Here is a 272,309-nt window from a genome sequence, read left to right on the forward strand (position 1 = left end):
TTCACCATCCTGGGTTACCATGGTGACAGGCGAGGGAGTTTCTTTAAGTACCAGGGGATGGGGGGTGGGGGTGGAGAAAAGGGCTAGAGGGATGTGCAGAGGCCCATAAGAGGAGAAAGGAATGGAGTCCCTTATCCTAGCTAGTGTGCCCAAAGAGCTAGGCACTGTACTAAGACAATCCATTTCCTACCTTGACCACCCCAAGGCACCTTCTCTGCCCAAGAGGAGAAAGGAAATCCTGAAAGAATGGAGAGAAGCCAAAGGATACCCAAATATTTAGGCTACTCCCATCAGAAAAGGAGCCTGTGGGGGTGGGCAGGTGGCTGGGCCCCGATTGGTTCTCACTTTGTACCTCCCACACGGGACCCCAATTTATAGCAGTCCTCTGGCCTTTTCTCGGGGCCCCTCTTTACCACTTCTTCCTAGGAATCCTGGCTGGCCACATCCCCAGCACCTCTCAGGTAAAGGCCTCATCACCTGAAGGGACATCCAGATAGACTGAAGGACAGTTACCACGAGCACAGGGCTGGCACTTCCAAACATGCTGTGTGGAGTGCACAGGGTACGTGAGCAAAGGAGACCTAGAGAGTGCTAACGTAGACACCTGGAAAAGCTTTTGGCAGGCTTATCATGTTCCAAGCCCTAACATTCTGACCTCTCCTCTTCCCAAGGTCATCCCTTACACCAGGAAGACTCAACTGCCATAGGCCTCAGCCTAGTTCCAACACTGAGCCAGCACCATCTTGAAAGGATGAAAGGGCTTGTCACTCCTAGAGTGCTCGGACCTGAGTGCTCCATAAAGCTCAGGGGAATGGGCAGGAAGGGAGGGACGATATCTCACCCATCCATTTCCCCTGAACTTATACTCTGGCATACCAGAAGACTGGTGCATCCTGGGCACACAGAACCCTTGCTGGTCCTCCTGGAAGGACTGAAGGCATGGTCCACAGGCATGTGCGCCCGGTGGGCATCTGGCCCGCCTCTTCAGGGCACAGTCCAGGCTTCCAGGACAGGTGGGAGCATCTGAGGAAGAAGCAGAGACATGGTCCATCACAGCCCGCTTGGCTGAGTCTCATTGCAACAGCAGCCCTTGCTTAGAAACCCCTCCTTCCATGGGCTGGCCAGGCCTGTCTCCGGCCATTGTTCTGGGCAGGCCCTGCCTTCCTGCTGCCAAGCCTCAGAATCAGGAAGCAAACAGTCCCAAGTCTTTGGAGAACTACCCTGCCCCATCCACTCCTCACAGTCCTCTTCTAGCCCTAAGCCTTAAAGAAGAACTGACCCTAACTGTCCAGTCAGCCTCCAGAAAAGGACTGCATAGTCCTCCAAGGCTGGCTTTTGACCTTTATGTGGCTCAGAGTGAGCCAGGACCTTTCATCCAGATTGCTACCGAGGACAGAGCTCTATTCTCTCTTTGGCTCAGGGGCAGCAAAGGATGCTGGGTAGCCACTTCTCCTAAACACTGGGTCTTCTCCCTAGACCCCATCACATAATCCTACAACCCTATAGTCTAGCAGGCCACAGGACAAATGCTCAGTCCAGAAGACAGTGGCTCTCCCTGCCTACCCTTTGTCTTTAGAGCAGAGAGAAGCTACTGGGATTTGGGAGACCAGCTAAGATGGAGCTAGCTAGATACAATGAGGGCATTGAAAGGCCTGGGCTGGTCAGCGCTGGGGATGCCAGTCTAGGTCATAGTTCCCAGTCACATTTTTGTCTTCCTCATTTGGGGCCCAGAGCATGATGTTCTGCTTATATATGCCAATTAGCACCATGCTGATGGGGTAGATAGAACAGTGACCCTCATGCCTCAGTTTCTCTTGTGGGGTGTATAAGTTCAGTTGCTTCAAAACTAAGAAATATTTCCAACCTGGGGCCCTGGTCCCTGTCCCAGGAAGCCAGCAGAGTCCAAGGGAATACCCAGCAGGACATCAACCTTGCCTGGTTGAGTGTCTCTGGCCAATAGAGTCCTTCCTCTCCTAAGCCCAGCCACCACTGCACACCACAGGCAATGCCAGCCGGGCCCCCTGGGATGTGGAGAACATTCTGCAGCCTTCGGCTGGTTCCTTTTGTAATCTGACACTCCACATCCACTGGAAAAAAGTTCCAGCAACCCTGATGGCAGATGGGACACTGAATCCCAGGCCAAGCCCTTCTAGCCTCCATAGGCTGGATCACCAGACTCCAGTGACAGTGATCTGGCTTGGGGCTCCGAATAGTTAAACATTAAACCTGTACCAGGAGGCTTACATGGGCTCCACCCACCAGCTAGGCTCCAGGGAGCCTGATAGTCCCTGCCCCTGGTGCTGATAACCTAGTCAGATCTATACTAGAGGTGCGTGGCACAAGGCTGGTTTGGGACGGCAGGACCTCCCTTGCCCACCAGCCTATTGTTTAATCTTGGATAGAAAGACCCTCTCCAGCCTGGGTGTGACGAGGAGGTCACAGGAACAACGGTAACTGGAGAGTAACTGGTATTCTACCCATGCTGAGCTACTGGCCCTCCTGGCCACTAGGTGTGGTAAGGGGGTGCTTAGGGACTGACGGGTCAAGCTAGGTCTCTGCATCCAGCTACCGTGGCCAACGAGTGGAGGCCAGCACCTGCTCAAGAAGGGGTTCAGCATTGCCCCTGTAGTCCCACTCCTGAGGGGGCTCCACCGGGAAGGCAGGCTTTTCAGCAGGTGGCCTGTACTACCTCTGGCAAGGCCTGGTCTGGCCCTCCACCGTCCCCAAGAGTCTCTTCCAGTCATGCCAACTTTCAGTCCAGGATTGCTTGCCCGGGAGGAGGCCTGCCCAGCTCTTAAGGCCCCACACGCAGAACAATCTCATTAGAGTCCCAGTTGTGCCACAAACCAGTCACCTCTCAGTGCCTCCGTTTCCTCATCTGTAAGCTGGGCTCAAAGCGCCTCCCCTTCAGAGATCCAGAACTCAATGAGCATATGGGCACCCTCTCCCACCTCACTCCCTTCAGGGAGATATGATTTGGATCCTGTAGCTTCAGGACCCATCTGGCAAGAACGTTTTCCGAGACTGGGCTCACACTCTTTTGAGGGGTTAACATACAGACCTCAGTCCAGAAGACAGGGTAGCACTGTGCCCTCCAGGGCAGGGGGTGGGGGCAGTTTGACCCCCACTAAGTTGGAACAAGACCCTAATGGGCCTGGAACTCTTAGACTCTGCCATGGGAACCCACCCCGAGAGAAGGCTGACAGCAGCAAGGCCCACAGACACCGGGAACAACCCTGCGGATTGGGAACGGCAGAAACACAGAAACAAAGACACAGGATCCCCTCTGAGGGCCACCAGGAACCAGATGGCTGCAGATGCCCAGAAAGACATCCGGAGACACACGCCGAATTGGCTCAGGGACCCAGAAACAAAGACCAGAAGATGATCATGAAATCTATGGTCGCCTCCAGCAACCTGAGAGAAGACTCATCCAGCCTGGCCTTCAGCGGGCCTGACCTGTTTACCCAATCCATGCCCAGCGGACCGGACCTGCCTGGCCTGCGGGCCCGGGTGAGGCCAGGGCGGTGGCAGGGAGGATGAGGGTGGCGTCAGGGGTAGGATTCCCCGCCCTGTGATCCCGGCCCCGGAGCGCCCCGCAGCCTGCGCCCAGAGCGATAGCTCACCCGGGCGGCGGGCGGTGGCACTGTTCAGGGCCGCTCCGAGGATGAGGCCGGAGAGCAGCAGCCGCAGCAGCCGCAGGTGCCGCGAGGAAGGCGGAGGGACCGGCGTCGCCATGCTTCAGCGCCGCCACCCGGGCAGCATGGCACCCCGCGCCCCCGGGCTCAGTACCGGCTCCGGGAACCGCGACTGGAGAAGCCGGGAAGCGAGAGGGGGCGGAGGAGGAAGAGGAAAAGAGGAGGAGGCGGCGCTGACGCTGCGGCAAAGGATCCGGGATGCGATGGAGGATCAGCGGCCAGAGGAGCGTGCAGGGAGTGCGCCTGCGCGCTCCACCTGCGGGGGCGGGACATCTCCAGACTGAGCCCCCTCCCTCTGCGACCTGTTGAGGGTCCCCTTTCTACAGGCGACTAAGTGCCTCGGGCCCTCCAGCCTCTGCAGCAGGACACCTTCTCATTACCCAGAAATCTGGTTTAGGACTGACTAGGAGTGGGCGTCCCAAGATACATGCCTTCCTCTTAGTGGTCCGACTGCCAAACCGTAGACTCCCACCCTATTAGAGCGGAGGGCCTTAGACTAGGCGAACACCAGGAGCAAGCATTGGCTGTCCTGGAACTTGCTATGTAGACCAGGCTGGCTGTTGCAGGTTTGCAAATGTATCAAAGGATAAACAGGTGCACAGAGACGCACAGGTGTACTCAGAGCCGCCTCCCGGCTTCCTAAGCCACGAAGTAAAGCAAACACAGCAGGCTCACAAGTAGATCGCTCCTGACGCCAGTTTCCGAGTGAGTCCACAAGGGGGCAAAAGTAAATTGACGTTGCTGCTGACAGGCGTCTGGGAGCTGTCCAAGGTGGTCACTGTCCCAGGTAATGGTTTCCAGTTCCCTTGAGTCACACAACATGGAGCATCCACGGTGCCTTGTATTCATTCTTCTCTTCCAGTCCCCTGAGAACACACCCCATCCCATCCAGAGACCTCCCACTGACTCAGTCAAGAAAGCAAGGTTGAAGCTAAGTGTGGTGGTGGACTCCTTTAATCCCACCACTCGAGAGGCAGAAGTAGGAGGTTATCTGTGAGTTTGAGACCAGCTCGGTCTACATATCAAGTTCCAGGACAGCCAGGGATACACAATGAGACCCCGTCTTAAAAATGTAAAACAGATACTGGGCGGTGGTGGCGCAGGCCTTTAATCCCAGCACTTGGGAGGCAGAGGCAGGCAGATCTCTGTGAGTTTGAGGTCAGGCTGGTCTACAAAGCAAGTTCCGGGATAGTCAGAGCTCTTACACAGAGAAACCAAGTCTCAACACCCCCCCCCACACACACACACAAAGAATGTAAAACAGAAAAAAAATCTTGGCAGGCGGTGGTGGTGCACACCTTTAGTCCCAGCACTCAGAAGGCAGAGGCGGGTGGATCTCTGTGAGTTCGAGGTCAGGCTGGTCTACAGATCAAGCTCCAGGACAGCCAAAGCTGCACAGAGAAACCCTGTCTCAAAAAACAAAATAACAAAAACATAAAACAGAAAGACAAGAAGATTGAGTTCCCCAAACCCTGTACTTCTCTCAGTCCTTCAGGCTCACAATGTCAAAGTGGAGACTTGCTGTTGTAGGTTTACAAAATGTATCAAAGACAGACACTGTGTGTGCCTGTGCACCCCCAACCCAGCCCTCAAAACACTGAACAGAAATTGTGTCTGAATTCATTTCCCATAAAAGAGGCAGGGGAGATGTAGCATACCCAGGCCATGCTTTTCTACTTAGAGAACACAGAAACTTAGGGGTAGAATGCAGGGCTGCTGACACTTCCGGAGCCCCTGCAATTGAGGGGGGAAATCAACAACCTCGGGGTGCATCCTCAATCCCTACCAATATCATCAAGGGGAATCCAAGGTTTGATAGGGTTTTGTCAATCAAAGAAGATGCAGACCCAGGGACCACCCAGACCAGTGTAGAGGAGTGCCTTCATCACCTCAGGTCTGGTCCAGAAAGGAAGGAAGCAAGAAAAGTCAGTATCTTGGAACCAGGCTAGGTCTGAATAATCAGCACGGCTGGAAGGAGGACCAGTATCAGAAGGGTGCCCCACCCTATGAACACTTCACTGCTTTAGGAAAAATCTTTTATTACAAAATTTTTACAAGTAGGCATTGAACTGACTCCTAGCCTGTAGGCTCGGGTGGCTGCCTTTCTAAAGGCCCAGGCTATGCATAGGAAGTTCCAGGGCCCTGAAGATCAGAACAAAGGTCCCTCTTTGAACGGACCTCACCCTGAGTCACAGGCTGAGACCTGACACCCCAGGGAGAGAGGTGGGGGGAATACTTGAGAACTCAGGGCTGGAGAGGCCTGCAGGGGCCTACCAAGGCTTCCTGTGGCTGTAGATGTCATCCCCAGGCTGACTCTGTCAGAGGTGTCCTGGGGGTTGCGAGCAGCTCCCAGTGCACCCCTAGAGGGCGCCGGGCGACTTGGCGGAGCGCACCTGACGCAGGAGCAGGACCAGCGCCGCCAAGAGCAGGACCGCAAAGAGCAGGAGGAGCGCAACCCAGGAGCTGAAGTGAGTTCCCTTACGTAGTCTCGGAAGGTCAGCCGGAATCAGGTTCGTCAAATTCAGCATGTAGCCCAGCGCCCAGCCGACAGCAGTGTCTGCGGCCTAAGAGGGGGCGTGGCGTCAGCTTCCAAGAGGCCGCGCCCCGAGTCCTCCGGCCCCACCCATCACTCACCTTCTTTTGGAAGACCACTCCGCTGAAAGAGCGCTCATCGAAGTGATAGCCGCGGCTTAGTAGCTGTTGTATGAACATGGCTGCGGCGCAGTAGTCAGCCAGGCGGGCCTGCTGCCCTGGCACTCGAGCCTGAAGCTAAGAAGAAAGCAAGACATCGTTAGATTAAGAACCACGAGGAGCCGGGCGGTGGTGGCGCACGCCTGTAATCCCAGCACTCGGGAGGCAGAGGCAGGTGGATCTCTTTGAGTTCGAGGCCAGCCTGGTCTACAGAGCGAGTTCCAGGACAGGCTCCAAAGCTACAGAGAAACCCTGTCTCGAAAAACCAGAAGAAGAAGAAGAAGAACGAGAAGGAGAAAAACCACGAGGAACTATGGCCGCGGGGTAAGGCGCCCTCCCTACAGCTCAGGCCGGAAATACACAGAAAGACCTAGTCCAAGACGCCCTTCCCAGGCAGACACTCCTCTGGGATAAACCACATGACCGCTGGAAGGCCTTGTGTCCTTCCTTCCAACAGCCAGCTGGAGAGGACAGCAGGGGTAGCCACTAGGAAGCAGGAGAGTAGCACCCTTGCTTCATAATCAAAGGAACAGAGGGCCGGCCTCCAGTGCTGCTCTCTGACTACTTGGCCCTACTTTTCTGAGACCTGGAAGTGTGCCTAAGACTAGGAGGACCCATTTCTCCAGAGTCGGTGGCCACGCCACACTCCAGCTATCCAGAGCTCTCTATTCTTCCTTACCTGGAACTGGTATTTAGCCCACGGGCAGAACCAGAAATCTGGTGGCATCTTCAGCTCCTCCAGGCATACCCCAAGCCCTGCAGAGTCTCTCCTGCTGAGTATTCTTTTCCCACTGGTGGGACATTCCTCGCCACACTCTGTCCTAGGCACCTGCCTTTCTGTCCCTGCGTGCTTTGAGCTCCCTGTTGCCACAGAGCCTTTGCAATACCCGTCCCACTTGCTCTCCAGACCTTGGTTATAAAGTCAGCCCCCCCTGGGGCTGGAGAGATGGCTCAGAGGTTAAGAGCACTGGCTGCTCTGCCAGAGGACCCGGGTTCCATTCCCAGCACCCACATGGCAGCTCACAACTGTCTGTAACTCCAGTTCCAGGGGGTCTGACACCCTCACAGAGTCATACAGGTTAAACACCAATGCATATAAAAAATGAATGAATGAATTTTTAAAAAAGACCAGGCCCCAAGGAGACCACTGAATTTCTAGCTTACCCAGTCCCCAGCTCCCCCTCTGGCCATTTCTTGAGTCTACCTATGGTGGTCGGCATTCTGAAATGACAGGGTCTCTCTACACGTAGAGCAAATGAATGGCCCAGCCTCCTGCCCAGTCATGGAGAGTGCGGGGGACAGGCCTCACCTCAGCCCAGGTCTGGTTGCACACCGTCTCTGTGGCTGCCTCCAGCTGCTGCAGGGTTCCCACAGGCAGCTCCATCACCGTCCTCAGGAAGTCCACCGTGTAGTAGAAAGCAGAAAAGGCCTGTGGGAGAAGGGATTGTGCGGTCATACTCCCACAAGACCCCAGATGCTGAATGCCGTCAGCCCCACAGCCCTCTCCCCAGACTCACTATGAAGTTCCCAGTCACGGGGGGCTGGAAGACCCCATTGAAGGAGCACTGGGAGAAGGGGCAAGAGGAGAAGTTGAAGAAGAGCCCAGAGACCAGGTCACGGCAGAGGGCGGGACTGCCGGTGCCCGCGACGCTGACGAGGGTACTGCCGTTGAAGGTCCGAGGACGCTGGCCCTCAGTGCATGGTGACCGGTAGACTTCCTGGAGCAGCACTTGGGTGGAGTAGCCCTTTGGCCAGCAGGGGTGGAGGTGGTGGGTCTGGGGAGTTAACCAGAGTACAGATAGAATTCTCTGCTGTGGTTGCTGCCTTCCACCCCACCCCGGAGAAGCAGCATGATGAACTGTCCACAATTCCAACTCGGGAAACGCCCCTTTTGCATTCATGAGCCATCATGGCTAACCATTACCTGCACATGGCTAACAAACAGCAAATGCTTTGGCCGGATATTCAAGGTTCCGTGAGATGGCTTTTGGCTCTCCTTACACTAGACCCCTATTCCTGACCCTTTATCCCATTGAATTCCTCCCCACCTGTCTTCAAGCTGAGGCACACCCAGCTGGAGAAGCACTGGTCAGGTGATCTGTGGTTGAGGCTGAACGGGGACATCACTGTGGACGTCTGACCCACTGTGGGCCTCACAGCTATGTGTGCATCCACATAAAAGGAGGCCTCTCTTATAGTCCCTGAGGTCAGTATTCGATGCTCCCCTGGCTCTGCCCTGTGGCCTTTGGTCCCTTCTTCCTCCCTTCCTCAAGGAGGCACCAGTGGTTGAGGTTGGAGAAGCACCTGGAGGGCACTGGCCAGCAGCCTCTGAAGAACCTGGTCTCGGCCATAGCAGAGGAAGCTGTGGGTGTAGACACGGTAGTGTTGGCCATAGAGCCGCAGATGGACCTCACTGTCTGGATCTTCAGACGGGCTGGTTGTCTCAAAGGTGATCTGTGTTGAGGCACCCCCAAGGTCCATGGCCCCCAGAGTTCCCTTCCTCGGCCGGACCCACCGGCCCACCCAGCCGTACTGTGGAGAGCAGAAATTGGGTTAAGGCAGTGGGCAGGCAAGGCCCGCAGGACCCCAGGCTCTTTGGGCCAGCTGCAGGGCCCACCTTGATGAAGTTCTCCAGCAGGTAATTGGCAGTCACCCAGCCAAACACCCCTTCGTCCTGTCCCGAGAGGATTCGAGCACCACGGAAGTCAAAGGGGTACTGTGTGAGCGTCTCTGTCACTGCCTCAAGCACCCTGGCTGTGGCCTCTGGGCTGGTCAGGCTGTGGAATGGGGGAGGACTCTGATGGAACTCATCCCCAGATGCCCTCTGCCATGCATTCCTGAGAGCTTGCCCACGGAGGGGGTGTGAAGGGCTATGAAGGCTGCTGGGCCAAGTAAGGGTATAGGTACTCACTTGAGTAGGCGCATGCCTGCTGTGGCTCCCAGGTAGAGCGGTGTGCTGGCATGTCTGTCTTTGGGCACATCCCGAAGTGCCTGTTCAAGACATTCAACCAGACTCTGGCCCGCCCGAGAAGGGTCATGTGCATAGCTGGAGATGCCCCCACCTAGAGAGAGCAAGGAGTTGGACCCAGGCTTGGTAGACCGTTTCCAGGTGGGACATAGGCTGATGAGGCTGCTTAGACATACCCTCCCAGCTTAATCCCAGAGATAGCTAATTCAGAGACAAAGGGTCCAGGTGCCACCCAGAGCCTCTGAAGCTGCCGTCTGCCTGGTGGGTGTGGGCACAGATGCCAGGAGAAAAACTCAGGCATTGTCAGCCTCGCCTAGCCTCCAAAGAACCTGCCTGATACACGCTTAGATCCTCAGAGCCCCACCTGCCACGTCTATAGTGTAGAGACTGGTCTTGGGCCATTAAATCCCAATGATTCCACCTGCTCCCCAGGACTTCTGTTCCAGAACATCAGGTACCCACAGCCCCTCCCAGGTCCAGAGAGCCCAGCCTCTCTTTTTGAACTCCTGTCTCGAGTAAGCCCCACCTAGCAGCAAACAGAAGAGAATGACTGTTTGGGCCTGTGATGCTAAGACTGAACAATAACCCCAAGACCGTGCTCACCTTGAACATCACAAGAGCTGTGCTGACCCACGATGCCTGTGTCGTTCTCTTTGTCCGCTGGCCACTTGTAGACAAACATGGATGTATGTGAAGAGCCAGCGTCCAGAACGATGCCGTACTGTGGGTGGGAGTGCTAAGTCAGCCTGAGGGACGTAGGGACTCCCTTTAACATTTCGATTCTCACCCCCACCAGTTGTGTATCAAAGTACACGTTGAAGCTCAGAGACAGTCAAGGGCATTCCACGGTGATGGAGCTTGAACAGAGCAGGCTGACCAGGAGTTCCTGGGGTGACCCCCTCCCCCTCAACTGCCTGAGGATGGCACTGCGGAGCACCACAAAGTAGACTTCCTGGCAAAGACAACTGAGGGGCCAGGGACAGAGGGTCCCAAGAGCACACCGGGAACTTTGACTTGGGGACACAAGGTCCTCAGTTCAGGGGGACCACACCCAAGAGCTACTCTTCCTTTTTTCTCTGCTCTACCTGTATCTGCCGAGACCTTAGCCTAACCTGAGGATGTGAAGTAAGGGCCGCTGGGAAAGAATGTGGCTGAGGCTGAGTGTAGGTCTCCAATCCACACCCCTTCCTGAGCCTAACTGCCAAGGAGAGTCTGGTTTTGCAGAGCTGAGGGGGGCGCTGGATGGGCTTTCTTTGCAGGGTAGCCTGCTCCAGGGGGCTGGACTCCAGCTGAGGGAGCCTGGCTGGACACCAGCCTGGGGCATGTGCCAGTTCTAGCCTGGGAAAGGGCTGCTCCAGTCCTCCCGCACACCAGGGAACTCCTCCAGAGCCAGCCAGATACAAGGATCCAACTCCCACACCCCACAGCCCATCCCGCATAGCTACGGAGCTCTTCCCCTTCCATCCTGGGTCCCTGGGGCTGGGATGTCCACTCTCCACACAAACTCAGCACAAGATCAACAAAAGGTTATAGGTACCAGCGTCTAGCCTGAGGGTTGGTGACGGAGACCCCTTTAGACCAGCGAGCTTCCTTCAAGTGTCACTGTTCAGACATTGGTCTGAGAGGGGTTGGAGGCCCCTAGTGTGTGCTGTCCCCCTATCTGGAGCTGAATCTAGAACCAATGCTCTTCTATAACGGCGCGCTCTGGGTGTTGCCCGGAAATCGCGCTGGACTAGGGGCGGGGGTTCTTGCCACAGCTAGGGGAGATGGGAACCGCATGAAAGGAGCGGGAAGACAGCTCCCCCGCCAACTGGCAGCTCCATCGCGAAGCCGCAAAAGAGGAATTACCACGAACTTGGCCTCCAGTGCCGTGGAGCTCCGGAAGCGTCGCTGTCACCCCGAGGACTCAGTAAAATCAAGCGCGGAACCTAGGACCCGGCTGGAGGTACAGCGCGGGTTGGTCCCGCGCTGACGCGGGAGCCCAAGGCGTTCCGCCGGCGCGCTCCTAGATTCCCCGACAGCTCCCCGTCCCCGTCTCCCCGCCTCCCGCCTCCCTAGTGCCCAGCCTGCTGCTTCCCAAACGAGCGCCTCGGTGGGCGCGTGCACCTTGAGGGCGGGCGGCTCCCGGACGTCTTGGGTAGGAACGCACAGCAGCAGGAGGCCGGCGAGACCCACCGCAGCCAGCAGCAGGGGTGGCAGCAGTGACAGCAACTTTCCGGCCATGGGAGCGCGCGGGAGAACACAGCAGGGACCCGGGACAGCGAGCAGCGGGGAGGCCTGGGTGGCCCGTGGCCCAGGGTTAGGTGCCGGGGCGGGGCTGCAGGAGGCCCGCCCACATGAAGGCCCACCCACCGCGGGACAAGCCCAAAGTCGGCCCTGCCCCTTCCGAAGACGCGCAGGTGACTGAAGAGGTGCGGGTGACTCAACCGCACCACCCCTTTCTCTCTCAGGCTCGTGGCTGAATCTCCCCACAGCTCTCAGCCACGGTCCTCCTTCCCGGGCAAAGAGAGTGGCCAGCTCGGTCCTGGGGAGTCGTTAGAGAAGGATACCTGGTGTTGGGGATTGGCTGGACTGGTTCCTAGGCAGCCTTGCTTGGAGAGTGTTGCGCCCTCGAAGCCAAATTTGTCCCTGGCCTGGGAAAAGCAACCCGGACCTCTTTGCCGAGAGAACTAAGCTTCAACTACTGGGTCTTGGCTGGAGGCTCAGAAAGGTCCAGGGGCTCAGCATCTGCTTGTGGAGCAGGCACGAGGGGCAGGGACGACTCCGGGGGCTAATAAGCACCAAGTGGCTCTGAATTGAAAAAGGCAGGCATGACCTGCCATCACACGAGCCCAGAAGGGAAACTGAGGGCAGATGGAGTCTGTTTCTGAGTTTTATCTCAGGGCCATGGCCATCCCTCTTTGCCCAGGAGGGAGGCACAGAAGCCTAAACTCAAGAGACTATAGTTGCACACAGGTGACATCCTACAAGAAAAGTGTCCCGAAGCAAGCTTGGGTGCCTGGCAGCAAGAAGTTCCTGGACACCGGCTGGCTGCTGGGAAGGCTCTCTGCTGACTCTGACCTAACCCTATCCCTCCCACTGACCCAGTACTCAGGGCTTCCTGGCCAGGAGCCATGCCACTTCATGCCCTTACAAGATGGGAATTCCAGAAACACAAAGAATTCCATCCATGGGGCAGCAGGGAGCCATGTGGTGAGACCACCAGGAAGCAGGGCTGCTGGAGCTAGAGTGGCCTTTGCTGCAGGCATCTGGGCGATGCCTTGGCTGCTGAACAGGCGAAGACAATAGGGCTGGGATCGCTGCCCTGGCTGAGGGTCTGGTGTTTCAGGCCCAGCAAAGGCGCCTTTCTTCCAGCTCAGGACCCCAGAGGGGAGGAACCCGGGAGGTGGCTCAGTCTCTTCCAAGTCCAGCTTGTGGGGCTCCAGAAGGGAATCTCTGGGTGTGGTCAGCACTGGGCACCAGGCTCCAGTTTCCTGCTAGCTCTCCTCATCCCATGTTCCCCCCAAGTTCTTTTTTCCACCCCTGAAAGGCCAGAGGCAGAGGCACCAGAGGCCAGGAAAGGAGGGGACGGGGTATGAAAGGCTATGGTCACGGGGAGCCGCCAGCCTGCCAGCACCCCTTCTTCCAAGCTGAACAGGGCACCCTGATGGGCAAGTGAGGACCTGAAAAGATGAGACAGAGATGGGGCAAGGCCTCTGGGCCTGTCCTGGGGAGACACTTGTGGCTGAGTACCCAGATTAGCCGAGAAGGGTGGGAAGCCCAGGGTTGGGAACAGTCCGGACAAAGGCTAAACTGGCCAGAGCTGAAGAGGGGCAATGGCTTCAGGCTTTGGGCGGGGTAGGCCCCAGATGTGCTGTGTGTGGCTTGGCTCAGGCTCAAGTAGAGGAATGTGGAGGCCTCCCCTCCTCCCTCCCCGACCTCTGCTTGGGGCTTCCCGCTGGACTTGATGAGACCTTACTGCCCCTGCCTTGTTCAAAAGCTGAAATACCTTCAGTGGACAAAGATCCTCAGCAAGGCTCCCTTCCTTCCTTCCTTCTTTCCTTCCTTCCTTCCTTCCTTCCTTCCTTCCTTCCTTCCTTCCTTCTCTTCCTCCTGATCCTCCTTCTTTTAAAACTTACTTTTAGAAAGCTAGAGGTATGGATCTGGGTTAATGGCACATACTGCTTTTGTAGAGGATTTGAGTTCAGTTCCCAGCACCCATGTTAGGTGGCTCACAACTTCCTGGAATTCCAGGTCAGGGAACCTGATATCTTGGCCTTGGGCACCTGCATGCTTGTGCAAACACACCCACACACCCACACACATACACATGCCACAATTAAATAAATAAATACATGAATAAATAAGAATTTTTCCTACTGCCAGGCGGCAATGGTGCACACCTTTAATCCCAGAAATCAGGAGGCAGAGATAGGTGAATCTTAGAGTTTGAGGTCAGCCTGATCTACAAAGAAGTTCAAGGACAGCCAGGGCTATACAAAGAAACCCTGTTTCAAGAAAGAAGAAGAAGAAAAAGAAGAAGAAGAAGAAGAAGAAGAAGAAGAAGAAGAAGAAGAAGAAGAAAAGGAAAGGAAAGAAAAAAGACTCTTACTGTCTTTATTTGATTTTATTATGTGCATAGGTATTTTACCTGCACATATGTCTGTGCACCATGTGCATGCCTGATGCCCATGAAGGTCAGAAGAGAGCATCAAGTCCCCTAGTACTGGAGTTATAGACAGTTGTCAGCTGCTATGTGGGTGCTGGGAATGAAATCTGGGTCCTCTGGGCTCAACCACTGAGCCATCTCTCCAGCTCACTAAAATAAGTCCATTTTTAAAATAACCATTTTTTTATTTTATGTCTATGAGTGTTATATATATGGATATATGTATGGACACAAAGATCTCCTAGAACTGGAACTAGAGAACCTTGTGATCTGCCGTTTGGGTACCAGGAAGTGAATCTGGATCCTCTGCAATTGCTCTTAACCATGGAGCCATCTTCCAGTACCCACTTCCCCATTAATTTTTTTTTTTTTTTTGGTGTGGACATGTATGTATGGGTGGGGTGTATATCTGTATGTGGGGAAATGTGTGCACGCTGATTAGTCTAGGCTGCTTGGTCCCAGGCAGAGTTACCCTCTGTCTCCTCAGTGCTGGGAATTCAAGCACAGGCCACCATGGCTAACTTTGCTGTTGTTTTTGTTTTGTTTTATAGGCGCTGGAGCTCAAACACAGGCCCTCATCCTCTGGTAAGCACTGCACAGACTGAGCTCCCTCCCTAGCCCAAGGATTTCTTTATGAATTTATTCCGTCATTCAACAAATACTTACTGGGTCCAAATGCAAACCAAAGATAGATTTAGGCATACACAGTGAGCCAAGCATGCTCTTGAATTGAACTTCAGGATGTGTGTGTGCACGTGTGTGTGTGTGTGTGTGTGTGTGTGTGAGAGAGGGAGAGAGAGAGAGAGAGAGAGAGAGAGAGAGAGAGAGAGAGAGATCCATCTAATCTGAAGAGAGTAGGCTTCACAAATGCTCTGAGGAGAGGGAGGAAGGCTGCCTTGTGAAATGTGGCTGGTTTGTAACTGGGTATGTGGGGCCGAGGGTCAGTTAATAAGAATAACAAAAGTGGGAATTTGTATGGAATTACTCACATATTAGACACCTCCGGGGGTTGGGGATTTAGTTCAGTGGTAGAGCGCTTGCCCAGCAAGCGGAAGGCCCTGGGTTCGGTCCTCAGCGCTGGCAAAAAAATAAATAAATAAAAGAATCACAGACACCTGCACCCTGGTGCAGAGTATCCTTTCCCCGAGACAAGAACACATTCTCTTGAATCAGAGACCTGCCCCTGACTTTTCTTTTTTACCATGTACCTATGTACCTCTAAATAATGTATTGGTTTCCTGGTTTTCAATTTGAAAGAGTCACTTTATTGTTTTTAAGTACATGTATTGCAATTGAGTGGAGGTGTCCTTGGAAGCCAGAAGCATTGGATCCCCCAGGAGCTGGAGTCACAGGTAGTGGTGAGCTGCCTGACGTGGCTCTGAGTTGAATTCAGGTCTTCTGCAAGGGCAGTCCATGCTCTTAGCTGCTGAGCTATCTCCCAGCCCCTGGTTTTCCATTTTATATTGACATTTGTCTTCAGGTTTCTAATGCTGAAATGAAACACCATGACCAAAGTCAAGTTGGGGAGAAAAGTTTTTTTGACTTACCCTTCCACATTGAAGTCCATCACTGAAGGAAGTCAGGACAGGAACTCAAACAAGACAGGAACCTGGAGGCAGGAGCTGATGCAGAGGCCATGGAGATGGTGCTGCTTCCTGGCTTGCTCTTTATGGCTTGTTCAGCCTGTTTTCCCATAGAACCTAGGACCACCAGCTTGAGGGGCAGATATCCCCAACCACAGTGGGATGGACCCTCCCTCCATCAATTACTAATTAAGGAAGTACCCTGCAGGCTTGCCTGCCTACAGCTAATCTCATGGAGGCATTTCTCAGCAGGGCTCCCTCCTCTCAGATGGCTCTAGCTTGTGCTAAGTAGACATAAAACTGGCCAGCACGGCATTGTTCTGAAGAGTGCTTCTTTCCCTCACACTGTGCTTTTGAAAGTAAAGCCCTGTGGACACTGAAGGTGTCACTCATGTGTTCTCATGTTGGACCGTTCTGATGTATGACTATTCAAATGGACATGGACTCGGAGCTGTTGTCTGCACAGTATCTTGAGAGCGCCACCATTGCTCAGCTCCATTACTGTATTTTAGAGAGCCACTGAGGCTTTTTCTGAAGACAGAACATGCTCTATCCTCCCTTCCATGACGCACCTCCTGCAGTCTCCCATCTTCTTTTTAGGGATGGTTTATCCTGGCCTTCCTGACTTGCAGGCTCTGTGTGAAGCTCCCAAGGGGTCCACACTCTGTTCCAGGCTCACCCGGCTGGGCTCGTGTCTGAATAAGTTACAGTGAGCTCATGGGATATTCCCTAAAGGGCTGCAGTTGGCTGATAATGAGTCTTCCATCCATCTGGATGTTGTTTGTGAGGAAACAACTGTAGCTCTTGTTTTCCTGTGTGTAGAACTGGGTCCCAGCATCACTGTCACCCAGGCCGCTGTAGACTGAGTGCTCTGTCCCCACCCCCAGCTTTGCCCTAGATGTGCTTTGGGGTCTCCAGGTCTCTGCCACTCACACCCAGGGAATTTATCTCCAGTGGTTAGGGCACATCTTGACTTTAAAAGTTCCTTCTTTTTTGTTTGTATGAGGGTTTTTTGGTTGGTTTGTTCTGGTTTGGTTTTGGGAGTTTTTGTTTGTTTGTTTGGATTTTTTTTTTTTTTAGACAAGGTTTCTCTGTGTAGCTTTTGGAGCCTATCTTGGAACTCACTCTGTAGACCAGGCTGGCCTCGAACTCACAGAGATTCATCTGCCTCTGCCTCCCGAGTGCTGGGATTAAGGGCGTGCGCCGCCGCCGCCGCCGCCGCCGCCGCCGCCGCCGCCACCACCGCCGCCGCTGCCACCCTGGTCTGTTTCTATTTATGTGGTTGGTTAGTTAGATTTGAGACAGGGCCTCATTGTGTAGCCCAGACTAACCTCAAACTCACAATCCTAACTCTGCCTCCTGAGTAAGTAGATTTACAAGTGAGCCCTTACTATGTACTACTTCAAAAAAAAAAAAGGGGGGGGGGAGTGGGTAGCAGCTGGAGAGATGAGTCAGTGGTTAAGAGTGTATCCAGCTGTGCCGCTGGACAGTGGTGGCGAACACCTTTAATCCCAGCACTTGGGAGGCAGAGCCAAGCAGAGGCTGAGGCAGGCAGAACTTGGTGAGTTGGAGGCCAGCCTGTTTTACAAAGCATGTTTCAGGACAGGCAAGGATGTTACTTAGAGAAACCCTGTTTCAAAGAAAGAAGGAAAGAAAGGAAGGAAGGAAAGAAGGAAGGGAGGGAGGGAGGGAGGGAGGGAGGGAGGGAGGGAGGGAGGGAGAAAAAACCTAAATTAAAAAAAATAATTTCTCTAAAGGCCTTATACAGGGACTAGAGAGAGAGCTCAGTAGTTAAGAACACATACACATACTGTAATACTGTAGCCGGGCAGCAGTGGCACATGCCTTTAATTCCAGCACTCGGGAGACAGAGCCAGGCGGATCTCTGTGAGTTCGAGGCTAGGCTGGTCTACCAAGTGAGTTCCAGGAAAGGTGCAAAGCTACACAGAGAAACCCTGTCTCCAAAAACAAAAACAAACAAACAAAAAACCCAAAAAACAAAAAACCAACTCCCCCCACCATCCCCCAAAAAACCATACTGCTCTTGCAGGGAACCCAAGTTCAGTTCCATGTCCACATTGTGGCTCATAATTGCCTATAACTCCAGTTCCAGGGGATCCAACACTCTCTTCTGGCCTCTGCAAATGCCTGTACACACAGGTCACATATGTGCACACAGGCACACACACAAAAGAAAAAAAAACAAATAATTAAAAGCCCTGTGCATTTTTCTTAGATTTATCACTGGTACATTGTTGCTTTTTATTTCATTTAAATTTCTAAGGCTTTTTTTATTGTTTATAGAAATTCAGAGGATTTAAATTTTTAAACTTTATTATTTGTATGTCTATGTGTATAATATGTATGAGAGTGTGTGTGTATGTGATGTGTGTGTATGTGTGTGTGTATGTATGAGAGAGAGAGAGAGAGAGAGAGAGAGAGAGAGAGAGAGAGAGAGAGCGCCTGCACACCTACATGGAAATCAGAGAGCAGCTTTCTGGAATCAGTTCTCCCCTTGTACTGTGGCCTACAGGAATAGACTCAGGTCATCAGGCTTGGACAGCAAGCTATTCTACACACTGAGTCATCTCATTGGCCCAACTCTTTATTTTTTTTTTCAACAAAATAATTTTATTTCCTACCATGTGGTACATGCAATATGTGTTCACCTTGCACAATTTTGAAGTGGCTTCCAAATCATAACCGCTTTGATGTTTAAGCATGTAAAGTGTTCTTGGTTGAGATACAAAAGATTTTAGATAGCCAACATTCTGAGCATATTAAATTGGTCTCAGCAGAATTTTCTTCTGATGGATGAGGTTTTTGTTTGTTTGTTTGTTGAGACAGGGTTTCTCTGTGTAGCCCTGGCTGTCCTAGAACTCACTGTGGATCAGGCTGGCCTCGAACTCAGAGACCTGCCTGCCTCTGCGTTCCAAGTGCTAAGACTACAGGCATGCACCGCCGCCTGGCTTAGATGAGTTTTATAAATCCAAAGCTTTGAAAAGTGAACAGGGGGTTGGGGATTTAGCTCAGTGGTAGAGCACTTGCCTAGAAGGCCCTGGGTTCGATCCTCAGCTCTAAAAAGAAAGAAAGAAAGAAAAGAAAAAGAAAAGTGAGCAGGTTGTAGCAATATCAGGTTGTATTCCAGAGAACACTCATCAAAGAACCACATACATGCTTTTGATCCACAATGACTTTGGGAACCTCAGGTCACACTTGAAAGGGGCTTGGCACTCTGGTAATCACACACTTTATTCCCATTCCCCTAATTTCTTATCACTAATGCTTCCTAAAACTCATGAGTGCTTTTAGCAACATTCCTTACAGCCAGGAGGAGAAGAATCACTGCAGATCCCAGGCCAGCCTGATCTAAACAATGAATTCTAGACTAGTCAGGATTACATCGCAAGACCCTGACTCACAACATTAGGAAAAACTCATTTCCAGGTTTTCCATCAGGAACCTACCTTCTCACAGGTCAGCAGTGGTCTCTAGGCCGCCAGTCTCAGCTGCTGCCGTCACTATAACTGGTGCATTGGGATTGTCTGCATTAGCAGCAATGACTCCCCCCAGTTTCTGCTTGTCAGTCACAGCAATGCTAAAATGCTCACCCTGATTACTGCACCCTGTGCACATGCCTTGCTTCCAAGGTTCACAAACATCTTGTTAGGACATTGTCACCCTTAAGGCCAGGACATTCGTTCCCGTGTTCTGGGTATTTTGTGTCTGAGGGATGGCCCTGAAGTTCCCTGTGTATTTCTTCTAAGGGAACAGGTTTGCAATGTAAGGATTTCCTTTCTTTACATCTTGTTTAATTAGATTTAAAAGACCTTTTGTTACAATCTCCATTTTTCTACTTGACCACCAAAGAATTTAATCACTGTGTGGAACACATTTTTTTTTTTTTTTGCTTGTTTGTTTTTTGTTTTGATTTTTGAGATGCTGTCTCTCTATGTAGCCCTGGCTGTCCTAGAACTTGCTATGTAGCTCAGACTGGTCTTGAACTCACAGAGATCCTCCTGTCTCTGCTTCTGGAGTGGTGGGATTAAAGTCACATTCCACCATCTTGGTTCCACCATGCCTGCCTGGAACATATATTAATCCACATATGTTAGAATACAATGAAGTGGAGAAACATCTTTCTCTTTTTTTCATTTAAAAAAAACCACCTTAGATCTATTTATTTTATGTGTATGTACTGCACCCATATTTTGTGTGTCTGTGCACCACATGCATGCCTGGTGTGGGAGATCAGAAGAGGACTTCAGATTTCTGGAACTGAGGTTATGGACTACCACATGGGCGCCAGCTCCTCTACACAAGCAACAAATGGTTTTTGTTTGTTTATTTCTTTCTATTTTTGGTTTTTGAAGACAGGGTTTCTCTGTGTAGCCCTGGCTGTCCTGGAACTCATTCTGTAGACCAGGCTGACCTTGAACTCACAGAGATCTGCCTGCCTCTGTCTCCCAAGGGCTGGGATTAAAGGTGCACCACCTGGCTGCAACAAATGCTCTTAAACGTGGGGCCATCTCTCCAGCCCCCTTTTGTTGTTTTGAGACAAGGTTTCTCTGTATAGCTATGGCTGCTCTGGAACTCGTTCTGTCTAGTTCTGAGTCTAGTTCAGGCTAGTCTTGAAATCAGAAATCAAACTGCCTCTACCTCCAAATTGCTGGGATCAAGGGCATGTGACACCACTGCCCAGTCCCTTTTTCATTTTAAGGAAGCCTCTGAGACCAGTCTTGGTGCTGTGGGTGAGCCACCAATGTCAAAGAGCCTGTACCCAGTGGATTTTTTAATCTAACTAATTAATCTATCAACTAATTAACTTTTAGAGGGTCTTGATATGATGCCCAGACTACTCTCAAATTCCTGGCCTCAACTGATTCTTTGCCCTCAGCTGGAGTCACGTGTAGCAGTGCCACAAGGCTGGACATCTTAATCATGACTGTAATTGCCACGTTGTTAGAGCCCTAGTGATTCTAGTTGATGTGTTTGAATACATTGCCTGCATGTATTTGTGTGCACTGTGTGTGCAGTGCCCTTGGAGTCCAGATGACATTGGAACCCCAGAACTAGAATTACAGTGTGGGTAACTGTGTGGGTGGTAGAGGCTACTTAGGAAAGTGGGGGTGGAAGGAATTAGGGGGAAAGTTGTGGATGAGTTGGTGTACTTGGACGCACACCCTCTTGATTGTAGTAGGTGGTGGACACAGCTTCTGACTGGGGACTGTTCTCTTACCTTGTACTGAAAACCAGAAAGCCTGTAAAGTGCCCTTCAGATAGAACTAACCGCAGGCCCGGGAATTCCTGAGGGCCACAGTGCATGCAGAAGCTGTAGGAGGCCAGACTCTCCATTTGGCAGCCTTAGTGACAGAGTGCCCGGGACTTCATGAAGAGCCTGTGGTGGCCGGCAGCAATTCTTGGGACCTTGCTTTGGGACTGAGGAAGACTCATTGAGTGAAGGCCATGGTAATCCTGAAACTGAAGCCAGATGGACCAAACTTCTTGGGGGATGTCAGGGGAACCCTGAGGGGACACCCAAGTGTGGAAGGGTTCCACAGAAAAGGGGAAGTACCTGTGACTTGGGATGTAAAAGCCAAATAAATCTTCCCCCTCAAGTTGCTTTTTGTACATTGATTCATTACAGCAATAGTAACCTTAAGAATGCAAATTCTTGATTTTAAATTTTTCTTAAACAAACAAACAAAAATACCCAAACAAGCCAGGTGCAGTGGTGCACACCATTAATCCCAGCACTTTGGTGACAGAGGCAGACTGATTTCTGTGAGTTCTGGGCCAGCTTGGTTTATATAGCGAGTTCTAACCTGGGCTATATAATGAGATACTGAAGGAAAAAGAAAGAGAGTGAGACAGACAGAGAGGGGCGGGGGAAGGAAGGAAGGAAGGAAGGGAGGGAGGGAGGGAGGGAGGGAGAGAGAGAGAGAGAGAGAAGGAGGAGGAGGAGGAGGAGGAAGGGAGGGAGGGAGGGAGGGAGGGAGAGAGAAGGAAGGAAGGAAGGAAGGAAGGAAGGAAGGAAGGAAGGAAGGAAGGAAGGGAGCCAGGCATGGTAGTTCAGGTTCACGCTTATAATATTAGCATATGTGAGACTGAGACAGAAGAATTGCCGTGAGTGCAATTCAAGCCTGAGCTACAGAGTGAGACACTGTCTCAAAAAGTAAATAACGGGCCGGAGAGATGCCTCAGAGGTTAAGAACACTGGCTGCTCTTCCAGAGGTCCTGAGTTCAATTCCCAGCATCCACATGGTGGCTCACAACCATCTGTAATGAGATCTGGTGCCCTCTTCTGGCCTACAAACATACGTGCAGGCAGAACACTTTACATAATAAATAAATAAATCTTTTTTTTTTTTTAAAGTAAACAACATAAATGATAAGCAAACAAATTGGGTATGGGGGTATGCTCCTATAACCCCAGCTCTTAGGAGGTGGACATAGAAGGTTCAGGAATTCAAAGCTAGACTCACCTAAAAATGGAGTTGAGGGCCAGGCTGAGATACATGAGAGTTTTGGCTGTTTGTTTATTTGTTTGTTTGTTTGGTTTGGTTTGGTTTGGTTTTTCGAGACAGGATTTCTCTGTGTAGCTTTGGCTGTCCTGGAACTTGCTGTGTAGACCAGGCTGGCCTCGAACTCAGAGATCCTCCTGCTTCTGCCTCCCAAGTGCTGGGATTACAGATGTTTGTCACCACTGCCGGACACATGAGGTCTCTTTAACAAGTAAATCAAGAAGATGAATTGAATGGACCTGGGAGCAGCTTCCTTTCTTCCTCTTTTCCTTGTCTTCTTGTTTTGACATTTGCGATATTAAGAAGACACAGGATCAGCCCACATCCTACCTTTCTGCATACAGTCTTCTGTCATCAAAGGCACATGGTAACCACCAAATGACATCAATGCACCATCAGGCAGAGCCACCACTACACTTGGCTACTTCTTGTGTGTGCTTGCACAAATGTACAGTGACAGGGATTCATTGTTACTGTGTTATACAGGAAGAGGGTCTCAGTGCCTTAAAGATCCCCTGGGTTCCTACTATTGACATCTGAGCACCCAGCAACCTTGACTTTCTTCCTGTTTTCATGGTTTTGTCTTTTGTAGAACAATGATGGAGAGACACATTCAATACACAGCCTGTTCAGATGGTTTGTGGCATCTTGACATATATTTTAAAATCTCTTCTCTATCTTTTGAATTGCCTAATAGCTCATTTATTTTTACATTTTATTTGCTTGTGTGTGTGTGAGGCTCAAATGTGCCTCAGAGTGCATGAAGAGGTCAGAAGACAACTTCCTGGAGTTGGTTCTCTCCTCCTACCATGTGGGTACCAAGCTCTGAGTTGTACCTGATGCTTTTCATGCACATTCTGAGGTGGCAATGGGTTTTCTCCCCAATTAGTGTAATTCATTACAACACATTGAAAAATACTAAAACAGCCTTGTGTTCCCCATGATTCATCACAGGTGAATGCAGTCCATGCATTTCCAGGATGGGCACGTGTGCTTTTCCTTCTTGGCAATATCCCTGTTTGGTTTTGATCAAGATCAGGCTAACTTTTTAATACAGGCCTGGCATTTTCTTGGCATAAGATTTTAAACTATTATTCACTATCATTTCAGTTTCTTTGGTTGTTATATGACTAGATAGGTGTTCTATTTCTTCTTGGGTGTCGATTTTGTATTTTCTTAGATATTGTCCAGTTGAATCAGATTTTTACTTGCCTGGTGCCCAAGCAGGCCAGAAGAGGGCATCTGGATCCCCTGGAAGTAGGAGTTACCAGCTGTTGTAAGCCACCAGGTGGTTCTGGAAATCAAATCTGGGTTCTCGGGAAGTTGCCAGTGCTCTTAACCACTGAGCTATCTCTCCAGCTCCCCCTCTTTCATTGTTTAAGTAATTCTGTATTCACAGGTCGCAGAGACTATACCTAGTCCTGTGACCCTCCCCAGCCTCGATGGTGCTGACCTCTGATACAGCTAGAGGGCAAGAATGAAGCTAAGAGATGGAAGAGCTAGTTTCTGCCAGTCACGACAGTGTGCACTTCTTGTGTATCACAAGACAGCCTGCAGAGAACAGAGAGGCCTTGTGCACACAGATAAGCCAGCAAAGATAAACACACAGCTCACCTCTTCAGTGGAATGAGGTGTGCAGTTGCTCTTCCTGGAATGCCAATGATGTAGTTTTACAACCTGGTGATCCTTTGCTCTCTGATGAGACAGGATCTGCCCAGATCTCCCAGAATTCTTGTTTTTAACTTATCCCAGACCCTTTCCTCCTGATTCACCAGCATTACTTTTAGACCATAAAACCCACTCTTAGGAATGAGGTCACTTGTGCCTTCAACAGCCTATGTGACTTCTGTGTTATCTTAGGGCCAGGCCAATCCTGACACCTCCAGGTGTTAGGTTTACCACAGTCAAACTGCCTAGACCCCAAATCTTGGCCACGATCTCTGAGTCAACAGTACCTATTCTTGTGAAAGAAGCCAGATGTACTTTGTAAGGAACCTCAATGCAAACATGTCTTAAATTGTTGTGGACTTGGGACTGAGTTACTTGTTATCTGAATAGCTTTTTTTTCCCAAAATTGTGCTGTGCTTAAATATATCTAAAGTAAACTTATCCGGGCCAGATTCTAGAAGTCTGGGTGCAGCAATGATTACAATAAAATCGGGCTGATTTTATTGTAAAATGATTTCCCTGCCTGCTGTGAAGCCTGGAAGTGAATCGTTGTAAGAGCCTTGTGCAACCATCACCCCATGTGGCACTCTACGACCCCATGGCTAAAAGGCCTCTCTCACTACCCCTTTCTAGCCAAGCCCAGCCCAGCTCCTGCTCTTAACTCCTGACCCCATTGACAGTTCCCTTTGTGTCTAATTATAGTATTTCAAGACTGTTACATAAATGGAATAATGCATATAACATTAATGAATACTGTGCCGGCTAGATTATGTCAAACTTGAAACAAAGTATAGTTCCTCTGAGAGGAGGAAACCTTGAGAAAACGCCTCCATAAGATTGGGCTGTGAGCCAGCCTGTAGAGCATTTTCTTAATTAGTGATTGATGGGAGAAGGCCAACTCATGGTGGGTGGTGCCACCCCTGGGCCAGTGATCTTGGGTTCTATAAGAAAGCAGGCTGAGCAAGTCATGAGGAGCAAGCCAGTAAGCAGCACCCCTCCATGACCTCTGCATCAGCTCCTGCCTCCAGATTCATGCTCTGTCTGAGTTCCTGTCCTGACTTCCTTTGATGATAAACAGTGAATTAAAAGTGCAAGCCAGATAAACTCTTTCCTCTCCAACTTGCTTTTTGGTCATGGTGTTTCATCGAAGCAATAGAAACTCTCACTAATAAGACAAGCTGACACCAGTACTGTAGGGTATTGCCATGACAGACCTGACCATGTTGTTTGGGGAGGATTGTGGAAGGACTTTACCTGACCATGTTGTTTGGGGAGGATTGTGGAAGGACTTTGGAACTTTGTGCAATAAAAGCCTTTGAGTGTTTGGAAAGCTCTTCTGTGAGAACTTGGGAGATAAGAATGTTGAGGTCAGCCGGGCGGTGGTGGCGCATGCCTTTAATCCCAGCACTTGGGAGGCAGAGCCAGGTGGATCTCTGTGAGTTTGAGGGCAGCCTGGTCTACAGAGCAAGATCCAGGACATGCACCAAAACTACACGGAGAAACCTTGTCTTAAAAAAAAAAAAAAAAAAAAAGAATGTTGAGGTCAATGCAGAAGATGGAGGGGCCTGGCTTGTGAAACTGTAGACCAGGCTGGCTCTGCCTCCTGAGTGCTGGGATTAAAGGCATGCGCCACCAACTGCCCAGCGAGAATCTTATGTTTTAAGATCTTCACCTTAACAGGTGACGTTCACTCATGTCATAGAGGACAATGTGGTGCTTTACTTAGAGCACATTGTTTAATGTTAAAGCAGTGTTTGACTACCTGGATACCCTACTATACTCAAGGTGACATATACAATTAACACCATCATCCATAGGCTAGGAATCCTAGTGAGGTTTTTTTGTTTGTTTGTTTTGTTTTGTTTTTTTGAGCGGAGGATCGAACCCAGGGCCTTGTGCTTGCTAGGCAAGCACTCTACCACTGAGCTAAATCCCCAACCAATGTTCAAGTTTTAATATTGTGCATATGTATATGTGTGGATGCATGTATATATTCATGTTTGTTGATGCACATATGTGCACGTACCTATGGAGATCAAGATTAATTTTAGGTGTCTCTTAGTGACCTGGAAATTACTAATTAGGCTAGGCTGGCTGACAGAGAACCCCAAGGATACCCCTGTCTCTATCTCCCCAGCATTGGGATTACAAGCAGGCACTTCCATTTTTTTATATGGGTGCTGGGGATTGAACTCAGGTCCTTGTAATGTGCAGCAAGCACTTTACCAACTGAGCCACCTCCCCAGCCCCTGTGTACAGGTTTTCAAACATATCCACAGATTATTGGAGCCTGGAAAGGGTAGAACCCTGTGCCCCTCCTGCCTCAATGAAAAGGGTTAGGCTTTGGGCCCCCATTTCTCATCCATAGTCTGTATAGTGCCAGCAGTTACCTTGGTTTAAATATCGTGCAATCCCAAGTCAGAAACACCTGGCCCTCAGCCCACAGACAACCAAGTTCCTTCTTAGCTGGGTGTGGTGGCACACACCTTTAATCCCAGCACTGGGGGTGGAGGAGTTCAGGTGGATCTATCTGAGTTTGAGGCTAACCTGATCTACAAAGAGTGTTTCCATGGCAACCAGAGCTGTTCACAGAGAAACTCTCTTGAAAACCAAGAGGGAAAAAAAAGTATTTTTTTTTTTCTTCTTGAAACCATTGTTTGGGTTCACGTGCTACACAACCCTCTGTCTTTGTCAATGAACCTTTCCTGAATTTTACCTTCCTCCTCATACACCTGTGGCTGCCATTAGTGATAGCTTTTTGGTGGTAAACTTTCAATTTTGTTTGAAAATGTTTTGGGCTGCCTGTGTTCTGGAGAGATAGCATCTCTGGGTATGGACTTTGAGGTGAATATATTGTTTTTGAATTAATTTTATGTTACCATATAAAACTTTGCTTTTGAGACAGGGTCTCACTATAGCCCTGACCAACCTCAAACTCAGATTTCCACTTGCCTCTGTCCCCCAAGTGCAGGTATTAAAAGTTATGTGCCACCATATCTGGCCATTTTATTACTTACGTGTATTAGTGTTATACTTGCGTGCCTGAGTTCACATATGGGTGCTGGAACTGAACCCATGTCCTCTGGAAGAGCAGCCGGTGCTCTCTGCAACTGAGCCATCTCTCCAGCCCAAATAGTGGATTTCTTTCAAGACACGGTTTCTCCGTGTAGTGTTGGTACCTGTCCTGGATCTTGCTCTGTAGCCCAGGCTGGCCTCAGACTCACAGAAATCAGCCTGGCTCTGCCTCCTGAGTGCTGGGATTAAAGGTGTGCACAACTGCCACCTGGCCATTAATAGATTTCTTTATGTGACTCCTGTCCCGTCTGCTTGCTTCCCTTCCCTCCTCAGTCTCCTCTTTTGCTTCCTTACCATTCGGTGGGCTTTTGACAGGTGACTTGTTTTCTGTCACTGCATTCCTTTGTGACCTTGTAAAAACAAGTGTGAGTTTCTCCTCCAAACTTACTGGGATTTGCCGGTGTTCTTGTCAGAACTGATGGCTGGCAGGCAAGTCCAACCTTCTGACATTGGAACATGATGTCATCTACAAGATGTTGTCATACACAAGTTTCATGTTCCAGAACCACACAACCCCATCACAAAGCAAAAATAAATCATCTCAACAGCTGCGACCCACCATATTCAGGGAGGTATGGCCACACACAAAACAAAAACTTGTGTTTAGAGTAAGTCTCCAGTTTTGTGCTGGGCACATCCAGAGCTACCCTCCACTTCACACAGCCACACACGGGGCTGCAGGTTGGACACAAGCAGTTTCAGAAAGCTGTATGCCAGTTCTGTGTATGTCCTTATCCTGTTATCTGTCTCAAGAGGTCCAGCCTCACCCACCAGCCGAGGTCCTGTACCTGATTCATTCTTTCTATGTGCTTGCTTAGGGCTGTCCTCTGGATAGTTTTCTAACCTCTGTCTCAAAATTCACCATTTTTTTTTCCTGTCTGGGCTAAAAGTGTTCATCTGATGTTTAGTTTGTAGAGACTTTCATTTTATTATTTGTGGGTTTTTTTTTTGTGACAAAGTTCCTCTGTGTAGCCTTGGCTGTCCTGGGACTAGCTCTGTAGACCAGGCTGGCCCCCAAACTCATACGATGGCCCCCAAACTCAGAGATCTACCTACTTCTGCCTCTCAAGGGCTGCGATCGAAGTCATGAGCCACCACCACCCAGCAAGACGTTCACTTTAAATGCGGGATTTTTTCATTTCTACAAGTTGATCCATATTGTTTGATATCCTCTAATTCTATTGAAAGACAGCACCTTTTGTAAAATAAAGTGTGCAGTCCTTGTTCATGTGCTCCGGGATCCCCTTCATTTCTTTTGGAGCTGAGGATCGAACCCAGGGCCTTGCGCACAGAGTCATTACTGTTTGCTCTGTGGGCCCACTAGCATCTCAGTCCCCTCAGGTAGTTTTTGTTGGCTTCTGTGGCCTGGGATTTTTTTTTTTTTTAAACTTAGAGGAGCTTATCTCCTTGGAACTTCACACAAAACACTTTAGTCTGTCGTGTCTATGTTCTTCTCCACCAGGGGACAAAGTCTCCCCTGAGAACTATGAAAGATATGTCTATAGACAGTTTGAGTTTTCACAACTGGGAGCCTGTGCGCTACCAGCACTACGGGGTAGACGGCAGGGGTGCGGCTAAGTTCAGACAAAGCAAGTCAACCTGCAGGAGACGCTTTCCTACGCCAGAGCACTGCATCTGGGGTTCCAGGGAGCACCCCCAACCTCCCAGCACCACTTAAAATTCTCCCTTGATGGCGGCGGTCATGCCTTTAATCCCTGCACTCGGTAGACAGATTGAGTTCGAGGCCAGCCCGCTCTACAAAGTGAGTTCCAGGACAGCCATGGCTACACAGAGACACCTCGTCTCAGGAAAAAAGTAAAAAAACAGGGCTGGAGAGATGGCTCAGAGGTTAAGAGCACCGACTGCTCTTCCAGAGGTCCTGAGTTCAATTCCCAGCAACCACAACCATCTGTAATAAGATCTGGTGGTTTTTAAATAAACCTTTAAAAAAAAAAAAAAGTAAAAACCAGTTCTCCCTGGAGGTTTTTAGGGCCACACAGGCAGTGTGGCTCCAAGCCACAAACTTCCAGGAAACTATAGCATATTCTAGAAACTACAAGCACATGTTTCTCACCCCACTTGGAATATCAAGGCGATGAGGCCATGTCTGAATTCCCAGCTGCGTCATCTTGTTTCCATTTACCTCCTCGTTTGAGAGGGCCGAAGAATGGCACCCTAGAGCAGAGCCTGCCTTGTCCCATCTCTTACCTCCAACCCCGGGATGACATGAGGAGGGGCATGCAGACCTTCAAGGTGTGCCGGACACTTCAGGGGGAAGCTGCCCACCTAGCTTGCTGCCCACGTCTTTTCTGTGTGTGGAAGGGGTTTGAGACAGTTTCTCTGTGTAGTCCTGGCTGTTCTGGAACTCACTCTATGGACCAGGCTGGCCTCGAAATCTCCTGCCTCTGCTTCCTGAGTGCTGGGATTAAAGGGGTGTGCCGCCATGGCCATCCACCACCTGTGGCTTTCTGTTGTGCCATGTGACCTGAGCAAATTTAGACAGGATCTAGTGGACAAAATAGGGACTCTCGTAGATGGAGTAGCTTAGCCTGGGCAAAGCCAAGAGGGAAGTGAGCTTGGCAAGACCCAGAGCCCCTGCTGAGACCTGTGTCTCTTCCCGTGAAGTCTTCTATCCCTGTGGCTCCCCCGACTGGACACAGACAAAGCCCTCTATTAGAGGGCCCCATCCCCCTTCCGTTCCATGTCTCCCCTCTGCTCCCAGCTGAGTCACAATCACATGGTCTTAGTGCCCCTGGTGGAGCGCAGGAACCCCAACCTTTTGGTCTCTGGGCCCCCTAGCCAACCCTCAGTACAAATAATCTACTTGCTCACTCACTCAGAAACACCCTGGTGAGGCTAGAGGGAACAGGACAGAGGGAACAGGACAGAGGGACCCAGCTCGGCCAGCGGCCTCTGCTGGCCATGATGAGAAGTACACCCAGGGTGACCAGTACTTTTTACTAAATACCAGGGATCCATCCCAGGGAGCCCTACAAGAGGGGACAGGACAACTGTAAACAAGCCCCCTCCTTTGTCCAGGGCTGCCTACAATCAGATAAACCTGGAGGAACGATCCCCCGTCTTCCACTGACAATACAAGTAGCAGCTTCAGGCACGGCAGAGCACTATGAACAGCACCCACTGTGTCGTGTCAGGCCAGCCTGGACCAAGCCTCAGGACAGTCCAGACTACCAGAGTGGAGGCAGGCGCCCCCTCAAGGGCTCTGAGGGCTAAGCCAGACGGCAGTCTTCAGTCAGAAGACAGGCTCACAGCAGTGCCACGGAGCCGAGGCTTAAGTCTGTGTGCACATCCTAGAGAGCTCCAACCAGCTAGATGAAAGTGGAGTCCAGAGGCCCGGCATCCTGCTGGCTGAGAGCCCGGGCCTCAAACAGCTGCTTGATGAGTGCAGACTTCTCCTGCTCCAGCTGAGTGATGCGCTCGCTCTTGTCCGTCACCTCCTGGGAGGGCGGGCAGGCAGGTGGGCGGGCGGTCAGGGCTTGCTGGGCCGCCAGCCCCAGCCCCATCTTCCCATACCTCACCTGAGTGAGAAGCCGGTTCTGTTCTTTCAGCATGAGGATGGTCTGCTGCTGCCAGACAGGTGCTGAGGGAGAGGTGGGGCCCAGGGGCCCCGAAGTGGACGCGGGCAGAGCCTGTGGGAATACACAATCAGGCAGGCCTCTTCTGGGCAGAGCATCCAGAACAAGGACAAGGGTGCCAGGGAAGTTCCAGGGCACTCACTCTGCCAGAACAGGCTGCAGCCAACAGCTCCCCCAGACATCGGGCCACCTCCTGTACTTTGGGCAACAACCTCCCCAGAGGGAGGGGACTCCCCGCGGCCCCGAAGTCCTGGAAGAGGGGCAGGGAACACCGGGCCATGAGGAGATTCCTGCACCAGGCACTCCTGCCCCACCCCTACCCCCAAGTTTCAGCTCAGAGTCTAGAGAGAACCCACCCAGGGCAACTTGGGTCCTGTTGGCAAGGGTGGCCCAGCACTCACAGTACCAGCTCTGCTCTGGCTCAGGCGGCGCTGACGTTCCCGCACACGCTGCAGCTGCTGGTGGTACCATTCTCGGCCCCGAGCCATCATCTCCAAGCCCTGCAGCAGCACCTCCTGTTCCTGCTCTAACTCCTTCATCTGCTTCAACTATAACACACACGGGCACAGAGGGATGTACGCCTGCCAGCAAGCAGACTGGCATTACGCAGACCTGCACACACCTGTGTGCTCCAGGAACCCCAGGTGTGGAAGCTGAGGCCTGTGCACAGGCAGACCAGCACACGACCACATCAGCGCATGTGCCGTCTGCAAAGGCGCACACGGAAGCACGGGCCTACATAGGGAGGTTACACCTTGGAGAAGAACGCCACCCATTTCCTCTTCTTTGGATGATGGTGGTAATGGGGCCTGGCCTCTCTCCCGCCCCTCTACTGAGGCTTCCTCAAGGGCAATGGAGTGACCGACTAGACTCAGCACCTTGCTCTTTGTGCACTAGGCTGGCCTACAGAGGTGAGCCTCATGAGGTAGGCAGGGCAGGGGCTCAAACTGCCACCAGGCATCTCTAAAGAACCTCTTCTCTGGTGCACGCCTTTAATCCCAGCACTTGGGAGGCAGAGCCAGGAGAATCTCTATGAGTTCAAGGCCAGCCTGGTCTACAGAGGGAGATCCAGGACAGGCACCAAAATTACCCGGAGAAACCCTGTCTCAAAAAACAAAAACAAACAAAAACCCCAAAACAAAACTCCCCCTACCCCCCAAAAAAGAACTTCTTCCTCTACCTGATCTTGCCTGTCTTCCCTCTAGTAGATTCAAGCCCAGGAGAGAGAGATTCAAAGCTGACCAATTCTCCTATAGGGGTTCCCCAAGTAACCAGGCTCATGGTTTCCAACCTTCTGGACAACACAGAGTCCCTCAGAGTCCTGGCCCCTCTCACCAGGCCACAGTCCACACCGTTGGTGATGGTATGCCTTCGGCGTTCACCTCGGGCCCGTGGAGTCTGCCGGGCTTCACCTTTGCCTGTGTCCAGGGTCTTGCAGGCCGCTGCACCTGTAGCAAACAGTTAGGGTCATAGCTTGGTTCTGGGCCTGCCTAACGGGCTCAACATCTCATCCCAGCTCCTTAGCCCTTCCAGGACCCTCCAACTAACTCTGATAATGCAAACCCCAGGGACCAAGGCTGTCCTGGGAACATCTGTCAGTCCAGATCCCTGAGTATGCTTGATCTGTTGACTTTGTACCTGGCTGGGATTCGGTCTCCTCTTGCCCGTCCTGCCTCCCTCACCGGCCCTAAGAAGGGCCCTGAGCTCCCTGAAGGGTTGGAGGGAGAGCATGCAGACAGACAGCTCTTCCCTGCACTCCTCCCCAGTGCCTGAAAAAACAGTGGATACCTCTCACGAGTACCAAAGGGTGAAGAGTAAAAGATGAGCCAGAAGATCCAGCAGCTCACAGCCCTGGGAGCGACTCAGGCAACTGCCAAGGCCTGAGAATGTGTTGCAGAAGTGAAGCAGAAAGGGACCCTGTTTCAAGGGGCCTGGGACTTTGTGGGCAGTGGCCTGCTGGTGTCTGGGAAGAGAGGGTCTTGTTTTTATAGAGTTAATAAATGTGCCAGCTGGGCAAAAAAAAAAAAAAAAAAAAAGATGAGACGGACAGGTCAGGGCGTGGTGGCACAGGCCTTTAATCCCAGCACTCAGAAGGCAGAAAGAAGCAGGCGGATCTCTGTGAGTTCAAGGCCAGCCTGGTCTACACAGTGAGTTCCAGGACAAACAGAAGTAGGTAGCGAGACCTTGTCTCAGAAAAACAAAACAAACAAAAGAGCTAGATCAGCAGGACACTCTGGCTCATGCCACACCTTTCTCATCTGCCGGGGCCTTCTGGCACAGCACCTGGCAGCGGAGAAACTCTCCATTGGTGATGGAGACATAATTCTTGCCCAGAAGCAAATCACACTATAAAGTAAGTTGTGCATATATGTGCCATAGACTCCTGTGAGCATCATCTAGAGGGCCTCCCCACCTACCAAAACAGGGCACAGCAGGGAGGAGAGCACCTTCCCCCAGCCCCCAACCCTATCCCTGGCATCGGGATCACTCCCATAGTGATAGGAGCGACAGATACAATAATGGTGCTTGGATGTGCATGACAGACTTGAGTTCCCAGCAGGCCCCAAAGTTCATGTCTCAGCCTGCTGTTTCAGGGTGAGACCATGGGAGGTACCCAAGGATACTGCCTCCAGAAGGTGGGGCCAGAGCAGGTCCTGACAATGAGCTCTAGGATGGAACCTGGGATACCTGGACCTGACTAGCACTGGAAGGAGCCATATACCTCAGGGTTCGGAATTTGGGGCCTTCTGTGTGTCGTGTGTCCTATGGGGGTGCTAACATGGTTCTGTGGCTCCTCCAAAGGAAGCTTTGTCAAGCACACCATAACCCTTACTGGGCCTTGGCTGACCTATAAAGGAGTTAGAGCTAGAACCTGCTCTTAGGCTTACAGAGCAGTGGGCTAAGTATTGCCCTGCCATGGGCCCTGAGCACATGACCTTCAGAGAAGTAACTGACCCAGGGCCACACAAGGTAGAACAGACAAAACCTAAGCCTGTCAATTACACACAGTCCCATCCAGGGCTGACTTCAAACTCACAGCCACACCAGCTATGCCCAGAAGCCTTGCCTACCACAGGAACAGGGAGTCAGGGCTGGAACAAGTAAGTCTTCTGTCTCTGGTGTGTGTGTGTGTGTATCAATTCACAAGGGAGGCAGTAGAGCATGGCTGAGGCAGGAGAGGTCTGGCCAGGCTGGCAGAGCAGTGGACAGCCCTGGGCCCCTGTGAGAACCTGCCTCCATGCTTAGCCATAATGCGGGTCCTGTTCTCGGGGCAGACAGGGGGGCTATTCAACAGTCTCCTGTCCCTGCCAACTAGACCGGAAGGAGGGAGAGGAGTCTGGTGGATCCCCAGAGACTGTGGTCTGTGTCTGGCAGGGTGTCTGCAGCAGGACAGCACAGCAGGTGCTGTCGGACACCCACACCCCTCAACACACATACACACACCCAACCTTCTTTAGCACTGGGTGCTCCTGGGCCACCTCCTCTGCCTGGGTGGAGAAGCAGGCCGGGTCGTCTCTGCAGGATGTCACACTGAGAACAACCTCCAGGACAGGTTAGAGGATGCTTGCTTTTAGGAAGAAACGTGTGCCCAAGCAGCCACACAGAAATGAGGGCGGGGAACCAGATGTCCCCAGGTCTAGGGCATGTACAGCAGGTACGTGCCTTCTCTCACCGCGGCAGGTGCTCAGGCTTGAGAAAGAGTGGGCTTCTCCTGGGTGTTCAGAGTCATCGACATGCCCTTGGCCCTGGGCAAGGCCTCTGCCCGCAGCTCAGTGGGACAGGCCGAAGCCCCTTTCCATCCAGGTGGTACCAACCTTGCTTTAGGTTCTGGGGCCTGCCCACAGTGGTCCCCATCTCCATCCCTCTGAAGAGACCCTGCCGATCTCGTTTTCAGCACAGGTCCCAGGAATTACGAAGGACTGGGGTCCGCCCAAACTCACCCGCGTCCGCGCTCGGGCTCCGCTCCAGCACCTTATTCGGGGGCCGCTTGGGCTCCTCGGGAGAGGGCGCCGCCTCCGCCGGGACACACAGTAGCTCAGGGTTCCGGGAGGTGCTACTGGGGCCAGCAGGCGCGGGGCGCGCACTCGAGGGCAGAGGCTTCTTCTCCAGGACAGTCCGCGGCTCGTCGGCCGGTACGAACATCAGGCGCTGCTGCAGCAAAGGCTGGTCCCCAGATCGGGGAGCGACGCGCGCCTGGTCCCTCGGGCGCCCGTTGGCGTTCAGCAGCGAGGTGCGCAAACCCGCCACGAAGCGCTCGAAGGTCAGGTAGCCACTGGCGGGGGCCACCTGGCGCAGGCCCTCGAGCACGCCGCAGGGCAGCTCGCGTGTGTCTGCACCTTGCCAGCGGGACTCGATCTCGCGCAGGTGCACGTAGCCGCGCTGCCGGTCGTCCAGGATGTCGAAGAGGGTGCGCAGGCTCTGGAGAAAAGCTCGCGGGAGCCCCTCCGTGCTAGGCGCGGGCGCGGCGTGCGGTAGGCGGCCACTCTCGGCCATCGCTGCCACGGCCATGGGCACCCAGCTTCCATCCGCGTCGGTCCCCACAAGACCAGAAGGCGGGACCTGCTCGGCGCGCGCGCCCCGCCACAATAGCTGCTGTTTTTGAATGGAGCTCTCCTCGCCGCCGCGTCAGCGCTCATTAGTATTCACGGCGGCTATTGGTCGAAACTGGCCCATCTGCTCCGGGATTGGCTCGGCAACCACCAGTCCGGTTTGATTTTCCCTGCGGTCGGGGCGGGCGCCTCCACCAGCCGGCCAGGGAGTGGGACCCGGGAGGCGTGACGAGGTACGAGCGGAACCCGCTAGAGTTCTCACCTCGGCTCCCACGATCCCCCTGCCTCCACGCCCACCATTCTCTCATCCATTTGTGCTCCGCCCTGCCAGCCGCTTCTCTGAGGGGCGGAGCGTGGCGCCCTTTACAGATCTTGTACCCAGGTAGCCTCACGAGAATGGAGGGGAGGGTTCGGCCCCTCCTGCTCCCGTCGGTCCTTTTCACTGAGGGCATTGACTATGGGGCTCCCTTCCCTTGCATCAGGAACGCCCCAAGAGGATTATAGGCTCCAGACAGTTGGGCGCTCTCCTTCACTGAGGCCTCTGTCTCTACAACTGCCAACTCTACCTTTGGTCCTTTGGGACAGTCTGCCTTGTCCTGCCAACTATAGGACAAAGCCAAGTTGTCTTGTGTCCCCAGATGCCCGTCCGGTGACCAGCTCCCTTGAGACAGGGTTTGTGTAGCCCTGGCTGTCCTGGAATTCACTCTGTAGACCAGGCTTCCCTCAAACTCAGAAATGCATCTACCTCTGCCTCTCACGAGCTGAGATTAAAAGCACGTGCCACTCACCCGGCTTTCTGGCCTCTTCTTATGTGAATATCTCCTCTAGCTATCATTCTGGCCCTCACAGCCGGGCCTCGTGTTCCAGCGGGACCACTTGGATTATAGGCCTTAACCTTCATTCTTGACCCAGAAGGGTTGGCTAGAGGCCAAACACCTCCCAGAGGCCAGGAAGGTCCTTAGGGTGCCTTACCCCTCACCACCACCACCACCAACTCCTTTGCTTGGCTTCTATCCTCCACCTGATCACCTTCCCAAACTCCTGAATGTCGCAGAAACAGAAATGTACCCACTGAGAACAGTCCACAAGTTAACTGCTGCCTCTGTACTGGGACACTTTTCAACAATGTTGCTGAATCCCTCCGGACAGGCTTAACTCAGGACCTCACTCCAGCCCATCTGGACAGGCTTCTGGCCAGATGACTCAGGCTGTGGAAGCAACTTCCTTGGCTCCACATTTCTGGGAGTTCCTCATTCAAAATCGCTTTTATTTGTTTTGTTTGTCTTGAGACAGGAACTCACTATGCAACCGTGGATGTCCTGGAACTTGCTGGTGGACCAAGCTGACCTGGAACTCAGATCCCCTGAGTACTGGGATTAAATGTGTGCTCTCCCACACCCATCTCACTCAAAGTTGTGCTTCGGTCCTGGTCACGTGTTTTGGTGGAGGCCTCTAAAGAACTGTGAACCCAGAGTTACTCCCTGGAGCTTAGCTGCCACTTTAGGGGCAGACCTAGTCAGGGACCCTCATGTCTTGCTTAGTCTTAGGGTGATTGTCCATTGTACCCTTACTTCCAGGCTCTGGGCTACATGAAGAGGACCATCCTCGGTTATTGGTTGATTGCTATGAACACTTCAGACCTTGTCCAGGCACCTGCTTCCTCTGCCCAAAAAAGTCTACTTAGATGTTTCTACCTTACATGTCTGGCTGTAGTGGCTGTTTCCCCGTGAATTATCATCATGTTTGGGAAGAGGACAGAACCATCCCAAAGCCTAGCATTGGTCTGACCCTACCATAGGCACTCAGTGGACGGCAGTGAGCACACAGGGATAGTGCAAATGTCATACTGCAGTGGAACACCAAGCTAGGATGAGGCCTTGGACGTCCCTGGCACAAATGCGTAGGTATAGGAGTAGCCACCAGCATCAAGTGAAACCAATGCTGCTCAGTACAGCAGAGCTAACCAGATTCAGGCCAGGGCCCCCGTGAACCGGAGTCTACTTGCAGAGAAGATAAGAGCCTGTGGGTGTTGGGGAGGTGGAGCTCGTAAGGCCCCACACTTTCCTGGTAGCAGCTGGCAGTTAGTAGTTGCTGGGGGTTGGGAGAGTCACATTCCTCAGCAGTGAAGTCACCAGTAAATTACCTTTGCTTGGGTAAAGACCCTCCAACTGGTGTTCATGCCGACAATTCTGATTAAATTCAGAGGGACACACACACACACACACACACACACACACACACACACACACGAAAGAATGAGGGGCCTTGTTGGGAAGAGGAAAGGGTTTGGTAGGAGGGAAAAGGGACTAAGAAGATAATGGGGGATTATAATCAAGGTAATATATATATATACATATATATATGTATATATATATATTAGTTGTGAAAGAATAAATTTCAAAAAAAAAAAAAAAAGAAAGAAAGAAAGAGAAGAAAGGACCTAAGAGCCTCTCATTATCCAGAGCTCAGGAGAAGGTAGCTGAAGCCCTGGGTCTGCAGGCTTCCTTATGATTGACTACAGGAGAAAGATCTGGAAGAGGGTGGAGTCTGCCTAGGTCTGGGTGCAGGACGAGAACATGCACACCTGCATCTTTTCTGGCCTGGACTCTGAGCGCGGCCTTCTTCCGTTCTTCACGCCCCAGCCTGGCCTGACACCCTCCCTTCTGGCCCCAAGGCCCAGTTTTACTGCCTCCTGCAGGGAACCTCCAGAATCCAAACCAGGTATGATTATGTTCTCCCTGTGCCAACCCTGATTCCTGGAGAGAGGTGTGCAGAGGTACAGACATTCAGACGCTGTGAGGTTGGCAAGACTCCGATGCCTCTTGGTGTAGCTCCCAGTGGTGTGGAGAGAGGCCAGCTGTGCTGCCTAGTTCCAGCCCTCCCTAGGTGTCTCTGGTCTCCACTCTGGCCTTAGTCCTAGGCCCTTGACAAAAAAAAAAAAGACAAGGGGAAGCCGCTCAGCGGGTGATGCAGAGGGTTGGTTCCAGCAGGACTTTCCTACCCTCGCAGCTTCACCAGGATCCAGTGAAGTGTACCTTTGCCTGCCCAGGGAGGCATCGTCTCCTGGTCTTGAAAATGCTTTCAGCTACACAAACCGTTTCCAACCTCTGACCTTAATCCACGCCCACACCTTGAGGCAGGATATTGGAGTCCATCTCACCAAGCGGGCTCATAGGTCATGCCTGCCCTGCCTCCCGAGAGGCTCATGCCCCTTCCTTCCCTGCCTAACCCCAAAGGCGATAACGGCGGCCGTGGACTCTGGCCTGGGATGTGGAGCCTAGGCTGCTCACCTGACTCCTGTCTACTGTCCTCACGTTTCCTGAAGTTGTCTGATCACTGCGTGGAAGTCATACCAGGCAGCCTGTGTGCTCATTCATTCATCAGCCAGCGGCACTCCCTGAACATTTTGCTGTTCCCACCTCCCCCCACCCCTCCCCACCCCGTCATGGTGGTGATTGGCTTGGGATGCAACATTCCTCTGTTCAGTAGACAAACATGTCCCTGTGTCTGCTATTCCTGGAAGGAGACAGAGAGTATCGGACCAAACAGTATCCTGCCAGTATCCAGCAGAGAATGTAAGAAAGTGTGTTGTGCCCTTGTTGCAAGACCCCCAAGCAAGACACCACAGAGCCAATATCTGATGCAAATATAAAGGGGTTTATTTAAACAAGCAAGCCGAGGCTTGGTTCACTTCTAACACACTGGCTGGCCAGGTGAAGGCTGATGGCCCTGAACTCTCAGAGTGAAGGGTTTTTTTGTTTGTTGTTTGTTTTTTTTTTAAGATTTATTTATTTATTTATTATGTATACAGTGTTCTGCCTGCATGGGGAGGGCCAAAGGTGCTGGAATGGAGTATGCCTGCAGGCCAGAAGAGGGCACCAGATCTCATTGTAGATGGTTGTGAGCCACCATGTAGTTGCTGGGAATTGAACTCAGGACCTCTGGAAGAGCCATCTCTCCAGCCCTCAGTGGAGGGTTTTTGTTTTGTTTTGTTTTGTTTTGTTTTAAAGGGGAAAAAAAACCCAAGCCAGAGGGTACAAGCCTTTGCATTTCGGGTCATACTTCAGTTATACTATTGGAGACTTTGATGGATTAAGCCTTTGTCTTTTTTTTTTTCCTTTTTTTTTTTTTTTAACTGAGGACGGATTCCAGGGCCTTGAGCTTGCCTGCTCTGCCACTGAGCTAAATCCCCAACCTCTGGATTAAGCCCTTGTTTTAGCTATTTCTTGGCCAGCAGCCTATCCATCCTGGGGTGGGGGGTCGCCTTGACCAGAGTCTTAGCTGCGTGTCTGTGTCTCTGGAACTTGGTTCAGCTTCTTTCTTACTGCTGTAAGGAAAAAGTGGAGTTTTTCTTGCTCTCTCAGTGCTGTGAAGAAGGGTGTTCAGATTGGAGAAAAGCCATTCATTGCAAAGGTTCTGTTTTTGTTTGGTTGTTTGTATTTTATAAGAGGCTTTATGTAAACTGGGTGTTAGGAGCGCACGCCTTTAATCCCAGCACTTGGGAGGCAGAGGCAAGAGGATCTCTGAATTCGAGGCCTGTCTGGTTTACAGAGTAAGTTCCGTGATCGCCAGGGCTACACAGTCAAACCCTGTTTCCAAAAGACAACACACACAAACACACACACACACACACACACACACACACACACACACACACACACACACACCAAAAGGCTTTATGAAAAAGCAAAATAAAACGGGAAGGAGCTGCAGAACGGGTCTGGAAATCAAGTCCTTAGGGGATGCAGGTTAAGGCCAGCCTGAGTCTGGCCTCGCGGTGCAACAGAAAGATAGCCTGCCAGAGGCGCTTCTCGGTGAAAGCTTACACAATCAAACAGGCTCCTCTTAGGCTCAGACTCTACCCGGAGAGGCTCCGAGGCCACCCTTTCGGCTTTGGACACGCAGGAGGGTGGGTTAGGTCTGGTCTGCCCAAGAGAACACCCAACCGGAGGGACCTCCGTCCCTTCTCTGGGCGAGGATAGAACAGCTCCGCCCACATCGGAGGCGTGACGGTATTTAGGAGAGAAACGCCTAGGCCCTGGGAACTCGAGGACTAGAAGGGCCTGGCTGGGACTGTACACCTTGAGCTTGAGGTCAGGAGTAGAAAGGACCTGGGTCTTGTGCACAGCCTGGAGCAGAGTTATATCGGAATGCCAGATCTTGGGCAGGGGACTATACTAAAAAGGGTTGAAGAGGGGCGGAGCCAAAGGGGACCGAACGGAAACTCAGGGAGAAGGGGGCGGGGTCCTGGGTGGAGGTCTGCGCCCTGGGCCGGCCTCTCCGGGATCTGCACCGCCTGCCTGAAGTCTCGTGATGTTGGTCATAAGGTCTCCAGTGCCAGCTGGGCCAGCAGCCGTGGTTGCAGCATGGCCTCGGAGCAGGATGTGCGGTCCAAGCTGCAGCGCGCGGGCCAGGATCATCTCCTTCGCTTCTGGGACGATTTGGCTCCCGAGCCTCGAGCGGCGCTCCTAGCGGAGCTCGCCTCGCTGGAGCCCGATGTTCTGCGTGAGCACTGCCAGCGTGCCTCGGCCGCCCGCTCTCTAGCCCCGGGTCCTCTACCGGACTTGGCGGCGCGCATGCAGCCCCTGCCCCCAGAACGCGTGGGCAGCGCGATCCGCTGCGACCAAGAGACACGCCTGCGTTGGGAAGAGGAAGGTAGACAGCACCGCACTGGGCGGGGGTTGGGCAGGCGCTGCCCATTGCATCCGGAAGACTTAGTGCCTGGGTGGGTGGGGTGGGGACTCTGGAAGTGCTGTGTGGAGTTATTTGCCTTGCAGCTCCTTCCTCTTGCGCTTAGTAGACCCCGAAGCTGTACAGTAGCAAGCTCACGCGTGGCTCTCTCTAAAGAGGCCTGTCCTCACGATGCGCCTCCCCTCCAGGATTCCGACAGATTGCTCTGAACAAGGTGGCTGTCCTGCTGCTGGCCGGTGGGCAGGGAACTCGCCTGGGCGTCACCTACCCTAAGGGCATGTATCAAGTAGGGCTGCCCAGCCAGAAGACCCTGTACCAGCTGCAGGCAGAGCGGATCCGGCGTGTTGAACAGTTGGCTGGCCAGCGACTGGGAACCCACTGCACCGTGCCCTGGTGTGTCCTCCCTGCCAACCTCCTAGAAAGCCCACCCTTAAGTGACCCAGGCCAGCCCCACACCGAGACCTGAGACCCAGTCCTAGTACAGCCCTAGAGAGAGCTCAGCACCTGCCCTTCCTGAGCCCCATGCAGGCTTGTTCCCACCTCACCTGCCGGGTGAGCCAGATTCCTCTGGAAGCAGCTCACTGCTAGGACATTTACAGGTACATCATGACCAGTGAGTTTACGCTGGGACCCACCATCAAGTTCTTCAAGGACCACGACTTCTTCCACCTAGACCCCACTAACGTGGTCCTGTTCGAGCAGCGCATGCTACCTGCTGTGACCTTTGAGGGCAAGGCCATACTGGAACGGAAAGACAAAGTGGCCATGGCCCCAGGTATGGCCCACACCTTGAACAGGGAAGGGTTGCCTTACCTGGACCACAGAGTACGGCTGTGAGTCAGGAGGCCCGACTCCCAGGTAAGATGTGCTCAGGCTGGCTGTGTGGCCCTGCCTCAGTCTGGAGTCTCATCTGTCACATGGTACAGTCACAAGGCTCTTGGTGGTTTGTGCTCCTGCTGCGTTTACTAGACCGAGCAGGAGATCAAGCTGGAGTCCATGGGAAGACCCCTTCCTTTCTCCTATGCAGATGGAAACGGGGGCTTGTACTGTGCACTGGCGGACCACCAGATCCTTGAGGACATGAAGCGGCGGGGTGTAGAGTTTGTGCATGTGTACTGTGTGGACAACATCCTGGTGCGTCTGGCTGACCCGGTCTTCATAGGCTTCTGTGTGCTTCGGGGAGCAGACTGTGGTGCCAAGGTGAGCATCAAGCTTGTTTTCCTTGGCACTCGGCTCTGCCGCTTGCCAAACCATTGCTCTTCTCATCCCTGCCACTCCCAGCACGCTAAGTCTATACCCGGTGGCTGCAGGTGGTGGAAAAAGCATACCCTGAGGAGCCAGTGGGTGTGGTGTGCCAGGTGGATGGTGTCCCCCAGGTGGTGGAATACAGCGAGATTAGCCCCGAGGTTGCTGGGCTCCGAGGGGCTGATGGGGGCTTGCTCTACAACACAGGCAACATCTGCAACCACTTCTTCACCCGAGACTTCCTGGATATGGTCACCAGGTGTGTGGCAACAGGTGGCTGTGGCAACCCAGACTAGGCTGAATTTAAGAATGCCACAGCAGCTTGAGCTGACCTAGACGGAGCTGGGCCACTACTGGGAGTGCACAGGGTTGGGTAGAAAGAATTCCTGTCACCAGACAGTGGTGGTGCCTTTAATCCTAGCACTTGGGAGGCAGAGGCAGGCGGATCTCTGTGAGTTCGAGGCCAGACTGGTCTCCAAAGCAAGTTCCAGGAAAGGTGCAAAGCTACACAGAGAAACCCTGTCTCGGGGAAAAAAAAAAAAAAAAAAAGAATTCCTGTCACTACATAAACAAGCCAGACCCCACCAGAGTCTGGGCAGTTGGGATGAGCCCTGGTCAGGTCTATCTTGACCCCTCTGCTCATGGCTGCCACCTCTGCCGTCATTAGCCTGGGCAGCATAGTGGCTGGTGGTTCCTGGTTTTTGGCCATGGGGATGCTGGGAGAAAACCTGTATCTTCCCAGAGACGTAGCTAAGCATCACCTGGCCGGGTACACAGAAGTGAAGACTGGCGTTCCAGGGATGCCCTACCTGAACCACACCCCTTTTGTCCTCTTGCTGCCAGGGAGTTTGAGCCCTTGCTGAAGCTGCATGTGGCTGTGAAGAAGGTCCCATACGTGGATGAGGAGGGAAATCTGGTAAAGCCGCTAAAACCGAATGGGATAAAGATGGAGAAGTTTGTGTTTGATGTGTTCCAGTTTGCTAAGTTAGTGGTAGAAGTCGCTTATTTTTCTCTTCTTCCCTCTCTTTGTTCTGGTAGTGGGTTCAGAGGTCCCGGAGGACAGTAGTGAAGTGGAAGCTTGGTGAGGGGCAGGGGTGGGAGAAGGTGAGGGACTATAGGTTGGTTTGTCCCGGGGAAGTCCAGAGGGTGTTCTTGCCCCTAAGAGCAAAAGCAGAGGTTCTGAGGGGACCAGGAGCAACCCCCTGAACCCCCACAATCCTGACCCAAGGTCAGATTTGCTGGGTGAGTCCCATATCCTCTGCCTCTGAGCATGTGGTGGAGGACTTGAGGCTACTTAGGATCTCAGGAGAGCAAAGATGCTTTCTGTGCCTGTGGGGCCCCCTACACTACCGTACACATGGGAACATCTCCCATTTAGGGAAATCTGGCTTACCCTTGCCTGTCCAGAGTAGAGCAGCTGGTGGGGATGCAGGGCCATGAACCCTTCTCTCCACCAGGAACTTCGTTGCCTTTGAAGTGCCTCGGGAGGAGGAATTCTCCCCATTGAAGAATGCAGACACTGCCAAGGCGGACAACCCTTCCACCTCCAGGAGAGCTTTGCTGGTTCAGCACTACCGCTGGGCTCTGCAGGCCGGAGCCCACCTCCTGGATGTACATGGGGTCCAGCTTCCTGAGCAGTCTGGGTGAGGGGCTCTGAGGTTAGCCTGGGGCCTGTTGATGCTGCCACCGTCCCAGTGGCTCCAGCACCGCACCACATGCAGGCGGCTATGTTCCCAGCCAGTGACGGCCTGCTTGGTGACTATTGGCTCAGCCTCTTAGTCTCAGGTTATGCTCAGGGGAGGCAGGGTCTCAGATGTCCCCAAATGTATTCCCATAAGCTCCGAAGTTGAGACCTAGGCCTAACCCTGGGGAGAAACCATGGGAAGGTTTGACCTTCCAAGACCTTTGTTGTTTATCTCCTTTATTGCTGTGCTGGAGGGGCAGCTGGGCCTGGCTGCCTGAGCTCTGTGCAAGGGCCCTGTGTAGTAATTTAATTTACTTAGCTAAGCCAGAGCCTGTTACTTGGCAGATGGCATGCATGAGTTTGGACTGTGCAGAGGGAGGAGTTTGCTGTGGAGACTGGTGTGTGGCATTGATCCTGGACAGGCACTTGCCTCTTCCTGTCCGAAGGGTGCTGGGAGGGTCCCTGGCATTCACTTGAGAGGCAATGCTGACTACTGCTCCCCCCCAGCTTGCTCCCAAATGGAGACCCTCCAGCCGTCTGTGAGATATCGCCCTTGGTGTCTTACTCTGGAGAGGTGAGTGTACAAGCCCTGTCCAGGATTTCGTGAAGTCTGGTGTGTGTGAACCAGAAGAAGAAAATGGGAGAAGCAAGCACTGGGGTGGACAGGTCTTACTTAGCCCTGCTTCAGTTGGCCAAAGAGTGTCGTGGTCTGAGGGGTCTGGAGGTCTGGAGGCCTTTGCAAGTCTTGGGAGGGGGTGGGGTACAGGAAAGGACTGAGGCTGAGACCAAGATTTTGGGGAGTGTTCCCGGACACTAGCCCTCCTCTGACCCTGCCTGACAGGGTAACACTGGACTCCTGTTCCGGGATGGCTGGAGAGAGTATGGGCACACGAAGTAGACATTTAGCCGCTGTAACCCTTTGTCTCTAGGGGTTGGAGATGTACTTGCAAGGCCGAAAACTCCAGTCTCCATTCATTCTGGATGAGGACCAGGCCAGGCTGCTGCAGCCACAGAAGTACTAACCTGCTTGCTCCCAGCCTCTCCAGCCCTGGGGTCCCATCAGATGCTGACAGAGCTCTGGCCCAGTCTCTGACTAGAAATGCTGGCCTGCAGGGCACAGAAGGGAGTGTGCTAGTCTACTTCACAAGGTTGGGACCTCTTGGGTCCCCCCTCCCCCCCTGGCTGTGACTGTCTCTGTGTGTGGCGTTTGCTTGTTTTGTTTTGTCTCATTGCTGGTTCTGGAACTCAGCTGATAGGAAAGGGTTGCAGACCTTGGAAAATGGGGCTAGAGGTAGAGTGTGAGGAGGTGTTGCCTGAGAAGGGACAGGAGATGCCCTCTGTCTCCACTCTGCTAGCACAGGCCAGCCCCATGCTCAGCAGGCAGTGAGACATGCCTCATGGGATGTAGTTAAAGGACCCCTCCTCCCAGTATGAGAACCAGTAGCTGAGCTTGTCACATCATGTGCCTAGACAGAAGCAGCTTGATTCAGCCCGTAGTTCAAACTAGCTTTGAGAACTCCGGTCTGCACACCTGAGATGAAAGCAGTTCTCCATGCCTTCCCCAGCTCTCTCCCACAGCGCCAAGTCTCCCAGTCAACACCCCAAGTGGGCCTGGCTGCTGTGTTCTTAAGTCTTTGCCCCCAAAGAACCAGAGGCCTTACACTGTTGACTTTTGGACTGGCCACTGGTTCTGACAGAGTCCGGAGCACAGCTCATCCTGGTTACTTTCTTTTCCCAGAGCTTAGAGCTTAAGCTCTCAGCTGGAGATGTAGCCTTTGTCTAAGTGGTGCTTAGCCCTGCCACCCAGCCTTGTTCTGTCTCTGACATGACTCCGTTGACACATAGCTGTTTTCCCACGCGGGAAAATGGTGACACCGGCCCTTCCCCCTAATATAACAGTGGTTAGGAGAGGCAGCCTACTCCTCAGCCATCCAGATGTATGGGCTCCTGCTCATTCCTGTCCTCTTTCCCAGAGGAGGTTGCTGGGAAGAGTATATTTACCATTAGGTGTGGAAACAGTGGGTCTGGTCTTGGGAAAGATGGTAGGATTGGACCCACAGCGGCCATTGTTGGGACTGACGTGTCAAAGACAAACTGGGCTCCATGGTCATCTTGCTGTAGGCCCCAGGAGCAAACTGTATTTGAGCACCCTTCTCTTACAGCTCCACAGACAAACCAGGGTCCCTGGAGCAGGAGAGGGTCCTTGAGGGAGATCAAAGCCTCAGGCTCCTCCCGAATAAACAATCAGTTGGGTGAATTCTTGAAAGGAGTTAAAAAAAAAATCAAGGAGATCTCCATATCCTTTACCCATTTCCCTGGTAAACGTATCTTATATGACTATAAGGCACTATCAAACCGGGGGTGATAGGGGTGCAGTGCTTAGAGCTTTCATGTGGCTGTATTAGGGTATCTAAATTGTCCCTTACCCTAGAGCTTTCCAGTCACACCCCACCATTCCCAATCCCAGACTGCCCTGAAAAGACCGAGGTTTCAGAGAGTGGACATTATTTTCACAGATAGGACATTTGCAGTAAATCCCGGCCATGGGTTGGTTTGTCTTTTTTGGAGGCAAGGGTCTTTTGTGTCCCAGGCTGGCCTTGATTAGCTAAATAGCCAAGGATGACCTTGGACATCTGAACCTCCGGACAAGGTGTTTAGTTTATGGGATGGTGGGGATTGAATCCAGGACTTCATTTGCGTGGTAGGCAAGCGCTCTACCAACAGCTCCAGCCTCAGGTGCAGTTCTTCATGGCACACAGACACGGGGATGGGTATATCCAAGGAACAGGGCTTTGGGAACAGGAGGCTGCCCAAGAAACCCTTCATGATTCTATCCTGCTCTTCACCAGGGGTTCAGAAAAACCCAAGACAGGACACTCAGGGAAGACCACTGGAGTGGGGCTGGAGGCTCACCCACATGCACATCCCTTTTTTGATAAGCCCGTTCTTGTCAGTTACTTCAGGATGCATCACTTGAGGGCATTGCTGGGACTACCTGCAGGTATTAGTTGGAAGACAACCAACAAGACACTGAATGTGACTTGAGAAGGGAAGAGTCGGGATTGATGACAGCACATGCCTTTAATTCCAGTACTCAGAAGAGAAGGCCAGCCTGGTCTACAAAGCAAGTTCTAGGATAGCCAGGGCTGCTACACAGAGAAACGTTGTCTTGAAAAACAAAAAACAAAAGGAAAAGAGACAGACCAGGAGAGTTTTCAAATTCAGAGAAACCGAAGGCCAGGCAGGCTTGCCATATGGGGAACCCTTCAGGCACCCAGAAATGCACACTGTAAATGTGCAGCTGGAACCTGGGTGTGGTGCACACCTTTAGTGCCAGTACTAGGGAGGCAGAGGTAGGTAGATCTCTTGAGTTTGAGGCCAGGCTGGTCTACATAGCAAGTTCCAGGTCAGCCAGGACTACATAGTGAGACTTTGTCTCAAAAACAAAAGCTGTGTAGTTGGGCCTGGAGCAGACAAGAATCAGGGAGCCACTCATACCCCATAGGTGCTGCTTTGCAGGTTTGAGCATTTACTTGGAGCCATGTGTAGCAAACATAAGTAGTCCATCATATACATAGCTCCCAAGTCTATGGACGAGTGAAACTTCCCTGTTATATCCCTTACCAATAGGGTAGCAGGGAAGGCCAAGCAGTGTCCTTAGGTGCACAGGGCCCTGCATTAGCCATAGTCATTTTACGCGGAAGCAGGCTAGGCCTGCTCTGGTTCCCCTGTATAGAAGACAACAGTCTTCATACTGAACCTTACATGGACTCACCCCATTTTATACAGTAGGAGTCTGTTGTATCTGCACCTCTAGTAGCCATCAAACTCACCACGCATCAGGAAGCCAGCCCAGAACATCATCGTCAGAGTTGAGAAAGAACCTTTCTTCCATCTGGCCTGCTATGCCCTGGTCTCTGCAATCCCTCCCTGTTCTTGTTTTCAGCCCGGAACCCTTCAGTCTCTTTAACCTTTCTTAGTGGTTCTGTGACTTATATCATTGTATGATACAAACAAAATATGTGATCTGAGAGTTGCTGCTATTAGTAATTGAGATTGGAGTGGAATAAAGGAACCCATGCTTGCTGGTGGTAATGATTACCAAGGAAAATCAAGAGTGCCCAGTGAAATAGAGCCAGTGAAATCCAGGTAGCTTGTGAATTAGGAATTGGTTTGGCTTGTACTCAACCACCGCTGTGATTCCATTAAAAAAGGAATCTAGTAAGCCAGGTCTGATGGTGCAGGCCTTTAATCCCAGCACTTGCAGGCAATTCTCTGAGTTTGAGGCCAGCCTGGTCTACAAAGCAAGTTCCAGGACAGACAGAAGAGTCCTGTCTTTAAAAAGAAAGAAAAGGAAAGGAAAAGGGACTCTTAAGAAAATGATCCTCCCTCCAAATAAGCCATTTGGTGGTACAGACAAAACACTACCAAAGGCTGGTGAACAGACCAAAGCTGCATCTCTAAGCAAGGGTCTGCTCACAATTATGTGATACATGGATTAGGGTGGCTCCTGACTTTGGTGTGAAGAGGAAGTGTGTGCCTCTGATCTGTGCAGATCAAGGGCCAAAGGCTTGAGAATGAGGAAGGTACATGGCATACACCATGAAAGGTCTCAACTTATGAGGAATTGGTTAACAAAAGAAGTACCTTGCTGGGTGGTGGTGGTGCATTCCATTAATCCCAGCCCTTGAGGAGGCAGAGACAGATGGATCTCTGAGTCTGAGACCAGCCTGGCATACAGAGCAAGTTCCAGGACAGCCAGGGCTACCCAGAAAAATCCTGTCTTGAAGAAACAAAAACAACAAACAAATACACAAAACCTAAAACATCACGAGAGGTGTAAACTTCAGATTACACATCCATCATTACTCATGTCTCAGGTGGACTATGGAATTATACTGTGTTAACAAATATTCACATTATTTACTCTGGAGGTATAGACAGGCAGATCTCTCATGAGTTTGAGGCCTACCAAGGTGCACAATGAGATTATCTGACAAACCAATAAATAAGTATTTGTCAAGCTTGGTGGTGTTCATGTTGAACCCCGGCATTAGAGAGGCAGAGTCAGGCAGATCTCTGTGAGTTCAAGGCTAGCCAGAGCTACACAGTGAGACCTTGTCTAAACAGTTCACCAACTCAGGACTAGGTATGAAAACATGAATCCATGGGGGACATTCTCCTTCAAACAACCAGAGGCCGGGAAGCAGTATCATTTGTAAGACCTTATAAGACCATTCAAATGGTCTAGTAATAGCACATTCTTCCAAATGAGTAAAACAAATTATGACCCACTAGTATATTTCAATAAAATCATAAATAACAATAAAAAACAGGAGCAGAAAAGACACCATAGAACTTAGAGCAGGAGTGGATAATTAGGAAGGACAGGCCCAACACCACTTATATATCTTTAGGAGCCATTTGATCACCAGAAGGTAAAAGAGTCACATTGTGGCAATAGTGTCCCCTGTGTCTACATAAGAAGTGCAGGCCCAGGCGGTGGTGGCGCACGCCTTTAGTCCCAGCACTCAGGAGGCAGAGCCAGGTGGATCTCTGTGAGTTTGAGGCCAGCCTGGGCTACAGAGCGAGATCCAGGAAAGGAGCAAAGCTATACAGAGAAACCCTGTCTTGAAAAACCAAAAAAAAAAAAAAAGTTCAGAGGCTGGTGGGACCACTTGGAAACATGACAGTGCAGCAGTGCAGGCTTTGGCTAAACACCAGACTCTGTATGAACCATAAACAAGTCACAGGACTTCAGAGGAGGAGCAGAATAAGAAGTAGAACCATTAAAAAAAAATCAACACCTGCATGAAGTTCTATTACCCACCAGTGAATGCACAAACAAGAGGAGAAATCTTGGCAAGCTGCATGCAGTGGCATATAGAACCCTAGCACTTGGAAGAGGCAGAAAGACCACGATTCTGAAGCCAGCCTGGCCTACTAGAAAGACTGTCTTTTTTTTTTTTTTTTTTTTTTTTTTTAAGAAAGGGTTTCTTGTGTAGCCCTGGCTTTGCCAGTGTGGTGGTGGTGCATGCGTGTAATCCCAGACGGGATTGCTATAAACTCACGCCAGCCTGCTCTATATAGAAAGACCTGATAGAAATAAACCAGTAGGCCAGGTGGTGGTGGCAGCGGCACACGCCTGTAATCTCAGCACTCGGGAGGCAGAGGCAGGTGGATCTCTGTGAGGCCAGCCTGGGCTACAGAGCAAGTTCCAGGAAAGCCTCCAAAGCTACAAAGAAACCCTGTCTCGAAAAACAAAAACAAAAAAACAACAAAAAGTGAAAACGAAAGAAAGAGAGAAAGAAAGAAAGAGAAATAAACAAGTAAATAAAGGGCTGGGTATGGTGGCCCATGTCTTTAATCCCTGCACTCAGGAGACAGAGGAAGGCAGATCTCTGGGGGTTCAAGGTGAGTCTGGTCTACAAAGCAAGTTCCAGGATAGCCTCAGCCACATGGTGAGAACCTGTCTCAAAAACCAAAACAAAACAAACATGCTGGGCAGTGAGTGCACGCCTTTAATCCCAGCACTCGGGAGGCAGAGCCAGGCGGATCTCTGTGAGTTCAAGGCCAGCCTGGCCTACCCAGTGAGTTCCAGGACAGGCGCAAAGCTACACAGAGAAACCCTCTCTCAAAGAAAAAAAAAAAAACAACCCAGAGTGGGAGAAAATAGGGGCTGGAGAGTTGGCGCAGTGGTTAAAAGCACGTGCTGCCCTTGCAGAGGACACTGGTTTGATTCTCAGCAGCCACGTGGTGGTTCACGACCACCTGTAACTCTAGCTCCAGAGACTCCAAAGCAACCAAACATGCATGTGGTATATATATGCAGGCAAAACACATCAAATAAAATACATATATCTAATTTTTAAAATTAAAAAAGGGAGATGACTTGTGGAAAATTCCCAGGATGCCAAAACCTAAAATATAAAGGAAGAGAGCCAACACTCAGAAGGCAGAGGCAGGCAGATCTCTGAGTTCGAGGCCAGTGTGGTCTACAGAGTGAGTTCCAGAACAGTGAGGGCCACACAGAGAAACCCTGTCTCCAAAAATCAAGAAAAAAAGGAGGAGAGAAGTGCATGATAAAGAAAGACTCCTGTGTTATGCCACTGGAGAGTCTGTCTCTGGATTCAAAGGACAGACATATGGGAGTGGGCTGTATAAACAGACAGCAGGCGGGAACCAAGATGTAACACAGCATGAAATTCAAGGGGAGATGCAGGACATGAAGAATGTGAATCCTCACTGAAAACATTTCAATACAGATACACAAGTCACTTACAGTTACTACCACTCTGCAGGTAGGACTTAGGGGCAAGGCAACACCGACACCCCAGAAATACACCATGACAAAGGTGTGCAGGATTAGGGTCTTCCTAACCTGTGGCACAGCGTTCCACAGCGCTAGGCTGTGTGTCTCACTGGACATGCTCCCCCATGGCTGAGCCAGTCCAAGTCCCATCTCCCCTGATCTCTGCCCTCTTCCAGGCCTGGGCCTGAGTTTCAGGGAGTAAACTGGTTCTTTCTTTTCCCTGCCACCAGGCGGAGGGCAGCTTCCAGCAGAAGCCCTGGCCCTCCATCTGCCCCATTCTGTCTGGGCATGGGCACAGTGCCAACAGCCAGGAGAACAGAGCAGCCACACATTCAAAGCTCAGAGATCCCTGACACCACTCAGATAAGCCCAGTGTCGTCTCTCAAAGACTTCTCCTCTGCAGCAACCCCCAACACCCCTACCTTCCTGAGGCCACTCTCTTAGGGCAGACAGAATTGTCCCAATTTCCCTGGCCCCGGGATTACCGGACTGTCAGTGAAGCAAGGGTGCTGACCGGAACTGAGGGCTGGGGGCAGGGTGGCCATTCTGACTGAGTCCATGTTGGTGATGCTCCTGCTCAGCTTTCAGTGCCCAGGGCACCGATGAGCTCACAGGCTGAATGAGTAGGTAGCTCCAGCAGCCACCGGAAGATGTGGGCTTGCAACACCCACCAGTCTCCCTGTGTGGGAGGACCCTCCCATCACTCTTGTGGTATTCAGCAACTGGACACTTGGGAGCCCACACAGCCCTGACACGCCCTAGCCCTGCTGTCTGCTTCCTGGGTCTCCACAGTGATCATCTCTGTGAGAACACAGTAGGAGCCCAGGGAACCCTTAGGATTTGGGTCAAAAGCCCCAGAAGCTGATGCATGAGGGAGTAGTAGGAAAACTGTTCCTCCAGCTAGACTCCAGCTACATTAGGACAGCCTTTCGAAGCTGTCACGTGATGTTGCCCCGCCTGTCACGTGATCCCAATCACGTGACCACCCGGCGCCCATCTCAGAATCGAGCATGAACTTCCAGCCTTGTGTCCCTGCGGACCATGGGGTCCCTTCCTGGGTCCTGGTCCTGCTGCTGGCACTGGGACTGTGCAACCTCCAGGCCGGAGGTGAGTGTAGACTGACTGCCCTCCCTCCTGACCCTTCCGGATCCCCGATGAGCCTTGCCAGCCCCTGAGCCTCCGCATCTGCCCTCAGGTGACAGAGTTCTAGACCCTGACTTTCGGGAGAACTATTTCAAGCAGTATATGGACCACTTCAACTTTGAGAGTTTCGGCAACAAAACCTTTAGCCAGCGGTACCTGGTGTCAAGTGAGTGTTGTCCCCACAGTATGTCTTCTGCCTGCTTATCCCCGGCTTCACGGAAACTCACTTACTTTCCATAGACAGGTTCTGGAACGTGGCCGAGGGGCCCATTTTCTTCTACGCGGGGAATGAAGGGGACATCTGGTCCTTCGCTAACAACTCTGGCTTCATGGTGGAACTGGCCGCCCAGCAGAAGGCCCTGCTTGTCTTTGCTGAGCACGTGGGTATCGGGACTGTTCCTGGCAGTCCCTGAGCTGAAGGAGGTGGGGAGTGCCCAGCAGTGGTTAGCCATCCCTTTCTGCTTCCTGCAGCGGTACTACGGGAAATCGCTTCCATTCGGCGTGCAGTCCACACAGCGCGGGTATACGCAGCTGCTGACTGTGGAGCAGGCTCTGGCGGACTTTGCCGTGCTGCTCCAGGCCCTGCGGCAGGATCTTGGGGTCCAGGATGCTCCCATCATAGCCTTCGGAGGGAGGTGGGTCCTTGATTTCCCTTCAGGACAGAGGCATGCTTATCCAAAGCTGATCTCACACCAGATCTGAAGGAGCCCTATTCTTACCCCTTCCTGATGCCCAACCTGTTGTACCAGGTGACACCCTATACAAGAAGGGCCAAACAGATGTCTCTCACGTTCTCCACATCCTCTGCCCACCCCAGTGTTCTCAGTCTTTAACTTTTTTGTTTGTTTTTTTGTTTTTTGAGACAGGGGTTCTCTGTGTAGCTTTGGAGTCTGTTCTGGAACTTACTCTGTAGACCAGGCTGTCCTCGAACTCACAGAGATCTACCTGCCTCTGCCTCCCGAGTGCTGGGTTTAAAGGAGTGCGCCACCACTGCCCGGCCTCAGTCTTTAACTTCTTACATGGTAGGGCTGGGTCTAGCTTTACTTCCTCCTTTACTGGCCCTCATAGGCTATGTTTGTTATGTTGCTCACGCTAGTGGAAGAATCCCCCTCCTGCCTTCATGCTGGGTCAGGGCAGGGCCTTTTCCCAGTGAAGGCTGGGTCTGCATTGGCCCTGGGGTCAGAAGTAGTGGGCCTAAGATTTCCAGGTCCTTCTTTCCACACTTGGGGCTTCAGAGCAAGGAAAGACCAAGGGGAGGAGAGAGGCCCAGCCTAGGAACCTCAGCCTGGAGGACAGGGTGAGGCTGCTGGCCTGAGCATGCAGACAGCTTCCCACTACCAGAACCCTGTGTCCTGTCCCCAGTTATGGGGGGATGCTGAGTGCCTACCTGAGGATGAAGTACCCCCACCTGGTGGCTGGGGCGTTGGCAGCCAGTGCTCCTGTCGTGGCTGTTGCAGGCCTTGGTGACTCCTACCAATTCTTCCAAGACGTCACAGCGGTGAGTGAGGGTACTGGGGTACCCCAGGCCGGTGCAGGTATGACAGCAGCAGCAACCATGGTCTTTTCTCCAGGATTTCTATGGCCAGAGTCCCAAGTGTGCCCAGGCTGTGCGGGACGCCTTCCAGCAAATCAGGGACTTGTTCCTCCAGGGAGGTGAGGAGGTCCTCCTTCTCCGGCTGCCCACTTTGGGCACTCATTCTTGCCTGTCACATTTGCTAGCAGTTCCCTCAGCCTCTTCTCCTGGCCTCTCTCTTCCCAGCTTATGACACCATCAGGCAAAAGTTTGGTACCTGCCAGTCACTTTCCAGCCCCAAAGACCTGACTCAACTCTTTGGGTTTGCTCGGAATGCATTTACCATGCTTGCCATGATGGACTACCCGTACCCTACTGATTTCCTTGGAAACCTTCCTGCTAACCCTGTCAAGGTGAGGTGGCTCTCCCTGGTGCAGGACCCAGTGTAGGCCTGGCCCAAGAGCCTCGTAGCCACCGGCTTTGGCGCCATCAGATACTCTTCTGCTGCTGTATCCATGTAGGCTGGCAGCCCCTGACCCACATCCTGGGACCAGGGAAGGTCAGGCTGGGCAAGGGGCCTCGGCTGAGCTGTTCTGCTGCCCTTCTCCTATAGGTGGGCTGTGAACGGCTGCTCAGTGAGAGCCAGAGGATCGTGGGCCTACGAGCACTGGCAGGTTGGTCTATACTCCTTGGCCTTCATGGGGCAAGGGTGGAGACCCTACCAACAGAGTTAGGCAGGAAAAGGACCCAAAGCCCTGATCTGGGGCTTGGTCTTGTGGACTATTTGAGATGTAGGAGGGGACTCAGTACAGCTTTTGAAAGGACAGGACCTGCATTTTGGGAGCTGGGCAGAGGCTGAAGTGGGTGGCATGTCTTCCTAGCAGCCCTAGGAACAGTCACAGCTACCCCTGAGGAGCACATTCTAGTTGCCCAGGCCTTTGGAATCCCCAGCCACAAAGCTCTGCAAGCCTGTCCTGCCCTGGTGTGTGGCAGGGTGCTGGGAATGGGATTGGTATCTCTGGGCTGCCAAAGGGGCCAGGCCAGCTGGTGGTCCTTCCGAGGTGGGTGGGAAGTGACCTGAGCATCTAGTGCCTGTCTGGCTGCTGGTCCCAGTGCTCTTCCTATCCAGGGCTGGTCTACAACTCCTCGGGCACGGAGTCCTGTTTTGACATCTACCAGCTGTATCAAAGCTGTGCTGACCCCACTGGATGTGGCACCGGCTCCGATGCCAGGGCCTGGGACTACCAGGTTTGTGGACAGAGGGGAGCCAAACTGCCTAAGTGTAGGGGTGTGGGTGTGGGTTTGCCTGCCTTACTTCAACTTGGGGCACCTGCAGGCCTGTACCGAGATCAATCTGACCTTCAACAGCAACAATGTGACAGACATGTTCCCCGACATCCCATTCTCTGAAGAACTCCGCCAGCAATACTGCCTGGATACATGGGGCGTGTGGCCCCGGCAAGACTGGCTGCGGACCAGCTTCTGGGGTGGCGGTAAAGGACTGGGAATCGGGAGCTGGGTGCCAGGAAGAACCCTACTCTCTGTCCTGAGCTGGTTCTGCAGCCCCCAGATGCAGCTCACGGCTTTATGCCACCACTTACTGTGTTCCTTTCAGACCTTAAAGCTGCCAGCAACATCATCTTCTCCAATGGTGACTTAGACCCCTGGGCAAGGGGCGGGGTAAGTCCTGACCTGCCAGCTGATGGCCCCATGTAGGTATTCTTGGCGATGCATGGACTGTCTGTTGCTGGTCCCCACTTTGCCAGACTCCTCAAAGAACCTTTGCGTTTTCAGATTCACGGTCAGGTTCACTGGGCCATTGTTGCTCTTCTCTTTTGTGCGCTTCTTTCCCCTATCACTCACTGTGGTCTAACATCTGGTCCACCAGATTTCACCTTGTCTTTCCAATGAGCTATCTGAAGCTGCACAGTAAGGTTGTTATTGCTTGAGTTGCATCCCATAGACAGTGCCGGCACCTCAGTGCCAGGTGGGAGAGGGCTTGCCTGCCTGTGGCTTGAAGCACAGGCCACATGCCTCAGATTCCTCCAACAGATCCAGAGCAACCTGAGTACGTCCATCATTGCTGTCACCATCCACGGGGGAGCACATCACCTAGACCTCAGGTGCAGTGAGGCGCAGCCCGCCTGCTTCCTTTCTTGACCATCTGGGCCAGTGGTGGGATGTGGGCCAGATGGGCATGAAGCTCACTCACCCTGTATGCCTGCCACCTGAGTGGCCCCTCCTCACCTGTGCTCCTTAGGGCATCTAACTCAGAAGACCCTCCATCTGTCGTGGAGGTTCGTAAACTGGAAGCTACCCTCATCCGTGAGTGGGTAGCAGCAGCCAGACTAAAGCAACCAGCAATGCCTTGAAGGCCTGGGCCTGAGAAGCAGCACTCTTCCAGCTAAGACACAGCAATTGTGAGCAATTGTGACATGACAGCTTGCCTCACATCTGAAGGACTGTCCAGATCTATGGTGGCCTGCCTGCAGTGGACTTCAAAAAAGTGGTACCAAGGCTAGTGGTAGACGGAAAGAACTGAATAAACATGGTTGTTGGGCTAGACGTGTCCTTGTCTGGCAGGGTCCATGTGTGGAAGGATGAGATCCTTGGAATGTGCTCTAGGCAAGACAACACACAGCACACAGCCTGCTGAGACCAGTTAGACATTTAATTAAGCACAGACTCCAGCTCTCAGGTTTCGTGCTTCTGGGTGACAGGGAGGGAAGCTTGCCTTTCCTGGGGACCAGCCTCCCCTCCCAGGACCGTTCCCATGTTGTCTGCTTCAATGTGGCCACCAGCTCCCAGCTTTGCGGACATCTTCAACCCAGTTATTTTGACCCACAGCAACTTTGGAGGGCCACAGCGGCATTGCTGTCCCTTTGGTACTGATCACACCCTCCAGAATACATATGGGAGATCAAGGCAAGAGATGGAGAATACATAATTCTCAACGGTTTAGGCCTCACCAAAGCCTAAACGTGACCATTCACAAGTCTATGGAGCTCCTGGTCCAGAGGATAGCACAGGGAAAAGCCAACATCAACGGGAAGGGATACAACCCAGTGTGCCTCAAAACATAAGAATGAGGCCTAAGGACATGTCGCCAGGCAAGTCCTTCTTTGTAGACACCTTTGGAATTAGAGCTGGCTTGGGGGTACAAGTAGTTGACAGGAAGTCCCTGGGGCAACTACTGTGCCTCAGAGGCACAAGGTGGCTGCCACTGAGATGCTCTGAGCTGCAGATGGGGTGTGAGCATGTCAAACCTCCAGATCTTGGGGTGCACAGAGAACACAGGCCCAGGTGCCTTAGGTTCTGTCCAGTTTACCCTCCACTGCTTCATGGAATTACCCTGGTCTTGGATAGGGGAATCCCAGCCAAGGCCCAGGGACAGTCCACTAACAACAGATCAAAGACAGGGCCTACTCTACCCTCATGTCCATGGGCTCAGACACCAAGGCACAAACTTCTCATTACGAGAAAGGACACACTTCTGCTGGTGTTCCTCCCTCCATACAAGTACTCCTACCAGCCAGCAGGTGATCTTCACAGACCATTCTGAGAGCACAAACCAAGCATTCTGGCCTGTTTGCAGAACGTCCTCCAACGTCTGCGCTTCCTGGCTTTAACGACCTGAAGTGGACAGCAGTTCTGACTTGAGGGGGCAGTTACTGCAATGTTACCCAGAGAACTTGCTGTCCCGGCTTTCCGGTCCACAGATACAACCCCCACCCCAACACAGAACCCATCACAGTGGGACCGAGTCTGCTTTCATCTCAGCCGAGGAATCACATTATACCAGGGTATCCTGGAAATAAGACATCTGCTGTTCTAACCCCTGTCAGCCCAGTAGGGTAGCCAGGAGGATCCCTGAGTCCAACCCGTAAACACTAAAGCCACAAGGTCCCTTGAGGTCACATGGCCCACCAGACATGTGGGTTAGGACTTGCACAGGCCACTAGGCCAAGCCCGGCACCTCACTGACTTGGGCTATCACTCTGAACTCAACACAGGCACTGGGGTCCTGAGTGGTCCCAGGAGGTGATAAAGATGTCTTGGGACTACCACGGGGCTGCCTGCAGCCAGCCAACAGGGTCATTTGGGCACAGGAATCAGGAGTCCCGATATGAGTTTTCAAGGAAGTCAAAGGCTTCTGGTAGACTAGTCAGCCTAAATCCTGGAATCTCATACCTGCTGATTTGACTCTTGTCCCCCCCCCCATCTTCATGAAAAGCTGAGACAGGAGGGCCTAGAACCGGGCAAGAGCATCACACTTGATGACTGCCCAAAACTATGTGGGCCCTGTGATGGTCACAGAGCCACTAGGTACACCTCAGCCCTCCATCAGTCCCCAGGCCAGGTGCTATCCTCCTAGGTAGGAGTCCAAATGGGTAGGGGATGGGCTTCTGTGTTGAACACACAGGTGTCCATGCTGAGCAGCTCCAGATCATCAGAAAAGAGCAGGTAGAGGTACTTCAGTGTTTCTCCCAAAAAGAAGCTCTCCATCTTGTCCCTGGGATTAGGCTTATGGGAATCCTGGACATTGTTGATAGAAGAATAGCCACCTGAGGAGACCTGCATCAGAGCCAAAGCCTTGATGACACAGGTTGAGCATAGCCTGGGCCCAATATGAAGAGCCAAGCCTTGGGAAGAGCCATTAGCCAGAGGTGCCACCCAGGCTACTTGCTCAACCCCAGCATATATGACCCCAGAGTAGGCTCAGGGCTAGTGACCACCTAAGTAATATCCAAGGTCAACTACAGTTCCACAAGGACCCTGTAAAATGCCAACAACCCAAGAGGCCAGAAACCAACTCTACAAGGGTACGGCCACAAGACATGTCCAGAGTCTAGCTTGTTATACAAAACCCAGGGCAGACATAGGCAGAAAGATGAAGCTGTTAAGGTTTGGGGCAAAGAGCTGGGTGTCACACCCTACCACGTCTATCTCCACCACCTTTCCTTACCCTTCCCAATGAGAGGGCAAGGCAGGCCACGAACTCCAGGTAGGGATGGTGGAGGTGAGGACAGTATTCTGGGTCACTGTGCACATGTTTAATAAACCAAGAGCACCACAGGGCAAGAGAAAGAGACTCTTCTCAGAAAAGCTTGAGAGTAAGCCCAAAGACAGTAGACATCTGTAAACCTCTACAGACAACAGAGCCCTATGCCACTGAACTCAGCAGGGTGACTACACTATCGAAGTCACACACACTTAGGGGCCAGCCAACTAGAGGCCCCAGAAAGTTGGCTCCTCCCAACCTGTGCCACAGCAGTCTCAAGGGTGGGCCTAGCCAGAGCTTTGCAGGAACCCAGCCAAGACCACAGAGAGGTGCCTAACAGCTCACCCGTGTGTACTTATTGAAGCTCTGCAGGATTTCCCAGCCCCAGTCCTGGTACTTGCGGTCCCTTGTGACACGGTACAGGTAGAACAGGCTTTCCACAGTCTCCGGCCGTAGCAGGTTGTGCCTGTCAGCTGGCTAGGGGCAGACAAAGAGGATCAGGTAGTATCTACCCCTGCTAGCATCACCTCTACCCAAATGCAGCCCATGCCCAGGCTCACCTTGACCTCCACATCCTTATGATCTGCCCGAGGGTACATGTTGAAATGTGCAATCTCAGGGCTCAGACCTGTCTCCATCTGTCGGTTCATCTGGTAGCAGGTCTCCATGAGTGCCTGAGCCAGATCCATGTGGTCAGCTGGCAGGCCATGATGGACGCCCAAAGCCAGCGTCCCTGGCAGGAAGCACACCAAGTGGTCCTGGAATCAGAGTGTCTCCTCACGTCTGGACCTGGGCCCATGCTACTGGGCCAGAACTAAGTACACTTAGCCTAACTGGAGGGAAGAAGCCCCGGGACAGCAAGGCTAAGCAAGACTTGTCACATCAGACTCAAATCCGGGCAAAGCATTTTGCGCCCTGGAATCCAGGGTGGGAAACTACAGTGCAGGCTCCTACTGGGAGCCATACTGACCCAGGTGCTCTCGACCCCTTCAACCTACCCACAAATACCTTCAGAGACCTGCTGCACTTCAGGAACCACAGAAGGGACCACAAGGAAGGCAGCTGGCCCTGGGAGAGCCTGTGCCTGCTACTGCAGGGCATGTGGGGCCTCTGCTTGCAGGCTATCACGTGAATAGGTCAAGCCAAGCAGCAAAGGTCAGCCTGAGGCCATGGCACATAGCCGTTGACCAGACTTCTGGCAAAAAAGAAAAAGCTAAGGCTTTGGAAGCCACAAAGAAAGCAGTAGCTTCCTGAAGGCTCTGCCAGTCCACACAACTTACCATCTTGGCACTGAAGCGGCCATGGGCAAGTTCTCCCACGAAGGTGAGCTTTCCGGGCTGAGAATGCCGTATCAGGTGTGCTTTTATCCCCTCAATGGCTTTAACATAGTCTTCCAGCAACCTGTCAACAGTACAAGTCTGCTTACTCTGGGCATGGCCATATACCGTCTTCCTCAGAACTACAGGACCAGGAGCTTTGCTCAGCTTGACCCATACATGAGCTCTATGGACCTTGCCCTCCCTGGGGAGCAATACTGCACACACAGCCCAAGTCAAAGCTCAGGCCCTTGAGCACCTGCCATGTGGGCACTGATGCGAGGCAGGCCTTGCTGAATGGCTCGTGCCATTTGGGAAGTGAGTTCAGGTAGGGCCGAACCGCCTGCACCACTGCTGGCCCCAGCAAAGGATGGGGACAGAAGCTGGAGGCCCTGCATCAAGGCAGGGGTCAGGTCTCACTGTGCCTCCTTCTTGCCACCCTGGATCCACTGCTTCAGTAGGTATTCGTAGTAGCTGTCAGCCCTGGCGCCCAAGGTGAACACTCCTGGGTGGGTGAAGAGGCCGGTGTTGGTGTTGATAAACATGGGCACCAGCCCGTCCTTCTTGCCAGAGAGAGAATGGATGTGCTTCGTCACTGTCTCCACAGCCTCCTGCAGCAGACAAGGGGAGTGTGGGCTTACTCCAGTCAGCTCTTCCCAAACTTCAGGAAATGGAGGGAGGGATACTTCCTGACCTGTCCCACAAAGCCAGTAACATCCTAGCACTAAAGCCACATGAAAGCACCAGCAGGAAGAAAACTAAAACCAAATTCTTTACCAACATGGAAGAAGCAGTCCTCCAGAACAGGCTAGTAAGTCACTTTAGAAACATATTAACCTGTCATGCCTCCTGACTCAAAATGCAAGGATGGTTTCATCAGCACATGAAAATCACTAAATGTCACAAATATCAATAGGATGATCTCAATTGATTGAACAGTATCAGACCAACCAATGCATGACAGCTCAGGCCTGTAACTCAAGAGAACTGCATCAAGTTCAAGGCCAGCCTGGGCTACAGACTGAAATCTGTCTCAAACAAGTGAACAGACAACCCCAAACCATTAGAAGAAAACCAATTCTTTCTTTTCCTGATAAAAATATTCAACAAGGGCTAGAGAGATGGCTCAGAGGTTAAGAGCACTGGTTGCTCTTCCAGAAGTCCTGAGTTCAATTCCCAGCAACCACATGGTGGCTCACAACCATCTATAATGAGATCTGGTGCCATCTTCTGGTATGTGTATACATAGTAAATAAATCTTTAAAAAAATATTCAACAACATAGTCAACCAATGAGAAATAAAAAGGAACTACCTTGGGTTAGATTGTTAACTTGGTAGTATCTAGTATGCATGGACCTAAGACTTGACTATCCTTGGCACCACAAAAAGACCAAATAAAGCAAAAAAGGGACCATGTCAACATAACAAAAGCTGCATGTGAGAAAAATCACAAATATTTCATAAATAGTAAAATGGGATACTTAGAAATCAATTACAGAGGTGCAAGACTTCCATAATAATGTATATCACAACCCCTGAGATGAGGGTTTGTACCTAGTCTTATTGTATCTTGCTATGCTGTGTTTGGTTAATATTCCTGGGCTGGGAGACCTGTGTCATTTCTGAAGGAAACTGAGGAGAAGTGGGGGAGAGGAAACTGTGGTCAGGATGTATTGTATGACAAAGAGAGAGAGAATGAATAAAGCTGGAAGACCTACAACCCCCACCCAAAACAATCCTAATCCATTCAGAAAGTGGACTAAGGGGCAATTCAAGATGCAGCTCCAAGTTGGGAGCATCTGGCAAGGGTGTATATGGCCCTAAATTTAATCCCTAACACCTAAGAAAAAGAGGTGGCAGCTGGGTGTTGTGGTGCACTCAGGAGGCAGAGGCAGGCAAATCTCTGTGAGTTCAAGGCCAGTCTGGTCTACAGAGTAAGTTCCATGACAGCCAAGGCTACACAGAGAAACCCTGTCTCAAAAAATAAATACACAAATGTGGTGTCAGGTCAAAAGAACTCTACAGACATTTCTCCAGAGAAGTTATATAAGCACATGAAAAGACATTCATCATCAGCAACACTAGGGAAATGTAGGTAAAATCAGGCAGGGTGGTGGTGGTGGTGGTGGTGGTGGTGGTGGTAGTGCAGCAGCACGCCTTTAAACCCAGCACTCTGGAGGCAGAGCCAGATGGATCTCTATGAGTTCAAGGCCAGCCTGTTCTACAGAGTGAGTTCCAGGACAGCCAGAGCTGTTACACAGAGAAACCCTGCTTTGAAAAAGAAAGAAAAATGGGTTGATACGTTGTTGAGGATGTGGGGAGACTTGTTATTACTGGTGGGAAAGTAAAATGGTGCAGTCACAGTGGAAAGCATTATGCTGGTCCTTTGAAACAGTAAACACAGCATTACCCTGTGACCCAGCCATTCCAGTTCAAGTGATGAAGCTCAAGGAACTGAAAGTGAATCTCAAACAGCTACCTGCATGTCACATGCACGGCAGCGTTACTCAGAGAGCTAAGATCTAGAAGAACCCAAATGTGCACATGAGCAGCAAGACCACAGGGAAGTCATCCATGTGAGATGACTAAGCAGGGCAAGAAAGGACCCCAAAAACTGCAGCCACCCAGAGGAAGCTGAATGGAAAAAGCCATCAGAAGACGGCAAAGTGTGGATTCTACCCACACACGTCCCTTGCACATACCCCTCAGAGAGACAGACAGTAGACTGGAGAACGGAAGCACAGTGTTTTTAATTTCCATTTCACAAGATGAGGAGGCTATTAATAGCTGGTTTTATATAACAGATACTGAAAATCAGTGAGAACCAATCGGATGGCCCAGCAGGTGAAGGCACTTGCCATGCAACTGGAGACCTGAGCTTGATCCCAGGAACCCACCCATGTCTATAAAGTCAGAAAGAGAACTGAGTCCACCCTGTCCTCTGACCTCCACACATGTACCATAGCAAGTATGTACGTGTACACACACACACACACACACACACACACACACACACACACACACAGAAACAAAAGATGAAACTCACACACAGAGCAATTACACTTGTGAGAAGCACTGAAATTGTTTCTCCTTTTTCGCCCCTCTTAGATTTTATTTTTGTTTTATATATATGAGTGTGTGTCTGTGCACCACATGCAAGTCTGGTGCACATGAGGCCAGAAGAGGGTGTCAGAACCCTCGGAACTGGAGTTACAGAGAAGTTGTAAGAGGACTGGGTGTGGTGACTCACACCTTTAATACCAGTACTCTGGAGGCAGACACAGGGGATTTCTGTGAGTTTCAGACTAGCCTGGTCTATATAGTGAGTTTTAGGAGAGCCAGAATGATACAGTGAAACTATGCCTCAAATCAAACAAACAAACAAACAAAAGCACAAAATAGAGGGTGCACTGGGCAGTGGTGGTGCACACCTTTAATCCTAGCACTTGGGAGGCAGAACCAGGCGGATCTCTGTGAGTTCGAGGCCAACCTGGTCTACCAAGCGAGATCCAGGAAAGGCGCAAAGCTACACAGAGAAACCCTGTCTCGAAAACCAAAACAAACAAACAAACAACAGAGGGTGGTGAGTCATCACCTAGTTTCTGGGAACTGAACCTGGGTCCTTCTGCACGAGCAGCAAGTGTTCTTAACCACTGAGCCACCATCCCCCAGCCCTACCTGGAACTTCTTATCTCCAGTAAGACGAGAGAGTTCCCGGAACTCGAGCTGGATGCTCGTCACTTCTGCCACTGTGCTGTCCGATGTCCACTGGGGTGAGTGGGCAAACCCAGTGCCGATGTTCACATCGGAGTACGGGATCTTGGAGGGTGTGGTGAAGGCAGGCATTAGCCGGTTTCCAAAATCTTCCTAACATAAAAGCACGACACAGATTCAAGTCTGAGAGTTTTTTACACATGTTACCCATCTGTACCCAAGTGGAGAAACAGTTTATTAGCTCCCTAATAACCCATCACACGGCAAAAGTAGGCTATACCATCAGCATGGAGGGACCTTCCTATACACCACAGCAGCCAAAAACGGTACTGTGGCAGCTCATACACACCAATGCAGAAGAAACTCAAAGGTACTGGAAGAGGAAACTGGAAATAACTCCTCCAAATTCCACACATCAAGTCATGGGAAACCTCAGCCAGGAACACTCACAGCTTTTCTCAGGAAGAGGCTGTCCCCTGATAGGTGGTAGGTACTCAGCAGGCCCCCTAAGATGCGGATGGTACTCTCAAACAGGTTGACATCGACGTTTTTCTTAAAGTCTAACTTCTGTGACACCCACTTCCTTGCTTCCTTAAATTCTGTGTAATGAAAAAGTGAAGGCAAAGGAACAAATTTACAACCTATCATTCTACGATGAACAAAGTGTGGTGGCACAGGCCTGTAATCCTAGCACTTGGGAGGCTCAGGCAGGAGGACTGCCCAAAGTTCAAGGCCAGGGCCTACACAGTACCTTCTGGGCCAGCCAAAGCTATATACTAAGACCCTGTTTTATTTTATTCATCTTTACGTATATGGGTGTTTTGTATTCATACATGTCTGGGTACCATGGATGTGCAATGGCTGCAGAGACTAGGAGAAGGTGTCAGACTCCCCTGGAAATGGGGTTACGGATGGGTGGTGGGAACTAAACCCGGGTCCTCTGGAGGAGCAGCCAGTGCTCTTAACCACTGAGCCATCTCTCCAGTCTCCCAAGATGCTGTTTTAAAATATATCTTGAGATTTTAATTTTATGTGTACAGATGTGTGTCTGTGTACGACATGTGGGCATCAAGTCCTTTGCAACTGAAATTACAGACAGCTGTAAGCTGCTATGTGGATGCTGGAAACAGAACCCGGTCCTTTGGAAGAGCAGCCAATGCTCTTAACCACTGAGCCATCTCTCTATCCCAAGACATTTTTAAAAAACCAAACCAAACCAACCAACCAACCAACCAAACAAACAAACAGCCAGGCATGGTATAGCATACCATGGAGGTAGTTTTCTTCAGCTATACATGGAGTACAAGGTCAGCCTATGCTACCGAGACCTGTCTTAACAAACAGGATAGGTGAGGTGGTCAGTTACCCACTTACCACCAAGTCTGACTACCTAGGTTCAATCCCTGGAACCCACATGATGGAAAGAGAAAACCAACTCCCACAAGTTGGTCTCTGACCTTTTCACGTGTGCCGGAATACACACGAGTGCCCACACACAGACACACAAAAACAATACATTTAACACACAATCCCAAAACAAAAGGTTTCTTCAGGGAAAGGCTCTCCCATGGAGCAGTCCTGGAAAGTGTAAACAGTCCCACCAGACACTGTGACACGAGGAGCCATGAGTGACTCATTGGTGGCCATCAAGCCACTCAAGCAATTAAGCAAATGTTTAAACTATCAGTTTGGGGCTGGAGTAATAGCTTAGCAGTTAAGAGTTCTTGCTGCACTTGCAGGAAAGTTCTCAGCACCACAAGGAGATCATAACTCTGCAACTCCAGCTCTAGAAGATCTGATGTCTCTGGCTTTGCAAGGGCACCTGTACTCATATGCACATACCTGTATGCAGACACACATGCCTACATATGATTAATAATAATAAAATAAATCTTTTAAAATAAAAACAATTATCAACTTAGAAATGATTAAGGACCCATACTAACAAATGAAATAGGATCTGCATAACCTATGGAGGACATTTTGGAGAGACAGAGCCAAGTCCAGCCCCCTTACTGCATCAGAATAGACTGGATGAGATCCCAAGGCCACCCTCAGCAATTCAGGAGAGAAGAGATGGCTGCTCTGAGTGAGTGGCTAGATGAGAAATGGGCCTGAACATACCAAGCACACTTTCCTGTACCCGGGACGAGAGAAAACCAAAGTCCAATGGAGTAGCATTCATGGCCCACAGGCAGCACTCACATACTGCTCTGGCTTATGTGTCACACATGGAAACTCAGTCCAATCAAAAAAGGAGTCATACCTTGCTTCAGACCCAAAATCCACATGGTATCCAAGGCATCGATCAGGGTGAGGCCCAGGCCAAACCACTCACTGAAAGTTTTGGACACAGGCTTCAGTTCATCATGGCCCCAAGCGAACTTTCGGTAACCCTTCCAAGCATGGAGGAAGGCTTCAATCACCCCCTTCTGGCGCTCATTTGGTGGGGCTAGAGAGGAGAAAGCACAAGTGGTAGGGGACAGTCCCACTCTTGGGGCTGGCAGGGCTTCAAAGAGCAACTGTGACCCCTCAGTTAATGAGCTGAGCCGATACTGGCCAGAATCATTAGTGTAAAAAGGGCAGGTGAGTTACAGCGAAGCAGTGATAGCTGAGGCCAGAGCTGGCAGCATTCCTATGGTCCACCACAACACTGCAGAGCAAAGCCCTTTGAAGCAGATGGTGAATGCAGAGCTGGCCACCAGAGTGTGGAATGTGAACTTAGGAAGAAGCAGGAACCAGCAATTGGGCACTGTGGCATATACACCCTAGGTTGGACACATATTATCCAGCCAGATGAGCTTCCAGAGTCTCCTGGGGGCGGGGGCAGGGGCAGATACACCAGTACCTAATATGGCCTACTTGACAGTGCCTCACCTCCATGGAGAGCTTTCTTCTCCCAAACGAGGCAGCACTTAGCAGTCTGCAGGGTGCCACACCACATGCCTCTTCCCACCAGGTTCTAAGGTTCCTGTTGATGGACATGGCTTGACCACTCCTAACACAGTGGTCTTTGTATGTCCCAACAAGTGGTACCAGGACTCAGAAGTTCAGCTTCCTGTAAGTGGGCCCTAGCAGGACTAGCCAGAGTCTCCGTTTTTATATGTACAATGGAGTCCTCAAAGAACATCATAACATAAACAGGCTAGGTACACTATGAGAATGGAAATGGGCTGATACACACAGAGCTCTTAGCACCATGCAGACCTCAATAAACGATGCTACAATCCCAGTGACCCACAGACCGGCTCAAAGACCTGTTAGGTCTAGAAATAAGTTGATTCAACAAGGGACACTTGTATCTCTTAGTTTCTTTTCTTTTTTTTTTTTTTTTTTAATTTTTATTTATTTTCTATTTTATGTGCATTGGTGTTCTGCCTGCACGTTTCTGTGTGAGGGTGTCAGATCTTGGAGTTACAGGCAGTTGTGAGCTGCCATGTGGGTGCTGGGAGTTGAACCCAGGTCCTCTGGAAAAACTGCATATGCTTTTAAACATTGGGCCATCTCGCCAGCCCCTCTTATTTTCTTTCTTTCTTTCTTTTTCTTTTTCTTTTTTTTTTTTTTTTTTTTTGAGATAAGGTTTCTCTGTAGCTTTGGAGCCTGTCCTGGAACTTGCTCTGTAGACCAGGGCTGGCCTCTCGAACTCACAGAGATCCACCTGCCTCTGCCTCCCGAGTGCTGGGATTAAAGGCATGCACCACCACCACCCGGCCCTCTCTTATTTACTTAAAAATTTATTATATATGTATTTTTAAGGCATGAGTGCTCTGCCTACATGTCAGAAGAGGGCATCAGATCCCATTACAGATGGTTGTGAGCCACCACATGGTTGGCGGGGAAAACTCAGGACCTCTAGAAGAGCAATAAGTGCTCTTAACCGCTGAGCTATCTCTTCAGCCCCTGCCTTTTTTTTTTTTTTTTTTTGAGACAGGGTTTCATCGCTACCTCCCCTGGAACTTACTTTGTAGACCAGGCTGGCCACAAATTCTGAGATCTGCCTGCCTCTGCCTCCCAAGTGCTGGGATTTAAGGCATGTGCCACATGCCCAGCTTCTTTTGTTTCTTTAACAAGGCATTCATTTATATTATTGGTGCCCAGGCGGCGGTGGCACACCTTTAATCCCAGCATTCGGAGACAGGCAGGTAGATCTCTCAGTTTGAGGTCAGCCTGGTCTACAGAGGAAGTTCCAGTATAGTCAGGGCTACAGAAAGAAACCCTATCTACAAAACAAAACAAAATAAAAAATTATTTTATTGAATCTTTATCATTAAAATGTATGACTTTAATCTTGTGTATCTTCTTATGTTAAGGCACAACTTGGCCCAGGAGCAGAATGGCAAAATTAAACTTCTCAAACACAGCATCTTCTCTGACAGCTCAGTGCTCAGGCAAAAAAAAAAATCAGGGAAACTAAGAAGCCACAGATAGTCACAAGGGCTGTACAAAGTACGTGGACAGAGCATGGATACTGAAGGGTGAGCTGCATTGGGGTCAGAATGTAGAGTGTCAACCCCCAGGCTCTTGGGCACAGGCTCTGGTAAGGCAAGGGTGCAGGAAAACTCACCTGGCTCTTTCCATATCCTAGATGCCAGAAGAGGCGGCTTGGTGGAGGCTGCAGCTCTTTTTGAAGGGAGTTCAGTGGCCTGTTCAGGCTCAATCACTGCTCCCCGCCAGCTAGGGGGAGCAGGGGAACAGTAGTCAGCTAGATCAACCAGTTGATGTTTACACTCTCCAGATCCCACACTGTGTCCAGGGTAAGGCCTGCTCCCAGATCTCATCTCTGTGGGAACCAACCAATCTTGACACACATTCATCTAGAACATAACTTCCTGGGTACAGTCATCTGGATGTGGAGAAGACTGTAATTCCAGGCTGGTCTAAGCATGAGGAGCTCCTGAGATCTGAAGGGATCTCAAGGAGCAACCCTGTGGTGACTCACAGGTATGCCACCTGGAGAGCCCACCTGGGGTTCTGTCTGATGACAAGCACACCAGGGACAGGCAGAGGTTTGCCACTGGACACCAGGTTGAGTGTGGACCCAAAGGCTCTCTTTTGTTGTCGCTGGAGTATTTTTCTTTTTCTGTCTTTCTGAATTTTTATTTTATGTGTACTGAACGTTTGCCTGTATGTATGCATTTGTACCACATGTGTACCTGGTGCCCTCAGAGGTCAGAAGAAGAAGTCAGATCCCTAGGAACTGTAGTTATGGATTGTTGTGAGCCACTGTGTGGATCCCAGAAACTGAACCTGGGTCCTTTGCAAGAAGAATAAGCATTCTTAATCTCTAATCTATCTCCCCAGCCCTCTCTCTCTCCTTTTTTTTTTTTTTTTTTTTTTTTTTTGGTTTATCAAGACTGAGTTTCTCTGTGTAGCTTTGCACCTGTCCTGGAACTCGCTTTGGAGACCAGGCTGTCCTCGAACTCGCAAAGATCTGCCTGCCTCTGCCTCCCGAGTACTGGGATTAAAGCCGCCACCAACTGGCTCTCTCTCCTTTTTGAGTAGCCTTGGCTGGCCTGGAGCTTGCTACTAAGTAGACCAGGCTGGCCTTGAACTCACAGATGTCCACCAGCCTTTACCTACCAAGTACTGGGATTAAAGGTATGCACTACCATGCTTGATTTTTTTGTGTGGAGGGGGAGAGGGGGGGAGACAGGGTTTTACTGTGTAGTGTTGACTATCTTGGAACTCACTCTATAGAACTCACTCTGTGGCCTCAAACTCACAGAGATTCACCTGCCTCTGCCTCTCAAGTGCTGGGATTAAAAGCATGTGTCACCACTGCCTGGCTTTTTTATTTTTTTTATAACATAGAATGCTTCACAGATTTGCATGTTATGCTTACATAGGGCCCAGACTAGTCTTCTCTGTCATTTCAAAGGATCTCTTCAACAGCCTGAGCAGAACTGGGCCCAGGCTCAGCTACTACTTCTTCATTCCTTCAGTCTTTAAGAGCACATTATAAGCAACACCAAGCTGAAGTGAACTTTTTCCTCCTGCAAACACGATCAAGAACTTCCCCAGACCACTATTCTCCCCAGGATGTTCCTGTGCTGATATTCCCACACTGCCTCATGTGCTCATAAATCTAAGACTTCAGGGTCCACATCATCAGAACAGCTCCTCAGGCTCAGAACTGAGGGCACTCCTCCTGGTAGAGCTGCACCTGATGTTTTCAAGTGTGATATTGAGTAGGAAATGAAGCTGAAAGCCTTCTAGAACTGAGGCATCTGTGAGCCCCGCCACCAAGAAACTTGTTGGGTCGACAGGTGTCAGCTCAGTCCAGGGGACCAGGCCATGCCCTCTCCTTCGGCTCATTGCCAAGCCAGAAGTAGCTAGAAAAGGAGATGCCTGTCACCATTTGTCACCCCCACAGAAAAAGCCTGTCTCACTTTCCTCCTTACCTCCATTCCTCTTCATCCTCTACCCTCACACTCCTTAGAATAGCCTTGCTCTCAGATAGAAATGCACACCATGAGAAAAGCCGTTGGACCAAATGTGGCTCTGAAATTTGACTGTATAATAAAACTTAACTGAAGCCATCTAGAATACTGTCTGTTTCAAAAGGGAAATATGACATGGACAAAATGAATTCTCATTAAAATAAAACCAGATAGACTGGCATCAGATACTGTAGATTCAGATCCTATTGTACCTGATGATGGTTCTCTGTGTGTTTTCTTCCTGCTGAGCATTCTCCATGGCTGTTTCCTTCTCCTTAGCATCATCCTGTGTCCCATCCTTGGAGACTGTGTTGGGGGGTCTGATCTGCAGGTGGGGAGGGCCCCGCCGTAAACGCCTTTGCCGCTTCTAAACCAAAATCAGAGTCACATGTGAAAATACATCACCTGTCATGGCCTGGGCTTCTCTAAATGTCTAAGATTCAGTCCCTCAAATGTGTATTCACATCCAGAGAGCACAGTGGGCTGTTGTGCTCTACCAAGTCTTGTGGGAAATTGGTTTCACTTTTTAGCAGCCTGTAGGTTTGAGAGATGAGCTGCTTCGGAACTTTGAGAAAAACCAAATGGGTAGTACAGGTCTGGATACAGAGTTAAGAGCCCTGGTTGGGATAGTTTAAGACTGAAACAGTCCTGGAGAGATAAGAATGACAAAGACAAAGACACCGTGGATGACAGCCAGGGTTCCTCACTCTCCATCTGAGAGTGTAAAAGGCCTTGGCCTCCCACACATCACAGGGCTATAGATGACAGAAACAGGTCCCACTGCTACCTTCCCCCCAGGGCAGGCCTGTCAACAGGACAGTGTACTTCCCAGACTCACTCTGTGCTCCCACAGTATCAGGCACAAATTCATCCTTAGCTTTATTTATATCCTCAAAAAATGATTTGGTAAATTATGTTAAAATACACATGCAGTGGATGACCCAGCTATAAAAAATTACATGACAGAAGACACCAAAAACTCAGGATAAAAATGCACATGACACAGACCTAATTCTAGCACTCCAGAAGCAGGCTAGTCTCCCCAGGAAAAGTTTTATCACACAACACCTTTGTATTCCCTCTTCTAGGAGATTCCACAAGCCAGAGGCCAAAGAATACAAAGAAACTGGAAGCATCACCACCATGGGGAAACTAGCCTGTGCATACAGACCTGTCTAGAAGCGAAGTGTGTCACCCAAAAGCTGTATCAACAGTCCTACAGGAATGGCAGGTTGACTGTCCCTTTCCAAACTCTACCAGCGCCCCATTATGACCTGACCAAGGAGCCTGCCAGCACAGGCCTATCTACTTTCCCTGCACTTTCTAGTGAGCTCCAGCAACTTAGTAACAACAAGCTTTCTGAAGAAGGAAAAAGTACAACACTCCTAATAGAATGAAGGCACCCCCAAATTCACCAGGACTGACAACCCCATGCCTGGATCCCTGGCCAGTGCCCAGTGCATGTCTGTTTCTTTCTTTCTTTTTACCTTTCTAGAGCTTTATTGAGAGAGAGAGAGAGAGAGAGAGAGAGAGAGACAGACCGCATGGGGGGGGGGGGATACAGAAGGAGAGAGTGCAGAAAAAGAGGACACAGAGAGGGCATGCCTGTTTTTTTAGGCTGGGCCGCCATCACAGGCTGGTGTCTATTTCTTAACTCAGGAACCAGTACTGTGGAGGCAGTTCCCTAGAGTGGCTGACAGCAAGGGCTTCCTGTTTATATGATATCCTACAGCCTACAGGGATATGAAACCTCCACCTGTACCCCAAACTCCACCCACAGAGGAAGTTGAAGTCTTGCCACATCTGCTAGGTGTAGTCTTGGCTATGTGGAGAAAAAAAAAAATTGATAGCCAAAGGCTTCAGAGGTGTAGAGGAACTCAACTGCTATGGACCACTGCCCCAACTCTCAAGAAATCTGGGCCTGGCCCTTCTCTATCACAAGTCAGCTCTCAGCAACTGCCTCTTTTGTTGCCTCTGACCTACCTCTCGGCTCCACTCCATCTGCCCCACTCCCCACAACACTAAGCTTCTCAGAGTGGGTACCCCAGGAGGAGGCTGGGCTGTTCCCAAAACCTCTTCGAGACAAACTATGCTGCCTCTACCCAGGACTCCCCAGACATGCCTCCCCTGACAGGTGATTCTAAAACCACCCACCCACAATGGCTCCAATGTGGCCTCCTATATATACAGCTACACAGCAATACATCAGTCAGATGGAGCACTTCAGTGTTCCTACTGGCTCCCGCTCATTTCTCACAGGTCCCTCTGCATGGGGACCCTCCCTCTTTCCCACACCAGGACCTAGCTGTGCAGCGTCTTCCTCCACTGGGAAGCATCTCCACCTAAGCAAGGCCCTCATCTCCCTCCTCAGAACTTCTTGAGCACACTGTCCACACCCCTCAGGCACCACAAGAACCACAACTGGACAGATCCCAGCCCCTACTCCCCAGCCTGGCTCCATCAGAATGCCACTTTACAAAGGTCTACCTCCTCCAACCATGCTCTGCCCACCCAGACAGAAACAAGGTCTTCTTGAACATTTCCCCAGATAGCTCCGGCTCTCAGCACTCCGCCATGTGCCAACTGTCTGATCCTACTGGTTGCCAGCCTCTCACCTGCCCTTCCTATCAGTTCCTGTGGTTCCTCCAAAGAGAAAAATCTTTTTCCTCATAAGTGGGCAGCCGGCACCTGACACAGGAGCTGGACCACATGTAAGTGTTCAAAGAGAATGAATGAAGCAAGTGTCTGCCTCTTCTTTTCCCAACTTGATACAGACAGCCTCAACTGAGCCAGCGTGAGGTTGAATGTGATGGGGGGAAAGCCTTCAGCCTCTCTGAGGCAGTAATTGCCAACTTGCAATGCTCCAGAACAGACCCCAGTGACAAAGCCACACAGCCTATGCTGTAAATACCTGAGAGGCTGTGTCTGGAAACTCTTCTGGCTTAGCACTTTCCTTCTGAGGAGCAGGCAGGACCGGTGGGACTTCCGGCCTCATCTTCTGTTCTTCTGCAGGTCTGCCACTCAGGGCTGTGGGAGAAAACCTTTCACCTTAAGGCCAGTCAGGCTCCTAAACAGGTGTTATTTGCTTCAGGTCAGTGAGATCTCCTAGAAGGTACTGACACACACACACACACACACACACACACACACACACACACATTTTTAAATGCAGGGTTTTAGGTAGCTCAGGCTGGTCTCAAACTCCTAATCTCCTGCCTCTACTTCCCAAGTGCTGGGACTACAGCAAAGCTGAATCAATTTTTTTTTTTTTCTCAAGCACTTGGCAGAGTAGTATGTTCTTAAGTCCATCATGCAAACCCCCAACCACATCGACTTAATAGTGTCAAAACTGGAAAGCACAACATGGTAGTAAACAGACATCTTGATCTGATCAATTTACAGCACTGTTTGGGTCTCTAAGAGCAGCAACCCTCGAGAATCCCAGAAGGGACCCTCCGCGTCCTCTCAGGAAATCTGCTGGTCTTTGGCAAACACACTGTAATAAGTGGTAGGGACACTTACTTGAGTTGTGCTGATGCTCTTGACTGATAGTCTGACACAGAGAGGCAGCACTGTTGGCACCAAACACCTAGAGAGCAGCCTACAGAGTCGGCCGCACAACCAGGTGGTCATAGTGACCTCCATCCCCTCCCCCACCTCCAGCTGCATTTCTCCATCTGTCACCACACATGCCTCCCGGTACTGTTTCAACTGGATTGCAAGAATATATCTGACCTCAGCCTGCATCCCCACTGTCCTTATACCACTGGTATTTCTGATACCTTTCCACTGGTCAGCCGCCTGGAGATAAGACAGGAATCCACAGAGAAGCAGAAAGCCCAGGAGGAAGAGAATCACATTCCGCTGTAACCTTGAAAGTTGCTTCCATTTCTGAGGAAGAGCCAGAAATGACACTTGTCACAGATTCGGAGGAGAGCAATCAGAGAGACCATGCGGTACGCCCTTACTTAAGGGCAGGTAAGTTCCCTGTCGGCAAAGTTTACACTGCTGGAGCAGCACCAGAGGTGACAGAGCACACTAGCTCATACGTGGCCAAGGCACAGAACACCATCTGTGCAGCTGCACGTGCCACTGTGAAAAACTCCCGAAATCCCCACGACATGGCTCCGGCGCCGACCGAACCCTGCCTGCGTCTGGCTATACATATCTGTATCCGTGCCCCTCAGCCCAGGACCACCAGGAACACCTGGCACTAGACAGGGGAACCAGCAACACCGGGACCCAAGCCGCGAGAACCAGACGCCGCAGAGGAACTTCTAGAAGCTGCAAGGGACCCGGACGCCAGGGTCCAGGGTCTGGACACTACCCCCTGCAGGACGTCCCCTGCCCGGACCCCGCCTCACCCTCCAGCATGAGCGCCGCCGCCGGCTCTTGCTGTTGTCGTAGCTCTCGCCCAGGCTCAGCGTCACCGAGATGAAGTCTCGGTGAGGCGCCGGCGGCGGCGGTGGGTACATGACTGCGAAGCTGGCCCAAGAGACCTCGCTTGCTGGAGGCGTCAGGAAACCCAAGACTCAGAAGGGCTGCGGGCTGCCATAGCGAAGGCGTCCACACCCCGCCCATCGCCCTGGACACCAGTACGCAGGTGCCGCGTCTCGGCGGTCATCGCGCAAGCGCACAACCCTAGCCTAAGCGCCGCGCATGCGTACAGCCTTGAGCGGTTATTTCCTGGTGAGTCGCTTGCGTCAGGATGCCCGCCCCTGCACCGCTCTGACGCAGTTTCGTCGCGTCCTTACGTCACTGCCCCGCGTCCGCGTGCGCTGGCGTAGTGGTCCGGCTGACTCCCTGATGGGGGCGGGCGGGCTACAGCTTGCGGGTGTGGCCCTCGTCGCAGTTCTGCCTCCCTTGAGATGAAGACATCCTGTCCTGAAGCACCCTCGCGCTCGGTCTCGGGGAGCTAGGCCCGGTGCCCACCTGCCGCGCCTGGAGGTGAACCGCAGAAGTCCCGGCCGAGGGAAGGGGCGGCCCTGCTGAGGCTGAGGCCTGGCCTGGCTCTGCGTCCTGAGGCCGCGGCCCTTCCTTTCTCGTCGCTGCGGCCTGAGAGCGGCCTTTTTTTCGACCATTCCACTCCGAGGCCCACGGACTTGGCTACGTGTGTACAACGACTGCACTTTGCCGTGCGCGTGGTTCCCTCGAGGAAAACATCCAAAACGGCAAAACTGCCCACTGTCGGGTGGTTGAAACTGCTGCTTCCCAACAGCTGAGCCGTGACATCTGAGGGTGTGTGGAGGGTTCCCTGCTCAGTGAGCATTTGGTGTACAGAAGACCACTGGTCCCGTGCCTCCTTCCCTCCTCTGGTCTCGATCTGTCAATGGCAACAGTGCCCTCAAATGTTGGTTCTTGAAATCATGACAATTGGTGCGATAATTTTGGAGGTCTGCATATCTTCCTAAAATTAAGGTGGAATTCTGGAGCCAGGTCTGCGTATTTCCAAGTGCTGCTGCTCATGACCATGAGATGGTACTTGGAATCCCAAAGGGCTAGTTAGAGCTCAAAGTTAAAGAATAAACCTGAGAGAGAAACTCGGAAGGAGAGCTGGGCGTTGGTGGCGCTCGCCTTTAATCCCAGCACTCAGGAGGCAGAGGCAGGCGGATCTCTGTGAGTTCGAGGCCAGCCTGGGTTACAGAGTGAGTTCCAGGAAAGGCGCAAAGCTACACAGGGAAACCCTGTCTCAGAAAACCAAAAAATTAAATAAATAAATAAATAAATAAATAATAGGAAGGAGGAGTTTTGTTATTTCGAGACAGGGTCTCTCTGTGTAACTGCCCTGGCTATCCTGGAACTCACTTTGTAGATGGGACTGTCCACGAACTCACAGAGATCCGCCTGCCTCTGCCTCCCGAATGCTGAGATTAAAGATGTGGGCCACCACCATCGCCAAGAAGGAGGAGTTTGTTACACTAATAAAACAAATCTGTAACTGAAAATATTTCAGTTAAGAATGAACGATAATCCACTGTGGGAAAGATCCTTGTCAAGGTTCAGAATTTAGCATCAATTAAGGACTTGAGGGAGTCTGAGAGAGGAAAACCAAGTCAGCCACCGAGGGCAATGATAAGGTAGCCTCAGCCTTCTCATTAGTACCCTAAGGCCAGCAGCAAAATTTGGAATCGTATACTCCAGGGGGTGAGGAAGGAGTGCTGCAATTTCAAGTCTAGCCTTGAGTTCCAAGCCAGCCTGGCCACAGAATGAAACTTTGTCTTTTTTTTTTTAACGTGCATTAGTGTTTTGCCTGTGTTGTAGGTCTCTGTGAGGGTGTCAGCTCCCTAGAACTGGAGTTACAGGCAATTGTGAGCTACCTGTGGCGGCCTCTGGAAGAACAGCCAGTGCTCTTCACCACTGAGCCATCTCTCCAGCCCAGTCTTGTCTTTTCTTTCTCCTTCCTTCTTTCTTTCTTTACTTATTTTTCTTTCTTTTCTTAATTAAAAAAAAAAATATGTCAGATTGTCAGATGGCCAGGTCTTGGTAACACATACCTTTAATCCCGGCACTCGGGAGGCAGAGCCAGGCTGATCTCTTGTGAGTTCAAGGCCAGCCTGGTCTACAGAGCGAGATCCAGGACAGGCACCAAAGCTACACAGAGAAACCCTGTCTCCAAAAACAAACAAACAAAAACAAAACAAAACAAACAAAAAACCAAGAAAAAGAGTTGTGTAGCTTGATCTTTTGTCAGCTTTTGGGACCCTCTTCCTCAAACTGGGTTGCCTTGTCCAATCTTAATACGAGGGGAGACGCCTAATTTTACTAAAACTTGATACGCCATGTTTGGTTGGCATCCGTGGGAAGCCTGCGCTTTTCTGAATGGAAATGGAAGAGTGGATGGGGGGGTTGGGGAGGGACTGCAGCTGGGGTGTAAATATATACATACACATATATAAAATAAATCATTAAAAATACTGGCTGGGCATGGTGGCATTTGACTTTATCTCAGTAGTTGGAAGACGGAGGGAGGTAAATCTGTGAGTTCCAGGACTGTCAGGGCCCTGTCTCGAAAACAAAGCGAACAATAGACAAGCCCATACACACCACAACTATAAGATAAAAACCTTACAGAACTTAAATAAGAAACACACCAAAACCAGTATTTAGGGCCAGATTTGCTTGTGCTCTGGGCCTGTAACCCTGACATTTGGGAGGTGGAGGAGGACTAGGAATTCAAGCTCCGTTGAGAAAGGAAACACACACACACACACACACACACACACACACACACACACACACACACACGATTGTCAGATCACCCTGGCTGAGTAGCAAAGAAAAGGAAGGGGAAGGGCTGAGAGGAAGAAAAATGAGACCAGTCCAGTGCTGGCAACCATTTGCCCTGTCACACAGTAACAACAGGAAGCTCTACTTTTACCTTTGAGTGCACAGACATTCATCATAGGCCATAAGACCTAAAAGCAGTCCAAATAAATTTGGAAAGGTTTAAACCACACAATTTATTTTTAGCTACAGTAGAACTAAAAAAAAAAATTAGAAATCAAATACTTGAGAAGTTTAAATGAACACCATTCTAAATAAATCAGACTTATCACATACACACACACACACACACACACACACACACACAATGCACACCTTTAATCCCAGCACTTGGGAGGCAGAGACAGGTGGCTCTCTGTGAGTTCGAGGCCAGCCTGGTCTACAGAGCTAGATCCAGGACAGGCGCCAAAACTACACAGAGAGACCCTGTCTTGAAAAAAGAAAAGTTTGAATCAAATGAAAAAAGATAGGAGGGGCTAGAGAGCTGGTTTCTCGACTGGAAGTATGTACTACTCTTGTAGAGAACCAGGGTTTGGTTCCCACATCATGCACCTTACACCCTCCTGTAACTCTAGGCCCAGGGTACCTGATGTCTGTCCTCTATGAGCACCTTTGCTCACGTGCCCACACACAGATGCATATAATTAAAACGTGTATTAGGAAACATTTAAGATGCAGTGAGGACTTTTAGAGGGGAAGTGTTGACTCTAAACTTTCAAAATAGAAGAGATGGAAAGTCTTAAATGTTCCACACTAACAAACTTGGGGTGGGGCCAGCTATAGCACATACCTATAATGTCAGTCAGTGCTTAGGATTCAGACACAGGAGGATTTGAAGTTCAAAGTCAGTTGGGGAGGATGGAAGAGGGCGGGGGAAGAGAAGAAAAGGGGAGAAAAGGAGACGGGGGAGGGAGAGAGAAAATAGGTAAGAGTCTAGCACAAAGTATACTCACGCATCAAGAAACTTAGGTGAACTAGGGAAATTCCTAATAAGATACAAGCTGCCAAACCCAACCCAAGAAGTGGAAAATAGAGAAATACCTATATGAAACAGTAATTTAAAATCTGGCAGGAATCATGGCCCACCCCTGTAATCCCAACACTCTGGGGGCTAAGGCAGCAGGATTTTGAGTCCAGACTTGGTAGTTGAGACAGGAGACTTTCTGAGCTTGAGGTTAGTCTAAACTACACAGTGAGTTCAGCGTCAGCCCAGGAGACATAGTGAAGCCCTGTCTCAATCAAAAACAACCACCACCAAAAAAGAGACCCTCATCCGATACATCTCCCTTCTCATAAGGTCAAGCCAGCGTTCTTCCAGCTTCTCAGGCCTCTAAACTCTGGTGTTATTCTTGTGTCCTTATCTTCACAGTCCACACTAGAAAGAAACACTTCGAATACAGAAAATAATGGCCAAGACTTTATCCTAAGCTTGGTCCTAATTCAACTTCAGAGGGAAACCCCTAGAAGTGCAAAACATGTCCAGTCCTCTAATAGTCGCTCAAACCTTACCAAACACCATATGTGATAAAAAAAAAAAAAAAAACCTCCACATTAGGAAAGTATGTAGCAAAGCCTTTATGAAGTCCAGATACTGGAGACCAAATGGTCCATTCCCAGAAAGTCTACAAGTGTGGTGGTTTGAATGGAGAAATGTCTCTGACAGGCTCAAGTGTTTTAACTTGGTCTCCAGTTGGTGGGGCTGTTTCAGGGACATTGAGGAAACTTTAGGAGGAAGTCTTGCTGGAGGAAGTATGTTACTGGGGGTGGACTTTGACAGCTCATAGCCTCACCCCACTTCACTTTGTTCCCTGCTTCCTGTGTGTGGATGGAGATGTGCTCTCTTAGCTTCTGGCTCTGGCTGCCTGCTGCCATGCCTCACCACTACTGCCAGGCCATGGTGTTTTAGCTAAGTAACAAAAAGTAACTAATACTCGAGCTATGGTCCTTAATAGTTATTTACACTGAATTCAGCATTAGAGAATTCATCCTGGGGAAAATCCTATGACCATAAAGAACATGGTAAGGCCTTTGAATCTCAATCCTTATTCAGGATAAGTGAACTAACATTTGATAGGAATTTATACATGTAATACTCTGGAAGAGTACAATATTTATTCTGAGAAACATTTTACAAATGTAAAGAGAGTAGCAAAACCTTGGCTCAGACGTCAATAGCTCTCTGTCTCTCTCTTTCTCTTTTCTCTCTCTGAGGATATGGCCATTAATGTATGCACTTGTGGAGGCCAGAGGTCAGTGAGGCTCTCCTTCAACTGTGTCTCCACCTTATTTTTTAAACAGGGTCTCTTGCTGAACCTGGAGCTTGCTGATTCTGCTAGACCTCTGTGGTCCACCTGTCTCCACTCAGCTCTGTAATTACAGACATATGCTGCCCTGCCTGTTTTTTTATGTAGCTCTTGCTGTTACAGAATTCTGACTCCTGGGAAAAGACTATAGACTCAATCCAGTTATAATTAAAAGATTTATTAATTACTGCTAGACAACAATCTCTGAGCCAAACTTGAGACTGGCGTGAGGTGGGCAAAGGAAAGATTTTCTTTTTAAATAAATCTTTCCCTTTTTTGAGATTTTTATTTATTTTGGTTTTTCAAGACAGGGTTTCACTTGTAGCTCTGGCTGTCCTGGAACTTGTTCTATAAACCAGGCATTTTTCTTTATTTTATGTATATGGAAGTTTTGCAGGTATGTATGGACACCATTTCTGTGCAGTGCCCATGAAGGCCAGAAGAGGGCATTGTTTTTTCTGGGACTAGAGTTTGACATGATTGTTAGCTGTCTGATGTGTGTGCTGGGACTCAAACCAGAGTCCTCTGGAAAAGAAATCAGTTTTCTTAGTCACAGAACCATCTCTTCAGCCCTTGAGGGAAGTGTTAGTTATTATGTGGCACTGTTTACCCTGTGAGAAAAGCCACGAGGCGCAACAAAACCCACTTTAAGAGTTTATTAGGGCCTGGCATTGGTGGCGCACGCCTTTAATCCGGGGGGGGGGGGGGGGGGTGCGGCAGAGCCAGGCGGATTTCTGTGAGTTCAAGGCCAGCCTGGTCTACAGAGCAAGTTCCAGGACAGGCACCAAAACTACACAGAGAAACCCTGTCTTGAAAAACCAAAGAAGAAGAAGAAGAAGAAGAAGAAGAAGAAGAAGAAGAAGAAGAAGAGGAGGAGGAGGAGGAGGAGGAGGAGGAGGAGGAGGAGGAGGAGGAGGAGGAGGAGGAGGAAGAAAGCATGTTAGTCATAACAAGTAGACGGTCATTGCTGTACATTTCTGGGTGTGTGTGGGGAGGGGGTCACTGAGTCAGGGTTACTGAGAGATTATCTTCCAGGGACTGAAGTCAGAGACAAACAGCTAGTGGATACCAAGAAGGATGCCTAGTTTTTTGTTTTGGTTTGGTTATCAAGACAGGGTTTCTCTTGGTAGTTTTGGTGCCTGTCCTGGATCTCGCTCTGTAGAGCAGGCTGGCCTCAAACTCACAGAGTTCTGCCTGCCTCTGCCTCCCAAGTGCTGGGATTAAAGGTGTGTACCACCACCTGGCAGATTTGTAGTTTTTAGCCGTCACACTGGGGAGCGCCCCTCAGATCCACAGTGCTTGCTCTATCACGGACCCACCTCCTCAGCCCCTCACACCTCAGTCCGAATATACAGGAAGGGGGTTTTGTTGTTTTGTTGAGATGGTCTTGTTGCTTGGGTCTCTTGGCTTCTGTCTCCATGAAGGGAACAATTCCGCTGGAGCGGGTGTGGTGATGCACACCTTTAATCCCAGCACTTGGGAGGCAGAGGCAGGTGGATTTCCTTTGAGTTTGAGGCCAGCCTGGGCTACAGAAATGAGACCCTGTCTGAAAAAAGAAAAAAAAGAAAAGAAAATTCAGTTGAAAGACACAGACAAATTTAAGCATAAGTTTATTTAACAAATCAAAATCAAAACAGGAAATCCTAACAGATTAGAATGGGTTTCCACCAGGTGGAGGAGGGTAGCAACAGAGAGTCCTGTTTGTTGGGTTTTGAAAAGATTTCATGAATATTTATGAGGTAGGTAGCAGTAGCATATTTGTGGGGTAAGGTGACCCTTTTCTCTTGCAGGTCCTAGTGTACCGGGGACTCCCTGAACTCTGGAAGCCTCACGGCTTTGGGGTGGGGGTAGTCTGCATAACTGTGGAAGAATGAAACAAGACAGTGCCCAGTCTTCGCAAGCACCAGGTCAAAATCTTCCAGAGACTGACCTTGTGATTTACTTTTCTTTTTTAAAAAATAATTTATTTAAATTTATTTTATGTGCATTGATGCAAAGGTGTCAGATCCCCTGCAACTGGAGTTACAGACAGTTGTGAGCTGCCATGTGGGTGCTGAGAATTGAACCCAGGTCCTCTGGAAGAGCAGCCAGTGCTCTTAACCGCTGAGCCATCTCTCCAGCCCCCATGACTTACTTTTCTTATACATTTAAACATAGTAGAACTTGTGACCTGTGACCTTTACAATAAGAATGAATTCTATTGGCTGATAAACAGAGCTCAAAGGTCGGGCCTAGAGCGGTGGCTGTCAACCTTACTAACACTGTGGCCTTTTAATACAGTTCTTCATGTTGTGTGACTCCGGACTATAAAATTACTTTCGTTGCTACTTCATAACTGTAATTTTACTACTGTTATGGACCGTAATGTAAATATCTAATATACAGGATATCTGATATGTGACCCCATGAAAGGATCCTTCAACTCCGTAGAGGAAGGATCTGTTATAATCATAAGGAGAGATTCTGTTGGTGGAGGATGCAAAGTACGTGGGGCCTTTTTCATAGGAACGTGTTCTCTTAGCTGCAGGATCAGGGCCTGAACATCATTCAGGATCTCAGGGGATTCCTGTGGCGGTTGGCTCCTAAGAGACTAGCAAGGAATCCCCAGGTTGATTGACCACTTTTCACTCTGGCATTCCTGGTGACTAGGTGCGGTTTGTTTCCTTCCACCAAAGAAAATAAGTTCACATGATTGACAGCCCTGGTTTCTCCAATGCTTAGTCTCAACTGTGCTTCCTACAAGGATGGGCCACTTAGATCTCCTTTTTGGGGTGTCTTCTGGTGGTCCTCCAGAAAACACTATACTCGGTGTTGTGCAGATCCTTCTCTAGTGCTCGTGTGTGAGACAATATCCTGGTGATTTAGTTTCTGATATAGCAGGGACAACACATCTGCAGCTTCAGGCCCAGACAACCACGAAGGAGCCTTCTGATGCTCAGGAGACACAGACACCAAAACACAGCTGTAGTTTCCCCGTCTAACTCCTTTGTGAGGTTGCTTGAGGTCCCATGTTGGATTTCATGGGTGGTGTCTGCCAGTGAAGAAACTTGATGCCTTACCATGAAAGTTGGTGTTAATCCCAAAGACAGGAGGAAAAAGACCACTGACCCAAATCATCATGGCTGAATTAATTAAAGCAAGCATTTTCATTCATGTACACAGGCTGCCTCCCTCTAAGGGTAGGGTTTGAGAGGTCAGCATTGGATGTGAGAAGACAAGGCTCAGGGGTAGGGGGTTTTCAAATGGGGGATTTGGTGGGCAAAATGGGCGGGGTTATAGGAGCAGAACATAAACATAACAAGTTAGTCCTAACTACTTCCTGAAAGAAAGACATGATTGCAAGGTGGGCATAACAAGATAATCATAACACAGAAGGTCATAACAAGGTAGTCATACAACATTTTGAAACAAAGTTAGAGTTGCAAGATGGTTATAAACAATTTTTTAAACAAAGGCATGGTTGCTATTTCTGGACCAGGCCATACAGAACCATTTGTGGTTAAGGTTACAGCTGGGGCACAGCCCAATCCTTGAGAAACAGAGGTTTAATCATAAACAGGAATGAACCAAGTTTGTCTTTGCTATAAGATGGTTTTTAAGCCTAAAGGCAGTCTGGTTTTTCACTGGGGCCAGTGTTTTACAACAGCTCATCAGGCTGTACAAAGAGGAATGGTACTATGCCAGTCTTTTAGGAACCTCCACGACATACTCCATCACTCACTTAATGCTCTCATGTATCCAAGGATAGCTTCAAACTCCTGACCTTCTGCCTAAACTTCTGACTCCACTGCCTAACTGCTAAGATTACAGGTGTGGTTTCAAGAATTCCTTCCCCAGAGAGATGTTATTTACCCCTCCTTATAAGGTCCCAACAACAAACCAAAGTTCAATACCACAAAAGTTTACCCTAGACCGGTAGTGGCACATGCCTTTAATCCCAGCACTTGGGAAGCAGAGGCAGGTGGATCTGTGAGTTTGAGGCCAGCCTGGTCTACAAAACGAGTTCCATGATAGCCAGGACTGTTTCACAAAGAAACCTTGTCTCAGAAAAAAAAAAAGTTACCCTTAAGAACCAATGAGTTCCCCCGAGACAGGGTTTCTCTGTGTAGTTTTGGTGCCTGTCCTGGAACTCACAGAGATCCGCCTGGCTCTACCTCCCGAGTGCTGGGATTAAAGGTGTGCGCCACCACCACCCGGCTTGAGAACCAATGAGTTTAGTAGACTTGTAGAGCATGGATGAGGGGTTCCTCTTAACAGGAGTGTGGGTGACCCCAAAGCAGCCGCACTAGAAAGTCTCTATACTGTATGAATGATGGTTTTCCACACAGCTCCCTTCCACTAACCTTCTCCTGTCTACTTTATCTACTTTACTTTAGCTCATCCTTGAGATCCCAGGGCCATGTACAGTTATGGCTGAACTGAATACAAATGGCAGGGAGGAGTAGCTGGATCCTCAGGCTAGGATCCAATGACCCTCTTCATTCCACCACCACCACCACCACCACCCCTTTTTTTTTTTTTTTTTTGGTTTTTCAAGACCGGGTTACTCCGTGTAGTTTTGGTGCCTGTCCTGGATCTCGGTCTGTAGACCAGGCTGGCCTCGAACTCACAGAGATCCACCTGGCTCTGCCTCCCGAGGGCTGGGATTAAAGGCATGCGCCACCACGACCTGGCTCCCCTCCCGCTTCTATGAGAGAAGTCAACAGTCCACATGCCTGATCTTGATGGCTTCTATCAATTAGACACAGATGATCTCATGACAATACTAGCTGCTTGGCATTAAAGACTATCACAGTACTCGATTCAGCAGCACATGTACTAAAACTTGGGCGCTGGAGAGATGGCTCAGAGGTTAAGAGCACTGGCTGCTCTTCCAGAAGTCCTGAGTTCAATTCCCAGCAACCACATGGTGGCTCACAATCATCTGTAATGAGATCTGGCACCTCTTCTGTATACATAATAAATAAATAAATCTTTTAAAAAAATTGGAATGATACAGAGAAGATTAGCATGGCCCCTGTGCAAGGATGACACGCAAATTCGTGAAGCATTCCATATTTTTTATTGGGCAAGACTCAATCAAACATTTCACTATTAGGATAAAAATTTATACTATATCAAGCTGATAGTAAAAAACAAACTATCACACTACCACATCTGAGATTATGAAAAAGAAAACCCACAAATATACGGCATGGAGTAAAGCTATAAACTATTGTCTATAATTTACTGGACACCTTTGATTGATGTGGTTGGGAGCGGGGAATGAATACCATAGATACTGGAATAGTGCAGATAGCTCCTCTCAAAAAGGATAACTTTGTTATAAACCCAAATGTCCCTTCACTTGAAAACTGTGTAAAGTGCAATTCTTTTTTTTTTTTTAATTTTATGTATATGAGCACTCTATCTGCAGGTACCACTTTGTGCCAGAAGAGGACATCAGATCCCACTATAGATGGTTATGAGCTACCATGTGGTTGCTGGGAATTGAACCCAGGACCTCTGGAAGAGAAGCCAGTACTTTTAACCACTGAGCCATCTCTCCAGCCCCAAAGTGCAATATCACTGTTTCAGAGGGGGGAAAAAACCCTGCTTCCTGAGAGTTTGTAGTCTATATTTTTTTCTGGACCTGAACGTTTATTATAAATCAAAATGTCAATAAACTCTGAAAAGAATTAAAGATGCTCTACATATACAAATATCCAATATTTAACTAAGACTTAATTCTTTTTAATAGTATTGGCTGGGCTTGGTGGTGCACGCCTTTAATCCCAGCACTTGGGAGGCAGAGGCAGGCGGATCTCTGTGTTCAAGGCCAGCCTGATCTACAAAGAAAGTTCCAGGACAGCCAGGGATACACAGAAAACTCTGTCTCAAAAAAACAAAATTTAAAAAATAAAAAGACCGTAGTTGATGAAAAATTTCTAGTTATGTGTAGTAAATGAAATGGAATGGTTTAATGAAAAATAAAAGGTAGAGACCAGAGCCAGGTGGTGGTGTTGCACACCTTTAGTCCCACCTACATAGTGGCTACAACCATCTATCACTCCATTTCCAAGGGCTCTAAACTTCCTCACCTGGCCTCTGAGGGCATTGTACATTCTCATAGTGCACAGACATACTGTAACAGGATCCCAGATCTTAGTAGGTCCCCAGACCTAAGCACAACTGACTCTGTGATGGAAGTACCATTCAGGCCATCAAACTCAACATGTAGACAGCACCACCTACTAAAATGAAAACAAAGACCTAATCCATCAAAGTGCGTAGTTCTGGGAGTCTGTAAATGCAGTAACCTTGATTTTTGGCTTTTGTAGTCCTGCTCTGGCTAACTGTTCTTCTTAACTGAAGTATGTCAAGCCAGGATATTGTTTTTGTGCTTAAAAGCTCACCCTGAGAAAGGCTCAGGGCTCCACTGAGATCCTGAACACTCCATGCAATTGATGGCTGGCTAATAATAAAAACTTTCTATTGACTTAAATCCATGTCTGAACAGTCTTCTCTGGTAGGTACCCCACAACAATACATGCTGGCAAAGCACTTATACACATAAAATAAAATATTTTTAAAAACCTATGAGTAAGCTGGGCGGTGGTGGTGCATGCCTTTGATCCCAGAGGCAGGCGGATCTTTGTGAGTCCGAGGCCAGCCTGGTCTACAGAGCAAGATCCAGGAAGGCACAAAGCTACACAGAGAAACCCTGTCTCAAAAAAACAAAACAAAACAAAACCTATGAGTAAATAAATAACCTAAAAATATAGTGGCTATAATAGAAAGCAAAGGGCTGGAATACAGTTCAGTGGTAGAGCACTTTTTTAAAATGTACAGATCCCTAGGTTTGATCCACAGCACCACGAAAACAGAAACTAGGCATGATGTACACCTATAACACTAGCACCTTGAGGATGGAAGCAGGAAGATCAGGGACTCAAGGTCATCCTTGCCACACAGCAAATTAGAGGCCAGCCTGGGCTCATTGTGACTGTTTCAAAGCAAAACAAAAAGCAAGAAGGGATACAGTGGCTATCCTTTACCACTGCTCATTCCAGCAGAACCAAGTGGAACTGCCCCTCCTCCTGCCAGGCTGCTAAGGCCCAGCCTTAGCCCTCTACTTGAACACCTCTCTAGAGCTTGCTTCACTGGCCTCACCAGAGCCTTTTCTGTACCTTTGGTGTTTCCTGTGTGACATATCCTGGACAGGTACCTCTCTAGCAGCCCTAGAGTTCAATCCATGCTTGGCGGTGCCAGGGGTGACTTTCCAGACCTGTAGCTGCAGTCACTATAGGGTCTTATGGCTAGTGATCATGAATTGACTTCTGCATAACAGGGAGGGCACTTATTGCTCCTAGGGAAAAAGAGGCTTGCAAACTCTCTCAAAGAGATGAAGAAATCCATGCACTGTCTTTTGTATAGGGAGAACTGACCTCAGGACTGTCTCACTTGACTGAGCATTATCCCCAGATTACAGGGATAAGGTAGTGGTTTTTTGAGACAGGGTTTCGCTGTGTAGCTTTCGCCTTTCCTGGAACTCTATTTGGAGACTAGGCTGGCCTGGAACTCACAGAGATCCGCCTGGCTCTGCCTCCCAAGTGCTGGGATTAAAGGCGTGCGCCACCACCGCCCGGCTTAAACACAGATTCTTAAATTGGAGATGGGGCCATGTAACTTAAGGTGGGGGTTGTTAAAAGTGAAAGGTTTCTGAATGTGCAGTGACCAAAAATTAATTCAAAATCAAATACATAATAAATTAGAGGTATTTTTGGTAGTGTTCATCCATGTTACATAGTGCAAATTCATGTGGCCTTGTTTAACAAAAACACATGCACTTGGGATCGAACCCAGGGCCTTGCAATTGCTAGGCAAGCGCTCTACCACTGAGCTAAATCCCCAACCCAAAGATTTATTTATTTATTTTGTATACAGTGTTCAGTCTGCATGTATGCCTGCAGTCCAGAAGAGGGCACCAGATCCCATTACAGATGGTTGTGAGCCACCATGTGGTTGCTGGGAATTGAACTCAGAACCTTTGGAAGACTACCCAGTGTTCTTAACCTCTGAGCCATCTCTCCAGCCCCACACTTTGAATTTCACATGATGTCACAACTGAAGAGGCCTAACATAACATTAGTGCAGCCACAGCAGGCTGCAGACTAACAATCCTGGGACTAGGTCTCACCCTTACAATAACCATGAGGAGCCACAAACTGTACCCTTCAGGGGACCAATCAGAATTGAGACAAACAAATACTAGATGCTCCAGAACATTAAGGACAGCTTACATCACTTGTACATAGGTTGCCAATTTCCTGGCAGCAACGCCAGTACCAATCCCTGTTTGTCAAGACTTCTGTTGCTCCACTCCTGCCCAATCAGGAGTTTAACCTCCATCTGAATCTGGAATTGCCCTATTCCCCCATCCTTTACTTCCTAAAAACCCTGCTTCAACTGAGCTGGAGGCTCTCCCTGATCCAACTGCTGTGCAGAATGGATGGAGAGTCCAAGCTCAAGCTTGCAATAAAGGCTCTTTGCTTTTGCATACGAACTCGGACTCCTGGTGGTCTCTTGGGGGCTCTTGCTCTATAGGCATAACAACAGGTAGTACCAACAGGCTGCCTGAAACACCTTGGCTCAGGTTTGCTGTTATGGATTTCAGGGCTTTTACTGTACATACCAAGCTTTATTTCCATACAAGAACACAGTAGTTTAATTCTGTAAAACAAATACTTTATTGTTTTACTATTATTCCTAAACATGCATCAAATTACTGTATCTTTTGATTATATCATGTAAAAATATTATTTTTTTTCATTTTTTATAAGATCTTTGTTGACAGATAATTCACATGGTATACAATTTTCCTGTTTGCCCAATTTGATAGACTTTAGTCCAGCATCCTCATAGGCCCATGACACCATCACCATTTCCTGTTTTAGAATATCGCTGTCTTCAATTTCTTTCTTTCTTCTTCTTCTTCTCCTCCTCCTCCTCCTCCTCCTCCTCCTCCTTCTTCTTCTTCTTCTTCTTCTTCTTCTTCTTCTTTTTTTTGAGACAGGGTTTCTCTGTAGCGTTGGAACCTGTCCTGGACTAGCTCTGAAGATCAGAGATCCACCTGCCTCTGCCTCCCGAGTGCTGGGATTACAGGTGTGTGCCATCACAGCCCGGCTTTTTTTGTTTGTTTGTTTTTGTTTTTGTTTGTTTGAATGTCAAATGCTGTTTATTGAAGGAGGGAGGAGGTCTTAAATACAGGCTTATAGCACAGTGGGAGAACCCTGGAGGGGCAGAAGTTTGCTACTGATATTTTACAATCTTGCATCTAAGCTGTTAATGCCCAATATTCAGGATATACAGACAAGGAGCTTCCCTTAAGCATTCAGGAAGGTGGAATCTTGCAGGGAATTAGCATAGGAAGGTCAGCAAGCAAGGCAACAGTTACCCGAAATGGGGTCAGGGCCCTACAGGTCCCCCCTTTTACTAAAAAATGAGCTTCTGACTTAGGTTGCATGGAATGTCAGCAGGTCACCTTACCAGTCATAGAGACACCTGCCCAGGCCACACAGGTGCTCTGTATTAGGTTGGTGAGTACCCCCCAGGCATTACCCATCTCTGAATATTCATTATCATACAGGCTCAATCATGTGTGAGCTGCAGAGTTAACTGCTGCCAAAGATCTCAAAGTGGCGCTGGGCTTGCAATCTGTGTGTTTGACACAGAAAAGACCAACAGAAGTCCTAACCCACCCATAACCAGTAGGCTAAAGGCAACTGAGCCATTCCCTTCCTTAATGAGCCTTACTGCAAATTGGAGTCCTTGTAAGATGGTATCCCGAGAGCAAATGGAACTTGAGTTTGTAAATTTATAACTTTCAAAGCCAATCGAAATGTATATAACTACTGATTTAAATTTGTCATGCCCAATAGAATGAAAGATTAACTAACTGTGGTAGTTACTTTTGCCACCAGGGTCTCCACTGTGGTAGCTGTAGTAACCAATTATGAAATGGCAATCCCAGAAACAATAGCAGCAGTGGTCGTCACTGTTATAACAGCAACAACGGCAGCAGCGATGTCAAATTCTCTTCCGGAGTGTGTGGGCATCCACTGGCATGGACACAACTCCAGGAGCACTAACTGCTGAGGCCCATTATTCTTGATCCCAGCATGACTTTAGCTGGCAGCTCTGCAAAAGAACAACTAAGAACCATAAAGGAACAACAGGCAGCTCACAAGGAGCAGAACTAATGGTCTCATAATGGCTACATTCAGACTCACAAATTCTAAGGTATCTTCAAAGGGGGCTAAATGAATTTCAGGAGGCCAATAAATGTTGCACAGAGCCACTCCTGAGAAGTAGGTACTGCTCCAGCTTGAATAGGGTTGTGAGAATGAAAATGCTTAGCTGGCATGCTACTGTTACTAAATGGAGGTCAGTGATCTTCAGGGTTATCCTTAATCTCCAAAGTGTCTGGGTGACACGTTCTCAAACATACTTGAAAAAGCAGTTACTGTACATTACCTTCTGGAGAATCCAACTGCATGGCTACAGTTAAATATTCTGTTTTTTAAAGTTGGATTTAAATTTTTTTCTTTTCTTTTCTTTTCTTTTTTTTTTTTTTTTTTTTTTTTTTTGGTTTTTTGAGACAGGGTTTCTCTGTGTAGCTTTGTGCCTTTCCTGGAACTCACTTGGTAGCCCAGGCTGGACTTGAACTCACAGAGATCCGCCTGCTTCCAACTCCCAAGTGCTGGGATCAAAGGTATGTGCCACTACTTGCCAGTTTCTGTTTCTTTTTCTTTCTTTCTTTCTATTTATTTATTTATTTTTATTTTTATTTTTTATTTTTTGAGACACCATTTCTCTGAGTAGTCTGGAGGTCCTGGTGCTTGCTCTGTAGACCAAACTGGCCTGGAACTCAGAGATCTGCCTCCCTCTCAATTATGAGTGTTGGGATTAAAAGTGTGTGCAACTACTGCCAGTTGATGTTGCACACCTTTGACCCATCACTCAGGAGGCAGAGGCAGGCAGATCTCTGTGAGTTCAAGGCCACCCTAGTCTGTAGAGTGAGTTCCAGGACAGCCAGGGCAACACAGAGAAATCCTCAAAACATGCCCCCCACAAAATAAAAGGTGTGTAACCATGCCTGGACTTCCATTTGAGTTTCAAAACAATTGTTAAGTGAATTTTGGCTTGGAATTGGGGCTGGTTTCTGACAATTTCTAAAGTAGCCCTAAACATACTTCTACCATTTTATTTTAGATTTCTATGAAGCAGTAATCTGATGATGGCAAAATCAAAATGTCAAACAACTCTGAAAAATATTAAAGTTGTTCTAGATACTGCAATATCCAATATTCAACCAAGACTTAATTCTTTTTTTTTTTTCTGACACAGGATTTCTCTGTGTAGTCCTGACTGTCCTAGAACTCACTCTGTAGACCAGGCTGGCCTTGAACTCACCTGCCTCTGCCTCCTGAGTGCTGTGATTAAAGGTGTGCACCACCACTGCCCTGTTCAACTTAATTATTTTTAAATGGTTTTAGAACTACATTATTTATTTATAGAGAGCATCATGGATGCTCTCTGCCATGGCACACATGTGGAGGCCATAGAACAACCCACCGTATGGGTCTTAAGGATCATATTCAGATCATCAGGCTTGACGGCAAGCACTGTCACCCACTGAGCCAACTCACTGACCCCAGACTTAGTTCTTTATGTAAAAGTAGACATTGTCCTCATAGCAGCACACACCTATAATCTCAACACTCATGAGGCCATGTGCAGGTGGATCTTTGGGAGTTTGAGGCCAGCCAGGGCTACATAGAAACCCCCAACCCCAGCCTGCTTTCTTATAGAACCCAAGACCACCAGTCCAGGGATGGCACCAACCATCATGGGCAGGTTCCTCCTCCATGAATCAATGACAGCATGAAATATTCAGGCAAATGGATGGAACTAGAAAATATCATCCTGAGTGAGGTAACCCAAACCCAGAAGGACAAACATGGTATGTACTCACTCATAAGTAGATACTAGATGTAAAACAAAGAACAATCAGACTGCAACCCACAGAACCAGGGAGGCTATACATATAGCAGGGGGACCCTAGGATGACTGTGGCTTATAATAAGTTTTGGTTTTACTCAATTACTGGGCAAGCCTCAATCAAACATTTCACTATTAGGATAGAATTTATACTGTATCAAGCTGATAATAGAAAAATAAATTAATTAATTAAAAAAAAAAAAAAACAGTACTGCCAAAAATCAGTTTCAAAGTGTTCCAGGATTAGTCACTGTGTGGCGATACGAGCCTACAGCCCCAGATCTCAGGAGTTAGAGCCTGGGGTCTCTAACGCTGGAGGCAGCCGGAGTTTCATAGTGAGTTCAAGCTGGACTTGGCGTTCAGGTCTGTAGCCCCATCGATTAACTGAGACTGAAGGATGACAATCCTGGGCTATAGTCACAGAAGTCAACAACAGAGCGGGTTATAGGGGACCCTGCCTCAAAAGGTTAAGTGTTTGGAATGCAGCTCATGGGTAGAGCCCTTTCCTAGCATGTGTAAAGCCCTGGGTTCAACCCATTAGCTCTGCAGAGGCTATTTCCTTAAAAATTAAGAAAATTTGTTATCCCAAGACAGAGAAGAAAGGAATGTAGAGCAACGATTTCCTAAGTACAGAATCTCTGTTTTGTATGATGGAAAAAACCCACAAATGGACAGTAGTATCAGGACATAATATCATGAAAGTAATAAATCCATATAATTAATGTAATTAACAAATATCATAAATATAATTATTGAATGAATGCTGCAAATGTAAAAAAAAATGCCTTATAGCTGGATGTTTTTCTTTTCTTTTCTTTTTCTTTTTCTCTTTTTTTTCCCCCCGGAGCTGAGGACAAACCCAGGGCCTTGTGCTTGCTAGGATCTGCCTGGCTCTGCCTCCTGAGTGCTAGGACTAAAGGTGTGTGTCACCACCGCCTGGCTATAGCTGGATCTTTTTTTTTTTCCCCTGAGACAGGGTTTCTCTGTGTAGCTTTGTGCCTTTCCTGGAACTCGCTTTGGAGACCAGGCTGGCCTGGAACTCACAGAGATCTGCCTGGCTCTACCTCCCAAGTGCTGGGATTAAAGGCGTGTGCCACCACCGCCCGGCTATAGCTGGATCTTATGGAGGCATTTTCTTAATTGAGGTTCCCTCATCTCAGATGACTCCAACTTGTCTCAAGTTGACATAAAATTATCCAGTACTCAGCCATCTTCCAGCGCTAGCAGAGGAGGGAGCCCCTGGCAAGCCCCAGGAAATGCTGTGAACCTGTAGCATTATTTAAATGAGTGGCTTTGTCGGAGGAGCAAAGGACTTGGGGAGCTTGCACACAAGGGACACATTTAGTCCCATTTGGTCACAATCAGAACTGTGATTGGTTTTCATGGGGAGTCCTGACAATTTCTTCTAAAGTTGGGCCCGAGCACCACTGATAAGTAGACCCAGTGCCCAGTTGTGCAATCTAAAACTGGGCCCTCAAGGCAGCTCTCTCAGGGGAGCCGCCTCTCTCCTGGCTCTAGGAAAGGAGACAATGGCCCCCCAACCCTGGTTACAAAGAGAAAACAGTTGGGAAAACTTGAGCAGCATCTTTTCCCAGGACCTAGATGCCAGGCCGTTAAAGGACAAGCATCCCTTTATACAGATCCCAACTAGACTGAAATCATCAGTGCTCTGACCTACTTATAGGAACTGCTGGAGGCTGGGGAGATAACAGCCAGTGATGTGCTCTTGGGGACTCCAGTGTGGGTCCCAGACCCACATAAAAAGCCAGGTCGTGTTGACATGTGCCTGTGATCCTAAAGTATGGGTGCTAGGTCCAGGAGGACCCCAGGAACTTGTTGGTCAGCTGGTCTAGTCAAATTAGTAAGCATCAGGCTCAGTGAGAGACCTTGTCTCAAAAAATAAGGTAGCTGAAAGGCAAGGTGTCTCAGTGGGTAAAAATGCTTGTCACCAAGCCAAGCCTGATAACCTGGGCTCTATGCCTGGGGCTCACACAATGGAAGGATAGAATCAATTCATGCAAGTTGTCCTCTGACTTCCACATGTTTGCACAGGCATGCACACATATTAAAAAATAATGTGGACGGGGTTGGGGATTTAGCTCAGTGGTAGAGCTCTTGCCTAGCAAGCGCAAGGCCCTGGGTTCGATCCTCAGCTCTAATAATAATAATAATAATAATAATAATAATAATAATAATAATGTGGAGAGTGACTGAGAAAGACACTATATGTTGACCTCCAGCCTACACAGATGCACACACACACACACACACACACACACACAAACTTCTGGGAAAAGTGGCCTTGTTATCTTTATCTTTTATTTGGTAGCCTTAACCAGAGATGGTAGAGGTTCCAGTCAACCCTTAACAGGTCATTCTTGTTCAGTTGGCTGATTGGACATGTGTCATGAAGAAGGCAGCCCAAACCACCAAGTCTGCAGCAGGAGAGATCCTGAAGTGACACCTAAGGACTGAATCCTTTACTCTATGCCTACTTCAAAACATATGATGTTCTAGGACTTTCTTCTCTACATGCAGTGCCAGAGAAGACAGGGACAGGGAGGAGAGGGGGTGGTGGAGGCAGGCACTGGAATAGTGTGGGTAATGATGTGGGTCAGATGCTATAGGCTGGCTCATATTCTTGCTGGTAACTGGCTGTTCTCTGTGAGGCCCTTGGCTGCCCCAGATCATTTTACCTGGCCTACTGCTGGCCAGTCCCATCCCCCAATCCAAACAGAAGCAACCCCTAGCAGCTGAACATCAGGTAAAGGCCTATCCTCTGCCCACAGGGCCAGTATGGGTAGAGACATCTGCACGTGGCTCATACCTCTCCTCTCTTTGGGGACTGTTAGCTTTCTCCTTTCATTCTGGCTTCCACTTGGTGAAAATGTATCCACAGGTTGATCCTGAGCCTGGGTTGCAGGGATTCACCTCTAGAGAGAGTGCAGAGCCCATTTATTATCTCAACTTCTGATCTGAGATATGAGGGCAGAACCCAGTGGGCCAGCCTGGGTTGGCTAACAATCCATATTTGGCCAAGTGGTGGTGGAAAACACCTTTACTCCCAGCACTTGGGAGGCAGAGGCAGGCAGTCTCTAAGTTCGAGGCCAGCCTGGTCTACAGAGTGAGTTCCAGGGCAGCCAGGAATACACAGAGAAAACCTGTCAAAAACAACCCCCCCCAAAAAAAAAACAACAACTCAAAAAACAAATCCATATTTGTTTTTTGTTTTGTTTGTTTTAATTAAAGGCATGTACCACCACCACCGGGCTCCAATCCATATTTGTCCATGAACTGAGGCCAATGGGTCCTGTGTCTAATTGACTTAAACTAGGAGTTTAAGGGAGAAAATTTCTTCATGATAGGGCTGCAATTGTCAGAGCAGAGCAGGATCACGGATAGAATTATGAGCATCCACAGCCTCCTTCCTAGGTGCTTTTTGCAGAGCAGGACTGCCCACAGTAGCCCACCAGTAGAACTGGGACTCAGTCCCAACCTGGGGACCCACCACAGGACATTCTTAATCATTTTTGGCTGTGTTCACAGCCTTTGTCTCCCTGGGACCTAGAGAGGTCCCAAGCCAAGCCTGTTTGCTAGTCGGTCTGTTATTGCAGCAGGAGGAGGCAAAATTGGTGCCTTCTGTGACTGCAGCCAGCCATGATGAGGGTACGGAAAAAGGCCCCAAGGAATAATAGGGAACAGAGTCAACGAGATAATGGGTGAGATAGGCCTCCTTCTTGCCCTCATTATTGGGACCTTCCCAAGGAGTTTAGACCAGAAGATTGAAGACCCACAGCCTTTGTATGCTGGCCGGCAGTTGTATGCTGGCAAATGGGCTCTCAGAAAGTGGGGAAGGAAGCCCCATGGCTTGGCAAATCTTCCATGGTATAAATAACTAACTCTACCACCGTCAATTTCAGATTCCTGGCTGGGAAGGATTGCTTACTGCTCTCTGAACATCCAGTAATAAGCTCTATGGTGGGAGTAGGAGCAATCTCAGCGCCCCGAGGGTGTGGGGTGGACTGGTGGCTCCTGCCCTGTCATGGAGAAACAGAGCCCACCCCTACACATAGCCTCCATTTTCTGTCTTGCCAGAAGCCATAGACCTCTGAAGGTAGCCCTAACTCGTCTGCAGATGGTGTCAACTCTGGGCCTCCTGAAAGCCGTTGGAGCACCAGGGTCCTGAGGTTGGAGCTCTTTGCCAGAGTATGCAGGCATGTAACCCCCAGGTGGCAGAGAGAAGAAAGGGGGCCAAGACAGGGGGGCTTAAACAATACCACAGGCCTCCCTGTCCTCTGCTCCAGGAAGACAATTTTAGCGAGAAGAACCAGGAGTGTGAATCTGAGGGTCCAGGATTCCCCCCTGCACTGCTCAGTCCTTAGGTGTGGAGACCACCTGCTTTGTCCCCTCAGAAGCATTTACAGTGCAGCCTGCAAAATCTTTGGTTGCTATTGGAAATAGTGATGTCATTGGCAGGGGCGGAGCTTCAGCTGTTCTTTGAATTTGAGAAGGGCTTGTAGTCTTTAGGGCTGAAGGGGGACAAAGAATTAGGATCACCAGGCCCAGAGGAACAAGAGGAACTCTGAGAACAGCTAGGAGCAGGACCTGACAACACGTTAGAAAGAAGTAAAAAAGAAAAAAACAGGAAATACGAAATACCTAATTCAGACATGCCAGGCAGGAGCCGGCTGTGCTGCCTGAGGTCTAACCTTGTTTTTGCTTGGTCTCCCTCAGGTCTCCTAGAAGGTACCACTTTGTAGTAGGATAACCAATGTCCCACCTAACCTCCAGAGGGAAGTCCAAGTCACATATCCAAAAAGGTGTGGCTGCCCTCTCCTCCACTGGCCTGGTGTAGCCCAGGCAGGCCTTGAACTCCAGGCAATCCTGTCTCAGTCACTTAGAGTGCTGGGATTACAGCTGTTCCCAACGCTCTCATACGTTACGGAGCCCTGTGGGGAGGAGAGCACCAATATCCTTCCCCCAGAAGTATATAGGGAGAGAGCCTCTCCCTATCCTTGGAAAAATCAAGTCCCAAAATATGACAAACTGTGGGTAAGGATTTACACGCGCGTGCACAGGCAAGCATGCACAGCACACATTCCCTCATGCTGAAATACACGCAAGGGTGCAGGAACACGCGATGATAAGAAACCCCTCTAGCCTTCCCAGCTCAGCCGTTGCAGGTCTGGGACCACACGGGCGACTGTCCGTGGGTCGCGGCACGCTAACGCGCGTGCACACACCCGCGTGAGCGCCCCTCGCTCGCGCGCGCACTCAAAGCACTCACGCTAACGCAAGCGCGCGCTCGACTCGGCGTCAGGAAGCGGGGGCGGTGGGAGGGGTAGGACGCGTAGGTCCCGCTCATGACTCCGCAGCTGCTGCAGTCGCCGCAGCATCGGGACCAGTCGCTCAGCCCACACCGCTGTCCTTTCCGCTCTTCCGCGCGGGGTGTTCGAGCAGCGCCAAACACGCTTCAGCACCTCGGACAGCGTCCGCCGCGCTCGCCCGGGGCTCCTGGAGGACCCGCGGGTGCTTGACCGCTCAGGCGGCCCGCGGGTCGTACACCCGGGTCGCCGCACTCGCGCAACCCGGAACCAGGCCCGCCGCGCCCGGAGCTCATGAGCACCATGCACCTGCTGACATTCGCCCTGCTTTTTTCCTGCTCCTTCGCCCGCGCCGCCTGCGACCCCAAGATCGTCAACATCGGCGCGGTGCTGAGCACGCGCAAGCACGAGCAGATGTTCCGCGAGGCCGTGAACCAGGCCAATAAGCGACACGGCTCTTGGAAGATCCAGCTCAACGCCACCTCTGTCACCCACAAGCCCAACGCCATACAGATGGCCCTGTCAGTGTGTGAGGACCTCATCTCTAGCCAGGTGACCACTACTTCCCCCTTCTCCTGCTTCTCCACCGTCCACCCCGCTGTCCCACTTTCGTTCGATCCTTCCCTGGTCCTTCTCAGTCTCCTTACCAGACCACTCCAAGCCAACTGGCACCTGGAGAGGCCTGGAACGAACATCTGTGTCTGTCGGTTCCCGCAGATGGTCACCTGCCACCTGGACTGGTCCTCAGACGGACCATGTGTGCTGCCATGTGACTATCATTAGCGATTTGTCCCATCCAGTCAGTGTGGGTCCAGACATTCTGGGCATAAATGGGGGAGCACTTCAGGGCACTGACGGGATGAGGCCTGGGGCCATCTTTGTTTCTTTCCTTACCCCTCTTCCCTTCCCCCATTCATGAGTCTGCAATGGATGGCCCAGGTGCCAGAGCAAGCAGGCTCTGCAGGGGTGGGAGCGAGGATTGCGCATGCCAGAGACACCAAGGCACAGTGTGGGAGCCGAGCTCAGTGTGCTGCAGGGGAGGACATGTTGCTGTTGATGCTGTCCGCCCCTGGCTGAGCTGGTTGCTGAATTCTAATGAAGCCACATGGGGGTCACTGCAATGCACCAATTTATGTAAGAGGAGGGCAGGGACAGGGCCACGGCTGTGGACACATGCCATGCTGCATCCATGAACATGTCGGCTTACACACATGTCCATGAACATGGCACTAGCACACAGTGCATCTCAACATGACACAATCAACTGCACATGCTCACTCACACACATTTGCACATCCATGGACACACTGCTTTGTATGTTCAATGCACATAGCAACCCTGATTCCATCATGATAGACACATATAAACACAGACATGTTGATGCACATATTGCATACATGTTCCAGCATGTGCTCATACATGTCCCAGCATGCTCCAGGTGCTCACAAACACCTACATAGTCACATACATCCCTACATGCACTAATATGACCTAAAGGGTGCAGGCTGGATGTCACGGTGAGGGGATTAAGAACCAGTCCTCACATCCTAGAATGTAGAGGCTATGCCAGAGTTTTACTCAGAAACTTGCCCCCTCCTCACTTCACAAGAGGTGAGCCCTGGTCTGAGAGGACTGGCTGAGCAAGGATCTGCTATCTGTGTGTGTCCATGCATGTGTTTGCACACACACGTGTGTTGTCTTCCTCCTTAGCATCTTGCTCAGTGCTGCTCCCTCTCCACAGTGGGTTTATCACCAGAGCATTGAGGTTCGGCTCATTTTCCTGTCTCTCGATGCGTGGACTATGTGCACAAATGGCACCACTTGGACCCGCTGGTCCAGCTCTTGTTACTTCTGGGTCTCCAACCCTTGTTCAACATCCACTCTACCGCATGGAGCTGACTCTGTCTCCTGTACCCACAGGTCTACGCCATCCTAGTTAGTCACCCGCCAACCCCCAACGACCACTTCACCCCCACCCCCGTCTCCTACACAGCTGGCTTCTACAGAATCCCCGTGCTGGGACTGACTACCCGAATGTCCATCTACTCTGACAAGGTAAGCCTGATCACCAGACTCGGACCCAATTATCTTTTATCCCCATGGTCAGTTCCAGGTAGCTCCAGGGTCACATAGAGCTGAGCCAGGTGGACTGGCACTGGACGTTGGATACAGATGGGTGGGGTGGGATGCTTAGATCACAGGGTGCCCTTGAGGGGCCTTAAGTAACACACTCACTCATAACCACACATACATACCTCACACTGAATCACATAGATATTGGTACACAAGTTACTCATACCCAAGCACACTGACATGCATGCCTGTGACAACTCAGTCACATATGTGTTCATACTCACCACATATTAACATGCACACTCAGATCCCATGTGCTCATGCTTTCACAGTCTCACATAGTCTGACACACACTGTCATACAATACGAGCATCCTCATCTTCCCACAAGTTCATAGTCACAAATGCTCAAACAGTCAAGTGTACTCAGGCTGGTTCCTGATGACAGTGGACAAGACCAGTAACATCATCCCCTTTGGGTAGGAGAGGACTTCGTGGGCTAGAAAAAGGGGGTTAACGGAGCTTCCTAGAACAAGCAGGCTGTGGATGCAGCAGTGAAAGGGTGGGAGAGAAGTTTCCAGGAGAAGCAGCGAAGCAGCTGGCCAGATGGAGAAGCATCACGGCAGAAAGGGATGTCATGGACTCCAGCCTTGCCAACTGGAGTGCACATCGGAGGTGGGAGACAAGGGTGGACAGACAGGTAGCTCATGGCCTGAGACTCATGATCTCAGCTCAGCATTCTGCAGAGAGCTCTTGTGGCTCACAGGCTTGGATAGCTTCCATCCATTTGGGCCCAACAGCTGAACAGTGACTACTAAGTTGTAGAAAACCACAGCCCAGAGACACAGGGGATTTGTTCTAGGTGATACAATCTTTAATTTTTTGTGATTTTGAGACGTCCTATCAACTGGAATGCAATCCAGCAATCCACTGGCCTAACAGATACCAGTGCCTGCTCCCCATATCCTGTAGACTTAAGAAGCCTATAGACATCCAGGAGACACCTGGGAACAACCAACTGATGCTTGGGCTCACTCAGCCAGAGGGCTAGTGGGCTGAGCAGTGGGCCTCCAGGTCTCCACATGCCCTCCAGAGTCTTCCTGCCCAGAGCCTATAGTCCCTGAAGAAGCTGCCTTAAAGCAGGGAGATTGGTCATTCAGGCCCAAGTGTATGGTGGGTCTGCCCTTCAGTGAGAAAAAAAGGATCCAGAGTGGGGGTCTTGTAGAGAGCCCCAGAGGGAGGGGACCAGCCTGAGCTCGAGGACCCTCCTGACCATGCTCCTAAGCCACCCTTCCCATGCTGTGAGGAACAGGCGCACATCCTATGCCTCCTGGCCATTTTTCCTCTGGAATATTTTACCCCTTGTGTAAAAGAGAGGAATGACTAAAAGAAGCAAAGCAGCCGGGAACAAAAAAGCCGGGAGGCCCCAGTCACCGGACCAACCTAGGGACTGACCACAGGCCAACTCATCGGTCCAGTGTGTGGCCATCAGTGGGGCCAACATCACAGCCACCTTCTGGTCCCTGATGGTCCCAACTCAAAGTCAGCCCTCTGTGCATCACACAAACCAGCAAGACCACTCAGAGCCAATATGCAGCACCAACTGTGATGCAACCTGCCTGAAGCCCGTGGCAGAGGTAGTGAACATTCTTTCACTCCAAAGCACTGTCCCTGGATACCGAGGAGGGAATTGGGGAAAAACAAACCACCTAACCTGGAAGCCTCAGAGGACCAAGAGCAGTGTGAGTCACAGGGACATGGAAGGAGCCATGTTTACTCAGATAGACATAGACAGTCCTTGGCAGCTAGAGTATTTTGAGCAGCAAAGCAACCAGGAAGCCACAGCCTCTGGGTTCTGGGGAAGAAATGTTTGACTCCAAAAAAAGATGACTTACTAGGAAATGTAGTTGTTATTTTCTTACCACTGCCTTGGATGGAACCCAGAGCCTTATTTGCACTAGGCAAACGATGTACCCCTGAGCTGTACCTCAGCCCAAGATACAGTTATTGAAACGGGGGAGAGCACCGTGTGAGGCCCATTGAGGTCTTGGAGAGGCTTCTATGGTCAGCTTTTCTAGGGAAGAGCTGGTGGGAGAGTGGCAGACAGTCACGCTAGGAACAGAGACTCTTCATCCATGACGGGGCGCTGCTGGGAAAATACCAAACCTCTGCTCTCACAGTAGATGCTGCAGGGGAAGGGAAGGGCAGGTGGGCGGGAGTGTCCCCTGTCAATGGGAGAGGGAAAAGCCCGCTTGGTCTGGCCCTGCCTCAGCCTCCCGGTCCTACCCACAGAGCATCCACCTGAGCTTCCTGCGCACGGTGCCGCCCTACTCCCACCAGTCCAGCGTCTGGTTTGAGATGATGCGCGTCTACAACTGGAATCATATCATCCTGCTAGTCAGCGATGACCACGAGGGCCGGGCGGCGCAGAAGCGCCTGGAGACGTTGCTGGAGGAGCGTGAGTCCAAGGTGAGGCCCTGGCCCTGGAGAGGTCCTCATTGAGCAGGAGCAGGCGGGCCATGCCATGTCTGTGGCTCCTTGTGAACACTCTCTCTCCATCCTGCATGCTCAGCACCACTGCGTCTGGCGGCGCCCGCCCCGGCCTGTCCTCGGCTCATTTCACTTGCTTTTGCCATTAGTCGAAATCTCCTTCGTGTCAGTCCCTGCTGCGCGAGGGCTGGACCACCTGGAGCTCTGCAAACACCCCCGTCCCGTCCCGCCCCCAACTAGTTCAGGCCTCCGGAAACCCCAGCTGAGGCCCAATCAGACTCAAGGACCGCTCAGCCACTCTCTGCCAGATACCAAGTCCCATGCAACCTCTCAGGAACACCCTCTACAGAGGGTGATCCATCCCAGCATGTTTCCTTCCCAGAGCACCGGGGTACAATCCATGTGCTCACAGAAGCCATAAACCTTCTAAAAGCCTCGTGGCTGCCCGTGGCCCTAAGTGAAGCCCCATTCATCTGCAACCCCATCCCCACCTTGTGCTATCCTTTCAGGCTTACACTGTGCCCTGCCCTCTCCATCCCTGCCCACCTTAGAGCTGAGCTCTCATCCCCCAAGGGACTATGTAGACATTGATCCCAGGAAACACATGCACTCCCATCTCAGCCTGGCCTCCAATTTGTGGAACTGCCAGAGACCAGAGCCAGGATTTAGGGTGGGGGTGGGGTCAAAGTGACCCCTATGCCCTTCTTCATCAATGCCCATGGTCAGCCTAATAAGGATTTGGCCCCTGACCCCATCTCAGTCCCAGGGCCCAGAGCACCAAGAACCAGGTGGTGCTTTTCAGGTAGCAGAGAGGAGGAGGCCCAGGCTGGGGAGGGACCCCAAAAGGCAGATGGGGGAGGGAGATGGGTGGGAGCATGTTCTGCCTGCAAAATCATAGCTGGCCTCATCATATTTAGCACCAACCATTGTCCCCCACACCCAAGATGCCGTAGGCCTCTGGAGGGAGTAGAGGGCATGGGCCTGGGTGGGGGCATTGAGGCTAGAAACAGGCCCAGAGTGAATTCTTTATGGTAGTCCATTGAGTCTGGGAAGGAGGGCTGGTTATTGGCACCAAGGGCTCCACTTCTCTGAAGATAGAGTCCCACTGTCAGCATCCAGCAGGTCCCTTCATACTTCTGCCATGTCTGTCATAGCCACACAGACCACCACCAACATGCTCACATGCTCATCAGCCTTATCCCTGCACACCCAACTACCTGCTCACACACTCGAAAGCACATACACACTGTCATCCCATTCTTAGATATTCTAGTGGTGTGCCACACCTTTTCAAAAGACAGACCTCACTTTTCTCCATGTACCTCTGCACTGCCCAAGGGGATCACATACACGTGCTTCCTCTGTGTGCCTGCTCATCTTTACTTGTAACTACACGCTTAAACACACACACACACACACACACACACACACACACACACACACACACACACACACACACACACACACACACACACACACACACACACATCCAAGCACATATACTTAGACCATACTTCCCTTCCCTTACAGACTGTCATAGATTTACGTTCTGTGAAGGTGACAGGAGCATATCACCCCTGCAGGCATTCATATACATATCCAGTCACACCCAGTCTCAGACACAAATGTGGGCATTTGGGTGTGAGCATACCAGTTAGTAACAAGAGGACACCTTGGTCTCCAGAGAGCAGGAGGGAGAATAAGGGGGAGGGGGTGGGAGGGTCATGGGGACAGGGCCCCCCGCAAGCTGCTCCCCTTTCACTCAGGACTGATGCGGGTGGGGGTGGGTACTGCTGGGGCCACACAGGTGCATGACAGGGGTGGGGGTGGCAGGCGGGACCCCTTAAGGGTGGTGTGGACAGGGCTGCCCTCTCTCCTGAAAGTGTTTCCAAGAGTATAGTTCCATGGCAGGGAGCCTCGGTGGCCCCTGCCCCTGTATCCCCTCCACCCTCAGCTCCACTCCAGCCCCCAGCCCCACCCGGGTCTCGGTGTTTGCGAGCTCCAGGTACGTGCCCGTCTGCAGACGTGCCGAGGAGGTGGTGTGATTGCTTTAGCGCCGTCATTTTCAACCGTTTATAATCTTCTTCTGTGTCTGCATATTTTCTCTGTGCACATTATTCATCAGAGTAAAAAAAGGAACTATGAAAACCTCGACCAACTGTCCTATGACAACAAGCGCGGACCCAAGGTATATATGCATGGACGTGCACGCCACCCACCGACTAGCGAGTCCCGGCCTGCGGTGCCTCAGCCTCTGGGTGCTCTCTGGCCCCACCGCGCCGAGCCGAGCCGCAGGCCTGAGTAGTGAGGAGAGACAGGTGGTGAGGCAGGCAGCAGGCAGGCAGGAGAGGGCAGGGGTGGGCGGTGTGGGTGCCCATGACCCACCCGCCGTGACCCTGGCCTGCATCCTCAAGACAAGCACGGCCACAAGGAGGCGCTGCTCTGGGAAGTGCATGCGAATCTCCAGGTCCGCCAGGGTTTCCTAGTGGAACCCCGGGAGGGAGCCTGCCCACCTGGTCACTTCAGAGTCTGGGCCGCTCCTAGAGGAGCAAGAGGAATCAGGTCTGAGCTGAGCTCTCCCAAGGTTTTGGAAAAAGTCAGCCCCATCTCTGTTCCCAGTTGCATTCCAAAACTTTTCTATTTCCTGTCCGCTGCACGTCTGAGTCTCGGTCCACTTCAGCTTGCATGCTCAGTGCAAAAATGAGGACAGGAATGAGATGGAAAGAGAGACCTGGAGCAGGCATAAAGAGAGAAGAGCAGAGCGTGAGGACAGGACGTCAAGCAGGCTGAAGGAAGGACAGGCAGCAAGGACAGGCCGACGAGGAGTGAGGAGGCAGGTGCGCAGTGCAGGTGGCAAGGACAGGCCACGGCGGCTCTAGCTAAGCTGCCTCGGGGTTCCTAGCAGCTTTGGCCCCACTCTTGCCACTGAGGCACAATGGTCCCTTTCCCAGCTACCTGCTAATGCTCCTGCTCACACCACAGGCCGAGAAGGTGCTGCAGTTTGACCCAGGAACCAAGAATGTGACGGCTCTGCTGATGGAGGCACGGGAACTGGAGGCCAGGGTCATCATCCTTTCTGCAAGGTGAGTAGCCTGGGTCCCTCATCCCATCATCGTTCTGCCTGGGGCACAAGTCCAACATCTGGGGTACCACTGAGCAAAATGGGCTTCAATTAAAAAAAAAAAAAAAAACTTCACCAAGGAGAGCTGTTCTCCACCCCACCACCCTCCTACTCACCTGGTAGCCTAGGCAACTCCCCATCCTCTGTTCATCCCTCCCGGGATTCTCACCTTTCACAGTCACATTGGACCATTTGCCCTAAGTTGAGCTTTGAGGGTTGGAGATACAATGCTAGGAAGCAGGGAGACTGGGACACAAGGCTATGTAAATATCCTGAGGGCTGAGGACAGAGAAGGAGCCCACAAAATGATATGCAGCTGTTCAGGTGAGCCTGAGGTCCAACACCATTGATGGAGAAAAACGGGCTGGTTCTGCAGAGGGCCCACCTCCCAATCCACTTCAATATTGTGAAAGAGTACTCAGTAAAACTACCCTAGTGGGTTGGGGATTTAGCTCAGTGGTAGAGGGCCTGCCTAGCAAACGCAAGGCCCTGGGTTCGATCCTCAGCTTAAAAAAAAAAAAACAAAAAACAAAAAACAAACAAAACAAAAAACAAAAAAAAACTTCCCTATTTGTAAACAACTAGTTTTTCCTGTAAAGGGAAAGACCAGAGCCCAAGACACACGGAAAGGAAGAATGGAAAGGGTAGTGTGGCAGCCGCACTGACAACAGGGAGGCCCAGGTGGACCTAGTCCACAGTCTGCCCAGCTCTCCTGGGCTCCAGCAGAGTGGAGAAAAAAACATTTATGACATGCAGCTTGGAGGAAAGTACCCCAAACCCTGCTGCCCTGCTGACAGGAAAGGACCAACCATGTTCAGGCACAGGATAGATGTCTACGTGTAGATTCAGTCAACAAACTCTGTGTACACAGCCTGAGACACACCACTCACTGTCCACAGGTTATAGGGTGTGGCAACCAGGACTTAGCCTGGAAAGCAAACCATTTCTTCTCTCAGATGGCAGGGCTGGCACTGGCTGCCTCACTCTGAGGGTGATGGCAGTCAGCTGTTGGCGTTGAATGATATGCTCAGGTTTACCAACTCCTCCAGGAGCATCAGGGAGCAGGTGCCAATTGGCCCACTACCACCACACACACTGTGGCAGGCACGTAATAGTGCAGAGACACACTGCAGAGTCATGGACCATTGCCTTTATTTGCTATTCATCTAGCTCAGTGGTTCTCAACTTTCCTAATGCTGCGACCCTTTTATATAGCTCCTCATGTTGTGGTGACCCCCAACCAGAAAATGATTTCATTGCTACTTCATAACTGTAATTTTGCTACTGTTACGATTTGTAATGTAAATATCTGATATGCAGTATATCTGATATGCAACACCCCCCCCCCAAAAAAAGGGGTCATAACCCATAAGCTGAGAACTACTGGGTCTAACTGCATACTTTGGGGTGAGGGATGGTCCAGGGCTTCTAGAAAATGGATTAGAAATACATTCATATGGGGTTAGGGCTGTTGCTCAGTTGATAGAGCATTTACCTAGCATGAACAGTGCCCTGGGTCCAATCTTCAGCACCAAGTAAAACAAAGTACAATGGTGCACACCTGTAATCCTGGCACTCAGGAGGCAGGAAGATCAAGAGTTCAAGATCATTCTCAACTACTTGGCAAGTTCAAAGCCAGCTCCAGCTCCATGGGACCCTATCAGAGGGAGAAAGGGAAGATGGAACGGAGGGAGGGAAGGAGTAGGGGAATTAGAAATGTGCCCCCAAAAGGGAGCCAAGAAGGAAAAGTCCCTTGGAAGGCAAGCCCAGCCCAAGACACCCAAGGAAAGCCCTGCTCAGGAAAGGCCCACCACACCTTCCTATTTTCTGATTGTTTTTACTTATCATCGTAGGGCTTGAGGGATATCTGCTCAAGTTGGATAAAAGAATGTTTAGGATGGTGGGCAAATGAGTATACACAGCAGTCAGGCAAGAAGGCTTTCTTAAGGTTAAGGCTACTTGAGGAAGCCATTCTTAAAACATACCTGTTCAACCATCAGGCTCTTTTGTAATGGACAAAGCCAAGCAGTCCTGCTCGGTTTACGCATTATAATGAGGGTGAACAGGATACAAGCCTTTCGTTCGTAGAATCCCACCACACCCAGGCCCAGCACTGAACACTAACTTGCACTTCACGGCCAATAATTTCCAGTAGCACCCACTGCAGCCGAAGGGAGTCTCCCCTTTGGTTGGACATAGGGTGAGGAGGGCCTCTCCATGTTGAGTACCCAGGGTTGATGACAGGCTTGCCAGACGTGGCTCTAGCAAAGAAGGCAGAAGATGGATGATTATGGTAGAAAGAGGTCCTAACATGAAGAAGGGCTGTGTGAACACCATCCATGAGCGCACTGAGCACACAGCACAGCACACGTGCACACAGCATTTACATACAAATATGCCCACGTTGGCATGCACTGTATTCATGCCATTTATACCCTTATGCCTCACTGCATGTCACACACATACTGAGTTAGAGCCACAGTTCAGGTGTTTTTTAAACCCCAAGAACCTGCGGAGCCTCAAGCTTGCATGTTAAGTGAGTGAGGCTCCCCTGCTGAGCAACTACTCATCACATGTTGGCTCCTTCATGATAGAGGTTAAGCTGTTTTGCAGACTTCATTAAACTGACCTTATTATTTGGTCAATTGTTTATCGGATATACAAAATTCACTTCCATAACCATTCATCTTTATTTTCCTCACGTCTTTATTGGCATCAGTATTTCCACAAAACGGTCTTATGAGGTTTGATGGGTTGATCAGATCCTTTTTGTCTACAATCATTTCATTGATCACAATCATTCCACCAAATGTCCTTGTGTAGATCTGTGTTTGGGAGATGGGGTTCTCTGTTCAATATGGTGGATGTAGCTGGCATCAGACATGCCCCTTGACATGTGTGGCGCTGGGTGACCTCTTCCATGTTCAGGGCACAGCACCGGCATACCTTCTTTTGTTTTGTTTGTTTGTTTGGAGATGGGGTCTCTCTATGTTCTCGAACTTGCTGTGTAGACCAGGCTGGCCTTGAACTTGTGGAGATCCGCCTGCCTCTGCCTCTTAAATTGTGGGATTAAGGCATGTGCCACCACATCTGGCTCCGGCATATATTCTTGCTGAGGTGCTGCCTGGGTGTTTTCAGTCTACATTCACCAACAGCATCGTCACGCACGGCATTTCTTCTGGTTAAAATCACTGAGAAAGTTGGGAGCAGGATTCTCAGGGAAGTGGGCATGATCTTGGTTATGAATTAGCTGGTATAAAAATAACTCAATAAGGGCTGGAGAGATGGCCCTGTGTTTGCAGAGCACCTAGGTTCAGTTCTCCGCATCCACAGTGACTTACAACCATCCCAAATTCCAATTCCAGGGGATCCAAAAGACACCATCTTCTGAGTGGGACAGGCACTAGGCATTTGTTTGGTGCACATATATGCATGGAGACAACACTATTACACATAAAATAAGTTTAAAATAAAAATATTAGAAAGGAAAATAACTCTATCTCAGGTAACCCATTGGCTTCACTGCACCTATAAACATGCACTGGAGAAGCAAAGCGCCAGTTATGGCTGAGCCTTGAATGGAAGCGTGTGACAGGGCAGGGTGAGGAGAGGACCCTTAGTGGCTACTGGGGCCCCAGAAGACCTCAGGGTCATTGTTACGACTAGGGAGACCCAGCCTCAGGGGACCAAGTCCCCTGTTTTTCACTGTCCACAGGAATTACTTATGAGGACATCTCCAGCACTAAGGACCATATGTCCCTGCAAGGGAGAGGCTTGTCCTGGTGGTCCTAGCCTTGCATGTCAGGGGGCATACTTAATGTGATCATGTGAGAGGAGTCTCTCTTCTGTCCAATCATATCTTCAGGATGCTCAGCTCAGCAACTAGGGCACTGGATCCACTGGCATTGCCTCAACCCAGAGCCCTCACCTTGTCGTTTCACACCTTTGGAGGTCCACCAGACCTGTGGCTTGCCTAGAGCTGACTGGTTCACAGGTTCCTGAGTGGACTGTCCAGGCACAGATCCTACTCTGCCACTTACCACTACTGTGTCTTGGTTTCCACCCTGATCCAAACGCTTTCCCCTTAAAGAAGCTGAGATGGTTCCGGGAAAGCATTTGGAGCACAGAGCAAGTGCCCAACAGTGAGCCATCATTATCCGAGTTCAGAAAGTCATCTTGTACCCTATTCCTCCCTCCTAAAGGGAGGAGGCCGGTAACTGAAAACTGGAAAAGCCCTGATCCAGCCTCATCGCCTGTGCAGACCTCCCGGCCTGACAGCAGGAATGGTGGTGGGCGTAGGCACGCTCCCCCGGAGCATGCAAGAGGGAGATGCTGTGGCCGGGGGTGGGTAGGGAGAGCTGGAGTCCTGGCTCGTCACCCGGGTCTGCCCCACAGCGAGGACGACGCTGCCACCGTGTACCGCGCAGCCGCGATGCTGAACATGACAGGCTCTGGGTACGTGTGGCTGGTGGGGGAGCGCGAGATCTCGGGGAACGCCCTGCGCTACGCCCCAGACGGTGAGTGCTGGGCTGTGGGGCCCGCCTGGGCTGTGGGGTCGCCTGGGGCCGAAGGCCTGTCCAGGCTCTAAGCCGCTGGGTCGCGCAGGCATTATCGGACTGCAGCTCATCAACGGTAAAAACGAGTCAGCGCACATCAGCGACGCCGTGGGCGTGGTGGCGCAGGCAGTTCACGAGCTGCTGGAGAAGGAGAACATCACCGACCCGCCGCGGGGCTGCGTGGGCAACACCAACATCTGGAAGACAGGACCGCTGTTCAAGAGGTGGGCGGGGCTGCCTTCAGTAGGTGGGAGGAGTCATCCCTTAGGAGGTGGGAAGGGCTGCGGGTTTTGTTTCATTTTTTTTTTCTTTTTTTTTGGGGGGGGTGTTTGTTTTTGGTTTTTGTTTGGTTTTTTGTTTTGTTTTGTTTTTGTGGAGCTGAGGATCGAACCCAGGGCCTTGCGCTTGCTAGGCAAGCGCTCTACCACTGAGCTAAATCCCCAGCCCCTTGGTTTTGGTTTTTTTGAGACAGGGTTTCTCTGTGTAGTCCTGGTGTCCTGGATCTCACTCTGTAGATCAGGCTGGCCTCGAAACTCAGAGATCCGCCTGCCTCTGGCACCCAAGTGCTAGGACTAAAGGCTTGTGCCACCATTGCCCCAGCAGAAGGGTTGTTCTTTTTTTTTTTTTTTTTTTTTAAGAATTTTTTTCCATTTATTTTACACACCAATCAAAGATCCCCTTCTCCCCTCTTCCTGCCCCGCTCCCAACCATCCCCCACTCCCCCCCCCATGAGAAGGCAAGGCCTCCCATGTGGAGGAACATTCAGCAGAGGCAAGTCCAAGCCCTTTCCCCTGCCTCAAGGCTACATGAGGTGTCCCATTATAGGCAGTGGGCTCCAAAAGCCCCCTCATGCACCGGGGATGGATTCTAATCCCACCGCCAGGGGGGCTTCCCAAGCAGATCAAGCTACACAACTGTCTCACCATGCAAGAGGGCCTAGTCAGTCCCATGCAGGCTCCACAGCCATTGATCCAACTTTCATAAGTTCCCTCCAGACTCAGAAGGACAAACATTGTATGCACCCACTCATAAGTGGCTATTAGATATAAAGCAAAGGGTAATCAGGCAACAACCCACACCTCCAGAGAAGCTAACTAGCAGGGAAGACCCAAAGAGGGATGCATGGACTGCCCTGGGAAGGAGATATAGATGAGATCTCCATGAGTAAACTGGGGATGAGGGGTGGGCAATGGGGGGTAGGGGATGAAAACATAAGGGAACGGGATGGTTGAGCTGGAACAGGGATGGAGTGGGAAAGCAATGAAAGAGATACCATGACAGAGGGCGACATCATGGGGATAGATAGAGAGAAACCCGGTGCTAGGGAAGTTGCCAGGAATTCCCAAGGATGATCCCAGCATGGGTTACTAGAAATATTGGAGAGGGTGCCTGAACTGAACTGGCTTACCCCAGTGATCAGACCGGTGAGTACCCTAACTGTCATCACAGAGCTTTTCCCCAGTGACTGATGGAAGCAGATGCAGAGATCCACAGCCAAAGACCAGAGAGAGCTCCAGGAGTCCAGTCAAAGAGAGAGAAGACGGACTCTAGGAGCAAGTGCATCAGGATCAGGACGGGGAAACATGCAGGGACGACCAAACCAAACTAGAAGTGTTGTTCTTAAGCAGTGGTTCACTCTTCCAGGAGTGGCCTAGCCGGTTTTTTGTTTGTTTGGTTGGTTTGGTTTGGTTTTGGTTTTGGTTTTGGTTTTTCCAGACAGTTTCCTCTGTATATTCTTAGCTGTCCTGGAACTCGTTTTTTCGAACTCATAGACATCCAACTGCCTCTGCCTCCCAAGTGCTGGGTGGGACTAAAGGCACTCGCCACCATGCCCGGCTTCCAGCTGTTCTTATCTAGTAACCTCCATCGCCTGTCCACGTTCCTAGCACCACGTTCTGTCTTTACTCTGATAACCATCCCTTCCCCACAGTGCCCTTTTTCTGTTGTCCCCCTTCTCCACCTCAGCCTGCCCACACCGAAGATTTGACCTCATTCCCCACTATGCCTTGTGCCCTAGAAGGATGGATGCTCTTGCTTGCAGGTGGGGCCTGGGACCCTCTAAGTACCCAGAAATTCAGAGCAGACATCCATGGGCAATAAAAGATTCAAGGTTGACCAAAGGAATGGCGGCAAAACTTGACACCGGAGCCACTGTCCACGGTGCCTACCACAGGTTCCCATGCATCAGTGCAGTTATAGGCTGCACACATGTGCACACAGACCAGTGAATGCACACAGAAACTCAAAGAGGAACATAACATATGTATGTCACAAGCACACTCACAGGGGTGACCCCTGCATTTAGGTTGCATGCACACAAGTTCACTGATATGTTCCAGTGAGCAAACAAACAGCCAGGTAAGCCAATCAATGGCTAGAACTAGGAGCAAGTTCAATCTACTCCCACCTTTGATGGCAAGAGGGCCTGAGGTCCTCTGGGCTTCTGCCTCCCCTGTAAAGCCAGGATGGTGGCTTTGACAATCGTATGTCCTAAGCCAGGGAAGCCCTTGACATGGGGTCTGGCACCCAAGACCCACTCAGTTGCTGTAGCTGTGCTGTCCATCTGGTGCTGGGAGGCACGCGACATGTCGACCACTCAGTGTGAGGAACTACCATCTGCTAATCTTTCCTTTCTTAAGACCAGGGCAGAAGGGGTAGGAGCTTGGACTTCTCAGAAGCCAATAAGAACAGGTGCTCTTGGTAAGCCTAAGCCATTCTCTCTTCCCAGGGTACTCATGTCTTCCAAGTATGCGGATGGAGTGACTGGCCGTGTGGAATTCAATGAGGATGGGGACCGGAAATTTGCCAACTATAGTATCATGAACCTGCAGAACCGCAAGCTGGTGCAAGTGGGCATTTACAATGGCACCCACGTAGGTGGGGGTCATGAGGGGGTGGGGGCTGGGGCCTTAGGGTCCTGGGGCCAAGACCCCTGCGTGGCCACCCTCCATCTCATACTCCCACCCCCAGGTCATCCCAAATGACAGGAAGATCATCTGGCCAGGGGGAGAGACAGAGAAGCCTCGAGGATACCAGATGTCCACGAGATTAAAGGTGGGGGACCCTGTTGAAATACTCCAACATTCCCATCCCCAACACTTCATCTACTCCTTCCGGCCAGGAGGAAAGGGGGGTCACAGAACACAAACAGAGGAAGTGGAGTTGAGTTTGCTGGCAGCTGGCTCTGGCACCCATGGCAGAGGAAGCAGAAGCGCAGGTGGTGGAGAAGCAGCATGTTCTACCCAACAGGCTCTCTCTGGCCCTTTATCCTGTCCCAGCTCCAGCTAAGTCTGAGGAAGAGCTGATTAGTGGGTGGGTACTCTGGGCCCCAGTGTAGAGTTCGGCTTAGAACTTAACGCTCTTGAGTGTCCCGTTTCTCCCTGGCTCCCAGGAACCCCCTTCTTGAGCTGACACCCTTCTTTATAGCCTCTTCTCAGCCTGATTTACACACTCCCTGGGTTCATCCATGGACCCTCCCTCTGCCTAAGCACCATTCTGAGAGTTCCTCTTCCTGTTGAGCCATACACCACCAAAGGCAGGATCTGAAGTTCCATGCGCCTAGCCAGCCTTCTCTCAGTGTCATTAACTATCTCAGTCCTGCTAGCTTTCTGAGCTTACCTCTGCAACCTGGGGCCCATGGTCTCCCTTGGTGAGTGCCTGCCCCAATTCCTCACAGGACAATTAGTGTGTCTCCTTCCAGAGCCAACGTAGTATCTGTTTGCAGTTCAGGCACCTGATGTTGAAAAGTCTGAAAGCACTGGGTGGTGGCGCACACCTTTAATCCCAGCACTTAGGAAGCAGAGGCAGGCGGATCTCTATGAGTTCAAGGCCAACCTGGTCTATGCAGCTAGTTCCAGGACAGCCAAGGCTCTACAAAGAAACCCTGTCTCGAAAAACAAAAACAAAACAAACTTTGAGCCAAACATTATTAACCAAGGGGACCCATCAAGATGCAGATGGTTATTAGCCATGTTTCTGAGCTCCCTGATTTGTTACATTTTATTTTATGTGTATGAGTGTTTTGCCTGTATGTATGTATGTATGTATGTATATGTACCCATAATAGGAATGGATGGTTATAAGCCACTATGTGGGTGGTAAGAACAGAATTTGAGTCTTCTCTGTAAGAACTTCAGGTGCTCTTAACTGCTGAGCCATTTGTCCTGCCCCCTCACCAATTTTTTGACCATACTAGCATACCATACTTATATACTAGAAAAAAGAATGTGTCCCCTTCTCTTGACTCCCAGCTTAGTGTTCCTCCTCCTCTGCCTGTCACCAGGCCTGGCCTTGCTGTCCAGTTCTCCCTGGGCTGCCTACCCTTCTGCTCTCCACATGCTATAGAGGCCCTCAGCAACCACTGTGTTCCACTCCAGCATCCCCCAGAGTTGTACCTGTCCCCCAGTTCCCAGACTGTGGGTCCTAGAGGACAGGGAGGGAAGAGTGTCACCGCTGAGGTCTGGCCTGAAGAGGCAGCCTGAAAGAGGAGCATTACCTAGGCATGGTGGAGCATGCCTTTAAACCCAGCACTTTGGAGGCAGATGAAAGAGAATCAGGAGTTCAGAGCTATCCTCCACCATATAGCAAGAGGCCGGCCTGGACTATATGAGGCCCTTTTAAAAAAAAAATCTGGGGGTTGGGGATTTAGCTCAGTGGTAGAGTGCTTGCCTAGCAAGCTCAAGGCCCTGGGTTTGGTCCTCAGATCTGGCATAAATAAATAAATAAATAAATAAATAAATAAATAAATAAATAAAAATAAAAATCTGGAATTGGTAGGATATGCCTTTAATTACAGTATTTAGGATTCAGAGTCAGGCGGATCTCTGTGAGTTCAAGGCCACCATGGTCTACCCAGTGATTCTACATCAGCTAGAGTTGCATAGTAAGACTCTTAAAAAAAAAAAAAAAAATGGGGATTGGTAAACAGCCCAGTCAGTAGCATGAGTTTGGATTCCAGCACCCATGTAAAAGTCTGGGCATGGCTGCACACTGTACTTATTGTAACCTGTCATTAGTGGAAGAAGGGGCAGAGACAGGCAGATCACCAGAGCTTGCTGATTAACCAGTCTAGCCAATCACTGTTCTCCAGGGTTAGGGAAGAAAACTTGTCTCAGACCACTGGCTGATCTTCCAGAGGACCCAGGTTCAATTCCCATCACCACGTGGCAGTTCACAACCATCTGTAACTGCAGTTCGAGGGAATCCAATGTTTCTCTGGTCTCTGTGGGCATTGTATGCACCCGCAGCACAAACATATGCCAGCAAAACACCCATACACATAAAATACAAATAAATAAATCTTTAAAATAAAAAGGGGACTGGAAAGATAGCCTCTCAGAGGTTAGGAGCACAGGATGTTCTTCCATTGGACCCAGGTTCAATTCCCATCACCACATGGCAGTTCACAACCATCTGTAACTCCAGTTCCAGGGGATCTGATGCCTCCTTCTGATTTCTGTAGGTGAGCTCTTGCATATATACACTCACATACACATACAAACACTCAGGCACACACACATAAAAAAATAAAATAAAATATAAATGCTTAAATAGGCGCTGGAGAGGTGGCTCAGAGGTTAAGAGCACTGACTGCTCTTCCAGAGGTCCTGAGTTCAATTCCCAGCAACCACATGGTGGATCACAACCATCTGTAATGAGATCTGGTGCCCTCTTCTGGCCTGCAGGGATACATGCTGTATACAAAATAAATAAATAAATCTTTTTAAAATGCTATAATAATAATAATAACAATAACAATAACAACAACAACAACAACAATAATAATAATAATAATAATAATTAAAAAAGATAGACAGTGATAGAGAAAGACACCTAAAATTGGCCTTTGGCCTCCATGAGCACTTGCACACATACATGAACACACAGGAACACATGCATAAATCTAGACATACCTTAAAAAGTAATTCTTTAAAAAGATAAGGGTCAAAGACTGAAGGCTATGGGCCAGTGGAGGCCAGGGCGGCTCTGGCAAGGACACAGTTTCTCCTCCCTGATTGGTCAGAGACCATGCCCGGTACACACAGCAATTACTACATAGTAATACTCTGACAGAGAGATGGATAAACTAGGACCTGAGGAAAGGGGGCCACAGGAAGAGGACAGTACCGCAGGAGGCACTTCTGATGAGTCAGGGTGGATGGCTGGGGAAGTGTGTGCCCCCTTCAGCACCTCCCAGACCTGTACCTGTACCCCGAGGGCAGCAGGCAGGCATGGTAACCATGTCTGAAGGAGCGGACTGACCTCTGAAAACCAGTGGGGAGGCTGCAGGCCTGGGACAGGGCCCGGGTGTGGGATTTTACAGAGCGCTGGAAGAGGGGTGGAGAAGAGGAGGTGCTGTGTGTTGAGAGGAGGCCAGCACCTGGGGACAACCAAGGCAGGTGGCCCAGGCTGGTTCTCATCGTCCCCCCAGATCGTGACAATCCACCAAGAACCCTTTGTGTACGTCAAGCCCACTATGAGTGACGGGACATGTAAAGAGGAGTTCACGGTCAACGGTGACCCCGTCAAGAAGGTGATCTGCACAGGGCCCAACGACACATCGCCAGGCAGCCGTGAGTGCAGGGCAGAGTGTGGTAGGGTACCGGGCGATGACATCAGAACCCCACTGTTACTGTTCCCTAACTGCCCACAGCACGCCACACGGTGCCTCAATGCTGCTACGGCTTCTGCATCGACCTGCTCATCAAGCTGGCACGGACCATGAACTTTACCTATGAGGTGCACCTGGTGGCAGATGGCAAGTTTGGCACACAGGAGCGGGTATGGAGTGGATGGCAGGGGCAGGGCCTGAGGGAGGGTCCCGTAGGCTGAGATGGATTAACTGGAAAGTCTATGGGTTGGGTAGAGCCTTTTTAGGAGGGGCCTGTTGGCTGGGGCTGGGCTTTAGAGGCGAGCTAGATGTGGAGCAGGAGATGTACCCCCCCATGTGCTAGGACCAGGATGGTGTAGGGGTTCTTGTTCTAAGAACCATACCCACCCTGTCTGCAGCCCCACTGGCTCTGTCACTTTGCAGGTAAACAACAGTAACAAAAAGGAGTGGAATGGGATGATGGGAGAGCTGCTCAGTGGCCAAGCGGACATGATTGTGGCACCACTGACCATCAACAATGAGCGTGCGCAGTACATAGAATTCTCCAAGCCCTTCAAGTACCAGGGCCTGACCATTCTGGTCAAGAAGGTAGGCAGGGATCAGGTGGGGACGGGATGGGGGCATGGAGGACCCAGGCAACACTGACTCCATGATCACCTGCAGGAGATCCCCCGGAGCACACTGGACTCATTTATGCAGCCCTTCCAGAGCACACTGTGGTTGCTAGTGGGGCTGTCAGTGCACGTGGTGGCTGTGATGTTGTACCTGCTGGACCGCTTCAGGTGAGCACAGTTCAGAGAGCTGGACCCTCCATCTGTAGGGTGGGCAGAACTGGGCAGGGCTGGGCAGATCTGCCTCTCCTGTCCTCTCTCCCGCTCTCTCTCCCACCTTCCCTTTGCACTCTGCAGTCCATTTGGCCGGTTCAAAGTGAACAGTGAGGAGGAGGAGGAGGATGCACTGACCCTGTCCTCTGCCATGTGGTTCTCCTGGGGTGTCCTGCTCAACTCTGGCATTGGGGAAGGTGAGATTAAGCCCAGATCCTGCCTGGCCGCATCCCCTGCTTTCTGGGAACTGACCCAAGTCTCTGCCCACAGGTGCCCCCCGAAGCTTCTCTGCACGGATCCTGGGCATGGTGTGGGCTGGTTTTGCCATGATCATCGTGGCTTCCTATACTGCCAACCTGGCAGCCTTTCTGGTGTTGGACCGGCCTGAGGAGCGTATCACCGGCATCAATGACCCGAGGGTGAGGCCCCTGGGCTGCGGGGAAGAGTCAAGAAGAGGCTGAGTGGAAACTGTATTCCTGGTGGGGTCTGGGGAGCAGCCATGAGCTGAGAGGTCTCTGTCCCTGCAGCTCAGAAACCCCTCAGACAAGTTCATCTATGCGACCGTAAAGCAGAGTTCTGTGGACATCTACTTCCGGAGGCAGGTGGAGTTGAGCACCATGTACCGGCACATGGAAAAACACAACTATGAGAGCGCAGCAGAGGCCATCCAGGCTGTGCGGGACAAGTAAGCAAGCAGGCAAAGGCCGCCCCAGCCGGGAGGGACAGTGAAGGGACAGGCAAAGGGGAGTCCACGCACATAGGAAACACAAGTGAAGAGGGTCTCACTGCAGGGCGAGCAGGGTCGGGTGAGCAGGCTCCGTGGGGCTCCTTTGACTCCACCTCTGCCGGCAGCAAGCTCCATGCCTTCATCTGGGACTCAGCGGTGCTGGAGTTCGAGGCTTCACAGAAGTGTGACCTGGTGACCACGGGTGAGCTGTTCTTCCGCTCAGGCTTTGGAATCGGCATGCGCAAGGACAGTCCCTGGAAGCAGAATGTTTCCCTGTCCATACTCAAGTGAGTCTGCCCTGTGCTGGACACCTCCTCTCCCTTCTCCACTGTGCTCTAAGGTTGGACCGTGTCCCTAGTGTCCCAGTGGCAGCACACCAACCTGCTTTACCCCAGGCCAGCAGCTGTTTACCAGATGTCATCTGGTCCAACTGCCTTAAAGGATACTCCACCCAAAGCGACATCAACCCCATGGGAGAACCTCCCAACTCCAACCCAGCAAAGGCTACAAGCCTCCCCAACCCCCAAAGCCCCACTCAGACTATTCAATCCCACAGTACTGCCTCCCTGTGAGCCCTGCCACCACCCCCGTTGAATGCCCACCTATTCCCGGCCCCCTCCTGCTGCCAGCCCTGCCTTCCCTCTCTCCTTCCCTACCCAGGTCCCACGAGAACGGCTTCATGGAAGACCTGGATAAGACATGGGTTCGGTATCAGGAGTGTGACTCCCGAAGCAATGCTCCTGCGACTCTCACGTTTGAGAACATGGCAGGTGGGCCTTCCATGCTGCCTGGATACTGGGATGGATTCTCTAGGGGCTACAGCCTCTGGGCAGCCAGCTGAGGCACCGGGTACTTCACACAGGGGTCTTCATGCTGGTGGCTGGAGGCATCGTGGCTGGGATCTTCCTGATTTTCATCGAGATCGCCTACAAGCGACACAAGGATGCCCGTAGGAAGCAGATGCAGCTGGCTTTTGCAGCAGTGAACGTGTGGAGGAAGAACCTGCAGGTATGACAGGCCACCCTCCGAGGCCTGGCGTCCAGGGCCCCGCCAGGCCACGGCCCTACTCTATCCCTACAGGCCGTGGCACTGGCTCTGGCTCATGGGCAGGACTGGTGCTAGGAGCCATGGCCAGGGGCAGTGGTGAGTGTTCCCAAGACCCAGGGGCAGCACAGGCAGGAGCTGCCCGCAGGTGGCCACCACTGCCAAGCTGGGCCAAGGGAGGCCGTGCACCCTGCTCCAAGCTTCTGCCTGGCCCCTCTGTTTCCAGAGTCACCTTCTGGCACCCAATCCATAGGAAGGCAAACAGGCAGGGTAAGACAAGGGCCCACCTGTGTGTAGCACGTGATCTGAGATGCATTTGGCCCTCCACCACCCAAGCTCCTTTGATACCCCTTCCGGAGACCCCTTTTCTGACCGTGTCCAGCTCTGTGACTCCAATCTAAATGGGGCTGATCTGCCTCTCCCTGGTGCCTCAGGCCACGTCCATGTGGATTTGTGGCTAGCAGGGATGAGGCTGCATGCGGGATGGTCAGAACCCACCAGGGAAAAGGACAGGGTGGGCAGCGAGGTTCACGCAGGCCTGAAGACTAGTGGCCAATGGCCAGGTTCCGATTCACTTGTCTCTTCTCTTTCTCTGGGCGTCTTGCTGGAGCTGTGTCCTGAGCTGACACTGACATTGCAAGAAGGGGTGTCGGGGGACAGGGCTGTTGGAGCCCCCACATCTCTCATCCACCCACTCTTGCTTTTGGCCCCACAGGTCCCCTGGGGACCTGGTCACAGCCGTCCAGGGCCATGCTGGCCATCAGACTCCAGGCCAGTGTCCCCGGATCTGCCTCTGTCTGTCACTCCAATTCCAACTGGACGCCTCCTTGGGTCCTTGGCCCCGTCCTGGTGTGTGCCTTTTGGGGTCAGCAGCTTCTGAACAGAATGGCCGGTGTGGCCTGAGAGGAAGCTCTTCCTGTCCTCAGGGGCTCCTCCTCCTCAGGATGCCTCTAAGCCAGGGCCACCCAGGGACCAGGGAGCCAGGCGGACATCCCAGGAAAAGTGCCAGCAGGACCCCCAAGCCCAGCCCCAACACAAGCAAGGACAGGCCCAACCCCGGGCAGAAGAGGCCACTCTCGAAAGTCTGGCTGTTGGTCGGTCTGTTCAGCACAGTGAGGCAGGCAGAATTCAGGGCCTGAGTGGCCGGCCAGGCCTGGCAGCGGCCCCCAAGGAACAGGCAAGGGCAGGTGTGGCCGCCACCCTTAGCCATCTAATGACTTATACATATTCATTTTAGGATAGAAAGAGTGGTAGAGCAGAGCCCGACCCTAAAAAGAAAGCCACATTTAGGGCTATCACCTCCACCCTGGCCTCCAGCTTCAAGAGACGTAGGTCCTCCAAAGACACGGTAAGGGGGAAGCACCCCAGTCCCGCGTCTCTGACTCCTCCCTTGCCCCATGTCTGTCTCCCTCTCCCTCACCATCCCACCCCCGCCCCCACCTCCAACCCTGGCCATCTGTGCCGATGCCCCAAGTCAGTCCTTCACCCACCCTCCGCCCATACAAGGGTGCTTTAGGACTCTCCAGAACGCCCCTCGAGCCCTCACTGGTCCTCAGCTTCCCCATGTGTCTCCACGTTAGTCTGCCCACCTCTCTCCCCATGCCATGACCCACACGCCATCCAGAAGCTGTGTCATGTTGTTGGTCAGTCAGTCAGTCACCATCTCTCCGGGCTACCCAGACCCTGGGAGCTAGAGTAGCCCTGTCCCAGGTTGTCCCTGCCAGGAGGCCACACCACCTCTGTTTCATCCCTGTTTCTCTTGCCTCCGCAAGGGGCTTGATGCCCTCATTCTTGACCTGCGACAACTCTGGAAGGTGTAGCTGTGATGTCCCATCCCGTCCGTCTGTCTGGCCGCTGGCCCTGCCCCCCAGACACCTGTCTCACCTGTCTCACCAGAGCCATGCGTGTTGCATCTTCCATGTGGTCTCTGTGTGGGCCGGGGGCTGGGGGCTGGGCCTGGGTCCATCTGGGTGGACGGCTGGGGCCTAGCGTTGGCACTGACCCTTGGTCACAGGGAGACGGTCAGGTGGGGAGTGGGGTGGGGCCAAGCTGAACAGGTCCCTGATGGAGGTGTGGCTGCATCGCCCAGGTGGTCTGAACGTGGATAGGGTGTCCCTGAAAGTCCTGGCCTGAGCACCCAGGGCAACACTGACGTCCTCAGAGGGAGGCCGAGGAAGGGGAGCCTAAGACCAGTGCTTCAGCTCAGACCTCCCAGCACTCCTACAAGGGCACTCTCAGAGCCAGACCTTCTGCCTTCAGAGCCAGAACCCCTGTCCCCTGCCTTGGGCAGCATGCCACTGCACCAGAAATGCATACTCAGAAGAAAGTCCTCCAAAGGATCCCCATTTTGCTAGTCACCCTGGTCCTAGGCAGCTACCCTCTAGCCTACAGGAAGTCCCTCTAACCAGTGGGCAGTGTCATCACACGGGGCTTGTGTCCCATGAAGAAACTGGATTTGTAGTTATAACACCCTATGCCCAGGAAGAAAGGCACACAGACAGGATTTGGTATAGAGCAATCCAAGTTCCAGATTGAAACTACTAGAGTGCTCCAGAGAGACCCATGAGGCGTGGCTGCTCAGTTCTCTGGGCCTTGTACAGGAAGAGGGGACGGAGCGTAAGGGTCTGTGGGCTGCACCAACTTGAGGCTCCAGGAGCTGGTGCAGACACAACCTCCAGGGTCCCCCAGACCAGGGAAAGTGGGCACGGCCTGTGCTACAAGATCTGAGCCAGGATCCCCACAAGGGGGCGCAGGGGAGGGAGAGCAGGGCTGAGGGCGCTGTGGGCTGGAACTTGGGTGGGAAGGGAAATCTGACAGAGAAGAGATCTGTACTTTTGCGGCTAGGTGGTCAAAGTGGGGAGAAGTACAAAATTCCTGCAGGTGGCAGGCCATTTTCAGAGGGCGTCACTCAGTCTTGGGCCCCATCTGGAGCTGGCCAGGTACAGCTCAGAGATCTACACGGTTCCTTTCTGGGCACTTGTTCTCAGTTCAATCTTTACCTGAGCCTCCCTGGGCACCAGGGACCCGTTCTTCCGGGCCATCTGAAGCTGGTCCCACCCTGCAGGGTTGACCTCTGGGCATTGTCACTGTGGGCAGGGTGGGGGAGGGTAACCCAGCTCCCACCCTGTCTCTGGGGCTGGGTGCTGTTCAGAGGGAGGCCTGGGTGGGGGCTCCTTTGGGTGGGGTGGGGTCGGTCCAGCTGCTGAGATCCTCTGCCCCTGTCCTGTGGCCGGTCCGGGCCAGGGCAGCACTGGGCGCTCAGGGCTGGGATCCCTGGTGGCCGGCGGGGCCAGCAGGTATTGATTGTTGGTTCTTATTTATAGAGCACCGGGGGTGGACGCGGCGCTTTGCAAAACCAAAAAGACACAGTGCTGCCGCGACGCGCTATTGAGAGGGAGGAGGGCCAGCTGCAGCTGTGTTCCCGTCATAGGGAGAGCTGAGACGCCCCGCCCGCCCTCCTCTGCCCCTCCCCCGCAGACAGACAGACAGACGCACGGGACAGCGGCCTGGCCCACGCAGAACCCCGGAGCACGACGGGGTCGGGGGAGGAGCACCCCCAGCCTCCCCCAGGCCGTGCCCGCCTGCCCGCCGGTCGGCCGGCTGGCCGGTCCACCCTGTCCCGGCCCCGCGCGTGCCCCCGACGTCGGAGCTAACGGGCCGCCTTGTCTGTGTATTTCTATTTTACAGCAGTACCATCCCACTGATATCACGGGCCCGCTCAACCTCTCAGATCCCTCGGTCAGCACCGTGGTGTGAGGCCCCCGGAGGCGCCCACCTGCCCAGTTAGCCCGGCCAAGGACACTGATGAGTCCTGCTGCTCGGGAAGGCCTGAGGGAAGCCCACCCGCCCCAGAGACTGCCCACCCTGGGCCTCCGGTCCGCCTGCCCTGCTGCCTGGCGGGCAGCCCCTGCAGGACCAAGGTGCGGACCAGAGCGGCTGAGGATGGGCCAGAGCTGAGCCGGCTGGGCAGGGCCACAGGGCGCTCCGGCAGAGGCAGGGCCCTGGGGTCTCTGAGCAGTGGGGTGAGGGGCCTAAGTGGCCCCGGTCGGAGGGGTCTGGAGCAGAAATGGCAGCCCCATCCTTCCTCCAGCCACCACCCTAAGCTACAGTGGGGGCCCATGGCCCCAGCTGGCTAGGTCACCCACCCACCCCTCCTCCAGCGCCTGCTCTCTGCAATCTGAGTTCCACCTCTCTCCTGCTGCACCACCCTCCTCCCACGACCCTTCCCCACCCCATTCGCAGGGCTGGCCCTGACCTTTCCCAGAGTCAGCCCTCACTGCCCTACTGGTAGCGCTTCCCAGGGGTGCTCTCTGGCTCCCACCTGTCTACGGCTCCAGACTCCAAGAAGGCTGAGCCTTCTCTTCTGCCTGCAGCCACAATAGGCTTCCTCAGACGCTGGCTCGCAACGAGCCCCGCACCTTGGGCACCAGGGAGCGCCATCGGCCTCCCATTTGGGTGTCACTCACCCACCACCTTGTACATGACCAGCTCTCCCAGTGTCCAAGCGCGTGCCTTCCCCGTGCCGCTGGTGCGTAGCCGCGCACTGCCCCTCTGCCCCAGGGACAACGGGCGCGCACAGCTACCCCTAACCCCGGTATTCAGTGGTGATGCCTAAAGGAATGTTAGAAACTTTCCGGTTTTTTGTCTATTGTTGACGCCTACAGGGATTTTGAAGGGAGGCCAGGGATTTGGGGGAGTTTTCAACCTGCGCAGCACTGCGGGAGCGCTAGAAACAACCGCAGTCCCTTAGGCTTGGGTTGCTGCAGCTGTAGGGCTCCCAGCACCCTTCTGGGAGGCTGGGCCCTCCGGGTCTAGCTGTCTCCTTAGTAAGGGGCGCACCGTGATGCGGCGGCGACGACGCCGTGCACCACAGGCAGTGAGCACGGAGCCCAGTGCCAGGCAGATGGCCAGACTGGCGAGGAAAGAGACCGGCCCGAGAACGTACACTACCGCCAGGTCTCGCGCTGCGAGTGGCTGAGCGCAGTGTTTGAAGGCCGCATCCGGAAAGGCTGTCAGTAGGCTGAGCGTCTGGCGTCTTGGAGACACGCAGAGCAGGGTCTCAGTTTCTGCGGGACACAGGAGCGGCATCAGATGGCAGCAATTGCACCAAACATTATCTGTCCTGCGCCCCAGATGGCTCACCTGAAGCGGGACGCGGGTGCTTGCGCAGCCAGGTGCAAAGCGGGCGCAGCGCGCAACTGCACGCCCAGGGGTTGCCACGCAAGCGTAACACGTCGAGCGCCGGCAGGCTATTAAGCAAACCCGCCTCGAGCGCCGACAGTGAATTGTCCTGCAGGCTGAGCACGCGCAGTAATGGGAGCGCGCCCAGGATCGAAGGCTCCAGGAGTGTCAACCGATTACCCGCTAGGGAAAGGAAACGCAGCGCCCGCAGCGGCGCGAAGGTGCCAGGAGACAGAGTTTCCAGCTGGTTGGAGCTCAGATCCAGCCATTGCAACACGCCCAGACCCCAGAAAGCTCGAGCGTGCACGGACCGGAGCTGGTTCTCCCGCAGGTCTAGATATAGTAGCGAGCCTGCTCCAGCGAAGGCACCTGGAGGCAGTGTGCTCACGCGATTGTGATCCAGCAGCAGCGAGCGTACTCTCCAGCTCAGGCCAGCAGGTACAGCGGGCAGCTCGAGTGCGGAGCAATTGGCCTTGCCACCTAGCGAACATGAACATGCCTCGGGACACTCCGGAGCCCCCGGGGATCTGGAAGGGGCAGTTCCAACGTGCTCCTGGGTCCAGACTCGCCTCAACGACAGCAGCAGCAGTAGAGACAGTTGCGGCGGAAGCCGCGAGAAAAAAGAGGCCCGCATATGGGGGCAGCTTGAGAACACCAGGGGACCCAGATCCCTGTGCGGCTTAGGAGTCCAGGTGACCCGGAGTTTGTTCCTGGCTCACCTACAAAAGTATTAACTCTACTGCCCGAGCACAACAATTTCTGTCCCACAACTGGTTCCTAGCCTTGGGCGGGGGCTAGGCACAGAGCCAATGCCCAATACTGCCAGCCACCTGTCCAGAGCTTGGCTTGGCTTGGCCCTGAGCCCGTAGTGGAGCTGATGAGACCACTGGACTCCCCATTGAGACCTAAAGAGCAGGTGTCAGTGCCTGCTTCACAGTGCCAAACACATCAGCTCCACATAGAAGGCAACTCACAGTGTCTTGCTCCATACCCCAGTTTCAAAGTCATTCCTTTTCAGCAAAAAGACGCCATAGGGGCTGCTCAGTCCCTTGACAGAGTATAAATGGGGGTATAAGCATATGATGGGCCTAAATGCAAAGGGAAGAGCTTGAAGTGTAGGTGAGATGGCCTGGCTGAGGCTAAAGAGGGAGTGCAGGAGAGCAGTTGCTTCAATCCCCTCCACCTTGGAGCCCTTGAGGACAGTCAGTGGAAAGGAGTGCTGGCCCAAGTCTGGTCAATGCAGCTCCCTTTTGACTTGCCAGCTACAGGGCCTGCCTTGGGGAATCTGGGAAGTAGGAAGGGCCCAGGGCCAGTCATCTTTGTAAGACCAACAGTAGGAAGATGCAGAGAAAAGCCGAACTGGCCAGGTGGGCTAGGAGCTGAAAACCCTGGCTCAGTGCCCCTGGGTGGAGACACTTCCCATGAACCATGACAAACACTACCTCAAAGGACTTGCAAGAAGGACAGCACACAATCACTAAATACTGTTTAATTCCCCAGCCTAGCTGCCCTCCACTACTCTGGCGGTGGAGGAGGTGGAGGTGGTGGTGAAGGCGGCTCCTCTAGAGGAACCTCCATGGGGATGGTCATGAGGTCAGTGTTCTCCAAGGACGGCATGGATACCTCCAGCTCAGGGTCCAGGAGGTGGGACTCCACACGCACTGAGTGCAGGTCTAAGTGATCTTCCTGGACCCCAAAGGGCCCCACAAACCTGTGTGATGGGCTAGGTCAGCAAGATCTGGCAGGGCCGTGGCCACCCAAGAGCCGGCCCTTGAGGACACTGCTCTGGATGGCAGTGTGATTTATACTTCCAGGAGTGGGCAGAGAGAGGACACAGCTCACCCTTGAGGTTTCCCCTGGCACACTTACCTGTCTTCCATGACTTCAGGGCACGAATCGCTGAGGACAAAGACAGGTGTGAATTCTGGAGAAATGCTTATTCCAGATGCCTGGAAGCCACTGGAACCTCTTCCTATAACCCCCATACCCAACATGCACTCTGGAAAACACTATCCCTAGCCTCCCTCTCATGACATACTACCCTAAGAAGGGCCCCTGGAAGCATGACTAACAGCCCAGGGCCCCACCGAGCCCAAGTCCAAGTTCACGCACCCTTTGGTCCGAAAGATACCAATCGCCACAACGACGAGAGCACAGAAGCAGCTGGCGCTGACACCAGCTAGCACCACGATGAGGGCAATGAGGGCCTCTCGGCTGAGGCCAAGGCTGCATTCACAGTAGGTTCCAGCTGCAGAAACAAGGCCACAGGACCGGGGGCAGGTCACCTGCCTGTGGACACCTCAGATCCACCCACCCCAGTGGCCCTCAGGATACAAATGGCTTGCCCTGCCTGGAAAAGGGAGGGCCTCTGGCTGGGGGGTGGGAGGTAGTGGGAGGAGGTACCTGCAGCAGGGATGAGTAAAAGGGACAAACATATCAGGCCAAGGGGGCTGCCAGCTGGGCAGGAGTGAGGCTGGGGACAGGGGGCCATGTCCAGCCCCCAGCCCCACCACACACCTCTAGACGGAACTCATTGGAAGGTGCTGACCTCACAGTGGAGCTGTGAGGCAGAGGGTGTGGGGGCAGGGCCTCAGAGCACCCAGGCTGGCTTGAACTTCATTCACACTTGGATGCTGGAATTCCAGGAGTCCTGGGCAGACAAGCCTGGATGGAGCAGGTAATGGAGACAGGGTTTGCAAGCTCCAGCCAGATCTGAGTCAAGGGATAGTAGGGCTCCAGCTTTAAAGACAGACAGACAGGGTGAGAATCCTGCTTTGGTGTTGGGGACCAAGGCTCAGTTTGTTTTTTGTTTTGTTTTGTATATATGTCAATTTATTAAGGGGTGCAATGGGAATACAGACTCACTAATACAAAGCAAGGTAGACGCACTGCTGATCCAGCTGCCAATATCCTTAAGACCGATGGGGACCAACTGCAAGCATTCTCCACCACCTGACCCAGTCTTGACGACCCAAGAATATGAATGACATCTCTCCCTCAGCTCTTAAGGGGTCACAGACAAAGCCACAGCCTAGGGCTTGTGCCCCAAAGCCATTGGCTAAATGGAATGAATTCCCAAAATACATAGGACTTTTGCTGCCAGACCCAGGTCTGAGATTTTGTTTTGTGGAGGAGCAACTTGTGTGAGTGACCTTTATTTATTTATTTATTTTTTATGCCGAATGCCATTTATTGAAAGAGGGAGGAGGTACTGAATACAGGCTTACAATGGGAGAACCCGGGAGGGTAGAAGTAGTTCACTACCAATGTTTTACAATCTTGCATCTAAGCTGTTAACACCCAATATGCAGGATACACAGACAAGGAACTTCCCTTAAGCATTTAGGAGGGTGGAACCCGGCAGGGAATTAGCATAGTGAGGATATCAAGGTCAAAGTCAACAAGCAAGGCAACAGTTACCCAAAATGGGGGGTGGGGGCAGGGCCCTACAGGTCCTCCCTTTTACTAAAAAATGAGTTTCTGATTAGGTTGCGTGGGATGTCAGCAGGTCACCTTACCCATCATGGAGATGCCTGCCCCTCAGTTTGCTTTTTTATATCAGAGCTCTGAGTGGAGTTAGGGTCTACCAGGCTTCCTGTCAACAAAACCCTCCCCAACTTGAGGCAGGTAGGAGACAAGGAGGCAATGGGAGGCGGGGTAGGTACATGTGTTCAGTTGCCCCCCTTGGTTGCTTTGGAGGACTGAGCTCATTCAGCCTTTAAAGCCCAGATTAGAGGACCGCTGGTATCCTAAGGAATCCTTGACCATCCACTGGGATGGGAGAGTCACTGGCTACATATGCCTGAGCAGAACACCACACCATATCCTTAGACTGTTAGCCCCAGGGAGCAGACAGCTCAGAAAGGGCTGCAGTCTCTGGCTCACATCTATTAGAGCTCAATGCTCTGAGTCTGTTGCCTCTGCGATTAGACAGCTGCTGACCAAGGGAACCAGTTTGCCTATAGGCTGGAATGGTCAGGGTTAACCTACACCTCTGTCCTGAACCTGGTGTCCCAGGCTGGCATGGTCAGGGTTAACCTACACCTCTATCCTGAACCTGGTGTCCCAGGCTGGCATGGTCAGGGTTAACCTACACCTCTGTCCTGAACCTGGTGTCCCACGCTGGCATGGTCAGGGTTAACCTACACCTCTGTCCTGAACCTGGTGTTCCAGGCTGGCATGGTCAGGGTTAACCTACACCTCTATCCTGAACCTGGTGTCCCAGGCTGGCATGGTCAGGGTTAACCTACACTTCTGTCCTGAACCTGGTGTCCCAGGCTAGCATGGTCAGAGTTAACCTACACCTCTGTCCTGAACCTGGTGTCCCAGGCTGGGGTGCAATGCAGCCCCACCCTGCCGCCACTCTCCTCTGAGGGATCTGCCAAGCAAAGGAAGAGGCAGAAGGAGGAAATGTCAGCCCTGCAGCTGACTGAGCCCAGCCTCCTGCCAGCTGGGGCCAACAGGGTGCCAGGAGGAGAGGGCACAGCTTGAACCCAGTGGCCCTCATCATTGGGGACACCCCTGATAGCAAACACAGGTACCCTTCTAGAGTTGGTTGTCAGGAACAGCTCCTGACATGAGCTTTGTATTGGTTAAACGATGAGAACCAAGACTTCCTCTCTGATCTTTAAGGCACAAACTTAGTCTAAAGGACTGTAGGACAGAAGGTGTGCCTGAGGCCCAGTGGCTGGCACTGTCACCTGCCAGGCCAGCCTAGCAAGTTTATATCCTGGTTAGGACAAAGACACACCCATCTGTGGCCAGCTGGTATGTACCAGATAGAAACACCTTCATGGCCTCTGCTGTCTGTCACCAGAACTCAGAGGGACAGTTCTTCTTGTAGCAATAGCACTTTAGTGGGGTGGGGGGAGGGTCTGAGAACCAGGACTAGAGGAGAACAAACCTCATTCCTGAAGTACTGTGAACCAGACTTCCTAGGTTTATGGGAACCCTTACGCTAAGGCCAAGGTCATGTGCCTAATACCTGCCTCCACCCCTTTAAAACATGAGGTGAGATCCCTCTAGAACAGGAAGAGAAAGTGAAAGAAACCCTTGAAGGGGATTTCTGCTCAGGACCCAAGTCAGAGTAAGTCAAAGCCAGCTGCTGAGGATGAGAGGAGGGGGTTCTGCAGTATCAGCTGGGGCTGAGGGGACTGGGAAGGGCATTTGGGGTAGCAGCAGCAGCTGAAACTAGGTGTGGCTTGTGGTCTGGGATCCACCTTGGGCAAGGATCAGGGTGTGCAAGCAATGATTCCAAAGGGCTTTTGTTTTCTTTGAGGCTGGTGCCTCAGGTCAGGGTATTTCCTGCTTGAAAACTGCACTTTTGGGACAGGGAAGCAAGAGCCCATACTGTGCTCCACCAGGTTCTAGTCTGTCCTTCACAGGTATCTCAACTGGTATCTGAGACACAGCCCTGCTTGCTCTCAAGGGTGGCTGAGCCCTAACTTGAGGGAAAGGATTGAACTGGTTCCTGGCTTCTCCTCTCACCCCTTGCCCTTGTCCTGTAATTCTGACTGCCAAGTCTTGAGGACATGAAAAAAATCTAAATACATACATGTAAGCTTCAAGCAGTATGGCCATATATACTGGTGCAAGAAAGGGAAACAAAGACCTAATGCTCTGGCCACCAGGGTATGTCCTTAAGTGGCCCTTGACTGCTAGACACAGGAATGTATGTGTGTTGCTTCACCTTGGAAGATCTCACGGAGTGCTAAAGTCCTAACAGCACAAAGCCTGGAATTAACTCCATACAGGCAAAACACAAGAGAAGACCCAAGAGTTCCTCTAAAAGGCCACAAAAGCAGGATGGGGCTACAAGTCTAACTCAGGAGACTCTGGGCAGCTAACCCTATTGACTCTCATCCAAAAAAGTTCCAGCACGGGTCCTGGGCAGCCTATAGACGACAGCTTCAGGGGATCTATTGCCCAAACACAGAAGTATAGGCTGGGGGTAGCCTGGCTGCTTGGGGTAGCCTGGCTGCTTAGCGTAGCTGCATTACCTGCTGCTGGGAACACAGGCCCTATAGAGCTAAGGTGGTGGCCATAGAGGACAAACCTGTGTGTCCATGGGGTTAAAAAAACTACCCAAAAGGATGAACCAATCTACTTTAATTTGTACTTTAGGTTTTAGGCAAGGAATGGACAGGAGCTGGGCACAGGGACATGGGGTCAGAAGGTAACCTAGCTGTCTATCCAGGGGCCACACAGGCATGAATACTATGGGTCAGAGCCTGGAAGGGGACATCAGCTGCAACTCTTAGGCAAGCGGTAGACACCTGCAGAGTAGATGAGCTGCTGGTCACGGACCTTCTTCTGCAGGTAGCCCTGGAGTTCCTGCAGGTCAATCTCAGCCAGTGCAGGGCCAGTCATTACAAACATTCGGAGCATGCTGTAGATGCGCTCCAGAGAGAGGCTTTCTAGGTTGGTCAACATGGCTTGGATGTATGTCCAGAAGAGCTAGGAACAGAAGCCAGGCATGGTCAGTCAGCCACCGACTTGGCCCACCCCAGCCCACAAGGGAGTGGCCAACGCACCAGTAACTCCTCTTCCTTCTGGTCAGCCTGGGAGGCCATGCCCGAGTCACTCTCGTCGTCACTGTCGATCAGCACCATGGTGTCTCTGTCCTGAGGCCGCTCCTCCTCAATAACGGAGAAGGTTCCCGGAGGCTCCTCCCGCAGCACACCCTGCTGCAGCCACACTGACATGCGCCTCCGCAGCAGTGCTACAGGCATCTTCACCACCTTGCTCAGCTCCTCTAGGGTCCAGCTGGCTGTGTGCAGAGCCACAGGAATGCAGGGAACACTGGAGTTTATACCTTCTCAAACTCCTGTTAGCCAGCTGGGCCCCCAGAGGGATATGCATCGTCCAGCTTGACTCAAGGGTAAAAAGAATGGTTGCTACCCCCTAAATCCTACCCATGTGGTGGGTGGGGGGTGGTGGTAAGGGAGGGTGTTGTGTGCCACCTCACAGGTCACTGGACAGTAGTGCCGAGCACTGGCCCTAAGATGGTTCTAGGACTCACCTTGGTCCTGGAAATACAGCAAGACCACTGCCTGCACTGGGGTCACTGCAACAGACAGGGTGCGGTCAGCCAGCTCCACATCCATTGTCACCAAGCCCAAGGTGTGTTTCCAACTGAGGGTCCGCATAGCCTGGGCAGGAATCAGCAAGAATAATCCAGTGGGTTCCAGCCAGGTCCAGATGAACAAGGCACAGGCTCATATGGCATGCTACCTGGCAAGGAATGGCTCCTGCACCAATGGCCTGTACCAATGCCATCCCTAGCAGCAAGAGTGGGAGACTTGGTTCCAGTACCAGGCTCCTGAGCAATCATGACAAAACTCTGGGCACTGCTGATAAACTGTTCCTCTCATGTCTGACCCCTCAGTGCCTCAGAACATGCGCTATGTGCACTGAGCTGATGTAGGTCATTAGTCAAGAAGGTCATACTGATGTGGGCGGGCTTTCATCTAGTAGACCGGCATCCTTTCAAGAAACAGCATCATTTCAAGAAACGGTTAAAGCATGGGCACAGAAGGTAGTGGCTATGACGCATAGAGTCTGGTCAGATACCAAAAGCTGGGAAAGCAAGGGAGTGCTTTCTTTTAGGTGTCAGAAGGAGCACAGCGTGGCCAACACCGTGATACTGAACTTCTACTTTCCAGAACTAAAACAACAAACTTCTGTTGTTTAAAACTATCCAGTCCCTCTGTGTGAGTTTAAGGCCAGCCTAGTCTACAATTCGAGTTCCAGGACAGCTAGGACTGTTATACAGAGAAACCCTCTTTTTTTTTTTTTTTAAGATTTATTTATTTATTATGTATACAGTGTTCTGTTTGCATGTATCCCTGCAGGCCAGAAGAGGGAGCCAGATCTCATTACAGATGGATGCTGGGAATTGAACTCAGGACCTCTGGAAGAACAGCCAGTGTTCTTAACCTCTGAGCTATCTCTCCAGCCCAAGAAACCCTGCCTTGAAAAACCAAAAAAATAAACTACCCAGTCCCTAACACTTTGTTATAGTAGTCACAATAAATATAGACTCTGCCAGTTGGTGGTGGCACATGCCTTTAATCCCAGCACTTGGAAGGCAGAGGCCATCCTGAGTTTGAGGTCAGCTGAAAATACTGAAGTGGCTTTGGGACTGTACAATAGGGAAGTATATGAAAGTTAAAGCCTAGATTGGTTGGAGACAACTGGTGTAATATGGAAGATAAGGATGATGCTGGCAAAGGTTCAGGAAGGGGAAGAGCTGTTATCCTAGAGGGTATATACACCATGGAGAACAATGTTGGTAGAAATGTGGGCATTAAGGACCTTTTTTGGTGAGGGCTCAGACAGAAATGGAGAACACAATACTAGACACTGAGGCTAATGAAAACTGCCAGATTGTAGCCAGACATTTTTGACAGTCTGTGACTTATAGATCCAACTGATCATCTCAGCAGACATCAGTAACTGATGGGCTGTCCAGGAAGACACCGCTCCTCCAACTTTTTTCCTTCATTCTTTAGTTTTTAGACTGAGCCTTACTATATAGCCCTAGTTGTCTTGAAACTTGCTATATAGAACGGGCTAGCCTCAACTAGTAGTGCTGCTGCTGTGCCTGCATTCCAAGTGCTAGGATGCCAGCCATGCACCGCCACACCTGGCTCAGGACCCTCCTGTCACCTGACAGCTTGGACACTGAAATATTAACTGGATCCACCAAGGTTTTTGAGTTTTATGCCAGCAGTAACTCTAACAGTTCGAATGAAATCAACAGAGACAACCCAGAAGCCCACACTGACATGTGGGCTGCTGGCAAGCCCAGAGGACAGAGCACTGAACCAGAGGGCTGCTACCAAATGCTATGGAATTTCTCTTGTTGGGCTTCAGATGTGCTTTGGGGCTCATAACCCTTCCATTTGCTCCCTTTGGGAATGCCTATCTCTAAACTACCCTTGTCTTACCTCTGTGCTTTGGAACAAGACAACCTCACAGCATCAAGCTGGAGAGGGAACCTGCTTCACATGGATAAGCCTTTTTTTTTTTTTTTCAGAGAGAGAGAGAAAGAGAGGGCTCATTATATAGTTAGGCTGGCCTTGAACCACTCATCCTTCTGCTTTAGTCTCCTGAGTGCTGGGATCACAGATGTGCACCACCACACCTAGATTAAGAGATTTGAGAGTTGATGCTGAAATGGTTAACTTTGGAGATACTGGTGTTGGCTAAATGTACTTTGCTTATGGGAAGACAATTTTAGAAGCCACAGACAGTCATGGGCCAAACTGTTATCGTCAAAGAGATAGTAAAGCCCTAACTCCAGTGATGCTCAGAGTCCTTGCTCCAAATATAGCCTATTTGGAAATGGAGTCATTAAATATGTAATCTGCTAATGAGGTTGTCCTTAATCTAATATAACTAGTATCCTAAGAAGAGAGAAACAGACAGAGAGAAAACTTGGACATAAAGAAATGCCATTTAGGGGCTGAAGAGATGGTTCAGTGGTTAAGAGCACTGACTGTTCTTCCAGAGGTCCTGAGTTCAATCCCACCAACCACATGGTGGCTGACAACCATCTGTAATAAGATCTGGCACCCTCTTCTGGCCTGCAGATATACATGCAGACAGAATATTGTATACATAATAACAAATACATCTAAAAAAAAAAAAAGAAAGAAATGCCATTTACCGGCGTAGCAGTGGTGACGCACGCCTTTAATCTCAGTACAAAGGAGGCAGAAGCAGGTAGACCTGTGAGTTTGAGGCCAGAGTAGTACAGGACAGAGTGAGTTCCAGGACAGCTAGAGCTACATAAAGAAACCTGTCTCGAAAAACAAAACAAAAGAAATAATGTTTACCTAGATCAGTCAGGGCTACTGGAAACTGCAAGAGGCAGAAAGATATTTTCCCCTAGAGAATTCTTCGGGGGAGCACAACCCAACATCAACACATTTCTAATCTGGTAACCCCTATAATTTGCAGTTTTTTCATTAAGGTAGTGCCCAGGACACTGACTCTGCTGCTCTGCTAGCCAAGTGATGCTCTGAAGTCTCTCTGAGACCCCTGTAGCTCTTAAGGGAAAGGCACCAATAAACCCAATTCAAAGACAGAAAAGGAGGCATTATCAGTTGATTCCCCTGGTTACAGCCAGTTTAGCTTCCCAGCACTGGTTTTAAAGTTGTGACCTGCAAAAGGGTCACAATACATGGGCTACACAGTCAGTCACCCACAGACCCAGTAAGATCCTTGGGAGCTCTGTGGTGCAAAATAAAGGAATTGTGGCCATAGGCCTGACCTGTTAGCATAGCCCCAGAGTTTACCAGAGCCGTTCCAGTGTCTAGCAAAAATTGAGATAAAAGACATTAGAGTATGGCTACCCTAACTCCTTGGGCCTGAGCTACAAGATGTGACTAAGCCATGTCTGGGACTCGGTGAAAACCCAGCAAAGCCAGCAGGTACCTCTTACTACCAAGTAGTCAGAGAACAGTGGGAGAGGACACTGAAAACAAAGGACTGGCCACTGAGAACAAATAGACCACTCAACCAGGAAGTGGTGGCACTATGGTACTCAAAAACTGTAAGTACACACATCACCATGGAACGGGCCACAGTAGGATAGACTGTTGCCAGTAACCCCACTTTCACTTGGTGTCAGCAAAAGTCACAAACGCCATACCTAGACTCTTCCAGAAACTGAGCCAGGGTTGAGGGCAGCAAGGTTCTCATACTGACTGGCACAAACACTCCCCTTCTTTAACTTTCCCAGTCAGGGCCTTCCATCTGGGTCCCACTTTGTTGCCCCTTGAAGGAAACATGCTTTCAAGTTCTCAAAGGGACTCATCCAGGGCACAGATCCAGAGACTGAAGCAGAACAAGGCCTTCCGATTGCAGGAAGAACCACATCTAAACTCAGCATTTCCCCATCACAAACAAGATGCTTCAGATGTTCCCATGCCACACCTGTCTGCACATTCACCTAGTTGCTCCTAGCCTGACCTCTACAGGGTCCCACATACTCTTCCAGTTAGGGTGCCTGCCATGTGGATGTCTGTACCACACAACCTTCTCCTCTCAGCATTTCTGGGCCAGAGCACTCATTAGGTTGTATACTATGGTCTAGAGTGGGCATCTTCACCTGTGGAGTATACCAGACTCTTGCCTCTCCTGCAATAACTGACCACAAGCTCAGAAGCAAGGATCCTTGAACTTGGCCATACCACTGACTGGAATTCCAGCTTCCACATCATTCAGTCTCAGCTATGCTACCTGGACACATGTGCCACATGGGCACATTCCATGTGGGGTTTGATGGTGTGACCAGAGACACAAACTACCAAGAGGCCTACTGGCTGTACCTTCAGTTTCTCATACTTCTTGCAGTAAACGTCAAGGGCTGCCCTGATGTCCTCAGGGACTTCCAGCTTCTCATCTTTGAAGGGAGGCCAAAATTCACTGGACAATATGACAGCATAGACCCCAAATGGTGGTTGTTCTTCCACAGGCCGCTTCTCATCCTCCTCACGGATGTTGGCATTGATGCGGCGGGAATCTGCCATGTCCTAAGAGGGGGCATCTCATCAATGTCCTGGGCTGAATGGGGGATGGGAGGGCACAACTGGCTGGGGAGTCCTGGACACTTACCTTGAGCATGACCTCACAGAAGTGCATGGGGGCTTCACCAAAGCGCAGCTTCAACAGCTCCACATTACGGATCTCCCTGGAAGGACAAGTTTCTGGGAGGGGCTGCAGTGTGCCTCCATTTCAACTGGCACCCAGGCAACCCACTCTGCCCAGGACGCACTAGTGCCAGAGTTCGGTCATCTTGGCCAATAAGGGCAGTAATGGTCATGTTTTCCTCCAAATACAGAATGAAGGCTTTATGCCTCAGCGCCCCCTGGAGGTCAACTGGCGCCTTGCCTTACCTCTCAGGGCTGAAGCTGAACTGGTGGAGGAGGCGATCAGCAAGTAGGGAGCGGTACTCATTGATGAAGAGGTCCTTGCTGCCATAGATGCTGACCAGAAGGCTAATGATGTCGGAAGAGCGTCGCTTGGAACTCGACTTCCCTGAACAGCATTGGGGAGAGGGACATACCATTGGCACCTTGACAAGGACAGTGAAACCTCAGAGTTCATCTGCTGAACACAGCAGTCTAGCACGGCTTACAAGGCTTACTCTCAATGTCCCAGGCAGCTGGGAGTAATATGCCTCCCAGTAGACCCAGGGTTGGTTCCCAGGGCAACTGTTCTGATCCATAGTGCCCCCTATCTCACAAGCACCTTCCTGAATCCTAAGTCAGCCATAAGGAATAGAATAAAGGTCCTCGGGTTTTCCTTTTAAAACCTGAAGATGTAGAGTTTATGCTAAGACCTAGGAAGGACAAAGAATATACAGACTTTGAAAACCCAGCAGACTGTGGCCAAGCAAGAGATGGGACTTGGCCAGAGGATGTCACTTAATACACTTGAGGACCAGGACCAAATCACAGACAGAAGCAGGGTACACAAGACTTCCCATAAATCTGTTCTTTCATGTATGACCCACAAAGGCACCTACTATAACTAGCTGGGGGTGGCCAGACAGTGAGGAAAATATAGCAAACTGGCCAGTGTTAAGCAAGGCCCTGACCTCTGACTCCTCAAGTTTGAGACAATGCTGATTCTGGCATTGATAGCCACATACATGACAGAACCCAACAGACCTCCAAAGAAGCCTAGGAGGGGGCCAAGGTGAAGCTAATAGGTAAACTGACCTGGATCAGCATCCACAGGGTCAGGGACCCAGTCCTCAGGCTCGCCAGAATCATCCTCACTGTCCTGGCCGGTCTCCAGGCTAGCCGGGTCGGTCTTAGATAGCTCAACAGCCAAGTCCCCAGTCCCATCCGAGTCCCCTGTCAGCCCAGCCACAATCTGCCGTACTGTGTCCTCTCGTGTCCTGCCAGGATTGAATGTTGCTGTCATCAGCGATGTACATGGGCATCATGACACCTGCTACAGCCCAACCTAATGTGGCCATTTCTCTTTTTTAACTTTTCTAGAGCTTTATTGGGAGAAAGGAGGGGAGAGGGGAAGGGGGGAGGGAAAGAGGGAGAGGAAAAGGGGGGAGGGAGGGAGGGAGGGAGGGAGAGGGAGAGAGAGAGAGAGAGAGAGACCATGCGGAGGAGAATACGGAAGGAGAGGCAATACAGAAAGAGAGAGAGTGGCCGTTTCTAACTGGCATGTACTAAAGACAGGCCCATGTGGTTTCATTTAAAAAAAAAAAAAAAAAAAAAAAGAACAACACAAAAGGGGGGTTGGGGATTTAGCTCAGTGGTAGAGCGCTTGCCTAGCAAGCACAAGGCCCTGGGTTCGATCCTCAGCTCAAAAAAAAAAAACAACCCATAGCACTGCTCTGAAAATAGCGGGGGCTGAGATACTGAGAGGGCTCGATGGCCAGGAAGCAGAAAACTCGGGACCAGAGCAGGCACCTAACACTATCAGCTTCTCGGGTACTAGAGTCACTAATCTGCCACCTGGTTAACTAATCCCTAAACCTACAAACTCTGCTGCCTGAGGGCTTTCTGGCCAGCTTTGCCAAGGAATCCACCAGAAAGGTCACAGAGGTTGCTAAGGGTGAAGCTGTAGACCCCGGATAAGCAACCTCTATGCAAGGGTTGAGAAAGCAGGCACAGACACACACAGACACAAGCGCGCACACACACACCCCACAGTGACACTGTGTGTTAGAAAGGACAACTACTTAGCACTAGCAAAAGGAAAGAGGCCCGCTACTCTGATCCAATCCATGTCTATGGCACACCAGGACTGACTGTCTCTCTGGCCTCTGCAAACATCAAACAGAGCTCAGCAGGAGTGCACCAAGGGCTAATGGCACCTACCTCAGGTAGCGACGGATAGGCTCACAAGCCACCTCTAGGATGACCATAGAAGGATCTAGCACACGTAATGCCTTGATGGCAGAAATGTAGAGAGTGATGATGTCACATGTGTTGACACCTACAGTGGGGAGAAGGAGCCAGAAATCATACAACAGTCTGGACAGCAGGTTCCTGAATGCCAAAACCTGAGTATTCAGCTGGCCACACTGGCAGGGTGACCGGAAGATTACCATGTGATCCTCATTCAAGGAGATTGCAGATTACCTCTTGCCCCTACCCCATTCACTTGACTTACAAGCCCAGTCTCCAGTATTTTCCAAGGAGCAGTCTGTTATGGTTTGAATCTACAACGTCCCCTCTAGGCTCATTTTTGTTTGTTTTTGGTTTTGTTGAGACAGGGTTTCTCTATGTAGCCCTTGCTGTCTTGGAATTCACTCTGTAGACCAGGCTAGCCTCAAACTCACAGAGATCCACCTGCCTTTGCTTCCTGAGTGCTGGGATTAAAGGTGTATGCCACCACTGCCAAGCTAGACTCATGTTTTGAAAGCTTGATTCCCAACTTGTGGTATAAATTTAAGGCCCAAGAGCCTTTAGCAAACCGTGTGTAGTAGTGTGTGCCTTTGATCCCAGCAATTGGGAGGCAGAATCAGGGTGATATCTGTGAGTTCAAGGCTGTCTGGTCAAATAAAGAGACCCTGTCCCAAAAAACCAGGAACACCCACACACACCTACCCCCACCCAAAAAGAGCCTTTAGTAGGCAGGGTTTAGCAGTGGAAGTACATTACTTCCTCAGGTCTTGGAGTTCTTGTCTAGTGTGTGACTATGCCAGCATATATTTCCCATTACGATGGACTGTCACCTTCTGAGACCAAGAGAATAAATCCTTCTGCCCTTAAGTTGATTCTGTCATGCATTTGGTCACAGAAACACAAAGAGTAATGATACATAAACCTTCCCCTTACCAGGCAGCCCATTCTAAAAAGACCACATAAAACCTCTAGACCAAGTCAGACAGGCTCTGACTTCCTCCAATGATGGATAAAACTCAGGTTAACCCAGCTCTCCCAAGGACTTCAAAAATTGCTTTTTAACCTGTTCCTTTCTCAGGAACTTCATGTGAGCCTGAGGGCTATTTGGCTAGTCCACAGTGGCCACACATGGTACCTGGGTGAAGGAGTCGAGTCTCTAGGGCCACCTTGAGGGACACAAGCAGCTGCTGCCTCTGATCTGTCCTCTCCAAGCAGTACTTAAGATCCTCAATGGCTGGCCGAGAATCTGGGAAGTCTGAAAGAGAACCATGCCACAGGATTAGGTAAGGAAAAAGGTATAATAAGCACTAACGGGTGTGTGTGTGTGTGTGTGTGTGTGTGTGTGTGTGTGTGTGGTAGTACAAGATACACAACCCAGACAAGAGCCACCCATCAGGTACAAAATGTTGTAATTTTCAATGTAACCTTCACTAGAGGCCGATCTGACAGGAGATGACTGTTTCATCTGACTAGAGGCACAGATGACTGTTTCATTGATTCTCAAAGACTATCATACCCACAGCTGCCTTAATTTTCACAACACAGTCATGCCTCCTGTAGTGTACGATGGTAGACAGCTGAACTGTTCCAAGTTGTATGAGCTGTGAAATTTAATTTGAAATCAATTTAAGGCTCTTGGGAAATGAGAAATAAACAATTTGTCAAATGAGTCCTGCAATTAATAAGGACTGCCTTCAAATCTTGTTTTCTTTTTAAGATTTAAAAATTTTGTATTAGACCACAAAAAAAATAAAAAATAAAAAATAAATAAAAATAAAAATTTTGTATGTATGAGTATTTGCTTATAAGGAGTGTTTGTCTGCCTGTATGTATATGCTCCGTGTGCATGCCTGGTAGCAGTGGAGGCCAGAAGAGGGTTTTGGATTCCCTGGAATTGAAGTTATAGATAGCTGTGAGCTGCCACATGAGTGTTGATAACTGAACCTGAGTCCTCTGTTAAGAGCAACAAATCCTCTTAACTGATGAGCTTTCTCTCCAGCCCACTTTCTACAAGTTGACACTTGATCAATAATAACCACACATGACAGAGTGACACACAGGGGCCAGTCCCAAGCAGGAACCAAACTCACCACCCTGCCAACAAAACCATAGGGAAGTCACTGGAAAAGGAAGGTTCTGCAGGGTAAGAGGCAGGACCAACCTCGGATGATGCTGAACAGCTCCTCAATACGCAGGCTGGCATAGATACGGTAGAAGAATCTCTGTACGTGGCAGCGCCAACGACGCAGCGTGTTCCCAGCTTCTGGAGAAGTTGGCCTGGTGGGGTTGTCCTGAAGGAACACTTTGCCAAGCCAACCAACCACTCTCTCGATCCACTATGGAAGATCATTAGTGTGTGAGGTGTATGGCACTTAAAAGCTCCAGCCTGACTCAGTAACCACACACCTTTGGCAGGAACCTAGAGGAGCCACCACCTATTTTTGAAGGCCAGAAGCATCAAACCTATACTCTACTGCCCATTTCTCAATGTGGTTGCTCCAATAGTTTCCAGGCTCATGATTCTAGGCCATCACTGTAGGGATACCCACTATGATCACTCCCCATCATGCCTAATATGCATCCACAGGGGATAGACACTTGAAAGACGGGAGGTCAGGAATGAAGCAGAAATAGGTGGACAGCTTCATGGGGCTGAACCTAGCTTTTCCATAATGCTGGAAACCCCATAGCAGAATACCATACCATACCTCCACAGCATCAGCAACCAGAGGACTTCACTGGGACACCCTAACTCCATGCTACGGTACAGACTGGTGGTAGGTTAATCCAGAAGGGAACTGTTAAGTGAGCACACATTTTTGTAGAGCAATGGAAAGAAGAAGGTCTGGTGGGCTATCTTGCCACACTTGCCTGGGGAAACTCCTTGGAGCCACCTCTGGCCCAGGATTCTGCTTCTAGCCACAGGACTCTACACAGACCTATTTAGTACATACCAGATTTGTCCTTGTCACCAGGACCCAGGATTGTTCTCTACACTGCACCAAGATAACCTCCACCATCACTACTCCTGGTCAATCTGCCTACTGCTTGGTATCAGGTCGGCCAAAGATCCACTTTTGCTCTCCAGAGGACACAGCCCAGGGAGAAGAGTCTCACCTTGTGGAACTCTCGCAGAAAAGAGCGTTCATACTCTCCTCGGCAGCGGTCTTCCATCCTTTCCCGGGTCACTTGATGCAGGGTGGTGGTTACAGCCTCAGCGCTGACCCGCTCCAGCAGACTGAGCCTATGCCTGGAGGAGAGCCCTGCTCATGGAGAACCCACAACACACACCTGTCCCTTAAGGATACACAATGCATACACCCCATAACTATGTCCAGGACAGAGTGTAAACTTGCTACACAATTATCCCTGGCTATGTTGGGCAGTGGTGACGCACACCTTTAATACCAGCACTTGAGAGGCAGAGGCAGGCGGATCTAAGAGTTTGAGGCCAACTTAGTCCCAAAAAGTAATTGGACAGCCAGGGATACACAGAGAAACCCTATCTCAAAATAAAATAGATAGATAGATAACCAAAAAGAAAAAAGAAAAATCTTTGGCTACAAGTACAGATGGAAAAGACCTCATCAGTCAGTTTACTAGCTCTCTACAGACGTCTACTAAATTCAGGACAAATGGGGTATCCAAAGAAATTGAGGCATGGCCAAGGAGGCAATACTCACAGGACCTGGCTGAGTTGGTGGAACTGCTCCAGTGCCTGTCGGCACCAGCACTGCTGTTTGTCACTGCCACATCCTGCACACAGAGGGCTCTGCAAGAGTCGGTAGTACCTGCGGCGGGCATACCGGCTGTCTAGCTCACCCTCTAGTTCCGGGTCTGTGCCCCCTTCTCCTTTTCTCTTGCTCTGCATATAGACTCTCAGGAAACGACCATAGAGGCGCTGGACCATCTCCTGGAATGTCCTGGGGGTGGAAAAGAACAGGACTCCCCGCAACATGGTGTGAACTTTCTCCCGAAGCCCCTGAGCTCCAGTGCCCATCAGCAAGCCCAGACGAGTCCATTTCTCTAGGAGTTCTAGGCTATGCAGGTAGGGATCCAAGCGGCTTTCCAGCAGGCCGAACGCATCCAGGAGCAGCAGGAGGCATTGGGGTTCATCGACAGAGTTTTCGCGCTGGGCGATGGCATTCCAGAACTCCGGGGCAATGTTGCCCTGCAGATCGTTCTGCAGCACCTCCACGAACCACTCCTCCAGGACAGAGTGCAGACCGTGGCCCCTCAGAACCTCCACCGCTGCACGGAGCTCTTCTTCCTTTGGTGGGACCGCACCGCTGGTCCGGGAAGATGCCTGGAGCACGGAAAACCGTGAGCAGAGGGGGCGGGGTAGGGGTAAAAGGAGGGGAGGGGAGAGGAGGGGAATGAAAAAACTCAGCAGCCGAAGGCTGCTGGGGGAGCCAAACGAATCGGATAGCTGCGGAAGGCAGCAAACCTACTACAGAAAGCTCGCACGGAACTGTGAGGACCTAAGGGTGGACTCCCTAAAGCATGCAGAGTCGCGAACTCCATACAGGCCCGCCAACCTTTCCCAGGCCTCACCAGGCCCAGTGCGGCCGGCGGCACCAGACCAGTGCTCACGGTATTCCAAGCAACCAAGAGCTCCTGTCCAGGCCTAGAGTCGCAGTCATCGGCGGCGGCGGCGGCGGCAATTGCCACCGCCTCCGAAGCCGTCACCGCCACAGCCTCGGCCTCCATCCCCCGTCCACCGAACAGACCCGCCCAGCGCAGCGCACGCTGATGACGCCGGCCAGGGACTGGCGCGCCGCTGTGACGTCGGCGCGTCCCCGCGCTGTGGACGCAGTGCGCAGGCGCGCGCCGGGCTGTGCGGGCGGCGGTTGAGGCTTCCGGACGCGGCGCCGACCATGACCCAACAGGGCGCGGCGCTGCAGAACTACAACAACGAGTTGGTCAAGTGTGAGCAACCGGGCACGGGAGGCCGAGGGCCGCGGGCCGGGGTCCGGCCGGCTCACCCGGGGGGCCGCGCGCGCGCGGACACGCCCCGCGAGCCCGGCTCTGCGGCCTGCCCGGTGTGGTGTGCTGGTCGGGGCCCGAAGCTCTCGAGCCCCAGCCCACGGCTCTGTCCTCCCGCCCACCCTAGGCATCGAGGAGCTGTGCCAGAAGCGAGAGGAGCTGTGCCGGCAGATCCAGCAGGAGGAGGACGAGAAGCAGCGGCTGCAGAATGAGGTGAGGCAGCTGACGGAGAAGTTGGCCCGCGTCAACGAGAACCTGGCGCGCAAGATCGCCTCTCGCAACGAGTTTGACCGGACCATCGCCGAGACCGAGGCCGCCTACCTCAAGGTGGGGCTCGCTCGCAGCCGTGCGCCGCCCGTGCCTCACTGGGATCCGAGGCCGGCGGCGGGGCAGTGCAGCCGTCTGTGGGATCGATCCCAGGGAGTGAGCAGCGGTGCATTGGCGAGAGCGCGCGGTGTGCGCCGGAACGAACCCGGCTTGGCTTTGCAGGGAGGGAGGGTGATTTCATCCCCCATCCCCCCCCGTGGCCGGTGGGTGTCAGCACCGGCCAGATGGAGAGTCCCGTTCTCCAGTGTGAGAGAGGCTGAGGCGGTGGGAGCTTCCTGCCAGAGAAGTAACGATTCTTTTCTTTCTCTGGCCCCAGATCCTGGAGAGCTCTCAGACTCTGCTTAGTGTCCTCAAACGGGAAGCTGGGAACCTGACCAAAGCCACAGCCTCAGACCAGAAGAGTAGTGGAGGCAAGGACAGCTGACGAGTGCCTGTCCCAGCCGTGGCCTGTGGCTGCTCAGCCCCCTACATGTCTGTCCTAAAGCATCTTTGTTCCTCGTGGCCTCAGATGCCTTCTCACTATCACAGGAGCCCAGGGGGGCAACTTCTGACCTCCACCTGCCTGGGGTGACAAGAAAAGCCCTAGGACAGTCCGATAGGAAAGGAGTTCCTGGCTCTGTACTCACAGGTGTCATGGGGACCCTGAGCTCCTGGTTAGCACCACGACTGGCCTCTCTCTGAAGCCCCCAGATTCCCTGGGGCTGCCTGGGAGGTCCTGGTCCTGGTCCAGGTACTGTGGGACACTCACTTTGTCTCCTCAGCCACGAGGGGCCCAGGCCAGGCATGTTGAGGAAAGACTCTTGAATCCAGAACTGAATCTTAGGGCCCATCCCCATGGCCTCTGATGTTTCAATAAAGGTTGTTTTGCAAAGACTTGTGGCATCATCTGCCAGCTACCCTGTATCCTGTGGTAAGGAAGAAGTCCTGCCGTTTTCCCTGGTTGTCCTATCTTCAAAGCAGAACTGAGGTCAGCCTTTAACTCTCCTAGTCTTTTCCCTGAGTCTGGCGCACAAACCACTTTCCTGTGAGGGGCTTCGCTATGCCATGATGGTCAGTACAGAGCCTGAGACAGCTGGCAGCACTTTATACCAGCTGCTCTGGTTCTAGGGCTCAGCATGGACTGGGGTTCTTCATACTGTCCCTTCATCAGAGTTCTGTTTGGTCCAATATATTGCCACCGCCAGGACCCATCTCCCAACCACGGTGTTGCTTACTCCTATTTCCATATATGTGTCCTGTGGCCCAGCCCTTTGCCACAGCTTCTCAGCAACAAGTTTGGAAGTATTTGTTGACTAAGAAGATTCAGAAAACAGGTTTGGTAGTTTACACCTGTAATCCCAGCACTGAAGAAGAAAGGTGGCCTTAAGTTCCAGACTTGTAGGTTGCATAATAAACTGTAGGCCAGCTTGGGGTACAGTATGAAGCCCTTTTTTAAATAAAAAGGATCCATAAAGCTGGGCTTATTCTCTGAGGGAAACATATGTAATACTCTGCCAAGTCAAGCACTATATCTGTTCTTAGGTGACAGGAAGAGAAGACACTCGCATTCCGTGCCTGTGAGTTCCCCTGTGTCTGTGATAGCCCTACTTCTTCACTGGCTGCCTAGGCCTCTGAGAACACAGCTTCCAAGCAGGCAGTTCTGCATCTCCCTAGACTCTTGGGAGTTCTCTGTTGCTACAGCCTTGTTAAAGTCTCACAGGTCAGGAGGTATCCAAACCAGCCATGAGAAAAGCTGTCCCTCTGGGTGGTGGTAACACCACCACCGCCTGCCTTTAATCCCAGCACCCAGGAGGCAGAGGCAGGAGGATCTCTGTGAGTTGGAGGCCAGCCTGGGCTACAGAGTGAGTTCCAGGAAAGGCACCAAAGCTACACAGAGAAACCCTGTCTTGGAAAACCAGAAAAAAAAAAAGCCCCAAGTTCACTTAGCCCCATTCCTATGCTGCACACAACCAGCTACATTACTAGGCTCCTGGCCCCATGGTGAATCCTGTCGTTTACAATACTCACCTTCTACCCTCTGGCAGCAAGGCCCCTGGGACATGGAGTTCCAAACCCCAGAGATTAGGACCACTTCCCACTGTACTAGCTTTGAGAAAGTAACAGGATTGGGGTGGGGAGAGAACAAGAGCCTCGACCAGCAAGACCTCAAGGTGTAAGAACACCAGACTCAGGCCACCTTTTGCTTCTTTGCACAGGTACCCAAGTTAGACCTCCACCTTGTTCTCAGACTGAGGACTGTGTAAAGAAGGCAAAAGCAGCCTTGGTACAGTGCTGTTTATTGAGTCAAATATCAGGAAAGAAAACACCCTGCCATCTGTCATGAAGGGTAGCTGAGTTCCACCATGGCAGAATCATGCGCTGAGGGCAGGAGCCTGGGGTTCAGCAAAGAGCAAATGGCTAGGACAGCCTCTCACTCCTGACTGGCCACTCCCCAGAAGGTAGGAGCTGAGAGGCAGGACAGACAGCACCCTGGGGCAAGATTTGTTCAGGCCTCCAGCTCATCACAAATGGGATGTTACGGACAGACGTCAGCCTGTCCCATAGGCAATTCCCACCTGTTCTTCCGTGGAGCCCTCAAACAGGAATGAGATTCAGACCTGGCCCTAAGGGCAAGAGGCAACAGGGAGAGAGGAAGGCTGGGAGAGCCAGATGGAAGGACACAGAATAAAGTCAGGGCTCCTGGGCGTTGACTTGCTTCCAGAACCACCACACTTGGGACTAAGTCTTGGCCATCCTGGCAGCCCCAGGGTTCAGAAATAGAGGGCTGGCTCGCTGCGGAAGTCCGAGAGATCATTCTGACTGGCAGGTGTTAGCTGAGAGAAAGAAGAGAATATAACCACTAAGCCTTTTCAGGCATCAACCCCTTCCCAAGCAGGCCTGCCCTTGGGCGTCCGGGTGTTCACCCCTAGCTTCATCTGGCTTACCATGACCTCCTTGGGTGGGAGTTCCACCTCACTTGGAGCCTGCACCACTGTCTGCTCCTGCCACTTGCTGAAGGCCATAGAATGCTTGGGAGTGTAGCTGGACAGGCCTGTGGACCCAAGAGAATAGGCATGGGCACCTGGAAAACATGGCCCAGGCTCCACTCCAGCCTGCCCATCCCAACACGCGGTGATTACCTGAGCTGCCATCTGGTAGTCGGGGGATCTCAGGTCCCACACTGCTTACAAATGTGGCCCGAGGCAGGAAGAGGGCAAAGGGCTTCTCTGAGTCAAGCCCTACTTCCTCCTCTTCGCCATCCTCCTCTCCTTCTTCCTCCTCCTCCTCCTCTGCTTCCTCCTGTGCTAGGGAGCTCTCGGAAGGGTACTCAAACGTTGTATGCAGGATCTTGTCATTGAAGGATATTTTCATCTAGAAGTAAGAGCCATGTCAGCAGGGACCCTTCCACCCAGTTCAGCAGAGATGCTAGCAGAGAGAGAAGACCCTTCTACCAAGAGTTATAGGCCCCACCTATCCCACCCTCTGCCTGCAGTAGCTCCTAAAGCTAATTCCATGTGCTGGGAATCTGTGCCCCTAAAAAATCCTGAGCACCATCATACTGTCAGGGGCCTACTAAAGAGGCTAATACCCAGGAAGTGCTGCTGCACCATCACCCATTTTTCAGGCTAGTGGGGAGTCCCATTTCCATAGAGTTTAGGGTACCAGCAATACTATCAGTGACCCCCAACTCCTACCCTACTGTGTACCTCAGTGGCTCCAGAAATTTCATATTCAAGCAAATTCTCCCTTCTCTTCCAGTGGCCTGGTTCTGAAGGACAGAAAGCTGTGGGGCATCCTCTGTCATGATCCTCCTGTCTGCTGCCTGGACTGGGAGTGCACAACCACCATCCCCGCCCCACACCTCAGCTTATGAGAGCTGAGCTTCTCTAGCCCTCTCAGCTGAGCTCAGCCTAGTGGGTCGGTAATGAACATGAGCACTCATCTGCAGCAGATGGGGCAGTCTTACCGGGCTCGAAATATTAAACTCCCAGGCACAGGACACCAACAGCCAGCTCAGGTTCCCCCTCTTCCCCTGGAAGGAGCCAGAGGCCTAGCAGGATGGAAGAGTAACCTGGCAGGAGGGCTGAGCCTGTCCTGAGGCAGCAAAGTGACCCTGGCACAGGCCACAGAACGCACAGGGCCCACAAGAGCAGGAGGCTAGACTAGGAGCCAGCCATGCCCCCTGTCCCTCTCAACCAATGGACACACTTGCCCACATGGCTGTTAATACCCAAGCCCTCTCTGCCCACTGGGAGATTTCCCACCCCAGGGGAAAGGCCCCAGGAAAGGGAGCTTCTAGCTTCTCCTCAGCCTGTTCAGAGAGGTCTCTTCTCACAGGTCCTCCCTACTCTGACCATCTACACACATGAACAGGAGATGGGAAGACTCCCCTGGGTCAGGCAAAAGCACAGAGATGTCCACTCCTGCCATATGAAGGCATGCTGGCCTCAAGGCCTATCTAGTCCTGGAAGACTACAGTGAATTGGAGACAAGTACCCTAGTAGGAGGAGCCCAAGACAGTATAGGGTCCAACAGGCGTGAAGCCTTCTAAACCAAAGTGGCCCCTGGATGGAGCTCTGGAGGCCCATCCCCCTGCTACTGAGAATACAGGTCCCGCTGCCAGGGCCCAGCTGGATTAGCACACCCTCATTAGTCTGCATGACCAGTTCCTAGCAGGGAGGCTGAGGGGATAGATACATGTGGGTATGGTGCCTGGCACAGCCTGGCCAGGCTGGGGGTGGGGAAGTGGCTCATAAGCCTGCCTGTCTTAGCTGCTCCCCTCCCCCCAGTCACTTACTATCTCCCTTGTCTCCTCTGCCAGGCCAGGGTTCATAGGCCTCCTCCTCCCTTCCAGCATAGGTCAGTGGGTCACAAGGTGACTCATGCTTATGACCCCTGCCAGGGGTGGAGCTGCCAGGGCAGGTGGGGGAGGCACAGACAGGGATTGTCACTGTATAGACCTGGCCACCAGTATCTGGGGGGACTTTACCCAGCACACCTAATACAGCAGGCAGGTGATGGAACCTCCAGGCTTTCACAGGGCCTTTGGTGGCAGAACCTCCCAGCTTTTACAGGGCCCTTTTGTTCTCCTTCAGCCTGCCCTACCCACACACACCCAGTTTGGGTTACCGAACCCGGGACTCAAAGCAAGGAAACAGCTCAACTGGCCCGGCTGGAGGTGAGGTCTAGCCGGCCCTGCCCCCACTCCCTTGCACACACTGTCTGGCTCCCATCCCCCACTGGCCCCCAGCCAGAGTTCCCCCAGGGTGACAGGACAATAGATCAGAGCTACCCAACTGGGATAGCCCAGTTGCTTCCTCCAGAGGGCAGAGCCTGAACCAGTGAGATTTCATGACTAAGGTCCAGTCCCTCGCAGGGGTCTCTGGCTCCTCCAGAAAGACCATCTAGGGGTCACCATGAGAAGACTGGGGGAGAGAAGCCTCTCAGGCCAGCTTCAACTAGGGGAGGCAGCTGCAGACTGAAGGAAGATGATATTGCTGGAAAGAGCCGAAAGGATAGACACACCTTCAAATGGGAGCCAGGCTGAGGGCCACAACTAGGCCACAGAAGTTAGGGTGAAGGTTATACCTGCGGGGAAGGTGGGAGGCCTGAACCCTGAGGACACTAACATGCTTGGGTGTGGCACAGGAACAGGAGGTGGGAAAACGGAAGGAGCAGCCAGACAGGTAGGAGCCACTGGTGCTCCCAATCAGGGAGGGAGGGGTGAAAGGACACCCCAGTTGCCAGGAAAACAGTGGGGGCTGGGAGGCTGCAACATGCTACATCAGAGAAGAGAGGCACAGACAGGGAATCTCTCTCCCAACAGATAAATTAAATGGAAATGTTCCTGCCAAGCTGCCTCTCAAGGCTACTGATCATTAGAGGTAACCCTCACTACCTAGAACAGGGCTGGGCCCCTGTGAAGTCATGATACCCTCTGCCAAGCTGGCAACCCATGACAGGCTACCCCACACCATGCCCTGCTGCCTAGAAGTCCCAATGAGGAGCAATCCCTCACCTATACCCTAGAAAATCACCAGCATTGCCTTGGGGTCACCCAGTCATAGGGGAAGGAGAACCAAAGTGTTCAGTTGCCCCCAAGGTCCTCTGGGCCTACCTACTCCCACCAAGAAGAAGCAGGAGTCTGGGCCAGGCCGATGATTTGAGCCTCAAAACAAGCACCCCTTAGCCGGGTGGTGGTGGCGCACACCTTTAATCCCAGCATTAGGCAGCAGAGGCAGGCAGATCTCTGTGAGTTCAAGGCCAGCCTGAGTTACAGAGTGAGTTCCAGGACAGGCACCAAAACTATACAGAGAAACCCTATCTTGAAAAAAAAAAAAAAAAAAAAGCACCCTGGGTTTCCCTAGGGGCTGTAGGCAGGACAAATGTCGGCGAAAGGACAAAGTACATGAAGGCCTCACCCTGCACACTGCTCTGAAGGTTGGGCAGCTTTTGCCCCGCCTCCTCCCACAGGCATTCTGTGTCTTGCTGGGCAGGGCAGCTGGTGCATTCGTAGTCAGGACAGCACAACCAGCAGGTTGTTCTGCTACAGAAGGTCCTGCCCAGGCCACTTGGCCATAGTAAGCATCATCCATCTGGACCCCCAACTACCTCAGACTGGCCCACACACCAGGCTGCTGGCTAGGGCCCTACCCCCCCCCCCAATAGTATTTGGGCTTGGCTTGGCTTTTGTTTTTGAGATTTACATGAACCATCCATCACACCCGGAACTCCTGCTCTTTTCCCTTAAGCCCAGCCATGAGTGACTCCCACAGTTGTCTCTAGACAGGGAAGGATAGACTTTCGGTCTCAAGGTGGAGGACTATCCCAGGACAGGAGGAAGGCTCTGGAAACAGGAACCTGAACTCAGCTCCTGAGCCTCCCAAGCTTCAGCCTCCTCATCTACATAAGGGGTGCTTTCATCGCTTCTTGGACAAGCATGGCAATGGGTCACCTCACAGAGATGCCAAGGTCAGGATCAGGAAGCAAGGGAAGGAAAGAGCAGAAAAGAGGGGGGAGGAGCCTGGACCAATGTGCCCCAAGAACTCAGAGTACAGAGCTCAGATGAGAGTGGAAGAGACAGGGTCTCATGTGGCAGAAACTGTTACAGCTCTGAGTCCCCTCACCAGAATCCCCCCAAGAAAGGTCACTGTGGACTCCTGACCCAGCAGATGAACTTACAAGAGACCAGTAGTGACAGGAAGCAGGCAGTGGGGGAGAAAATGGAGAGTGAGGAAGTGGTATGGCTCATTGCAAAGGGTCCCCGAGGAAACTGAGGCTGGAGGTGACAATGGGGTGAGCCTAGCTCCTAGCTGCTCTGAGGCATAAACTGTGGATGCCATCCTGGCAGAAGGGTAAGGTGTACGCACCTCCCTATACCAGCTGACTGAGAGTCATGTGTGGTTGGTCTTGGAATTTGCCCCAGGGGACAAACACAGACCCTGGAACAAATAGGAAGAATCTGAGGAACGCTTTCCTTGTGCCCAGAGGGTTCCAAGCCACTGGCCAGAGGTAGACAGGAAATACGGCTCACTCTGGCCAGCTATGAGCCTCTAGGGGATTGTTCTTGAGTCTCTCTGCCCAAGGCCCTCTTGACTAAGTCTGGCATGAAGCCTTGGTACTCAATCCATGCTTGCAGAAGGCAAAGGCCTGCCAAGCTCTGGCTCCAGTACCTTCCAGGGTGCTGAGAACCTCCAGTTGGCTTATAGACTGTGTGTCCAGGCTGACCTCAGGGTGAAGAGGATCTGCAAAGATTGACTGGCCTACCTCCTTCTCATTTACATACTGCTCTGGATATCTTTCCAAACCAGGCTCCATAGGAATATGCCAGGCTGCCTTCAAATCAAAGACCTAGTCAGAGCCAATAGACCGGGCTATTTCCTGAAGGCAGACCTCCAGTTAGTTGGAACTAACCATTCCAAAGGGATGCAGAAGCTCTGCACTGCCTGGCCAGCTCTCCCTTCCAGTCTCAGGGGTAAATAGTAGGCTGACCAACCCCAGCCTTGAGCCATCACAGCCCTACAAGAGCCCTGGACCTGGCACAACCACACAGCCCAATTCTATCATCGATATAGAAACGGACCATGCCAGCAGCCTCTCCCTACCATTTACCTTTTTTCTTGAAGAGCCAGCCTTGATGAGGCAGGATTTTTGCAGGGCCAGGTAACCACCGATCACTTCAATCTCATGCACAGTGGGGTAGCGTTTCTTAAGGGTGTTCTCCAGGGCAGTGTGAGGTCCTGAGAGGCCATCAGCATCCTGTTCCTCAGCCTCCTGTCGCTGGGACTGCCCATTGGCCTGACGGAAGTGTGGCTCCTGAAGGGTCTCTGGCTTCCTCTTGGGCACCACTATGAAAGTGTTGCTGCCTCGGTTTGGGAGTTCCGAGGTGGTGTGCCCAGGCCTGGCAAGGTGCAGGTGGTACTGGGGAGGCACACCAGCTGCTGAGGAGGGCAGTTTGGCTTCTTGAGAGGCTTCCTCTTCTGAGTCGACTTCATCAATGAAGGTGACTGGAAGTCCTGGCCTCCCAGGCTCCTGGCCATTCTTGGCCAAGCCAGGAACCCCCAAGCCTTCAGCCGGCTCAGCTTCAACAGTGGCTGGTAGAAATGGAGGTGGTGAGGATGGCCTCTGCCACCTAACAGACTTGTCTGTGACAGCAGTGGCTGGCCTTGGGCAGCCCCCCTCCCTAGCTGCCCACTGCTCCTCAGCAGCCAAGGGACTCCTCTCTAGGGCTGGTGAACCATCCACTGTAGACACCAGCTGGGCTCTGAGCCCCTGGCTTTGAGAGGCCCAGCCTACCTCCCTGTTTGGCTCCTCTGACTGCCTCCCCTCCGAAGGATGGTCCCCAAGGGCCTTGCGCTTGGGGATCAGCATGAAGGAGTTGCGGGAGTTAACACGGAGGTTGGCCAGGGCCCTGGCCTGAAGGTCCCCGATTGGGATAGTTTCCACGTCTGGCTTGGGGGCTGGCCTTATTTCGAAGGAGTCATTGGCGCTGGTGGCAGAGGAGACCCACCGGCGCTGGCTGGGAGTGGCACTGGCTGGACTGGGCGCCGGGAAGGCAGGGGGCCCAACTGGAGTGGCACTTGGGGTCCCAGGGCTTGGGAGTGGGTGGAGGGAGGGTTCCTCTGACTCCACCTTTGGCTTCCACTTGCCCGGCGCAGGAGGAGAGCCCGACAACCCATTGGCAGGGCCGGCCGGGGACTTCTGGGTCATGGGTCCATTAGAAAGCGAGCGATTGACCGCACCGCGGGGCAGGCCCCGGGGGTGAACAGTGAAAGAGTTGCTGCCGGTCTTCTGGAGGAAGTCGCTGCGCCGGGCCCCGGGGCCTGCGGTGCCATCGGGGTGCGCGGGCTCGCAACAGGCGGAGCGCTGTCCCGCGCGCGGAGCAACCGGGACAGACGAAACAGGGAGTGCCGGCTGGCTGAGAAGCACCGATGGGCCAGGAGCCAACGACCGATTGGTGGGAGAGCGCGTGGCAGCAGATGCAGACGCCACGGGAAGCTGCGGGAGCCCAGGGCGGGGGCGCTCTGGGCTTCCGCGGCTGCGGGGCGCGGCTGGGGAATCGAACTTCTCCAGCAGGCGGCTGACACGGCCCGGCTGAGGCGCCTCGTACACCACTACCTCGGCAGCGCGGATTCCCGCAGCGGGCGGCACGGCGGGCGGGAAGCCAGGCGCTGACTCGATGATGAGGATGTTGTCGGCTCGGATGGTACGTACGCCGGGCACGCGACGGTACAGCTCCAGCAGCTGCTGCGCCGGCCGTGCCCCTCGCCGCCGCTCCGATTCAAGTCTCATGAACGGGTTCTCGCTTAGCGGACCCAGACTCTCGGCCAGAACCAGCTTCTCGTTCTGTCCCTCCGGCGCCGCTCCGGGTCCGGGACCTCCGCTCAGGGCGGCCAGTTTAGCACGCCTCCGCTCGAGGATCTCCCGCTTCCAGGCCGGCATCGCGGTGCGCGGCCCCGGGCCCGGCCGCCCCAGGCCGGCCATGCTGCGGACGCAGCCGCCGACGGGACTGCACAGGCGGCCGCTCGCCCGACAGACTCTCAGCTACCTGCCTCAGTACCGCGCCGTGCCACGCCCCCCTTGGTAGCCGCCAATTGGGCAAGCGCGCTCTGACCCAAGGGCAGAACTGACCGCCAATGGTAGAGGTATACGGCCTAATTGATTGGCGAACACTCACTTACACCCTCCCCTATAGAGTTCTTATTGGACTACGACCGGCACCGGCCAGTCTCTATTGGTGAAGATCGGTGAACACGCTCCCCAGTGAGACACAGCTCAATGGCTGCCCCTCACTTCCGCCTCTGCGCTCTGGACTCAGCACCTGTGGACCACAATTAGGCAGGACTGATCTTGGCATATCGCCTCGCGGACCCTTGCGACCTAGATGACCTTGGTACAGTTCCGACCCCCTCGACACTCGGACAGCAACTCTGTTTTCTTGGGAAAGAGCCCTGCGCGGAAGCAGAGCGTTCCTTGCTCCAGTGGACAGTACACAAGCGTGTGGGCCTTGCACCTTGGAGCCCAGGCCCTGCTCTAATCCAGAGTCCTTGATCCTCCGTGAGCAGGCAGGCCAGGGCCCCTTCAGGACCTAGAAATGCTGCTTCTGAAATCCATCCAGGCATAAGGGAAAAAATTTTTTGAGAATCTCGTTTTTGTAGATCCCAGACCTGTTGATTAGACCTATGTAAGTGAATCTCTGGTGCATAGCTTGCCATCTGTGGTCCTGCCAGGTATCCATAGGTGTAGGAGATACCAAATAAGCAGCCTCATTTCTACACACAAACAGGGCACACATACAAGAAGAGCTTCATACACTTCGGCAGTTCTGTCATGCAAATGTGCACAAAAATTAGGATAGGTCCCACTCACTCCTGTTGAACTCCCTATCTCGGAGAATGGGTAGGGGGTTAGTGACTCAGGGGGCACAACCTCACAGCCAACAGTCTTTAGAAAAAGTTTCTTTGGACAGAACTGCATAATGTCCAATCTGCACCCTTTCCCAGGGTACACAGTAGGCCAACTGCTTGGAGGCATTAGAAAATTGGGGACCACAAACTAGGCAGCAGCACACGCCTTTAATCCCAGCACTCAGGAGGCAGAGGCAAGTGGATCTCTGTGAGTTTGAGGCCAGCCTGGTCTGCAGAGCAAGATCCAGGACAGGGCTGCACAGAGAAACCTTGTCTCGAAAGAGAGAGAGAGAGAGAGAGAGAGAGAGAGAGAGGAGGAAGGAAGGAAGGAAGGAAGGAAGGAAGGAAGGAAGGAAGGAAGGAAGAAGAAAAAAGAAAAAGAAGAAAAAAGAAAACTGGGCTACCATCTAGGAGTCTGTTCTTCCTTTCTGTGTCCTGCAGTCAACAGTCAGCTGAGGCCGGGCACTGCTGCCTCTGGTACCACTTGCCTTCCCGGGACTCTGCTTCATGGAATGTGGGTCTCTACAAAAACAGCAGACTCAGCCTTGGGGTGTGTGCCTTTACTGGCTTCCAGGTCGCACAGCAGTCTACAGCATCTCCTTATCTGTACCTCTGACTTAGCTTCTTGCCCGCTCCATTAGACTAGAGATTATAATCTGAATTTCAACTACTTGGACATCATTCCCAAACCACTTCTTATTTCTCCCTTGGTAGTATCAGAAATTGAACCTAGAGCCTTTGGAATGCTGGGTAAGCACTCTGCTAGTGAGCTTGCAGCCCCTCAAATCACTTCTCCAAAGGAAGCTTCTAATACTCAAGGCTTCTCTACTCAGATTTCCCAATTCCAAACTACCAAAGCAAAACAGGAACGCACAATACAAAATCTACGAAGTGTTACAAGGAAAACCACTCCATAGTTCAGCTTGTATCTTGCCTGGGTTGGAGACATTTTCTTCTAGCTGGGGTAGCAGACAAGTTTAAGTGTTCATCCCCAGACAGAGGAGTCACAAGCTGCTGTGCTGGAGCACAGGGAAGCAGGCCCATTCTGCAAAGGGCCACACTCAGTCATTCGCCTAGTGATGCTCAACAAAGACAGTTTTGTCACCAGGAAACATGGCAATGTCAGAAGAAACTTTTAGTTATTACAAATGAAGGCTGTTACTGACATCCAGTAAGCAAAGACTAGGCATACTATTAAACATCTTACATCTTCGGGACAGTCTTCATCCACAATAAAGAATGCTCCAGGGGCTGCTGAGCTAGCTCAGTGTCAAGAACATGTGATGCTCCACGAAGGACCTAGATTTGGTTTCTTGCTCCTGTATGGCTGTAACTCATTCCTGGGGATTCAACACCCTCTTCTGGCCTCCACAGACATTGCACACGTGGTGCATATCCACACATAAATCTTTTTTTTTTTTTTAGTAATTATTTATTTTTTTTTTAATGATTTTTGGGGGGTGGGTTTCGAGACTGGGTTTCTTCATGTTGTTTTGGTGCCTGTCCTAGAGCTCGCTCTGTAGACCAGGCTGGCCTTGAACTCAGAGAGATCTGCCTGCCTCTGCCTCTCAAGTGCTGGGATTAAAGGTGTACACCACCACTGGCCGGCTTTTTTTTTTTTTTTTTTTTTTTAAGAATGATCTAGCCGGGCAGTAGTGGTGCATGCCTTTAATCCCAGCACTTGGGAGGGAGAGGCAGGCAGATCTCTGTGAGTTACAGGCCAGCCTAGTCTACAAAAGTTCCAGGACAGTCAAGGCTACACAGAGAAATCCTGTCTTTAAAAAAAAAAAAAAAAACAGCTGTGCTGTACTCTGCAGGTCACATTAGATCTGTCAAATATTAACTTTTGTTGATGTTCTTTTAGACTCTCCCGCCCCCTCGTCAGGCTGCTGCATCTCACAGCCCAGGCTGGCTTCAATCGTGTTATCAGTGATAACATTGTAGTTTTAATACTCCTGCCTCCACCCCACCCCAAGAGGATTACAGGCGAACATTCTATCAATGAAGCTCTAGCCCCAAGTCCTTTTCTCCTCTTTCTTTTCTCTCTCTCTGTCTCTCTCTCTCTCTCTCTTTTTTTTTACAGTCACTTCAGGAAACACTTGTGGCATCCTGTTTTTTGGAGTTTTTTGTTTGTTTGTTTGGTTTTGTGCCCTGGCCAGCGGGGTATCAATGGGGGCAACCCACCTACGGGAGAGAATGAAAGGGACGGGAGACACAAAGGAGGACAGCAAGACAGGATTCTGATCAAGCTGCAAATTTTACTTCCCTCAGCAAGGCTTATATAGCACAGGAGGGGGAAGGGGCAGAGAGGAGGGAAGGGGGAAGAGATGTGTAGAACATGGAAGGGGTGCAGGATGTGGGAGATGTGCAGAACATGCAACTGCAGGATGTTGGCTAAGGTCAGGCCCATTTGTTCTATTGCCAGGCTACCTGACCCTGGAATGTTCTTTACATTCAGTTGTCATGGCACCTGACTGTGGAATGTTCTCTTATCTTTGGGGGCCTCTGGTTAGTAAACGGGTGTTACTGCTCTGGGAAAGGGCAGTGGGCATATGACTTGTTCTCTGACCTAGCTAGTACTTTTCCATGGTTCATGTTTGGTCCCTAACAGTTTTATTTTGTTTTTGAGACAGGGTTTCTCTGTGTAGTTTTGGTGCCTGTCCTGGATCTCACTCTGTAGACTCACAGAGATCTGCCAGCCTCTGCCTCCCGAGTGCTGGGATTAAAGGCGTCTGCCATGGCTGCTCAGCAGCATCCTGTTTTAATCCTTTAAAAATGTAAGATTTAAGAGCTTATGGGCCGGGTGTTGGTAATCCCAGCACTCGGGAGGCAGAGGCAGGCAGATCTCTATGAGTTTGAGGCCAGCCTGGGCTACCAAGTGAGTTCCAGGAACTGCGCAAAGCTACACAGAGAAACCCTGTCTCAAAAAAAAAGAAAAGAAAAGAGCTTATTGGACGGCTAAGCAGGCAGAGGCGCTTGTAAGTAGTCCAGACTGAGTTTGTTCCAATATCACAAGGCTAACAAATAAATGCCTAAGTGGTGTGACACACATGCACCTGTATTATTCACACACACACACACACACACACACACACACAGAAATAATTTTAAAATGTAAAAGCTGTAATGTAGCTCAGTTGGTAGAATGCTTGTCTATGCCAGTGGTGTGTGCCTTTAACCCTAGCACTTGGGAGGGAGAGGCTGACCTCTACAAGTTTGAAGCCTGGTCTACAGAGTAAATTCCAGGCCAGTCAAGGTTACATAGTGAGTTCCTGTTTCAGTAGTAGTATTACTACTACTAGTTACTACTAATAATATAATGTTTGCCTAATATGGTAGATATCTGAGTTCAAGGCCAGCCAGTCTACAGAAAGAGTGTCAGGACAGCCAAGGCTATATACAAAGAAACCCTGTCTTGAAAAACCAAACCAGGGCTGGAGAGATGGCTCAGCAGTTAACACACTGGCAGTTCTTGCAGAGGTCCTGAGTTCAATTCCCAGAAACCACAGGGTGACTCCCACCACTGTAATGAGATCTGGCGCCCTCTTCTGGCATACAGGCATGCAGAACATGGTATACAGAATAAATAAATTTTTTTTTTTTTTTTTTTAAAGAGCTGGGCGGTGGTGGGAGGCAGAGGCAGGCAAATTTCTGTGAGTTCAAGGCCAGCCTAGTCTCCAAATCAAGTTCCAGGAAAGGCGCAAAGCTACACAGAGAAACCCTGTCTCGAAAAACCAAAAAAAAAAAAAAAGAAGAAGAAGAATTAAAAAAAAAAAAGAAAAAACCAAACCAACCAACCAACCAAAGAAGCCCCCACAAAACAAAAACGAGTTTGAGGCATGGCTTGGCTACATGACACCCTATTTTTAAATAAGGTTCTCAGATCTGGGCCATTAAAAAAAAATCATGTCAACTGTAAAGGGTGTCATGAGAGCTTAGCAAGGAGTGGAGAGCTCTGGTGTCACGATCTAGAAAGTAGAGTCTGTTTTCAGCTAGGCAGTGGTACAAGTTACCCATCTTCTAAAATAAGGGACTTTCCAATAGTCTACCCCGCATTGTGCTCTAGCCAGGCATTCTGGTGCACCAACCAACTCAACCCTGTGACCAGCTGTCCACATGGCAAAGAACATCTTAGCATCCACCTTACTCAAACATTGAGGTGCCTAGGTATATATTGTTGATTTCAAGAAACATTTTTTTTCCATCTGAGCAAAATGGTATCATTTGGCACGACTGACATAAAATCAAAGACCTTAGGTCAATAAACTCAAACTGTTCACAAGCTCTTATGTGTAAGTATCCATTTCCACGAGCATGTGAGCACCTATTCCTGTCTTTGGTCCCTTTGGGAGGTCTGTCTCAGGTGTACTAATGACGCCTGCCACAAGGTGGTGGGAAACTCCGTGAAACTGCAATCTGTTGGGCCAGGAAATCAAGCAATGTCTTGAGACCAGAGTTTTTTTCTCAGATTGCAGATAATCACACAGGGTCCTACTCATGCCTTTTTTCAACAGTCTCTATGTGGGGTGGAATGAAGAAAAGGCTAATCTTCCCCAGGACACAGAAAAGTGATGCAAGCTCTGTCACATCATCAATCGTATAGAGATGTCTGGCCTGGACCGATGGAGGGGTAAGTTCTGAGGTCAGTGCTGCTAAATCAACAAGCTGATTTACAAAGGGGTACATCACCATGGGAAATTTTCAGGGCCTATCAGGATATTTTACTTATATGCAGTTCCCAAATGTCAGAAAAGTTCAGTATTGTCTGGCAACTCCGCGCATAAATAACAGGAAATAAAATTTAATAATCGAGGCTTCACTTTTAAGTTTTGCTGAGAAAACAATCTTAGATATAGTTAAAACTGGACAGTAAACTGGGCACAAGCAGACACTGATTTCTGACCAAAGTTCCTCCAGTGTGGCGCCAAGTAGGATCTGGACTGGGAGATCTAGCACTCCAGCTGCGCAGTGCTCCATTTCCAGCCCCTGCTCGAGGCTAGTTGACGCGACAAGCCCGGATCATGAGCAGCTGCAGGAGAATGAAGACCGGAGACGTGATCAGGCCGAACCAGAGCTCTCGAGTTTGCTCCACTAGCTTCTGGCACAGCAGCATCTCAAAGACAAACTTGAGGCTGAGGACTGTGAGAACCCAGAAGAGGCGCAGTACAGCAAGTCGTTTCTCCCCGTCTTGGAAGAGGCGCACCGACACGATGGTGGTGAAGTAGGTGCTGAGCCCGTCGGCGGCGAAAAGGGGCACAAATACGTTCCACCAGGAGAGGCTCGGGGCCAAGCCGTCCACTCGTAGTGCTAAAAGCACGGAAAACACCAACAGGGCCAGCAGGTGCACAAAGATCTCAAAGGTGGCGAAGCCCAGCCACTGCACCAGCTCCCGCAGTGAGAATAACATCGCGCCTGTTTAATGCCGGCCGACAGCGCCCCGCACCGGGCCGTGCCCACTTCGTCCGCGGTCCTGACTACCGCCTGCTGCCGCCGCTGCACATGCGAGGCAACAAGCGGTCCAAGCCCTGCCTGAACCCCGGCCCCGGCGCTCCGCCGCTCTCCAGACCCGGAGCCTGAACCCGGAACGGGATGCTAGTGGACGCGCGCGGTCTAGACGCTATCCCCGCCTACCCACGTCCCACCCACCTCGCACTGGCGCAGGCTAAACGCGTCATTTCCTGTTGATAGCGGAAAGGGGAAGTTAGTGGAGTGTGCGGTTCTGGCCGGCGTGTCCAGTAATGCAGGTTCCGCAGCTACTTGTGCTTTTCGGCAGCCAGACTGGCACAGCCCAGGATGAGGCGGAGAGGCTGGGCCGCGAAGCCCGGCGCCGGCGGCTAGGTTGCCGCGTGCAAGCCCTGGACTCTTATTCGGTGGTGAGGCTCGGGTGTGACGGCGGAGACCCTCCACCGGACCTCGCGTCCTCCAACGGAGGACGTTAGAGTGCGGCCCTTCGGCCCCAGGCGGATTTAGGGGAAAGGGAGGCTTGGCACGAGGCCGAGACCTGTGAAAGAGAAGGGCCTGGTAGCCACTGGGAATAATTCTCCAAACACTTTACAGTCACCGTAGATGAATGAGGGGGGCGGGGAGCGGTGCAGGGAGGGGACTGATCAGGGCTGTCAGACACCTTACATATACCCGTGTCTTGTCCTTGAGGCGAATCTCATTAGAGAGCCCCTGGTGATATTTGTTTGTGCGACCACAGGCCAAGGAGACCCTCCTGACAACATGAAGGTAAGGCTGGCCTGATGTGTACCCTCACCCCGTTTTCATTGCGGTGAGAGTCCCAAAATGCCCAGGAAATAGCTGCCCTTCAGTGCATGCTGCATATGAGAGGAGACTTTGAGAAGTATTCTTTGAATGATCTGGGGAGAGAAATAGCTCTTAAGAACCACTCAGTAGCCTTGATCCCTACCTTTTTGGCTATTTTATTTGTTTTCCCATACCTACATAGGGATCTGGTCTGAGTCATGTGTTGAAGTTCAAGGTTTGTAACATTCAGAAAACATTCATTCTTTTTTTTTTTTTTTTTCCAAGCACATATTCCTAACATCATCTGGGACACAGAATACACATTTCTCCTTCATGGAGCTCAGTGGTAAAAATAACAGGTTTAATGGCCAATTACCAGGAAAATACCAGATGTCAGATGTTCTGGGAGTGAGGGGGTCATGGAATCGGACACAACTTTTTGGAAGAAAGGAGCACTTTAATCCTAGCACTTGGGAGGCAGAGGCAGACAGAGCTCTGCGAGTTCCAGGCCAGCCTGGTCTACATAGTGACTTCCATGCTAGCCAGTGTTACATAGTGAGACCCTGTCTCCAAAATAAATAAATAAAAGGCAGGGGCAGGTGGTGGTGAGAAGCAACCTGTGTGAAGGGCAGAAAGTTGACGATTTCCCAGCCACAGACTGCTAGCAGAAAGAGGGAAGGAAGAAAACTTCGTTCAAAAAACCTGGGTGGCAAGCAGGCAGTGGTGGCGCACGCCTTTAATCCTAGCACTGGGGAGGCAGAGGCAGGTGGATTTTTGTGAGTTCGAGGCCAGCCTGGTCTACAGAGTGATATCCAGGGCAGGCACCAAAACTACACAGAGAAACCCTGTCTCACAACAACAACAACAACAAAACAAAGCCTGGGTGGCCACAGTGAAACACGTGGGTTTAGGATGAAAGCTATAGAAACCGTGGAAGTGACACAGTAGCCCTGTGCATTGTAGCGAGACCACCACATGTCTGCAGGAGGCAGGGATAAGGCTGGAAAGTGCACCACCACAAGCCAAAGGTGCTCACACCGTTTGAGCTGGGTGGGACACAAGGCAGAATAAAGCATGCACATTCCAGAGAGGCCAAAAAGATGGAGTCATCAGAGGGATCGAGGAGATGAGGAAGGACAGAAGCACAACACAGGAAACAGGATATGCTGTCGTTACACCTGCAGAGTGAGTGGATGTGGGTGGGCAGGCGCCAGGAGATGTCCAGGGGAACTCAGTTAGCTGTGTAGTAGGAGGAGGGTGCTGAAATCAGAGTCACTGTTGAAGCAGCCAAAATAAAATTGTAGGGAAAAAAAAATTCAAGCCCCTGTCTCCTCCAGGACTGCTGTCTATCATGGTCACGGTCAGACAGGAGTTTCCCTTCCCAAAGGTCAGTAAGAAGGTAGGAGTCAGCCAGGCGGCCATGGTGGCACCGCCTTTAATTCCAGCACTTAGGAGGCAGAGGCAGTCGGATCTCTGTGAGTTCGAGGCCAGCCTGGTCTACAGAGTTAGTTCCAGGACAGGTTCCAAAGCTAGACAGAGAAATTCTTGTCTCAAAAAACAAACAAACAAAGGTAGGAGTCATGAGAGGCAGCCATCAAAGGTGAATCGAAGTACAATAAAGACCAGTCTGGCGGTTGGGGATTTAGCTCAGTGGTAGAGCACTTGGCAAGGCCGTGGGTTCGATCCTCAGCTCCACATACAAAAAAAAAAAGACCAGTCTGGAGAGTTTTCCCAAGGGTCGTTAAGGAGCAGTGTATGTGGACAGAGTCTATAGTCTTAAACACTGGAGAAGCTGAAGTAGAAGTGTCAGGAGTTCAAGGCTGCCCTCACCCACATGACAGGTGTCTCAGTGTTCAAAAAATATCAACCAGATATGGTAGTGTTCCACTGTAATCTCAGCATTCCAGAGGCTGAAGCTGTTGAGGACTACTGAGTTTGAGGCCATCCTCAAACTGGTATGAGGTTCTGGTCTATAGACAGATAAGGTACCCAGCACCCCCCACATAAGATCAGGAGTCAGTAGTGTCTGACTCAGTCACAGCAGGAACTGGAAACCTTTGAAGAGGCTATAGATCCAAAGCCCAAAAGCACATGCAGGGGCATGGTTCCTCAGTAACTTACTGACTGCTGAACAGGAAGACCTTGGCCTCTCTGCCCTGATCTTTAAAACACATTGGAGTTATTGGAAAATAACTGAGTCTCGGCTATCCCCTGCTGGTGAAACCCTCTGTAGGACAGGCATGTCTTAGAGCTTTTTCATCAAGTACAAATAGGTCACACACATACACACAGAGAGAAAATGAATGAATGAACAAATGAATGAACCTGCTGGAGTGAAGACTTCAGAAGAAGGTAAGTAATGAAAGAACAAGAATGCAGCCTGAGACAGCGACCACATGCCTACAAAGGGTCACTCACAGAATGTGGGTTTAACTATTGGAAACAAACAGCATGACCTGATGGCCAACAGGACAGAGGGCAACAAGTAGGTAGCACTGGCTTCTCAGCAATAGTCACCAAACTGGAAAGGTCAGTGTAAACCCAGAGTTCAAGGGCATGAACCAGTAAGTCGACACCTTTAGAGAGTCAGGGCATACCCCATCTCTTTTTTTTTTTTTTTGTGGAGCTGAGGATCGAACCCAGGGCCTCGTGCTTGCTAGGCAAGCATTCTACCACTGAGCTAAGTCCCCAATCCTCCCCATCTCCCTTTTTCACCCAGAAGACTTCAGTCAGAACTTCTGTCTGGCCCATCCCCTCTGAATTGGACTGGCTGGCCTACCACTACAATAATAGGGAAGCAATAGGTTGGTGGTAAGTGAATTCACCCCTTAGACCAGAACAGGAAAAATAGTTTATTGAGTATACTGCAAGAGGGCATTAGGTTGCCCTAGTAACTAGATTACCACTTACAGCATGAGGCGTTGAGCTACAGAAGTACTTACACAGTTAGGATAAGTTTTCTTTGTGTACAGGTTCCTGCTCTGTAATTTGCACCATGCAAAGGAAAGGTACACTTTCTGGCCAGTGTACACTTCTAGGCTCTAATGGTCTTCTACACCATCCTCTCCCTGCTGGGGCCTCAGACAGACAGACAGAAAACTGGCCTGAACGGGGGTCCTAACATGGTTTCCTATGGTTTACAGAACTTCTGGAGGTTCATATTCCGAAAGAGCCTGCTGTCCACCTCCCTCTGTCAAATGGACTTTGCTGTCCTAGGCCTCGGGGACTCCTCATATGCCAAGTGAGTAGAGGGTGGACATGCTGGCCAGATAGGGATAGTTCTCAAGATTAAGCAAGAACTGAGACAGGCAACTGGGCCCTCAAGTGCCCATCCACTGTATGCCATGTATCCCTGCACTGTGTCAGCTGATCAACCTTATCTACAGATAGCCACTGGTAGGCACCCTAAATCCTTACAAGGACTTGGCACAGAGGAGACCACAGTTGGGGAAGGAACAGGATGGCAGGGTACCACCGCATAATTCAGGGCATGATGAAGCTCAGACCAGCCAGCATTATATTACAACACATGATGGAGTTCAATCTGATCTGTCCCTGTTCCTCACAGGTTCAAATCCTACTGTGAAAAATTGAGAACTTGAAAAGAGCACTTAGATGGACAGCTTATCTTCAAGTGGCTTGTTAGGAAACAGCTCATGGGTTTTCTCTTATAGGGTTTTTTAAAATTATTTATTTTTCTATTATTAGCTTGATACAGTATAAATTCTTATCTTAATAGTGAAATGTTTCATTGAGGGTTGCTCAGTAATTGAGTAAAACCAAATGTTATTATAAGGTACAGTCATCCTAGGGTCCCCGCCATATATATACATATATATATATATGGCCTCCACGGTTCTGTGGGTGAGTCCTCTTACAGGGTTTGTCCTTGTTGCTCCAATCTCTCATCCCCTGAATACTGAAGCCCCACCCTCTCCTAGGACGCTGCCAGTGTGCACTGCTGAGGAAGAGTAACCCTTGAGCGAAGCCCTGTACTATTTGATCTGCCCAAGAGGTCAACTAAACTACCTGTCCTCACTATTGGTTATTCCAGCCAGTCTTGCTGTCTCCACAGGTTCAACTTTGTGGCCAAGAAGCTACATCGTCGGCTGCTGCAGTTAGGAGGCAGTGCCCTGCTGCCCCCATGTCTAGGTGATGACCAGCATGAGCTGGGGTAAGTGGTGGTTGCAGTGCCCCTCTTTGGCACCCCGTCTTGGCTCTGGCCATCAGAGGCCAGTGCCTATGCTCTCTCCTAGGCCTGATGCTGCCATTGACCCCTGGCTGGGAGACCTTTGGAAGAAGATAATGGTTCTGTACCCAGTGCCCCTAGACTTTCCTGAGATCCCTCTTGGAGTCCCGTGAGTCTGAACCTTGGGTGTATGAGTACCAATGGACTTTGAGCTGGTTAACACTCCCTCGAGGTATGGTTGGGTGGCCCCTCCACAGCTGATATTTCCACTTTCCCCTGCAGCTTGCCCTCCAAGTTCATCTTCCAGTTTCTTCAGGAGGTCCCCAGCGAAGCGGCTGAGGAACTGAACATAGCCAGCTCAGCCCCTCAGAGACCCCCATCAGAGTTACAGCCCTTCCTGGCTCCTGTGGTCACCAACCAGAGGGTCACTGGCCCTCAACATTTCCAGGATGTTCGGCTGATTGAGTTTGACATTACAGACTCGAGTATTAGGTAAGGGGCCAAAGCCCTCAAGCAATCAGGCAGGGTGCCCCCGTGTTCCTAGGAAGCTGATGTGGTCAGGGAAAAAAAGGTAGGCAGTGGATAGGGTTTCAGAAGGGTCTCCCAGAACCAAGGACTAGGCAGCTCAGTGGCTCGGGTATCTCTACACACAGACCCCCAGCCTTCCCTGAATATTCACTTTCTCCCTTCTCCTTAGCCCCACCCCTCCCCGGCCCCTCCCCTCAGCTTGCTCCTTCTTCCCACACCACTCTCACCCCGTGGCTTTTCCCACGTAGTTTTGCTGCTGGCGATGTCGTGTTAATCATGCCCTCTAACTCGGAGACCCACACCCAGCAGTTCTGCCAGTTGCTGCACTTGGACCCCAATCAGTTTTTCATGCTTAAGCCACGGGAGCCAGGTGAGTATGGGAGATGCACCACCTTGTAAGGTCCAAAGCACCCCATGATGTCCCTACCCACCAAGGCTCCGTGGCGTTCCTGCAGGTGTCCCTTACCCACCAGGGCTGCCTCAGCCCTGCACTGTGTGGCATCTTGTGTCACAGTACTTGGACATTGCCAGCGTGCCCCGCCGTTCCTTCTTTGAACTCTTGGCTTGTCTTTCCCCACACGGGCTGGAGCGGGAGAAGCTGCTGGAATTCAGCTCTGCCAGAGGTCAGGAAGAGCTCTGGGAGTACTGTAACCGGCCCTGCAGGACCATCTTGGAGGTGGGCTAGTGGGCAGGGAGGTGGGTATGGGCCCTTGAGCCATAGCATACCACCGCCATGCTAAAACTCTCTCTCTCCAGGTGCTATGTGACTTTCCACACACAGCCGCTGCCATTCCTCCAGACTACCTTCTGGACCTTATCCCTCGGATCCGCCCACGGGCCTTCTCCATTGCTTCCTCCCTGCTGGTGAGGGACTCTTGAGTAGAACTGAAGACTGGCTGTGGGAAAGCTGGGACTGGACAGGGTGTTTGCAGACAGGGGCTGCCTTCTGAACAGGGACTGTTTCTCTACAGGGACTGTCACTGGGTGGGGTTGGTAGCAGGGAGGAGTGGGTTAGCAGAGCAAGGCCCTCACTGTGCCCCTAGGCTCATCCCAGGAGGCTACAGATCCTTGTGGCTGTGGTACAGTACCAGACTCGCCTCAAGGAGCCCCGCCGTGGCCTCTGCTCTTCCTGGCTAGCATCTCTGAATCCTGAGCAAGGTAATCCATGTTTCTGGGGGTGGGAGAGGCTGTAGCCTCAAGCTCCTACTTCCCCTGTGCCTCCTGCCACAGGAGGTCAAGCCCCACCAGTGAGCACCTCAACCTTGTCTTGACCTCCTTCATGCCATCTCCCTTCTACACAGGACCTGTCCGGGTGCCTCTATGGGTGCGGCCTGGGAGCTTCTCGTTCCCAGAGACACCAGACATACCCATTATCATGGTGGGGCCTGGAACTGGTGTGGCCCCCTTCCGAGCAGCCATTCAAGAGCGAGTGGCCCATGGCCGAACTGGTGAGTACAGGAGTCCCAGGGCAATGTGACCACTGAGACTGATTTGGCTGAATCCCTGCATCCAGACGGGGGCCACCTTATGTACCCCAGGAAACGTCTTGTTCTTTGGCTGCCGCCAGCGGGGTCAGGACTTCTACTGGCAGACTGAGTGGCAGGAGCTGGAGAAGAAGGGCTGCCTGACCCTGGTTACAGCCTTCTCCCGGGAGCAGGTGAGTTGGCTGACGGTGGATGGGGCAGGAGGCTGGACGGCTGAAGCTCAACCTCTGACACCTGCAGGAGCGGAAGGTCTATGTGCAGCACCGGCTCTGCGAGCTGGGACCACTTGTCTGGGAGCTGCTGGATCGCCAGGGTGCCTACTTCTACCTAGCAGGGTAAGCCAGCGGGCAGTTCAGAGGAGTGGACCAGCCTTCAGAGGTGGGAAGTGGGGGTTGGGGCCACAGGATCACTGAGCTTTCTGAGGCTTGCCCCTCCAGCAATGCTAAGTATATGCCTACGGACGTTATGGAAGCCCTGACATCCATTTTCCAAGAAGAAGGACAACTCTCCAATCAAGACGCAGCTGCCTACCTTGCCAGGCTCCAGCAGACACTGCGCTTCCAGACTGAGACCTGGGCCTGAGGAGCCGCTGGTTGGCTCCCATCCACATTAACAGCTACACTGGAGAGCCTGCTGGAGTCTGGAGGCCCATTGTCACCTCCTATCCTCTGATCCCAGAACACTTCTTAGACCCATGGTGGAGCTTCTTGGTGCCAGCTGACTAGGAGGGCACTCTGAATAGAGCCAAACTCCATGAAACCCAGTGTTCCACCCACACTTAGCCCCAACCCCAGTGTAAGTCTGGTTTCCTCTCGGTCCCTTCCATTGTGCCCCACATCTGCACTGCGGTCCATACCACCAGGATCCTGCTGAGGCCTCCGAGAGGCATGGAGTCCTGTGAGGGCCGCACTGTCCCTCTGCTCTGGTGCTATTTCCATTCACCCCACAGCATCTGTGGGGCTCAGGTGAGAGGCCCCCGGGGGCTAAGTTTCCTGAGCATTGAGAATGCACAAGTCAGTCTGTCTTCAGGTCCTTAAACATCTTCAGTAAACTGCCTGGGTAGCTACCCCTGCTTCTTTGCTTCTCCTAGATTTGAGGGTAATGGCTGGGTCATGGATGATCTGCAGCGGCTAGTGGTGGCCAGAGACCTTTCCAGGGCATGTGCACAGGCTGTGTACACATATGTCCTTGTTAGTTACCTGTGCTTGAGTGTGTGGTGTGTAAGTTCCTGCTGGTGTCCCCTTTGCAGGTAGCTTGGCTCTGTCTGATCTTAAACCTTAACAGCTCGGCCAAGGTCATGCCGTTTGATGGTCAAGCAGGCCCAGAGAGCCATTAGAAAGTCCCAGTCAAGTGCTGGAACACACTATTCTTTCCTTCCCAAAGAGCTAGAAGAATGAGCAGGTGGAGGGGGCGTGGTATGGGTTGGCCCGCCCATGGGCAGGGCCTCTACCCCTGGAAAGAGAAACCCTGCTGGAGGAGTCAGACAGGTCCGAGGGCAGCTGGGAGGTGAGGAACCTCTGTTTTGTCCAACAACTGCTGGAACAGAGACCAGACCTGGCCAATACCACTCTGAGGCTGGGGATACCAGGAACTGACAACGCTGTGGGGATCCAAGTGAAGTTTACTTCCAGTGGGGTCAGCAAGCCCAAAGGTGTATCAAGAGGTCAGTGCTCCAGTGATCGGAGACCAAGCTCTGCCTGGCTCCTGACGGCCTCCTAACCTTCACGCCCCTCAACAATCCCTGCTGTCACCCTGGAGTCGCAATCAACCCATCCCGATTTCTGTTCTGGTGGTTCAACCCTGGGGCCTGATGACACCAGCTCTGCACCCACCACTTCACCTTGTGCCTCTTTGAGTCCTGAGCTCCTGGACCCACTGTGCCAGCTACCAGCAGATGAAGAGGATCATCTCATGGCCCCCCAAGGTGCCAGGACTCCAGACAGTAAGCCTGAACTGGGGACCAGAGATCCAACTGGTGTCTGGGCCCTGTCAACTATGGAGGAGCAGGAAGAGGGTGAGGGACAGGCAGAGGAGGAATGTCCCATCTGCACTGAGCCTTACGGGCCTGATGAACACCACCCGGCCTTGCTGAACTGTGGTCACAGCCTGTGTGTGGGCTGCCTGCACCAACTGTTAGGCATGACCCCCAGAACTGACCTGGGCCGTGTGTGCTGTCCACTGTGTCGTCAGAAGACACCCATGCTAGAGTGGGAGATCTGTCAGCTGCAGGAGGAACTGCTCAGAGCTGATGGACCCCAGCGCCCAGTGCCCACTGCATCCACTACACCCCTGCGCCCAGGCCCTGGGCCTTGGGGATCCTTAGAACACCGCTACCGGCTGCGTTTTCTGGCAGGGCCTGTGGGAGGCCGGAGCTGCCTCCCCTTCCTACCCTGTCCTCCCAGCCTAGGTACCTGGCTGTGGAGACTGCGGGAACGTGGCCCATGTGCCCGCCGTCTATCACTGCTGAGCCTGCTGGCATTAGAACTGCTGGGGCTGGTGCTCATCTTCATGCCACTCATGTTACTAGGAGTGTTCTTCATGCTCCTGGACCGCTCCGGCCGCTAAGCAGAGCCTAGGATGTTGGCCACGTTTTGAAGCCCATGCTCAGAATCTGGTAATCAGCAAAGACTTGCTATCACCAGCCCCAAGACCAGGCCTGCCCAAGAGCCTGAGCCAGCCAGAGTGCTTACACACCCCGCAGCCCAGATAGTGGCTAAAGCCAAGGACACTAAGCCAAGGACAGCCTCTGAAGGAGACTGTCCCAACAAGAAGGGCTGTGAACAGAACCCCGTGTGCTCGCCATGAACAGGCATTGGCTGGGTCATAACACCAGCTCCTGAGCTCCAGCTGGTGAGGGTAAACACAAATGTGAACAGAGATATAGCAGTAATAGATTTATAGGAGAAGGCAAGAGCTGCAGGACCCTCACCTGTTCCAGACAGAGGTTGGGGTGTGTACCTGAAGGCCACCGTAGCTAGCAGGAGAGGCCTGCACTGCACAAACCCAGCCTTCAAAAGCTCACCCAACCTAAGACCCTCACCAAACACGGTAGCCCAGAGCAGCCGGGATCAATATTGGCTTTGTCCTGCAAGGACCAAAGTTCAATCCAGACCCTGAAGCCTGCAGATGCCTAAGGTCCAGCTGTTTCTAATTGACTGCAGTTCATGTCACAGGACCAGGGGCCCTCACTCGGCCGATGAAGACAAACGTCAGCCCACCTCATGGCTTATTCGTGACACAATGCAAGGTGGTGGGATATTTCAGTCACTGTCCGGCGTAAGAATGGCTCTCAATAAACAGTTGCTACTGACACCATTGTTACCACTGTCCTCATTACTCCATCTGCCTTCAGCTCTCCTTAGCCTTCAAATGGTACCTGCTCCAATCACAGGCAGACCAGAGCCACACTGCAGACTGCTGGGTCCTTGTCCCTGCCATGACCTTAGCCAGCTGCAGGCCTCTACTCATGCTATCCAAAGGCCATTTCCACACATCCTTGGCCAGAGGAAAGGTACTTCTCCAGGGGGAGAGGGGTGAGATCTCGCTGTGTGACCCATGCTGACCTCACCATCCTCCTGCCGTAGCTTCCCCAGTGCTGGGGTTAGCAGTGAGCATCACACCCAGCTGAAGGTTCTGTCTGCCTAGCTGGGTCACAGCCCCATGTGCCACACACTAGCAGTCTTTGGCACCAATGGGTTCCCAGCTAGTCCCAGGCCTGAGCAGCACACTTGGCTCAGCTTGGCCTTCAACAAGTAGAGCAGACCAGCCTTGAAGGGAGCTGGGTTGCTCTCTGGCAGCTCCTAATTAGACCCTGACTGGGCTACAGCCCTGGGAACCTACCCTAGGCCCAGGCGTGGGCGTAGCCCACAGGAGTAAGCTTCAATCAGTGAACAAGTGCAAACTTTGGCAAAGAGTTTTAATGGCAAAGTTGGCTGCAGCGACAATGCCACGCAGGGTAGGGCCAGAAGCCACCGTGGGCAAGAAAGGGTCAGCGGGCAACAGGACAGGGCCAGTTCCCTGAAGAAGCGGCGAGCAAGGTCCGGCAGGCAGTAGTGGGCAGGTGGACACTACATGATGGAACAGGCTGATAGTGGGTTCCGCACATGGCAGGTGCATGCAGCCCCACAGTACTGCCGGAAGGTCTGGTAGCAGCTGCCTTCAGATTCACCCCCCCACTGGCCACCGGATGGGGCAGTCAGGGCTTCAGGTGGCAAACGGCTGAGGATGGATGTGTTGACAGCCAGTGCAGCCAGGCCATAGTCAGTGAAGAGCACAGTCTCACGGTGGCAGGTGGGACATGAGATAAACTTGTACTTAGGGCAAGACTCATAAAGAATCTGCAGGCACTGCTCACACACAGAGTGCAGGCAAGACAGCACCCGGGGCCGCCGCTGAGTGACGTTGTATGTGTGCCCACAGGTGGGGCATTCCAGGGGCTCACCTGCTATCACGGGCCCAGATGATGAAGGTGCAGAGGCTGATGGGCCAGGTCGAATCACATATTGATTTACAATGACCTCATCCACTGGTACCACCCGGGGGAAGCCCAATTCAGAACTGCCCTTGCGGGGCCGCCTTGGCAAGGGTGGAGTGTGGGGTGCTCCTTCCAAGGTAGGCATGTCGCCCCCACATGCCTGGTTGACAATGATCTCTGTGTCTGAGGGCCAAGCACGCTTGGGTGCCAGCGTGGGAGTGGGCCTGGGTGCAGGTGGGAAGCAGGGGGTGGCCGCCGGGAGCTCAGGGAACTTTTCAGGGTGGACAATCTTCATGGCCTCCATTTTGAGGATGACATGTGGGCCTTTCAGGCAGGACATGAGGAGGCCCGGCCATCCACTGCCCACCTCGGGCCCAGGGTCAGCTGGCATCCGGCTCTCTACAGTCAGACCGGACGTTGGCACAGGTGGGGGTGTCGGGTGGGGCCGTGGGGGAAGAGAAGGGGCTGCATCCTGGTCCTGCCAGGCCTGGTGAGGACCCCGGTTACTCCGTGGACTGCAAGGGGCAGCGGGTGACAGGTTGGGGGGCAGGCCCCCCCCCCAGTGGCCACAATGGCTTATCTGGTTCAGTCCGAAGAGGAGGAGGAAGAGGAGGGGGAGGGGGAAGCAGGCGGGGGCAAGGGGGTATGGGAGGCTGTCTTGGGCTGTGGGGCTCACCCAGCGGCTCACCCAGGGTCTCTGTCTGCTGAGGCTGGCAAGGGGGCGTGGAGGGGCCTCCTCCTGCAGCAGAGGTCAGCAGTCCCTGGGCCGGGACATCTGGGCAGGCAGGGGCTAGGTGGGCCCCATGGCTCCAGGACAGGGCGCCCAGGGAAGGCAGCTAGCCTGTTCCCTGGCTGCCGGAGGACCTGGGCTGCAGGCTCCGCGGCAACAGCAATGGAGAGGCCTGCACCAGGCCCGAGCTGCGGGTGAGAGACAGCGTGAGGGCAGCACGGGGGCCCATCTCACTTTTCGCCCTCACCCCCACCCTGCACAAAGGACAGGGTGCCCGACCTCTGACCCTGACCTCATCCGTGGGATCCAAGCCTTCACGGAATTCTGAACCCAACCCCCTCCCCAGTATGCCCTCCGAGGCCAGATTCACGGTCGGGAGGACTGACCCTCTGAGAGTAGGAAGGGATGATGCGTCTGACCCCCGCCCTTCCCCCCGCTCACCTGCCCCAGCCTGGCGTTCCCTGGCTGCGCCGCCGCAGCAGCAGAGGTTGTCTCAAAGGCAGGCCCGGATGCGGCGCCCGCACCTTGGCTCTCCCGCTCTAGCGGCTCCGATAGCTTCCGCGGCTCCAGCGGCGACCTCGGGCGATGGCGGGCGAAGGCGGCACCCAGGGGCGCGAGCGCTGGTGCTGGACGCAAGGCTCGGCGCGGCGGCGGCGGCGGCGGCGGCAGCGGCGACAGCGGCGACGGCGGCAGCGGCAGGTGCGTGCGGAGCGTGGCGCGTTCTGCGGCGGAGGCGCGGGGACCGCAGTGCGCGCGGCGCCCGCCCGCCCGCGCCCGCAGCGCCACCCCCCGCCTGGGGACCCGCGCGGGGTCCACGGGGCGGGGCCAGTCTCCTAGCCGCCCCTCCATCCACGCCGGGCCTGGAGTCTGCTCCCAGGGTCGACCTCCCAGCCAGCTACAGGCGGGTCAGGGTCCCCTTGTCGCCAACATTCCCTTCCCTCTTGGCTGACACACTCCGAGGGGCCAAACCCTCGGCCGAATTTTCTAAGGGAAGCCTTCACCTTTTACTCCCTCCCATATTGAGCCTCACAATGCCCGAGCAGGGGTCCTACCCGTGTCTCGTCTACCTTTCGAGCTCTGAAGGGGCAGGGTCCTTTCACTCCAAACCCCGACACACCCCCTGTGTGAACGCCCGGACTTTTCCAACTCACTGACTATCCACACTGCACCCTGGACTCCTCCACTCAAAGAGGGCGATATGACAGTAAAAGGGATAAGGGGTTAAGCGGACACCAGAGGAGCGGACAGAGGGGACCGGCGCACTGACCGGAGGTGGAGGGGTGGAGATACCTGGACAGGCTGGCAGTCCGCGTGTTGGGTGGAGGGCCCACTGAGCACACTCACCTGCCTAGGGTGCGGTAGCCCTTTCTTGTATCGCATCAGGTCAGCACGTGCTTCTGTCTCACAGAGCTGTGCTAAACTGACCCCACCCAGCGGAGGCCCCATTCCTCCTCCTACCTGGTCCTCTTCTACCTGGACTACACCTTTGCCTCAGGGGAGCCCTCCGTGAGGAGAGGACAAAGGACACGCTGGTGACTAGAGTGTCTACGTGTTTAGAGTGCCATTCTCTACTATCTCATGGCCGCCATGCAGCATGGTGGCATACCTGTGACCAACACGGAATCCTGTGCCTGACTCTGGACAATCCAGATTTTCTTCAGGCCACAGTCCCTCTCTGTACAATCCAGACGAAGGGAACAGTGTTCCTGGGGAGCCAAAACTGGGCCAGAATTTACAGCTCTATGGAGGAACCAAGGGCGCACATCAGGGCTCCTTCAAGCTAGACCAGGTGAGAGAAGGGGTCAGGTGCGGGGGTGTGGAGGGGAGGCGTCTCGTGGGATCCTGGCATCATGCTGGGGTAACTCAGGTAGCTGTGGCCAGAAAAAGGAATGAGCCCACCCTTTCCGGGAGGACTCTGCTCACTTACCCACCCACTCCGCCCGCGCACAAGGCCACCTACGGCCCCACCCTTTGCCCAAGGTCCCGCCCCGTGAAATGAAGCCACGCCCCGTGGTAGAATAAGCGTTCCCGCCGCACCTCCCCCGTCCCAGCCGCCTTTCTGAGCTGAGCGGATCGAGCCAAGGATCCATCCAAACCGGGTCTTTTGGGAAACCCTGGAGCGAGCGCGAAGGCTTCTGGGGAATTAAGTTTCCACTGGGCACCTCGGCCGGATTTACGCATGCTCGCGGCTAGGGGCGGAGTCTACAGGGGCAGTGGGCAAGGTTAAGGGTTCTTACGTTCTTACGTAGAGACCTCCGTTTTCCACTTCTTAAGCATGTTTCCCCCCCAGACCCATTTCCTTCTACTCAACCTGCCTGACTGACTCTAAGCAGGCTACTCAGCCATCCTGGCTAGCAGTCCCTGTCCTGCTTGGTCTCTCCTTCCTGGTGTTTTCCGGAATGGGGTCCAAGCTGTCCCACTGTAGTGTAGACCCAGAGGAGCCCACTGGTTGGCCCATAAACTTGCAACTATTGTTTCCCCCCACGCCCACCCCGAGTCCCACGGTCATTCTTCATGTCCCCTATGGGCGAGGAGGTGAAGCTACTAAAGCAGAGGGGTGCCAGGGCCAAGAATGGGTGCGGGGGACAGAAAACTTTGGGGAGCTTTCACCCCAACTCACCAACACAGGGAAACTGCAATTTTTAGAAACAAGCTGAAAATGTCACTTGTGTCTGATGTCCATGTAATTGTAAGATAAGTAAAGTGTATCTACAAAGTTGTGTCAAACATTTTTTTTTTTTTTAATTAGGAAAAGTGGACAATCCTGTAAGCAGTCTCAAGCATCCCAGTATCTGCTGGATATGGGCAGTAGGTGGCAAGGAGGAACTCTGAACAGTAGCTGTAGAGATGGGAGCAATGACTGGGTAACCCTAGCCCCTCTGAAGGCCCCAGAATCTGAAGGCCTGCTTCCACTTCCTTTCTGGGGCCATGACCCAAGGAGGTAAAACATGCTCAGATGAATCGTGATTGAGTCACCCCAGATTGGCAAATGCCCCTTAGAGCCCAAACCTTGGCCTCCACCCATCTGGGAATGAGGGGTGACTGGCTGCTGTGCTCTAGTTGCTAAGGCCTCTTAGGATCTTGAGAACCCCATCTTTGAGCTCCGCCCCAAGGCCCCACCCCTCTCTAGGAGGGAAAAGGCACCTGCTGGTAGCTCTACTCACAGGCACTGGGACCTGGAGCTGGAGGACTGGAAGACACGCTGCTGCTGCTTCTGCTGCTGCTGCAGGTAAGTCCCCAGTAGCTGACCTGACTTAGAGGGACCTTCTCCACAGCCCCTACTCTCCCTTGGACCTGTGTCTTCTAGCCTTTGATCCCCATTCCCAGCTGCATCCAGGAGCATTTCTTGGATACTTGGTGAAGGGTGGCAACTGGGTCTACCTCCAAGACACATAGACTTTGCCTATATTCTGATGTCTCCACATCTGCACGCAGTGATATGGCTCTTTACAAAGCAGACTCCTCCTAAATGGGTGTCTTCTTGGGTTATAGGCTCTCAGGCAGCTTTTCTCTTCCCTGAGTCCATATATGTGTCTCTGCTCACCCCTGCAGCTTGGGCCATGGACCCCCATGAGATGGTTGTGAAGAATCCATACGCTCACATCAGCATCCCTCGGGCTCACCTGCGGTCTGACCTGGGACAGCAGTTAGAGGAGGGCCCCTCTTCATCTTCCTCCTCTGAGAGTCAGCCTCTGCCTTCAGGAACCTGTGCCCCAGAGCCAGCAGGCCTCTTGCAAACCAGTGAAGCCCCAGGGCCCAAAGGTATCAAGGGTACCAAAGGCGCTGCTCCTGAGCAGAACCAACAGACCTGGCAGTCCCCCTGCAATCCCTATAACAGCGGGCAGCGTCCATCAGGACTGACTTATGCTGGCCTGCCGCCTGTGGGGCGTGGCGATGACATTGCCCACCACTGCTGCTGCTTCCCTTGCTGCTCTTGCTGCCACTGTCCACGATTCTGCCGTTGTCACAGCTGCTGCTGTGTTGTCTCCTAGCCTGACTATCCAACCTCCAGGGCTGTGGGGCCCAGGCCTCTGCTCAATGCCAAAGTGATGCTGGACATCAGGAGCGGCCATTGTCATGGGCATCAGCCGCTTCTTGCCCTGGACAGGGGAGCCTGTCCACCAGGAAGGCTCAGCGGGTGCCCTCTGGAATACGGTCCCAGCCACTAGCCATGTGGGCAGCAATAGGGACACCCTTCACTTCCTGAAAGACTTTGGCAATAAAGCAGGGTGAGCATTGTGCCAATGACTCCTTTTTTTTTTAACCAGGGTTCCATTTGGGAGAGGGTCCTAGTCTGGGCAACTATTTTTGCCCTCAACATACACAAATACAATCTCCCTTGTAGGCTCCCAGACTCTGTGGGGCCTTCCAGAGACTGGAAAGCCACTGCCTCATGACCTCCATAATTTAGGGGCCTTGCAGGTCTCAGCCCACCCCAGGGGCTTGTAGGTGGTAATATGTCTCCTGTCCTGGGCCAGTTCTCTGTTCTCCCTAAGGCTAAAGCTGAGATCGTAAACAAGGTTAACCCTGAGTCACAAGGCAGGAGGGTGCCATACTTGCCACTGTGGGGGGCCCCAAGAACATACTCTGAGGGAGGATCAGACTGGAGGGCTGTTGGCAGGTGGGGCTGATGTTAGCAGGTTTCAGGGAGTGGGAGCTCAGGATCCAGGGCCCAGAACCCAGCCCTGCCCAATGTGAGTCACCTCCAAGCCTCAGCCAGAGCATGTTTCTGGTTTCCCACAAAAGATAATTCCTACAATCCAGAGCTTTGCTGTTTAACCTATTTCGAGTGATGTGTACCAGGCCTTGAAGGGCTGAGGGGAGTGTTCCCTTCTTGTCTGTCCAAGCAGTGTAAGATGCCTGCTGGGGGTGGGGGGGGGGCATGCACGAAATGCCAGGGTAGGGAGTGTGCAAGGAGGTCAGCTCTGGGCAGCCAGGTGTTTCCGGGGCAGGGCAGAGCCACGGCACCACGTGAAGAGGGAAGAAGAGCCGGCCTCACAAGACAAACGTGTCCTCCTGAAGTTGGCCCTCCCCTGATGCAGAGACCGGTCATATAAGCGGGTAGTGTGTAGAAGTCTCCAGGTATGGGCAGATAGGTCATTGCCCTGACTCTCATCTCCAAGCTCCTTGTCCCCTGTTTCAGTGAGGGCCAGCACAGGAACCTGTTTGACCAGTCTTAAAGGCACACTGCCAAGCAGGTGGGTAAAAGTGAGTAAGGAGGCTTGCTTGCTCCTTGGCTTTCTAGCAACCCTGTGTGCAGTCCTAGGGGTCCTGCCAACCCATCCCAACACAGCTGAGTCTCCCTAGTTCTGTGCTGTCTCCAGGCCTCATCACAGGGAAAACTGATCCCACCTCCCTGAACTGTCTCCCTGGACTATTGCAAAGACTGAGGGTCAGATAGGCAGTCAACTGGGAGGTGCTTAGGACGGGGAGGGGCTCGGGGGCGGGGAGCTTCTAGGATGATGGTTGTGTGAGGGAGATCAGTACACATTGTGTTCCAGTGCCACCTCAGGGCCGAGGTGACATCACAGGACAGACCTAGTCTAGATCGGGAGGAAGGTGATCCTGAGAAGTACCACAAATTAACAAGACTATGCACCTTACCTTGGAGCTGGTAGAGGGTGGGAGCAGGTTCCCTGGAAGGTGCTGTGAGCTGAGTCTGAAGAGTGGGCATCACTCAGGCCAAAGCAGGAAATCATTACAAAGGTGGGGATCAGATGAGAGGGGTGAGGGCTTGACCTTGGGAGAAGGGTACAAGACCGGGGAAGGCATAAACACTGGTGACATCTAGGGTGGAGAAAGACAAAGCCGGGTCTCTCGGAGTTACGGGTGGGGGTGGGGTGGGGGGGGAGTGGTCTGGGTAGCATCCATTCCGCAGGGGGCTGGCTCACCTTATCTCCTGCCCAGTGGGTGGTGCATCAGATCCTGTTGCAGTGCTTTGTGGCTGAAAGGGGAGCTCACTCTCACTTGATGCAACCACCTCCTGCCTCCTGCCGTCTTCCCTGTGTGGTCAGTAATGCGAGCCCAAGGAGGGAGCCATGATGTGTCCCGGGTCCCCACCCCCTTCTCCTGCAATCCTCTAGCTGGGAATATCTTCTTGGTGGAGTGGATGCAGGTAAGAGAAGCCTGGGGTTCAGGAAGGCTAGGGGTGGGGGCAAGCAGGAGGGGCCGTGGAAGGGTCTCAACAGGCGGGTAGGGTGCTGTTTCAGCCAATGGCCACAGAATCAAGAGATATGCCCAGACTTGGTATGCCCAAGGCTACCATCTTCCCTCCAGGTGTGCAGGCACTTACCGTTCTGTAGCCCTGTCTTCTGGGGGACAGCATGGACCAAAACATCACATAGATGGGCAGAGGTGGACTGTGGCTTGTGCTGTTACCCTGCTGGTTCCTTCATACTTTCCCTAGGATGCTGCAGCCTGAAGGCCCCCGAGCCTTGGAGGAAGAGGCAGCCCTGACAGCCCCACGGAATGACTGTGTCATCTGCTACTCTGCCTATGACTTGTCAGTACACTTGCCTCGCCGCCTCTACTGTGGCCACACCTTTTGCCAAGCATGCATGCGGCGGCTGGATACCCCAGCCCATGAACAACACTGGATCCCCTGCCCACAGTGCCGTCAAAGTACCCCTATTCCCCGAGGAGGGGTGACCATGTTGGACCTGGACCTAGCTGCCTTTTTGGCAGTCAAAGCTGAACGGGAACCATCAAGAATAGAACCCAGGTCCTCTGTCCCCCTCAAAGTCAGTGCTACCATCACTCAGCAGCCAGCCGAACTCTACCCCACCTTGCGCCCCCAACCCCACTTTCCTCAGCCTGGATGCTGCTGCTGTGGCTGGGGAAGACTGTGCTGGTATCCCCCCGGGAACGCCGAGGTCTAAATTCTGGCTATCTTCACCTCCACAAAGGAAATTGTGCTAGCAGCTTGCCTGCCGTGGAGTCACTGATCATACAGTGCAAACAGAACAGCTTGCTAGCAGGGCATCCTTCTTATAGTCCTGCGTGACCCAACATAGTGGTATCACCCTGACCTAAGGTCAAAGTCAATGGCCATAGTGCCACAGTAGGCTGGTGACCTCCCATTATACTAGTCTAGATTCCCATACCCCAAACTGGCCTGACTTTGTTTGGCTAGCCAACGTTCCACTGTCTACGTCACCTGTAAACCCAGGACTTAGCTTGGAGAATGGCTCCTAAGAGTCTGTGGGGATGAGTGCAGGGGCCTGGACAGGGTCGGGCTGTGATTGTACATGAATGGCTGGCCTCAGAGCAGGTCTTCCTCTCTGTAAGCATCCAGAGGTATGAGCCAGGAGGGAGGGCAGGTTACCTCCTGGAGTCTTATATATTCATCTAGTCCACAGAGGTCACTGAGCTCCCATCATGAGCCAGACACTGTTCCGAGATCTGCTGTACCATAAAGCTACCTCTTTGATAGGCATCAAAGAAAGGTGTCGTAGAGAGCCCGCTGGGACAAGAGTCTGGCCTGAGGTCTCACAGCTCATTATCCTATCTCAAGACCCCCAGCCTCCTTCCACCTCTGGTGACCCTAACACAGACCTGTAGGTGCTGTAGGTTACCAAGTACTGACAAGGCCCAGGCCAAAGCTGTAAAAACCTCCATCCCTCTAGGAAGGAGCTGTATTCAGGAGCCCCTGGGAGGGCCTCCTGGGGAGCGGTTGTAGGATGGGGAGGAAAGAGAATTTGCTGAATAGACATTGGGAAGACTCCTTCACTGGGCAAAGTCCCTCAAGCACCCAGGGACAGAGCTGGGCAGTGAGCAGAGCAGGGTGCTGGAGCTTACAGGGCCCCTAGGGAAATAGCTTGCAGGGGAGGACCTAGTCCCCATCCCAGGGGCTGGAAGGGAGCTGACCTATAAGAGAGCACATTTCACATGCACATGGGCACAGAACAGCCCTCCCTCATCTGGGAAAAGACACTCAGATAGGGTTCAGGCAATGAGCACTGTGGGATGGGGAAGGGCTCGGCCCTCCCCCTTCATCTCTGCAGATAGAGACTCCAAGTCCTGGCCCGCCCGCTGGCCTCCACAGAAAGCCCTTCAGGATCTAGCCCTACCCTTAAACTCAGATTTGAATCTGCTGACCTGAGAGCCTGGGTCCCTTCCCAGGCCACCTGAGGAAATCCGTCTTCCACGCCCACCTGGTGCAAAGGGCTTCCCTCTCGTCTCTGTCAGGTGCATGGATGAGCATGATAAGGTTTACAGAGTTCAGAGGAACACAGGAAGAGGAGGGCAACGTTCTCCTGGGGTCCCTAGGCTGCCCCAGCCAGAATGGGAGCGTCTTGTCTGGGTGGTGTAGAGTGTCTATTAAATGTATCAGATGCCCACTGGTGGCTTCAGTGTCTAGCTCTATTATGCTCCTGGCCAGATGTTGCCCATCCCTAGAAGAAGTTTCACCCCAAGAGAGTTGGGCTGGGGGCTCAGAACTCCTTGCTCCAGGATGACAAGGGCCTGAATAAGGCCTGAGGCCAGGCAGGGTCTCCCCTTGGGGGCCCCAGCTCCTGGGTAAACATTAATGGGGCTCCACACACAGCAGTCATGTGCGCACTGGGCAGATCTTTGACCTGAAGCTATTCCTGCCGTGCCTCCTCCCCGCTGGTACCCCCTCACCACATGTGCAGGTAGGAGCTCCCAGAACTAGACCAAGCTAAGGGACACTGGACCAGAGCTGAGTGACCACCAGGTCCAGGGTAGGGGCACCACTCTGAACCCCAGGACCTAAGAGCAAGTGAGAAAAGCCTAGTGGCAGGCCAGAGGGAGGGGACACAAAGGACCCCTGGGCCTGAGCCCAAGCACTAGGACAAAGGGTCAGGATAGATTAGGGTTCAAAGAGTTCTAGACCTAGAAGCCCATGGGGTCAGAGCTGCCAGAAGGGACCTGATGTAGGCAGGGGGCTCCCAAGTCCTGCTTCTAAGTTGGGGGGGGGGGGGGGGGGGGCTCTTATCAAGTGAAGACGTCACTTGATTGGTACCAAATACCAAAGTCTAAGCTGGGACCATCTGCAGTGTCCTCACTGACACTTGATAGGAGAAATCCCAGGGTTCTCTAGCTACCGGTGACTTCCAGCCAGCGCCCCAGAACCCTGTACCCTCAGGCAACTGTCAAACCTTCTAGCCAAGACCAGTAAGGGAGCAGAGATCCAGTGGCCCCCGTCTTCTGCCCCCTGAAACTAGACTGGGCTCACCTGACAACCACCTGAGGTCACTGTACCATCTGTCTGTGGTCAGAGCCACCAAGACCTGCAAGGTGTGGGGCTACAGCTGAAATTCCAGGTCTTAGGCCTGGCTTTAGACTGCTTGGTGGGGTAGAGGCAGAGCAGGAAGAATGACCTGCTCTTCCCTGCCTTGCCCTCAGCAGGTCTAGGATCGGGCCTGGGTCTCTCTCTGCTTGAAATCCATGCCGAATTCCCTTGCTGGTGGCCAGTTCCCCAACCCTACCCTGGATGCGATTGACCTGGTGGACCGGAATCTGAGAGATGCAGGTATCAGGCACCCTAGGCTCCTACTCCTGGACAGCTACGCTAGGCAAAATGAGGTTTCTCTCTCTAACTGTCCTCTTGAAGAATCTGGGATCTCCTCATACCTCTGGCCCTTCCTTTCCCTGCTTCAGTGTCTCACCCAGAGCCCTTGTGCTCCAGTCTCTCCTACCTCTTGCTTCTTTTTGTCCTTCTCCTTGGGGGTCTGACAAACAGCTCTCCTTGACTTGACCCCTGCAGGGACCTCCAGTTCTATCCCAGGCTCGGAGGAGGGAGGCACAGACCCCTGGGCCTTCCCTCAGCTGAAGAACACTGACCAGCTGAAAGGTAGGTCTGGGTGTGATGAGACAGCATGCAGGCAGGCCCCTGGCTTCCCATTTCTTAGCACAGTATAAGCTGGGACTTAGTAGAACACTTCTTTTTTGTTTGTTTGGTTGGTTGTTTTTGTTTTGTTTTGTTTTTCGAGACAGGGTTTCTCTGTGTAGCTTTGCACCTTTCCTGGCACTCACTTGGTAGCCCAGGCTGGCCTTGAACTCACAGAGATCCGCCTGGCTCTGCCTCTGGAGTGCTGGGATTACAGGCGTGCGCCACCACCGCCTGGCAGTAGAACACTTTTTAAAGAAATTCACATTAATCTGCTTGAGACGGAGTGAAAAACTCCCCTTCCAGCCTCTCGTCTTCCTTTTACTCCCTGCTGATGGCTCCAATTCTGGGACTCCCTCTCCAAGGTCATGGGCTTAGCCGTATGGCCAAGGACCAAGGGAGGTACAGACTCTGCTCTGGGGGACACAAGAGGAGTACATGGATTCCTGCCCAATGGGACAGAAGGGAGATCCTGTGCTATTCTCGAGAGGTGACAGGAAACACAGTCCCTGTTCTCAGGGAACAGTGTGTGTGTGTGTGTGTGTGTGTGTGTGTGTGTGTGTGTGTGTGTGTGTTGCTACTGCTGGGCAGTAGCCAGCTGGTCAAATATAGTCCTATCTGGTGTCCCTAGAGGTCAGCATGGCCAGCAGGCTTCGCCAGGTGGTCATCAACTTCCTTAAGGCATGTGGACTCCTGGGAAGCCTCTACTTCTTCATCTGCTCCCTGGACATCCTCAGCTCTGCCTTCCAGTTGCTAGGCAGTGAGTGACCAGGTGGGAAGCCAGGGTGGGATTGGGAAGTCAGCTCTTTACAGCATCACTGCATCTCTCTGTGGGGAACAGGCAAAATGGCTGGAGACATTTTCAAGGACAATGTGGTGCTGTCCAACCCTGTGGCTGGCTTGGTCATTGGTGTGCTGGTCACAGTCCTTGTCCAGAGCTCCAGCACATCTTCCTCTATCGTGGTCAGCATGGTGGCCTCTAAGTGTGAGTGTGCCTCTCCTTCCCAGGGCAGTGGTGGGTGGGTTGGTGAAAAGGCAGGGCTGCTGAAATGGCACCCCTACAGTGCTGACTGTCCAGGTATCTGTGCCTATCATCATGGGAGTCAACGTGGGCACTTCCATCACCAGCACCCTGGTCTCAATGGCGCAGTCAGGGGACCGGGATGAGTTCCAGAGGTGAGTCAGGGCTGAAGGGCCAGGCTGGGTCTTCCTTGGCCTCAGTAGAGGCTACTCCGACAGACAGCCTACCCTGTGTGACTGCAGGGCCTTCAGCGGCTCGGCTGTGCATGGCATCTTCAACTGGCTCACAGTGTTGGTATTGCTGCCGCTGGAGAGCGCCACAGCAGCATTAGAGAGGCTGAGTGAACTGGCCCTGGGCGCTGCTAGCCTGCAGCCTGGGGGGCAGGCCCCCGACATCCTCAAGGCACTGACGCAGCCTTTCACACACCTCATCATCCAGGTGAGGACAGATGTGCCATAGGAAGGTACCTGTGCCTGGCTGATGAGGAACAGGAGGCAGAAGCCCTGTCCTGGATGGCGACAGAAGAGGGCTTAGGCTTGTAATAGGCTGAGGAATAGGAGTACCAGACACGTAATCGTGCCCCCTCTGTCTCCCAGCTGGATAGCAGCATGATTACAGGCAGCGCTTCCAGCAACACCACTAACAGCAGCCTCATTAAGCAATGGTGTGGCGTCAAAGGGGAGACGGTAAGGTGCCTCTGACCCCATCCCTCATTTGACCTCTGACCTGTTGAATCATCCCGCCCACTTGATTTACTCCCCCCCCCCCCCCCCGCGCGAGCGCGCCCATCTGCCTGCTGTGAGCCTGGCCTGAGTCGTCCCTATCCCTCTGTCCCAGGAGAGCAATGAGGAATGCGGCATCTTCAACCCCTGCACAGAGATGAACAGTACAGCATCTCCAGAGGAGAACAGAGTGCCCTGTGAGTCCCTCCACCGATCCTACCCCCTTCCCTGCTCCAACCTCCTCCTACTCAACTCCCCGCCCTGCCACAGGCCGGCACCTGTTTGTGGGCACAGGGCTCACGGATCTGGCTGTGGGCTTCATCCTGCTGGCGGGCTCTCTGCTGGTGCTCTGTACCTGTCTGGTCCTCATCGTTAAGCTGCTCAACTCTGTGCTGAAGGGCCGCATTGCACAGGCTGTGAGATCTGTCATCAATGCAGGTGGGTGTGCGGAGGCCCTGGACCTGGGATGGAGGATAAGGTGGGAGGTTAAAAATGACCCACTGCCTTCCACCCTACACACCTGCAGATTTCCCCTTCCCCTTTGGCTGGCTCAGTGGCTACTTGGCCATCCTTGTTGGTGCGGGCCTAACCTTCTTGCTTCAGAGCAGTAGTGTGTTCACAGCAGCCATTGTGCCTCTCATGGGTAAGCCAAAGTTGGCAGGGGGCTTGGGACTAGGGGAGCTGGGCTGGATCCCTTGGTGACCCTTCATTCCTCCAGGGGTTGGAGTGATCAACCTGGAACGGGCCTACCCCCTATTCCTGGGCTCCAACATTGGTACCACCACCACAGCCCTGCTGGCTGCCCTGGCCAGCCCTCCGGACACATTGCTCATTGCAGTCCAGGTACCGCCTTCAATTATTTCCCTGTTCCCAGCACAGCCAAGGCTGAGTGCAGCCCCAGCTCCCCTTGAGCTCCTCAGACTCCAAGCACCGGGCCTGCAGCCCCAGATTCGGGGGACTCACCTCAGTTCTTCCTTTCCTGTATTCCTTTCCTTTGTTTTTTTGTTTTTTCAAGACAGGTGGGGTTTTGTTGTTGTTGTGGGTTTTGTTTTTTTTTTGTGTGTGTGTGTGTGTGTGTGTGTGTGTGTAGCCCTGGCTGTCCTGGAACTATCTCTGTATGCCAGGCTGGCTTTAGACTCAGAGATCTGTCTACCTCTGCTTCCTGCGTGCTGGGATTAAAGGCGTGCGCCACCATCACCTGTCCAATGGCATGGTTACTAAAGAGCCCAGGTGGCTCATGTCATCTGGTCCAAGCTTCTAACCCCTTCTTGCCCTTCCTGCCTACCAGGTTGCTCTCATCCACTTCTTCTTCAACCTGGCTGGCATACTGCTCTGGTACCTGGTGCCTGTCCTGAGACTACCCATTCCACTGGCCAAGCGCTTTGGGGACCTAACCGCCCAGTACCGCTGGGTAGCCATTGTCTACCTGCTATTCACCTTTCTGCTGCTGCCCCTGGCAGCCTTCGGACTGTCCCTGGCAGGGGGCTCAGTGTTGGCTGCAGTAGGCGGTCCTTTGTTGGGGCTGGTGCTCCTTATCATCCTGATTAATGTCCTGCAAAGACACCGGCCATCTTGGCTGCCTCGCTGTCTTCGATCCTGGGCCTGGCTGCCTCTCTGGCTCCATTCTCTGGAGCCCTGGGACCGCCTGGTGACTGGCTGTTGTCCCTGCAGAGCTTGCAGTAACTCCAATATGACCAGCAAAGTGGCTAACTGCTATGAGAACCCAGAGGTCATAGCTTCCCAGCAGTTGTGAAAAGTGGGTGCCATAGTCCATATACCCAGCCCCACCAGCTTCAGGGCACTGTAGGCTGAAGAAACTGCCTGCCAGTCTTCCCTGGGGTGGAGGGGAGGGGTTCCGCATGGACTTCCTAGACTCCTGCATGCCCTTCTTTGCAAATAAACGATGCCGTTATCAATGAGTGGCGATCTTCTCTCCCAGATAAGACCCCCGAGGAGATACCTATCCTAACAGAGTGGAGGTGGACAAGCAGCGCCATGCTGCCCCTAGCGGAGACTCAGTATTAGGGTTCCACCTAGGCCGCTGCTGGTTTATTTCTGTGGTGGTTGGTGACAGCCGGTTCCTTCCGGCCGGGGACTGTCTGGGAAGGCTGGATAGGGCAGAGAGCCCAAGTTCTCCTTGGGAGGAGGACCTGAGATCCGCCAGGCAATGCGTGTGAGAGACTTGCAGTAGAGTATATGACTGTTACCGAGTTGTTCAAGAGGCTAGGTTTGCATCCTGTTGGCAAGCTCCGTCAGGCATGGTCTCCCTAGCCGCCAGAGGGCACCCTTCCTCCTGTCGGTGTCCTAAACAGCACCCTACCTCCGCCACCTTGGTGCCCAAACTTGTCCAGGAAGCCTGCTAGGACTTGCCAATCTAGGTGAAAGGCTATAAGGGCTAGACACCATTTTCTCCGCCTGAGTGCCTAAAGAAAGACTCTGGGAGAGGACGGGGCCCTGGTGGGGGCTCCTGCCCTCCTCCATGCCTCCCGCCGGTGGTCTGGTTTTCAAACAGGAAGACTTGTCCTACAGCCAAAAGGTAACTGGACACCAGAGAAGAGGCAGAGGCCTCTCACCGCTTGCTACAGCTTAAGGCTGCTCACAACCCTACCCCTACCCCTTCCACACCACCAAAAAACCCACCCAAAACTCAGGCACATCATATCAATCAGACCCACAGAAGAGCTGACCCTGGACTGGACAGGGATACCTTTTGATCTGTCCATTACAGCTTTTAAGCGTGTCCAGCCTTTGACATTGAGACACAATATTGTCATCTACAAAGCTCATGATTCAGAACCTCGAGGGAATTTCAACAAAACTCTCGATGTTTTACATAAGCCCGACAGTTTAAGTTGTTTCATTTATAACTACCCTTGACCACATGTGGCCCACAGGGCATTTTCTTGGCTCCAAAACTTTCCCAGCACCTCTCCCCTCTTCCAGGTTTGTCTAGCCAGACACTGTGGTGAACAGGTATGGCCTTTAGGGAGATGAAGCCTGGAGAGCCCCTAGGGTCCTATCCCTGTTTCTTTCTCTCTCTCTTTCTTTCTTTTTAAACATTTATTTAGATGTATGTATTTTATGTGTATGAGTGTTTTTGTTGTTGTTTTGATTTTTTTTTTTTTTGGCTGTATGTATGTATGTGCACCACTTGTATGTGGTGCCATTGGAGGTCAGAAGGTGTCAGATCACCTGGAAAGATGGATAGTTGTAGCACAAATCTTAGCAGGTCATATTAACAAAATCAAACCCGAAGCCAGGTATTGGGATGAATGCTGAAAGATCAGAGAAGCAGAACAAGCCACAGCTTCCTCACCTTGCCAATTCCTCAGCTGATCCTGTTTCCTCAGACTGGAAGCCTCTGAGTCCTCATCCAAATGGACCTCATTTGAACTGCCACTCAAAGCCTAAAAGCTTAACCAGGCTCTAGTTCCTGTTCCTCACGCCTTATATACTTCCTGCCATTACTTCCTGGAATTAAAGGCTGTTTCCAGTGTGGCTTTGAACTCACAGAGATCCAGATGGATCTCTGCTTTCAGAATGCTAGGATTAAAGGTGTGTGTGCCACCATTTTCTGGCCTCTGTATCTAGTGGCTGTTCTGTTCTCTGACCCCAAATAAGTTTATTAGGGTGCACAATATTTTGGGGAACATAATATCACCACAGATGGTTGTGAGACACCATGTAGGTACTGAGATACAAACTTGAGCCCTCTGCAAGAGCAACAAGTACTCTTAAGTGCTGAGCCATCTGTCTAGCACCCTTGGTATTTTCTGATCCCTTTTGATCCTCCACACATGCATTGTGGGTGTCTCTGTGGTCCTTTCTGTCTATGTTTAGAACATCCCAGACCCTCTTTAATGTCACCCAAGTTCTGTGCCATCCCCTCCCTACCCTAGATCCTAGGCTTCCTAGGCCTGGAATTCACTCTGTCTACCAGAGAATTGACTGCCTGCTCTGGGAGCCAAGGACCTGCAGAGATGAACTCTCACAAAGACAGAGCAAGGTCTGTGCACTGCAGCCTTAGTTCACCCACTCTTGTGATTGATTGCAGAGTGCATTTACACAGCCTCATGGTGTTCTCTGATGTTCCAGAGGCGGGGTTGAGCCACACTGCTTCCCTGGGAGACCCACTGAGGGAGTCAGTGAGGCCTAGTCCACAGGGGAGGCACCTTGGCACCTCTCCTTCCGGGGTGAGGGAAAGCCTTCCACAAAAGCTGACCACAGGGTCCTTTAAGGCCGCAAAGACTGTCTGCCTGCCGCTCCTGCCTGGCAGTAACATACCCTCCCACTGGGACCATGGCCACCAGTAAACAGAGCCTTCCTTGTGCAGCTTCCAACAGCTGCAGGCTGGGGAGGGAGGGCAGGCACCCAAGCTCCCACAACCCATTCTGCCTCACTTCCCTGCTCTTCTGGCTGGCTCTGTGCACATCCTCTCAGCCTATAGGCCCCAGGCCTTCTTGGGTCTTCTTTCTCACTAGCACAGGGCTACTCTTGGTTCATGGTGAAGAGCTACAGTGTCTTCCTGGCTGTGGGCAGCCACTATCCTTGGTGGGCTTATGCTCAGGAGCCATGGTTATGTTAGTCATACCTATTGCCCAGCTTGAGACCCAAACATCTCAAAGAGAAGCTCTTGGTGTTAAAGCTTAGAACTTCTGCTTCCTTCACAGATATGAATGTGCTGGCTTTGAGATTCTAGTGGGTAAGTCTACTGCTTAGCCTTCAAGCTACTCTGTGAGGATGAGTCAACTCAGAAGATAATCTGGGCATTGAGATAACTCTCTCAGCATGCCCAAAAGTGACCTGGTGCACCTCACACACATCTAGCACTCCTGAGGTATGGTCCTCTAAGTGTTGCTAACAGAACCCATGTCCCCCTTTCTGAACTACCCTTTCAGGGAAGGGGGCAGGACAGTCAGATCTCGCTAGAGACTACCACACTGGTTAGGATGGTAAACATGAATAATAGGACTCCATCCAACAGAATGCTGGATGCTTAGGACATAGGATTCTGCTTGTCCTGATGCCTTTTCCCTGTGACATTGTTGGTCATTTGATACCACAACCAATAGGGATTGCCTAACACACTTAGATTTGAAGGTAGTTCATACCAAAAGCTAGACCCACAGATGCCTGGTGGCTGGACTAGAACAGACCCCATAGTGTAATATTCCTTAAAAAGAGAACAAAATTACAAAGTTAGGCATGGGAAGGCCTGTAAATCTTTGCATTCTGGAGGCTAACACAGAATTTCCTTGAGCTGAATCCCAGGTTACGGGTTAGAAGACTCTGCCTCATATAAATGATGGCACAGAGAAACAACCGAACTAAAAAGATTATTATTTTTTAGTTCCATGGGCAGAAAGAGTTATTAGGGATTAAACTGTCAAGGCCATTGAGGGTGAAGGGGGAAAAAGAGCAAAGGGCAGAAAAGGATTGATTCAGAACTACACGCTTTGGCAGAATTTTGGGGGGAAGGTTAAGGGAGGGAGTCCCTGGTGAACCGAAAACACCTTAAGAGATTTACTTTTCTTGTAAACAGGGACTTTTTAGGCTTGTTTACCTGGCCAAGTCCTGTTCAGGACAATGCCAGCAGTGCCATTTTGAGGGCAGGAGGGGCTTTGAACCTGACACCTCAGGAAAAAAACTTAAAGAAATATATAAATGGATTGTTCTCTAAGCGATCCATTACAGGGCAGGGACTTAATTTAAGTTTCATACGTTTGTTTGTTTGTTTTTCCCTCTCATAGAGTCATGGCCAGGCATGCCCAGCCCTGCAGTCTCCATGCAGCTCTGCGCGCACTTAGAGCGGAGGCTCCAAGGAGACCGGCTCCAGGCCAGCTGGTTTCCACAACACAGAGCGCAGCCGAAGGGGCGGAGGGAGGGCCTCCCGGGAACAGACCCCGCGCCTGCCCAGTGCGTCCCGGGAGGACCCAGCTGGGCGGGATTTCGTGGCTGCAATCCGCCTCGGCTTGGAAGTCCCCAAGCTGGACCGCAGTGTGTCCCGGACTGCAATGCCTTAGGCTCTTTTCTCTCCTCAGCAGCAGGACCCAGACCCTCAAACCAAAGCGAGCCCACAAAACTCTGAAATGAGGCCCCCCCTCCCTCTCGGCCGGAAGCTTGCTTTCCACGTCCCGCCCGCGCGCTGCACTGCGGCGGTTACCAGGACGCCAACCCAACGCAGCCAATAGTGTCAGGCTTTCGGCGAGCTCCAGGAGGCAGCCAATGAGGGTGCAAATCAATCATTTGAAACACCCAATGAATTGAGCACTGCGGCGCCAGGGCGGGGATTGTGATAGGGGGAACCTTAGACAGTACTGGCCAATAATGAGCGTATATCGTTGAGAAGGCGGGTCCTAGACCAGTTGATTGACGGAAAAGCAGCCAATCAAACAAGAGTGCTTCTTGGCCTCGTTCTGGGAGCCCAATCCTGGGCTTGCGAAGGCGGGCTATGAGGGGTATATAAGTGCTGGTAGAGCGTCGGTTGTAGCACTCTGTGCGCCTGCTCCTCCCAGCTCGTTCCTCCTCTGCAGCCGCTCCGCAGTCGCCGCCGCCATGAGGGAGATCGTGCACCTGCAGGCTGGGCAGTGCGGCAATCAGATTGGCGCCAAGGTAAGCGGCTAGGGCTCTGCTGGACGGGCGCCAGCGGTACGGCCAGCCGGGGAAGATGGCGGAAGCGGCGGCGCTCTCACTGCGTCCTGGATACCGGCGTACGCTGGGCCGGGACGTAGAAGCGGAGGCTGGTGGCGGTGGGGGCGGACCGTGCGCGGCCCCAGGGACCCGTCGCTCGGGCGCTTTGGAGACGGGGGGGGGGGGGGGGGGGGGGAAGGGCCTGCCGCACCCATCCGGGGCGGGGCTGCCTTGGAGCGCACCGGCCGCCGTGACTCAGCTAACGCCCGAGTCCCTTGCAGTTCTGGGAGGTGATCAGCGACGAGCATGGCATTGATCCTACCGGCACGTACCACGGAGATAGCGACCTCCAGCTGGAGCGTATCAACGTGTACTACAACGAGGCCACCGGTAAGACTCCTCTGTCCGTACGTCGTCCCGATCACCCGTCGGGTTTGACCACGCTTGACGCCCCCTGTCCCACCAGGTGGCAAGTATGTTCCCCGTGCCGTGCTCGTGGACTTGGAGCCGGGCACCATGGACTCGGTGCGCTCAGGGCCCTTCGGGCAGATCTTCAGACCTGATAACTTCGTCTTCGGTGAGTGCGGTGGGGGGTGTGGGCGGAGCTTGCTACCCCCTGAGGCTCAAAGGTCAAGGGGCTGACCTCAAGTCCCTGCTGACTCGCTGCCCAGGTGTAACACTTTTTCTGACCTCTGAGTCTCTCAGCTCCTTGGTCAAAGCAGCTTTGGGAGAAAAGTCTGTCTGCCGGTAGGCTAGTTGCTGGTAGAGAGTGTGAGCAAACTTGACCTGGTGGCCGGGGTCCCTGTGCTGTCCTTGAATATTGGCAGGGGTACCCTAGGGAAGTGTTAATGTCCTAGCTGTGGTCCCCCACCTCCTCCCTTTTTTTCCACACGTGGCAGGTTGCTGTGGTGTCACTTCAGGAGTATGTTGACTTTATTTTAGAGGTGACAACCTCACACCGTTTGGGCTTTGGGGCATGTACCTAGTTAGTGACCAGCTGTTTTCTCTTGCAGGTCAGAGTGGGGCTGGGAACAACTGGGCCAAGGGGCACTACACAGAAGGCGCAGAGCTGGTTGACTCGGTGTTGGACGTTGTGAGGAAGGAAGCTGAGAGCTGTGACTGCCTGCAGGGCTTCCAGCTGACCCACTCCCTGGGTGGGGGGACTGGGTCTGGGATGGGTACCCTCCTTATCAGCAAGATCCGGGAGGAGTACCCAGACAGAATCATGAACACCTTCAGTGTGGTACCTTCCCCTAAGGTGTCGGACACAGTGGTTGAGCCCTACAATGCCACCCTTTCAGTACACCAGCTTGTTGAAAACACAGATGAGACCTATTGCATTGATAATGAAGCACTCTATGACATCTGTTTCAGAACCCTAAAGCTGACCACACCCACTTATGGCGACCTGAACCACCTAGTGTCCGCCACTATGAGTGGGGTAACCACTTGCCTGCGATTCCCTGGTCAACTCAATGCTGACCTCCGCAAGCTAGCTGTCAACATGGTGCCCTTCCCTCGCTTGCACTTCTTCATGCCTGGCTTTGCCCCCTTGACCAGCCGGGGCAGCCAGCAGTACCGTGCCCTGACAGTACCTGAGCTCACCCAGCAGATGTTTGATGCCAAGAACATGATGGCCGCCTGTGATCCCCGCCATGGGCGCTACTTGACATTGGCTGCTGTGTTCAGGGGCCGCATGTCTATGAAGGAGGTGGAGGAACAGATGCTTACTGTCCAAAACAAGAACAGCAGCTACTTTGTTGAGTGGATCCCCAACAATGTGAAAACAGCTGTCTGTGACATTCCACCTTGGTGTCTCAAAATTTCTGTCACCTTCATCATCAACAGCACTGCCATTCAGGAGCTGTTCAAACGCATCTCAGAGCAGTTCACAGCCATGGTCTGAGGCAAGGCCTACCTGCCCTGGTACACAGGTGAGGGCATGGGTGAGATGGAGTTCACTGAGGCTGAGAGCAACATGAATGACCTGGTGTCCGGGTACCAGCAGTACCAGGATGCTACAGCTGAGGAGGAGGGAGAGTTCGATGAGTAGCCTGAGGAGGAGGTGGCTTAGAGCTGGCTGTCTTAAGCAGCTTAAGCAAGAGAGCAGTGTGAACTCTTTATTCATTCACAGCGTGTCTGCTAGCCATGTCCACTGTGCATTTGCTGTCCTGTCCTGACATCACTTGTACAGATAGCACCACTAAAACAATTCATAGTGTGTGGCTTCGCCTCTCCACTTCCTTCTGATAGGCTTTGCGGGTGCTGTTGCCGAATGTCAGTGCGTAGTTGTCCTGCATGGCTGCAAGAGAGAAAGACTTAAGCTGAGTTCCTGGGATTAGCACAGTGGGAGAGGTCGGTGCAGGCTGCGAACAGCAGCCTCTCTAGGACCTTGTGGTTACCCTCTTCAAATAGGCATGGAGTAACCTTGCTGGATTTGTAAGTTTTAACGGGAAAGGCTGGTGAGCCCATACTGACTGGGTAGTTAATTCAAGACAAAACTGGGACTCTGGACAGTGGGCCAACAGCTGATTATCAACAAATGTGGCAGGTAAGGCAGGACCCCAGCCATTTGACCCCGTGGTAGGTTTGGTGTGTAGTGTGATCTTGTCCTTTTGAAGTGGGTATGGGCCTCTGGCAGGGAGCTGTACTCACATGGGATGAAGCCCATGTAGAATGGAATCAGGCCTTGGCTTCTGTAGATGGTGGTGCTTGGCCAGTGGGTCCGGGGCAGCCTTTCACCCAGAGCACAGACTGGGTGTCTGAATATGAACTGGAGAAATGGATATGTGCTGAGAAGTGCTGTCTCCCCACATGGGTGACCCAAGATCTTGCTTCTCCACCTGACCACCCAATCCCCCTTACCAGGGTAGGGAATCAGCCCTTGTTAGGGTGTGAAAAGGTCCTAAGCCTCAACAAACTTGGCCTTAAGGGTGACCCCTGGGAATGGATGCTTACTGCTAGGAGCAGAAGCAGAACCAGCCTAGCTGAGGCACCCGGAAGCAGGCTAGGCCCATGTTTCCTACCTGGTTCTTGTCAAAGTCATCCATAGCTTGTGTGACTCCATCACGGTAATTCATCCCCATCACCCAAGCAAACCGGGGGACAAAGCCAGCATATCCTGGAGATGGGTGGATGTCGGGTTTTCCTGGCTGCTTTCCGGGCATAACCCACACTCCCAGGTGTGTCAGAAATGCTGAGCCCCTTCCATCCCTAAAGGTTGCTTGTTGACCCTTGGGGCCAAATGTAGCTCCTCATGGGGGCAGCTGGGCTGGCTCAAGGGAAAGAGTATTAAGCATGAGGCCAAACCCTGTTGTAGGGTAGGAAGGAGCCCAGGTAACAAGCCCTGTTCTCACCATCTCATCTGGACCCTTGGAACCTCACTGGGAACAGCCCAGGCACCCAACACATACCTGAGATGGCCTTGCGTTGGATTAGGTTGGGGTGGTCTAGCTGGGGTAGTCGCTGGAACCTGCCCACATCTAGGGTCTCCTGGGGGGGATGTGAAGGCAGGTACTCATCCCTCCTGCAGTGGTATAGCTGGGACAAGGAAGTGTTAAATGACCACATAGCTTCCACCTGTGTGTGTGTGTGTTGGAGACAGGAGCCAGGCCAGAGTGTCTCCACTTACCTGGTACCTCCCTGGGGTCTCCTGAACAGGTGCTGCGTTCTTCCAGGCCTCTTCCCCATATGCTAGCAGTAGACCCGGGTGCCCCAGGTCTTTAGCCTCTCCCTTTCTCCCCGGAGGGAATGGTGGGTAGGGAGGATAAGGCATGAAGCCTGCAGGCAGTGAAACCTGTCTGGATATGTTCTCTACCTGTGGCGGCCCCTGGGTGTCCATCTCCTGGTGTGGGAGCTGGCCCAGGATCTCAAAATTCTTGTAGGGTTTCAGACCTGTACAGACAGGACAGCTCTTGAGTCATGTAGGAAGGAGGGTGGAGCCCCAGTGGAGGCAGGGCTGGGTGGGGTCCCACCCTGGACCTGAAGCTCACTGGTATAGTGGGGGATGTAAGGCTCTGACAGGTCCCTGCAGGGAATCCATGGTGACTTCGATTTGCTGAAGTCCTCGATGAACTTGGGCTTGGACATAGGTGACAGAACAGAGCAGGGGCTCTTCTGTACGCTGGGATCTGTGAGCAGCTGTGCAGTTGTGCGGCCATAGGTGTTCCCCACCTGGTAGCGCAGTTGAGGATAGAAACCAGCATAGCTGTGGAGAGAAGCAGGGGAGACACCACTCCATCTGTTAACCAGCAGGCATTGGGCCATGGCTCACTTTAGATGACTCCTCGGACTTGGGGGGTAGCCTGTGTCAAATCTGACAACAATGCCAGGTCTCCACTGTCATATCCGATTGTTCTCCACAGTGGACCCCCACACCCCGCAGTTCTCTCATTTTATGTGCATAGGTGTTTTGCCTGCATGCATGTCTGTGTACCACATGTGTGTCTAGTGCTTGTGGAAGTCAGAAGAGGGTGATGGAGCCCCTGGAACTGGAGTTACAGTTTGTTGTGAAGCTACCATGTGGATACTGAGAATTGAACTTCTGAGCTCTGCAAGACCAGCAGCAAGTGCTCTTAGCAGAGTCATCTCTCCAGCCCGGCACCCAACCATTCTCAACACCCCCCTCACCCCAGTGACACCTCCAAAAGTGACCAATGTTGAAGGAGGTATAGGTCCTTCAGTTTCCCCCTATTTTGTGTCCCACGTTGCACTTGGGTCTAGATAGGTATGCACACATACTTTCTTCGGAAGTTTTTTATTTTATTAGTTAGTTTGCTGTGCTGGAGATCAGACCCAGGACTTTGCATATGCTTGCTAGGCACCCTAGCTCTGGGCAATACCATCTCTGAATCACCTCTGCCTATGGAGGGCAAGTCCAGCATTTGCTTATCCAGTCTCTGCCAGATTGTTTGGCTGCCACAGTTTTTGCCCTTGACAGACACACTGGCCACCTAGTACTGCATTCAGGTTTAGGCCACAGCGAAGGGCAAGGCCTAGACCTTCATCTGTAGCTCCAGCTCAGATTTTCCTGTCCCAGAGCTCTTCAGCCCCAGTGGTCCAAGCCCAAGAGACCCTGGCTTTGGGTCTCTTCAGCCTCGGTCCTCAGCCTCCAGGAGTCCAGTAACCCCAGCCCTACTGCTCACCCCTCCTTCCCGACCCCAACCTCTCTCTGTAGAACTCCCAGCTCTTACCCAGGGATGTAGTGGGGTTCTGGAGTGAAGAGGCTGTGTTTCTGAGTAGCTGTCATTGGCTTTGACTCTGCCCTTGCTGGTTCAGCCCTTTCTGTGTCCACCTTCCTTCCCTGAAAAGAGACCTGTTGCCTGGTAACCATTGTGAAGGGGCCAGCATTATGGACCCAGCCATCTGTTAACCCTGTGAGTGCTCCCAATCTCACAGCATCTCTAGTTCAAAGACCAGTTGGGAAGGTATCCTGAGCAAGACAGGGTGTCCTGGAAGGAAGCCCCACTCACCCAGAGCTCAGGAGCCAGAGGCCAAGACCCACTGATGACAAGCAGTCCCTGCTTCATGGTGGGGTTCTTTACCTTCTCCACTGATGAAGTCAGCACTGAGTCAGGCTTCCCAGATGGCAGCTGTGTGGACTCTCCAACAGGCTGCTCCCCTGTAGTAGACATTAATTTCCATACTTAACAAATCCCCCCCTTTTAAAAATGTTGTTTTGGTTTTGGTTTTTGTTTTTGTTTTTTCAAGACAGGGTTTCTCTGTGTAGTTTTGGTGCCTTTCCTGGAACTCACTCTGTAGCCCAGGCTGGTCTCGAACTCACAGAGATCCACCTGCCTCTGTCTCCTGGGTGCTGGGATTAAAGGCGTGTGCCGTCACCACCCAGCCCCTCTTTCTGTTTTTTTAATGTAGAAAGAACTTTCAGGGACGGAGAGATGGCTCAGTGGTTAAGAGCACTGGCTGCTCTTTTAGAGGACCCAGGTTCAATTCCCATGGCAACTCACACCTGTCTGTAACTCCAGTTCCAGGGCTTCTGACACCCTCTCCTAGACATACATGCAGGAAAAACACCAATGAACATAAACTAAAAATTAAAAAACAACAACAACAAAATCTTTGATGCTGGTGAGATGGCTCAGAGGTAAAGACTGCTCGTCATGACAGCTGACAGACTGAGTTCAGTCCCAGGAACTCACCAAGGGAAAGGAGAAAGCCTACTCCCAAAAGTTGTCCTCTGAATTCTACTAACACACTCTAGGCAAATAAAACCCTATTTAATAACAAGAATCCTTTGTTTTGGCATATGTGTGCAGACACACTCGGATGTGCACAGAGCTCGGTGGTCGTGTTCTAGCCTTCCCCTAACACTGTCAACCTTGTATTCTAAGACAGCTTCTCTCATTGGTGTCTGAGGCTTCCTGACTCAGCTCGGCCAGCCAGCCAGTGAGCCCAGGGATCCCCTTGTCTGTGCTTCCCCAGCACTTGCTTTATAGAACAGTTTTTTGATTGTTTGTGTACACATGTGCTGTGGCACTCCTATGGAGGTCTGAGGACAACTTTGGGGATTTGTTTATCTCTTCCACCATGTGGGTTCTGGGGAGTGAACTTGGGTTGTCAGGCTTTGGTGGCAAGTCCCTTTACCCACTGAGCCATCTTGATGGCCCAGACATGCCACCGTGACAAGCTTTTCATGTGCATGCTGGTGATTCACACTAAAGTCTACATAACTCACACAGAAAGCTCAACTGAGCTATGTCCCAGCTCTCAGGAGGAACTTTATAACCATAAAGTGAACGTCTCACAAAGGGAAAACCAGCACAAGCAATAATGGAAGGCAGGCTAAGCTGCAACGCTGGGTGAACAGGAAAGGACTTGTGAAGGGCTGGAGAGGTGACTCGGGAAGACCACTCCCCCAAAGGACACCAGCTTGATTTCCAGCGCTCACATCAGGCATCTCATGACTCTAGCTCCAGGGAATCCAACACCCCTGGCCTCCGGGCATCTGCACTCAAGTGCACATACCTATACACAGACAGACACCTAGACAAGTTAAAAATACTAAAGCTATCTGGCTGGTGGTGGCACACGCCTTCAATCCCAGAATTCAAGAGGCAGAGGCAGGCAGATTTCGGAGTTCCAGGCCAGCCTGGTCTACAGGACAGTCAGGGCTACACAGAAAAACCTTGTCTGAAAAAACAAAAAAACAAAACAAAAAAAAATTCAGATGATTGCTTTAGCATCTCATTAAAAATAAATGAAATAAAACATTAAGAATTAGTCCCCAATATTAAAATGCAAATATAAACACAAATGTTTGAAAACAAGACAAACCCAGAGCCTCTAAACACAAAGAGGTACAGATGTTCCGGAATCAAATAAATGCTGATCATATGCTGATAATGGCAGTTTCTAATGTGGGTCGCTGAGGTACACCTGGAGCACAATTTGCTAATATAGATCAAGTCTAAACAAGACACTGCTCTCACCACCCTAAAGAAGTGCTTTGAAACTAATAGCCAAAGATACGTGGTGGTTGTGGTGGGGACCAGAGAGGTGTTTCAGCAGCTCTTGTTGATCTTGCAGAAGATCCAGGTTCAACTCCCAGCATCTACATGGTAGTTCACAACCATATGTAACTCCACTTCCAGATGAATCTGATGCCCTCTTCAGTCCACCACATGACTAAGTTTAAATGTGGTAACACATACGTACATGTAGGCAAAACACACATACACATTAAATAATTGAGGCAAGGAATATACATTGTGACACCATCACAACTGCATCTATTTTTTTTTTCTTTCTTGCTTGCTATGTATCCCAAGCTGGCCTTGAACTTGCAGCCATACTCTTGCCTCAGCTTCCCAAAGGCTGGGGTTACAGGTGTGGCCATCATGCACAGCTCCACAGCAGTAGGAGTGTGCATGCTAGAGGCCAGGAGCTGGTGTTGGGATTCTTCCTTAACTGCTCCCCATCTTAGGTTGTTTTTGTTTTTTGAGACAGGGTTTCTCTGTAGCTTTGGAGCCTGTCCTGAACTAGCTCTGTAGACCAGGTTGGCCTCGAACTCACAGAGATCCACCTGCCTCTGCCTCCTGAGTGCTGGGATTACAGGTGTGCACTACCACCGCCTGGCAGGTTTTTTGTTTTTGAGATATGGCTTGTCTCACAGAACTTGGAACGCATCGCTTCAGCTAAACTGGCTGGCCAATGAACTCTGAGGATCCTCCATCTCCCCAGTGCTGGGGGTGCAGAGGCCCACACCTGGATTTTGTGAGGATTCTGAGTGCACAGGAGGCACGTTACCTATGGAGCCACCATAACCCTACAGCCATATTCACTGCAGAGGGGACTGGAGACACCTAAATGTCAGCAAATGCTTCTTCAGAACCCTCCACACCAGGTACCTTAACACCATCAATTACGTTCTCAAAGGACACTGCACAATGTGGGAGAAGGCTCTGGGTAGCCTGTGAAACCTTTGTCCAAATCAAACTTGTTTCCTCATGTCTCCATCCATCTGTCCAGAGAAGTGTCAGTCAGGGCCAGTGCTAAAGGGAAAGATCAGAAAGGAAGAGGCCCAGTCACAGTGCAAGGGGGCTGGAGGAGGCTCTGTGGATAGGGGAGTTCTCGTCTTCTTGAGTGCTGCCTGGGAAGCATGGGGGCCAAGGTCAGGGCTGGGACAGCCAGACCAGCCAGCACCAAAGGCCACTCTGAAGGAACTGGCCTGACTCGGAAGGCAGGCCCGAGTGGAGTTACTGTTTTGTCTCCCCTTGACAGGGTCTGCTGCAGGGCAATGGCTCTTCCTCTTCCTCCTGACCGTCTTCCTCCTATTAGCTGCCCCCCAACTTACACACCTAGCCATACCGCAGGACTTGGCACATACTCACATGCCCCACCCCCTCTCCACCTAGGGTGGGGCTCCAGACCTCTCAGAAGTACTGCTAGAGTGGACCCAAGCCCCCAGGAGAGGAACAAAAGGGTAGGGACAGGTTAGAGCCTGTCGTGACCAAGGCTGACCTGGATGACGGTCTCAACAGGTAGGGAGAGGGGCAGAGGATGGCGGCCTTGTAGGAGAGTCCCTCCTGATCTGGACAATGTTCCTTTCCTAGGGAGCTCCCAGCAACAGAGGGCATGACCCAACAGTGAGGTCACAGAGCCCAGCAGTGCCCTCTGGTAAGAGAGCCCCGAGACCCAGAATGAACTTTGACCAGAAGGCTGTGAAATTCCTGGCAAATTTTTACATCAATGGAGGCAAACACTGGACCCGGGGTCCCCTGAGTCAGCAACCTCTTCATCCCACCCAGTAATTTCAGAGGGTGGCGGACAGGTGGGGACAGGTGGAAAGACCGGTAGGACAGGTGGACAGTGGTTGTTGGCTTCCTTGCAGGCCCGAGGCTGCTGTGCTGTGGTGGGACGAGGAGCTTGAGGCAGCCTGGAACGAGATGTGGCCCCCAAAGACAAAGAGGGCCCCAAGTGGCTTCAGGTCAAAAATGCCCACCCCTAAAGAGTCCACATCTACCTGTGCAGAGACCCTGAGGGATCTGTGTGAGTGAGATTCTTGGCTACCTCACTCCCACCTCAGGCCAGGATGGGGAGGGATAAGGTCAAAGCAGTTTTCTGGGAAGACATGGGTCTAGAGCTTGCTTTTCCCACCAGTGCAAGAGCGACGCCCTCCGATCCTGACTGACCTGGATGTCCCTGGCCCCACCAAGTATGAAGTGCCCAGTGCGTCTCTTCGAGAGTCCTCTCCACATCCCCAATACACCATGGGCCACAAGTATCCTGGTCGAGGTGCATGTTCCCCACAGCCCTGCCTAAACCTGGGGAATGGGGGCCTCCTGCCCTGAAGACCTCCCCACCAACTATCCGCCCCACTGCAGAGGGTGGTGGCCGTAGGGCATGGCAGACCTTGTGGCTCCAAAGTGAAAGCCCCTTCACGCAGAAGACCGACTTCAACCGAGAGCGAAAGGTAGAGACACTGTGTGGGCCAGGTAGAGGGAGGGTGGGAGGAGCTGGTGAGGGATTCCTTGCGGAAGATAGGGGTGTTGCAGGTGAGGAGGAGGCGAGGAAAGGGGTCAGGGGGCTGGTGGGAGGGGCTGGAAGGAGGAGCTGGGCTTGGTGATGGGCGGAACTAAGGGGATTAAAAAAAAAAAAAAAGCAAGATTTAGGCCTGGAGGATAGGGTAAAGCTAGGCGAGGAGATTGCAGATTGCAGCCCCGGTCGCATCCTGACTCCTCACAGTGGCCATCGCCCGCCGAGTACAGGCCGCTGAGCCAGCCTGCCTTCCCGGCCTTCACCTTTGGAGGCCGACGCCGCTCTGTTGTCAAGATCCCCAGGGATTTACGCCCAGGGATGCTACGAGCCCGAGGTCCTAGTACCTATACCCCTCTCTTGGCTACTTCACGGCCCTCTGGCGAGAAGCGACCCAGCCCCAACACCTATAACATCCTTCCTGGGTACCGTCTGCAGAGTACACGCCCACCTGCCTTCTCCATGAGTCGCTCCCCTGCGGCTGTCTCCTGGGTCAGCCCCTGTAAGGAGGCCTAGGAAAAGAGGCTTGGCCTGCCTGAGGGTGGAGAGGGGCTTGGGCCTCGTAGGGGGTCTGCGGGGGTGAGGACTAGGGTCAGCTCACTCTCTCTGCAGCCCGAACCCCAGGTCCGGCAGCCTACTACGTAGAAGACTGCTACAACTCACGCTTCCCATCTCCGCCTGGAGTGGTCATCCAGGGAGTCCGCAGACCCAAGCGTCACGACACAGGCCCCTTCTGCACACTGTAGGCCCATCGGGTATAGATTGCAAAGCTGACCTCCCTTGAAGTTTTCCTGGGTTTCCTTTGGAACTCTCTGTCTGCAGCCTGGCCTTCTGACCATCCCTCACCCACTCTTCTGGCTTACACTGTGCAACAAGAAGAGTCTTTCCAGGGCCCTCCTCCCCCTACTATACTGAGATGCAAATGATCCTTTTGAACTGTGGTCTCTGGTTGCCCATCCTTTGCCTAATGGGCTATTTTGAATATGTGGCTTCCTGCTTATTTCTAGCTTTCCTGGTAGTCCTGGTTTTTCTCTGCTCTTGCATGGTGCTCTTTTCTTCAGAATAGGAATGGCAGCCTGGGAACTAACGCTAAGCTTCCTGACCTAGGATAGAACAGGAAACGGATCCTGTGGCAAGGTGGGACAGCCTGCTCTAGTCAATGTCACCCAAGGTCCAGCAGCTACCTGAGGGTCAGGCTGCTTGCTGAGCTGAAGAACTAGTGGGATAAGGTGGGAGGCCAGAACCGGAGTATTGCCATCTTCACACAAACATAGCCTTGTCTATTCCACTAGGCAGGCCTGAGGGAATCAGTTGACCAGACACTGGCCCTATTTCCCTGGAGCTATGACATGAAGATTCAGCTGGGCTTGGTAACCTGTGTTCTGAGAACCTAAGCCCAAAGCCTTCAGCCCTCTCTCCCGTAGTAGCTGACTGTTGGTTCCCTGAGCACTGCTGGCCTGCTTTCCTACTTAGAAGGAGCCCCCTGCAGGCACCTCACTTTATAGCTAGTGACAGCAGCTTCTTTAGGGCCCACTCCATCCTTTCTTCCTCACCCAGGCACAGACCTCACTTAAAAACGTTACAATTTTTTATGTGTGCGGTGTTTTACTTGCATGTATGGTATGTACACCTTGTGTGCCTAGTGCCCAGAAGACATTAAATCCTTTGGAACTGGTGTTACAGATGGTTATAAACTGCCCCGAAGGTGCCAGAACTGAACTCAGGTTCCCCCCTGCTAGAATGGCAAGTGCTCTTAAATGCTGAGCCACCTCTCCAGCTCTCAGAGCTGACTTTTCTTTCTTTCTTCCTCTCCTCCCCAAGACAGGCTCTCACTATGAGCCCTGGCTGTCTTGGAAGTCACTATGCAAACCAGGCTAACCTTGAACTCACAGGGATCTGCCTGCTTCTACCTCCCAAGTTCTAGTATTAAAGATCTGCATCTTTGCTGAGTGTGGCACCACAAGCCTTTAATCCCAGCAGTCAGGAGACAGAGGCAGGGAATCTGAGTTTGAGGCCACCTGGTCTAAATTACCCTGTCTCAAGAAAAAAAAAGTGCATCACCAACCCTAAACCAGAATCCACTTAATTTGTATATTCTATATATTTCATGTAAAATTCTATAAGTATTCACTTAAAAAAGTGATTTCATCTTTTGTGTTATGAATGTTTTCTTTTCTTTTCTTTTTCTTTTTTCTTTCTTTTTTTTTTTTTTGTTTTTCGAGACAGGGTTTCTCTGTGTAGCATTGGAGCCTGTCCTGGAACTTACTCTGTAGACCAGGGTGGCCTCGAACTCACAGAGATCTGTCTGCCTCTACTTCCCGAGTGCTGGGACTAAAGGCGTGCGCCACCATGCCTGGCTGTGTATGAATGTTTTAATGTTTTGTCTGCATGTATGTCTGTATACCACATGCATGTCTGTATACTACATGTATGCCTAGTGCTTGAGGAGGTCAGAAGAGGGCATCAGATCCCCTGGTACTGGAGTTATAGATAGTTATGAACCACCATGTGAATATTGGGAACCAAACCCAGGAGTCTTTTGCAACAGTAACAAGTATTCCTCCAGAGTTTTTTGTTTGTTTGTTTGGTTTTTGTTTTTTCGAGACAGGGTTTCTCTGTGTAGCTTTGCACCTTCCCTGGAACTCGCTTGGTAGACCAGGCTGGCCTTGAACTCACAGAGATCCGCCTGGCTCTGCTTCCTGAGTGCTGGGATTAAAGGCGTGCCACCACCGCCTGGCGTTTGTTCTTTTAATATGTACCACTGCTTTCACATGGAAGTCAGAGAACGAGAACAATGTCAGCTTCAGGGATCCAGCTCAGGTCTTCAGACATGGCAGCAAGCATACTCACCACTGAGCTGTCTTGCCATCCTCTGAGAGCTCACTCTTAGTAGTAGCTTTGCCTTGCTGTCATCATCATCCGGTTTGCAGAGTGGATGCCTTGGACCCACAGTCTAAGTGTGCTGTGTGTGTATCTTCTGACTGCACGAGATGGTGGCTGAACCAAAATATTCCGGTGGGGAATTAGGGCGATGGGACCTTTGCTATGGGGCCCTGTGTGGAGCCACTCAGCAGGCAAAAACAGAGCAGAGGTGTGTGCAGACCTGGTCTTAGGAACTCAGCCTCAGTGGGAACAGGAGCTCCGTGTAGCCACACCACCAGGCATCCATCCTAGTGCCAGACATTCGAACAGGAGTTATCACCCGTTAGTCGGGCTAAGGGCCCCACAAGAAGCCTGCCTGGGGCTTTCTAGAGGAGGCAGCAAGAGAAGCGGCTTCCAGGGACAGGCAAGAATGTGGTGGGCAGCAGGGAGGGAGTTTGTAGCAGAGTAAACCTCCGCAGCAAAGACACATGAAGAAGAGGTGTGGTGTTTGGAGGTGTGTGCTGGAAGCTGGTGGGGCAGAGTGAGAGATGGAACAGTGTGGGAGGCTGCAGAGAGCTGAATGCTGAACCCAAGAGCATACACACCAGACAGCTTGAGAGCCCTCCAGTCAAAGCAGCTGCTTTTACTGCCAAGGACAAGGGACACTGTGCAGCCTGGACTCTAGCTCAAATAGCGATCTTCACATGCCCAGAATGAAGGTGTAGTTCCCACTGCATACCCAGAGCTCTTGCAAAGCACCTGTGGTGCCACTACAGGCACATTCAGATTTCAGTCCAAATGAAGGCAATGGTGTGAGCTTTGGGAAGATCACGTTATGCCTTACACCTGTGGGCACAAGAAGAAAAATTCTCAACATCAAAAGAGTGCTATATCGATAGTCATATAAAAATGTACTTGATACAACTCAGTTTTGAAATTCATAAGGTAGGTAATTTCTACTATACGTCCAGAGAGGCCTTACCACTCCTGCTACCCTTCTCCTCTGGGACTCAGAGTGTAGGTTCTGGTTTCCAGGGAGCAGATGAGGTGAAAGACAGAAGATTTCGTGGCACTGGCGGCGCAGCTAGAGTGGCCAAGGCCTCTTGAGAGGTGGTTGCGTCATCCCGACACCGCCCCTTACGTACAGTCTCACTACCTCTTACTGGGTAGCAAGTCGCTGCCCGGAACCTGCGCGTGGCGGCGGCGTTTTCCCGGGACCTATTGGCTGCTGGACCTAAGCAGTGAAGGGCGGAAGTGGGAGGTGTGGGCCGGTGCAAGCGGCTCTGCTGGGCGAACTGGCCACGCTGGAGGCTGCGGGCGAGCGGGGTTCGGGGGGTCCCCGTGGCACCGTGGAGAGGACTTCTGGCGCTCCTTCAGCGTCCGCGACGGCTCCAGGGGAGCGCGGCGGAGATGGGGTACACAGCCGGGCGGCAGCTGGAGCCTCGGCCATGTTCGCTGGGCTCCAGGACCTGGGCGTGGCCAATGGCGAGGACCTGAAAGAGACCCTGACCAACTGCACGGAGCCACTCAAGGCCATTGAGCAATTTCAGGTGGGCAGGAGGGTGCCGGGCCGCTGGGGAGGTCGGACATAATTCTGCGCTCTCCCGACGCTTGGATGGAGGCACTGAAGGTCCTGAGCTAGGAGTCCACTGAGTAGCTGAGTGTTTTCTCCTTCTTCTCGGTTACCCCCGCGGACCTGTGTACTCAGGGCATCCGTGGTGCCAGTACTGACTTGGCTGCGGCCAAGCAAAATGCATACGCATTGACCCTCTGGTTTCCCAGACAGAGAATGGCGTGCTGCTGCCCTCCCTGCAGTCGGCCCTGCCCTTCTTGGACCTACACGGGACACCGCGGCTGGAGTTCCATCAGTCAGTGTTTGATGAGCTACGCGACAAACTGTTGGAACGAGTGTCAGCTATCGCCTCTGAGGGAAAGGCAGAGGAGAGGTGGGTCTCTACTGGGGAGCTGCTTATCTTTGTGGGTAGCATTTATGGCTCCCGTGGCTGCACAGTCGTACTTGTAGATACGACCTGGAATGTGTTTGAGGAGACTCCTCTGTATGTCTTGCATGTGAAGACCCACTTTCTCAGATGTGCAAATCTGCCCAGGTACAAGAAGCTGGAAGACCTTCTGGAAAAGAGCTTTTCTCTGGTCAAGATGCCATCCCTACAACCAGTGGTGATGTGTGTTATGAAACACTTACCCAAGGTGAGAACTGTGAAGCCAGCCCTCCTAGGTCAGTGAGCCTGTGATACATACTGCTTAGCTAGCCTGACCCATGCCATTGGTTGGTGGAGGTCAGACGGTTGGTTTGGTGTAGGCAGTTGCTTAGCTCCTGGAAAGTTTTATGAACTTGGCCTCCAGCAAGCTCTGGGCACCTTCTCTGTATCACAGAATTTCCCTGGATAAGCCAAGTGGAAACACATTTATCCCTTGAGTTGGAGGGTGGGTCTTTCCTGGGAGAGGTCTGTAGGGATTCTGGATTTCTGAATTCACCTGCTAAGACATGGAGGTCCATCACAGGTGCCGTTGTTGGTGTGGCTGGGCTCTACAGGTTCTGTGGGCAGCTGAGGCTTCTCACCCTATCCTGAGGGAGACTTGGGGACACAAGCACCTCTTGCAGGGAGCTCTGGTGTTTGCTGTGTAGGTTCCTGAGAAGAAGCTGAAGCTGGTGATGGCTGACAAGGAATTGTACCGAGCATGTGCCGTGGAAGTGAAAAGGCAGATCTGGCAAGACAACCAAGCACTCTTTGGTGATGAAGTCTCACCACTGTTGAAGCAGTATATCCTGGAGAAAGAGAGTGCGCTCTTCAGCACAGAGCTGTCTGTCCTGCACAACTTCTTCAGCCCTTCCCCCAAGACCAGGCGCCAGGGAGAGGTGAGGAAGTCAGAGTGAGGCAGATAACTCCCAGGGAATGTGTGACCAGTCCCTTCCTTACTTGCCTCTTCCCTTCGAGTGTGTATGTTAATCTGTTTCTATAAGCATGAGCTTGTCTATGGAGCTGGGAAAAGGGTGGTTGGCAGAAAGTTGAGGCAGGAGGATTGCTGTGAGATTGAGGCTAGTCTGAGTAATGTAGCAGATATCCTCTGAAAAAATAAAAAAAGTCCGGCGGTGGTGGGGCACGCCTTTAATCCCAGCGCTTGGGAGGCAGAGCCAGGCGGATCTCTATGAGTTCAAGGCCAGCGTGGTCTACAGAGTGAGATCCAGGACAGGCACCAAAACAACACAGAGAAACCCTGTCTCGGAAAAAAACCCAAAAAACAAAAAACCAAACCAAAAAGAAAACAGTTGAATATTTTCCCTGTTACTGATGCTGGCGTTTTAAAAATTCAAATCTGCTTATTTATTTTTGAGACAGGATCTCACATGGTAGCCCTGTCTGGTCTGAAACTCTCTCTGTAGACCAGGCTGGCTTTGAGCACCCAGAGCTCCACCTGTCTCTGCTCCCGAGTGCTGGGATTAAAGAAAGGCGTGACTACTATGTTTAGCTCGTAAGTGGTGTCTTTAGCCAGGTGGTGGTACAGTGTACGCCTTTTAGCCCAGCAGAGGCAGGTGCATCTCTGAGGCCAGCCTGGTCTACAGAGCAAGTTCCAGGACAGGCAAGGACTGCTAAGGCTATACAGAGAAACCCTGTCTCAGAAAAAAACAAGAACAAAAGTGACATCTTTAAAAATTTTTTCTTAATTAATTTAAATTACATATTTATGTGTCTATGTGTGGGTATGTACACATGTATTGGTATGTGCCCACAGAGGCCAGGGTTGTCAGATGCCCATGGAGTTGGAATCTGTTCATAAGCCTCTTGATGTAGGTGCTAGGAATTGAACCCACCTCCTCGTAGATGTGCACTTTACTGCTGAGCCATCTCTCCAGCCCATAACTGGCATATTTTATGTTGAAGTTTTTTGTTTTTGATACAGGGTTTCTCTGTGTAGCCCTGGTTGTCCTGGAACTCACTCTGTAGACCAGGCTGACCTCGAACTCAGAGATCCACCTGCCTCTGCCTCCCGAGTGCTGGGATTAAAGGTGTATGCCACCACCTCCCGACTGAGATATTTTTTTTAATTGTTCTTTTTTGTGTATGTGTATGAATGACCATGTTGTTTGGAGGTCAGGAGACAATTTGCAGGAGTCAGTTTTCACACCATGTGAGTTTTGGGAATTGAACTTAGGTTGTCAGGTTGTCAGCAGATGCCCTTACCCACTGAATCATCTTGCTAGTTCTTTTTTTTTTAATTTTAATTTTTTTATGTTATTTTTTAAAAAGAGTTATTTATTTATTATGTGTAAAGAAGAGGGCGCCAGATCTCATTACAGATGGTTGTGAGCTACCATGTGGTTGCTGGGAATTGAACTCAGGACCTCTGGAAGAGCAGTCGGTGCTCTTAACCATCTCTCCAGTCCCATCTTGCTAGTTCTTAAGTCAAGACTTGTAAGTGGCTTCCTTTAGGCTAGTGGCTAGCACTGGTCAATAGAAAGATAAAGTGAGTTATGTAAGTCATTCAAATTTTCCTAGTGTCTACTTTGACAAAAATAGGTAAGATCATTTTTGATGTTTTTCCTTCACCTAATCTAGTCAAGGTTTTGTCTTTCAACCTGTAATGGATGTGAGCCATTATTTAGCTATATTGCTTCATTGGAGGAGTTACTAAGTTTGAAGTCTGGTAAGCTTTTCAAGCTTAGGGTGTATCATTTGCCACGTTCCACATGTGAAGGGTTTTGTGTGGCTGTGGTTGGGTTTGAAGGCTCCACTGTGGGTGTTGGTGGCTGTGTGTTGGAGGGAGTTGTGGCCCTTGCCGTTCCTGCCTTACTTGTCCTGTGCTGGCTTACTCCTTCCCACTCCGTCTCCATTGTTGTCAGGCAGAATGTCCTGCCTCCCCTGTTCCCCAGCCCTTCTCCCGCCTCCTGTTTCTTCTGGTGATCAACCACAGACAGCGCGGATTTCTGACCGTCAGCAGACTTGCTTGATGGGTCTTGTCTTGGGTTGATTGTTTTTAAAAGTTGCATTCTTGCTGGGCCGTGGTGGGGGCACAAGGCAGGCGGATCTCTGTGAGTTCAAGGCCAGTCTGGGCTACAGAGTAAGTTCCAGGAAAGGTGCAAAGCTACAAAGAGAAACCCTGTCTGGAAAAAACAAAAAAATAAGAAATAAAAAAAAAAAAATGTATTCTTATGTGTATGAGTGCAAATGGAAATATGTACAGAAGAGTAGAAAACTGCAGGGAAGAGATGGGAAAATGGCTTTCTGGGTAAGATTATTTGCATGAAGACCTGAGACTGTGCTGGAAGGGAGGAAGCAGAGACAGGAGAAATCACTGGGGTTTGCTGGCCTGCCAGTGTAGACAGAAACGAACAGAACCTGTTGAGCTGCAGGTTTAGTGAGGGACCCTGTCTCAAGTGTATAAGGTGGAGAATGGTAGGAAGGTTTTTGCAAGTGTGGGCTCAGGTGTACACACTTTCTAATTGTAGTCCAGTGTGGCCACAGATGGACTGTGCTGGAAGGGAGGAAGCAGAGACAGGAGAAATCACTGGGGTTTGCTGGCCTGCCAGTGTAGACAGAAACGAACAGAACCTGTTGAGCTGCAGGTTTAGTGAGGGACCCTGTCTCAAGTGTATAAGGTGGAGAATGGTAGGAAGGTTTTTGCAAGTGTGGGCTCAGGTGTACACACTTTCTAATTGTCTAGCTGTCTGTCTGTGGCCAGTGGTATGCTGGCTTCTTCCGTGGTTCTCCTGGGTCTCTGATCCTCTGGCCTTCTGACTATCCTGCTTTGAGATGCCAGGCCACACTAGGTTTGATTTAGCCCAGTGTCCTGTGTTGCCTGGGTTATTGTATTCTCCAGGTTTCCTCTCCTGTCCTGCATTTCCTTCCTGTTGGCTGGATTTAGAATCCAGTCCCAAGTGCCAAAGACCTTTCGTGATGTCTCTGTTGTTGGTTTCTGCGGATGAGTCTGATCTATGGCACTTTGATGCTGGCCTGTTTTTTTTTTTGTTGTTGTTTGTTTGTTTTGTTTTTAAAGATTTATTTATTTATTATGAATACAGTGTTCTGTCTGCACATACCCCTGAACACCAGAAGAGGGCACCAGACCTCCATTACAGATGGTTGTGAGCCACCATGTGGTTGCTGGGAATTGAACTCAGGACCTTTGGAAGAGCAAACAGTGCTCTTAACCTCTGAGCCATCTCTCCAGCCCCATGCTGGCCTGTTTTTCCTCTTGGAAACTTTGCAGACTCTTCTAAGAGCTCTGTGATTTTACAGCACTGGGGACATCAGGCTAGTGGGTCACCCTCTCAGGGTTGGCTGTCAGACAGCTGTCTTGCCTATAAGCAGGTGGTCCCAAGCTGGTCATGTGTGAAGCAGGCACACTACATGTCAGGGTTAGATTGTCTCTGTGGTCTGTACCCAGTGAGTGAGGGACCCTTGGACCATCCACATGGCTCAAGTGATGTCAACAGTGAAGATTTTGTTCCTGAGATAAAGATCCAGGTCAGTCCGAGAGTTTTGGCAGGGGTCTTGGGAGAGTGAGCTACCAGACCAACCACTAGCTCTTGCCACCCTCCTCCTCTTCCCACTGACCTTATTACTTTCTGAGTCTGGCCTGATGCCTTTGTGCTTCCTGTGATGACTTCACCCTGGATTAACTTAAATGTTCCTTTGTACCATAGGCCTGAGACTCAGTTAGTCATGGCCAGTTCACAGCTGAGCAAAACTTGTTCATATTGGCAGGACTGTGTGGTTTGCCTTTGTTGGGTAGAGGGGTGGGTGACATCTGCCGAGGGAATAGGTACTGGTGTCCCTGCATGGCCCTGGCCTGGAGTACACGGTAGAGCTGAATGTCACTGTGTGTGGCTTGACACCAGGTGCCCTGGCCTGCGTTCTGTGATCCTGGTACTGGTGTTGGGACAAGGATGGTCACAGGCTTGGGAAGAAGCCAGGAAGCGGAGAGCCCAGTGTGGCCTCATAGGCCTTACTGTCAGCCCTGCAGCAGTGGCAGTATAGCGTGAGCTTCCTGTGTTAGGGCCCTTCTTTCAGATGGGCTCTCAGCACTGCTCACAGCCCTTAACCTGACAGGCAGGCAGGCACTTGAGATCACAGGAGGTCACAGACCAGGCCGTCCTCAGGAGGAATGTAGAGTTACACCTTGAAGTTGGCCCCTAGAATACGGTACCAACATTTCATGGCAGAGAAAGAAATGTCTCATGCCAAAAAGAAATGTCTGTATCTAGGACTAGAGCACCCATGTGTTGTTGCCTGGGTGGGGATTTATGTTTTGTTTTAGTCGTGTGTCCCCCCCCCCCCCCCCCAGACAGGGTTTCTCTGTGTAGCTTTGCACCTTTCCTGGAACTCACTTGGTAGCCCAGGTTGGCCTCGAACTCACGCAGATCTACCTGGCTCTGGCTCCCGAGTGCTGGGATTAAAAGCGTGCGCCACCACTGCCTGGCTTGTTCTAGTTTTTTGAGATGGATTTTGTGTGTGTTTGTTTTTTATTTTTTAACTAGCCCTGGCTGTCCTAGAACTTGGTCTAGCCGAACTCAGAGAGATCCATGTGCCTCTGCTTCCCGAGTGCTGAGATTTGAGATTAAAGGTGCGCGCCACCTGTCCCTGTCATGGGTGGGGATTTGGACTCCATCTGTCTTGCCCCTAGGTGGTCCAGAAGCTGACACATATGGTGGGGAAAAATGTGAAGCTCTATGACATGGTGCTGCAGTTTCTGCGCACACTGTTCCTGCGGACCAGGAACGTGCACTACTGCACGCTGCGAGCCGAGCTGCTCATGTCCCTGCATGACCTGGACGTCAGTGACATTTGTACTGTGGATCCCTGCCATAAGGTAGTACTGCATGGCCACTTGTGCACCTCCCGTGTCGGCCTCCTCTGAATTCATTAATCCGGGAATGACCCGCTGACCCCATCTAAGCTTGCTTCTTGGACTGCCAGCTTTGTGGCCCTCAGCACCTCTGGGGGATGAACAGGTCCTGGCTGTCCAGCTGCCTCTCTTGCTGATCCTCCAGCTTCCACTCTCTAGCTGTAAGTGGTAAGCCATCTTTCTATTAGGCTTCTGGCTTCTCCTGCCCCAGAGCCCTTGGGGCCTCTTGCTGACCAGCACCAAGGTAACCTAGGATACACCACAAAACTGCCATAACATGTCCGCCTAGCTGCCAGCCCCAGGTTAGTTCCCTTTTAGGGAAAATAATTTGCTTCCTCCATGTGCTGTCCTGACACTTGTTGCTCTGGGGACTGAGGAGGTCTTCTGCTCCCTGGAGGCCACTGGACCCCCATGAAAGTTCACTGGTGTCTCAGTCCACACCATGTTTCCTTCTGGACACTGGGGAATGAGTACTGTGTTTCTTTTTCTTTGTTAAAACCTTGTGATTCTGAGCCTGAAGACCTCTGCTGCCCAGCCTTCAGCATGGCCCCCTTCTACTAACTGCCATTTTCTCTGTCCTCTCCAGGGACCCTTTTCTATCCTGGGCTTGGCCTAGGGTGGGACTGTGGTCCTTGACTTGTGTTTATCTGGACTTACAGTTTCCACGGCCATTTGGCAGTGGCAGAGTTGGACTGAGGGGTGACTCTGTGTGTACCAAGATTCTTTACTTCTTTCCTGTAGTTCACCTGGTGCCTGGATGCCTGTATCCGAGAGCGGTTTGTGGACAGCAAAAGAGCCCGGGAGCTACAGGGATTTCTTGATGGTGTGAAGAAGGGACAGGAACAAGTATTGGGGTGAGAGTCAGCTCTACAAGGGCTCTAGCCTTGGGATCCCTAAACAGGCATCTGGTGGGGCTTGCTGTGTACTGCTGGTAGTTGGGGCTCATTCCAGTCTGTTTTGGGACAGTCATGCTGGGTACCAGCCCCACTGCTAACAGTGCTAACTCACTGCTTGGAATGAGTCTCAGTAGCAAAAGGATCCATACCTGAGAGGCATGGAGTTTGGGGCCTGCTGTTCTTGGGGGAGCTACCATAGGGAGCTTAGGCAGGAAGGGACTACTCTCTGTAGCAAGTTAGGGTGTGCTGTCTGAGCAGCCCAACTTCCAGAATCCTCTGTGTGGCATGAAGAGAGGGTGCTGCTGGTGCAGCCTTGCCATATTTCTTTATTATATTCTTTCACTGGCTACACCTAGCGTTTAAGCTAGAGTTTTTGGTTTCCTTTTGAGATAGGGTTTTGGGTAGGGACTCACTGTAGCTCAAACACTGTGTAGTCCCAAACTCATCACCCTGGGTCCTGGGTGCTGGGATTAAAGACATGCACCACCACCGCTTGCCTCTCAGTTGGGTTTGAAATGAAGTATGAATTTAGGTTTTTTGAGGGGCGGGTAATTTTTTTTCTTTTATTCTATGGTTTAGAAGATCTTTGAGTAAGTTATGGGTAAATTATGAATTCAGTACAAAGAGAGTCTTGTTTTCTGGGGTCAGTACCCAAGCCCTCTATCCCAGTCAGTGACTGTCCCTTCAGTGGGCCTGACATTACAGCTACAGGCTTCTCAATTTATACCAAGGTCTGATTCCTTCTAGGGATTTGTCTATGATCCTGTGTGACCCCTTTGCCATCAACACACTGTCCCTCAGCACCATCAGGCACTTGCAGGAGCTCGTTAGCCAGGAGACACTGCCCAGGGTGAGCATAGGCATGGCTGGTGGCCATGCAGAAGACATACTGTCTGTTGTGAAACTGGGTTTCACTCAGTGGGTGGATATTGGCACATGGGTGCCTTATGATGGCTCTCCTAAGGTCCTGGCCCTGGAAAGCAGAGACTCTGCTTTGTTCAGTGGGACCAGAGGCTGGCACAGTCCCTGTGAGCTCTTGCTGAGACCTCTGTCTTCTTTCAGGATAGCCCCGACCTCCTTCTCCTACTTAGGCTGCTGGCGCTGGGCCAAGGTGCGTGGGACTTAATAGACAGCCAGGTCTTCAAGGAGCCCAAGATGGTATGGGGTCTAGTTTCCTCTTCTACTAATTATGGGGAGTGGCAGAGTGGCCCTTTGGTAGCAAAACTCTGGTAGCAAAACTAGAGTCTTTAGGTGAGCATCCATCAAGGATGTTTGGGTGTCTGGGTAGACTGGCTACAGGGGGTAGCTGTTCCATGGAGACTGGGGCCCAGATTGCAGCTGCAGCTGTGATCGTGCCAGATGAGAGGTTCAGGAGAATACCACTGGACATGAGTCTTAGAGAACAGGAAGGAGGGATTCTGGGGACCAATGTCCAAGAAAGCTGAATTTGAGGAATGTGTATTGGGTGGGTAAGGGCAAGGTGTGTACTGGGCAGAGTGGGCTAGAGTGTAGATTAAGAGCAGTTGGGATCAGTGGGACCTTAGTGAGCTCAGACACTCCTTCTGCCAGGAGGCAGAGCTCATCACCAAGTTCCTGCCAATGCTCATGTCCTTCGTGGTGGATGACTACACTTTCAACGTAGATCAGAAGCTTCCAGCTGAGGAGAAAGCCCCAGTCACGTACCCCAACACGCTTCCTGAAAGTTTCACCAAGTAGGACTCCAGGGCAGTGTTTGGGGAGGGGGGCAGTAGAGCGGGGCTGCAGGTGAAGGTGCTGCTGGGTGGGCTGATTAAAGGCCATGGCTTCTTGCATGCAGGTTTCTGCAGGAGCAGCGCATGGCTTGTGAGGTGGGACTGTACTACGTCCTGCACATCACCAAGCAGAGAAACAAGAATGCACTCCTGCGCCTGCTGCCTGGACTCGGTGAGTCCTGATGGCTGTGCTGGCCTGCCACCTGTGACCTGAGCTCCTGGGCCCTGAGCTCCACAAGTATCCTTCTGACTTCACCTCCAACCTCTATAGCTCCATTTCCATGTCGTAGGCACTCTGTGTTTGCTTGTAGGAAGGGCTTGTCTCTGTTTCTGAGATGCTAGTGGGTCTTGTGATTTCCTGCAGAAGGGATTCATAGCTTTATAGCCAGGCATGGTGGCACACTTAATTCCAGCACTTAGGAGGCAGAAGCCGGCAGATCTCGGTGAGTTCAAGGCCAGCCTGGTCTACATAACCAGCTATGTCTTTCCAGCTTTATGTGGATTCCAGGCAATCAACTCAAGTCTCCAGGCCTGTGTGGGTTTTTTGATTGTTTGTTTGTTGTTTTAACTCACGGAGACACCAGGTCTTATGTTTAGTTTGTCCATGACAACCAAGGTTACATAGAGAGACCCTGTCTGGATAAAAAAAAAAATCATAGAACTCCTTGGGTGTTCAGACAGTCCCCTTATCCAAGGAGCCTACTTTCCCCTAGCTACCTGGGGTGTCACATACCAAAAAAAAAAAAAAAAGGAGTTCTGAGTGGGCTCTTCAGCAGTAAAGCTGTGGGCTATAGTGCATAAGTGTATAGTGTATTCATTGATGAGAGCACTTACCTGGCTTGAATAAGGTACTTATTCTCTCCCCAACAAAACCAAAAACAACCACCTAAAGCTAGTCTTACTGGGAAGAGATGCCTCAGTGGCATCCTGTGTCTTTGTGATGACGGCCCCAGGCATTTGCTGACTCATCCTTTGTCTGGTGTTTAGAGGATTGCACCTAAGGATGGAGCTTCTTTTAGTGTATTTGTAAGTCACTGGTAAACCTGTTTCCTGATGCTGTGTGCATGCTGCTTTATGTGGCTTCCGCCTCACTGCATTTACCTGGCTGGGCCTTTAGTTTTCTTTTCAACAAGTTACCACAGCCTTAGCAGCTTGAAACAGCTCAGTCTTACTGTCTGCTGTTCTAGAGGCAGGAAATTTGAAGTGAGCCTTGCTGAGCTAAAATTGGGTATGGCCAGACTCCGTTGATATAGTCCGTGCCCTCTCCGGCTTTAGGGGCATCAGGACATTCTGCTGGTCACGGAGTTAGCTTGCTTAAGACCTTAGGAACACATGTGGTAACTTTGATTTGCCTTGTCCATGCATTTCAGTCTGTCTGTCGTCTGGTATGGTGCCAGTCAACTGGCAGTGTGGCTTGTCTTTCTGGCTGGGGCATCTCTACCTGGGATGCATCTGTGATGTACCATTCAGTCATGTTTAGAAAAATCTTAAGAAGGCTGGAGAGATGGCTCAATGGTTAAGAGCACTGGTTGCTCTTCCAGAAGACTCCCAGTTGATTTCCAGCATCCACATGGTACCTCACAACGGTCTGTAATTCCAGTTGTAGGGGATCCCATGCCCTCTTCTGGCTACTGTGGACACCAGGCATTAAAGGCATGTGCCACCATGCCTGGCCCCAAGTATGGACTAAATTTCCTGACCTTGCCTCTACCTCCCACCTGCTGATATTATATACTACCATGCCCAGCTGTGTTAGGTACTTTGTATTGCTGTGACTCCAACAGAAACAACAGAAAAAACAAGGTTTTTTTGTTTGTTTGTTTTTTGAGACAGGGTTTCCCTGTGTTCCCTGGTTGTGCTGGAACTCACTCTGTAGACCAGGCTGGCCTCAAACTCACAGCTGTCTGCCTGCCACTGCTTCCTGAGTGCTGGGATTAAAGGCATTCGCCACCAAGCCCCAGCTGAGAGTTTATTTTTATTTTGTGAGTGTTTTGCCTGAAGGTATGTAAGTGCGCCAGGTGTGTGTAGTACGCACAGAGTCCAGAGAGGCATCAGATCCCCTGGATCTGGAGTTAGAGACAGCCACTGTGTGGGTGTTAGTAATTGAATCTGGGTCCTGTGCAAGAGCGCCAGTGCTTCTACCCACAGAGCCACCTCCAGTCCCAGTTTTAGAAGACAGTTTTGGATCATAGCGCAGGAGTGTGTGGCAGAGGCTGTTCACATCATAGCGAACCAGGAAGCAGGGTGTGACTGGGATCAGGACCAGGCCCGTCCTTAAATACCTGCTCTTAGTGACCTACTTCCACCAGCCAGGCCTCACCTCCTAAAGGTCCTTCAAAATAGCGCCACCAGCTGAGGACCAGATTTTCAAAACATGAGCCTGTAGGAGACACTTCATAGTCAGACTCAAACACTTGTCTTAACAGTGTAGTGGGCATCCCTACCAAAAAAAAAAACAACAAAAAACAAAAAAAAACGATGATTTTAAGAACTTAGACAAACCTGCTATGTGTGGATGATGGCTGAGTTCCTGTGTCTCAGCAGGGTTGTCTGGGCTCAAGTCACCATTTAAGGCCCCTTTACACTGTGCATGCTTGCTTGCCTTTCAAGTGTCATGGTTATTTGAAGGTGAGAGAATACAGGCATCTCAGCCTCTTGGTGGTGACCAGCCACGTGGTCAGGCAGGGCGTGAAGTAGCTGAGATAAGCAAATCTGTTTTAAATAGTGTCCCAGAACACCTGAGCCTCCCTGAGTGTTCCAGCTTTTCCATAGGTTCAAGTGGGGTCAACTGGGTTTGCCATCAAAACACCTTCTGCACCCAACTGTCAAGCATGGTGATGGGGGCTGGAGAGATGGGTCAGGGCTTAAGAGCACTGCCTGCTATTCCAGAGGTCCTTAGTTCAATTCCCAGCAACCATATGGTGGCTCACAACCATCTGTAATGAGATCTGGTGCCCTCTTCTGGTCTACAGTACACATGCAGGCAGAACATTGTATACGTAATAAATAAATAAATACATCTTTTAAAAAAAAAGAATAGTGTTGGATCCCAAGGCTGTCTACACTGTGTCTATCCTTCCTTAGGCAAGGCCTGGCTGTGGGATCCTGTCATCTCCTGTTCAGTGACTACTGTCTGGGCATCAGTCTGCTCTGCGGTCTGCCTCTGTCAGCCCTACCTGTGGTAGCAAGTGCTCTTTGTCACTGGTTGTGAGCAGGACTCATCTGCAATTGCTTGGCCATCTGTGTAGCCCTGGCTGTCCTGGAACTAGCTCTGTAGACGAGCCTGGCCTTGAACTCACAAAGATCTGCCTGCCTCTGTCTCCTGAGTGCTAGGATCAAAGGCGTTCGCCACCATGCCTGTGTTTCTTTTTGTTCTTAACTGAGGAGTCATCGGGAGGGTTTGTCAGAATCCTCTGTTCTCTCTGAGGAGGCCAGTTCAGACCAGAGCCCCTGGCTGTGGACAGAGCATCTTTCCGTTACTGCACTCTAGCTATGGTCTGCATACAGACCACCCATCTACTTCACCTGGTCAGCTCTCTCTGCTCATCTGAGTCCTATTCAGACCTTGGGGCAGTGGGGAGACTGAGGACAGAGGCCGAGCCACCCTGTTGTGTTTACAGTGGAAACCTTTGGTGACCTGGCCTTCAGTGACATCTTTCTCCACCTGCTCACCGGGAGTCTGGCACTGCTGGCTGATGAATTTGCTCTGGAGGATTTCTGCAGCAGCCTCTTCGATGGCTTCTTCCTCACTGCCTCTCCCAGGTAGACACACAACCCACTGGACCTTCATTTCTTATCTGTTCTTGTGCTTGACATCGTGGGAGGGGAGTTGTGGTCCCATCTTGCTGAAGGACCACAGATGGGTCTTAGAGCACTGGGACCTGTGCTAGATCTAGTGAGTAATTCCTAGGTGTAGCTTGGGATGTCCCAGGGGTCAGTTCCTCTAGGAGGTGTGGGAGGAGCTGAAGGCACATGCCAAGCCCAGGTGGGCTGTGCTTAGGAGGGAAGTAGCTGTTAAGGCCCCTCCAGTCCTACTGATCTCTTCCAGGAAGGAGAATGTGCATCGTCATGTGCTGAGGCTCCTCCTCCACTTGCACCCAAGAGTGGCCCCTTCCAAGCTGGAGGCTCTGCAGAAGGCTCTGGAGCCCACAGGGCAGGTAGGATCCTTAGTTCCCATTTTTTTTTCTTTTTTTAAGATTTATTTATTTATTCTGTATACAGTGTTCTGCCTGCATGTGTCCCTGCAGGCCAGAAGAAGGCATCAGATCTCATTACAGATGGTTGTGAGCCACCATGTGGTTGCTGGGAATTGAACTTGGGACCTCTGGAACTCAGGAAGAGCAGTCGGTGCTCTTAACCGCTGAGCCATCTCTCCAGTCCCAGTTCCCATTTTTTTTATAGGCTGTGAATGTGCCTGGGTGGTCCCTGGCATGCATGTCCTTGGTGGTTTTTTGTTGTTGTTTTTTACCTTGGTGGTCTTTTTTTTTTTTTTTTTTGGTTTTTCAAGACAGGGTTTCTCTGTGTAGCTTTGGAGCCTGTCCTGGAACTCACTCTGTAGCTCAGGCTGACCTAGAACTCACAGATCCACCTGCCTCTGCCTCCTGGGTGCTGGGATTAAAGGCATGTGCCACCAATGCCCATCTTTTTTTTTTAATGTATATTGGTGTCAAGTCCCCTGGAATCTCAGACAGTTGTGAGCTGCCATGTGAGTGCTGGGAATTGAACCTGGGTCCTCTGGAAGACCAGTCAGTGCTCTTAACATCTGAGCCATCTCTTCAGTCCCCTTGCATGCCTGTTTTAGGGTTTCTATTGCTGTGAAGAGACACCATGACCATGGCAACTCTTATAAAGAAAAAATACTTAATTGGGGTGGCTTACATTTTCAGAGGTTTAGTCCATTATGGTGCGACATGGTGGCAGCAGGCAGATGTGGTGCTGGAGAAGAAGCCGAGTGTCCTACATCTTGACTTGTAGACAATAGGAAGTAGTCTGTTTTAATGGGCATGGCTCGAGCATATATGACACATGTAAATGGACGTTTTGTCCCTACCACCTTAGATATTACATTTTAAGTTAATCCATATTCCTTATTTACGCTCTGCCATGTGGCAGTACCTTTATTAGGATGGCATGTTCATTCCTGTTCTCTCTGCATCTGCTGACAGCTCCTGACTCCACCCTTCTTCCCAGCATCCTTAGTTTGGTCACCCTGCCTGTACTTCCTGCCTGGCCACTGGCCAGTCAGTATTTTATTAAACCGATTCCAGTGACAAATCTTTACAGTGTACAAGAGGATTATTCCACAGCAGACACACTCCCTCCAACAAAGCCACACCTCCTAATAGTGCCACTCCCTTTGGGGGCCGTTTTCTTTCACACCACCACAATATGCCCATGTCTGGTTTTCTCACAGAGTGGGGAGGCCGTGAAGGAGCTCTACTCCCAGCTTGGAGAGAAGTTGGAGCAGTTGGACCATCGGAAGCCCAGTCCTACCCAAGCTGCAGAGACACCAGCGCTGGAGCTACCTCTTCCCAGTGTGCCTGCTCCAGCTCCACTTTGAGGCCCTGTGGGACTGTTTAGTGTAGTGCCCTATGGAAGCAGGCCCTCGTCAGCTAGGAGCACAGGGCGAGCTGAGGGCTGTCCCTTGGCAAGGTCCCTCCTGAGTTCCTGCCTGGAACTGGTTCTCAGACGTCCACAGTGGTCTACTTGGACACCAAGGGAGGCCCATGGTGGTATGATGGGGCTTGGCCCCTGCTTGACCCTGGCAGAGATGGATGGTGGTTGGTAGTGAAAAAAAAAAGCCAGTTAGTTTTCCAAGGGCAATGGGCAGAGGCCTGACCAACCTGATATTCAGTCTGGACAAAGCCCAAGGAGAAAGGTATACTGGGTTTGCCAGAGCAGGTTTGCTGGGCCTGATCGCTCAAGCGCAGGGGTGGTCCCCTCCACAGAAGCCCTGTGGAAAGTCTGCAGAAGCCTGAGCCTGCTGGTGTCAGTGCACAGTCCTTGCTGACTGAGATCTGTAGACAGAGCCCTTCCCTGCGGTTCCCCACCTCAGTGTGTGTACCTATGTAACAGAAACCAAATCCTTGCCCAGCTACGTGTTTTGGCCCTTGAGTAGGGGACTATGGGTGTACACACCGAAGTTTCCACTTATGTAAATAAAACACATTTTGATAAATCCACGTGTGTCCTGGGGCTGAGATCAGGGGTGGACACAACCTTTCTTTCCTTTTTTGTTTTTGTTTCTCTGTGTAACCGCTCTGGCAGTTTCTCTGTGGAACTTGCTTTGTAGACTAGGCTGGCCTTCAGCTCACAGAGATCTGCCTGCCTGGGACTAAAGGTATATGCCACCACACTTGGAAGGCGCGACCTTCTTCTGCAGAGTCAGTGCTTTGGCCTCTGCCTGGCAACCCTGCTCTAGTGACCTGGTCTAGGGCCCAGCTGCTGAAGATCTCAGGGCTCTCAGAAGGCCTTGATCTCTGCTCCAATATCTAGGTGTGCAGTCTTTCACTCCTTTCAAAACGAGAGTAGGAATCCCTAGGAGGACCAAGCAGAGCCCTCGGTCCTAGAGTGGTTCTGAACATCAGACTTTACAGCCAGATAGCGCCTTAGTTATCCCCTAGGAGGCTAGGGGAAGTCCAGCCAGGCACTGGGCATTACTGTTGCCTTCAGGACATGAAACATGAGATGATGGCCGAGCAGGACAGCTATGTGATGTCTGTGATGGGGTCGAGCAGGTGCCGGTGGTTGAGGGCCCTCAGTCTATGCCTAGCTTTTCCCAGTTGTGAATGAATGGTATGTTCCCTGGCTGAGTCTGGCTGTTTGCCACGGGGTGAGGTGGGGGGCAGTGTATCCTGAAGCTGAGGGAAGGGTTATGGGGTTGTATCAGTCCAATCTTCTGTTGTAACACTATAGGTGAGATGAGTCATAAAGAAAGTGTTCATTTTGGCTCAAGGACCTAGTCCAAAGGCCAGGATGCATTTGATGATAGCCCTTTCCAGGAGGAGGCCTGAGGCAAAGGGTACTCACAATGAGTGTGTGTGTGTGTGTGTGTGTGTGTGTGTTCTCTTTTTAAAGCCATGGGACTGACTGAGGGTGTTAGTCCCATAACCGCATTGGTCCTAACCACCCATCTTGGAGGTACACCACAGCTGATTGAATTTTCAGCCTCCTACCACCTCTGATTGGGGGCCTGGGGAGGCTTCACATGACACCACAGCCACATCACTGTGGGACCACAGGAACACTGCTACGCTTCCAGCTGAGTAGAGATCACAGGTCATAGATGCAGGCCTTCAGTTGGGGAAATAATAAATGAATTCTTTCATTTATTATTTGGATTTTTTGTTTGTTTTGTTTTGGAGACAGGATAGCCCTGGCTATCCTGGAACTCACTCTGTAGACCAGGCTGGCCTCAAACTCACAGAGATCCACCTACCTCTGCCTACCAAGTGCTGGGATTAAAAGTGTATGCCACCACTGTTTGGCTTATTTCGTTTGTTGAGACAGGGTCTCCATGTAGCCCTGGCTGTTCTGGAACTTGCTATGTAGACAAGGCTGTCCTCATACTCACAGACCCACCCACTTCTGCTTCCCAAATGCTGAGATAAAAGGTGTACTCCACTGGGCCTGGCCTGCTTGATTATTTTAAAAATGGAAGAAACATGGCTTGGGGCGATGGCAATGATCCAGGAGAAAAATACTTAACGATACTGGGGGTTTGTGGGGTGTCATATCCAGGTAGGTGTTACTTACATAGCACAAACATTTCAGAAGGGGCAGGCTGTAAGGTCCACATACTAGGGGTCTTGGGGCTGTTTCCTTTATTTTACTTTTTAAATATATTTATTAAAATTTTTTTTGTTTTACATATCAACCCCAGGTCCCCCTTCTCCCGGCTCCTCACCTCCTTCCCACTCTACCCCATCCACTCCTCAGAGTGGGTAAGGCTAACCATGGTATTCAACAAAGTCTGGCATACCTAGTTGAAGGAGAGCCTAGTTGGGGCTGTTTTCATGTGCTCAGAATGGTGAGTGGGGCTACTTGGAGTAAGCAGGAAAGGGCAGGGCCATGGACAGAAGCTACGTGGACCGTTTGCTTGGTGAGGTCATTGGGCAGAGTGAAGAGCTGCTAGAGGCTGAACTTCAGGATAGACAAAATGGTCAGTGTGGCTAGACTCTGCTAGTGTGGGTCAAATGTGCCTTCAAGGAGCTGTGGAGGGCCAGCCATGGCAGTTCACACCTGTAATCCCAGCACTCTGGAGGCAGAGGCAGGCAGATCTCACGTTTAGCCAGGGCTACACAGAAACCCTGTCTCAAAAAACAAACAAACAAAAACCCCCAAACAAGAAAAAAAGGTGTGGAGGGCAAGGGCCTGGTGGGTGAAGGGGATCTGGGTTGGATTAGTGAGGTTGGACTTTACATTTGGTTTGGACAAGGGAGTGGGCAGTTGGGCTTGAGGGTCTTCTGTCTATGAAGGCCTTATCCCTGCAAAGATTAACTATGGGATATGAATTCCTTGAATGTGCCACTTCTCTGTAGCAGATCTTTTCCTTACGCCAGAATGGGACTCGATCCCAGAGTTTGACAGATGAACCTCTTGCAAAAGTGACTGGCCAACATTAGGCCCATTAGGCCCTGTCTCTTTCCTTCAGAGCCTGGTCAGCTGCCTCAGGGCCCACTGTCCTTCTGGTCAGAAAAGTTTTACAGACAAGAGAATGGAGGTTCCTAAAAGCTCCTCCTCCTCCCCTTCCGGGGCCTGGTCAGTCAGCAAGGATATTTCACACGGTCTGGGAAGTGCAGATGGGTGGTGGATCATGGGCGAGGGTGAATTGTCTAGAGGGGTCTGGAAACACACTTGTCCACCCTGGCTGCTCTTTGAACTTTGTGAGCGTTCTGGAAAGTTCAGGAATTCCAGGCTGGGCAAGGAAGCTACCAGCTTTCATTCAGAATGGGAGGAGTCTGGGGCCATCCAGGCAGGCCCCTTCCTGCAGAATTGGACACGGAGTTGGGCAGGGCTACAGGCAAGCAGGTTGCCATGAAAAGCCCGAAGCTTCTGACTTCCAATTCTTGGCCCAAGGACGTTTCTAAATGTGCAGCTCCCTCTTCACAAGGGCTCTGAGCCCCCCAGAGGGATTCTGTCCCTAGCTCTAGTCTCTCCTGTCCTGCCTTATGAGAGAGGTCTAGCCTAGTGGCAAAGGGGTGGTGGAGGTGGAGAAGGAAAAGAAGCAGAGAGGAAAAGAAGAAAGGATGAGGAGGCACCCAGCTGAGCAAATGGTCTGCGTTCTGCTTGTTTACAGTCAGCTGAGCGCATTCGTAGGGTCTCTAGAGCCCCTTAGTTGGAAGGACTCTCCTGGCAGAGGCAGGGTCAGTAGAGGGCAAACTGAACTTTCAGGAGCCCAGGGGACCTACAGGAAGAGCTGCTGCAAGGGCCCCTCCCTCCCTATGCTCCCCCGGCAGAGCTACACGGACGAAGAGTAGGTGAACTGCGTATTAGGGGTTCTAGGCCGGTCAGCCAGGCCTCCCCCACCCGCTCATCCATTCAGCCCAAGCTCCGCCTGCCAGCACCCCTGACTCACTTCCTTCGCATCTCGGCGGAAACCTCCCCAGAGCTTCCTCTGCTGCGGTCCCCGGGGACCTGCAGGAGTCACTGCCCCTTTCAAGCCCGAGGCGGACCCTGACCCACCCACCTCACCTTTTGTGGGGAAGACTAGCATTTCCTGCTTCCTGGCCTGGGAAGGGAGTGGCTGAGCTGGGGAGCCTGAGCAGCTGCAGGTAGGGGGGGGGAAATGAGGTGGAGAGGTTCAGGCCAGCCTCCTCAGAGTCAGGGTTAACCTTTACCCGGCTCTTGCTTTTGTTCATTTTTCTGCTCTGTTGTGTTCACTGGGAGGATGGCGAGGGACCCCCGAGTGGGTGCTAGGGATGGAGTGGGGTTCAAAGGGCTAGGTTGTGACTGGGAGTAGTCCTAGGGTCATTCTCAAAAACATGAAAGTTTGGTCTGCACATTCCTTTCCACCAACTGCCCCCGAGTATGGGGACAGTCTCAGCTCTTAAGGGTACTGAGTCGTCTGGTTCGAGGGGCCTACTTGGGACCTGTAAGGCCTTTGACATAGGTGCTGGGGGAGTGGTACAGGGTCCAGTTTGACTGTTCTACCCCCCTAATCGGTGACTGTGTGACTCTGAATCCTCTACTTCTTCCTCCCAGAGGGAAGTCAGCAGCCTGATAGATTATACAACACCCCCACCCCACCCCCGCACTTCCTCAAGGCCAGGGCCTTTTCTGAGAGGACTCAAGAGATTTGCATGCACTGGGGCCCTCCTGCTGAGCAGCGGCTTCCTGGTCATTGGGGCGAGGCGAGGCGGAGCCAATTTCTGGCCGTAAAGTACCTTAAGGGACCCCCGGAGGTTAAGATCAGGGCCTCAGGAGATCCTCCCATTTTCCTATTGCAGGGAGGTGACCTGCATGCCCAGTACAGCTCCTACGCCATGGATCGCCAACCTAGCCTAGAGCCCCAGGCCAAGGGCCCATGCGTGATCGCGCCAGTGCGCGCTGTGCTCCGTCTGCGCCGCCGAGTCTGCGTCCTGCGCAAGAGGCGCCACTTGCAGCTAGCCACTGAACCGGACGCTGGGACAGGGGCACTCGGGCCCAGCGGCAGCACCGGGACTCTACGTGCGGACCAAGACCAACCTAAATTCTTCACGTTCGACAGCCTGACGGAGTTGTCTTCCAGGACACCCCGCAAGAGGCGTAGGCGTAGTCGGGTAGTGCTCTACCCTGAAACCTCACGGAAGTACCGACCCCGCACAGAGCGCAAGAGCCGTGCACAGCGTTGTCTGCTGCTGCTCGTAGCCATCGTGGGGTTCCAGGTTCTCAACGCCATTGAGAATCTGGATGATAATGCACAACGTTATGACCTCGATGGGCTGGAGAAGGCGCTGCGGCGTTCTGTGTTTGGCCAGCCAGCTGCTGTGGGCCGCATCATGGCCCTGCTGCGGGACTACCTGGCTACACACGTGCACAGTCGTCCCTTGCTCCTGGCTCTGCATGGGCCCAGTGGTGTAGGCAAGAGTCACGTGGGGCGCCTGCTGGCACGCCACTTCCACGCAGTGCTGGAGGATGGCGCGTTGGTGCTGCAGTACCACGCACGACATCACTGTCCAGAGCTGCGCCCCGTTCAGGACTGCCGGAAGGAGCTGGCACAGCGTGTGGCAGATGTGGTGGCACAGGCTGAGGCCGAGGAGAAGACCCCGCTCTTGATCCTGGATGAGGCTGAACTCTTGCCACCTGCACTTCTGGATGAGCTGCACGGCCTCCTGCAGCCACAGCGTTCACACCGTTTCCACAATGCTATCTATGTACTCCTAAGTGGCGCTGGTGGTATAGAGATCACACACTTCGTGCTGCAGAACGCATCACGTATGTTGCCCCCACACCTCCACGGTGCAGGCAGCGCTCAGGCTGAGGTGTCCCAGGCTGAGGAGGAGTTACACACCAGCCTTCGGGAGCTCCTGGCCCGAGAACACCCTTTGTGGCACACTGCAGCCATCGTGCCCTTCCTGCTACTAGACAAGCCAGATGTGGTCAGCTGCTTCCGAGAGGAGATGGCAGGGGAGGGCTTTTTTCCTGAGCAGGCACTGGCAGAGCATCTGGCAGAGCAGCTCAACTACTACCATGTTGCTGGACATGAGTTTGCTGTCACTGGCTGCAAGCAGGTAGTAGCTAAAGTCAATCTCTTGCAGCACAAGCCTGCACATGCTGGACACTAGCCAGTGGCCCCAGGCATTTGAGCTGTTGAAAACAGGAAGAATATCAGGTGATTTGTGGCCCCCAAGCTGGTTCACTCCAGGAGCTAGGGAGGCTGAGCTCTGAGCTCCCCTCTTCCTCTTCCACCCCTGAGCCTTGACGTTCCCTAGGGTCACCAGGAAAGCGGCCACTTTCCTATCTGGTCCCCCCTCCTCAGCTCCCACTGTGTCCATCGTGGGTGTCCCAGAACGTGTGACAGGGCCTCCCATAGCCCTAGGAAGTGGACGTATGCACTCAGGGTACAGATTATCTCAGAGGGCGAGTAGCTGTAGTGGGAACCTGGCCCTGTTGGAACATGTAGTAGTCCCCGTGCTTCTCACAAGCACTCAGTTACCCCTTGAATGCCTCCTTAGCTTAGAGGCCTTAGCTTCCAGGCCCTCCTGAGAAGGCAGTAGGGTGGATAGATGTGTGCAAGCCAATGAGCAGATCCAGTGGAATCCCTCAAATGTCGTGGGGCATGGACTTGGTTGAATGTGGACCTAAGTGGAGACCCAGACTCTTGAGACCGCCTACCTGCTTGCTCCAAAGACAGACATGCACGGTGACCTTGGAACCAGTTATAAGGTTCAGGGTCCTGCTCACCAGAAGAGCTTAGAGAGGAGGAACCAGAGTGGTGATGTGTCCCCACCCACCCTGGGGAGACCTGCTGGGAAACCACCCAAGCTCAGGTTGCCCTAGAAAGGGTCACTAGAGCCTGCCCTACTGAGGGACGCCCTCCTTCCACCTGGCCCTTTCCTGCTACCAGCTCTGGAGTGCCAGCACTGGAGTCCACAGCAAACGAGGGAAACGTGAAAGTGAACAGGGCCTTGACACTTCTGTTTGCAGGAAGCACTAGGCGTGCAGGAGGCCCAGTGGAGTCAGGCGGGGAACAGCTCAGGCATTTGGCTGGACCCATGGGGCCACCACAGACGTCGGGGCTTCTGCCTGCCTCTGCTGGGCTGGGTGTGGAGACCTCTTTTCCTGGATAGTGTCACTGTCTGGTTACCACAGTTACAGCCGTTGGTATCCCAGGTTCAGCCCTCTCAACTCCCTCTGCACATGCTCCAGAGCAAGGTGCTGTGGAATTTTCTTGGTAGGAGGCTCCTTAGTGTTCTGGCAACTTCTGTGCTGCCCCCTGGTGGCTATACCCTGCCCTTGCCCGTGAGTTAGAAAGGGGCACATCCAAAAGTGGGGCTTGAGGGTACAGCAAGGAATGATACCTGAAGAGATCAGAGAGGAGGAACACCCCCCCTGGGGGGGTGATGTGTCCTCCCCACCCTGGTGAGACCTGCTGGGAAACCACCCATGCTCAGGTTTCCCTAGATCACAAGCCGGCACCCTGAGCAACCTGCATATTTCTTGTCTCCCATTCAACTTGCTCCAGCTGTGGTCTGAGGAGCTGTGTGATGCAGGGACCAGGAGGAGGACTCTAGGGATAGACACCCCAACCTGTGGAGCCCTGCACATGGGTCTTATGCCTGGGAGGTGACCAGCACACCCTTCCTCGGGCCCAGGACTCCTTCTTGCTCTGAGGTCTTCCTGAGGTTGGAAGATTGGGCCAGGGTTGCAGCGGGATGCAGAGGGCAGGATCATCAGACCTGGGAATCCAAGAGCTTCACCATCCACCTTAGTTCACCTGCTTAGCCACAGAGAGGGTAGGGGCTCTGGCTTTGCCTTCAGCCGTTTGTGTTGATGCTTCAAGGGGTACGTGTGTATGACCTGCTGAGTGGCGGTGCTGGCCAGTCCTTGCAGAATGAGGCTGGGGTCCTCAGCACTCCCAGGATTGTCACCTGAAAACCCACCTGGAGGTGTCTCCTGCCCAGCCCAGTGTCGCTTGTCACCCACTTAACATCTGCAGAGCACTGGTTTAGTGAGGATCCAAACCCGTGCAGAGTTTTCTTTTTATTTATTTATAAAACAGTTCATTTATAAGATAATTGCATCGAGGCCAAGTTCTGGTCTTAAGAGGCCTGTACACCCAACACTGAGCAGGTCGTATCATGCTTGTGAATAAACTACAGCTCAAATCTAACAGTCCGTTGGTTTCTTCGTTTCTTCTGGTTTTGTTTGCTTCACCTATGACTCGAGAAAGGTGTACTGAAACCTGTCAATGGTAATTCACCAACGTCTCCCTCTACAGCCTCTATTTAATAATTCCTGGGTTGGGTTGGCGATTTAGCTCAGTGGTAGAGTGCTTGCCTAGCAAGCGCAAGGCCCTGGGTTTGATCCTCAGCTTAAAAAAAAAAAAAATCTTGGGTTTGGAGATGGGCATGGTAGTACATACCCTTAGTCCCAGCACTCAGGAGACAGATGCAGGCAGATCTCTAAGTTCAAAGCCAGCCTGATCTACCCATTCAGTTCCTAGGACAGCCAGGGCTACACAGAGAAACCCTGTCTCAAAACTCCCCCCCCCCCCCCCCCCCCCCCGTGCGCCCCAATGACAATTCATGTTTTCAGACAGGGTTTCACACTTGTAGCCCAGGCTCACCTTGAACTTGTGAGCCTCCTAAATGCTGGAATTACACTTGTGTACCACCATGCTGGTCAAATGATTTTCTTATGTTTCAATATTTGAGAACTGGAGAGGGAAGTGTAATAGGAAGCCGAGCCTCATAGCTCAGCTAGCAGAGCTGGCAGGAAGTCCATAAATAACTAGTTTTTTAATGTTTTTATTACTTTGAGACAGACTTGCTATGAGAACTTAGTTGACTCAGAACTCACATTCCTTCATGTTTTCTCTTTTTGTTTTGGAGACAGGATCTTGCTATATAGCCCAGGCTTGCCTTGAACCCTTTGTAGCCTAGGCTCACCTCAAGCTCTCAATTTGTACTGATCTTCCTATGATCCAGAAGCAGGAAGCAAAGAGAATTAGCCCCAAGTGACCTCAGTCTTTTGAAACCTCAAAGCCCTGGTGACACACCTTTAACAAGGTCACATCTAATCCTTTCCAAACAGTTATACCAACTGGGGACCAGTATTCAAATGTCTGAGTTTATGGGGGCCGTTCCCATTCAAGCTGCTGTATGTGGCCTTTACCACAGTAAACCTGGAGACAGAAGTTGGTGGAGGAAATAGTGTTATTCAACTCTAGATTTGGGACAGTGGAGTAAACATATCCATCACAAACGGAAAAAATTCCCATTTTCCAAAATGGATAGGTCTCAGAATGTTGGTGGGCGTGATGGATGGACAATTCCAGCACTGGGCAAAAGTCTTTGCTTTCAAAACATGTTCTTTGACCTTGACCCGTAAACCTGGAGGGTAGAAACATGCCTCACCAGGTTTAGTGCCATCCTTTGTCCTTGGTAACACATTAATCTTAGAAGTGTAAACAATGGCAGGTGAAGGAAAGGGGACATATCACAACCAGCTTCTTGAGAATCTGAAATAACACACGTAAGGTTTTGATAACAGGCTGTGTTTGGCTCTAAGTCATTCTGTAATTATCAAACTGGCTTCTAGGCTGTGCCTTGCCTTGGGTTCTTTCATTTTACAAATCAGAATTTGGCTCCATTTTGAGAAATACAGAGACAGGATGACTCCGCACTTCTCTGTGCATGTAGAGACGCCACCACCTGTCCAGCAGTACCCATGGGGCACATACTGATAAATAAGCCTCTAAGTAAGGAAGTGCCATATGAACACATACATGTGTTAAAACCTTATCAGAAACACGAGGCTCCCATGTTAGTGAATACAGCCAGATTAAGGAAAGGTGCACCACCTTCCACTAGATCACAGAAAGAGGAGGACCACACAAAAAGAGCCCCACTTGACCCATCATTTGAACACCCAGTGGGTTAAGGAACTCCAGTCTGTCATTGAGCTTCAGTTCAGCACGGTTCCCTGCTGACTCAAATTGCCATCTGTCTATCATCCATTCAACCTAGTCCTGTATCTTGCCTCTGAAGGTCTGACCAACCCTGGGGCTGGGCTTAGATTTGTGGTGGTGTCCCCACTAGCTGCCCTCCGAGATTTTCCTTGTGTTACCAGCTTTGTGCCTCTGCGTCTAATAAGACATCCCTGAACACCTTGATTTCCGATGCAGCCTCTTTTCCTTCTTGTAGCCTCTGTATAACCTATATTTGTACACAGATATAATTACCATGTGATGTATAATGTGTGATTTGAGATTAATATTGGTCATTAAGACTGAAACAGAAAATCTGTGTTTACCAATGGCCAACTGTCAAGGGAAGTCAGGACTACCTGGCCAATGGCAGCGACAGCAACTGACCCAGGTTTTTTTTGTTTTTTGTTTTTTGTTTTTTGGTTTGTTTTACATTTATTTATCTACATGTCAGAAGAGGGCGCCAGATCTCATTACAGATGGTTGTGAGCCACCATGTGGTTTCTGGGAATTGAACTCAGGACCTCTGACAGAGCAGCCAGTGCTCTTAACTGCTGAGCCATCTCTCCAGGCCTGCAACTGACCTAGTTTATGAGTTTATTTATCTATATTTAATTTTTGTTTTTTGTTTGTTTTGCTTCAAAGATTTATTTATTTATTATGTATACAGCATGTATGCCTGCAGACCAAAAGAGGGCACCAGATCTCATTGTAGATGGTTGTGAGCCACCATGTGAGTGCTGGGATTTGAACTCAGAACCTCTGGAAGAGCAGCCAGTGCTCTTCACCTCTGAGCCATCTCTCCAGCCCCATGAGATTATTTTTATTCAGTGCACTCTGACATTGTAGAAAGGCGCAGAAGTGGGCATCCGTGTCTCTGACATAGTATCCTCATGACAACAGGGATAGCCATGAACAGAAGGGGTGAAGGTGGAGGTAGCAGGGCTTTGATGAGGTTCATCAAGGGAACGCTATTGCTTTCTGGCAAAACACTAGCTTTTGTGAAATCCTTTTAAAGGCTGATTATTATTGTTTAAAGTTTTGTTTATTTATTTTATGTATATGGGTGTTTTGTCTGGATATATGTCTGTGCACTACAAGCATGTCTGGTGCATAGGGATGTCAGAAGAGGGGATCAGATTTTCAGGAACTGGAGTTACAGACAGTTGTGAGCCTCCATGTTGACATTAGGAATTGGACTCTGGTCCTCTACAAGAGAAGCCAGTGTTATTTATTTATTTATTTATTTGTTAATCTTATTTACTATGTATAAAGTGTTCTGCCTGCATGTCAGAAGAGGGCACCCAGTCTCATTACAGATGGTTGCGAGCTGCCATGTGGGTACTGGGAATTGAACTCAGGTCCTCTGGAAGAGCAGTAAGTGCTCTTAACCTCTAAGCCATCTCTCCAGCCCTAGAGAAGCCAATGTTCTTAACCACTGAGCCATCTCTCCAACCTGCCCCCCCCCCCTTTCATTTTTGAGACAGAGTTTCTCTGTGTAGCCCTGGCTATCCTGGAACTCACTTTGTAGACCAGGCTGGCCTCGAACTCATAGAGATACTCCTGCCTCTGCCTCCCGAGTGCTGGGATTAAAGGCGTGCGCCATCACCACTGGGCCCAATCTCTGTTTTTTAAAAGATCATTTTACATTACGTGAGTGTTGGTGTCTTAGAGGCCAGAAGAGGATGTTAGATCTTTTGGAGCTGGAATTCCAGGCTCTGTGAGTGCCCAGACATGGGTGCTGGGAATTGAACCAGGGCCCTTTAAAGAGCAGCAGTACTTGCTCTTAGCCGCGAAGTCATCCCTCCAGTCCGGCAAATTCATTTTTTATTCTCTTTCTTTAACTTTTAACTTTTAAACTTTTTTTTTTTTTTTTTTTTTTTTGGCTTTTCAAGACAGGGTTTCTCCATGTAATAGCCCTGGCTATCCTGGATCTCACTCTGTAGACCAGGCTGGCCTCAAACTCACAGAGATCAGCCTACCTCTGCCTCCGGAGTGCTGGGACTAAAGACGTGTGCCACCACTGCCTGGTCTCTTTCTTTAACTTTAAAAAATACTGTTTTAGTAGGGTGGTAGCTGCCACAGCAGCTGCGGCAGCGGCACATGCCTCTAATCCCAGAACTTGGGAGGCAGGAGCAGGTGAGTTCAAGGACTATTTGCTCTACAGATTGATTTCCAGGACAGCCAGGGCTACACTGAGAAACCTTGTCTCAAAAACAAAACAAAACAAAAAACTAAAACAAACAAAAAAATCACCCCCCCCCAAAAAAACCTAAAAACAAAAGCAAAAGCAAGCAAACAAGCAAAGCATTTAATTAGCTTTTGGTTTCAGAGGTTTAGGATTTATAATGGTAGCAGGTAGCAAGCAGCACACTAGTGCCAGCCACCGTTGGGCCCACAGGGGGCTCGCCCACATGGCTCCCTGCCAAGGCCCCAGGCTCTAGACCCAGAGACACCTTCTAACCTATCCTAATGATCATTTTGAGTGTCCTGTAAGTCATTAGAAGTGTGGACCTTGTGTGCAGGATTACAACTGTGTTCTGCTAACCATCTTTGAAGTCTTGGGCCTTGGAATAAACTCTCTTTTACATTTGGTCAAGACAGTACATCATCAGGCCAACGGTGATGGGGTCACCACTCCAGGCTTGCTTGGGTATCCTAGGGACTGCAGAAGTGGTCCTGGGGTCCCAGCTGGGTAGTTGGCCTCGATCGTGTGGTGGTACGTCCTTGGTTGCTCCCATCAAGTGCTCCACCTTCTGATCCATTTGCTTACCTGAGCATCCCACAAATGAGCAGTCTTCCAACTTCAGCAGCAACACTGACAATGTCTGATGGGCAGTCTCTCTCCGGCCCTTCCCTATTTCTTTCTCTCCATCCAGCCTGCTTGTCATACACTAAAGCCATCTCCCATTGCTGTAGCCCAGGCTGCCTAGTCAGTTGGTCTGTCTGGTTCTGGTGTCATCTGTTCCTGAGAACTTGCCCTCTGTCCCATAACCTGCCACATCGGGCCCCCAAACCCTGGGGGAAGGGCCCCAGTTTCTCAGGCCTTTCTGACCTGTGCCATGACAGATCTTCTCTTTCATGACTTAAGCACTTCACCTAACCTTCTCTGCCTGCTTCCCATGGATGGAGGTTGGAGTCCTAGATTACAGGGGGCTCTGACATGGCCATACACCTAGAGCTCTTGGCGCGGACCGCAGTGCGGGCCGTGGCCGCAGGGCGGCAGCATAGTCTCGTAGGCCAGCCGCAACCGCCCCCTCCCCAGCTTCCACCTCTTTCCCCCTACCCCGCTTCGCGCTCTTGAACTACTGTACAAAGTTGTTCGACAGGAAGGGCCGTGATCATCAGAGGCTGGGGGAGGTCCCAGCTGGACAAGACACGTCCAAGATCCAGCGAGTCAGGCTTGCGCCATAGCCCCCCACAGCCCCCCACCGCTGTCACTCGGGGCCAAAGGGGAACCCTGCCAGCTCGCGTGAGGTGACCGGAGATCTCTGCTCCTGTTTGGACTAGGGTTCTCAGACTCTACTTGGGTCTTATCCAACCTCCTTGCCCTGTGCAGGACGGCAGTGTCACCAATGGTGTCTACTAGCCGTGCGCACGTGCACCGAGCGTCCTCGAGCCACTAAGGGGCGTCGGGAGGGCGCAGGCAGGTCCTTCTAAGGGGCTGCGGGTCCCAGTCTGTGACCTCGAGCAGACGACAGCTGGTCTCTGCCCTCACACCGCGCCCGGCAGTGGGTGCCGGGGCAGCCAGTGCGCCCGAGGGCGCCGCTCCCCGCCGCCTAGCCTGGCGCGCTCGCAGGAACGGCCCCGCTGGCGTTGAATGTAAAGACTCTGCCTTTGTGAGTGCCTGCCCGCCCCACCCGCCGCCGCCCTCATTAGCATAGCAGCTGCTCGCCGAGCGGGGACCAGCTCAGGAGAGGGCAGAGGCCTCGGGAATGAATAGGGCCTCGGCTTTGGTGCAGGCGAGAGAAGAAAGACCGACAGACGGACGCGCAGGGGACTGTCGGAAGGACAGCCAACCAGAAGAATGCGCCGCACCGGGGCGGGGGTGAGGCGGTGGGGGAGGGCGGCCTCCAGGGACCCTAGAGCCCCAGGAGGGTCTTGCCAAGGCCTCAGAAGGAGCAGTTGCTGAGGTTCCCAGACCTTCGACGGCCCCTCCTATGGTCTAAGCCCTTATACTGAGGCCTTGGGCTTTGTTCCTCGGCAATCCCAGGCACAGGGCCTCCTTTCCTGTCCTTCAAGGCCTCTGGATGTCGCCTCTTCCCCTCAGGTTTCGTGGGAGCACCAGGAGACAGCTGGCCTCCCCAGGTCAAAGGGTGGCTGTCCCTTCATCTGCGATGCACGCCTCCTCTGTCCTTTCTTGAGATGAGCTAGCTACCAGGCCTTTGGGGACAGACTGCCCTATAACCCCTTTTCTTCCCCTTTTCTAGCCTGCTGTGTCCCGGTTCCCACCTGTGGGTTTGGGCACCACTTTTCCCAGTTGACGATATTTCTGCATTTCTGGCACTAAAAGTCTTCTATGTAATGAGTCAGATCAGAGATGGATAGGAACCAAGCACCCTCCTGAGAACAGGGGCCAGGACTTGACCTTACCGTTCTGTGTGTCCTTCCTTCCTTCAGGGTTTCCCAGGGCTTCTGGTGTACAGTCCTTCTCCAGGTCCTCTCAATGCCTCTTGGCCTGTACCCTCACCTGGTGACAGGTACATCTTCGGCTCTGGAAGGCCAGGACAGAGGAGGACCTGGGTCACCTACGGCTTTTTTTTCACCTGCCCTAACCTGGACCATCTTGGGGAGAGTTGGCTAGCCAATTCCACGGCCAGCTCCACTGTACTGGGCATGTTGTTGTGCTGGAAGATCACTGGCCACTATATTCCAGGAAATGGGCACCAGAGACATGGCAACTGTAACCTGGTCACATCTAGGAAGCAGAGACTTCTTCATGTCTGCTCCCACCCCACAAGCAATATGCCCTGTCACGGGATCCATGCTCTAAGCCACTCCTCTCGCTGAGCCTTCCTGGTTCTTCCTGACCTAAGGACTTTACCTAAATCCCAACCTGCTGTGTATATTGTCATCCTGCTGTACATTACTATACTGTAATTACATTACTGCTGTACATCACTCAAAATGCTGCCTGTGGTCCCCTTTAAGACAAGATGACCAGCTATGTGCGCCTGTACTTTTGTCTGGGGACTCCTTGGGCCTTCCAAGCTGGAATTCTCTTCACAGTTCTGGCCCCACCAGGAGGAAGGACTAGGATTGTAGAGTGTGTCTGCCTACCTTCTAGAGTGCTGCCTTGTGAAGGAGACTTGTGTCTTCAACATAGCCCAGACAGTGCCTTCCTCTGAGGACAAGGATAAAGACAATGCGTTCCACTAGGTCTCCACCCTTGGCCATCTCTCTCTCTCTTCTCTTTTTTTTTTTTGAGACAGGGTTTCTCTGTGTAGCCCTGGCACCTGCTTTGTAGACCAGGCTGACCTCCAACTCAGAAATCTGCCTCCCCAGTGCTGTGATTAAAGGCCTGTGCTACCACACCTTGCTTGGCCATCTTTTCTTAGCTTCATCCAGTTCAATGGGCAACACAGTCTGTCAGCTATACCCCCACTGAAAACTTCAGGGAGCTGTATGGTTGCAGTGGCAACCCTAGAGCCTCTCTTTAAGGTGGGAGAGTTTTAAGGACTGCCCCTCCTCACTCTCCAAGTTAGTACTTGGACCAGTCCAAGGAGAGGCTGGGAACTTAAGAGACCCAATTCCTTCTAGCTCCACCGCAGCGGGCAGTTTGCAGAGCTGGAAGAACCACTGGCCACTGGCCTCCAGGGAAATGGACATCAGCAATAGCACAGCTTTGGCCTTGTCTCATTCCCATGCAAAACAGTGCGGAGCAGAGGGAAGACATGGCTACTCCTGGGTGACATCAATAATTCCTAGGGCGGGACTTTCTGAGGAAGATCCTGTCCCTCTGCAGAGTATCAGCATCACCCTCTCTGCTCACTCCCGGGAAGTTTAATAACCTTACTGTTGATGGGGAGAAAACATCAAGACCCTGAGAGGTGTGGGGAGGGATTGATGGCTGCCTGGAGTTTGTATCAGAGGAACAGCCACTTAAGTCATGGCTCCTTCTTCAGAGCTCCTCTGAGGGCTGCTGTTCTTCACCTGTCAGGCACCTCCTCCTCTGCCTCCCATCCAGGAGCTAGGAGTGGGCTGACCATGTTCCTCTGTATGTACTTTCTCAAATCACATGCACGGGAACCCTGGCCCTAACTCATCTGCTTTCTGGTGAGTAGCTGGCCCTGGCCTGTGGGGGCTTCCACAGAAGCCAAAATCTCCAGAGGCCTTTTGCTTGCCCAGGAGCAACCGGAATGTTTCCCCAAATCTAAGGTGACCCTACCTGTGCAGAAGTTCTTCGAGGACTTCAACTCTCAGGCTGGGTAGGAATGATGAAGAGCTATAAGCAGATATTTCCCTGGGGGTCTCAGCCACTCTGTCAATACTAGAAATAGTTGAGACAGCAGCTTCAGGAGCTCACGAGGTGGCCAGCGTTCCTAGCACCAGGCACAGGCTGCCCTCTGGGTTCCCATATGACCCTGCAGTGGACTTAGACTTGACAGTTGAGTTAGGCCGAGCTTCCATTTTACCTAACTCTCTGAATTCACAAGCCAAGCACCTATCATTCATTAGTTGAAGACAGCGTGCTGTGGCCCAGTCTTCATCCCCATAGAGAGTATCCATGGCTTGTGCCAAAACTAAGAACCAATATATTTTTAATATAAAAAGATCAATGAAAAATTTATTTATAAATTTTTCACGCTGGGCTACAAGTCTATATTGTACGCTCAGGAGTGTGCCACAGACTTCATACAGACAGAAGAGACCAAACCAGGACCCATTTGAAGCTTCAACATAGGCCTAGGAAGTCTTAACATTAATTAACATAATTAAAAAGGCATTTGCATGTAGAAAAAACATACAGAACTCCTTTTGAAGTAATCTGTGCTTGCCTCAATGTCTGCCAGTTTCGAGACATTATCACTATTCTTCCCACACTGGTTCATAAAAGCTGCAGAAGGACCAAAGAATATGACCAGGCGGCACAAAAGGCCTCCACCCACCTGTGTCCTCAAGTGCTCCCCATTTTTGCACGCAGGGTCAGCAGCACTTCTACGAAAGGGAAACCTCATTTAAATTTGAATAATTCAGCCTCCCTTTTATTTCCCAGGATCAAAACAACAAGGGGTGTGGGGTTGCATAGAAAATTGGAACCACAGAAACCAGGAAGTCTCCTTTCAGGGACAGCAAGTGACGCTCCAGCACCTCCTCCAGCCCGGGTCCTTGGCGCAGCCCCTCCCTCATGGCAGGATCCTCAGATCATAATGGGGTCCTGGAGCCGGGCCGGGAAAGGGTACCACAGCCCTTGCACTCACTCAGCAATAGCATGAGAGATTCACAGTCTTTATAGGAATTTTATAAAAATATAAATATGGGTACACAACAGCCTTCACAACGCTGGATACAACGCCCTTTAAAATTGGGTTTATAACCAAGATTCAAAAAATACACCTAAAACTTGGCTTAAAATATGTTAACATTTTATATTCTGTCATAAATGTTATGACATTTAATCGTGGCAAATTCATTTACTTTTTTAAAAAAGTGTGCAACCGACTATTAACTATAATAGAAGTCACTAGGAAAGGGTAACATCCTCTCAAAAATCCCCACGTCCCAGCCACGCGGGCTTCAAGGTCCCACTGGAACTTTGCTAAAGTAGCCGGTGTGGGGAATGGTGATCTCTCACGGGAGGGGGAAGGGAGACAGATCCTGGGCTTCCTAAATTCACTCAGAATCCAGGGAGAAGAACCGAGGAGAGAGGGGTGGAAGATCAGGGATTTGGTGGGGGAGGGGCTAGCAATGGGAAAACCATAGGGCTAGGCGGTATTTTCAGTGCAACCAAGAAATGGTAGACTCAAGTTTTTAGTTTTAAGAAAAAAAAAATGCATCTTTCTCCCATAACCACGCACAATATTTCCAAACAAAAAACTCAGGCGCACAAACTTCACCCACAAATATACACACACGTGATAAATAGTTTAGGACATCAGGAACCGAGAGCGTCCCCTTCCTCGCGCGAGGGCGCGCAGATGGTGGAGCCCGGTAGTGGCTGCTTGGCGACCGCCAGCGGCGGGAGCCGCAGAGCGGGCGGGCGGGTCCCACCGGCGGCGGCGGGAGCGCGAGTCCGCCCGCGCCTTTCACCTTCCGGAGAAAACATTTCAAGCGGAGGATCCGGTATCTCGGGATTCCGAAGTCTCCCGGTGTGAGACTCAAATTTCAAAATGGGCTGGAGCCCGCGCCCCGCCCCCACCCTCGAGGCGGTCGGGGGCCGTGGGAAGGCTCTGGGGCCCCGCGAGGCGCCGAGGACTGCCGAGAGGAGGCGCTCTCTGGCGGAGAGCCGAACCCTAGGGGCCACGGACGTAGAGACCTAGCCCGATTTCCACGCGGGCCAGCAAACCTGGCGCACACCGAGGTAGTTGGCGGGAAGGTACAGCAGAGAAGACGCGGGCGAAGGTCAGGGTCCGCGGTCGGGGCCGGGTATCACCGGCCGCTGGCCGCGTACTTGGCCTTGGTGATGAGATAGAGCACGATGTCCTGGTGGCCCCCGAAAGCGGCGATGTGCAGCGCGCTCCAGCCGTCGCGGTTGGCTAGGCGGATGTCCGCGCCGAACTTGACCAGCAGCTTCACCAGCTCCAGGTTGCCATCGATGACGGACTGGTGCAGCGCCGTCTGGCCCTCCGGCCCGAACGAGTTCACGTTGAACTCGCAGTTAGTCATGTTCTGCAACAGCGACTGCAGCTCCTGCGTGTTGCCCTTGCGCACCGCTTCCTGGAAGATGCGCTGCGTCTGCGGCGCCGAGCAGGTGGACAGCTCGGCTTGGCTCATGCTGCTGCAGAGCTAGAGCGGCGGGCCGCGCCCCGGCTCAGCGCGGGCGGCGGCTGCAATGCGGGCCCCGGGCTCTCTCGGGGCGTGTCTCGAGGCACGCCTCGGCGCATGGAGGGCGCTTCGCCCCCGGGCCCCGCACGCCGCCCCTGCGCGCTCCGGGCGCTCGGGGCCGAGGGCCGCCGGCGCGGGACCCCTGCTGCATCCAGCCACGCCCAGGCGGGCGGGCGACAGAGCTGGGTGCTGGTTCGCAAGGGTCTGGAGCAGCCGGAGGCCGCGACGCTTGCAATCGTGGTACCTTCGGGGTTAGGCTGAGCTCCCACTGAACTTCACTGGCGTCCCTTTGCAAAGCAGTTCTAATTCGCCCGCCGCTTCCCCGCGTCTTTTACGGTCCTTATATTTGCATAACAATGGACGCTGTTGACGCGCACACTAGGGCACTTTCGATTGGGCCGTGCCCACGTGGGGGCGGGGCGGAGGCGGGGTCGTGCGGCTAAGCCGTACACGACAGGGGGCGCTGGTCTCGGCCAGCCCCAGACGGGGTGGTCCGCCGACGGACCACAGGGCTTTTCCAGTGCTGCTGCCTCATCCTGGGTCCACTTGTCCCGGGTGTATTAACCTTCTCCTGCAGCTTTCCTCTTTCTTCATAGGTCTTGGGGAATGTGAGTTCCTCGCTCAGCCACCCCGGGGCTTGGACCTGGCGTTCACGGGTGGCCGTCCACGACTTTGGCCCTTTCTACTCCAGTGTAACTTCCCAGGCAGCTCGGGCTACTCTTGTGTTTGGCCCCATCCACACTGATGAAAGGAGTTCCATGCCCCAAGTCACCCCAATGTAGGGGTTCCGTTCTCTCCAGAAGGCTGGGACTCTCTTTCTCTCTCTCTCTCTCTCTCTCTCTCTCTCTCTCTCTGTCTCTGTCTCTGTCTTTCTCTCTCCACTGTCTGTCTGTCTGTGTCTCTCTCTGTGTTATGGTGAGCAGCCTGTCACCACTCCTCCAGATGTGTGCTGATGCTGCTCAGCCCTGTTGGCATGTACATAGACCTGGCTAGTGCGGCGGCGCACAACATTGCCCTGTAAGGGAGTTCTGAAAAGGACTCATTTCCAAACCGTAAGCCCCACGTTTTATTGACTACTCTTAATAACTGACCAGGAGGCAGAAGGTGCTGGCACTGGCTGTGGAGGCAAGGCTCCACATTTCCTCATTATGTTTTACAGCTTACAGCTTCGCTGTGGTTGCTGAAAATTAAGGAGGAATGATCTTAAGACTTGACAGAGCAGGAGGCAGGGCACGCCAGGGCTTGATTTCTTCTGAAGCCTAGCTGGGAATTCCAAGCAGGCCGCTGTAGGTCTCAGCTGAGGAGACCACCCTGCCAGGCTCCATCTGGGCAGCTTCTTTTGGTGGATGTGTCTACCCCTAGACTCAGGGCATGCCCCCAACCTACTTTGTGTTCTGAGAGGAACTATATGGCTAAACTAAACTGAGAAAGTAGGCAAATGCCTCCCAGGACTGTCCATCTTTGGCCAGTTACCTTCAGGCCTGACCCCGGCTGACTTGTTTAAGGGCCACATTCTCCCCCTGGTAGCCTCGGAACCTGAATCCCTTCTATATGCAGCTTGGAGGTCTCTCTGGTCTTCCAGAGATCCACAGTCTATTGGGTTCTGCCCATTTGGCCCCCTATCCCCACCTTGTGCCTCGCTGTTCCAAGATCTTGAGGGGAACCCTTAAGGTTCTCTCCACTGTGCAGGTAGATGGAGGCTTAGTTGGGGGTATCTTGATGCTGGCTGTGTCCTAACTCAGAACTAGATGGGCATGGAAAAGAGGGAGCTCTGGGAACAGTCAGGAGGACAGTCTCTTCTTCCTGGTTGGCCCATGGTTGCCAGCATCTGCAGAGGGCTTGGGGGCGTTGGACAGGCAGGAGACAGAGACCACACCTTGGGGTGAGCAGAGAGCCCTTACTCTCACTAAACCCAGGGCTGTCCCTTGGAGGTGAATGGCTCCCCAGATGGGCCCCTACTTAGGTGGGCTTCAGCCTGGCCTGAGGAAGGGCATCTGAGATGCTTGCCCAGTGCAGAGCCTGGGAGAAAAGTCCTGTTGACATCCGCAGCAGGCGGCAGACAAAGGGGCCCTGTGTGAGCTCAGTGTGGGAACGCAAGGCCGCCACCACAGGGGCTGTGAAATCAGCGGCAGCCCTAGTGAGAGCTGGAAGGCTCAGTGAGCTCTGGCAGAATAGCAGGGCTGGTGTGGCAGTCCTGTCGTGGTGAAAGTCTATCCTGAGGCACCTCTGCCCTGTGTCTGCCTCAAAGGACATGTGCTTGGTCTGACACTCTTTGCAGCTGAGATGGAGCCCTATGACCAGCTTCCTGAGGGACTTGGGTGATAGCTGCAGGGTCCCCTCCTGGCTCAGGTTCCTTCCCCGTGGCTGTGCTCTGGCCCACACCCATGCCTTCCTGTAGCTGTCTCATAAGAGGATGGGCTTGGGGAAGCCCCTGGGGCACTCGGTTTCTAGAAAGCACCGCCCAAGTGTTTGCTGGAGGACACTTCCAAAAGGTGAACATTTGTTCCATGTTATTGAAGAGAGGGAGGGAGGGGCCTCACAGAAAGTCTGAGGTGACCCAGTATTAAGCTCCAGTTTTTGTGATGCTTGCTTGGGATTTAAGGAGACCCAATTCTGGATATGATCCTGGACCCTGACCTTTATTCTCTGAATGATTCTAAGAATGTTAGGTCAGGAGCATCCTGACCACCATCTGTTCATTCCTAGAAGGCAACAGTGGACAGGGCACCCTTCTGCCTCCAGATGCCCCTCCTCAGTTCTTCCTTAGATGGGTGCTTAGCAGTTGACAGCTGTGAAAGCAATGTTGTGGAGGGGTAGCATGGACCACATTTTGGAATCCCTGCTGGGGAAATCTAGGTGGGGTAGTCCAGGCAATCTGAGAGGCCATAAGAGGACAGCACAGCCGGGGCAGCTGGCCAAAGCTGGGCCAAGCCTGCAGCCACCTTAAAGGCACTGAGCAGGGGAGGGAGGCCAGTGGGCAGTGGGGGGCGGGGCTTCCAGCTAATTCATTAAAATGTGTTGGGGAGCGTGGGAAAGAGGAGAGTGTTTCTTCCCAGCAGCCCAGACACCTGGTAGAAGAGAGAGGATAGGAATCAAATAACAAACACTCAGCTCCAGCCAGCCGGCAGAGCAGAGGAAGGAGGCCGGGCAGGAACTGCAGCAGACAATCGCTGTGACCAGGGCTCCTGCCCAGGCCACTCAGCATGGCAGGCCAACACTCGGTATCATAGTTGCCCTGTTAGCACTGTGGCTATCCCCAGTCCTTGAGGCAACCTGTCTCGCTCTGCAGCTGAAGAAGGCACATTGCAACTGGCCTCCTATGTTTGCAGCTTGTTTCCAACGCCTGAACCTGCATGAGGCAAACAGCCTCCGACCCCTTGCAATGGCTAGGGTGGAGGTGCTTCACAGCGAGTATGCCCTGCGCTTAGAGGCAGAAAGGAGGAGGCAGGAGCAAGTGAGACACATGGGGCAGTAGACATGGCTGTCCCGAGGATGGGCCTAAGGGCAGGACCTGGCCTGACCTGATCAAAATGGATGGCATGGTCTGCCTCTTCTCCCATTTCACCCTTGGTCCTGCAGCTGCCCAGGACACACATGAGCTGGGAAGCCATCAAATCCCCCTCCATGCTTCTTTGTAACCCCAGAGTGGGGAAGAATGTGGTCAGGAACTCTTCCCAGGATGACATTGAGCCGGGAATCTCACTTCTAGAGGTGGCATGCCAGCTCTGATCCCTTGGACACTCTGTCTGATGCTCAGGTCAGACTCCAGCAGGTTAAGTGGAGGGTCTGGACTGGGGGTGGCTCAGAGGGACATTGGGAGGTGCTACAGTCCCTGTCCATCTCTGATCCCATCTCTCCCCATTTATGAAATGTCAGCTAGGTTGCTGGGGGCTGAATGGGCTGGGGTGCAGGTCCCAGGCATACTTGGGACAGTGGCATGTCATAGTCTCTGGGGAAGCCCCAGGTGAGCTGTTCTAAGAGCAGACACCATGCTAATACCACACGCCTAGGTCTGTCGGTGTTCCCTGTCCCAGGCAGAAATGGCACTCAGGACCTTGTTGCCTGGAGGCATCTGCTAGGTTCTTCTGCCAAATCTGAGCTGGTTTCCGCTTGAGGCAGGAAGCAGAAAGGAAAGGGATGTGAGCAAGGGGGTGGAGGTGGCGCATTCCTGGGGAGTGAGAAAGGAGGAAGGCAGGCCACTGTAACACCAAGTGTGTTGGTTGCAAGCTGGCTGCATGAAGGAGTCTCCACCCTGGGTTTTCTCTAGGTTCCCTTCCTCCCTTTAGTTCCCATCGGCTTTCCTACCTCAAGGGTCCCTGGAATCAGCATCCTCAGACCCTCTGGGGTGGCTAGCCATTGTTGTGGGGATGTCAGCTTCCTCAGAGAGCAGGGACAGCAGCATCTATTTTCAGGCAGTTGTGACTAGGGATAGGCCCATGATATGGGTGAGAGTCCTACCGCATTAGTAGGTAGCCAAGTGCCTCCAGCCTCCCACTAGGTTATAGTGGCTGCCTTTCTCTCTCCCTGGAGAGTCACCCTTGCCTGACCTAGGGTGACAGAGAGCTTGGGGGGTCACACCTGGACCTAGGGCCTAAGAACCCTGGCTATTTAGAAACCCAATTGTCTTTGGTGTCTCTAGCAGCTTGAAGGCGTGTGGAGGGGCTCAGAATGGGCAGAGGGTATAGACTGAGCAGACATACAAGGCTCCAGCCTGAACCACATAGATCAAACGTTTTTCAGGTTTTATTGTTTGGCTGTTTCTGGCTGGTTGGGCTGAGGGTGTGGCTTGGCCCACAGGGGCTCGGGGGGAAAGGGGCGACAGTTCTCTAGGACCTCATGGAAGTGTGTGATGACGTGGCACAGGTGGGAATCCCAGAAGACCTTGTCATATTGCTTAAAACAGTAGAAATGCTGCAGCCAGGGCTTCCTTAGCATGTCACATGGGACTTCCAGCTGCAGCAGAAAGCCATTGCTCAGGGTGACTGGAGCATTGGCTGAACCTCTGTCTCCGTACAGCTTCAAGGATGATCATAGGTTCACACACACACACACACACACACACACACACACACACACACACACACACAGACACACACACACAGACACACACACAGACACACACACAGACACACACACACAGACAGACAGACACACACACAGACACACACACACACAGACACACACACAGACAGACACACACACAGATAGACACACACACAGACACACAGACACGCACACAGACAGACACACACACACAGACACACACACACACACACACACACACACAGACACACACAGACACACACACACACACACACACACACACAGACACACACAGACAGACAGACAGACACACACACACAGACAGACACACACAGACAGACACACACACAGATAGACACACACACAGACAGACACACACACACAGACACACAGACACACACACAGACATACACACAGACACACACACAGACACACACACAGACACACACACACAGACACACACAGACAGACAGACAGACAGACACACACAGACAGACACACACACAGATAGACACACACACAGACAGACACACACACACAGACACACAGACACGCACACAGACAGACACACACACACAGACACACACACACACACACACACACATACAGACACACACAGACAGACACACACACAGACACACACACACACAGACACACACACAGACACACACACAGACAGACAGACACACACACACAGACACACACACACACACACACACACACACACACACACACACACATACACTGCCTCTGGGGCCAGGCCTAAGAAGGGAGACTGTGCCTGATTTCTCAGCTGGCTCAAGGCGTCCATTAGTTGTGCCCAAGGTCCTGCTCCAACAGCTCCTGTTCCTGTCCACCCTAGGCCTACACTTCCTCTTAGGTAGGGACCCTTGGCTCTGTGTTCTTGGTGCCCTTTGACCCACTTCCTAGAGCTTCTAGGCCATCCTCTTGCAGAGCCAACACCCCCCCTCACCTCCTCCTCACCCTCCCCCCCCCCCCACCCTCCCACCCCTGTCTTGGGGGCAGATCAAGATGCCAGCGCCCTATGGAGAGCTAGCTGTGTTCATGGTGGGTGGTCATGGAACTCACCTGGTTCCCTTGAGTCTTTGCTCCTGATGGCTTCATGACCTATTAATAAAAGGTGGTAGGGCATAATGGAACTATTCTAAAGGGCACAGAGCCACCTGCACCCACAAGGCCACTTTGAGCTGGATCTCTGTTTCAGTGCCTGGCTTGTCCCCCACCCCCACCCAGTCCAACGGAGAGGCCAAAGAGCAGAGGCTGAGAAGTCTTGGTGCCTCTGGGTTCCTCCCTAGGGAACTCAGACTTAGGGACGTTCTTAGGGCTCAAAGGTCCCTGGGAAACAAGTCCTGGGCATGAGATCTGGTGATTAGGGATCCAGGGGCCTGAGAACTAGTGGGTGGGGGTGGGGCAGACCTTTTGTAGTGATGAACAGATAAGCCCACTGCCAAAGAGCCCATTTCGAAATCAGCCAGTACCAGGGCGGGGCCCCCAGGGCCTCAGAATACGTTGGGGATGGTTTTTGCTGGCCCTTGCAGCAGGCCCCGGCCCGACTATGAGCAGAGGGCAGAGGGGCCAATGTCCAGCCGAGGAACTCCTGAGGGACTGAGAAGAGCCAAAGGGAGTCTGGGTCGCAGATGGGGAGGCACCTCCCACACCTGGGGACCCTTAATTTCCTTGTCAGACATTGATTTACAGAAGGTCCCAGATTAACCATAGGTAGGACATGGATGGGTGCAGCTATCCCTCACTAAGTGGAGGAGGGCTCTTCCTTGAAGTCTAGGAGGTCATGACCTCTATCTGGTCTTCCTGCCTCCATCCTGCCCCACTTTTACTCTGTAGCCCTTGGGACACCACCTAATCTGCCTAGTTGCCATCTTACAAGGAAATGGGTGGGGGTCTCTAAGTGGGGCCACCCACCAAGGTGCAACTTGCAAAGACTGCAGCTGTTGGACCCCAAGGGGGAAAGCAGCACTCCACCTACTCCCATGGGGCATTAAGGCTGGCTTGTGGAGAACTGAGAGCTAATCTAGACAGACTGAAGAAGCCATATACCTGCCCACTGCATGAGGGACAGGCCCTGTGCCCTAAACTTCAAGGCAAAGTGACTGGCCTGTGTGCAAAGCAATCAGCAGTCTGCAGACCCACAAAAATAGAGGGGATGGTTGACTTGACCCTAGATGGGTGCTGCTGAGTGTCCCAGCTTCCTGGTCTCCAGGGTCAACTGCATGGGGAACAGGCCACTAGGCCTCAACCCTTACCTTAAGCACCTTCTACATGCCAATGCCCATCCAGAGTTAGGGGGGCCATAGACACCTCCCCCCCCCCCTTGAGATTCAGCTCTGAAGGCCCCACCCCAGACCTGCCCCCATCTGCTTCAGAGACCCCCTCTCCTGCTCTGCTGAAGTGCTCCTGCTGGCCAGCGAACTGTATCAGTTGCTTCATCAGCTCTTTGGAAAAAAATCTTAAGGTCACTGCTACAGGCCCGGGGGACCAAAAAGGGTATTGAGTCACAATTAGGACTGCCTTGCTATATTTTAATTCCAAGCCCGTGGAATTGTGAGTTTTCTCACCCCTGTCTCCATTCTGTGTACTGTCAGGCCCCCAGGAGCCCTCCCTGACTTTTCTGGCCTCTCCTGGGCCGTGAGTTGCCTCTTCCATTTCCCAAGGCCTTGGAAACTCTGCCTAGCTCCCCTCCAGTCCCAGAACCTTTAGGGAAGAGCCAGGCTTGCCCATCCTGACCAGCCAGGCTCAGGTGTGGGACAAAGGGTTACTGTGACCAGCTGTAGGCTTGCTTGGGTCCTTTAGCCTATCTGTGTCTAGATTTTATAACCATGTGTGGGACAGCTGCCAAAACCACAGGGTCTGGTGTGGCCCTAAAGTCCATGGTAGGTCAGGAACAAACTCCACTTTGGATCTTTCTGGGGACCTTGTTCCTGGCTATGCAATGGACTCGTAGGGCATCTGAGTGGTTTGTGAGTGTGAGGGTCCAGTTAAGTCCTGTTAACCTGACTGCCACCATTGGCCAGGGCAAAAAAGTTAGGACTTAATCCCAGGTAACTCTGTTTGTGACCTCCAGCTGGTTGCTACCTGCACAAATAAATGAGTTTGGATTTCAGGACAAGCTGGGGTGGGAGTCCTGGGCAGGCATGTATATGCATAGGGAAGTATGCACCTCTGAGTGTCGTCAGAGCAATTGAAAGGAACTAGGGTCCCTGAGTCACCAAGTAGGGCTAGAGGGAGAAGGTGACTGAGAGCTTGCTGTCTAGTGATCATGCTGGGCCCCCTGCCCACTTGGGGGCTTTGGGTGAGCCAGGCAGGTGCCCTGGAATAACACAGTTGGAGCCTCAGGGTGTGCCATGTTGGGCGGCACCTGCCCCACCCACACATCCTTTTCCCACGGGCCTTTCGACACTACGAGGTTGCATTACCTGTGGCTCCACTGCCCCTTCAGTTCTGCTGCCCCCGCTGGCCAGGGGCCTGGGCTGGGGCTGGTGGGGAGCTAGGACCTGCCCTCCCTCCCGCTTTCCCACCATGAAACCCCCTTTCTCATAGGGGGCACCTCCTGTGTCTCCAATCACTTCACCCAGCCTGGTTCTGGGTACAGCTCTCTGTAAGGACTTCCTCCGGGAGGTGTACAAGCAGAGAGCCATGCATCTGTCTGAGGGCACTGCCTGGTCTAGCTGGGGAAGGGCGGAGACACTTGAATCTCTGTCAAGTGCCCAAGGCTACCATCAGAGTGGCCCACATTCTGTTTTTCCATGTCCCTCTGCAGCGGGGGCAACAGTACAGCTCAGCAGGGCTAAGGGCTGCATGCCCTCAATGCAGGGATCCTAGCTCTCCTAGGATCTGGCCTGGTGTGCAGTCTGGGTGAGGCAGCTGGTTCATGCTGAGTCACCACCATGCAAACGCCTGGTACTGTCCACAAGGACCTGGCCCCACCTTCGGGAACCATGGGTGCTGGTTTTCCCACGGTCCGTTGCCTGCTCTCGGGCCTTGCTGTCACCCTTGTGGGGCCCAGGGAACCCTGCCCCCGCCTGGGCTGGAAAAGCCAGTTCTACACTGTTCACAGCACCCGCCCTCCACCTCCAGGCTTATAGTCCGCATGAGGACCAGCCACTTGGGGCCATCATGGCCAAGTGCTTCCTAAGCCATTAGGATAGTGACCATATCTGAAGTGTTTAGCCTAATGCTGAGAGATCCTGGCAGCCAGGGGCTCGACTTCTCCCTTTTTGCAGAGAGGAGGCTTGTAGCAGCTGGGTCTTTCAAACCATCAAGGCCTCACACCAGGACCTTTATATGGCCTCTCCATTAGTGTGAGGCCAGGAGACTCCAGCTTTGGGTTGTCACTGCATCTGGGGGTTGGGGGTGTGCTGAACAAAGGCCAAGGCCCAAACCTAAGTCAGCACAGCTGGGGGCCAGCCTGGCTGGTTGGGAAGAGCACCTAGAGGGTGTGGGAGGTGGAGACAGGAGAAACTGGGAAGACTTGCGGCTGCTGGGTCTCAGGGGTAGCTGTGAGGTACCCACAATGCATTCAGCCCTGACTCAGGGTACTTTTGCCTGGGAGTGTTGCTGGTAAGCCATGAGCCCCATGGGCAAAGGTGCCTTTTTGAGCCAGCCACAAGCTGGGTACCGGTGGGCCTGTGGAGCCGCAGCCAGACATGAATTTGACTCTACTCTCTGCAAACCTGGGTAGGGATAAGAGAAGGAGCTAATTGAGGTGTGTCCCAAGATGGTAACCCAGGGAGGTGCACACTGATCCTTCAGGCAGTCACAGCCCGGCCTCCGGGGTATACAGACAGAGGCCAGAGCACACAGGGCTGCCCTGTAGCTCCATCTGGGGCACCATCTGCCTGTTCCTCCAACTGAAGCAGAGATTTGTTGGGTGGGAATCTGTCCTCAGGGGACTAGGGTCATATCATGAGTGGGTCTGTTGTTAGCCACTGTCATAAGGGGTGACCATGGCTGAAGGTTCCAGAGCTGATCAGCTGTCAAGGTCACAGCAGCTGTCCCGAACTGCCCCAAGAACAGGTATGCCTGGGTGTCCCCTTGTCCTTATGCCTTCTTGGTATATGGGCCGCTAGCATAGGTGCGGTGTGTGTGCCTAAAAGTGTGCTTGCCCTGTGTCCCCCAAAGTGGACAGATGACACACAGGTACGGTAAGCATAGGGAGGGAGAGTACTCAGGAAAAGGCCTTAGCCAGGGCAGTGGGTACAGGAGCAGAGCTGGAAAGGCAGCTTTAATCTGGCCCTGCTCTTCTCCCCAGAGTCCGCCAGGCCTTCCCCAGGCCAAAGGCAGCAGAGTGCAAATTTGCAGAGGCCCCAGGCATTCCTGAGGGTCCGTGCCTCAAGTGGGGGACAGAGGAAAGAGTGGGATGTAAACCCTGGGTCCTTCCAGGATTGGATCCTGTGGGAGCCATGTACCCTAAGGGGCAGGGCAGCAAGTGGTGGCCTGTCAGGCTGGGAGCCTCTGCTAATGGGAACTGATCCAGGCATCTGTGGGGGTAGGCAGAGGTGACCGGAGCTTGCCTCCCACAGGCAGGCCGCCCCGGCGATTCCCACAGCCTGTTCTCCCTGCCCAGCAGGTACCTGGCAGAGTGAAGCAGTCCATGCCCCACCTCCCAGCTGGGGACAAGAGGAATGACCTGATGGCCTGCGAGGGTTTTCTCCCCATGTTTAGGTACTAAACCATCAAGGATATAGGGTGAGGGGCCCAGAAATCTGGGGAACTTCTTGGGACCTTCTGCCTCTAAACAAGGGGGTAGGTGTGTGCAAACTTGGCCAGACCCATTGCCAACACTTACACTGCCAGCTGATAAGTTTCTGGGGCTCTAAGCAAGGCTCGCCTTCTGCTATGCCTTACGTCCAGCTGGACCGAGGCTTCACAAAGAGGCCGGAAGAGGTCATTCTGAGGGATACCCTGGCCTGGGCATCCCCACTCCACAGGCAGGCCCAGAGAGAGCCTTGGCTCAGTGGTTCTCACTCCCAACCCCCAGCCAAGAGATACTTGGAACTCAGACACTGGGAACATACTCCAAAGTAACCAGCCATTTCTGCTCATTTCCCACAAACTGGGAATAGGGAAGCATAAAAGAGCCGAGGGGAAGTGAACCCGTCACACCCCGCCGTCTGGCAGGAAGTCAATAGCACATACAATACCTGGACACACCCACCCTGGCAAGGGACACGGCTCCTGGGTGAGGGGCACCTGTGTTGCTGTTCTCAAGTACCTGCTGCCCGTCAGGTCCCCTTCTGAGCCCCACAGGTTTTGATTGTAGCCGAGCTGACATGTTCTTAGGGACTGTTTGAGGACAAATGGCCTGACACCTTGCTAGACAGGGCGGGACAGGGACCAGGAAAAAGCTGTGAGGTGCTAGCCTGTCATGGCCTGGCTCTGCCTCACACCTCACTTTCCCAGGATGTCCTGGGAACATTTTTTCAGGCCCCTGAGCTATCTGCCCCAAATGTGTCCTGAGGTTCACTGGCTCATACCCTCTTTTAAGAGAAATGAATTGCTTGGTGAACCACATTTGACAAACACACTTGGGGACAATAAGGGTCTCATTAGCCTGGTACCTTAATAGCATGGCTCTGATTTTCTGTTTTCTTTTTTTTTTTTTTGACAGGGTTTCCCTGTGTAGCCCTGGCTGTCCTGGAGCTCACTGTGTAGCCCAGGCTGGCCTCAAACTCACAGAGATCTGCCTGCCTCTGCTTCACAAGTGCTGGGATTAAAGGCATGCACCTCCACCACACAGCTCTGACTTTCTAGCTAGTGTCAGGCTAAGGGTCAGCAGAAGCGTCTGGGTCCCAGGACCCTGGGGACCTGGAGAGGTTTACTTGTATTTGTGAAGGTTTCGTGTAAAGCCCAAGTCTTAACGTCTTACTGTCCTTTTGTGGTAAGCTGTGCCCTCTGCTGTGGGGGGGCTTGCGCTCCTAGCTCACGAATGTGTTTGGAACCAGTGAGGATGGCAGCCCTTGGCACGGCTTTGCCCTCTGGCCCCTGCCCCACCCCCTTGCTAAGGAAGGGCAGTTCCCACGGGTCTGGCCCCTCCCCCACCTACCCGCTGCCCAGTTCTTTTGTGCAACTGGGACAGTGTCTCCACAGACAAGTGGGGGATGGGCCTTGGGGATGCGCCTGGGGACTGTCTTCCTGGTGAGGGTCCCCTCAGGAATCAGGGACAGCTGGGCTCAATCTGTACGCTGGTGCTCTCGGATGTAGGGCTGTCAAGGGAGCAGCGGTGTATCTCTCGGGAAGGCGGGGTGAATGAGGTGAAGGGGTAAGGATGCTTCAGAATCTCAAAAGCAACCAATGGCCCAAGGTCACTTTTTCCCTTTCTCTTAATGCTTAGGGGGAACTGGGGCCCCCAGCATGTGCTAGACAAGCACTTGACTTCCAAACAACACACTCAGTTTGAGTGTGTTTGCATATGAGTGCAGGTCAGGGGCACGTACGGAAGTACGTGTGACTGCAGGTGTCAATTGTTCAGCATCCTGCCCTGGGAGAGGCCAGCGTCAGGGTCTCACCTCCTGCTCTGACCCCCTGCACCTGCCTACAGAATTCAAGCTGACTGCTGGCAGGGGCTCACTGGGCCCCAGTCCTGCTAACCTCACTGGAAAGCAGCCACCTGGGGCCATGGCCAGGTGGTGGGACCCTTTCTCAGTGTTCTCTGGGTTCTTAGACCTAAGCTCTGGGAGTCAGGTCCCCATGGAGTCACTGCTGGCCAACAGGTTGTGCCATTTGACTGGCAGGTTCCAAATCTGGAGGCCTGTCTTGTTCAGTGTTCATGAGCGTGTGAACCTATATTCAGTACACTTCACGGGGGCCTCAACTCCTCCGTGGATCAAGCTGTAGGATGGCTAGGTGAGACCCAGGGTCTGGACAGTGGGCCATCCCACAGTGGTTCTCAGCTCCCTTCAAGAGCAGAACCTTGTCCCTCAAACGTGAATTCCAGTAAAGTGGAACCCTTTAAAGAAAAGAAAGAAAAACCGAAACTACAGCCCCAGGTCGCCCTATTGGTGCTTGCTGTTTAGTTGAGAATAACCTTGAAGTTTTGATCTTTCTGTCTCATCTGGAGGGCTGGGATTACAGGAATGTGCAACCGGGGGTTTATGCAGTGCTGGGGACTGAACCCAGGGAGGGCTTCCTGCAAGTTAGGAAAGCACTCTACCAACTAAGCTACCATCTCCAGTCCTGGGGGGAAACTTTGTTTTCAGGAGTTCTTATCTAAAAGAAATCCGTATTTGCTAAGACTGGCCAGGCTTCAAGAGCCCCATCCCAGTCAGTGGTCAGCTCAAAGGTGGAGACTGGGGCCTTTGAGGGCTGTGGCTCTGCTGCCGGGGGCCACTCTTGTCAGAGAAATAAAACAGGGTCTGGGCCACACAGGACGCCTCCCCCTAGGCCTGGCAGGGGCTCCCCTCTCCACCCAGCTCACAAACGAAATACACCCCCCTTCTTGAGGCCCCGCCCCAGTCCCTGGAACTCCATTCTCTCTGGGCTCTGGTCTCCCGCAGATCTTCCTTCTCTTCCATCTCCCAAGATCCCAGGGTGCCCTTCTCGCTGGTGCGGAGGGCTGCTCTCTCCAGGCCCCGGGGTGCCCTTCTCCCCACAGGTTCCGACTCACTTCTCCCCGGTGTTCCCGGGCGCTTCCCCGCCCCCCAGTCCCTGCACGGAGCAGGAGGTTCCCAGACGGGGGATGGGCAGCGGCCGTGAGAACGCGCCGGACCGGCCGGCGTGGGAAAGCGGGAGGAGGGGCGCAGGGCGGGCGGGGCGCGCCTGGGAACGGCCCCCGCCCCCGTCACCGCCTTTGAAAGGGCCACTCAGGGCGCCGGCGGGGATTCAAAAGCAAACGGCCGCCACCGCCTTCCCGCCCCAGTCGCAGGGGTACGTGTTGCAGGCTGCAGTGCCTTCCACGGGCTTGGGCATTGCCCACTATGGGTCAGGGAGTGGCCCCACACCAGGGCACCACCCGCAGCCGGTGATAGACTACAAACAATGCCTTGCCCGGTAATAATGTGGGCTGAGGGTGTCAGGACTTGGAGTAGGGGGCCAGGCAGAGACCCACCCATCCAACAAGAATGGGTGGGGATTGTGAAGGGACCGGTGGTGTCAAAGTAGCACAAGCAGAGCAGTGATTGACAACGACTCGGACCGAAGGCAACCACTTGGGCCACTCCAGGACTCCCCACTGCCCTAGCTGAGCAGGTGTGAGACATGGTGTGAAGATCTTCAGAGTGGGGGACATGTGGCTAACAGGGGCCCCTTTTTGCCTCCTTACAAACCCATATCCTGAGGTCCTAGAGGGGCTCTACTGCTCTCCATAATAAAGTGGCCCTGGACATTTCCTGGAGGGTTGGAGAGACCCCTGATATACCTGCTAGTGAGCTGTGGTTCCTCAGGGTTGATCCTGGGTCCTGTGCAGGTCGTAGAGGAAAGTGGACCTGCCTGCTTCAACTGTCCACCCAGGTGTGTGTGTGTGTGTGTGTGTGTGTGTGTGTGTGTGTGTGTGTGTGTGTGTGTGTGAGTGAGGATGTGTGTGAGTGAGGATGTGGCCCAGTGGCCCAGTCGCAGGCCTGGCCTTCTTCCCTGAGCACACTCCCCAGGCCCCTTTCTGAAGTGCCCGTGGCCTTTCTCCCTACCTACCTCACTTTTTTATTTGCAGCCTCAAAGGGTTCTTCCTTCCTTCATGAGCATGAGTGAGAATGGAAGACCAGGCCCACTGCCCAGAGACAGGTCCCTCAGCCACCCAGTGAAGGGCGGTGAGCCTCAAGTGTTGGAAAGGCTCTCTGAGCCTTGGATTCTGGGATCTTAGCAGTTTGGCCACACTAGGCATGAGGGAATTGCTGTGCTCACCCCCCGAGGAGGACACATCATCCTGATCAAGGGCTCTGAGAAGCCCCAGGCTCCCTTTCTTTCCCAGTGTCTAGAACCCAGACTGAGTGGGGCCTTAGAAGCTGACTTTCGACTTGTGTGGCCAGTGACAGCTATTTTGGGCATTGATAGGGTCTTCTGCTTGCTGCCTACCAGAGTTTTTCATTTTTTATTTTTAATTTTATGTGTATGGGTGTTTTGTCTGCATATGTATGTATCACATATGTGCCTGGTGCCCACAGAGGCCAGAAGAGGGCACCATGGTCCTTGGAACTGGAGTTAGATATGGTTCCGAGCTGCCATATGGGTTCTAGGAATGGACCTTGGGTCCTCTGGAAGAATAACAGTGCTATTAACCTCTGAGCCATCTCTCCTGCCCTGTCCACTCAGTCTTTTTTTTTTTTTTTTTTTTAATTTCTCTCTCTCTCTCTCTCTCTCTCTCTCTCAAGGTTTATTTATTTATTATGTATACATCAGATCCCATTACAGATGGTTGTGAGCCACCATGTGGTTGCTGGGAATTGAACTCAGGACCTCTGGAAGAGCAGTCGGTGCTCTTAACCTCTGACCCGTCTCTCCAGCCCCATTTTTTTTTTTTTTCCAAGACAGAGTCTCTCTGTGTAGCCTTGACTGTCCTGGAATTTGTTCTGTTCACCAGGCCAGCCTTGAACTCAGAGATCCACCTGCCTCTGCCTCCTGAGTACTGGGATTAAATAAAAGTGTGCACCACCACCACAACCTGGCTTTCAAGACAGGGTCTCTCTGTGTAGTCCTGGCTGTCTTGGAACTTGCTCTGTAGACCAGGCTGGCCTTGAACTCACAAAGGTCTGCGTGCTTCTGTCTCTCCGCTGCCCACTGTAGGGAGTCTTTTTCTGCCAGCCAGCTCCCAAATCATGACATGGAGACTTACAGTGACAATGAACGCTCAGCTGATAGCTTAGGCTTGTTTCTAACTAGCTCTTGTTCTTCTAACTAGCTCTTATAACTTAAATTAACCCAGTTCTATTAATCTGTGTGCTGCCACATGGCTCGAGGCTGTTACCTCTCCTCCTGCATGTCTTGCTTGTTCTCCATCTCTCGGCTTCTCCCTGGTGTCTCCTCCCTTCTTCTTCCCAGTGTCCTCTGTGTCCCGAAATCCTGCCTAGCCATTGGCCATTCAACTTTTTATTAAACCAATCTGAGTGACACATCTTCACAGTGTACAATAAGATTATTCCACAACAAACACTGAATCTTTTTTTTTTTTTTTGGTTTTTCAAGACAAGGTTTCTCTGTATAGTTTTGGTGCCTGTCCTGGATCTCGCTCTGTAGACCAGGCTGACCTCGAACTCACAGAGATCCACCTGCCTCTGCCTCCTGAGTGCTGGGATTAAAGGCGTGCGCCCACCCAGCCAAACACTGACTCTTAACTCAGCCTGAGATTGGTACTGCAGCTGTGTATAGTGGCTCTCGCTGGCCATGGGCTAGTTCTGGGAGAGGTCACCCTGGTCCAGCTGGCCAGCGTTTACTCTAGAAGAAGTTTCCTACCTCTTTATTTATTCTTTAATTTTAATTTTATTTTTTTCCCTCCCCTATGTCTCCACTTCTGAGGCTGACATTGTAGCTGTGGCTGCGACCTTAGTGGGTAGTATGTATGCCTGCTACCATCAGGGTGGCCCAGTTCTCCCAAGACTCCAGGGACAGTCCAGCCTTCCCACATTTGCTCAAGGGCTCCTCAGCCCAGACAGTTCATGAGGAATAGTAGGATGGCTGCAGACAGAGGAGGACTCCAGGTAGCCTGGCTGAAAACATAGAGCAATCCCTAGGCACTGCTCATGGCATTGTGCGGCAGGGCTAAGATGCAGGAAGGCCTGCCCCACATTGTGAAGGCTGAAGTTTTGGAGGGTGGGGTGGGGGCAGGAACAGTGCTAAGACCTTCCTAAAGTGGCTGGGGTCTGCTCTGAGCTACCAGAAGCTAAGTCATTGCACGACAGAGTCTAGGTCCAGCCTTTTGGGGGCTACCTGGTGAGAACTTAGGTTGGACTCTGAGATCCAGGAATTTTCTCTTTCCTTTCCTTTTCCTTCCTTCGTTAGTTCGTTCGTTCCTCCCTCCCTCCCTCCTTCCCTCTCTCCCTCCCTCCCTCCCTCCCTCCCTCCCTCCCTTCCTTCCTTCCTTTGTCCTGGAACTCACTCTGTAGACCAGGCTGGCCTCGAACTCAGAGATCTGCCAGCCTCTGCCTCCTGAGTGCTGGCATTGAAGGCGTGCGCCACCACGGCCACCTGGCCTGATCCAGGGCTTTTTGTAAAAGTGCTGAAGCCATTGCTCCATCTGTACTCTGATCCGGGTTGGGTGGTGGTGGGGGGTGGGGTGGGCAGCCGGGAACTAACTCTGGTGAGGCCCTGTGTCTTACTCTCCCCAGCAATCTGCACTGCTGGGGCCTTAGCCTCCCCTAAGCCTGTTCCCTGCCCCATAGCCACCTCAGGTTCTGCTTTGAGTTGGGGGTTTCTCCTGAACCCCAGGGTGGTGAGGCTTTTAACTTGGCTGTGCTTCCTGTGCATGTCTCCAAGTCATCTGTTAGGATAGGAGCAGACAAGAGGGACCTTAGGTCTCCCACAGGGTACCAGCTAGAGCTGGCAGGAGTCTGGGCCAGGATATGGAGGCTGGGGCATATTTTCTCTGGTACCTTCCATTGAGGACGCTCTCTTGCTCAAAGTTCCTGGAGTTGGACCCTTAAAGCTTATCTCACTGACTGTGGCTCCTTTTAGTGATGGGGAAAGCCCTCTGCTGGCCCTGCCTGAAAGCTCCCTGAGGTGGGGGTTCACTGGCCTCTTGGGACACACACTTCCGAGGGCTTGACGTCACTCTTTGAAAACATACCCTCACAGGGGCCACAGTCCATTCCCTAACCATGGGTCAGGGGACCAAAGGGACAGTAAAAATAGATATTACGTCCAGCCATTTCAGTGGTTCATGTTTAGTTGTTTTTTTTTTTTTTTTTTTTAAACTCACATTTCTTTGATAAAATATTTTCTCATGGTGGACAGTACTGGGAATGTCCCTTTGATAGGCATTCCCAGTGGAAATCTCAGCCTCTACCCTCACTCCCACCCAGAGTCCAGCTTCCAAGGCCATAACTTCCCAGGGAGCCTCTCTGCCTGGTCTGCCACAGCTCCCTGTGGCTCCCCCAGTTCCCTGTGGCTCCCCCAGTTCCCTGTGGGCTCCAGGTTGGCAGTCCTCACATTGTGGTCAGTTCTTCTTCTCCAATACAGGACTCTCACATACAGAGACCCCCAGAAGATACTGCCAGGCTGACTCTGGTGATAACAGTGTGTCTGTCCACAGACCCCAGGCCTGCCATCACTGCTCACTTCATCCTTGAGCCTTTTGTCCCAGCCATGGCTTTGCTCTGGGAATATTGCTTGTCAAGTGGGTTTTCCCTCTGGGAACAGCACCAACATAGCAGAAGGAAGGAAAAGAGAAGATTCAGTTGGTGGAAGCGCTCCAGGGAGGTGGCCAGCTCTCACCAATTCAAGGAGGCTTTGACTGTGAGTCAGGGTCATGTGGTACAGGTCCAAGATGGAAGGTACCTCCTGGAACCAGGCTGGGGGCTCTGGGGACCAACTTAGGTAAGACTTGTATGTACTGTTCTCCAAGGCTGAGGCCGTGGCGGGGAGTGGGGTGGAGGGGAGCATGGTGGTGCCACAGCCGGGGTCAGAAGCCATTTGGAGGAGGACAACCCCTATACAAGTCTCTTTTGCTTCACTTTGAGATGCTTTCCCAGGATCTTTACTGGCCTCAAGGGCAAGGTCTTCCTTAGCCACTGGGGCAGAGTGTTGGGGTAGCTGGTGCATGTGAGTAAGTATGCCATGTCCATGGCATCCCAAGCTGTCTGCTTGGGTGGAGCTCCCCTCCCAGGTTGGCTGGGAATACTGCAGCTGAGGGGTTCCTAGAGAGGGTGGTGAGAATGTGGCCCAAGGCCTGTGTAGGACTGGGAAGAATGCCCTGGTAGACATACTCAACTTTGTGGCCTAGAGCCCTGGTCCTCCAGGCCCTGAGAACCTCTTGGGATTCTAGACCCAGACATTGGCCTGCGTGTGGGGCCTCTGGCTCTAGCCTGAATATCAAGCCATGTAGAGCAGATGTACTTGGGCGAAGCAAAGTCTGCCTGCCCTCTCTGCCCAGCATCTCCATGACTGCTTCTTGATAATTTTTTCCTTACTCACCAGACCCCTCACATTGACCTGTGAGTCCCTGTGCACACCTCAGTGGATGCTTTCAAAGGCTGTCTTCCACTTAGCAAGGGCCCTACCCTCAGACACAGTCCCTTGAGCCTATGTGTCCCTCTTCGACTGTGGCCCCACTGTGGGCTCTGCTCCCTGACCAGGGAAGAAGCTGCAGGGGCTCCTGTGGGATGCACAAAGCTGGGTGTGGTATCAGGGATGTGGCTGGAGAGAGCCCTAGCTGGACAAGGGACTAAGACAGCCTATGAGCTGCTTCTCCACACTCTGCTTCACTTGGAAGAATGGCCCCTTACCAGTGTTCATGTGTGCAGCATCTGAATCCAGAGCCTCATGCTGCTCTCAACCTTGCTGTCTGCTCCATGCCTAGTCTTAGTCTGCGATGGCCAGATGATGCCCCTTCTGGCCTGGATATTTGCAGGTCTGTCCTGGTTGTAGTATTCCCCCAGTTACCTCTCAGAACCTGTCCTCAGGTTTAAATTTACTTCTCTGTGCTTGTTCTGTGCCTCTACACACTGCCCATGCATAGATGTTGAGGTATCTTCTTCAAGTCTGAAGATCTCTGGGCAGATCCAGACACCAGGCTGTTGCCTGCACGCGGCTCAGGATCGAGTAGGGGTTTCCTCCCAGCTACCCAACTTCCTGTTTTCTCAAGAAAAAGCAGCAGCCAAGGTTCTGAAAAGCTCATTAAAATGCCTCCCCAGGCGTCCCGGACATCCTGGGGTCTTTAAAACACTTGCCCGGCAGAGCTCAGACAAAGAGAGGCAGCGGACAGACGTGGTTCCTGTCGCCCCTGGAGCTCAACACTGAAGGAAAAGGCTGGGGGCACACTTCCTCACTGCACCAGAGTGCCATGGAGGAAGCCACTGTCCCTGCGGGGCAGTGAAGCTAGCGGGTCAGACTGCGCCCCACGTTTCAAAGGCAAGGGGTCCAGGAGCCTGAAGAGTGCGTCTCTTTCCCAATCCTTTCAACGTTGTAGGAAGAGACTGCCAAGTCCAGAAACACAAACCAAGTTCCAGGAGGAGAGGAACCAGCTAGGTGAGCTGGTCTGCCTGAGTCTGGGGAGGTGGGGTTGAGGTCCACCCTGCCCAGCCAGAGAGGTGGGTAGGGAACCTGGTAGTAGCCACCGGAGGGCTGCCCCCATGAAAGGCTTCCAAGCTCAGGGTCCAAAACTGCTTCCTTCCTCACTGCTCCCTGGGGAGCATTCACATTCAGAAACCTATCTGGAGACCAGCAGGGATCCAGACGATGTTCCCCACATTCCCTCTTTCACAGGTGGGAAGAACGCTCCAGTATACATACTCAACACAGTTATGTGTCCTGAGGTCTTCCAGGCCCTCAAAAGACTCTGACCCTGAGAGCCACCTTCGCCTCATTCTCTTGGTTCATCCCAGAAGCTCCTCAAGGGCCAGAGTAAATCCCCCAGACCAGTGGCCACTGGGGCCAATGCTTTGGTCATGCTGGCCTAGTTGGGATTCTGTACAAAAATTGGTCCAGGCTGCAGTGACTGCCCTGTCATGCAGCCTGTGTGGAGGTGTCCAGATAGGGATGGACAATGACTGTGGCCACTGCTCCCATGGATGGAAACTCCAAAGCACTCACGTTCACCACCATCCAGGGACACAATAGTTCTTTCCTACATGCTGGGGTGCTTCCCACCTAGGGGTGACCCACCTGGCAGCAGCTGAAGGTATCTGAACGAATGACTCATACATACATTGAAGTGCCTGAGCACATCTTTGGCTTGCTGTTGGGCCTTGAGGGTACAGTTTACAGAGAGGCAGTGACCAGCCCCAACTTGGGCGCAGAGTTGCAAATATGCGACCAATGAGTTCTGGGGTGCACATGTCCCAGAATCTTCCCTGGCTCCTTCTAAGTCTCCCAGGGAAGGGCAATCCCTTACTCACAGCAGCCTCACATGGCGAGTGACTGGGAATAGGAGCAGCCTGGTTGGCCTGAGGTCCATTGGTAGATGAGACTTAGACAGAAACAGGTCCCAGCTCTCACCTGGTGGTGTGGCATCCCTGATGTCAGGATGATCAGGCCACCTGTGAGGGAGTGATTCCAGCAGGGTAAGGATGCTCCACTGCCCCCTCCCACCCGCTCACGACTGTCTCCATGTCAACCGGTGTCAAGCCTCGTTGCCATCAGACCCTGCATCCTGGGCCTGCAGCCCACCATGTTTTACTGATATACTTAGAGAACAATGCAAGCATTTTATTTAGGTGCAAACAAAATTAAACCTTAAAAACTATCTCTAAAATCCCGAAGAAAATAGTCAATGAAATGGAGAGAGGTGTTCTGAGAGGTTAGAAACAATAAATTTACCACTGAAGAAAGTAAGCTACAGATGAAAAATTAAAAACACCCTGTGGGTGAGAGAGCTTAGTGGGCAGAGGCATTTGCTACCCAAGCATGGCCAATCAAATTGGATCTCTGAAATCCAGGTAGGAGAAGAGAACCACTTCCACAAAGTTGTCCTTTGATGTCTTACTGTGGCTCAGGGGTCTACATACATGCCCCGCGCGCATGCACACACACACACACACACACACACACACACACACACACACACACATTAATGATAAAACAATACCCACAAGGGCTGAAGTGATGGCTCGTTAGATAAAGTAGATAAAGGACCTGAGTTTGAATCCCTAGAATCGTAGAAAGCTAGGCTGTGCTTCCCAGTATGCCCATGGCTAGATGACAGGTAGAGACAGAATTCCCAGAGGCTCCCCAGCCAGCTAGCCTGGCATACTCAATGGTGAACAACAAACAGACCCTGTCTCAAGGTGGAAGGTGAGAATCAATGTTCCAGGGTATTCTCTGACCTTCGTGTGGCACAATACACCCCCTCCGCACATTGTGCACACCACAAACAATTAAGAGAAATACCCACAAATATCATAGTGTTGGTAATGGTGCTAATGCTGCCATTCTGGAACTTTTTTTTTTTTTTTTTTTTTTTCTGAGACAGGGTAGCCCTGGCTGTCCTGGAACTTGCTCTGTAGACCAGGTTGTAGAACTCATAGAAATCCACCTGCCTCTGCCTCCCAAGTGCTGGGATTAAAGGAATGTGCCACAACTGCCTCCCCCATTCTGAAACGTTTAAAAGAATTACATTTAACTGTGTGTGTGTGTGTGTGTGTGTGTGTGTGTGTGAGTGAGAGAGAGAGAGAGAGAGAGAGAGAGAGAGACAGAGACAGAAGACAGACAGACAGAGACAGACAGACAGAGAGAGTGCAAGTATAAGAGTACATGCCTGCCAGGCAGTGGTGGCTCATGCCTGTAATCCCAGCACTTGGGAGGCAGAGGCAGGTGGATCTCTGTGAGTTCGAGACCAGCCTGGTCTACAAAGTAAGTTCCAGAACAGACTCCAAAGCTACAAAGAAACCCTGTCTTGAAAAAACCAAAAAAAAAAAAAAAAAAAAAAAAAAAAGAGTACATGCCACAGAACAAATCAAATGTGTGGGGGTCAGAGGACAACTTATGGGAGTTGGCTCTCTTCTTCCGTCATGTTGGTTCTGGGGATCAATGTTGGCAGGCTTACCTGTATGCATCTTTACCCACTGGGCCATCTTGCTTGATCCTTTATTATTATTTTTTTCAGTACCAAGGATTTAAATCTATTTATTTTTATGCATATAGATGCTTTGCCTGCATGTGTGTCTGGGCACCTCATTCATATCTGATGCAGGCGTCGGATCCCCTGGAGTTACAGATGGTTGTGAGCTGTCATGTGGGTGCTGAGAATCAAACCCAGGTCCTCTAGAAGAGCAACTAGTGCTCTTAACTGCTGAGCTGTCTCTCCAGCCCCGAGTATGCCTAGTTTTGCTAATGGTAAGGGCACTGAGGTTTGTAGCTAAGAGGAATTAAAATTAAGGAGTCATATAAAAATGTCCAAATCTGAATAGAAAGTTTGAATTGATGTACACTGTTTTTATTTATTTAGGTAGTTTTGCTTTTTGAGACACGGTTGGTCTCACTATGTAGATTTCTGACTGGCCTGGAACTCACTATGGAAATCAGGCTGGCCTTGAATTTAGAGAGATCTACTTGCCTCTGTTTCCTAGGTGCTGAGATTAAAGTATTATGCCACCCTTTCTTTATTTTAATTTTTTGGAGACAGGTAGCACGTCGCCCAGGCTGGCCTCAACTTGCTTTATAGCTGAAGATGACCTTGAATTTCTGACCTCTCTCTATCTTTCTAGTGCTGGCATCACAGGTGAGCACCACCGTGTTTGGTTTAGGTGGCTCTAGGGACCAAACCCAGGATTTCAGACCCCGCAGGCAAGTACCCTACCAAAACTGGGCTACCTCTCCATCTCTAGACTGCATTCTAAACAAAGGTGTCTCTCACTGTCCTGCCCACTACTGAGGCCTGGAAACAATACAAGCTCTTGGAGCTGAAAGCGTCTCTATCTGCCAGGAAGGAGAGAGTCTGTCATGCTGAGAGGAGGCGGGGCTTTGGGAAGGCTGGCTGCTTCCAGGTCTAGAAGTCGGAAATGCAGAAAACCAATGAGACAGGAATGCCTCACCGCACTCAAAAACAAGCCTTTAGAAGATACAAGTTCTATGTAAGAGGGCTGCAGAAGCCAGAAGAGGGCCCACAGGGGACAAAACGGTGGACAAAACGTGGGTCAGGTCTGGCGGTGTTGGCGCATGCCTTTAACAGGCAGATCTCTGTGAATTCAAGGCCAGCCTGGTCTATAAATCGAGTTCCAGGAAATGGGCAAAGCTACACAGAGAAACCCTGTCTCGAAAAACAAAAACAAACAAACAAAAAAAACCCTCTATCAGTGAGGTGGCAGGTGTGACAGACGAGGAGGGAGAGACACAGGACATTATGTTTAGGAGGGTTCTTTTGTTTTTTTCTTTCTTTCTTTTTTCGAGACAGGGTTTCTTTGTGTAGCTGTAGCCCAGGCTGGCCTCGAACTCACAGAGATCTGCCTGCCTCTGCCTCCTGAGTGCTAGGATTAAAGGCATGCACCACCACTGCCCAGCTAAGAGGGTTCTTTCAGTCTCCAGTGGTCTTTAGTGAATATGAGACCAACTCATGGATGTGGAGTGGAAATTACAGAACGTTTAGAAGGAAACCCAGGGAAGCTTTGTGCCATGGCACTTGACAGCACATTCATGGTTATGACCCCAAGCAAAGGCACCAAAGACAGACAACCCACATTTCATCAAAATCAGAAGCTTGAGCATCAAAAGTCACCTTCCAGAAAGTGAAAAGAGACCTGGAACATGGCCCAGCATGCAGACAGTAATGGGTTAGAACTCCAATACTGCAGCTGGCCCACCTCTGTAATCCTAGTCCTGGGGAGACAGAGGAAGGGGACCAGAAGTTTAGGGTCATTCTCAGCTGCATAGCAAGTTCAAGGCCAGGGTCAGCTATGGGTGAGACCCTGTCTCATCTCAACCTACACAGAGAGAGAAAGAGAGAGAGAGAGAGAGAGAGAGAGAGAGAGAGAGAGAGAGAGAGAGAGAGAGAGAGGAGGGGTACAGAGCGTGAGCGAGAGGTGGGAGACCCATACATACACTATACAGTATAGAAAACATATGCATTGTATGTCTGATCCAGGATTAACATACAGAATATATAAGGAACCTCAATAATTCAACAATGAAAGAGCAAACTGCCCAATTTAAAAAGAACAAAGGACTTGAGAGGATATTTGCCCAAGGGAGATATACAAATGGCAAAAATACTCCCCCAAAAGAAACCCCCCAAACGGTTGTTGGTGGTACACAACTTTAATCCCACCACTCAGGAGAAGGAGGCAGGCAGATCTCTGAGCTCTAGGCCAGCCTGGTCTACAAATCGAGTTCCAAGACAGCCAGGGATACACAGAGAAACCCTTTCTTGAAAACAACCCCCCCCCCAAAAAAAACCAACAACAAAAAACCCACAACAAAAAACAAACAAACAAACAACATACTCAATATCATTTGTCATTAAAGAAATGTAAGTCGACTGCCTCCCTGTGGTGGCACACACCTGTATGGTCAGCATCGGGAAGCTGAGGCAGGACAGATATGAGCTGGAGACCAGTCTGGGCTCAAAGCGAGACCCTGTCTCAAAAGAAACAAGGACTAGTGTTGAAGAAACAGGGAACAGGCAGTGAGTTCTCGGGGAGAAGTGTGGCCATTACTCAAGAAGGTAAACACAGAACTGACACTGGACTTAGCTATTACAGGGTCCCAGTGTGTGCCCCAAGGATCAAAAGCAGACATGCGCACAACTTATATTCACAGCGGCAGTACCCACAGTAGCCACAAGAGGGAACCAACACAAGTGTCCATCAACAGCAGTAAACAGAAGATAGTCTGTCTGCACAGGCCCTGGAGTATTACTCAGTCTTAAAAAGGAAGGAGATTCCGACACATGACAGGATGTGGGTGAACCTTGGAGACATGCTGTGTAAAATAATCATCTCTCCATACCCACAGGCCCTGCATCTGTGGATTCAATCAAAAGAATACTGAAAGTATTCTTTAAAAATTCCAGAAAGCGGCAAAAACCAGAACTTAAATGTGCCGTACATCAAGCCCTTTGATAAGTGTTGTATGAGCTTTCCCCGTGCCCTCTGTGCCGCACAGTTGGCCCCACCAGGGTATCAATCTGTACTAAAGGTTTAAAGCGCTTTGTCCTACCGTGATTTCCTAGTGACACAGTATTTGTTGATGTTGGTTGGGTAAGTCATCTAGAGATGAGATGGTGTGGCAGGCTACCTTTTATACAAGGGGCTTGAGTGGCTGTAGAGTATGCCATCTGCAGAGTATGCCATCTGCAGGAGTCTTGGGACCAATCTGTTGTCAAGATATACCAGGGCAAATGCAACGTGGCTTCATTTGCACAAGGCCCTTGGCTAGCCAAATCCATAGCAACAGAGGGTACAACAGCAGTTCTTGGGGACTGTAGGGGAGGCAGTGCAGCTGCTACTCACTGGCTACTTTGTTTTTGTCTGAGATAATGGAGTCATGTTACACAGCACAGCTATTGTGTTCATGACGCTGGAACCTACAAATGGTAAGAATGGCGATCTTTATTATTTATTTATTAATTTATTATTTATTATCTATCTATCTATCTATCTATCTATCTATCTATCTATCTATCTATCTATCTATCTATTGTTTTTCGAGACAGGGTTTCTCTGTGTAGCTTTGCGCCTTTTTCCTGGAATTCACTTGGTAGTCCAGGCTGGCCTCGAACTCTCAGAGATCCGCCTGGCTCTGCCTCCCCAGTGCTGGGATTAAAGGCGTGCGCCACCACCGCCCGGCTATTATTTTTATTTTTTATATTTTTAGTCTTTTGAGACAGGGTCTCACTATGTAGCCCTGGCTGTTCTGGAACTTGATATGTAGACCAGGCTGGCCTTGAGCTGGTAGACATCCACCTACCTCAGTCTCTAGAGTGCTAGGATTAAAGGTGTGTGCCACAGTGCCTACCTGGCAAACTGTGGATGTATGTTTTACCACGAAATGAAGGAACATAAACAGGTGCTTTGTTGGGATAGAAATATATATTCCAGGTGCAACAGAGGACACCTTTAACCCCATTATTCAGGAGGTAGAGGCAGGCAAATCTCTGTGAGATCAAAGCCAGCCTGGTCTACACAGAGAGACTTTGTCTCAAACGAAAAAATAAATGAAAACTAGGGCCAGAGAGACGGTCAAGGTACCTGCTGCCAAATCTGATGACCTGAGTTCCATCCTTGGACCCCTGTGGTGGAGGGAGAGCACTGATTTCTGCAAGGTGTACCTGGTCATCATGGTACGTGCACACAAAATAAGTTAAAATGTAAAAAATAACCTACCAAAACTGAGAAGTAAACACAGGGCTACCAAGCACCAGGGCATGCATAGGACAAAGCAGATTACCTGTGTGTGTGTGTGTGTGTGTGTGTGTGTGTGTGTGTGTGTGAGTGTGAGAGAGAGAGAGAGAGAGAGAGAGAGAGAGAGAGAGAGAGAGAGAGCTATCTCAAGGGCAACAGCGAAGCCAAGGACAGGGGATGTGTTCGAGGTTCTGTCCAACCTGTCTTCTGAGACTGAGCAGAGGGCTCTGAGGGAAAATCAGGCCAGTCAAAGTCCAGGCCCGGAGTCTCATGAGAAGGCATTTGCTTCTTAGAGGAAAGCTGTGCAGTAAACGGCCCACATAACCCCAGCTCTAAATGACACTGAATGCATAAAATTGGGTTTAATGTCTGATTTGGAGAAGTGAGAATAAAATCCATAGCATTTAAATGCTTGAAAATAACTAAGTTGAAAGCTGAATTGTCTACAGTCGCTGTATTGACTTTATTTTAATTCTTTCAAACAGTCTTTCTATGTGAATCAGGATGGCCTCAAACTCACAAAGATCTGCCTGATTTTACCTCCCTAGTGCTGGGACTAAAGGTGTGCACCATGACAAAATAATTTTTTGAGACAGGGTCTCATGAGCCCAAGGTAACTTCTCACTTGCTGTACTGCAGAGGGTGACCCTGAATTTCTGATCCTCTTGCCTCCAGCTCCTAAGTGCTGGGATTAAAGGCTGGCAGCACCATGCCTGTTTATACAGTTCTAGGAATCAAACCCAGGGCCTCATGCCTACTGGGTAAGCACTCTACCAAATGAGCTATAGCCACAGCCAAACTTTAGCATTAACTACCATAGTTCAAGCACACATTAGCATTTCTGGTGTAGTTCCTGAAGAATAGAAACACAATTTATAAATTTCAGACTAACAGAGGGAAATCAGAATGAGTGTAAAAGCTAAGAGAATATAAGAAAGATGGAAAACCAGCCTTCTAGAAGGATGAAAAGTAACCAGAAAAGGTAAGTAAAAAGCACACATGGGAGGCTGGGTGTGGTAGTAAGCTTCTAATCCCAGCAAAGGCAGGTTATGAGCTTGAACTCTATGAGTTCAAGGCCAGCATGGTCTACTAGTGAGTGCTATGCCATCCAAGGCTCCATGGTGAAACCTATGTCGAAAACAAACACATAAAAAAGCCAAATGGAGACGTGAACCCCAAATTCTACCAGTTATTACAATGAATAGAACTTAACTAATATGTTAAAAAGAAAATACCATCAGACTTGAATGAAATCTTAAAAATGAAGCCTTAAAGCCGGGCAGTGGTGGCGCACGCCTTTAATCCCAGCACTGGGAGGCAGAGGCAGGCAGATATCTGAGTTCGAGGCCAGCCTGGTCTATAAGGTGAGTTCCAGGACAGCCAGGGCTACACAGAGAAACCCAATATTGAACAACAAATGAATAACAGTAAGGACAAAAAGAAGCCTTAAGTGAATGGGTAACTCTGATGGACATTCACAAATTATTAGAACTAAGATGTAATATTGTATATCAAAGCTGCTGGAATGCAGTGGAAACAGGGCTGTGGGGAAAACTGATGAACTTCAATGGTTATATCATAAAGTAAGAGGGCCTTTAAAACTAAACTCTGAAGTGTTCTGCCTGGGAATAACCCCAAGAAAGTAGAGGAAGGAAACTATAAAGACAAAAATAGAAATGGATGAGATGGGGACTGGGGTTGCAGCTCAGTGAGAGAGCATTTGCCTTGTATGCATAAGGCCTCCTTATGTTCAATTAGCAATTCTGTCAGAAAGAATGGAAAGGGAAGGATTAGCAAAACCAAATATAGGCCATCTTTTAAGACGTTAAATTGATCCCTCTTTGAGGATTAAAAAAAAAAATAGGAGGGGATAAGCAATAGCAAGAAAGAAAACATGAACATGTGGCAGACCCTGCAGCAGGGCCAGCAAGCTTAGTGGCAGCCTGTCCCTATGGGGGGACATATGGCAGACATGTTCCAGGAAGGCTGTAATTGCCAACAGTGACTCAGGAAGGGAGACAAGTGAATACCTACCACTGAGAGTCAGCACCAGACACTACGTCCAGAGCGTTTGCAATCACTGTGCCTCCTGGGAAACAGTCCTTTCCAATCAGAAGTGAACAAGATGGCCAGCAGCAGCACTGTGTCCAATAGTTTGAGACCTTGACTGATGTTATGAGGTCAGGAAAAAAGGAGAGATAGAAGGACCGGAAGAAAGGAAAGAACACTAACTTTTGTAGGTAATACATCCTTAAGATCCTTTAAGACCTGGAAGCCAGTTCAGTGAGCTTATGGGATGTTCACTGAAGTTGCTGGACCTGAGTAAGTCACAGAAGGGCGGCCTCAGCTCTGCATAGTACCGGAAAAAGAAAGCAGCGAGGTTTATGACAGCCGTGAAAAAAAATCAAGTTCTTGGGAGAAAATCTAAGAAATGGTCCAAGATCTTTCAGAGAGGATTATGAAGTGTGTTTGGGCGGCATCAGAGAAGAGTTTGAAAATGCTTATAGATCACAGAAACATTGCTTCTCCCTGAGGGGACTTACAGACTCAGCCACTCTGCACAGGCTCAAGGGCTGTCCCCAGGTTCAGGAAGGGTATTGAGCAGAGAGGGCTCTCTGACCAGATGTGTGTGTGTCAGCAAGCTGGAGGGATTCACACAGCTGTGCCAATGGCTCAAACACGTAAGGGTCCTTCAGGCCACCCTTAGGATTTAGCATGCAGTCACTTTCATGATGAAACGTGGTGACAAGGCATTGCACACCAAAGTGCAGTAAAATAAAACCATGCCAGCAAGCCTGGTGTCTCAGTCAGGGTTTCTGTTGCTGGGAAGAGACACCATGATCATGGCAACGCTTATAAAGGAAACATTTCACTGGGGCGGCTCGCTTACAGTTTCAGAGGTTCAGTCCATTATCATCATGCCGGGGAGCATGGCGGCACGCAGGCAGATGTGCTGCTGAGCTGAGAGTGTTACATCTTGCAGGCAACAGGAAGTCAACTGACAGTCACACTGAGAAGCTTGAGCAAAAGAGACCTCAAACCCGCCCCCACAGTGACACACTTCCTTCAACAAGGCCTCACCTCCTAACAGTGCCACTGCGTTTGGGGGGACCATTTTCTTTACACCTGGCAAACACAGAGTGTGCTATCACCAACTGTGAATTTCCTTTCTGCTCCACACTAGACAGGAATGGCTGCAGGGGATAAAGGACTTTCTTCCTTCCCCACTCATGCCCCTTCACTTGCTGAGGACCAAACCTAGGACTTTTTCATGAGAGACAAGCACTCTGTCACTGAGCACATAAGAGAAATTACTCTGAGGTCTGGGACTGTAGCTCAGTGGTAAGAGTGTTTGCAAACAGACAGGAGACCCTGGCTTTGATTCTTAGCACTGCAAAAAAAAAAAAAAAAATTCTTTTTGTTTATTGAGACAGGTCTCTTGTAGCTCAGGCTAGCCTTGAATTTGATATTTACCCAAGCTGACTCTGAGTTCCTGATCTTCTTGTCCGTAACTCCCCAGGACTAAAGATTACATGTGCTATAATACCCAGCTGGAACAATTACTGTGAAGCAGGGTTTCAGGTCCCAGGCTGGTCTCAGATCCAGACTCATTTGTCACTATGCTTGGTTGAGATGAGGTAACTTGCAGGCCAATTCCTTCATGTGGAGCTAGAGCCAGGATGACATGGCCAGAGCTCCCAGCACATTCAAGATTCTCAACCAAGCTTGTTGCTCCTGTGAGAGAGCCTCTGAAATAGCATATACTCAAACATCTAGGCTGCTTCTTCGATACCCACTAGGGTTTTTTTGTTTTGTTTTGTCTTATTTATTTATTTATTTATTTATTTACTTATTTATTTATCTATCTATCTATCTATCTATCTATCTATCTATCTATCTATCTATCTATCTATCTATCTATTTATTTGAGACAGGGTCTCACTGTGTAGCTCTCTCTGGCTTGGAATTTGCTATGTAGACCAAGCTGGCCTCAAACTCATAGAGATCCACCTGCTTCTGTCTCCGAAGTGCGGGGTTTAAAGGTAATGCACCACCATGTCCTGTACCCACTGGAGATATTGAACCACAAAGTTTGAACAATGTTCACACACTGCACCATGGCCTTCTAGCATCCTCTTTGCCTCTGGAAAAGGCTCTTAGTGCTTTGACACCTGATTATGGCAGAGAACTATGTGTGAAGTCTATGTTCCCAGAGATCTGTGTGCTGGAAGCTTGGTCCCTAATGTGGCAATACTAAAGTGCTGGGACCTAAGAGGAGAGAGAGCCTGTCAGACGCAGTTAGACCCCCGGGAGAACCATCCATGGAAGGGACTGGTGTAGTTCTCATGGGACCCATTAGCTCCTGCAAGAGCAGGTTCCCGGGAGAAGAGTGAGCTACCCTAAGTTTTTGCCTTATCTTGCTATGTGGTGATTATCTCTTCTTGTTCTCCCTGACACTGTCTGCCAGGTTTGGTGTAGCTAGAGGCCTTCACCAGATCAAGGACTAGGCCTTTGTCCAGAGCTGTGACAGGTGCATGGAGTGGTATAGGGAAGGGGTGAGGGGGAAGGAACATGGGTACCTATAGAGGCAGAGGTCAACAGGTGAGAAGAAAGAACCCTCTCTGGCAACCTCTAGGAGCCAGCCCTGCGACACAGCAGACCAGTGGACCCTGGACACTAGCCTACAGAGCTGAGAGCTAAGCCAGAGCTGTGGTTCCGCACTGAATGGGGCTTGTCATAGCAGCCCCGACACAAATGGGTTGGTTCTGTGATGTCTGCTATGGCCATTGTTTATAGGCCATCACTGAGGACTCCCTCTGTGTCTTCTGGATTTCAGGTGGAAAGCCTCTGCCTGGCCACTGGATCCTCAGCTGGTCACTCAGTTCAAGCCCCTTCCTGGCACAGCTGGCAGCTGTGGATGAACAGGAGGCAGGCGTGGTGCTGGGTGCAGGTACACAGGAGAATGACCCTGGACCCTCTTAACACTCTCGTCCCAGCTGCCCTGCGGTGGTCCTTTTTGTCATCCAGCAGCATAACTGCATCTGCACCAAGTCGGCCTAGGTTCTGTGCAAGGCCCTGGAGCATGCTGTCACATACTGCGTGGAAGGCCTTGGCAGGGATCTGGGGGACAGTAATTTCGATGGTGGCCACAGGCACCTGCCATGAGTTACTTACAGAGAGAAAGGCCAGTTCTGGTTTGCATTAAGAGTGTCACTAGCTTTATGCACTCCAGAATTCAGAAATGCAGTCAAACCAAATGATGCTACACAGAGGACCTTGGGTAAGTGCACAGAGTGGGGAGTATTGAATATCCTGGAGTGGAGTGAGAAGCTCATGTAAATGGCCAGGTGTTGCCTTGAACCATGGTGGCCTTGTGTCAGAAGGGACCCATCATGCTCTAGGGCAGCCACTGTGGCCTCATCTCTGTATGTCCCAGGCTTAGAGACAATGATGCCTTTCTCCAAGGTTGCAGTCACCTGCAGGAGAGGCTTCTGTGATGCTGGTCTCTCCCTGTGTCTAGACTTCTGCCTCCAGGCTAGGGTTCCCCTGGTTGGTGAAAGTGGGCAGGTTCTCTGTACAGGGCTTGGTGTATCTCTTTTAAGTGGAGGCATTGACAGCTGAGTGAGCAGAGACAGGGTTAGTTGCAGTGTATACAGGGTGTCTTCATTAGGGTTACCATTGCTGTGATGAAGGAAAGGCTTTATTTGGCTTACACTTCCATATAAATGTTCATCATCGAAGGAAGTCAGGACAGGAACTCAAGCAAGAACCTGGAGACAGGAGCTGATGCAGAAGCTATGGAGGGGTGCTGCTTACTAGCTTGTTTCCCATGGCTTGCTCACCCTGCTTTCTTTTTTAATTATTATTGAGAAATTTTCTATTTACTTTACATACCAACCACAGATCCCCCCTTCCCTCTTCCCACCCCCTAGCCTTTCCTCCCAACTCACTCCCCATCTCCACATTCTTTAAGTCAAGGTCTCCCAGGGGGAGTCAGCAGAGTCTGGCACACTCAGCTGAAGCAGGTCCAAGCCCTTCCCCCCTGCACCTAGGCTGTGCAATTAGCCTGCTTGCTTCCTCTCTCTCTCTCTCTCTCTCTCTCTCTCTCTCTCTCTCTCTCTCTCTTTCGAGGTGGGGAGGTTTCTTGACAAGGTTTCTCTATATAACAGCCTTAGCTGTCCTGGAACTCACTTGTAGACCAGGCTGGCCTCAAACTCACAGAGATCTGCCTGTCTCTGCCTCTGCCTCCCGAGTGCTGGGATTAAGAGTGTGCACCACCACCACCTGGCTCAGCCTGCTTTCTTTCTTTCTTTTTTAAAGATTTATTTATTTATTTATTATGTATACAGACAAAGGTGCCAGATCTCATTACAGATGGTTGTGATCCACCATGTGGGTGCTGGGAATTGAACTCAGGACCTCTGGAAGAGCACTCAGTGCTCTTAACCTCTGAGCCATCTCTCCAGCCCCTCAGTCTGCTTTCTTATAGAACCCAAGACCACCAACCCAGGGATGGCCCCACTCACAATGGGCTGTGCCCTCCTTCACCAATCACTAATTGAGAAAATGCCTTACATATTTGTCTACAGCCCAATCTCATGGAGGTATTTTCTCACCTGGGGCTCCCTCCTCTCAGATGACTCTATCTCGTGTCAAGCTGACATAAAATCAGGCAGTGCAGAGGGCGAGGAGGTGGAGGGGGAAGGGAGGCCATAGCCAATCCACCACTCTGTGCACCCGTATAGACAAGCTGCTCCTCATAAAGTGGTCATGAGTCCTAGTTGGAGAGCTGTTGTACCTTGTCCAAGGGTTTGCCCAGTACTTGATGTACCAGGAGGCTCAGGCCTCCTGGCTCCCTAGCTCCATCCACAGAGCAGGCCATCATGTTTTCTCCCCCAGCCCGGATCTGTCAAAGCAACTCTGTTGGGGTGAGGTGCCGGCCCTGGGGAATGATGGCCTGCCACACTATCCTGTGTCGTGCAACTCCTGTGCCAGGAAGGACCCTGTCCCCTCCACCAACAGTCAATGCAGAAGGTAGTATGGAGGACACTGAGGCTGTGTGTTAGCCACAGGGCTGCAGCTACCTGCCACCTAGGCCATTCAGAGAAAATACTTGGCCTACTAGAGTGTCTGTTCAGAGTACACTGTCAAGACGGGGCCTTACATCAGGAGGAGTTGGGGTGCTGTGTCAGGCGGCAGTAACACCTCCCCTAAATTCTGTGGATTCTGCTGTGCAGAGTGACATCTGGGGCCCTGGTGACCCATGGCCAACTTGATGGCAATCCTGTCGAGGAAGCAAGGCCAAACAGATCATCCCCAGAGCCCACAGGCTAGCCTGGTGGAAGTCTCCACTTGAGCAGTGCTGGTTGGGAGGCTTGGCAGGAAGGAGAAGGCCTCAGGGTCAGGAAAGCCTGGATGATCTCCTGCCTATGCACCAGCAGAGGTTCCACACTGCCCCAATCTGCCTCTCCACACCAGCCACAGCAGGGGAGACACTGTCCAGTCTCTTCAGATCTCCCACCATCCCGTAGCCTATGGGGTGGGGGCTGTCTGTGTGGGAAACCCAAGCTGAGATGGGTTTTGTGCTTCTGACCCTAGAGTCTGTCCAGTGCTTCCTAAGGGCACATGTAGGGGAAGGAGCTGGAGCAGAGGTGTGGCAACCCTTTTTTGTGGACTGGGTAGGGGCCCAGGCGGACTGTGCTCACCTAGCTTGGTGATAGGGTAGTCGG

The 272,309-nt window shown here is 51.8% G+C and overlaps 25 protein-coding genes and 1 non-coding gene across 44 annotated transcripts in view; 14 read left to right on the plus strand and 12 right to left on the minus strand.

Annotated features, from left to right (window-relative positions):
• Window positions 1-3,945, minus strand: part of Npdc1 (neural proliferation, differentiation and control 1) — a 5,927-nt gene extending 1,982 nt beyond the window's left edge. Inside the window, exons 1-2 of one of the 2 annotated variants that reach the window (XM_036186453.1) lie at window positions 3,627-3,945; window positions 877-1,023 (exon numbers count right to left, since the gene is read on the minus strand). In XM_036186453.1, coding sequence (XP_036042346.1) covers window positions 877-1,023; window positions 3,627-3,738 — 259 coding nt within the window. In that variant the 5' untranslated portion in view covers window positions 3,739-3,945. The remainder of the gene's footprint in view (window positions 1-876; window positions 1,024-3,626) is intronic. The other variant, XM_036186451.1, reaches the window with a different exon arrangement.
• Window positions 3,946-5,717: 1,772 nt separating this feature from the next.
• Entpd2 (ectonucleoside triphosphate diphosphohydrolase 2) lies at window positions 5,718-11,837 on the minus strand. Of its 3 annotated transcripts, none has more exons than XM_036185511.1 (9): window positions 11,464-11,837; window positions 9,961-10,078; window positions 9,301-9,451; window positions 9,007-9,166; window positions 8,694-8,921; window positions 7,907-8,164; window positions 7,699-7,818; window positions 6,333-6,467; window positions 5,718-6,262 (listed from the first exon to the last, which is right to left on the minus strand). In XM_036185511.1, exons 1-9 carry the CDS (start codon window positions 11,578-11,580, stop codon window positions 6,059-6,061), a joined length of 1,491 nt encoding a protein of 496 aa, XP_036041404.1. In that variant the 5' UTR covers window positions 11,581-11,837; the 3' UTR covers window positions 5,718-6,058. The 3 variants fall into 3 exon arrangements, with proteins under 3 accessions (XP_036041404.1, XP_036041405.1, XP_036041403.1); XM_036185512.1 differs by lacking the exon at window positions 11,464-11,837 and adding an exon at window positions 11,206-11,325; XM_036185510.1 differs by lacking the exon at window positions 11,464-11,837 and adding an exon at window positions 10,470-11,038.
• Window positions 11,838-29,811: 17,974 nt separating this feature from the next.
• On the minus strand, window positions 29,812-35,084 carry Sapcd2 (suppressor APC domain containing 2). 2 transcript variants are annotated; one of them, XM_036183287.1, is made up of 7 exons: window positions 34,393-35,084; window positions 33,901-33,993; window positions 31,787-31,899; window positions 30,853-30,999; window positions 30,594-30,701; window positions 30,395-30,505; window positions 29,812-30,313 (listed from the first exon to the last, which is right to left on the minus strand). In XM_036183287.1, the coding sequence occupies exons 1-7, from the start codon at window positions 34,958-34,960 to the stop codon at window positions 30,185-30,187; spliced, it is 1,269 nt and encodes a 422-aa protein (XP_036039180.1). In that variant the 5' UTR covers window positions 34,961-35,084; the 3' UTR covers window positions 29,812-30,184. The 2 variants fall into 2 exon arrangements, with proteins under 2 accessions (XP_036039180.1, XP_036039179.1); XM_036183286.1 differs by lacking the exon at window positions 33,901-33,993 and having other exon boundaries at window positions 34,393-35,078.
• A 4,925-nt stretch (window positions 35,085-40,009) lies between these two features.
• Window positions 40,010-44,803, plus strand: Uap1l1 (UDP-N-acetylglucosamine pyrophosphorylase 1 like 1). The gene is made up of 9 exons (XM_036185551.1): window positions 40,010-40,656; window positions 40,881-41,085; window positions 41,292-41,467; window positions 41,720-41,892; window positions 42,003-42,196; window positions 42,781-42,921; window positions 43,395-43,580; window positions 44,129-44,195; window positions 44,551-44,803. The coding sequence occupies exons 1-9, from the start codon at window positions 40,152-40,154 to the stop codon at window positions 44,641-44,643; spliced, it is 1,740 nt and encodes a 579-aa protein (XP_036041444.1). The 5' UTR covers window positions 40,010-40,151; the 3' UTR covers window positions 44,644-44,803.
• A 5,897-nt stretch (window positions 44,804-50,700) lies between these two features.
• On the plus strand, window positions 50,701-56,154 carry Dpp7 (dipeptidyl peptidase 7). Its single transcript, XM_036183796.1, has 13 exons — window positions 50,701-52,040; window positions 52,129-52,242; window positions 52,317-52,456; window positions 52,548-52,711; window positions 53,439-53,574; window positions 53,648-53,729; window positions 53,836-54,002; window positions 54,203-54,263; window positions 54,719-54,837; window positions 54,926-55,082; window positions 55,205-55,269; window positions 55,642-55,712; window positions 55,850-56,154. Exons 1-13 carry the CDS (start codon window positions 51,944-51,946, stop codon window positions 55,959-55,961), a joined length of 1,485 nt encoding a protein of 494 aa, XP_036039689.1. The 5' UTR covers window positions 50,701-51,943; the 3' UTR covers window positions 55,962-56,154.
• Window positions 56,155-56,242: 88 nt separating this feature from the next.
• Window positions 56,243-74,680, minus strand: Man1b1 (mannosidase alpha class 1B member 1). The gene is made up of 13 exons (XM_036183795.1): window positions 74,427-74,680; window positions 73,845-73,953; window positions 72,974-73,089; window positions 70,275-70,429; window positions 68,187-68,296; window positions 65,889-66,074; window positions 64,073-64,221; window positions 63,587-63,775; window positions 60,328-60,518; window positions 59,872-59,992; window positions 59,152-59,349; window positions 58,937-59,068; window positions 56,243-58,164 (listed from the first exon to the last, which is right to left on the minus strand). Exons 1-13 carry the CDS (start codon window positions 74,535-74,537, stop codon window positions 57,961-57,963), a joined length of 1,971 nt encoding a protein of 656 aa, XP_036039688.1. The 5' UTR covers window positions 74,538-74,680; the 3' UTR covers window positions 56,243-57,960.
• A 9,927-nt stretch (window positions 74,681-84,607) lies between these two features.
• Window positions 84,608-84,711, plus strand: LOC118583358. The gene has a single exon (XR_004944929.1). It is a non-coding gene; the product is annotated as a U6 spliceosomal RNA (small nuclear RNA).
• Window positions 84,712-97,009: 12,298 nt separating this feature from the next.
• Window positions 97,010-123,093, plus strand: Grin1 (glutamate ionotropic receptor NMDA type subunit 1). Of its 8 annotated transcripts, none has more exons than XM_036184759.1 (21): window positions 97,010-97,567; window positions 98,936-99,070; window positions 101,380-101,556; window positions 103,703-103,765; window positions 104,560-104,660; window positions 109,094-109,215; window positions 109,304-109,478; window positions 111,983-112,127; window positions 112,225-112,308; window positions 115,685-115,826; window positions 115,907-116,034; window positions 116,288-116,452; window positions 116,528-116,646; window positions 116,773-116,885; window positions 116,959-117,107; window positions 117,216-117,373; window positions 117,541-117,702; window positions 118,076-118,185; window positions 118,278-118,423; window positions 119,697-119,807; window positions 121,783-123,093. In XM_036184759.1, exons 1-21 carry the CDS (start codon window positions 97,310-97,312, stop codon window positions 121,897-121,899), a joined length of 2,880 nt encoding a protein of 959 aa, XP_036040652.1. In that variant the 5' UTR covers window positions 97,010-97,309; the 3' UTR covers window positions 121,900-123,093. The 8 variants fall into 8 exon arrangements, with proteins under 8 accessions (XP_036040652.1, XP_036040653.1, XP_036040656.1 ...); XM_036184760.1 differs by having other exon boundaries at window positions 97,011-97,567; window positions 122,147-123,093; XM_036184763.1 differs by lacking the exon at window positions 119,697-119,807 and having other exon boundaries at window positions 97,011-97,567.
• A 58-nt stretch (window positions 123,094-123,151) lies between these two features.
• Window positions 123,152-124,523, minus strand: Lrrc26 (leucine rich repeat containing 26). Its single transcript, XM_036184768.1, has 2 exons — window positions 123,602-124,523; window positions 123,152-123,525 (listed from the first exon to the last, which is right to left on the minus strand). The coding sequence occupies exons 1-2, from the start codon at window positions 124,272-124,274 to the stop codon at window positions 123,206-123,208; spliced, it is 993 nt and encodes a 330-aa protein (XP_036040661.1). The 5' UTR covers window positions 124,275-124,523; the 3' UTR covers window positions 123,152-123,205.
• A 600-nt stretch (window positions 124,524-125,123) lies between these two features.
• Window positions 125,124-126,131, minus strand: Tmem210 (transmembrane protein 210). Its single transcript, XM_036184769.1, has 4 exons — window positions 126,044-126,131; window positions 125,753-125,888; window positions 125,510-125,539; window positions 125,124-125,351 (listed from the first exon to the last, which is right to left on the minus strand). Exons 1-4 carry the CDS (start codon window positions 126,129-126,131, stop codon window positions 125,156-125,158), a joined length of 450 nt encoding a protein of 149 aa, XP_036040662.1. The 3' UTR covers window positions 125,124-125,155.
• A 3,600-nt stretch (window positions 126,132-129,731) lies between these two features.
• Anapc2 (anaphase promoting complex subunit 2) lies at window positions 129,732-142,482 on the minus strand. The gene is made up of 13 exons (XM_036184050.1): window positions 142,084-142,482; window positions 141,213-141,835; window positions 140,647-140,779; window positions 139,691-139,865; window positions 138,665-138,784; window positions 137,500-137,617; window positions 136,375-136,556; window positions 135,547-135,688; window positions 135,266-135,341; window positions 134,980-135,183; window positions 130,662-130,791; window positions 130,174-130,409; window positions 129,732-130,096 (listed from the first exon to the last, which is right to left on the minus strand). The coding sequence occupies exons 1-13, from the start codon at window positions 142,237-142,239 to the stop codon at window positions 129,884-129,886; spliced, it is 2,508 nt and encodes an 835-aa protein (XP_036039943.1). The 5' UTR covers window positions 142,240-142,482; the 3' UTR covers window positions 129,732-129,883.
• On the plus strand, window positions 142,326-143,715 carry Ssna1 (SS nuclear autoantigen 1). Its single transcript, XM_036184051.1, has 3 exons — window positions 142,326-142,458; window positions 142,643-142,842; window positions 143,159-143,715. Exons 1-3 carry the CDS (start codon window positions 142,407-142,409, stop codon window positions 143,264-143,266), a joined length of 360 nt encoding a protein of 119 aa, XP_036039944.1. The 5' UTR covers window positions 142,326-142,406; the 3' UTR covers window positions 143,267-143,715.
• Window positions 143,716-145,100: 1,385 nt separating this feature from the next.
• Tprn (taperin) lies at window positions 145,101-153,926 on the minus strand. Its single transcript, XM_036185757.1, has 4 exons — window positions 150,934-153,926; window positions 145,962-146,193; window positions 145,767-145,873; window positions 145,101-145,655 (listed from the first exon to the last, which is right to left on the minus strand). The coding sequence occupies exons 1-4, from the start codon at window positions 152,803-152,805 to the stop codon at window positions 145,593-145,595; spliced, it is 2,274 nt and encodes a 757-aa protein (XP_036041650.1). The 5' UTR covers window positions 152,806-153,926; the 3' UTR covers window positions 145,101-145,592.
• Window positions 153,927-157,882: 3,956 nt separating this feature from the next.
• Window positions 157,883-159,350, minus strand: Tmem203 (transmembrane protein 203). The gene has a single exon (XM_036184958.1). The coding sequence runs from the start codon at window positions 159,133-159,135 to the stop codon at window positions 158,725-158,727; it is 411 nt and encodes a 136-aa protein (XP_036040851.1). The 5' UTR covers window positions 159,136-159,350; the 3' UTR covers window positions 157,883-158,724.
• Window positions 159,351-159,422: 72 nt separating this feature from the next.
• On the plus strand, window positions 159,423-166,763 carry Ndor1 (NADPH dependent diflavin oxidoreductase 1). Of its 3 annotated transcripts, none has more exons than XM_036183580.1 (14): window positions 159,423-159,601; window positions 159,882-159,959; window positions 163,121-163,218; window positions 164,053-164,151; window positions 164,234-164,335; window positions 164,449-164,658; window positions 164,943-165,064; window positions 165,150-165,370; window positions 165,451-165,558; window positions 165,738-165,852; window positions 165,996-166,142; window positions 166,233-166,351; window positions 166,419-166,513; window positions 166,616-166,763. In XM_036183580.1, exons 1-14 carry the CDS (start codon window positions 159,467-159,469, stop codon window positions 166,758-166,760), a joined length of 1,794 nt encoding a protein of 597 aa, XP_036039473.1. In that variant the 5' UTR covers window positions 159,423-159,466; the 3' UTR covers window positions 166,761-166,763. The 3 variants fall into 3 exon arrangements, with proteins under 3 accessions (XP_036039473.1, XP_036039475.1, XP_036039474.1); XM_036183581.1 differs by having other exon boundaries at window positions 159,545-159,601; window positions 159,931-159,959; XM_036183582.1 differs by lacking the exons at window positions 166,419-166,513; window positions 166,616-166,763 and having other exon boundaries at window positions 166,262-166,349.
• A 302-nt stretch (window positions 166,764-167,065) lies between these two features.
• LOC118581717 (RING finger protein 225-like) lies at window positions 167,066-169,488 on the plus strand. Its single transcript, XM_036184199.1, has 2 exons — window positions 167,066-167,143; window positions 168,063-169,488. The coding sequence occupies exons 1-2, from the start codon at window positions 167,066-167,068 to the stop codon at window positions 168,741-168,743; spliced, it is 759 nt and encodes a 252-aa protein (XP_036040092.1). The 3' UTR covers window positions 168,744-169,488.
• Window positions 169,489-170,076: 588 nt separating this feature from the next.
• Rnf208 (ring finger protein 208) lies at window positions 170,077-172,077 on the minus strand. The gene is made up of 2 exons (XM_036183583.1): window positions 171,824-172,077; window positions 170,077-171,570 (listed from the first exon to the last, which is right to left on the minus strand). Exon 2 carries the CDS (start codon window positions 171,041-171,043, stop codon window positions 170,246-170,248), a length of 798 nt encoding a protein of 265 aa, XP_036039476.1. The 5' UTR covers window positions 171,044-171,570; window positions 171,824-172,077; the 3' UTR covers window positions 170,077-170,245.
• Window positions 172,078-172,235: 158 nt separating this feature from the next.
• Window positions 172,236-175,625, plus strand: Cysrt1 (cysteine rich tail 1). Of its 2 annotated transcripts, none has more exons than XM_036183585.1 (3): window positions 172,236-173,171; window positions 174,132-174,611; window positions 174,935-175,625. In XM_036183585.1, the coding sequence occupies exon 3, from the start codon at window positions 174,943-174,945 to the stop codon at window positions 175,372-175,374; it is 432 nt and encodes a 143-aa protein (XP_036039478.1). In that variant the 5' UTR covers window positions 172,236-173,171; window positions 174,132-174,611; window positions 174,935-174,942; the 3' UTR covers window positions 175,375-175,625. The 2 variants fall into 2 exon arrangements, with proteins under 2 accessions (XP_036039478.1, XP_036039479.1); XM_036183586.1 differs by lacking the exon at window positions 172,236-173,171 and adding an exon at window positions 173,251-173,604.
• Window positions 175,626-177,451: 1,826 nt separating this feature from the next.
• Window positions 177,452-178,260, plus strand: Rnf224 (ring finger protein 224). Its single transcript, XM_036183794.1, has 2 exons — window positions 177,452-177,497; window positions 177,789-178,260. Exon 2 carries the CDS (start codon window positions 177,790-177,792, stop codon window positions 178,258-178,260), a length of 471 nt encoding a protein of 156 aa, XP_036039687.1. The 5' UTR covers window positions 177,452-177,497; window position 177,789.
• A 2,530-nt stretch (window positions 178,261-180,790) lies between these two features.
• Slc34a3 (solute carrier family 34 member 3) lies at window positions 180,791-184,736 on the plus strand. The gene is made up of 12 exons (XM_036185582.1): window positions 180,791-180,875; window positions 181,110-181,196; window positions 181,864-181,992; window positions 182,074-182,217; window positions 182,297-182,408; window positions 182,496-182,691; window positions 182,850-182,939; window positions 183,091-183,172; window positions 183,246-183,413; window positions 183,502-183,618; window positions 183,694-183,818; window positions 184,264-184,736. The coding sequence occupies exons 1-12, from the start codon at window positions 180,791-180,793 to the stop codon at window positions 184,726-184,728; spliced, it is 1,800 nt and encodes a 599-aa protein (XP_036041475.1). The 3' UTR covers window positions 184,729-184,736.
• Window positions 184,737-189,444: 4,708 nt separating this feature from the next.
• On the plus strand, window positions 189,445-191,511 carry Tubb4b (tubulin beta 4B class IVb). The gene is made up of 4 exons (XM_036185583.1): window positions 189,445-189,587; window positions 189,887-189,995; window positions 190,072-190,182; window positions 190,619-191,511. Exons 1-4 carry the CDS (start codon window positions 189,531-189,533, stop codon window positions 191,509-191,511), a joined length of 1,170 nt encoding a protein of 389 aa, XP_036041476.1. The 5' UTR covers window positions 189,445-189,530.
• Window positions 191,512-191,709: 198 nt separating this feature from the next.
• Fam166a (family with sequence similarity 166 member A) lies at window positions 191,710-203,638 on the minus strand. Of its 3 annotated transcripts, none has more exons than XM_036184608.1 (10): window positions 203,440-203,638; window positions 202,446-203,303; window positions 195,149-195,225; window positions 194,798-194,907; window positions 193,598-193,812; window positions 193,237-193,499; window positions 193,019-193,145; window positions 192,632-192,726; window positions 192,261-192,378; window positions 191,710-191,907 (listed from the first exon to the last, which is right to left on the minus strand). In XM_036184608.1, exons 2-10 carry the CDS (start codon window positions 202,462-202,464, stop codon window positions 191,819-191,821), a joined length of 1,113 nt encoding a protein of 370 aa, XP_036040501.1. In that variant the 5' UTR covers window positions 202,465-203,303; window positions 203,440-203,638; the 3' UTR covers window positions 191,710-191,818. The 3 variants fall into 3 exon arrangements, with proteins under 3 accessions (XP_036040501.1, XP_036040500.1, XP_036040502.1); XM_036184607.1 differs by having other exon boundaries at window positions 194,798-194,919; XM_036184609.1 differs by lacking the exons at window positions 202,446-203,303; window positions 203,440-203,638 and adding an exon at window positions 197,969-198,341 and having other exon boundaries at window positions 194,798-195,225.
• Stpg3 (sperm-tail PG-rich repeat containing 3) lies at window positions 198,627-200,382 on the plus strand. 2 transcript variants are annotated; one of them, XM_036184611.1, is made up of 6 exons: window positions 198,627-198,867; window positions 198,952-199,109; window positions 199,221-199,355; window positions 199,445-199,566; window positions 199,986-200,097; window positions 200,208-200,382. In XM_036184611.1, exons 1-6 carry the CDS (start codon window positions 198,761-198,763, stop codon window positions 200,339-200,341), a joined length of 768 nt encoding a protein of 255 aa, XP_036040504.1. In that variant the 5' UTR covers window positions 198,627-198,760; the 3' UTR covers window positions 200,342-200,382. The 2 variants fall into 2 exon arrangements, with proteins under 2 accessions (XP_036040504.1, XP_036040503.1); XM_036184610.1 differs by having other exon boundaries at window positions 199,445-199,533; window positions 199,806-200,097.
• Nelfb (negative elongation factor complex member B) lies at window positions 203,626-219,152 on the plus strand. Its single transcript, XM_036184606.1, has 13 exons — window positions 203,626-204,007; window positions 204,240-204,403; window positions 204,566-204,665; window positions 205,105-205,335; window positions 210,102-210,287; window positions 211,065-211,177; window positions 211,967-212,069; window positions 212,282-212,377; window positions 212,789-212,931; window positions 213,036-213,142; window positions 216,591-216,732; window positions 217,019-217,127; window positions 218,384-219,152. Exons 1-13 carry the CDS (start codon window positions 203,906-203,908, stop codon window positions 218,528-218,530), a joined length of 1,743 nt encoding a protein of 580 aa, XP_036040499.1. The 5' UTR covers window positions 203,626-203,905; the 3' UTR covers window positions 218,531-219,152.
• A 3,429-nt stretch (window positions 219,153-222,581) lies between these two features.
• Tor4a (torsin family 4 member A) lies at window positions 222,582-226,766 on the plus strand. 2 transcript variants are annotated; one of them, XM_036184924.1, is made up of 2 exons: window positions 222,582-222,743; window positions 223,419-226,766. In XM_036184924.1, exon 2 carries the CDS (start codon window positions 223,455-223,457, stop codon window positions 224,733-224,735), a length of 1,281 nt encoding a protein of 426 aa, XP_036040817.1. In that variant the 5' UTR covers window positions 222,582-222,743; window positions 223,419-223,454; the 3' UTR covers window positions 224,736-226,766. The 2 variants fall into 2 exon arrangements, with proteins under 2 accessions (XP_036040817.1, XP_036040816.1); XM_036184923.1 differs by lacking the exon at window positions 222,582-222,743 and having other exon boundaries at window positions 223,267-226,766.
• An 8,643-nt stretch (window positions 226,767-235,409) lies between these two features.
• Window positions 235,410-237,890, minus strand: LOC118582150 (NOTCH regulated ankyrin repeat protein). The gene has a single exon (XM_036184758.1). It carries the CDS (start codon window positions 237,533-237,535, stop codon window positions 237,191-237,193), a length of 345 nt encoding a protein of 114 aa, XP_036040651.1. The 5' UTR covers window positions 237,536-237,890; the 3' UTR covers window positions 235,410-237,190.
• Window positions 237,891-272,309: the final 34,419 nt, after the last annotated feature.

This window comes from Onychomys torridus, chromosome 4 (genome assembly GCF_903995425.1).
Source record: "Onychomys torridus chromosome 4, mOncTor1.1, whole genome shotgun sequence".
NCBI lineage: Eukaryota > Metazoa > Chordata > Mammalia > Rodentia > Cricetidae > Onychomys > Onychomys torridus.

Excerpts from the sequence above, each read along its gene's own strand:
- Cysrt1 (XM_036183585.1), top strand. The coding sequence starts at position 174,943 with ATGGACCCCCATGAGATGGTTGTGAAGAATCCATACGCTCACATCAGC.
- Lrrc26 (XM_036184768.1), bottom strand. The coding sequence starts at position 124,274 with ATGCGGGCCTCTTTTTTCTCGCGGCTTCCGCCGCAACTGTCTCTACTG. Across the intron at positions 123,526-123,601 it reads GCACCCGCGTCCCGCTTCAG|AAACTGAGACCCTGCTCTGC; the intron begins GTGAGCCATCTG and ends TGTGTCCCGCAG.
- Tubb4b (XM_036185583.1), top strand. The coding sequence starts at position 189,531 with ATGAGGGAGATCGTGCACCTGCAGGCTGGGCAGTGCGGCAATCAGATT. Across the intron at positions 189,588-189,886 it reads GCAATCAGATTGGCGCCAAG|TTCTGGGAGGTGATCAGCGA; the intron begins GTAAGCGGCTAG and ends AGTCCCTTGCAG. Across the intron at positions 190,183-190,618 it reads ACCTGATAACTTCGTCTTCG|GTCAGAGTGGGGCTGGGAAC; the intron begins GTGAGTGCGGTG and ends TTTCTCTTGCAG.
- Sapcd2 (XM_036183287.1), bottom strand. The coding sequence starts at position 34,960 with ATGGCCGTGGCAGCGATGGCCGAGAGTGGCCGCCTACCGCACGCCGCG. Across the intron at positions 30,702-30,852 it reads GCCAGAGCAGAGCTGGTACT|GACTTCGGGGCCGCGGGGAG; the intron begins GTGAGTGCTGGG and ends CCCCTCTTCCAG. Across the intron at positions 30,314-30,394 it reads AGAACCGGCTTCTCACTCAG|GAGGTGACGGACAAGAGCGA; the intron begins GTGAGGTATGGG and ends CCGCCCTCCCAG.
- LOC118581717 (XM_036184199.1), top strand. The coding sequence starts at position 167,066 with ATGGAGTCCTGTGAGGGCCGCACTGTCCCTCTGCTCTGGTGCTATTTC. Across the intron at positions 167,144-168,062 it reads ACAGCATCTGTGGGGCTCAG|CTACCAGCAGATGAAGAGGA; the intron begins GTGAGAGGCCCC and ends CCACTGTGCCAG.
- LOC118582150 (XM_036184758.1), bottom strand. The coding sequence starts at position 237,535 with ATGAGCCAAGCCGAGCTGTCCACCTGCTCGGCGCCGCAGACGCAGCGC.
- Rnf224 (XM_036183794.1), top strand. The coding sequence starts at position 177,790 with ATGCTGCAGCCTGAAGGCCCCCGAGCCTTGGAGGAAGAGGCAGCCCTG.
- Fam166a (XM_036184607.1), bottom strand. Across the intron at positions 192,379-192,631 it reads ATGACTTTGACAAGAACCAG|TTCATATTCAGACACCCAGT; the intron begins GTAGGAAACATG and ends CCATTTCTCCAG. Across the intron at positions 191,908-192,260 it reads CTACATGGGCTTCATCCCAT|CCATGCAGGACAACTACGCA; the intron begins GTGAGTACAGCT and ends TCTCTCTTGCAG.
- Tprn (XM_036185757.1), bottom strand. The coding sequence starts at position 152,805 with ATGGCCGGCCTGGGGCGGCCGGGCCCGGGGCCGCGCACCGCGATGCCG. Across the intron at positions 146,194-150,933 it reads CTGGCTCTTCAAGAAAAAAG|ATGAAAATATCCTTCAATGA; the intron begins GTAAATGGTAGG and ends TCTTACTTCTAG. Across the intron at positions 145,656-145,766 it reads TCCCACCCAAGGAGGTCATG|CTAACACCTGCCAGTCAGAA; the intron begins GTAAGCCAGATG and ends TCTTTCTCTCAG.
- Ssna1 (XM_036184051.1), top strand. The coding sequence starts at position 142,407 with ATGACCCAACAGGGCGCGGCGCTGCAGAACTACAACAACGAGTTGGTC. Across the intron at positions 142,459-142,642 it reads CAACAACGAGTTGGTCAAGT|GCATCGAGGAGCTGTGCCAG; the intron begins GTGAGCAACCGG and ends CGCCCACCCTAG. Across the intron at positions 142,843-143,158 it reads CCGAGGCCGCCTACCTCAAG|ATCCTGGAGAGCTCTCAGAC; the intron begins GTGGGGCTCGCT and ends CTCTGGCCCCAG.
- Nelfb (XM_036184606.1), top strand. The coding sequence starts at position 203,906 with ATGTTCGCTGGGCTCCAGGACCTGGGCGTGGCCAATGGCGAGGACCTG. Across the intron at positions 204,008-204,239 it reads AGGCCATTGAGCAATTTCAG|ACAGAGAATGGCGTGCTGCT; the intron begins GTGGGCAGGAGG and ends CTGGTTTCCCAG. Across the intron at positions 217,128-218,383 it reads CTCTGGAGCCCACAGGGCAG|AGTGGGGAGGCCGTGAAGGA; the intron begins GTAGGATCCTTA and ends GTTTTCTCACAG.
- Dpp7 (XM_036183796.1), top strand. The coding sequence starts at position 51,944 with ATGAACTTCCAGCCTTGTGTCCCTGCGGACCATGGGGTCCCTTCCTGG. Across the intron at positions 52,041-52,128 it reads GTGCAACCTCCAGGCCGGAG|GTGACAGAGTTCTAGACCCT; the intron begins GTGAGTGTAGAC and ends ATCTGCCCTCAG. Across the intron at positions 54,838-54,925 it reads CCAGGGCCTGGGACTACCAG|GCCTGTACCGAGATCAATCT; the intron begins GTTTGTGGACAG and ends GGGCACCTGCAG.
- Ndor1 (XM_036183580.1), top strand. The coding sequence starts at position 159,467 with ATGCAGGTTCCGCAGCTACTTGTGCTTTTCGGCAGCCAGACTGGCACA. Across the intron at positions 159,602-159,881 it reads CCCTGGACTCTTATTCGGTG|GCGAATCTCATTAGAGAGCC; the intron begins GTGAGGCTCGGG and ends CTTGTCCTTGAG. Across the intron at positions 166,352-166,418 it reads CAGCCTTCTCCCGGGAGCAG|GAGCGGAAGGTCTATGTGCA; the intron begins GTGAGTTGGCTG and ends TGACACCTGCAG.
- Tmem203 (XM_036184958.1), bottom strand. The coding sequence starts at position 159,135 with ATGTTATTCTCACTGCGGGAGCTGGTGCAGTGGCTGGGCTTCGCCACC.
- Entpd2 (XM_036185510.1), bottom strand. The coding sequence starts at position 10,796 with ATGCGGGATGGGCTGTGGGGTGTGGGAGTTGGATCCTTGTATCTGGCT. Across the intron at positions 10,079-10,469 it reads CCCTTACTTCACATCCTCAG|TACGGCATCGTTCTGGACGC; the intron begins GTTAGGCTAAGG and ends TCCCACCCACAG. Across the intron at positions 8,922-9,006 it reads TGCTGGAGAACTTCATCAAG|TACGGCTGGGTGGGCCGGTG; the intron begins GTGGGCCCTGCA and ends TGCTCTCCACAG.
- Grin1 (XM_036184759.1), top strand. The coding sequence starts at position 97,310 with ATGAGCACCATGCACCTGCTGACATTCGCCCTGCTTTTTTCCTGCTCC. Across the intron at positions 116,035-116,287 it reads AGTTTGGCACACAGGAGCGG|GTAAACAACAGTAACAAAAA; the intron begins GTATGGAGTGGA and ends GTCACTTTGCAG. Across the intron at positions 118,424-119,696 it reads TGTGGAGGAAGAACCTGCAG|GATAGAAAGAGTGGTAGAGC; the intron begins GTATGACAGGCC and ends TATTCATTTTAG.
- Tor4a (XM_036184923.1), top strand. The coding sequence starts at position 223,272 with ATGCACTGGGGCCCTCCTGCTGAGCAGCGGCTTCCTGGTCATTGGGGC.
- Tmem210 (XM_036184769.1), bottom strand. The coding sequence starts at position 126,131 with ATGGCCCCCTGTCCCCAGCCTCACTCCTGCCCAGCTGGCAGCCCCCTT. Across the intron at positions 125,889-126,043 it reads TTTACTCATCCCTGCTGCAG|CTGGAACCTACTGTGAATGC; the intron begins GTACCTCCTCCC and ends TTGTTTCTGCAG. Across the intron at positions 125,352-125,509 it reads CCTGAAGTCATGGAAGACAG|GTTTGTGGGGCCCTTTGGGG; the intron begins GTAAGTGTGCCA and ends CCCATCACACAG.
- Slc34a3 (XM_036185582.1), top strand. The coding sequence starts at position 180,791 with ATGCCGAATTCCCTTGCTGGTGGCCAGTTCCCCAACCCTACCCTGGAT. Across the intron at positions 182,218-182,296 it reads CAGCATGGTGGCCTCTAAGT|TGCTGACTGTCCAGGTATCT; the intron begins GTGAGTGTGCCT and ends GCACCCCTACAG. Across the intron at positions 183,619-183,693 it reads AGCCATTGTGCCTCTCATGG|GGGTTGGAGTGATCAACCTG; the intron begins GTAAGCCAAAGT and ends TCATTCCTCCAG.
- Man1b1 (XM_036183795.1), bottom strand. The coding sequence starts at position 74,537 with ATGTACCCACCGCCGCCGCCGGCGCCTCACCGAGACTTCATCTCGGTG. Across the intron at positions 73,954-74,426 it reads GGCGGCGCTCATGCTGGAGG|AAATGGAAGCAACTTTCAAG; the intron begins GTGAGGCGGGGT and ends GCTCTTCCTCAG. Across the intron at positions 59,993-60,327 it reads GGTGGCAAGAAGGAGGCACA|GTTGCTGGAAGACTATGTTA; the intron begins GTGAGACCTGAC and ends TACTGTTGACAG.
- Rnf208 (XM_036183583.1), bottom strand. The coding sequence starts at position 171,043 with ATGCCAGCTGACCCTGGGCCCGAGGTGGGCAGTGGATGGCCGGGCCTC.
- Stpg3 (XM_036184610.1), top strand. The coding sequence starts at position 198,761 with ATGAACTTTGACCAGAAGGCTGTGAAATTCCTGGCAAATTTTTACATC. Across the intron at positions 199,110-199,220 it reads AGAGACCCTGAGGGATCTGT|TGCAAGAGCGACGCCCTCCG; the intron begins GTGAGTGAGATT and ends TTTTCCCACCAG. Across the intron at positions 199,534-199,805 it reads ACTTCAACCGAGAGCGAAAG|TGGCCATCGCCCGCCGAGTA; the intron begins GTAGAGACACTG and ends GACTCCTCACAG.
- Anapc2 (XM_036184050.1), bottom strand. The coding sequence starts at position 142,239 with ATGGAGGCCGAGGCTGTGGCGGTGACGGCTTCGGAGGCGGTGGCAATT. Across the intron at positions 139,866-140,646 it reads TTCTGCGAGAGTTCCACAAG|TGGATCGAGAGAGTGGTTGG; the intron begins GTGAGACTCTTC and ends GATCTTCCATAG. Across the intron at positions 130,097-130,173 it reads AGAAGGAAGAGGAGTTACTG|CTCTTCTGGACATACATCCA; the intron begins GTGCGTTGGCCA and ends TTCTGTTCCTAG.
- Uap1l1 (XM_036185551.1), top strand. The coding sequence starts at position 40,152 with ATGCCAGATCTTGGGCAGGGGACTATACTAAAAAGGGTTGAAGAGGGG. Across the intron at positions 41,893-42,002 it reads GAGCAGACTGTGGTGCCAAG|GTGGTGGAAAAAGCATACCC; the intron begins GTGAGCATCAAG and ends CGGTGGCTGCAG. Across the intron at positions 42,197-42,780 it reads TTCCTGGATATGGTCACCAG|GGAGTTTGAGCCCTTGCTGA; the intron begins GTGTGTGGCAAC and ends TCTTGCTGCCAG.